Source organism: Pectinophora gossypiella, chromosome 20 (assembly GCF_024362695.1).
Source record: "Pectinophora gossypiella chromosome 20, ilPecGoss1.1, whole genome shotgun sequence".
Taxonomy (NCBI): Eukaryota; Metazoa; Arthropoda; class Insecta; order Lepidoptera; family Gelechiidae; genus Pectinophora; species Pectinophora gossypiella.
Window position 1 is genome coordinate 13311443 of NC_065423.1, and position 288358 is coordinate 13599800.

Below are 288358 nucleotides of genomic sequence, written 5' to 3' on the forward strand. Positions count from 1 at the left end.
AAATTATATTTGATCGACCTATGAAGGCCGGTGGATGAAGTCGACAGCATTATTAGTCCAAACTTACTACTTGCGGTTAAAAATGTTGCAATTGTATTTACTTTGAGTGACAACTCTTAGAAAACTGTATATTTGATCGATTCATGAAGGTTGTTGGAAGGAGTCAACAGCATTCTTAGGCCAAACATACTACTTAAGGGTAAAATTTATGCAAATGTATTGACTATGAGTGGCAACGCTTAGAAATTTGTATATTTGATCGATTCATGAAGGTTTGTGAAAGGAGTCGACAGAATTCTTAGACCAAACTTACTACTCAAGGGTAAAATTTATGCAAATGTATTGACTAGTGGCAACGCTTAGAAAACTTCATATATGTATTTATTATAGCCTTCTCAAATTCTAAACCTAAAGTATTTGTCGGTTCTTATTTTATAATTCCGAAAATTTGGATGTTGGTAGAAACTAGCGATCGAACATAATAATTCGTTGGTAGGTTTATAAAAACTAGCCAAGAAAGACCGGCTACAATACATTATCCTATGTTATAAGAAGATTTGATATTACGTTATACCGTTACTTATAAATAAATTTCAGAACTGACCATTGAACTTGGCACCCATTTAGATCTCACTTCTTTTGTCGTTGAAGTCAACAACCAAGGCATTAATCATAATATTGAACTTGGCTCTCACTTCACATTTATGTTTTTGATTGGTAGAGTATATAAAAGTTGAGCTGCTGATACTTCCGGGCATGTCATAAGAACCAACAGTGGCACTGTGTCCTTTCTAACATGAAATCAGCTGATCACTTATCATTGTCTAAGCGTTATCCAGTTTCTCCCAGGACCCGCTTACCTAACCTGAAGATTTGACAGGTCCGGTATTTTTCAAAAGCGACTACCTATCTGACTTTCCCTGCCCACCCCTTCGACGATATGGGAGGAGTGAAACGGTTTTTTTTTTTGTTCAGCGTGAGTTTCGTACTACCCTCATGTATATTCATGCCTCGTGGAGTCACTTCGGCAGGTCTGTATTGGACTTTTAGGAGTTTGTTACTTCAGAGAAGTCACTAATGAAAGTTCGGGTTTAGTAAGCTACAGAACTGAATGCGTTTTTATAATTAATGATAAGGTACAGTTCCTGTAATTGGGTAGTTTCCCAGGTCAAAAATAAATTACGACATTCGGATTACTAAATAAAGACAGATCTAAAGTTACCTATGAATTTTAATAAGAAAAATGTAATAATAAATGCGACATAATTGTCACGTTTTTGTGAGATGTCACAGTTTGCTTTTTCATTCAAATTCCATAGTAATTTCGTGTTTTCACATTTAGTGAAAAGTAACTGAATTGACTAGTTGAAAACTAACATAGAACACCATTTTTACTAATTCATGCGCCTTAATAATCACACCCCTCGGCCTTTGAAATGTGGTGTTGGAGGAGGATGGAAAGAATAAGTTGGACAGAAAGGGTTACTAATGAGGAAGTGCTAGTAAGAGTAAGGGAAAAGAGGCAAATATTGAGAGTTATTGAGGACAGAAGAGGCAAGATGATTGGACACTTAATAAGACACGACGAATATATTAAAAACATCATAGAAGGGAAGCTACGAGGAAAGCTAGAAAGGGGACGATTAAGAAGAGCTTACATGTAACAGATTAAAGAGGTGAATGTCGTGTCTTATAAGGAAGGGAAAGAATTGGCGTTTGAAAGACAAGAATGGAGAATGCTACACCGACAAGAGCGTGGCTCTTAAATTAAAGATTATGAATAATCACACAGCGAACACTCCATACAAAAATCTCGTTCGATTACCATGTGTTGCATTACCCTGTGCATGCGAGCGAGACAGATAGTGCGCGCGCGCTTCCTTACTCCTCTAACTGCTTAAATACTACAGTGGCCTCCGTCGGGGGTTTGAGGTAAATCAAGCTCGCTTCAAGCACATATTGGTGCGGGGCGGAGTATGTCCATTCTATACATATGTAGCATTATTGTTTATTCCATTCTATAAATGTACCCACTTTAAAACCCTGTCGCACTATTACACTTGACATTTAATGAGACTTACGGTTTAATTTGTCAAAAAAGTTAATGTGACATGGTAGCAAAGTGTATACATATCAGTACTCGTGACCGTACTTATAGATCAAGTCATCGTTAGTACGTGGATTCGTATATAACACAAGAGACATCCAAAGGAAGTTCCAGGAAAGTGTCGAGTTATAAGTATATTTCGCAAGGATTACATCATGCGATATCTAATAATTGTTTCCTGGAAAGTATTATTCCCTCGACATTCGTTTCCTCGAACGCCCACAGCCCTGATTGTACAAGCATAAAATACTTTGATTTAAGAAACTACCAAAATGATAAAAAATGATTTTAAAGTTACATAAAAAAATTAGCCCCAATTTGGGCGCCAGTTTGGTGAGTTTTTCTTATCTCGATACAAATTAAACGACGCATATTAGTGTATATCACAACCATATTGGAACCTTTCACCCCGCCAGATCCTCAAACTATACAGGGTGTTAGAGACATCGTAACGAATACTGAGGGGGTGATTCGGACCATGCTTCTGACTTTATATCAAGTGGAATTTTGCGTCACAAGTTCCATGATATTTTTGTGTTTTTTTTTTAAATTAGTCAATATTCAATACCTTTGGTACGGAATTAGTATTTGTGTTTTGTTTAATTTCCTCGAATGTTTTTTACTAACATAAAAAAGAACAGTTTTATAATAGTATTTTATGCAACAGTTGTATAAGAAGGGTCAAAAAATGCGAGTGGCGTGAGTTGCGATGTGAGCCTTGGCGAACATCGCAATAAGAGACGCCACGAGCATTTTTTGACCTAGTTATACAACGTTGCATACAATACTTTTTCTACGACGACGTAATTTTAAATGAAACAAAAATTATACAAAGAAAAATTTTATTTATAAAAATTATTTTCCAACGCGCGGGAAAATGGCGGCAAATGTATACTTTTTTTTATAGTATATCTATGGCACCAAACAAAGTAAAGGTGCCAGTTTCCATGTCAAAAAAAAAAAAACAACAACAATGCTTTTTTGGCGACATTATAGTACAGTTACACTTTGTAAACAATGCTTTTATAGGCCATAGAGCGTACACTTTTTCAAAGAGTTTAATTATGTATGTACTTATATTAGACTTTTTGGTTATTTAAATGCCAGATTAAAGTAGAGGAGTAGAAAAAATATATAAGTTACTCTGTAGTCCCACGTTGGGCGCCAATATGGCGAGCGTCGATTTATCCCGGCATATATTGACCGACGCTTATCGATGCAAATCACGGCTCAGTGTTGCCAGCCGTCAGATTCATTCATTATCATCAGCCTGCCTGTCCGTGTACATTCGTTACGATACGATAGGTTGTACACGAGTAACGAAAGGTGTTTGTTTTTATAAGCGATGTTGGAAAATAATGGTAAAAAAGGTTCTGGATTTGTATTTATTTGGTTATAGCTAGTGATGATGGCTATATTAGTTAAAAAAAAATAAGCCCACAACTATATACACATGTACAGCGACTTGTGCTGAATGAGACCCTTTTATCTCAGGACGTCCACCACCACCTTATGATCATTTCAACAGACATCCGTCTTGCTTTTTTGTAATTGTTTTAGTGGAAATTTGATATGATGTTATTGTCTTTTTTTGTGTGTAGCGCCCTTTTGTAATAAACTATTTCTATTCTATTCTGTATCCGAAACGGGGTAGTCAGAGGTACAACCATCGCAAGATGAAGTAAGTACCCACATCTCACTGAGCTTCCTGTTAGACCAATGTGATAGGTGAGCCGTGTCGCAATGGCCGAGCCAACTGTGTTAGTGAAAATGTATTAGTGGTGCAAATCCGGAACCAGAGAGAAGACCATTGCCTCACGAATATATTCCCATCTGGGCTAGGATACTCCCATATTTTTGTTACTATTTTCCATACATACATAAACTCACGCCCGTCATCCCTAATGGGGTGGCCAGAGCCACAAGTAATCAAAGACAACTTGCAGCCACTGTTGATGCGAAAGCTTGGATGGCTTTACTAGATATCACACACACATAATAAATCACACACAATTAAGTATTAAGTTACAATTAAGTTTGTGCAATTAAGTATTTGTTATGTTATGTTCCCGAAGTGGGGATGTTCCTGTTGTAAAAACTCATTAATAGTAAGGATATGGCTGCTTTTTAATTCGTTATTTCTTGGACTCTGGTCTTATCTGCCTAAAGGTTACGTAATAAAGCTGTTTTTACATAAGTTTAGTGCCTTTTTACTGCAGGAAACTTTCCCCAACGAGGTATTATTCACGGAAACACATCACTGACTACATTAAGTTCAACAATTAACGTATAATATGTTACTATGGGCTTCAACTACCATCCATCAGTTCTGTCGTCCTCTGAGACTGTCCTTTGTTACATAATTATCTCAAGACAGGAGAAGGATATGTCTTAATCATTCCTTCATTGTCACTTCCTGTTTCCACTTTGTGGGGCGTTTAATTCAAATTATAAATAAACATAAATAATTTAGGGAAGTAACCATCGCAATGGTAAATAAGTTCACATTTATAAAAACTTACATATTTACAATACAAGGGATAAAAATAAAATTGTTGTTCAAAATTCTAGATTAAGTAAAGTAAATTCATCTTTTTTGGGGTTATGTATACGTTTTTACAATAAAATACCAGATAATATTTTTGTCAGAAAGCTCACGTGAAGCTTACTTTATGTAAAAAAGCTTATTATAAGATTACCTAAATGATAAAAATGTCTGGTATTGAATGTGTTCCTCTAGTTAATTAAAAACTTGTAATGTACCCTCATTGATTTAAAAGATGTGTTGCTGTTGCAGTTTCTTGTCATTTCTTCTCCTCGGCCATAACACCTTGCGAAATGACGTAAATTCAAAAATGTTACATTGACCTTCAACAAGTTTATCCATGATAATTACGTTGAATAAATGATTCTGATTTCTGATTACTATAGAACAGTCGGGATAACAACAAGACGGCTCAATAATGTTGATTCCTGTAGATTAACAAGCTGCCAAATGTACTGAAGGATTTGCCGATAAGGAGATTCAAGGTTGTCTTATATAAGTATTTGTGTGAACAATGTTTAATATTTAATATTATATCTTTTATATTAAACTAACAATGTAATTTAATAAACTTTGACACGGTCTTACGACTCTATGTTATTGTAAGATTAATGATTATCTAGAAGATATAAATGCATGGGATTGTCTGGGAACTGATATTCAGCAGCCACATTACTAAATTGTATAATTTAAAAAAAAGAACGTCTAGGGCCCTATGTATTTATTTTTAAAAAAGTATTTATTTTTAAAATTGTATTTATTTTTATTGTATTGTATTTTCTATGGTATTTTTATTGTATTTATTTTTAAAAAAGAACGTCTAGGGCCCTATGCCGAGGTTTTTCTTGCAGCTTCTTTTCCCCGGCTATACAGGTTGTGAGAAGCTGCAGTAGCTTTAGCCAGATAAGAGCTTCGTTATGTAAAAAAAAACCTGCAGAATAAAGATATTTTTGAAATTGAATTTGAATATAGTACACTCACTCCTCGCCTACTATGTTTAAATCCCATGTAAAAGGAGGCGAGCCTATTGACATTAACCGGGCACAAACCCTGGAAATCACGTGAAATCAATTATGTGTGATCCAATCATGAATTCAAACTCATAAAGACAAATTCAGTGGTTTCGAGCCCGGGATTCGAACTCATTACCGTGACATAAACGATGTAAGTCACGATACGGATTCTAAAGTAAAATCTCCTTGATTTAACTAATACGAGAAATGTAATACCTACTGACATTATATATTAAGCTGACTGTAGGCCTGGGACTACGGACTAATGGAGTGGGCAGATCTAAATATATTCAAAAACACTCATACATAAACAGTCATATAATTATTATACTCTGTCTTTAGGTCAATCATTTGTATCGCTATAACCTTACGAAAACATTTACAGCACTGCCGTGTTCAAAAAGTAAAAAGGTCGAACTCAATTGCCCGAAAAATGTTAATAGGCCGCTCGTAAACATCGCAGGGTTATGAACATTAAAATTTAACGTTCATAATAAAATGTTGGAAGATAAAAGAGGGTGGAAAATGTCCAGCAGATTGAATGGTACATAAACATACATAAACTGCCTATATACGTCCCACTGCTGGGCACAGGCCTCCCCTCAATCAACCGGAGGGGGTATGGAGCATACTCCACCACGCTGCTCCACTGCGGGTTGGTGGAGGTGTTTTTACGGCTAATAGCCGGGACCAAGGGCTTAACGTGCCTTCCGAAGCACGGAATCATCTTACTTTTTCGGACAATCAGGTGATTCAAGCCTGAACAGCCCTAATGGATTGAATGGTACTTAGCGCAAATACGAAAAACCAAGAAAATGGCTCTGAACTGTAAGTAGGTTTTTGTCTGTGGACCATGGAAAAAATCGCTTTCTTTACTAACCCAAACGTAGTACCTATAAAAAACAAAATCAAATAAAAAATAAAATATGTCAGTTTGAGGAGTGTGACTCTTCGCTAGCTATGTTTAAGTCCTAGCATAGAATAAGGAATAATACTACGTATAGAACGGCAACTTTCCGCCCCCCACGAGCGTCTGAGCTAGATTTCGGACACAGTTTAGACTTGAATCGTACGGCGTCAGACGTCACACACACAGATGCGCGTGTCAATGTGTGGTGTCTGTGTAAAACTAGACTGGTTGTATGAAGTGTCCCAGACAAAATTTCTCTGAACACTCAAGTATTCGCATTTGCTGTGTGTCTCATTTATTTCTCAGGCTACTCACGAGTCGAGGTCACGAGCGAAAATGTAAAAAAAAACCTCCATTACTTCAAATACAAGATCTCATACAAACGTACGAGTAGCGCTTGGAATATAGAGTGTACCTATTTGACTACACATGTCTTTGTGTTCAGACGAAACGTAAAAGGGAACTGTAATTTATATGCATACAGGATCTTGGGTGAAGATTTGTAAGATGCTACTGTGTTGACTCCAAAAAAACTGTCCCAAAATACGTATATGTAAAGAGAAAAAAAAAAACAAAGAGTGAAGGACGATTGTTCCAAAAATAAACAATCGAATTACAATGGCTTCCGCAGTCCAGTGGTTGAGCGTTGGGCTCACAATCCGAAAGTCCTGAGTTCGAATCCCGGTGGAGACATATCACAACAATTACTATAATGAACTTGGCTTGGTTAGGATACCGCAGGCTGATCACTTGACTGTCCCGATTGTCCGAAACTAACATAAGCTGTTGGTGCCGGTTACTACATACTGATGTAAGAACGTAGTCGTTACATGAGTCATGTCAGGGCGGCTCAACATAAACCTTGACACCAGGGTTGATGAGGTTGGTAATCCACCTCAAAACCTATACTATAGAAGAATAAAATCGAATTATTCGAATAATTCATTCAGTCATTCAAATGATAATTCGATATTCAAATGTTTTTTTTGATTACTTACTTACTTACCTAAAAACTATAAAAAGTGCATTATGATTATGACATTTATTCCTTTGTATCTGTGACTATAATTACATGCAAGACTAAAAGTTGTAACAGCTTATGATTCTTCAGAATTTGTATGCGTTTTCAGTATCATACGGTAAGAGTGACCCGGTATTGTTGTTCACCTTGGGCTCTTTGGATTGGACAAACCATCTAAACTCCGACCTTTGTAGGAAGAAGATTGAAATAACATCCGAGATCCTAGGTCCTCTTAGGTCTTTGAGTAAACTAGGAGATAACCATAGTCGTATGAAATCTGTCCTAATAGTCCTACCATGGCATTTAACCACGGCTACCTCCTAAACAATTATATTCGGAATAATTTCGAAGAAATATTTTTTTGTTCTATACTTTTTAAAGCACGATTTTAGTTTTGAAATGTATATTATAAGCTTACTTCTCTCGTGTAGGTTTTGAGATCAATGACCAACCTCATCGACTCTGGTGTCAAGGTTACTGCCAAGCTTACTTCTTTAATAAAGTATCTGCTCAATAAAAATCAAGGTTTCCCTACTAAGTTGCTACTAAAACGCAATAAATAACGTGTAAAATGCTGCTATGTTAAGTGGAGCGAAGTGGCGATGTGGTGAACATAGCCGGGGATAACTTACACAGTTTGTGGTCCGTGTGACCGTGCACACCGCTACATACGGGATAAATTGTTTGTTTCCATTCACAACATAGTTCCACCAGATTATCACACACGCCTATCGTAAACAAAGGAGTCTACGTAGTGGCAGAGAAAACAGATTTTGTGACCGCCTCTGGAACCTTGTTTTCACCGTTTAAAGCATTATTTTGTGCAAATGGTTTGTCGACAACATTCGTAATAGGGTAGTCAGTAAAAAATTATGATTCAAAATGTAACTATGTTACTTAATGAATATACATATTTTTGGGTTTAAGTCAGTTACAAATCTTAATAATAAAGTACCTACAATGTTTCTATTTTCATGATGGCCCTCGACAATCACCGCATTTCCGAATACAAACGAATGATAATTTCCATGTTCATCAATTAAATTCGATTTATCGTTTATAAGAATTTGAATTCAGAACTGAGTTCTTTATTTTTGTTTCATTCTAGCGGAAATCAAAACAAGACAACTAGTACTTACTTAGTTCTGAATTCAAATTCTGATACAGGATTAGTCAAATAATTGATGAAAAATGTGAAATTAGCATTAATTTGTATTCGCAGATGCGATGATTACCAGAAGACATTAAGAAAATGAAAGCACTATTATTATACAGTGTTATTCCTTTTCTATTCCTCTAATTTATAAATGACTAGCTTTTGCTCGCAGCTTCGCGTTAAATTCAGGGTGACACGATGCACGATTTATTTGTTAGTCGAGAGGTTAGTCACAATTCCACGTACCAATTTTAAACTTTCTGCCTTGAAAATTGCAGAATTCTCTATACGAACTCCCACCCCACATTTTAGGGAAGTGGAGGGTTAGAAAGAGACAAAAAGTAGCCTATGTCACTCTCCATCTCATCAACTAGCTCCACTTAAAAAAACATGTCCATTTGTTGCTCCGTTTTGCCGTGAAAGACGGACAAATAAACAGACAGACACACACATATACTTTCCCATTTACAATATTAGACGTAGTATTATTCCTTATTCTATTATATTAGTACTTATTTATTTTTTATTTATTTATTTGGTCAACCAACGGCAAGTACACTGATACATGGTTACAGTTTGCAGTTAATACATATAAAAAACTAAGCGCCTCGCCACTTACAGGTGGACACAACATGCACTAATACCCATAGTATGGATTATTCCTCTTGATAAAGACCATAAACACGTTACAATAATTTTCTGAATATGGCATTGTCCTCGGGTCCTAAAATAGCATTTGTCAAAAGCATAATAATAAAAAAAAGTAAAGCCTTGTGTCGACAGGGCTAGGCAGGTATCAAAGTATCCTTCGTGAGTGGAAGTCATAACTCGCGGTGATTCGTGTGGGTAGACCATAAACTAATAAGCCGTGCGCACACGCAAACAGGCTACCAAGCACTAAACAGCGCTAGGCGTGTTGATGAACTTGTTGAAATAATTATTACTTATCATTTATTCCACGTAATTATCATGAATAAACTTGTTAAAGAAAGAAAGAAAGAAAGAAAATATTTATTTCCATATTGGACGCCACATTAAAGATCTTGGTCTTGGTGAGAGCCGTGGTAGCCCAGTTGGTAGAACGCTGCCTCTCACTTTAAGGTCGCAGGTTCGAATCCAGCACAGGCGTAAACCAATAATTGTCGAATTTGTTTTCGAATTCACGTTTGGATCGTAAATGATTATATAGTGAAGAAACCCACATTCCCGAAAATGCATTTTCGGATGTCTGTGACCAAACCTGTGTTGGGCTGGTTTTCCCTTCGCAAGTTGGAACGTCAGACAGGCAGTCGCTTCTGTAAAAAACCAGACCTGTCAAATGTTCAGGTTAGGTAAGCGGACCCTGTGATTAACGGGATTATGCTAAGGGGATGATGATGAATCTTGTTAAAGGTCAATTTAGGTGTGTCAGGTTCGAAGCAAATTGAATTTCATAATGTCTGCTTACACCATTGGAAAATAGGCGTGAGTTTATATATGTGTGTGTGTGTGTGAGCGATGGACTGATCACCTGTACCCCCTATGGACCATCATGCCCGTCTTAACATGTAACATAAAATAAAATTTTTAGCAAAAAAAAAACCGACTTCAAACGCAAAACTAAAAAGCAATAAATAAATATACTTCGCACACATTAATTAATTTTATAATTCTGGAGTCGTAAGCTATCCCCGAACAAACATAAAAAAAGTACGGTCGAATTGAAAACCTCTTCCTTTTTTGAAGTTGGTAAAAACTAGCTGCAAGTTGTCTCTTGATTACTTGAGGCTGTCTACCCTAATAGGGGTCACGGGCGTGATTGTGTATTGTGCAGGTTAATTAACGCAACTAGGCTAAGAGCTATTTTATACGACATTATAAAATTCAAATTGTTATGTCTAGTACCTACTAAGCTATAAACATCAGCCATACATAGTAGCAACTGCCCTTTACTGCACAGTAATGTCACTTGAGCTTATAATTTACACATAATGACAGCAAATTACTATCCCATACCCTTAGAGCATGTCACTGTAATCATATACTATCCTACTGTTATTAATAATAGCGGGTATCCATAGGTATAGAGCAGCAAATGGGGACAGAGTATATTTTTAGACTGTGACATCTATAAAGATGAAAAATATGTACTTAGTCGATGGTACCCTAAGGGCTCTATCGCACTAGGAATACTAGGATACCATCGTGGCGCACCTCAGTCGCACCAACATTTTTTTTTTCGATTTCAATTTTCTCTTTGTGAGATTCCCTAAGTGCTATAAAAACTAAAAATATTTTTCCCAAATCACTTTACGATAGCTTATAAAATCTAAATGTAACTATAGACTTTTATAGATTCTAGATAGGTGGCGCTGGCGTCGGCTTAATGACGATACACAGATCGAAAGAATTTTTCATGGACAGGACGGTGGTGGTGTTAACACGCTCGTCCCGGCTTGACAAGAGTTGCGGGTTCAAGTCCCGTCCGAGACAGATTTTTTCGATTTACTTATTTTTTTCTTTGAAACCTGAAATATTCGTATGCGCACACTCAAAACTCCGTCACGGGTTTTAGCACTGCTTAAATACATATTACATTAATAAAACCCAAACATTAATTCGTTTTGATCATCGACGAACTTTTAAGTATCCTTCGCCAGGCACAAACAACGAATTATTTGACAAAGTTTGAGTTCTTACACCGCTAAAAGCCCGGTCAGTATCTAGTTGGGAAATATTGTCGAGGAAACGTTACTTTCGACATTAACAAACTTGCTTCCATCTTAGAGAGACCGTTTGGGAATATTCTTTTCTATGGCGTAACTTATTGTGTGTTTGCCTCAGATGGAATTAACTACTTGGCCGTACAAGTGTGGCTCTCAGCCGATTATTGATAACGTTATAGGGATAGCATAGTTACATATATTTTGACATTACAATTTACATAAAAAGCAACGACGAGCACATTATCCATAATGTTTTACAGTTTTAGGAACTTGTTAAGATGTTTATTTTCACCTCTGCCTAACCCTTCGGGGTTACAGGCGTGAAGCTATGTATGTATGTCCTTCAGGTGTCGGTATTTCTCCATACGGTCTCTAAGCGATGTTCGTCATCCAAAAGAATGAGCGAAATATAAACTGTCAGTTGAAGTAGGCAGGTGATTTTGGTTGGTTGTTTTAACCATTAATAAGAAAAGTTGAATTTTCTTATAATTATAATAATGGAATGGAATCGTTAATGGGTTAAAATAAGTAGAGTTCTGAAAGCGCTTATTAAAACATTTAAAAAAGGTTATTAACCAAACTTTTAAAGGTTTTAACAAGGTTATTAAGGCTACGGCCGCCTAATGTTCATTTCTTATATATTATATATACAGGGTGTTAGTGACATCGTAACGAAAACTTTGAGGGATGATTCAGACCATGATTCTGAGTTGATATCAAGTGGAATTTTTCGTCGCAAAAGTATGGATAGGAAAATAATTAAAAAAAAAACACAAAAAAATCATGAATTTTTTGACAGGAAATTCCACTTGATATCAACTCAGAATCATGGTCTGAATCATCCCCCTCAATATTCGTTACGGTGTCACTAACACCCATACCTACTTGTATGGCTACTGTATGTACTTGTACGGGGTGTAAGTGACATCGTAACGAATACTGAGAGGGATGATTCAGCTGATTATTCTGAGTTAATATCAAGTGGAATTTTCCATCCCAAAAGTATAGAATTGAGAATAATTAAAAAAAACTAAAAACAATACATGATTTTTGCGACGGAAAAATCCACTTGATATCGACTCAGAATCATGGTCTGAATCATCCCTCAAAGTTTTCGTTACGATGTCACTAACACCCTGTATAGTATTTTTTTAAACTATTTTCCGACGACAAAATTCCACTTGATATTAAATCAGAATCATGGTCTGAACCATCCTCTTCAGTATACGTTACGATGTCACTAACACCTTGTAGTTAAATTTTTTTGTATCTTGTGTACTTTTTGCTCAACAATAAAGTAGATTAATTATCTTATTCATTATTAAAAATATTAATAATAAGAAACTCTACTTAGATGTATCTAAACAATACATATTGCACCAAAGAAACAATTTAGATAAGCAAACATTACGATAATAAAATTGTCTGATAGATTAATTCATGTTTGAATGAAAAACTAGTAATTTCGATAACAATTATCTTTTTCAATTATGTTTTGGTAATAAGACCGCCAGTCTTGTAAATAGCTTTTTTATTAATTAATATAAATATTTTAATGAATATTTATTAGCGTCTAAATGGCGGGCGGATGCTTAATGTTGAAATTGCATATTGTTAGATATATTCCGATCCGATTTCGATAGAGGCCGGTCATAGGATGGGTGACCACAAAAAAAAGTTTTCATCTCGAGCTCCTCCATGCTTCAGAAGGCACGTTAAGCCGTTGGTCCCGGCTGCATTAGCAGTCGTTAATAACCACCAATCCGCACTGGGCCCGCGTGGTGGTTTAAGGCCCGATCTCCCTATCCGTCCATAGGGAAGGCCCGTGCCCCAGCAGTTAATGTGTGCGTTACCCCAACAAGAAAGTATCTCCTAGAGTTATATGAGTAGAACGTATAGTTGGTGCCTTATCTGCTGTAAATGTGCCCCCACATAAAAAATGTGTGCCCCCTGTCGTTTCGAAAAAAAATCGAAAAAACGATTCTTGCTGGGGTAACGTTTTTCTAGCAGGAAAATTCTAAACGAATGATCGGAGAGAGAAAAACTGTGCATGGCCAGATAGCTTATATGTGTGCCAAAATGTGCCCCCAAAAATAAAATCTGTGCCCCTTCAGATTTTCGAGATATTGCATTTCCTGCTGGAGTAACGTTTTGATGAATAGTATATCTCTAAAACCATTGCATGTGCCCCTGTAGAATAAACATACGCGAGTAGCTCTTAATGTGTGCCCCTTTGTGCCCCAATTAGATTTTAGAAAATATTTATAGTTTTCAAGTTATCGCGGTTTTATGAAAACCCGAAAAAACATCGCAGCGCCTAAATGAGACAAGGCATAACTTCGCTGAAAACTGTATTCGGTCTTTCTTGACGCTAATAATAACCATACAATGTTTCAAAAATGTTCATGCATGCGTTTTTGAATAATCTTGCTAAAAGTAAAAACGATGGTGTCATAACTTTAACGGCAAAATACAAGGAACTGGCACAATCCCAGATGTGTAGGTGTAAACCAAAATCTTGTGCCTTTAGTCAAAAATATATGGTGAAAATATTGAGCTTCAAATGTTACGCATTAAGTAAATATAAACAAAAAACCAAAATATGTAAACAACGGCTGGTTATCCGACCAAATCTGAATGACTACTAAAAAGCGACGGATTCATACATATCGATGACCTTCTTTACTTTACTCACTAACCGGTTCACACGTGTTGTGCCTGAGTACACTGAAGTAGAAAAGTAATAACTAATAAAATAAAGTTGTTATTGGATTATATTTTAATAGCTGTTTCTATGACCTTACACATGATTAAGTACATTTATAAGAGCCATTTTCAAATAAAATGTACATGTGACTAACATGCTCAAAATCGTGACCAAACTGTTTTGTGACATACCTGTATTTTTATACTAATGTAAATAATAATTTCCACATCAACAAGCTGTTTCATTTATATAGTCACAAGGTGCATTTAATATATTTTTTAATTAGCCCTCAAAACTTTTGAACGCGACTGTAAGGACAACAGCTTAGGTATAATACGTCCAATAAAGAAGGTCCTCGTTAAGTATGAATCCGTCGCTTTTTAGTAGTCATTCAGATTTGGTCGGATAACCAGCCGTTGTTTACATATTTTGGTTTTTTGTTTATATTTACTTAATGCGTAACATTTGAAGCTCAATATTTTCACCATATATTTTTGACTAAAGGCACAAGATTTTGGTTTACACCTACACATCTGGGATTGTGCCAGTTCCTTGTATTTTGCCGTCAAAGTTATGACACCATCGTTTTTACTTTTAGCAAGATTATTCAAAAACGCATGCATGAACATTTTTGAAACTTTGTATGGTTATTATTAGCGTCAAGAAAGACCGAATACAGTTTTCAGCGAAGTTATGCCTTGTCTCATTTAGGCGCTGCGATGTTTTTTCGGGTTTTCATAAAACCGCGATAACTTGAAAACTATAAATATTTTCTAAAATCTAATTGGGGCACAAAGGGGCACACATTAAGAGCTACTCGCGTATGTTTATTCTACAGGGGCACATGCAATGGTTTTAGAGATATACTATTCATCAAAACGTTACTCCAGCAGGAAATGCAATATCTCAAAAATCTGAAGGGGCACAGATTTTATTTTTGGGGGCACATTTTGGCACACATATAAGCTATCTGGCCATGCACAGTTTTTCTCTCTCCGATCATTCGTTTAGAATTTTCCTGCTAGAAAAACGTTACCCCAGCAAGAATCGTTTTTTCGATTTTTTTTCGAAACGACAGGGGGCACACATTTTTTATGTGGGGGCACATTTACAGCAGATAAGGCACCAACTATACGTTCTACTCATATAACTCTAGGAGATACTTTCTTGTTGGGGTAACGCACACGCAGTTAATGGGCTGGTGATGATGATGATGATGAGATATATTCAATGCAAAAGTAGGTATGTAGTTTGAACTAACTGAATTGTAGTGATATAAAATAGTTTTCTAGAAAACCTTTTTAAATCTGAGTTGTATTGCCGCATGACTTCACTCTGGGATGAGACCGTCGCATATATGCATATGAATGTTGCATTTGACTCACACAAGCAAAACTATTTAGAATTATATTCTTGCAAGTTCCATGCATGGGCAGAGACGAAACGTTAAACTCATTCTGCTTTACTACAAACCGAGCACTGAATATAATCTCTCTCTCTTTATTTAAGAGCTGCGCTCTTGTTGGTGGAGTAATCGCCTCCATTTTCATTACTCCATAGATAGGGCGTGTAGAACGGTGGTTGCCTCAATCGCCTTCCGTTGTTCTAGCTAGAGCCCTACCAGAATCCATTTCCTCGGCCTCCAACCAGTACTGATACCCGGCATTAGGGGGCGCCTACTCGCTACGTCACGAGACCGTCATAGAACCTAAATAGCATTTTATAGGTTAGCCCGTCCCAGTGAGCTACACATGTGAGCTGCTAATTCTGTGGCTGTTTGGTCGGGGACTGCTTATTTTTATATTCGCAGGTATTTTTTTTTTATTTATTTATTTTGAGGAAGACTTACGGCCATATACATTTACTAACATAATAACCAGACAATAACTAAAGGCTAATTATAAGTCTCCACCTAATAGTGGCTAAGTTATTTACCCTTTTACAATTATAAAAATCAAGAATTAAGTAAGTAGGTTAAAGCAGGTTAAGTAAAGTACTAACCTAACCATCATATCTGATGGCCGTTCCACTATCCGCCACCTGTGGACCCCGTAGATGGCCTACAGCTCAGCCTATTGCAAATAAGATAAATAAAATAATTCTAGGTTTAAAATATTGTCCGCGCCATAAAAAACTCCACGGGCTGTACTTAATGGAACTAATGAAGAACTTTCCAGGCTACGTTCCCCAAAAAAATAGATAGCGCTGTAGAGTGGTGCCTTTGTTTAACCTTCTAATTTCATGGATAACAGCCATATGCATCTTTAATTTTTGTCTCTTTCTTAATAATTAATTTATTTTTATTTTATTTCTATGGAAGTGGAACACTAGCTGAAAAACATAGAAACATATTAAAGAATAAAAAAAATATTAGAAGTCAAAATGAGACGTATGAATATGTGGTACTATAATATTTAAAACAACTGTTTACCATATAGTGTGCAATAAATACTTTGACTTTCACTTTGACGAAAGTCAAATTCTTAGTTGTTAAAACTTCGCCGAAGAATAATAAACACATGAGGTTGTCATGAACCCTGAAATTATTTCTGAAAACTTCGCCATTTAATAAGTACGTATGTTCCAGCCGAAAACTTCTTGATGAGAACCCTCAGCGCTCCCCATTTGTCCGGCCAAATAATCACGTCTAAAAAAAAACCAGCGCAACGAGTTTTTTTCTTTTCCGACGGGACATACCCAAGTGCTAACCTCTCCACGTTATTTCGTGTTTATTTCTCCACCAATCGGAGGAGTCCAATTTACCTGAGTGAGTCCTGAGGGTTCTCAGTGAGATGAGGTCAGTGAACTGTATATTCAGAATACCCCAACACACTTCACTTCTCAATTATTGAAACCACTTGACGCCATATTTCGTGTAAGTACTTACATTGTTTTAAGTGTACGCGGTTAATGGTGCTAATTCCTGTAAACACCATCTAATTTTATTTTAAGTTATATCTGTCATTTTCTTATCCGCCGAAAAAGAAAGGGACGGGTAATCGACAAGCATATATGGAACATACTACGCCAATTTTAAGCACAAATCTAAAACAACCGTCTAAAAATTTTACATTGGCCAATAACCCGACAGAATTATGTTGACAGCACACGTCATACGGTTTGCAAACCAGCGAGATATATTTTTGATTCGCCCGGGTTATTCATTCATTTACTCATTCTTCCTAAAATTAAGAGCTGTCAATCATCCGTCCGTTTCCTTTTCGACGGATAAGAAAATGACAGGTATAACTTAAAGTAAAATTATGAGGTGTCTGCAGGAATCGGGGCCATTATCATACTTAAAACACATAATAACGGGTTCTTATCGCTATTTCGTTTGTTTTACTTATACTTATACTTGTTTTACGTACTTACAGATTTTAACATAAGCTCACAACTATATACCTGCATACCTCCATCGTAAGTACCCACACCTCACCGAGCTTTCTGTTAGACCAACGTGATAGGTGGTGAGCCGTATCGCCGTCTATAATGGTCGAGCCAACTGTGTTAGTGAAAACTGCACTTGAGATAAATTAATAACTCATTGGTGCAAGTCTGGTCCCGAGAGGTTCGAACTGGCACTTGTCATTTTAGATTGTAGTCATTACATGAGCCATATCAGGGGCCTTTGGCAGCTCAATAATAACCCTGATGCCAGGTTGATAAGGTTGGTAATTCACTTCACAACCCACACGATAGAAGAAGAGGCCTCTGTTTAACATCTTACAAAATATATTAGAATAACGACATTGTTCAACACTCGTTACTTGTTTCTTTCTTGAATAACATAATCCAATTTCCAAAAACGAACAGCTCTCTTTTAAATACAGTACAATGTTCGTGGAGAGTGGCTGGTATGTAGGAGTGTTCAACGCATCGACGATACGACGTCTAAACTCTTAACAAAAGAAGAACGGGTTCTGTCAATACATCTGACGACGCGGACCTTAACCAAAGTTTCAAACGACCGTGGACAATACCAGTGACAAAACTGTATGGGATTGACATTATGTCACATGTCAATCCCATACAGTTTTGTCACTGTCATAAATTTTTAATCACTGTCACTGTCGATTGTCATTATTGTTTGCAACTTGGCTGATCCCTGATCAGATATAAGATGCTGCCTGATAACTTTTCGTGTCCTATGGATGTGTTTAAGTTCTTGAGTGAGCCAGTCAGAACGCAGTGCCCTGCTCCCCTCACCCCCTTACCTCAGCTGGATAACATAATGAATTCTATGCGCAAAATCAAACATTAAGCTCTATTTAGGGTCTACTTGGTTGATTCGTCGATGATGCAGCGCCATCTGTGTTCAACTGCCACGTTATATTGCTAAGTGCTATAAATTACTCCAATTTACGTCACACAATACAACCTCCCACACTCAAATGAGACAAAAAACATTACACTCTTTTCGTGGGAGTTGGGTAAAAATATGATATTATGGCACAGACGTTGCTCAAATAAAAAATATGCAAAATATAAATTATTACAGAGCCGATGGCAAAAAGTCTAAGGGTCTTTCCCAGAAACGTTTTTGTTCTCGGAAAAAGTAAAATGTCACATCCAGATAAAAAAGTTGACGCGAGATTATCAAGAAACCCTGTGAACAATAATAACGAAAGGTTACGCAAACCAAATGGTACAAAAACTACAGCTTCACATAAAAAGTTATTTACTTATACCTAGCTTTACGGCTGTAATTCCTACTGAAGGGGGTAGAGCGAAAACTCACAAGAAAACAAATGACAACCTTTTGACATTTTCATGGTAAAATCCTGTTATGCTATATTAGATATATATGACGTGGGAAGAAACAAAATATAACTATAGAAATACATAATGTAGGTACGTACTTAACCTTTGTCTTCGTAAACTGTGATCGTTGTTATATACTTACGTTGTTTTTCCAGCATTATAATTTGAACTTGTCTGTTAAAAAAGCCATAGTAAAGCAATACATCTCAAAAAGCAATATTGCTATTTGACATTAGTTGACATTGCGGACTTAATTTTATACGCGCTAATGTCAATTAGCAATATTTCTTTTTAGATCTTCTTCTACTTCTGTCGAGTGGGTTAAGAGGTGGCTTTTTAGATATACTGCTTGGATATGGTTTTTTTAACCCACTTTGTTGTATTTACAACGTATTTTGGACAACTACAGCATAGCATAATGAATAGCATAATTACACTTATTTGTAATTCTGTTTATGTGTAATAGATATTTATTATTGCTCTGTATATAATGTGTCACAATTTGATGAAAAAATATTTTTCTCTCTCTTTCTCATTATGTAACTCTCCGCCTCGCACCAATTAGCATAACCTGGCGCTGACCTCATCTCTTCTAGGTCTTGTTGTAGTCTTATTTAGCCGTAAGCCGATAACGAGTAAGGGAGCGCGCGCTCGCTTTTTGTCTCCCTCGCACTTATGTCTCAAGGTGCCTTTCCACCAGAGATGTGCTATGCTACGATGCTACGGATGCGTTTGATATCCACCATTCATATTCATTGGTGCACATAGCATACCACCGGTGGAAACGGATTCAACTCTGATATGTTTTTTTATATGGAAGGATGCGTGCTATGGATGCGTGCTGTGGATGCGTACTTTAGCTGTTCCGAGCAGAGTACCATCGATACGTAACATAGCTCGTAGCACAGCTACTTTGCGGAGGCGCATCTTCGCAGCGCATCTTTCTCGCACAGCTACATATCTTAGTATTGGTGGAAAGGGTCACATAGTTTCGTAGCGCAGCTTATACATCTTCGCAGCATAGCTGCATAGCGCATCTCTGGTAGAAAGGCATCCTTAAGCAGCACACCTTATGAATGAGATTTGTATGTGGAGTATCTTTAGTGTGACAAAAGGTATATGTTATAAACCGTCTGTTTTAAAAACGTCAATACTAAACCTTATACTGAAAAAATAAGATACATAGATGTGGGTGTTTACCTGACTGTTGCGTTACATAAAACGTAAACATTTATTAAGGCGAGCGCACACCAGGTGGGCGGTAAATCTGGTAAGCTGTTCCACGTAATTTTCTTTTGCCAAGCGCTCCTAAACAATGCATGTTCATATTTGGACAATCTCCAGCCAGTGTTGCGAATAAAAATCAGTTCTCTAGCAACAGCGACATAGTACACAAATATCTGTAGGTTATCATTTTTATTTGCAGTGTCTTACTGTACATATGCCTCAATCAATATTGACTACTTGGTGCATTAAAGCTCTCACCTGGTAAAAAATTAAACAACTGTGTGGTGTCTTTGAAATTTATGTCTGAGAATTGGGCGGTAGCGATAAGCGCTGAAGAAAATCATCGAACCTCGTCCTCGACATTATCGGAGGGTATCTCCAATCTCCACAAATTAATATCATGAATGATGTCCATTATGCAATTCAACGTTAAGATTTATACAAACCTTACTTATTGTATGAAACTTACTGCACCGTCTCCGTTTGGTTGAAGGGTGGTTCTGTGCCAAGGAATGAAATTATTAATGTTATAACTTATTGCAGCTTTAACTCAAATGACAGTCACTACATCGGTACAGTATATGCAGACCGTTTAGATAGACATTTTCGAAGTGTATCTACACCAAAGCGATGAGATCTGTCATTTACCTTTCAATTTAGGTTTACTAGCAGTCACTTACACTAAAACATTATAATATATTACATTTCCAAAGCTAAAAGCTAAATGTAATGATTAATTATAAGTAGACACAGCATGGAATTGTGTAGGAAAACGTATATATAAATAAGTGGGTATCTATATCTAAGACGTATGTATTCTAATCTAACATAGTAAAAAACTGTTTGTTAGTGTATCTACTGTTCTCTCCCAACTATGGCAGCGATCCTCTAGTACCGCGGTTGTAGATGAACTTGTTGAATAATTCCGTCCTTCCGGCTCCCCGGGTTAAACATTCATCGCCGGAGGTACTGCTTTGTCCGACCCTCGATTTAAACATTTATACTCATCGTTGGAGAGTAATATTTTCTTTATAGTGTTGCTGGGCTACAGCGGGTTAGTGGCGGGGTAGGTGCAATGTTAATTCAAATTCAAATTCAATGACTAATGACTTGCTTCTAATAGGCATGTTGAAAAAACCGACAGAAAGATGCAGTCCTTTCTAGCATAAGACCATTAATTAGAATCGATTGTATGATAGAGTTTAAAAGATTAACAATACAAATACTCTTTACTTAAGACAAAGTCATCATCATCATCAATTTAAGTGCCACGCTCTTGTCGGTGCAGCATTTTCCATGCTACTTTTTTAGGGAAAAATAGGGCAGTGGTTTCCCTCTTGCCTTCCGCCCCGTACTCTGTCTGACGCAAGTAGGGTGCCGCCCAAAGTAGTCTATTACAAAGCCATACTAGGACTCCTGTCCTACGCCTCTGAATATTACTGACAGTTACTGCTGCCCTCTGTCAGGTAAAAACAGACAAAAAACAAACAAAGACACAAATACAAAGTAAAATAAAAATATAAAACTAATTACAGTAGTTCTTCAGTCCACTATTCCAATACTTGGTATTAACGGTAAATTTTGTTTGTTGACAGACATACAGCGGTCGATGTGGGCAATGACGCGAACAGAGAGAACCGGTGGCAGCCCGATGATGGAGACAGGTAAGACGACTGTGTGATGATGATGATGGATGATCATCTTAAAGTGAGCCATACTTCTTCTATCATGTGGGTTGTGAGGCGAATTCCCAACATCATCAACCCTGGTGTCAGGGTAATTATTCGTTCGAATCCCGGTATCACAAAAATCACATTGGGATCCCTAGTTTGATTAGGACATTACAGGCTGATCACCTGATTGTCCAAAAAGTAAGATGATCCGTGCTTCGGAAGGCATGTTAAGCCGTTGGTCCCGGTTACTACTTACTGATGTAAATAAGTAGACGTTATATGAGCCATGTCAGGGGCCTTTGGCGGCTCAATAATAACCCTTAGCCATACTTATAGTAATATAGTCAAGTTTATTTATCTTTCCATCAATTTTACAGAATCAATTTTTTCGATGATATCCCTTCGTGGGTTGGGAGGTCAGACAGGCAGTCGCTTCTGTTAAAAACCGGACCTGTCAAATCTTCACAATGACAACGTAGATTCAAAACAAGAACATGGACAGGATGAAGTGCTATGGTTAGTTGATAACACGCTCGTCCCGGTTTAACAAGATCAAGTTCAACTCCAGTCCAAGACAAACATTTTCGATTTAATTTTCTCTTTGTGAATTTCCCCCTAAGTACGGGTGATTAAAAACACAATTCCCTATCATTCTATATCACTCAAGAATGTTAAGCCAATATTATCTTATTAAAGATTTTCTCAGAATCTTCTAACTCAGTTCCAAAGTCTTACAATATGTCCAAGATAAATCCCAGCAAGTTCTACATCTTTGTCGAACTACTAAAACATCCAAAGACTGTAAACTTGGTGATTGCAGACCAAGTCAGGTAACTCCGCCAAGGCCCGCTTTAGTATTCTATAGTTCCATTGAAGTGAAGCTTTATACTGCTGAGTTCTGAGGTTAGGGCCCTCTGTGAGCGGACATGTTAAACGCTACCCTTGGCTGTCAAATACTTAACCCACGTTCATCCCTGGTTTATTTTTTATTTGTAAGGTGGTATGAAATAATAAAAACAACAAAACCACCGAGAGACATAGATAACTTTAACAAAGATTACAGGGGAGTTGAAACAATCCATCTAAAATAGCAATATAGCTATTAGACATTTGTTACCATTGGCGCACTTATTTTTTGTATGTGCAAATGTCAAATTGCAATATTGCTTTTTAGATGGTTTGCCTCGATGGGGCCTTTTTAACCCCTCAGAACTACCAACTTAGCAAGGTGATGACTGGATGGACAGGATGGATTGATAAGCCATCCAGATGGATGGATTGGATTGATTTTGTATTGGTACCTACACACCTGTGCCTACACTCCTGTGTAGGTACCACCTTTTTGATGCTGTAGGCAATAACAATTTTATACAAGAATCAGAATCATTTATTCAACGTAATTATGATGGATAAACTTGTTAAAGGTCAATGTAACTTTTTGAATCTACGTCATTTCGCAAGGTGTTATGGCTGAGGAGAAGAAATGACAAGAATCTGCAACAGCAACACATCTTTTAAATCAATGAGGATGTGCATTATAAGTTATTTAATAACTTTTCTGACAAATTAAAATATTATCTGGTATTTTATTGTAAATTATGTATACAGGTAGCTATTGCCTCTTCAGGCATGATGGTCGAAATAAGGCCGCTTATTGTACCTTAGGTACGATCGCGAACTCCAACGCTCTGCACCTTTGCCTATTTAACTGTATTCAATCGACACACAAAAGTATAAGGCTCTATGGGAGACTCATACCCGCTACTCGCCACCACTGGCGCAGTGACCTTACCACCTAAAGTCCCAAGTTCAGGTTTTATGCAAACTGTCAGGATCCCACGCGGATTTATGCCACAATACCAGCACTGGAGTAATACACAGCGACCTCGAATATTAAAACAACGACAGACCAGTTTCAGCTGAAACCAACTAAGACCACTACCACAAACTGAATAAATTGCACAAGTATACGTATAGTTATATTTATGTGCTCTACCCACGTGGAAAACAAAAGATTTTAACATTTAAAATATTCTAGAAGGGTTTATACTGCATATCCCAGAGCGGCAGAAATCGAATATCTACTTATTCAAATTCAAATTCAAACTCGTTTATTTCAAACTACGATCCGTATTAAATTACATTACATTGGATTAAAATACAATTATAATTTGTATATTTGTGTAATTTGATTATTACAATGATTATTTTATTATTATTATTATTACCCTTATGCTTTGTATTCTGCGGGTTGGTAGAGAAAATTTGAATATTCAACAAGAGTTGCAATAATTAGCTCGGAAGTGACTCAAAATTTACTTATTGTAGTTTCGTCTCGAAATTAATTTACTATTTATTTAAAAGGCCATACGGTATGACCCTGGTCCGTGGGAGAAGGGTAGATGTCTCCCTCCTGTGGGATGCGACATGTGTGAGCACTTTTGCAGCGTCGCATCTTGGTCGCACGGTCGTTTCAGCTGGCGCCGCGGCTGAGTTCGCTGCTCGTTAGAAGCGGGATAAATATAGGGATATGGAAGGCCGCTAATTTTTTTTACCGTTTGCTGTTGACACGACGGGTTGTTGAGGTAGCGATGCTAAGAAATTTATAGCGGAAATCGGACGTCGGTTAAGACGGTGGAGATGACCCCCGTGCCGGATTGTTCTTGGCGCAAAGATTGTCCATTCCTGTGTAGCGAGGAAATGCAATGGGCACCTTTGCGCCCGGATTAGTCAGGGGCGGACTCTTTGACTAGTGTCGTGTTTTATTGTGCCAATTGTTTATAAGTATATTGCATTGTTCATTTTGTTTATTACTAATCCTATACTCTAATAAAGGCTTTATTTACTTAAAATGCTTTGAAGTAAGATTACTTGGGATAAATTTTATCGGATGGGTCTAGAGCACAATTTAATGGCACCACTCAGAAGCTCAACTCTAATTATTATCATAATAATTATTTTCTGTCGCCATCTTAAGTTTCTAATCTTCAATAAACAATGTAAATTGCATCTAAGAGACAACGCAAACTGCGTTAAGTCCATACAACATCAAAATCGCCTGTTTTCACCAAGGATATTAATTATATGAGGCGAGGAGTGTGTGTATATACTATCTTCTGCCTACTCCTTTGGGGATAAGGACGTGATCTTTTAAAATTTTCTAATCTATATTACCACATCCAAGATTTTCATACCACCTGTAATCCCAAATGGGATGAGCAGAGCCACAAGTAAAGTAATCAATGTCAATTTGCAGCCACATAACCCTAAGTTATGATGAACCTTATAACAGATCATGTAAAAAAGAACACAATCCTCCTGTCGGATTTTACGACACGCCCAGGATGACAAGCAGCTGAACGTGTTCTATGTTTTTTATTCCTTTCCAATCCAGCATAGAAGCTGCACTTGGATTCCTGCTAAGCTCCTTGTAGAGCAGTAGGTTACGAGCGATTTCATAGTTTAATAAGCTTGTCTCAACTTTAAACAAATTTTAGGTATAGAACTTCCGCAAAGATTACATTTTAACTCGATTGAAACTCTGTAACAAAATTCTTAACTCAATTCGCAATCGATAAAAGTGAAGTGATCTTGAAAATCGAGTTTCCATTTTCCAGAATTGTAAAGTACCGTACGACATGTATACTTAGCAAATTTGATCTACTAATGGACTGTGAGTAACGGTGTAACACCCTCGAGCCCTGAGCTTCTGAGCCTCTGAGCCGTCGAGCCCGCGTGCTCACATCGTCCCACAACTTTCAGACTCATTGAGCCAGATGATTCGCTTTGTAAGCGATGCGAAGAACAAACACTAAGTATATTATGTTTACAAGAGGTGTTACAGGCGCGTAGTTAGGTTATGTGGGTGTATGGAACATACCTAATAGTCTACCATTTATGGTCAGTCACATCTCTAGCGCGAGCAAGCCAACGCGTCTCAATGTTTGGATCTTGTAATTTAATTAATATCCTAAGTAATACAGTTCATTCAATTGTTTGTGTGGGGTTTTATTGAAATTACCAGCGCTCCCTACAGTGGGGTTATGTAAGAAATGAGACCACTATTCTGTGTAGCCTAAGGGATCCGTGATAGATCAGGGGGGTTAAAAACATCGAAGCAATTTATCTAAAAAGCAATATTGCTGTTTGACATTTGCACATATGAAAGTAAGTGCTCAATGCTAACAAATGGCAAATAGCAATATTGCTTTAGATGAATTGCTTCGATGTGGCCTTTTTAACCCCCTATTTGGAGAATGCGTCACTTAGTTCGAATCCCGGTTCGGGTTCTATTGACTTTAGTTTCAATTCATGTTTGGATCATAATTGATATCACGTGGTTTAGGATTATTGTTCTGTAAATGGCAATAGACTCGACCCAATTATATGGGACTTATAACTGGCGAGGAGTATGTACTATACACCTCTGCGTACCCTTTTAAGGATACGGGCGTAATGCTATGTTATGTTATCTCCATGTGTATGTGGCAACCAGATTGCTTAATCTGCCATTTATTACAGTTACCCGTTTTCTAAAAAAGGGCCGTTTTGTAATACGACGGATCAACAATTAGCCGGATTGTCATTCTAACACGTTCTACAATATGGCGGCACACGTTTAGTCGCATTGTACAGCAGATTATAAGCTACAGCTGCACAAATACTTGCCCGAAAAAAAGTCTTTACATGAGCCATACCAAGGGCCTTTGGTGCCTCAATAATAACCTTGACACAAGGGTTTATGAAAATGGTAAACCACCTCACAACACATACGTTAGAAGAAGAAATGCTTGTCCAGTTTGAAGCAAATTAAACAATATGAAAGTCTCGATCAGCAATTAGTAGCTTATTATAGGGGTAGCAGAGATACAGAGAGGGGGGCTGCTCATCAGCCCGGGCATGATGTAAAAGTTCACAAAATGATTGCATTTGTACTATCCATCCTATGACTTCAATTCTGATTAAACGGTGACCTCTTTATACGTCGTAAAGGTGCCTCGTTTAGACAAGCGTAACTGCAACACAAGCAGTTTTACTACCACTAAACTTGCACTGTCTAATGCGGTATCTATCCTACAGGTAAAACTGTATTTTTTTTCTAAATAAGCCCACAGTTAATCACAATCTCACTTAATGGCACATTGTCCATAATTTCATTAATGATCAGGCTTGCCAAGTAAATGCTCATTTTGTATTTTAAATACTTATAATTTATTGCTCATTTTGTATTTTAAATATTAATAATACTTTTATTAATAAATGCATTTTTTAAGTCGTAGGGCTTACGCAAGCACTCACACAGCCAGCCACACACAAACACACACACTCATATATGTATACACATACAAAATGCACGTTTATTTGTTTTTATTTAACCACAGTTTATTGTCAAATAAATTCAGTTTAACAATGGTCTGCCTCAACTTACGTCATAAAAGATGTAATCGCCAAACACTGCTACCTGAGATACAGGTCTCCTAGTTCAGCTAGTAGGGTTATACTTCTGTAGCATTTGTGTGTCCTAGCTATAGTATCCAATGTTGTATCGATTTTCTATGACAATAAACTTCTTTTTTTATTTACTTAAATAATAATTGATATCACATGGTCGTGGTGTGGTGGAGGATCGTAGCAAATTTAATTCCATAGTCTCTGTTTATCCTAGTGGGAAATAGGCGTGAGTTTATGTGTGTATGTATGTAATCACGTGGCTTTCAGTATTTCAAATCAAATCAAAGGCTCACCCCCTATAACTTGGGACTCAAACATCGCTGGCAGAGAGTAAGTAGGTGTGTGTGTATACTTTACACCTCTGCCTACCCTTTCGGTGATATAGGCGTAATGTTACATGCTACGTATTCATTGCTGATTTCCATTTGCTCCTGTGAAAAACCCGACCTGTCTAAACTTCAGGTTAGGTAAGTGGACCCTGTGAAAACCGCTAGAGATAATGATGATATTATGAAAATCCTTTATTTAGTTTTTCATACTGTGCAAAAGCGATATTAAATACTGACTTTATATAAGTTATAAAGAGGCTTTTTTTAAAGAACGTCCCTGTGCCGAGACTCTTCCCGCAGCTTCTTTTCCCCGGCCATACAGGTTGTGAGAAGCTGCAATAGTTTTAGGCGGAGGAGAGGTTCATGTAAAAAATTACAATTCAGTGTAATTTTTATTCCTACTGAATAAAGATATTTTTGAATTTGAATTTTGTTCTCATTGATGAATTTATCATAATATTCGCAATAAGCATCCCGTGGTACGCGAGCTAGCAATTTGTCGTTGTAAATAAATATTTCGTCGATTTTTGGCCTGAATACGACCCTAAACGTTCCAGTAAATGTTACGAGCAGTGACGTGTCGTTCCCGGGATTTTCCCAAAGTGGGAATGTTCCTATTGTAAAAACTATTTAGTAGTAAAGACACTTTAACAGCCTCCGTGGTGTAGTGGTTAGAGCGTTAGGCTCACGATCTGGAGGTCCGGGTTCGATTCCCGATGGGGACATTGTCGAAATCACTTTGTGAGACTGTCCTATGTTTGGTAAGGACTATTCAGGCTTGAATCACCTGATTGTCCGAAAAAGTAAGATGATTCCGTGCTTCGGAGGGCACTTTAAGCCGTTGGTCCCGGCTATTAGCCGTAAAAACACCTCCACCAACCCGCAGTGGAGTAGCGTGGTGGAGTAAGCTCCATACCCCCTCCAGTTGATTGAGGTGAGGCCTGTGCCCAGCAGTGGGACGTATATAGGCTGTTTATGTAGTAAAGACACTGGCTGCTTTCCTTTTTCAAATTGTTCTTTCTTGTCCTCTGGTCTTATCTGCCTAAATGTAAGATAATAAAGCTCTTTTTACATAATTTTTGCGTCTTTTTACTGCCGGAAACTTTCCCAAAGTGGGAATATTCCCAGAAACAGCACATCACTCGAGCAGATACCTGCGAACTGTCTACCTACGCGTTCGTTCCTTCGTTCAATTAGTGCTAAAAGATCACAGGAATTCGTTAACAAAGTCTCCGGTATATTCAGACTATAGAATGTATTTTTAAAGTGTGATTACTTCGGGATTTTTATGTAATTCTCTGTAGATTCAAGAATAATATTGTTGCCACAGCCATTGTTAAGATAACCGGAGGCGTATGAATAATTTGTAAAAGAGTCTAGAGTAAGTACTATGTAATCAAGGCGAAGAATTATAAATTATAATTTAAAAAGATAACTGAGGCTAATGTTGAGAACTTATGAAAAATATATACCTCAATAGTAACCCTGTCACCAGAAGAAGATTATTAGCAGAATAATTAAAATAAATAAATAAAAATAATGTTTATTTCTCTCACTAGCAGAACAGAGATATAAGTACATAGCCTGGAGAGAAAGAGATATGTCTCTTTCGCACTAACGGTACACAGCTTAGTATGAGATAGACGAGAGATATATCAGTCATACTACGTTAAGAAAGTAGCAGCTTTTGGTGTAATACCCTGGTCCGCGGAGGTCCATACACAAACACACAAAATAAAATACACATAGGAAAAGTTCCGGTATGCCTGCCAATTATAGACGCACACAACACTGATCATAAAAAGTAGAAACTAAAGTTAACAAATTAAAAAGAATAATAATTGGAAATAAATTAAAAAAAAACATAGGTCGTGTAAGATTTCTTTTAACAACGTTAAAATGGTATGAAAAAAAATAAAACGAAATCTAAAACTATTGCAAAATAAAACTTAGTTTCTTGCGTTACAAACTGCGCTGCTTCTAATCTGCTTTTGGTGTGTCACAGCCTTTAGTGGAGGTGACGTGATAAGTTGTACGTCTAGTTAGGGATATCTCGTTGCAGATGCAAGTTTGCAGCTTAAACTGTACTGTCTGACTGTATGAAATTACAAAGGTACCTAGAATTAGCTAAAGCTGGATCTAGGACATTTATAAAGCTTTATCTGCAAGTTGACGGTAGCATTTCATGTCACATTGTTCAACGAGACACAGGTGTTCAAAATTATGTTAAGTGCATTTAACACATTATATACTATTCCTAGATATACGTACTTAGGCAGAGTTGTATTTTTTTATATATTGTTAATTTTGATAAAACGGCTCCACCAACTGACACTGGAGCAGCGTGGTGGAGTATGCTCTATATAAGTACGCCCCTCCCTCTGTTTGGGAGGGCTCTGCTCAACAGTGGGTCGTATATAGACTGTTTATGTTATGTTAATTTTGGTAATTCGTGTACAATAAAAAGTTTAACAAAAATAATAACAGTCAACGCCTGCTCATTGCAACTTTATTATTGCCATTAGTCGAGCAAGCGCCACAGACCCCACAGCCCCAGTATCCCAGTCCACTAACCCCCAACCCAATAGCCCAGTTCCCTTTGTTCCCATAATCTGCAATAGTCCTACACGAACCGGGGATTGTCTTTGGGTGCACTCCCATAGTGCATACAGGGATAATGGCCGGTTGGTGTCACACAACATTTCGATTAAATTGTCTTAAGCGGCCTCTACGTGTTGGCTTCGGCCCGTCCCACGCCTGCCAAAAGTCCGGGACTCTATAGGCCCGCGATATGGAAACGACATACAAATTATAATAACAGTCAGTTTTGACCAATAGACGCAGCAATGCTGTCTACTTGGTTATACGTCCTACGACTATCCCTTATATCTATGAGATATCGATATATTTCGAAACGCTCGAGTGCGAATGCCTTGCCGCAAGAGCTGGTGACCTGTCGCATCAAAAAAAAAATCCGACGTATTCGAATGGACAAAATAATATTTCACATTCTAAAAATCCCTCTCATCTAAAACCATAGAACAACACAGACCTGCGCGGTCTAAAAGACTCCAATACACCAGAAAATATATTTAAAGTACCCAACTCTATCACTATCATGAGGGTCGAAGCAATCTACAATAAAATATTGCGTTTGTAGATTTATAAATAGGTAAAACGTTACACCTCCATCCCACGTCATATATGAAAGACCGACGTAGAAATATCGCTCGTCGGGAAACTTTTGATTGATCGGTTCACATACTGTATTGGTATCGTTCTCAGGCAGTAGAGTCACTTCGAAACTAGGGGCAGACCAGTTAAGTAGGTGTACAGCTTGGTACTCCAGGTTGCGAGCCCAGGAAATGAAACAATCAATTCCGGAGAGTATAGACAAATTTATTGGTAAAAAGTCTCTTAAACTTATGCACGTATAAAAAATCTCAATACCGCATTCTAATTCCATACAGCGACATTTAGTGTGATTTAGGAACAACTTAAATAAAGATATTTTTTATTATAGATGAGTTTACAAATTGGACAGTAGGTCATCATCATCAAAAAAACACGGGATAATGCTAGTTAGCTATCCAGTTGGATAGCATTATCCCGTTTCTTTTTTCACAGGGTCCGCTTACCTAACCTGAAGATTTGACAGCTCCGATATTTTACAAAAGCGACTGCCAGTCTGACCTTCCAACCCGCGAAGGGAAAACCAGCCCAATACAGGTTAGGTCACATACCTCCGAAAATGCATTTCTCGGGAATGTGGGATTCTTTCACCGCTGAGCACATGATAATCATTTATGATTCAAACATGAATTCGAAAACAAATTCGACAATAATTGGTTTAGGCCTATGCTGGATTCAAACCTGCGACCTCAATGTGAGAGACAAACGTTCTACCAACTGGCTGCCAGCACGGCTCTACCCAGACCAATTAAGGTCACGTAGAATTATTATTATTGACACCTGCTTAAGCTTTAGCCAAATTGCAATCAAATGAAATGTATACGATTGTATAAAAATAAGTAATAAATAATGAAGGATCACGATTTGGGAGGTTAAAAAGACCATCTAAAAACCAATATTGCTATTTGACATAGCGCGTATTTTTTTATTAATAGAAGGGATATTAAAACAAATATTTTCTGCTTCAAAACGAGCGGTCGCTTCGTTCTCATTCATCTTTGATGTCAACTAGTCACTTGACAAAGAATACAAAAAACTTATCAAAGAGCGGAAATGCACCACTGTTTACCTGTTCTACTGTGAAATGAAAATAAGAGCTGCATTGACAGTTTTTTTTTTTATGAATTGCTTGTATACGTCTCTACAGTGCAATATTCAATATTGTCAATATTGGTACCGTTTAAATGGAACTTACGAAGCGCATCGTAAATTCATCAGTATTGAATGATTCTCTTGAGTACTTACTGTGCGTTTTTGTTTTACGTGAAGTAAAGATGATCCGTGCTTCGGAAGACACGTTAATCCATTATTCCAGGTTAATACTTACTGATATAAGGCCTTTGGCGGCTCAATAATAACCCTGACACCAGAGTTTATGAGGTTGATAATCCACCTCATAACCCGCACGACAGAAGAAGACTGCCAATTAGGGTTAAAATAATAAGTGGTTATTTCTTTCTCCAGGTTGTCGACGTTCACAGCGACCGGCGACCGCGGCAACCTGCTCCGGTCGCACGCGGCCAAGTCCGCCGAGTGTCACGCGGGGTCGCCGCGCGCGCGCCGCACGCCGCGCGAGTCGCGCCGCGTGTCGCTCGCGCAACAACCGGGATACGTACAGCTTAATCAATACAGGCTGCTCGAGCCTATTGGACAAGTGAGTATTGGCGTAGCATCACGCCTGTCTCCCCGATGGGGCAGGCAGAGATTTAAAGTAGTATACTACCTGTAAGTGTAGTAAATAAGTAAGTGAAGTGCAAGTGAGTATTTCTGACAAACTCGTGTTTCCAGAATTTGTGTCCGGTTAACGGCAACAGGCTCACTAAACCTAAGAACGTAAATCGCGAAGTTGTCTCAAGGACCATCCACAAAGGTTCTACCTAGCTTTCCATTACATCTTTCTTTTATTGACCAAGTATGTTAGCTCAACCATGCCTGATGGTAAACATAGAGAAGCCCTAATTGCAGTAGCGACTGAAAAGCAACGCAATGAGTCAGTTTCGAATCAGTTGCGACTGCCATACTGGCTTACTAGGTGCTACTTCACGCTTCGCTTAAAGGACCCCATATTTATTTATTTATAAAGTACAACCACATCACATATATTTAAACATTTTACATTTATAAGGTTACGGTATTGTGACTAATATATATATGACAATTACGGCGTACATAACATATACAATTAAGGGTACTTAAGTATTTAAGAAGGAGGGAACACTTGAGCCGGCTTTCATATAGAATTATTTTGAGTGTAACTAAGCGAAATCTCAACACATCGTGCACCAAAATTATCACAAAAAGAATATTAAAAACAATTTAAATTGAACAAAAGGCTGTCGCATTCAGACCAACACGTGTGTCCGAATAAATAAAACGTAAGTGTGCAAATATTTATGAAAAACAAAAATTTAAATATCGCGTTTTTGTATTCACTTCGCATTCGTAGTCGCTGTTAACATCAGAATTGTATTTAAAATGGATATTTGTTTGCAGGGTTCATACGGCATCGTCAAGCTAGCCTACAACGAAGAAGACGATACACATTATGTAAGTATATATAAGAGTCTGAGTAACCATTCCTTGCATCTTCCTACAGACGAAGAACAAAGAACAGCATTACGTATAGAAGAGTAACTCTCCGCCCGCATCAATCATATCGGGCACTAATCTAGATTTACCTCACCCCCTCTGGGTCTTACTTTAGTCTATTTTAAAGGGCCGTACCCTGAATCCAACATAGAAGTATAGAATAAGGTGTAATACTACGCATAGAACGGCAACTCTCCACTCCCCACCAGCGTCTGAGCTAGGTTTACCTCACCCCCCTTCGAACATAGTTTAAACTTGAATCGTGAAGGCAGCGCGGGTGTTTTTATTTTTTATCAGTTTAGTTTATATGTTCGAATTTTTAAATTGAGCGCCCACGTTCTTTAATCTGATTCTAATATTTAATCTCATAGTAATTGCCCGCGCTGGGTCGTCTACGCGGCGCCTATAAATATTTATTTTTCATGGTGATTGTTCATCAAAACTTGCCAATAATTCGTTATAAAATTACACCCAGGCTAAGTGCTAAATGTAAAAATAATATGAATGCAATTAATTACTTCAGTGATTTTTTAAATCAAGCTTATTTATTTATATTGTGAACCTTCATTGTTCAAAATTTCTTGTTTGTGATTGATGTGGTATCCCTCAGACGTCACACACACAGTTGCGCGTGTTGATAATGTCAATGTATAGTGTCTGTGTAACACGAGGTTGTTTGTATGAAGTGTCCGGGGTGTGATAGAAGTAACTAAAATCTTATTACGTTAATACTATTACAGAATTTCAATGCCACATTATCATTTCCCCAGCGTTATTCCGTTTTCACAGGTCCGGGTTTTTACAGAAGCGACTGCAATTCTCACCTTCCGGTGGAAAGTGACTTTTTTTACGAAGTGACTTTTCTTTCGGGGTGGAAGTTCAGACCAATACAGGTTGAGTCACATACCTCCGAAACGCATTTCTCGGGTATGAGGGTTTCCTCGGGATGTTTCTCTTCACCATTGAGCACGTAATAATTTATAATCCAAACATAAATTCGAAATAAGTTCGAAAGTCATTGGTTTAGGTATGTTCTGCGATTCGAACCTGCGACCACAAAGTGAGAGTCAAGCGTTCTTCTAACAGGGCTGCCACGGCTGTGAATGTTCTATCACGATGATAATGTAATAAATGATGTATTGATTGCAGGCAATGAAGATCCTGTCAAAGCGCAAGCTGATGCGGCGCGCGGGGCTGTTTGGCAGGGCTCCGCCGCGGCGCCCCGGGCCGGGCCCGCCGCCCGACCCGCTGCAACGGGTCTACAGAGAGATCGCCGTGCTCAAGAAACTCGACCACCCCAATGTTGTCAAGCTCGTTGAGGTGAGACTAATTGGAATATACTGTACTGCCAATATAAACAAATTAAACATACACAAAAAAATCGAGAGAAATATGAGATATGAATGAAAGAAGACTTATGAAAAAGATTTATGATGCTAGTTTAAGTGGTAGAGTTAGAAGAGGAAGGCCTAGGCGTACCGCGGTCATATCCAGGATGGTTTAAAGAAATGCCAGGACAAGAGTACTTTAAACCGGCGAGCATAAAGTCTTTGTAGAGAGTGGAAGAAGTGAAAATTATGTGTCAGGATCGTAGTAAGTGGAATTTCGTGGGATCTGCCAATGCCAACGGGAAATATGCATTTATGTATGTATGTAAAAATATACAGTACAATTGGCTTCCAACTTGGCTTGTCGAGAGAGATGTAGTAGCCACTGGCTGCTCATTTAGCAACTTACTGTTGCCAGAAGTAAACAAACCCCACGTTGCCAGCGACATGATGTAGCGTTGGCGACTCGGTAATATAGCGGCCCTAATCTGATCTAACCTCGCCTATAACATTGCGATGGTGGTTGATGGTAATAGGCTCGCTGCCTGTTACGTGGGACATAAACATAGCGAGGGAGGAGTGGGTATACGTACTATACGCCACACAAGCAGACTTATCTTATGAAATTAAAATTTGCTTCACGGAACCGTAAAACCAACAAAAATAAACTTTTGTTGTAAGCCTCACGAATCACGAGTCACGAATTCCCCTTTGTGGGTAGAATTGTAATAAAATTTTTACCCGTGGACGTGATACTAACCGGAAACAGAAACTAACATAATTAAAAAAACACGCAACGTAATTTTAACAGACATCCAAAATATAACAAAATCACGAAGGTATTTTTTACACTAACGTTTTGGGAAATTCCACTGGCAGGTTTCAAAGTCTCAAAAACGTTGACGAAATCCCTTTCTATTCACAAATCCTGTCAAAGTCAGCCTTTACAGAAAATATTGTCTTTTGCCTTCAGTGTAGTCTATGCTATCTTGAAAAGGTCAAAGTGAAAACCGTTAAGTTCTGTTCACAATCTGCTGCTTGAGATCTTAGCACGCGCCGCACTGAGCCCTTTGCGCAAACGTTGATTAGTTCAATTAAAACTTCCCCTACAAGTGTAGTACCTACTCCGTTACGGGGACAAACGCTAAAATTACAAAGATAATTATGTCCCTCATAATTTTCTTGTTTATGAATACACAAAGAAGATTAATGAAAAAACTTTCCGCAATCCGCGGAAGAGGAAAGTTTCAAGACAATCTGGGTTTTAAGTAAAGACTATGTGATTGCGGGAACGATGCAAGACCATTTATCAAGCCAAAGGGCAAAGTTGTCTACAAGTCAATTAGAATTTCGTCAATCTCGCTTGATCTCGAGTTACAAGTCATCTCCGGGAATAATGAATTTTGCAAAAAGCAGCCAGTATCGTGTTTACAATTTATCTTTGATAAAACTGGATTTGTGACTCTTTTACAAGTTTACAGACTTCGTCTACTTTTGTACAGGATGATCTGTGTATGATTATTAACGCAGTGATTATAATCACCATTACTAAGTAAAAGTCTTTTATTTTTTAAGACGCTTGTTACAAAAAGCAGCTAATCGCGCTGTGTTTTTAATCGCTCCGAATGAAGCAACCGTGTGTTGGGAAAATAAAGATTTATCTCATTTTTATCCAGGTCCTGGACGACCCAGCGGAGGACCAGCTGTACCTGGTGTTCCAGCTGCTAGAGGGAGGCCCAGTGATCGACATCCCCACGGACAATCCTCTCAGTGAAGACCTTGCCAGGAAATACTTCCGAGACGCACTGCTCGGAGTCGAGTACTGTGAGTAATTGCTTTATGAAACTTTGAGTTAATGCGGGAATATTCAATCACTGTCATATATGCAGCTGCATATACGAAATTGAAAGAACTATGCTATACGAACAACCTTTAGAAGCTTCTAATAGCATAGTTCTTTCAATTTCGTTATATCTTCGTTCACTTCTTAAACATCTGTTCACATTTAGAGCCACAAGTATCAGTGACACGATTCTCGTAAAAAACTTCCTCACCCCAAATCACCCCCCTTTTATTTTTGACAAATTTATTTCACCAGTGCACTACCAACGCATCGCGCATCGCGACATCAAGCCAGCGAACCTGCTGCTTGGCGAGGATCGAGTGCAGGTGGCGGACCTTGGGGCGTGCGGGGAGCTAGCGGGGGCGGGGCGCTTAGCGGGGGCCGTTGGGACCCCCGCCTTCCGCGCGCCTGAGGCCGTGGCTTCACCAGAGAAGTACAAGGGAGAGGTGAGCCGATACTTAGCCTGAGCCTAAGTCACAGCAACGTTGCGGATCCAGGTCTATCCAGATATAATAAAAGCATTTTGAGCCTTTTGGATTTTAGAGGACGGTTTAGACTAAAGAAGAGTCCCCTTAAAAATTTTAACATTGAAAGTACTAACATTAAAATTAGACCAATTATGAATCACGAAATAAACATCGCTAAAACAAATTATGTATACCTAATAATCATTCCTTTTGCCAATATCTTGCTCACTTTAGGAATATACTAAATAATACTTATAGGTTTGCAAGAACATCAGTAATCCATAAAATCACACAATAGACTTGCATCACAAAAGCGAATATAAATCCTTCTTAGTACTTCTTCTAAATAGCCAATTTATACCCTGTATGGAATGTTCGTAATTTGAATAGTACTGGCAGTTCGATTTTGAGATCTCTGCCTAGCCCAACAGCTACTTGCTTAAACATTAGGAGCACTTAATTTACATTCAGTCGATATCGCTTCTTCCCTCCTTGTCGACGAGTGTTTACATTCTGCCAAAAATAAGCGAGAAGACTCTGTAATGCTCTCGGTCAGCTATAATTTATATCTCACTGAGACCCCATGATAGTGGAAAGAATGAAAGAGAGACTGGGGGAGACTTAGAAGACGGTTTAGAAAGAAGTCAAAGAACTGAACTTGGGTAGTCAATAATGAAGAATGCTACACCGACAAGAGCGTGGTTCTTAAGTTCATCAGTTCATAGTCATCGTCCACCTCAACGTTGCCATACGCTGGTTCCTCAGAAATCACTCCAGTTCGATTGACGTCCAAACAAAGCAGTCAACTTGGAGAGCTACAGGCTCGTGGCAACATGCCAAATACTTAAAAGTTTTCTCTTTCAGCTTCAAGTTGATCTACGTGCTTGATGCGCGATAAACTAGTCGATACGATATTTTTAATCGAAGTTTGAACGATAAAAATATGCAGATAATTCAGAATCTAATATTAGAGTCCTTGTTACGGAACATAGACACATTCCTAGAGAATTGTATCTTTGACGTTTTTAGCCAAAACTACGTTTTCACGAATCATTTTACAAAACTTATAAAAAAAATATAAACAATAATAATTTACACTCACTATACAAGCTGGTAAGCATGCAAATATATACATCACACCCACTGTTAGGTACAGACCCCACATTGAACTGAGCGGAGTTCAGAGCATACTCCACCACACTACTGGACAGCGAGTTGATAGCGAAACACTTAAACCGAATTCAATTTCGAAAAATTCGTATCCTGAATTGACCCAACTTAGAATCGAACCCAAACATAGGTTTGTTGGTCTAGATTCAAGACATTGTCATTGCACTACACAACAGAAATCGTTTGTCGATGTCAAACCACAGCAAACCGCTTATTTAGTTTACTAAATTTACCTCCGCAAGACATCCCGATACGGTAGAGTAGGAATTACGATAGCCAACTGGTCAAATGTTTGTGTAAAGCCAAAATCTGTTTGCTCCGGTCCCGATCATGTTTGACTTGGTCCATGTTTTTGAATCAACATTACCCAAAGTCCCCAGGTATTGTGCTGTGTAAGATAATACCTAGTTATTTACATCTATTACAGGTTGGGTTAAGATAATCTGAAGGGAGTGCAGGTTTCCAAACGTAATAAACATAAACTTGTCGTTTTCTGGTGATGTCTGGTGAAACCTTTATTGTTTCCCATCCCTCGCTATCACACGAACTTTAGAAAGAACTGCTTTTTACTGAGATGTTCCATATTATTTAATAAGCCTAGTCATGGCTTGAATTTGGACCTATTTGTTGGCAGCGTTCAAGGTGCTAAAAACGCACTTGTTACAAACTTCGTTTCCTCTGTTATTTAGATATTTTAATTATTCTATGAACCATATTGTAATAATGTAGATTTTGTGTTTTCTGTCAATCTTTGGAAGCTTGTTAATGGCTCTTAGATATTAAGTTAATATATTATATAACATTGAAAATTTTGCTGTAAGCTCCCGAAAGAAAATAAAATAAAATAATTAGATGTGCAGTTCGGTCTGCCTCTCCACCATGAGAACTCCGAACTCTTCTTATTTCACTCACGTGGGTTGTCAGGGTTACTATTACACCGCCAAAATTGTAACATAGATAGATATGTTGTGTTTTGGTGACGTTTGGATCTATTTGCCTCTCTTGATATTCGTCTTCAGGTAGATATGTTATGGTATGTCATTGGTCTAATAGAAAACTTGAGGAGATGTGGGTGCTTAATTCAGGGTTTAATTCTCTAGAGGTGAGGCGTAATTACACTCTATTAACAAATGCCTGCCGTACGTTACGCGGTGGTTCGGACTGCCCGGAGTTGGTGACGCAGCTGGTGAGACTGTACGTCCCCAACGTGCCCACACACAACCTGCGGCCGCGCAGCCACCCGCTGCTGGCCATGTCGGCGGCGCGCACTGTGGCGCGCACACACTCGCCACTCCTCCGTGCTGTGCACATGCTTAATGCACTCCTTGCATCAGCACCAGAGTGTGATCTGTTTGTGAGTGAGTGGACGTATGTGTGTCGCGAGTGTATGAGGTTCTGCGAGAAGGTGAATGATTTGTGAAAATTAAATATGTTTTTATATTGTTTATACCTAATTTTTCATAATGTTTAATTATATTATTGTTTATATTTAAAGTTTCACGGCGCATTAGCGCCTCTGCACTGTAAAGTCGTGAAATGTAAATAAATAAATAAAAAATAAAATAAAAATAAAATGGATGTGCCTCTGACTACCCCAAATAGGGTATGCTCATGCTCATGTTGTTATGTTTCTGATATGTCATTATGTCAGGCTACCAACTCCATCCATTATTAATCCATTTTAAATTCTATTTCTTTTGTTTCTAACAAGACTAAATCTCTCCCCAGGCAGCAGACATGTGGTCGCTGGGCGTGACGCTGTATGCGATGGTGACGGGTCGTGTGCCCTGGACGGCGGCGTCGGGCACGGACCTGCAGCGGCGCGTGCTCACCGAGCCACTCACTTTCCCTGCGCGGCCGCAACTGTCCAGGCAGTTGAAACATCTGCTCACGAGGATGCTTGAGAAGGATCCTGTCGCTAGAGCTACTATGCAGGAGATTAAGGTAAGGGTGACTAGCTTTGTTAGCAGAATCTGAAAGATTGTTGTTGAATAATGATATCAGTCTTGCGCGCGACGGCGTCTTGAGCGCACGTATCTTACTGGCACTTGTTGTTTCGTTTAATACTTTTTACATCTACCCTCTGAAGTGAAAATAGTAGATGATGAGTGGAGACTCAGATGGCGAGGAAGAAGACCCTTGTACTAGTGATAGAAGAGATTCAGACTTTCTTCTGGAGTGTGAGAAAATGTTAGAGAGCGAGATGACAAACCTGCATGAAGAAAATACAGTAGAGAAGAGAGCGCGTGAAAATAGTGAAGATAGTGAGGAAGGATACACGGTTGTAACTCGACAAAGACCCAAGCGGCTATTAAGAAGCAATAGTCAAATTCACAGCGAAAACAAGCACGAAGTATGTATAACATCTTTACAACCTTTGCCTAAACAAATAGCATTGGCCAAGTGGCTTAGAGCATATAATTTTGAAAACTTACTCAAAATCAAATACAAAAGCCCTTACAAAGTTTTGATTCTTTTCTCAAATGCTACTGATGCTGATAAATTACTAAAATGTGAGAAACTTAAAGACCAAGGATATAAATGCCAAAAATCTTTTGAAGATAGTATGTGCTACGGGGTAATAAAAGGTGTTGACATCGAAATAGACAATAAAGAACTTTTCGATTCGATTAAATCGACTGCAGAGATTTTATCCATAAAGAGATGCAAGCGGATGGATGTTGATGGCAAATGGATTGATAGTGAGACGGTCCGTTTATGTTTTAGAAGCTCCTCATTGCCTTCATTTGTCTATGGATATGGGGTTCGCATGGAAGTAACGCCCTACGTTTTCCCAGTTACTCAGTGTTCCGGCTGCTGGAAGTTTGGACACGTTGTAAAATTTTGCCCAACAAGGAAAATATTATGTCCCAAATGTGGTCAGCGCCATGAGAACTGTGAAACTCAGGAATTTGTTTGTATAAACTGCAAAGGGCCACACATGTCGCTGGATAAAAGCTGCCCTATATTCCAAAAAGAAAAGGATATTCGCATAATTATGAGCACCGATAATGTTACATACAGAAGAGCCCTGCAAATATATTCACAATCAAGGTCCAACCAAATATTTCAGAATAAAACATATGAGAAAAGTTATAATGAAGAAAAAATGGCTATGAACATTAATAACCACAAGAGTGCCAGATATGCCGATGTCATAAAGCCACGCAAAGGTCAAGATATTCTAAGCAACAGACAAGATCACCGTCTTATAACGACAGAAGCTATTATCCATCGTGACGCTGAATTGTCATCAGGAAGTAGCAGTGACAAGGAAGCAAGTCCTGCTGAAATTAAATCAAAGAAAAAGTCGTGCTCGTCGAAAAAAGCTCAGAAAAATCAATGTAAAGAGAAGAACATGGAAGAAAGACGAAATGAAAAGGAACCTCAAAATCAAGAGACTGGAAAACAAAAAAGGTTTGAACTTAAAAAATTGCTATTAAAGCTGAAAGACGTTATTATATCCCAAGAATGTGTCGAGGAAAAGATCTGGATGGTGCTTAGAATTATGTTTGAGGAATGTAAGAGCTTTATTTGTAGTTTTTTTGTAGAAGGTTGGGCCATAACAGATTTTGTTAAATTCATTGATGGCTAAAGTAAATAAAAGTGTAACTGTTAACATATGCCAATGGAATTCTCAGAGTTATAGACCTAAACGTATTGCTTTTCAAAATATTTTAAACAGAGAAAAAATCCATATTGCTATTTTATCCGAAACATGGCTGGAGCCTGAATCTCGTCTCGACATTAGTGGGTACCAGATTTTTAGACGGGATAGATCCGACACACATGGAGGTGCGGCAATATTTATACACAAATCTATTCAATGTCAGCAAGTTTCTTTAGCTCATTGTAATTCTGGCATAGAAATAGTCCATGTAAGAGTCTTTAACTGTTATTTTTTACAGAATATTGTATCTTTATATTGCCCACCTTCGATCCGCACTACACAAAAAGATTGGGACGACCTCTTTACTATGTTTTCGAAAAAAACTCTAATAGCTGGGGATTTCAATGCGCACCATACGAATTGGTCATATAAAAATGATACAAGAGGTATGCAACTTTTGGATAGTGCGGTCGAAAATGGGTATATTTCATTGAATAACGGTAGCGCCACTAGAGTCAAGTTGGTTAACAATATCCTTCAGAAAACATCTCCTGACATATCGTTTGCTTCGGCCGATATTGCTATAGACTTCTCCTGGCTGGTATGCAATGAAAACTTGGGAAGTGATCATTTGATAATCAAAATGCGTATTAATTTTCAAGATACATTTATATCTATTAAAAAACGGAACTTTAAACTTGCTGACTGGAAGGTATATAGACAAGTACTATGTGAATCCTTATCAGGCTGTGAATATTACGATAGTGTGGAACCCTCGGTCATTCAAAATAACTATGATAATTTTGAAAAAACACTTAATGCTTCAACTGATAAATGTATTCCACTAACTCATTTTCCCAGTGGTCCACAGCAAAAATTCAAACCCAAACCTTACTGGCACCCTTCGTTATCGAAAGCAGTCGCAGAAAGAAGACTAGCGTTGGCTAATTTCCGCAGAAATCCCACTCCCCAAAATTTGGATATTCTAGAGGCTAAAGTTCGAAACGCTAGTGAACTTATAAGTAAGGCTCGATCGAAGAACTGGCACTGTTTCTGTGATGGTATTGACGAAACAACGTCAGTACACGAGATGTGGCACAGAATGAGATGGATTAAGGGCTATAGGCAGTCTAGACTAGTAACAACTGAGCAAAAAAAAGATGAGCTGTTACGGTCTCTTGCTCCTGATTCCGTACTGAATGAAAAACCTGCGCTGGAGTCGGTCAATCAGTTACTAGAGTCAGAGTTCATTATGCAGGAATTGACCAATTGTCTTATGAAAAAAGATACAGCTCCGGGCCAAGATAACATTTCGTACTCTATGATATTCAATCTTCCCAATGTTGGCAAAGAAATTTTATTAAAACTATATAACTCTATTTTCTATTCAGGTTACTTACCGACGCAGTGGCGAAATATTAAAATTATCCCAATCCCTAAAAACAATTCTAATAATATGACAGAGACGAAACTTAGGCCTATATCCCTTATTTCATGCGTGTGTAAAATTTTTCATAGCATGATATCTAAACGAATCGAATGGTTTGTTGAAAGGAACAAAATCTTATCCGATAACGCTACCGGTTTCAGAAGGTGTCAATCTAGTTTAGACAGTTTGGTTAGGTTAGTTACACAAATTCAAATAGGATATTCTAAAAACATCCCCACTTTAGCTTGCTTTCTTGATATTGAAAATGCGTATAACAATGTATTGATAGATAAAGTCGTTACTACTCTAGATTCTCTTGGAGTTGGTGCAACAATTTGTCGCTACTTGTGGTCCTTCCTAAGTAAAAGATGCTTGAGTATTACAGATGAAGCAGGAGATAAGATTATGTCGCGATGGACTAACAAAGGCTTAGCACAGGGCGATCCTCTTTCACCTATATTATTTAATATTGTTACACATAGTATATGCCATAGCTTTCAAGATATTCTGGTCTCTCAATATGCGGATGATTTTGTTTTTTACATTAGCCATCAAAATATTAATGTCTGTAAACTTAATATCCAATCGGCTTTGAACACTATGGTTATCCTTCTCCGAGAACTAGGTCTAGAGTTATCAGCTTACAAGTCCCAGTATTGCGTATTTCGAAGAGGACGCAAACCGTTCAATATTCAACTAAAAATTAATGAGGGCGTAATAACTTCATCGGACTGTGTCAGGTATCTGGGACTCTGGTTAGATAAGTCTTTGTTGTGGAGGAAACATGTCATGGAAATTTACGAAAAAACAATGAAATTTTTAAATTTGTTAAGGGTTTTGGCAGGAACGGGTTGGGGTATACATCCAGTGCATTTGCGAAGACTCTATTTATCTCTTATTAGAAGTAGACTCGATTATGGCTGCTATCTGTACGATAATACTGCCAAGACACACGCTTCTAAATTGAATAAGGTTCAAAATCAGGCGCTTAGAATTGTAGGCGGTTTTATTAAAAGCACCCCAATACATGTAATGGAGAGTGAATTGTGTGTCCCGCCACTCTTCTTGAGAAGACATTATCTTGCTTATAAGTATTGTCTTAAGACGCGTTCTGTATCAGAAAGTATTACTGTCTCGTTACTGGATTCGCTTAGTAATCATTGCCGTAGCGGATACTGGGATAAAAAGAGAAAACCTCTGCTTGTAAAAACATTTGGAGAAACTAAAGGGGTCGAGATTTGGTCATCTAATCCGTTAGGCATGTTTTCTTTGGACATCTGGGTTTCGAGAATTAGGATAAATGAAGTGATCCTTACTAATTTAGACTCAGTAAAGCTCCCGAAAAATAGCTACGATCAGAACGCTCTTAAATCTAATATTATGACAGAGTTACATGAAAAGTATTCGGGATGGCACAAAATCTATACAGACGGTTCTAAATCCGGTAACAACAGAGGTGCAGCCTTCTATGATTCGAAGTCTGGGACTAGTAGATTGTTTAAACTTGAGAAGGAAGTTTGTATCATGACGGTGGAACTGACTGCAATCTCAGAAGCCCTATCTTACGCACAGAGTTTGGAACGACAAACTATAGTTATTCTTACGGATAGTAAGAGTGCTCTTTTTCACTTGGTTCGATGCGCCTCTGGAGACAGAGGTGTTTCGATTGCCTATACAATATTGTCCCAAATTAATGGCCTTCATAATAGAAATAAAAAGCTGAGACTGCAGTGGATTCCATCTCACATAGGCATAAGGGGAAATGAACAAGCAGATAAATTAGCTGAAGAAGCCATCTTTAGGGGTATTCCGAGGGATGTTTTGCCAGGTTACTCTGAAGCGCTACCTAAGTATAAAGACTTAACTTATTCCAGCTGGAGAGAGCACTTTGATTTAAGATCAAAAGACAAAGGCATATGGTATAGGACAATACAATGTGAGCCGCCTCGAATTCCATGGTTTTGTAAGACAAAAATTAAAAGATCGTATGTAGTTATGATCCACAGATTACGATCTGGCCACTATCCTTCGAATAAGTTTGCGTTTCTTATGAAAAAAATCGAATCGCCCAATTGTGATCTATGTGGGACCGTAGATGATGTTCAGCATATTCTGATGGAGTGCAAAAAGATTAATGATGAGAGGAAGGTTATTCAGAATATGCTGAAAATCAATCTTATGGACACAGGTATATTACAGAGCATCCTGGCGGACCCTTCCTCGGACTCCGTTAGAAAGCTCTGTGATCTAGTTTTTAGTCTAAATAAGTTAAATTGTTCGGTTTAAATATGTTATGGGTGAGTGTCGGAACGACGGGTTTGGTGGCGGACTTTCATAATGTTTTTTCGTGGGGAGTTGGGTTCCGGCATGGGGGGGGATGGTTCGTAGCTGAAGCTATCCTTTTTCATGTCGGAGCCCAATTTTTCGCGAGGGAATGGTGTGGGGGTTCGCTGCCGGGCTTGGCACGTTTTGATATTCATCCTCATAATAGATTGTAGTACATGTTAAGGATCGATGGAGCTGGCATGTTTTAAAAACAAAAGTTCCTAAAAATAAAGAGAGAGAAAAAAAAAAAAGAATAATGATATTGTGACGTAGGTTTATCTCTTATACGTTTATAAACTTATGCATCCAAATACTAAGTAGAGACATAAAAATATTAGAAATTATATTCAGTAACTTTACCAATTTTATTAGTAGACCGTATATTTCGGAGAATCACTTTTTTTTGGTCACAAGTAGTCACAACACATTCACTTTGGAGCAGAACTTAAAAACTACTCTATGTTATGTGTTATCTTTATTCTAGTCCATTTTTAAAAGCTGAGTAAGCACATTATGTACCCATTTCGACGTATCAGGTATATGCAATAAGTCATCAACATTTTCACCCTGATAGGAACACGAGTGGATAACAGCTGGCGGTCGAGAGCCGCTGCCTTCGGAGCAAGAGAATTGCCGGCTGGTGGAAGTGACTGACGAAGACATGGAACGCGTCGTCACCTCCATACCGAACCTCTCCACACTGATACTTATCAAGACCATGCTCAAGAAACATAGCTTCCAGGTAATACCACTTTTGCCTTCAATGTTTAAGTAGATGTAGATGTAAGTGAGAATATAAAGTACAATAACGTAACTGTTAATAGTGAGCTAGTCGTGCAGGTAAATCTAGAAAGGTCCACATATACAATTTATTGCAAAAAACTTGAGCTAATCTACGAAATGTGTTAGTCAATAGCTGGTTCCTGAACCGGATTGATATTAGGCGCCTCTAACTACCGAGCAGAATCTCCTGGTTTATTTCCTTCAACTCTCTCTTCTATCTAATGAGTTCTTCAGGACTCCTCATATCACGCTCGTCTGTGAATGTTCCAGAATCCTTTCCTACGCAGCCGCGAAGGTAGCACAGCAAGACGCGAACCCAGCACCGAGTCGCCTAGTAGTGACAAGCCTGCAGCACGACGATCCGTGCTGGCGAGGGCTGGACGGAGCTTGTCCGCGCCTGGAAACTATCTTACTGACAGGTCAGTCCAAATATATCACAGACAGCCCTTTTCATAAAAAAATGTTTGTATGATTGTTTTTCTTAAACACCCAGTAAACTTCTAAATAGTAACTTATCAAAATAATAAATAGTACTATGTTGTTTTAAGTTTACGCGGTTATTATCATAATTAAAGCACATAATAACGGGTTCTTACCGCGTTTAAATGGGGATATGAGACTCCCGATATTTCGACACTGTTGCAAGTGCCATGATCACGGGATGACTGATGAGATTGGAGTGGAGTAGGTAGATCCATAATTTTCTACGGGCAGACATATCTGTCTACCCTCTTTCTCTGCCGCTTGTTTATGTTTTTGATACCGGAATGTTCGGAACCATCTGAACTCGCACGAAACTCACTACGACAAACCGCACTCACTGTGTCCTCACGTTTTTTCACCACATTAGGCCGTTTCAAGCTTTTTACAACACCTACTACTGGATTCCACATACTCGACAACTTGAACCCGTCTTCCCTGTTGAAATTTTTATGTTTTCTGATTTCAATAGCCTCTTTTACGAGTCTGGGGATGTAATGACGTTCTGTCGATAATATTTGTGGATTGTTAAACTCGATCCAGTGGTTAGGGCCCGACTCCAGTACGTGCTCAGCTATAGCAGATTTCTGCACGTCGTTTTTCTTCATGGCACTAATATGTTCTTTAATCCGGCAAGAAATAGACCGTTTTGTTTGTCCGATGTACGAACTACCACAACTACAGTCTATTTTGTATACGCCGGGGCTCTCAAACGGAAAACAGTCTTTCGGGGAACGTAGACTCTGTGCAATTTTCTTTGAAGGAGTAAATATAGTTTTTATTTAACATAAAAATTTCAACAGGGAAGACGGGTTCAAGTTGTCGAGTATGTGGAATCCAGTAGTAGGTGTTGTAAAAAGCTTGAAACGGCCTAATGTGGTGAAAAAACGTGAGGACACAGTGAGTGCGGTTTGTCGTAGTGAGTTTCGTGCGAGTTCAGATGGTTCCGAACATTCCGGTATCAAAAACATAAACAAGCGGCAGAGAAAGAGGGTAGACAGATATGTCTGCCCGTGGAAAATTATGGATCTACCTACTCCACTCCAATCTCATCAGTCATCCCGTGATCATGGCACTTGCGACAGTGTCGAAATATCGGGAGTCTCATATCCCCATTTAAACGCGGTAAGAACCCGTTATTATGTGCTTTAATTAGTACTATGTTTATGGTAAATACATTAATTTTTTCAATTTCTGCAACTACGAAATGTCAGTCGCACATTAAAATTATCCAGTAAATCTTAACAGACCGACAAAAGCACAATCATTAACAATATGTTTCCCTCAACAGACAACAATCCTTCGACCTGGGTTTAGAATCTGTGGAAGAGTCTCGCGACCAGAGTCAAGACGGGGTAGAAAAGAAAGAGGGTGCATCATCTGAAGCCGAGGGGGGCAGGGTGAGCTCCGCGCGGTGATACACCAAGCCGGGCCGCCTGGCCCGCCTGCTGTGCCTCAGCCGGCCGCGCAGCGCCCGAACCGCCGTCTGAGGCCAACTACTACTCAACCAATCGAACGCTTTCTAATGTCGTCTTCAAGTGTGCTATTGAACGTGGCATGGCATCTCCAAATTACGGTAGTACGAGAAAATTTACGGTGCCATGTCGTTTTACAACATCGTCAACTTGGACATCCAACTCGACGACAAAATTTACGTCTTTAATTTTAGTTTACGCTGCCGCGCCCTCTATATTTTTAAGTAAGTAAGTAAGATACCCACGACAAACTTTCCTGACTATGCTCTGCGTTGACTAGTAACAGCAGTTTGTTTCATCCGAAAAGTTTGCTGCTCATGCATTCAAAATTGTATCCAATGAACAAGACTTTTTGCGTCTTCTCTCGCCTTTGAATTCGCCTAGCTAGACTATATGTAGTTAAACCACATGTCTTCTAGTGTGTGAAGTCAGCTAGTTTTTGAAACGTTTAGTGAGATGACCAAAATGGTGTCGACTGAAAATGTAACAATGGACACTTAGAACTAACTTGTGTTTAAGTTTATACTTCTAAATGCATTATTTAGGTAACTATGTGGTTAAGAAAAATTCTAACTTAAAATATTTTTGAAAGGCCTCCAAATCTTTTGACAACATTTTTATGGTTGAAATTTTAATAATGACGCAACGTTTATGATATGTCAGATTTGGAAGCCATTTTCATTTCAAATACATTTCTAAATGGCGAAGAATTGATGAAGACATTGAACAATTTCCTAAAGATATTTCAACTTAGACTTTTTAGACCGCAATTTGTCCAAAAATGATTATGGGTTATGACTCCTTCCGAAGATTGTATAATTAAAAGAGATTAAAATGTTATTACCTTTCTTCAGATGAGTTGGAATTACTTGTTAAGAAAGTTTGCACGGTTCCCATCAATTCCACGGTAACTTTGCATTTTGACCTTAGTCAATATAATTACACGATAGATTATTTTAGGGAGTCAATTTATTTTTAATACGGAGCTGGGTGAAGGTCTGATTTATTGTTAGTCGGTTATAATTTTAGTAGTTTCATGTTTTGTGACGTAATGTAAGTGACGCAGGTAAACCACTCTGGCAACATTCGCCTCTACCAATATGAAGTGAACATTGAACCAACATCATTGTAAATTTGTAATTTGGAGTAAGTAGTACGACTACACTCGTGGTTTGCCTGCCAATGGTGACATAAAGTGAGGTTTATAGCAATTATTATATGCGGTGTGTCGCGTCAAATGATATTTTTGTATATTTAGTCTATTAAAGCTAGATTTTGTAATTAAATGTGAAATATTTTCCATTCCTCGACTAGTCGTCAAGTTCTTAATGATATTGTAAATAAGTGAACAAGTTTTAATAAATTTATGCCCCTTTTTATATAGAATAAGAGATATGCACTTATTATTCTTAGGTAAGTACCCTCATTATTATTTTGAGGTTCTCGTAAACTAACTAAGTACTTACGCTACTTATACAATTTTTTTTTATCTACTTAATCTTCTGTTGTCATATACGAATCTGTTTATGATAACGTAATTTTGCAGTGCCTTGATTTATCTTCATTTCAAAGTTCACTTGTCTATGAATGTTTCATTATCTTCTAGGAGTTGCTCAATACACATTTGGTCTATTGTAACTTAAAATCCGTTGTCTGTAGTTGTAAGAAAGTAAGTGTATATGCACTGGACCTTAAATTTTGAATCGCTCTCGGCTTTTGACTTGATACGAGTGTTCATAAAAACCCTTTATAACTTACCACATAAATCCCTTACTTCTCCTCAAAGTATTTCCTATGCAGCTAGACTGGACACACCTCTAGGCTTTACTCTATCCCCTCCTTTAATAATATTAAGTAAAAGACCAATTTTAATTGTCAAATTAGCTTTATTTCTATTTCGAATAAGTAAAATCTTGTGCAATTCCAATTGGCAGTGAGCTACTTAAATATGTATTGAAAGTTATTATAAGAGAGTCAAAATATATGGATCTCTGGTTTATAATCGATTGTAGTTTCTTCAGGAGTTTAACAATTCTTTCGAATCTGCTAGCAGTTTCAGTTCAAATCTTAAGCAAAATAAAACTTTTAGATTATATTTTGACTCTCAATAACACACTGATTGGCAGCTGTATGGGATCGATTGTACCACTTAGCAGATCTGTGATAGCTTCACTTTAACACACTTCTTATATTAACTGCACTTCATAACACTTGATAACAGTATAATTAAAAGTTGTAATCTCTTTCTATAGTCCCTTTACATAAATCAACGAATATAAATTTATAAAGCTTGGCAGCATTAAATAAGTCGTTATTTGTACTAATGCAGCCGATCTTAAGAAATAGTCATTTTGACATTTTCATTATAATATTATTAGCGTAATGTACAGGGTCCCTAGTCATGTCACGAGTCGTCTCATCCCCGATTTGTAATTTAAGTAAAGTGGTATGGAATGCGTATACGGAAGTATATTTGATAATAGCTTTATAACCAATGGTAAAATCAACCTTTGACATTCAAACTTTGTCAAGGAAAATACCAAAACTCACACTGGTTTATAAAATTATGAACAAAGAATAAGAGCAAACCAGGTATCGTGCCCTGAGTGACACGAGTTCTCAACAATTTGAAACGTGCATTTTGTGATACGGAGCTAAGTATACTTAAAAGCTACGTAAATATACTTTCTGCATACGTTCTCTGTTTCACGAAATTTTGTCCAAGCTTAGCGTATATGCGTGTTTTGTAAGTCACACGTACTTTATCCTTTGCAAGCGAAAGGTCCAAAATGTTATATTGCCTTTGAATGTTGTGATAGGTGAATAGGAGTCTAATGCTTTTGAAATTATAAATATTGTAAAGTATGTGAGGATTGATGTATATATTGCGGGCATGTTTCGTAAACGCTTACGATGTTATTTTGATGTATTTGAAGAAATGTTTAAAATACGAAAGAGAGAGTCATAGTACCGATGACATAATTAAAGACACAACAACAACACAACAATGATACAACAATGTCATAATTAAAGTTTACGAAACAACGTCCCCTGATAACTTTTCAGTCATTCATATAAATATTATTTTCCATAGAATTAGATTTCAAATCGAATTATACCTAAATAAAACAAATCTCTGCGTTTGCTAATCAAACAAGTAGTTGTAAGCAGCAAATTCAGCCAACGTTTGCAATTTAACCGAATCTAAAGGTTTCATGTAAATGTCTTCTGCATTGTTGATTCTTTCAATTTTATTGAAAGATTTAATAAAATTTTAATGATATTGATGACTTGTTTTTAGTTTTGCATATAAAATACTAAGTACTTATATAAATAACCTGTATACGCCCCACTGCTGAGTATAGGCCTGTCTTCAATCAACCGGAGGGGTATGGAGCGTACACTACCAAGCTGTGTTTGGGATTGTCATCTAGGATTGATGGCTTAAAGTGCCTGCCGAAGCACGGAATTATCTTACTTATCGGACAATCAGAGGTTTTTTTTTATTGAACGCACAGTTACACCCACAGACTGAAACTAGATTGCGATCCTGGTAACAAATGCTGACCAGAAAAAACAGCAGATAATAAACACCAATTTCCGGTACTATTCAATCTCCAGGGAGTAAAAGTTTATAGACAAAATTAATCACCGCTGTTTCGCAAATTAGTACCATTCACTGAACAACTTTCATTTAGACAGCCCAATACATAACTTGGAAGACAAACTGAAGCTGTATTCGTAATAATGTATCCTCGCTCTCGACTTCTGAGCTCAAAGCGGCACATTTGCATCCGCTTGGTTTAGACTCCAGGGAAATCAGTGGAACACGAGCGGGCAGCCCCGAGTGCTCCGACACCGACGCAACATGACGCGAGGGTCATATGGGACCTGCAAATCAATCGTCATGCTATTTTGAGACACGAATGTAAGGCCCTTATCATATACGTATGTAAGCTGCTTTTCTAAATATATCCCAAAGTCGTATTGCTTTCGATCTTTATTTACACGTGGTGTGTACTTTTCAATTTTCGATTGATTACCCTCATGTGAGGAGCTCGGTGGCGCAGCGGTTAACGCGCTTGGTCTGCGATTGTTGAAGTTAAACAACTTTCGCAAAGGCCGGTCATAGGATGGGTGACCACAAAAAAAAAGTTTTCATCTCGAGCTCCTCCGTGCTTCGGAAGGCACGTTAAGCCGTTGGTCCCGGCTGCATTAGCAGTCGTTAATAACCATCAATCCGCACTGCGCCCGCGTGATGGTTTAAGGCCCGATCTTCCTATCCATCCATAGGGAAGGCCCGTGCCCCAGCAGTGGGGACGTTAATGGGCTAATGATGATGATGACACCCACCCTCATCAAGATAGGTAAAGCGCTGAAACGTCAAACGACAATGTTCAGGGGTTTTGGTATTTGAGTGCAGTCGTCAGCTGTTTTAGTCCCATGTAATAGGGGCGAACCTATTTATTAATTTATGCAATAAACACTCATAAAATTTAAATCCTTACTCACTTCACTTTCCCACAAGAACTACATGAACATTGTATTCTTGTGTAAGACTTTGAGAGATAAAATAAAACAACTCTTTTAACCTCACACTCACAAATTTACTGTTTTAGTTTACTTTTATATAGTAGCGCATATAAAAATGATATGCTACATTAGGTTTTTTTAATACAACTTCTTGCTGACCATTGCATTACTTTGGTAAAAAACTACCCGCTTTTTTGTGCATTTTCTAAACATAATTCAACTGTAAATATTCCTAAGAGCAAACAAATAATTAAAGAGCTGTAGAAACAGTGTTTTTCTAATATTTTGTGAAACTAGTAAGTATCTAGTAAGTACATTAGTATTCATCACGCAGTACTTAAGCATGGAATACTTCTTCATAGGGAACCTTGGGAGTCTCAGTTTTCAAATAATGAAAGAAAAACTCAATTTTAAAAATTTCACTAAAACAGCACTCCTCATAACATTATACTTAAGCAATCGAGAGTAAATAAAACACACGATATAATTACTTTGACACATTTATATAGCTACATAGAATTTATTCACTTACATGTTCAGTCCCATCACCTTCCTTGTCTTTGAGTGATATCAATGTAACAGTATTTGGTTGAGGTTCAACTATTACTCCCTGTATTACAGGAGCATTGTTATTTGGAACCAGAGGTTGATTATCCAAAGGCACAATATTCTGCTCCTCGTTAAAAGGGACAAAATTGGGCTGATTATTCAATGGCACAAAATTATTCGGCCCATTATTGATGGGAACATAATTGTTAGGCACATTATTTACAGGAACAAAATTGTTGTTATAGGGATAGTTATTTGGCTGGCCATTCCAAGGAACATAGTTGTTAGGTTGATTACTGCTGATAAAATTGTTTGGTTGGCTGTTGACAGGAACAAAACTATTCGGTTGAGTATTGAAGGGTACGAAATTATTTGGCTGATTATTTACTGGAACAAAATTATTCGGTCGGTTGCCTACAAAATTGTTCGGTTGGTTGTTAAAGGGAACGAAGTTGTTAGGCTGATTATTGATAGGAATGCCATTATTCGGTTGATTATTAATCGGCACGAAATATTGCTGATTATTTGATGGAATGAAATTTGGTTGCTGATTCCAACCAGCATTGTTTGGGGCGTTATTTATAGGCACCAAACTGTATAATTGTTGTGTGTTAGGGTTCTGATACCCCATGTTATTCATTGGATTCGGGTTGTTTTGTAAGTAGTACATATTATTATTGCCGTTGTTTATACCTTGTCCATTACTTGGAACAGTCATCATAGTATATAAGTCATTCGGAGCAACGTTGTTTGAAGGGTTCACTACACTAGTTGATATAGGCAACCCAGGATTAACATTATTTATGTATTGATTTGGGGCGTTTCCATACGGAATACCGGAATTCAAGTTATTTGGACCATTCGGGTAAACTCGATTGCTGTCCTGATAACTGATTATACCAGGGGTATTTATATTTTGATTTGGAGTGTTTCCAAACTGTACACCTGGATTCAAATTATTTTGACCATTTGGAGTAGAATAAACAGGGTTATTATTCTGGTAATTGTCTAAGTTTGCCATTGGGGCCATTGTGTTTGGGTTTCTATTGAGAATGGAATTCTGGTTAACATTAAAAGTTGATGGGTTGACAGCTGCCACGGGAACTAAAAGAAAATCTGTTTGCTTAGACAGACCTGGGTCGCCCTTGTTCTCTTGCGGCGTTGATTCGGTAGTGGTATCGTTTATTTTATCAATATTTGTTGATATTTCAGTATTTCCTTCTACTTTGTTCTTGTTTCTCTCTTCTTCACTATCATGTGGCATCGTAATTGATAAAATCGGTTCAGGTTTGACATCGTGGATACTCAGTGCATTCGCTTGTAATTCTTCATCTTTCTCGTCAGACGTTGCTTCGGTAGCGTCATTGATATTGACATATCTGGTTAAGAATACGGTCTGGTTTTCCAGTGGCTCATGTTTACGTGAACGTTGTATTTTTACTTCTATATCGTATTCGCCAGAAGTTAATGGTTCTTCTATTGTTGTGACTGGAGCACTCGGGTCTGGAATCCTACTTTTTTCGGTAGTCACGTCAGCCGAAGTAAAGGGAACTCTCTGATTATCTTTACTTGTGTCCTTATCTTCTTGTAAGGATATTTCCGTAAAGTTATTGACTTTGTTTTTTTTGGTTAAGAATACCTTTTGGTCTTCCAGTGGTTCTTGTTTTAATGTAGTTTGTGTCTTTACTGCTACATCTTCATCATTTGAAATAGTAGTTGGTCCTTCAGTAGTAGTGATAGGAACAACTGGATCTATAACCTTATATTTCGCAGTAGTTGATTCACCAGAAGTATAGATGTATTTCTGTTTACCTCTAATGTTATCCTTTGGATGGTGATGTGGGTACCGAATATGAGGGCGATCAAACATGCCAGGGTAAAGCATGAAGTCTGTCAAGCCAAGAGGAATTCTCTGCAGGTCTTGACCTCCGAGTTCAAAGAAAAAACTCTCGACTAAAAACGAACACAGGCATAGCAGCACGATCTGTAACGCACAAAGTATTTCTTGAGAATTTAGAACACTAATTTCGAGTTGCTAAACAATAAAGTAGCTAGTTTATCTTTCTTTGTCGTGATGTTTTGTAGAATTGCCTCTAGATGGGTGTAACTAGTAATAGGTAAAAGTGCTGGTAATTAACTATACTCCTTTACTATAGTACTTAAGGTCGTATGCATTTTAAAATTCCATTGTTAAACTATTGTTTCTGGAAATCCGGGCCTTACGACGATAAAACTAGAAAAAAATCGGTAGAAGTAAAATTATCCATGTAACTTGGATCAATTTCTCCTTCTCTAATAAAACCAAATCTACAAATCGCAAACAAACTTCGAACAGACTTTTATGCGCACAAGTTCTTCTTTAGTGTGAGTTGTGAGATGAATGACCTCATCAACTCTGGTTCCAGTGTTATCATTTTTGTCCGGCCAAGTAGTTACCATCTGCGGCAAATCTACAATAATTCACGTCAAAAAAAATAGGCCCCTGACATGGTCCATGTAACGACTACATACTCTACAATTATACACATTCACATATTTAGTGTCACAACAATATTTTCTTTACATATTATTAGAATAAAGAATAATAATGTATCCAATACACGTTGTAGGGGTAGGCGCAAACTACAAAATTTCACTTGCTATGAACCTGATTTCATTTCGTTTACTCGCATCAAAGTCTAGCACAAAAATATCATCATAATAAATATTAAAAATATTTAATACGTACCTGAGTGGACAGCGCCATTTCAACCGGACAAATGACAGTTAATTAGAGTAACACAATTATAAAATGATGAACTTCGGGAAAGCCAGGTGATGACGTCATCACACCACTGCTACTCGATGTAATCGGTTTTTAATCATCTGCATTTGTGATGTGTGACGCATTGATATAAAACGTGTCATGTTTGTCTGGTCCGCTTCTTCTTAAATTGTCTTGGGAAATCTACCAGTAATGAGATACCGTTTTGTCATAATTATGCTCTATGCTGAAAGCAGATCAAAATTCTTTCTGATGGTGACGGTATTAGAATAAACAAAAACAGACCTTCGCTGTTCTGTGATCACGGTGTCAAAGTGTGATAGGGACCATAGAAAAGATACAATCCCTTAATCGGTTTTGATGATATGCATGAGAATATAAACAGCCAAATAAGTTCTACTTTTGTTTTACTCTCTAACAATTCTCAATCAATGGAATCCGAACATTACTATTATAACTAGTACCTATTATAAGAATAGTAATTCTCAGTATATAAATAGAATAGTTTATTTTCATATTCATCATGTCAGTCAGTCATCAGTTGGTCCAAATACATAATATGTATACCCTTGTAAGTAGTTACATACTTTACATCATCCAGCTCTGTACAAAGATCTAGAGCTGTCGCATCGTCGAGATCCGATAGTTTCAAACTATGTAGATAACTTATGATATCAAGAGATTGCTTTGCAGAAGACAAGTTCGTTTCAAAATATCTACATAAGTAACTACTATGAGTTTGTGTTAGTACTGTTGGATATTGTAACATAACACAACAAACTCTATCGCACATAGAGAAATACAAACTTTTGGATTTATGTACTCATCATATTGGGCGGCATATCTTTAGTCTGCAACTGCCCAAACAGATGATAATGATGTTAAAACAAACAAAGATAAGTATTTTTTTAAACTTTATTTACACCACTACCTACTTCAACATTCGTAATAATTTATTTTCCAGAAACATGGTACAATGTGTATTATACAGGGTACCGCCTTCCACGTTTCATGTTCTTAATAATTTCCAGGTTAAGGATTGGGCCTGGATTTGATCAGCTGTATCAGCTTCGAGTCCTGCACGGCATTGGCGACCTCGTCAGGCAGCTTGTCAGTGGGACGGTGCAGAGCTTCATCTGCAAAGTACAATGAAAATTAATCTCTGGAAATATTATCGAGAAGGTTAATTCAGAGGCTATCAGATGGCTTAAAAATGTTGGCTATTGAGTTGTCGACTAATCTGAAGTGGAGCAGCTCAAACTCAAAGATATCTTCATTCATTAAGTAACATAGTTACACATTGAATCTTGTTCTTCAAATTCTTCAATTTTCACATAAAATTCAATTTATAAGTATATTTTTATTCGAACGTCTTATCTGCCTAAAATTACTGCAGCTTCTCACAACCTACTACTACTATCCGAAGAAAAGTAGGGTCCTAGACGTTCTTAAAAAAAAGTTGTGGAATAAGCTAACTATAATATTAATTAAGTGAATTCTGTAACCAATAGTGGGATTTATATGCGCTGTAAATTATGCTTATTGAGTTGTATACTGGCCCATAAACTCATAAAAACTTTATTCTACTAGGTTCACAAACTCCTCAGATAGTGACAAATGTAGATGTCCGAGAAATGGAATTAAGACTAACAACTTGGACTGACAGAAGTATAGACGACAACTTGTAACAAACTGCCGGTCAATAAAAAAATCTAAACTCACCTATTGTTTCTGGTGTCTCATCTTGGTCTTTATATCCCATCAAGCCTGGGTACATCATTCCACCCATCATGCCAGGTGCCATCATGCCACCACCCATCATCCCTGGGCCCATCATCCCTGGGCCCGTCATATAAGGTCCATAGCCCGCCCCAACCCCGACGCCAATGCCAGGGCCCATCATTCCTCCGCCCATGTGCAGGCCTGCGCCCATCATGTGATGCCTTAACGGCAGAGTACATTCTGCTATTATCACACATGTAACTACCAACAGGATCTGTGGAGATACGAGTAAAATAGTGGACATTAGAGAGAATGTTAGGAGGAACTCAAAAATAATAAGTTTAACACAGAGTGTTAGCCAAGTTGCAAACGATTATAATAATCGACAGTCACAGTGTTAAAAATGCAAGAGGTGACATGTCGTTCCCATATATTTTTATCCCAGTCACTATGAATTGTCATTTATAATCGTTTGCAACTTGACTAAGGCCCCAGGGCTATGAACAGTCTATGAACAGTTTCTATCTTGAAAGATCCTATCCTATCCTGTGGCTGGCAAAAATTTCAATCAATTGACGGGAGTTGTTATTGTTGTACCAATGAATTTTCATTGTGATAGAAACTAAAGTTCCACGAATGTCTGAGTTTGAGCACTTTCAACTCAGCACAACTCTATTGGTCCTCGTGTAACAGTATCTTCAAATCGAAGTTCCGTTTTACGAGTCACGTCAGAGCCTATCACATGGACTAAGAGGCTTAAGTCTGATAGCGCCTCCCTATCGCCTGACACGGTGAAGAGGACGATGAAATAAAATTATAAGTAAAATCAACGTACCTGTGTGAACAATGCCATGGTGGAGGACTTGATGATAACTGATAGCTAAAGTATACAGAACAGGATGTTTTATACAGCTGGCATTTGACACTAATCATAATAATTTACTAATAAAGTGATTAGGACCTCCTTTGACTCCTTACTAACGGAGTTTTTACACGTTGGTAATTAGTGATGAAAATAGATCTCGTATATTTAGTAAGTAATTAGATAATTAAGTCAACGTATTTTCTTTAATTACTTAGTAATTACAAATAATGCATGACTAACCACGGTTTCGCGAAATAGTTTAATATACTTATTGTCAATCGGCGATCATCACATTTCTGAATACAACCGAATGCTATATGACCGAATGCAAATTCAATATCAGAATTTGAATGCCGAAGTTCATACTTTAATGTTGCTTTTTACCGACTTCAAAAAGAGAGGTTATTTATAACTTATTACTTTTGACTTTAGATTTGCAGTATATGTCATTAACTAATTGGCCGGAAATTATTGACACTTTGTTTTGATTCCCACCCACGTTAAAAAAAAACACCAATAAAATTCTAAGTTCTGGGAGGTTAAAATGACCATATCAAAGTAATTCATCTATCGCAAATGTCAATTTTCATTATTGCTTTTTAGATGAATTGCTTCAATGTGGCCTTTTTAACCCCCCAGTTCTAGATTTCTCCAATTCGGTCTGATTAGTTCGTAACTAATAGATTGCATTATAGCGGGCAACTTGTAATGTAAGTAACTTAGTTTCAGGAGAGTACACAGGTGCCTCGATAGGTCAAAACTGTTTAAATGTTATGTCACATTCATGCATTATACCAATATAGCCATAGCTTTATTTTACAAAAAAAAATCGGATACCCGTTAATATATGTATCCGAATGAATTGAGCCGTTACGTTGGTTCAAGCTACTATTAGGTATTTAGGTACTTTTGTAACATCTTGTCCTTTAGTTTTAAATTGTGTTAATAAGTGATCCGTGCTTCGGAAGGCACGTTAAGCCGTTGGTCACGATGGAAAAATAAGTGTAAGTACAATAAAGAATATAATACATTTTGGTAACATAACCTTGATCACGCCTATATCCCCGAAGGCGTAGGTGTATAGTGCATCCACTTCTCACCAACTATGTTTAAGTCCTATGTAATGATGGGAAAACCTAGAGCCATTTATCGGCCATAAATCCTGGCAACCACGGACCTGGATGTCATTTATCTATGATCCAGGTGTAAAGTCTAAATTTAGTGGTTTAGAGCCCAAGTTAGACACTAAGATATAAATTTCGCGTTCTTCGTTTGCTAAATTATTTTAATAACTTTGACACAAATATTGGCTTTTGTCTACTACCGTGATCTTTTATAATACCTTATGCACGAGAGTGTGAATAGGTTACTAATTACATTAAAACAAAGACAGTTGTTCGGTCGAATAAGTTTTATTTCTCGTAATTTTCCTAAGGACAGGAGCCAGCCTTCCAGCCTTGTAACTCCTCATCAGTAAGCAGCATCATCACGCTTCTGCAGGTTATCTAGCTTGTCGATTGCGACAGCCAGGTCCTCCGCTAGGTCCTTAGGCGCAGGCTGTGCGTCTGGAAATATAAACATCTTGAATAACTTTTCGGAAAAAGAACACAACATTAGAATATGATCAGCTGCTTATCATCCCGAACGTATCGAGGACGACGACTGAGTTTCAAAAATGTTGGAGTTTAGCACCAAGAGTGGCTGCAAGTAGTCTTCTGATGACTTTGGTTGGTTCAGCCCAGTATCTACATGACGAGTTACAGAACTAATGACAAATGTACGGATAGACAGCGAAGCGACAAATAAATAATTAATTATTTAGTTTAGCAGACTATGTTACTAAAAAGTTGTTCAGGAACTTACCTTTTGGCTTTTCAAGCTCCTTGTCTTTGTCTTTGAATCCCATCATACCTGGGCCCATCATACCTGGGCCCATCATGCCGGGGCCCATCATGCCGGGTCCCATCAAACCTCCTCCCATCATGCCCCCCATCATCCCGGGACCAATCCCTGCCCCGATACCGATGCCTAATCCACCTGGTCCCATCATTCCTCCACCCATGTGCAACCCTGCGCCCATCATGTTATTCATCAATGGCAGAGTACATTCTGCTACTATCACGCATACTGCTACTACTAGAACCTGTGTATAGATAAAAAACATTCAATTATGAACCGTCAGATGAAACATATTTAAAAGGAAGACCAATAAAATCCCACAGTTTTATGAACTCGAATTGTTATTCTCTCATGAGAGGACTTCAAAAGCAACTGTTGCGATGCAACACTTTTGACACTACATACTTTAAACATACTTGCATGACTGCATACATAAACATAAGCCCACGGCTAAATCCCGATTAGGGTAGTCAGAGGTATATCGTTGCGTCGATCGTTGCCGTTATTTCATCTGAAATAAGTACCCACACCTCACAGAGCTTGAGCCGTAACTCCGTCTATATTGGTCGAGCCAACTGTCTTCGTGTTGCATGACTGTGTTCAGAAATATTAGCACAGAACTTCTTTGTCGTGATCGCTGCCCCAAAGTCGTTATTTACAATAAACCGAACGAATATACCAACATAGTCGAAGATATAGAAACAAAACATACCTGTGTGAACAACGCCATGATGGAATATCTGATGAGTAGTGACGGTTCAAAACGACCAGGTAGTTACTTATATAGAGGCAATCAATTCGGTGAAACCGCAGATAGCCGAATGATTAGTCAAAGACCGATATTAGTTAATTGGTCGACGCATTTAATAAATGGTTTTATTTGTGGGACAATGACAAATAAAACTATAGCCATTACCTAATGAGATGATTTTTTTGAGTTATTTTAAAATGTGTGATTCAATGGTGATTTATTTACTAACAAAAGAAATGCTAATAACATAAAAGCGTATTGCGCTGTTTTTGAAAATAAAGGGAGTTCTTTGAATTATGAAATTCAGGAAATCTGAACCTATTAGCAAAGTAGCTGGTTGAATTAAAAATATATACTACACAAACTGACAATTTATTATTATATTTTTTACATACTTTTAATGAAGTTTTACTTATGACAAAGGAAAATTAAATTATATGAAATAGAGAACATTTCAAAATCACGGAAAATTAGTCAGGTATCCAAGCAGCGTTAAAAACCTTAGTTGCATTTGTGCTGATAAAATATATTTTTTAATTCTTGTAAATACACAATACACACAAAATCTAATATTTCAAGGGCTCAAAGTCAAAGTCTTTGATCGAATCCCTGTAGCCGATGGGTTTCAAGAGATAGAAAGTGAGGGGGTATCTGTATCCGTCACTAAATTTGTCTCTCCTCTGCAAACCGAGACCTTGACGGCCGACTAGTTCCGGGATCGGGAAGCCAGACTCAAAGTCTCCATAATTACGATTGTCATAACCACGGTATTCCAATTTGCGATCTAAATCTTTATAATCATCATCTTTACGATCCCTTCTATCGTCTGAATCTTTATAATCATCATTTTTACGATCCCTATTATCATCAGAATCTTTATATTCTTCGTTTTTACCGTCTCTTCTATCATCATTTCTGTTACGTCTCTCGTCGTACTGTCTGCCTCTTGGCCTATAGCTAGGTTCTTCGTAACCAATGCGGTAATATTCTTCCCCTCGTTTCTCTTCACCTTCGTTTCCATCATAACCTCGGTACCCGATGATGTTTCCCCTCTCGTCGTAGCCCCTGCCCCTATAACCATCAAGACCTCTTGAGCCGTAACCTTGACCTTGGCCGTCCTTCCATCCGTAGTCCCCGGAGCGGTCGTTCTTCCCACTATGGAGGTATGCCCCGGATCCATCTAACCCCAGGAGTCCCTTGCCGAGATCCAGTAAGACAGATGGTTGTAGGGCGGAGTCTTCAGCGCCGTCGCTGGCGCACGTCGCCGCAAAGAATACTATGAGCTGCGAAGGGAAGTTTAATAGAGACTTTAAATAAATAAATAATAAATAAATAAATTGTGTAATGCTGAAAAAAGATCGATTTGGATGACTTGTCCCGCGATGATAAAAAATTCAAATCAAAAGTATTAATAATAGGTACCTATATCAAAATATCGTCGCCTAATGGTGAAAACACCGTAAGCGTCCTTTTAAAAAATCATACTGATGTGATTTTCTTCAACAAAACCACGATTTCTTTCAATTAATTTCAATTCAGGTAAAAATGAAAACCAAAGTTTTCTGTCTGAATTGACACTAGTTTGTCTATTGCGAGGTTATGCTAACAAAATCTAATCGGAATCTAATGACGTCGTTTTCAGTATAAGGCGACATTATAAGCAATATATGTACTTACTAAGTATTTTGTTTTTACAGTCGCAATTCGGTAGGTAAGGTATTATTTAAAAAAACATGTCCTAAAGTAGACTGAATGACGTTTATGCATTTGCCTTTGCTTAGTTTGTATTAAAATTTTAATATTGACGTTTTGTTAGGGTAATTTTCTCAAAGTGTGTTCGGTTCCTAAGTGTACTCATTCATTCCAATAAGATAGAAATAAATACGATTTTGTAACTTATTCATTACTTTTAAATTAAGTTTCAATAGTTTAAGCTTGAAATAAATATGATGAGGGTTAGTGATGGTCATTATTATCGGAGTTATTTAATTATGTTTTTAAGTTTGTTAACCGCACACTCTTAGAACACTTTACCCTAGTGATGAACACAGATTATATTAAATTATATTTATTATAAACGGCATTTGGCAATGACAGTATGGATAAAAAGACTACCTTTAGAGGACACATGGAGGTCAAATATATGCAAGATATTTATTAAATAAAACACCATCCGACTGATTTAAGAGCTAAAACTAGTGAAACAAGACTAATTAAGACGAAATCTGAATTGGTTTTAGAATTAGCGTACTTATTTTTTTTCTTACAGACTGAATTATCACTCACCAAAACGCGTTTCATGATTAAGCCAACCCGTAGAGACTCTTCTATGTTAACTAACAGAATAAATGGATAATCCCAAAGCCAAACCTCCAATAATAATCGTGGTTTATTAACATTTATTATTATTAATTGGTTCTCGTGCGGATCGCAACCCAGATTGCTCATACGTCGATCAATATTCAACAATTTGGCTCATTTCAGGTTATTAACTAGTAATTATTGCTCAGCATCGCTCATTTGCTCTAAATACGATAAATCTACTCATGCGCATGAGTTCATGGAAATATGAATTATCAATATTGTTCACAGTATAGTCCATCAAAGTAAAAGAATCATCAAGAGTACTTTAAACCGGCGATAATGAATGAAGATCATGATGTGGAGAAAAAGAAAGTTGAATCGGAATTCTTATATTTCCTCTGTGCAATAAAGTGTTATTGATATCTGCCTACCTCAATGTGGTCATGAGCATGATCTTATCTGTACGCGTAGTTCCATTCGGAACAATTCAAAATCATATGACATTACCTATGTAAGTTTTTCATTTACAATGGAATTACTTTTATTTTGAGGAGGGTTGGGGGGTTAAAATACCTCATCGAAGCAATTCATCTAAAAATGCAATATTGCAATTTGACATTTGCTGGCATTACGTACTTTTATAATTATGATATCATTCCATCCGCAATATGTTATAACTATTTAGATATACAGGGTGTTAGTAACATCGTAACGAATACTCAGGGGGATGATTCAGACCATGATTCTGAGTTAATATCAAGTGGAATTTTTCGTCGCAAAATTCATGTTTTTTTTTTAAATTATTTTCAATTCTATACTTTTGCGAAGGAAAATTCCACTTGATATTAACTCAGAATAATCAGCTGAATCATCCCCCTGAGTATTCGTTACGATGTCACTTACACCCCATACAAGTACATACGGTAGCCATACAAGTAGGTATGGGTGTTAGTGACACCGTAACGAATACTGAGGGGGATGGTTCAGACCATGATTCTGAGTTGATATCAAGTGGAATTTTCAGTCTGAATTTTCCTGAAAATTTTTGTGTTTTTTTAAATTATTTTCAATTCCATACTTTTGCGACGGAAAATTCCACTTGATATTAACTCAGAATAATCAGCTGAATCATCCCCCTGAGTATTCGTTACGATGTCACTTACACCCCATACAAGTACATACGGTAGCCATACAAGTAGGTATGGGTGTTAGAGACACCGTAACGAATACTGAGGGGGATGGTTCAGACCATGATTCTGAGTTGATATCAAGTGGAATTTTCAGTCTGAATTTTCCTGAAAATTTTTGTGTTTTTTTAAATTATTTTCAATTCCATACTTTTGCGACGGAAAATTCCACTTGATATCATCTCAGAATCATGGCCTCAATCACCCCTCAAAGTTTTTGTTACGATGTCACTAACACCCTGTATATTAAATGAGGAGCTCGGTGGCGCAGCGGTTAACGCGCTCGGTCTGCGATTGTTGAAGTAAAGCAACTTTCGCAAAGGCCGGTCATAGGATGGGTGACCACAAAAAAAGTTTTCATTTCGAGCTCCTCCGTGCTTCGGAAGGCACGTTAAGCCGTTGGTCCCGGCTGCATTAGCAGTCGTTAATAACCATCAATCCGCACTGGGCCCACGTGGTGGTTTAAGACCCGATCTCCCTATCCATCCATAGGAAAGGCCCGTGCCCCAGCAGTGGGGACGTTAATGGGCTGGTGATGATGATGATGATTATATATTAAATATTTTTAACTTGCAGATATCAGTATCATTTCAAAAGTATCTCAGAAATACAGGTGATATTAAAACAAGATATTGGTGAAAGGCAAATATATTCAGTCTCTTGAATTACAAGTTATTTACAATTTGTACATATTTACAGAGTTACGCTATGAATAAGACCCGCTTACACTACTTACAACTAAACTAGAATGTAACATAACTACCTCTATAACTACCATGCAAGTAAGTACATAATATATCTTTGAAGACAATACACAGATACTACGAGTGCTAAATAACTAAAATAATATAAAAAACTAAACATAAACTATGTCGGAATCCTTTTAACAAAGCCAATGTTGTCACCAGTATCAACGATTTTTTTCTTTTATTAAAAATAAGTCTGATTTTGACCACTCACCTGAGGGGGTTAAAAAGGTCGCATCGAAACAATTCATCTAAAAAAGCAATATTGCAATTTCACATTTTCGCATATAAAAGTAAGTGCGCAATGCAAGCAAATGTCAAATATTGCTTTTACAGGTGAATTGCAGTGCTTCGATGCGGCCTTTTTTAACCCCTCAGGTGGTAAATGACCATGTGGCTTATGTTGGTATACGCTTAGCTAGTAAATAAAGTTTAGAAGAAAAAAGAAAAGTAGAGAAAAAAATAACGAATATTAAAAGTGCAATTTATCAAATAACTTTATTCAAATGCAAATTTGAGAGATAATGGTTATTGTCATTTTTGCTATTATATGAATTTATTATGATATTATTGGAAACGATCATTAAGCGACTTCGAGGGAAAATACCTTTAAAGTTAAAAACATTTTCCTAACCACGTTACCAAACTGTTATTTCCACTTCATAAAACTTCCAAATGTTTGAACATATCTCATACAATATCCTTGAACAAATCCTTTTAAAAGAAAGTTTCCAATAATAAATAGCGAATAAAAATGAATAAGTAGTTAATTATGTAATGTAGACCTGGGTGGTCTAAAAAATCTCATTGAAGAAATTAATCGTTAAAAGCAATATTGCTACGAGTATTTGACATTTGTTGACGAATTTTCTTTTATATGCGCAAATGTCAAATTGCAATATTGCTTTGTTAGATAAATAATTGTTCCAATATGGCCTTTTAAACAATCTGTTATACCTCGTAAGGTCTAGATTTACAATAGTACAATAATGGGGTTTGGATTTTTAAATGTACATTCGGCCTAACAACATTTAATCAATAAACCATTTAGTGACAAAAGTAAGCGGCTAAACTCTTCCTATGATAATGATCAAAAAATAAATCAATAATTAACACTTTCACGGACACAAACCATGAGTCATTGACCTTTCACTCATAATGGTATGGCACTTGGTCCTGGGACATTACTTGTGGACTTTCTGGGCTTCGAAGTGTTAAGAATATGGAAGTATGTTCTAGTAAATAAATGGATTTGATTTGAAAAAAGAACTGGCCTATTCCGTCCTTACGAGTATTTGGGCGCACAAGCAGTACACTTGGAGTAATAGTAAGGTTTTCTGATGAGACGGTCTATGTCTTCAGGACTGTAGTGATCCTTGCAGCCACACTCCCACACGCCCCCCACCGTCGCAGGGGGGGCAGTGGTCTCATCTACTTGTTTATGGTCTGTCTGTACCTCGCCATTTGATGGGCTACGGCAAAAATTACTTTGTGATCCCCAGTTTGGTGAGGACATTACAGGCTGATAACCCGATTGTCCATGTCGATGATGTGCTTCGAAAGGAACATACGTCACGTTGGTCACGGTTACTACTAACTGATGTAAGCACGTAGTTGTTACGTGGCCGTTGGCGGCTCTGACCCGAACACCAGGGTTGCTGAGGTTGGTAATTTACCTCACAACTTAGACGATAAAAGAAAATGAAGGTTGCTTGCTACTGGTTGATGATGTGATGAGGAAGGGAGTGATGGTTACGTTGACATAAGTAAACTACTCTTCAGGGCATTTGAGATATTACTTATATGGAAAATCGCATGTGATAACACCAATACCATGCAGTAGTGACATTATTAAAGTCAGAAAAAGATTTTCGGAAAAACAGTTCATAATCAAAATAGAATAATATAATATGTTGTTGAACGTGATAATGTTGTCGAAGATAGAACACACTTAACTAGCAAACGTCTCTAAAATATTTTGGACCAACAGATTGTGGCAGGACCACTACTACATAATACTTCTAAAGATTATTACTAAGTATTAAAGATTGTCTGAGATTTTCCTCGTCTAAGCCCTTACTTATCACCAATCCCTTACACCGACCTACCGCTGTCCCCGCTGGCGTGTGGCGTCGGTGAACCTGATGGAGCAGTCTCTCACCGCCATGTTGGGCGTGAGGAAGTCGGTCAGGCTGTTGACGCCGTCGCGCCCGCGCCGGTCGAACGGGTACCCCATGGCCTTGCGGTCTGGGTAGCGGCGGTCGCGGATGCCGCAGTACGAAGCTGCATCGTTGCAGGAACCCACCAGGTCTTGTTCAATCTGAAGAGAAGGAATTGGCCATAAATACTACAATTATCTCGAGGAGCTCGGTGGCGCAACGGTAAACGCGCTCGGTCTGCGTTGTTGAAGTTAAGCAACTTTCGCAAAGGCCGGTCATAGGATGGGTGACCACAAAAAAAAGTTTTCATCTCGAGCTCCTCCGTGCTTCGGTACGCACGTGAAGCCGTTGGTCCCGGCTGCATTAGCAGTCGTTAATAACCATCAATCCGCACTGAGCCCGCGTGGTGGTTTAAGGCCCGATCTCCCTATCCATCCATAGGGAAGGCCCGTGCCCCAGCAGTGGGCACGTTAATGGGCTGATGGTGTGATGATGTGATGTGACTACAATTATCACTATCTTTGGGGTCACTGTGGTTCACTGGTTCGCTCTTCAAACGGGGAGCGCCAGTTCGAATCTTGGTACCGGACTTGCACCAATGCTTTATTAACTTGTCTTAAGTACAGTTTTCACTAACATAGTTGGCTCGGCTATTATAGACGGCGATACGGCTCACCACCTATCACGTTGGTCTAATATAAAGCTCAGTGAGGTGAGGACTTAGTTCACCTTGTGATGGATGTACCTCCGACTACTCCATTGGGATATAGACACCACTATATCACTGTAAGCTAACGAGATGCTATACACTGTTGTTACTACACTTACTAAAGAGACATTAAATGCTTACTGAAGAGTCCAAATTATTGTGTTAACGCAGCCTAATGGGTCACCAGAACCTCGTTCGTTAGTCGGCAAAACACACCACGATCTGGCGAGGTCGGTTTGACTCCTAATTTACATACATAAACTCACGCCTGTAATCCCTAATGAGGTGGACAGAGCCACAAGTCAAAGACAACTTGCAGTCACTGTTGATACGAAGTCTTAAAACGGATATGACCAAGCTCAACTCCTGAGTTGCTTACGGCTAATGAGTTAAACTAGTCCAAAGACTTACCATGTCTTCGTTCCAGTTGGACACCATGACGAAGAGGACCACAGGGTACCCCTGCTGGGTGCCCTTGGGTATGAGCAGGTGGTGCGGCCAGCCGCAGCCGCAGAAGTCGAACTCGGCCGCCTCGTTGGAGCCAGGGTCGCCGGGGCGGTCTGACTGGTTGCGGAAGGTGCGCTCGTACGGGATGGTGACCGAGGAGTCCAGGCTGCGGCGACGGATCTTGTTGTTGCCCGGGCTTACTGAGGGGGGGGGTTTATAGTAGCATTAGTAACCGGCCTCTGTGATCCAGTGGTTGAGCGTTGGACTCACGATCCGGAGGCCCCGGGTTCGAATCCCGGAGGGGACATAATTATCACAAAAAATCACTTTGTGATCCCTAGTTTGGTTAGGACATTACATGCTGATCACCTGATTGTCCGAAAGTAAGATGATCCGTGCTTCGGAAGGCACGTTAAGCCGTTGGTCCCGGTTACTACTTACTGATGTAAGTAAGTAGTCGTTACATGAGCCATGTCAGGAACCTTTGGCGGCTCCATAGTAATCCTGTCACCATGGTTGATGAGGCTGGTATTCCACCTCACAACCCACACGATAAGAAGAAGCATTAGCTAAATGGTAGCTAGATAGTCCTGTTCGGAGAACGCTTGACTTACATCGCATGGTCACGGGTTCAAATCCCGAAGCTCTAAACTACTGAAATCGACTTTATGGGTTTAAATTCATGTTTGGATCAACAATTGAGATCACGAGGTTTCCAGGATTAGTGTCCGGTTAATGACAATAGGCTCGCCCCTTATTACGTAGGACTTAAACATAGCTAGCGAGAAATGGATGTAATACATTGTTTTACATTGTTTTTGTTGTTTTGTGTTGTTGTTATGTGCTTTAACAGCCTCCATGGTCTAGTGGTTAGAGCGTTAGGCTCACGATCTGGAGGTCCGGGTTCGATTCCCGATGGGGACATGGTCGAAATCATTTTGTGAGACTGTCCTTTGTTTGGTAAGGACTTTTCAGGCTTGAATCACCTGATTGTCCGAAAAAGTAAGATGATTCCGTGCTTCGGAGGGCACGTTAAGCCGTTGGTCCCGGCTATTAGCCGTAAAAACACCTCCACCAACCCGCAGTGGAGCAGCGTGGTGGAGTATGCTCCATACCCCCCTCCGGTTGATTGAGAGGAGGCCTGTGCCCAGCAGTGGGACGTATATAGGCAGTTTATGATGTGCTTTAATTACTGCATGTAATGTATATACTATGCACCTCTGGCTACCCCTTCCTGAATAAAGGCGTGTTGCTATGTTATACGATATGCCCCCAAGCAACCTGTACTGGGCTGGTTTTCCCTTCGAATTGGAAGGTCAAACAGGCAGTCGCTTCTGTAGAAAACCGGACCTGTCAAATCTTCAGGTTAGGTAAGCGGACCCTGTGAAAGCGGGATAACGCTAGAGAGATGATGATGAGATAAGAAGTGCCCAAGCAGCAGACTGCAAGAAAGTCTAACAGGTTTCGCAGATAACAGAAATTGAATGAAGGTCTGGCTCTGAGGCGGTTCTGACTCTGAGTGAGCAGGGTTTTGACTCCCGTAGTCTTACCCAACATGGCTACTTCTCTACACTCGTGTGAGTCGTGATATCATAACATAAACACATGACTTTATCCCAATATACAGGGTGTTAGTGACATCGTAACGAAAACTTTGAGGGATGATTCAGGCCATAATTCTGAGTTGATATCAAGTGGAATTTTCCGTCGCAAAAGTATGGAACGGAAAATAATTTAATTAAGCTCTAAAATTTTCATGACTTCTCCGACAGGAAATTCCACTTGATATCGACTCAGAATCATGGTCTGAACCATTCCCTTCAGTATTCGTTACAGTGTCACTAACACCCATACCTACTTGTATGGCTACTGTATGTACTTGTATGGGGTGTAAGTGACATCGTAACGAATACTGAGAGGGATGATTCAGCTGATTATTCTGAGTTAATATCAAGTGGAATTTTCCATCGCAAAAGTATAGAATTGAAAATAATTTAAAAAAACTAAAAAAATAACATGAATTTTGCGACGGAAAATTCCACTTGATATTAACTCAGAATCATGGTCTGAATCATCCCTCTGAGTATTCGTTACGATGTCACTAACACCCTGTATAATATCAATTTGGTTGCAGGTATTTTAATTAAATTCTGGAGTGTCTAGATTGGTCAAACCACATTCAGTATAAAAGGGATTCTAGTTACTAAAGTTATTTAATATTAAATATGTATTTACTTTTGTTTATGACCAAGTCAACCATAAATATTTTTATATTATAATAGTTTTTTGGATTGTCTATGGTTAGTTAAGAAAAACTCAATGTTATAAAATGGTGTAAGATTTTTCGTGCCATAAAATAAATATATCGTGATTCTATAAATCGCCTGTTTTTTATGTTGCCCTCATCAAGCTACCGGAAGGACTTTAAAATATATATGTAGGGCACATAAAAATGGTCCTTCGATCCGTAAAATTGTAAAAGTGAAAAGTGCGCCGGTGGATAAATAACTTCGCTGTGACTGTTCGTGTGTATCTATAATACACCTTTAAAAACGACGTCGCGGCCAGATTACACCGTGCGTGAAGGCTTTGAGAAGCCATTTGTAGAAGAAAGCCACGACGAGGATTCGAACGTGAAAGAAATTGCTGTCAAGTGTTCGCGTAATATTCGACCGCGGCATTTCATACTCTTCATACAGCGTCCGCCATTTTGCGACGCATCGAGTGCATTTCTTCGTAAGAAAAGGAAAAAGAAGACAGAGAACGTCGTGACGTAATTCCTGTCATTTTTTTAATTTATATTTTTTTTCCTGCCGGAGTTAGCAGAATTTACTGCAGTTGCAGTCATTACCGGTTTTTTGGTACGTGTATCGGAACGTTTTCAAGGTGGGTCACAGACAACGGACAGGTGTTCGACCAATCCCGTTGTTTCCGAAGATTCCCGACGATTGCCGACGAGACACGAAGCGCCTACGCCGCGGCCATATTGTCGCGCTGTTTCATTTCCACTATTTCTACTTGTGAAGGACGCGTGCGCCGCCATTATCATTTTCGTATAACTATAATTTTTATGGTAAAAGTTAAAGTATTAGTAATAAAAATAACTGCAAATTGTTGTAAAAAGGTTCCTGCATACGACGACACTGTACGTAAGACTTGTTGCATTAAGTATTTACCTGCAATTCATAACGTGGAAATTATTTTTTTACGTACTTGCATTTGTCCTTTTGTATAGGTTTTTACATACAAGATGACGCTGCCGGACGATTCCGACAAGCTTAAAAGGCTTATAAGTGAGCGCGGGTACGTGAAGTCATGTCTTACACGTATAGAACGTTTCTGTGCGTCGGGTTTAGAAACCGCATCACTAGAATTGCTCCAGGAAAAACGTACACGACTCGTCGAGATACTCAAGGAGTACGAGAAATACAACAAGGAAATTCTATTCCTTAATCCAGATGACAAGGAAAACCCGGAAGAGTATGAAAGTAAGTACTATAATTCTATTGCTTCGATCGATCTTGCAATAAAGTCGCGTAAACATTGCGCTACAGATCCGCCCAAACCGAATAATTTCGATTTTAAAAAATTACCGCAAATAAATATTAAAACATTTGATGGAAAAAATGTAGTGGACTATATCCCTTTCATCAACATGTTTAAGGCGGTTATACATGCGGATTCCAATTTAAGTTTATGTCAGAAGTTATATTATTTGACCACATTTTTAGCAGGGGAAGCACTTGATTTAATTAAAAACTTGCCACTGACTGACCAAAACTATTTGTCAGCATTAGATCTTCTAGATAAAAGATATAATAACGTGCCAATGATAGTGAACCATCACATTAATACCTTGCTCGACTTACCTGCCTTCAATAAATGCACAGCACAGAATATAAGGTCTCTTATATCCAATGTTAACCTTCATATTGCGGCATTAAAGAACTTAAACTTGCCTGTTGACCAGTGGGACGCTCTGCTTGTTAATATCTTGTCCAGGAAAATTGATGCCTATTCTAACAGGGGTTTTCATTTAGAAAGGGATGAAAAGGAAGTGCCTTCTCTAAAGGAGTTTCTTGAATTTCTAGAAAAGCGAGCGCTTGCCATGGAGAATACCAGCGGTGAGAAAATGTACTCATCCGCAGCTGACTCAGCAGGCACTTCTAAAGGTGGTAAGCCTGGCAAGTCTGCCAGCTTTGTAGCAGCCTCGACTTCATGTAAGTACTGTCAGAAATCACATAAGTTATATGAGTGTGCCTTATTTAAACTCTCTTCTGACAAAGACAAGAGTGAATTGATAAAGAAGAACAACCTGTGTGTGCTTTGCCTTAATTCACATCGTGGGAAATGTACACTGCGCATAAAATGCTCTGCATGCCAGGGCAGGCATAACACGCTTCTGCACATGGTGCAAACTAAACTGACCGAGGCCAGCAATGCTGCTGCTACAACGCCTACTAACACCGATAACAGTGCTGTGGTGATGTCGAGCACCTCCCAAGCGAGAGGCGTGGTGCTGCCTACTGCAGTAGTACGTCTAATCGACAAAAATGGGAAATTTATTCATGCACGAGCTTTATTAGATACAGGCAGTCAAGTGTCTTTTGTCTCTGAAAAGTTAGCCAGTAAAATTGACTGTAATATATCCCCAACTAACCAGATTATTACTGGGGTCATTCAAGGCACTAACATCATGCATAAAAAAGCAGATATTTCTGTTTATTCGTCTATAAACGATTTTAAATTAAATGTGTCATGCCTTGTAACAAAAAACATTACTTGTGAATTGCCACAACAGAGTTTTGACATAAAGGGATTCAATATACCATCTCATGCCCGCCTTGCCGACAAAAGCTTCAATAAAACTGGGGAGATATTGTTGCTTCTAGGAGCCGACGTATTTTTCCAGGTTCTCCAACGCGAGTCGCTGCCGCTAACACCAACGGGGCCCTTCCTGGTTAACACGAGCTTCGGTTATGTTGTCGCAGGCAGCCTGCCTGTGTCTGCAGGCCAGGTATCCTCGTCAAACTTTTGTGTAACAGTTCAAGGTAACATTTATAATAACCTTAAATTACAAAATGATCTGCTAGATGATCATAACATTTGTGATAAGTTTAATAACTGCAAATTGCAAAATGATCAGTCAGATAATCTTAATATTTGTATTAATAATAATTGTAATTTACAAAATGATCATTTAGATGATCTCAATAACACCATCCCAAAATTCTGGGAATGTGAACAAGTGCCTAATAATTTTAAAGAAGGTACAACTGAACAGCAATTAGCTGAGGAATGTTTTCAGCACTCTGTGCAACTTATTGATAAAAAGTTTTATGTGGCACTTCCATTAAAACTTGAATTAGAATATATTGAATTAGGTGACTCATTTTCGCGTGCACTGCAGAGATTTTACAATCTGGAAAAACGGTTTTCTAGGGATGAGAACTTGCATCAGCAGTACAATAAATTCATGAATGAATATATTCAACAGGGACATGCAAAACTTTATGATATTTCAAACTACGATTCTAAAGCTGGAAATGTGTATTATTTACCCCACCATCCTGTTATAAACCCTAATAGTAAAACTACACCTGTTCGAGCTGTCTTTGACGCAAGCATGCTTACTAACAAAAATATTTGCTTAAATGATATCATGTTGAACGGGCCCGTAGTACAAAATGATCTTTTTGACATTTTAACACTGTTTAGGACTTTCAAATTCGTTTTACTTTGTGACATTAAAGCTATGTACCGTGGAATAATGTTGGATAATAAGTATTGCTGCTTGCAAAATATTCTCTGGCGCGAATCACCTCATGATCCCTTGCAGTGTTTGCAACTGCAAACTGTAACTTACGGGTTAAAAAGCTCTGCCTTTCTGGCTACTCGTTGTCTAATCGAGTTAGCTGATAGATATAAGGATCAATATCCTTTAGCTTCATTTGTTCTCAAATATTTAAGCTATGTTGATGACATACAGTGTGGATCTAATGATCTCTCTGAGCTTCTTGAGATGAAAAGGCAACTTGTAGAGCTTTTAGGATTAGCTAGCTTTTCTTTGCACAAGTGGTGCTCTAATAATAGTAATCTTATTGATGATATACCTGTTGAACTTCACCAGTTAAATAATAAAAATTTTGATAAAACAAACTCTTATGTAAAAACTTTAGGTTTGACTTATAATGTTGACTCTGATACTCTCAATATGCAATGCCCTGTAGTTCAGAGCCAAAAAACCTACACAAAACGGCAAATGTTAAGTTTTGTCAGTAAATTTTTCGATCCATTGGGTCTAGTAGGGCCTATCTTAGTGCAGGCTAAATATTTGATGCAACAAGTCTGGTCGGAAAACTTAAAATGGGATGATGTATTACCTGATAATTTAAATAAAAAATTTATTGACTTTACAAAAGGTTTAATGCGCATGTCTTGTATTTCTGTGCCTAGGAATATTAACTTACAATCTTGTGTAAAAATGGAACTTGTCGGTTATGCAGATGCCTCGAATATTGCTCATGGATGCTGTCTATATTTAAGAGTAATTGGCTTTGATGGTAATGTGATTGTTAATCTTTTATGTTCAAAGTCTCGTATTAACCCTAAAGACAAGAATTTAACCGTTCCTAGACTTGAGCTCAACAGTGCTTTGCTATTAGCCATGTTGACAAGAAAAGTATATGATACTTTATCATTAAAATATAATAATATTAATACACATTTGTATTTAGATTCCAAAATAGTTTTGTCTTGGATTGAAATTGAACCTGTGAAACTCACTGTTTATGTTGCTAACAGGGTAGATAAGATTAAACAATTATCAAGTAATTTTCAGTGGCACTATGTAAGCACAACTGAAAACCCAGCTGATTGTCTATCACGTGGTGTTGAGCCAGACCAGCTGAAGGAACATCCATTGTGGTTTCATGGTCCACAGTACTTGCATAATGCTGACTATGTGCATTGCATATCACAAGTAAATACTTCAGAAAGCGAATTACCTGAAATAAAAAAGCCTTCAGCTTCTTGTAATGTTTGTCATAGAGATAATTCTTTTCATGATTTTCTCCATAAATATTCTAATTTGAATAAAACGACCCGTATTATGGCTTATACTAAGCGGTTCATATTTAATTGTAAAAAGACTAATGTCAATAAGAAACAAGGTCATTTATGCCCTGATGAGATGACTTTTGCTCTGCATGATTTAATAAAAATTGATCAAAGTAAACATTTTGAAAAAGAATTGAAGGATATTGAGTCTAAAGTTCATTTAAAATCTTCCTTAGGCAGTTTAAGTCCATTTATTGATGGTTATGGACTTCTTAGAGTGGGTGGTCGTTTACAAAACACAAATCTGTCATTTGAACAGAAACACCCCATTATTCTGGCTAAATCTTCAACTTTGACTAAATTAATAATTTACAATGAGCATATAAGGCTTAAGCATGCAGGTCAAAGGTTAACTCTCAGTAGTTTGTACGAGCGATATTGGCTGATCAATGCTAACAGAGAAATAAAGGCTGTGCTACACAAATGTGTAATATGTTTCAGACTTAAGGCCGAATCTTCCAGTCAACTCATGGGATCTCTACCGCTTGATCGTGTTAACGTTACTCGTCCATTCCAAATTGTAGGCACCGATTATGCCGGGCCTTTCAATGTAAAGCAAACTAGAATAAGAAATCCTGTCATAACAAAAGCCTATGTAGTGATTTTTATATGCTTTATTACAAAAGCTATTCACATTGAATTAGCGTCGGATATGACAACTAATACATTTTTGTCATGTTTTAAAAGATTTATAAGTCGTAGAAATAAGCCTACGAAAGTATATTGTGACAATGGAAGTTACTACAAAGGTGCAGATAATGTACTAAGGGAATTGTATAATCTACTGAATTCCACAGGACACCAAAACAAGGTATTAGAATATGGTACCTCTGAAAGGATTACATTCAATTTTATTCCTTCTTATAGCCCAGTATTTGGTGGTCTGTGGGAGGCAGGAGTTAAAAGCGTTAAATACCACATGAAACGTGTAATTGGAAATGCGGTACTCACAAATTGAAAGTATCTTAAATTCTCGCCCATTGACGCCCTTGTCAAGGGACTGTAATGACATGACTTACCTTACACCTGCACACTTCCTCACTGGTGCTCCGTTCACCTCATATCCAGAATTAAATTTAATGGATGTAAATGTAGGAAAGCTTAGCTTTTGGCGTCAGTGTACGCAAATGCAACAGACGTTTTGGCGTCAGTGGCATAAACAATATTTAGTTATGTTACAGAGCCGTCCTAAATGGCAAAATCAACAGCCAAACTTGCAGAAAGGTACTATGGTACTACTGAGGTCTGATTCTATATCACCGTTAAGTTGGCCTGTTGGACGAATTGTAAATGTCATACCGGGGAGGGATAACTTAGTTAGAGCTTTAGATGTAAAAACAGCTAAGGGTTTCATTGTTAGAACTAGTGTAATGAAAGTTTCGCCATTACCTATAGATTATAATTAAATTTATTGTTTAAGCATTGTATTTAAAAAATGTTTCTGGTACTATACCTATCTTGTGGCTGTGCCCAATAACCAATGACCAAGTCAACCATAAATATTTTTATATTATAATAGTTTTTTGGATTGTCTATGGTTAGTTAAGAAAAACTCAATGTTATAAAATGGTGTAAGATTTTTCGTGCCATAAAATAAATATATCGTGATTCTATAAATCGCCTGTTTTTTATGTTGCCCTCATCAAGCTACCGGAAGGACTTTAAAATATATATGTGGGGCACAACTTTGATCCTGGTATTCAAACTCTACGTTCTGTTCTTTGTGTAGTAACTCATTAGAACGTCTTATTAGCATTATTAACATATAATAGATTCAATTACAGCAGGTTATTAATTTTTTATAAGAAGAAAATCGAACAACAGGAAATTAAAGGGAAGAGCATCTTCATGACACGGGTGCCTGTGAAGATTACAAGAACTTCAATAAATATAAAAAAAATCTGTAATGTTCACACACTTACACACATCATCTACACATCTTCTACTAGTTATCCAGGTTTTGTTAGGTAGATTGTTGATTATTGTTTTCAGTAACACAGCTCGATTATTATAGACGGCGATACGGCTCACCACTTATCACATTAGTCTAACAAAAAGCTCGGTTAGGTGTGGATTTTTAGTACATCTTCACTGGTACATTGGTGCTAATTCCTGTAAATACCATCTAATTTTATTTTAACTTATATCTGTCATTTTCTTATCCGCCGAAAAGGAAAGGGACGGGTAATCGACAAGCATAAAATTTATGGAACACACGTCAATTTTAAGCACAAATCTAAACCAACCGTCTAAAAATTTTACGTCCGTCAATAACCCGACACAGTTAAATAGACAGCACGTCAAACGGATTGCATACCAGCGACGTACCTTTTGATTCGCCCGGGTTATTCCTTCATTTACTCATTCTTCCTAAAATTAAGAGCTGTGAATCATCCGTCCCTTTCCTTTCGACGGATATGAAAATGACGGATATAACTTAAAATAAAATTAGGCGGTGTCTGCAGGAATCGGGGCCAATGTGACTAACCCAATTAGGATATAGTCGTGAGCTTATGTTATGTGTTGTGTGTACTTACATCCCTGCTGGAACTTGTCAAGCTCGATCATGAGCTGTCGTTGTTCTTCGAAGCTGAGCGGGGAGCCGTTCTCGTCCTGCGTGGGCGCCATGAAGATGCGGAACATTCCCATCGTCGAGCTGCCTGTAGAGTTCGTCACTTCGATCCTGCGGGACAGCCAGTCAGTTATTTAATTTATTTTTTACTCATCACTACACATAGACATTATCGTACACGCGCATCTGTGTGTATGGCGCCTGACGCCCATACGATTGAAGACTAAAGTAAGACCGAGGAGAGGTGAGGTAAACCTAGTTCAACCGATGGTGGGGAGCGGAGAGTTGCCGTTCTAAACGTAGTATTATTCCTTATTCTATGCTTTAGGTTCGCGTTGAACAGAGTCTCCCACCTTTCCGCCTATGTATGCCTACCATTTCGAGGATACCGACGTGTCTGTATGCCGAAGTAAGGGTAGGCCCAGGTGTATAATATAATAGTATAATCATTATACACCCTTTCTACCAGTTACGATGAAGTCGGACCACATAATAGGGTGAATCTGTTGCCATTAACCAATACCACCTATAGAATCTGTCGCCTAAAAACAAGCGTACATAGCAAATACCGATTTACTCCAGTCTTGAAAACTCCAACATAATAATAAATATTGGAAAAATAGACTGCGACAAGAGTCCTCCACATATTATAACAACTTTGAAAAGTCACCACTGCCACCTATGTTTTACATCAGGAACTTTATGACTGAGCAGTTTCACGCAGCAGTGCTGTAAATGTTTTTCAGTATTCACTAGTTAGTTCTGTAATGAGCTACTAGAGACCACTGTTTTCAACAGTTTCTCAAAAAGCACAGCATGTTTTCGAATACTTTTGTCATTGAATGAATGAAGCCTGTAATGTTTAAAAAAATCAGTAAGCCAACATGCCTATAAAATAGAAAAGATTTGTTTAGATTTAGACACACATGTTATACGGAAAATTCGCGCATACACAATCTCAATTAAAATGCGGCGGATTGCGGCACGAATGAAACCTAGCTATTAGCTTATTTATTCGTAGCTATTAGCCCGTAACATCCCACTGCAGGGTCAAATACCCCTTTCTCCCCGACCGCGAAAGAGATGGCGCCTGACGAACTAATATGGAGGGCGATAGGTAACCTAATAAACGATTAAAGAATAAAGTCCACAAAAAACTTGCATACTTACACGTATTGGTACTCGTTGTGCTGGAGGTGAGTGAAGCGTGCCAGTACGGAGCCTCGCGGCGTGAAGTCCAGCCCACGGCCCAGGTCCACCGTGGACTGCTCCCACTGGGTGGAGAACGTGTTGGCACCTGCGGAGCCCTCCACGCTGATCGCTGACACGCGGATGCCGGAGAAGTCCAGCTGGGGGAGAAATTGCAGTTATGATACACACCGCCAATACGGTAGTTTCCAACTAGTCAAATCAGTTACTTTTTACTAAACGTCAAAACACAAAATTACTATGGAATTTGAATGAAAAAGCAACTTGTGACATCACAGAATAACGTGGCAAAATGTCGCACTTATTATTACATTTTTCTTTATTAAAATTCATAAATAAGTAGATAAGCTGAACAGAAAAAAAATGTTTTTGTCATCTTTAGATCTGCCTTTATTTCGTAATCAGAATTTCATAATTTATCTATGACCTAGGAAACTACCCAATTGAAGACATGATACTTTTCATAGCTTTTCATACACATGCGAATCGGCTCGGCCATAGAGTGGTTTCGCTTCTTCCACTCTAGACTTCATATATGCGCGCCGGTTTAGAGTACTCCTACCCACCTAACCTAGCCTTTCTTTAAAACATCCAGGATAATAAATAAATGTTATTAATTTCCACACACAACAAGTTATAAATCGTTGAGTATGAGTATTCAATTTAGATGGTGGCTACAGGTATAAAAGCAAAAGGTAACCCTGTCTCTCAAACTAGAAGACTGTATGTTGAGAGACAGCAGTGTTCAGTTTTTAAAGTAGCATTTTAGATTTAAGCTTATTTTTATATTTTAACTAACTTACTCCCTCAATGTTGGAGTGTCACAACATCTTGCTGAGCTAATGTCATTATTTCGTTCACTCCTCTATACTGTGTACCTACCTACTTATTTCTAAAATAAATGATTTTGTTTCTACTTTTTTTTTTCATTGTATTTACTGCTATAAAATGCCTTCCGGAGCAAAGAAGAGGAGCTACTCACCCTGTCAGCAGCGTATGGCGTGAGCTTCCTCTTATACTGGACGAAGATGTCGTCGACGTACGAGTGCCAGCGGTAGAACACAGGGTCTCGCATCGCCGTCGCCGAGTCGCCCATCACGCCGAATTGCTCCTGGAAAAACAAACGAATGGTTATGTTAATCATTTTTTGTAGATTTGCCGCATATGGGTTGCCATTGGCTTGGCTTATTCTTCATTCTATACAACTGGGCTAGTACATTTTTGTGTAAATAATACCAGCACTAAAAACTGCACGAATTTGAAACATAGGGTGGTATTAATAAACTAATCTCAACTGAGACTGCCGTCAAGATCATGCTCAAGTCCCTGTTTTTATATGAGAACCGTCACATTGACATGATCTTGAGAGCAGTCTCGAAGCTGAGATTAGTTTATTAATACCACTTTAAGATTCGCCATTGTTTTTGTTTCAAAGCGACTTCCCAGAAGTTACTGCGAATATTTAATCCTTGATGTTTTCTCTCGCCGTGTGTGTCTGCGGACTCACCAAGTGCCTGTGGTCGGGGTCGTGCGAGTACGCGATGAACACGTGGCCCATGTTGTGCAGGTCGCCGTAATACCCGCGGTTGGCGCTCACGATGGACGACTCCATCAAGTTGCCCAGCACGTCAATACCCGTCGCCTCGTCTAACGGGACAGTGCGGTTGTTGGGCTGGGAGAAACAAAAATACACATGAAAAAATTGTGTTTTAAGACGCATGATAAGCAACATCATCTCCCTAGCATTATCCCTATTTTCCATAGGGTCCGCTAACCTAACCTAAGCTTAGACAGGTCCGGCTTTTTACAGAAGCGACTGCCTGTCTGACTTTCCAACCCGTCAAGGGAAAACCAGCCCATTACAGGTTAGGCCACATACCTCCGAAAAATATTTCTTTAAAACAGATATTTTATGGTGCAACTAAAAATAATATTACGCGCTTAGCTATTAATTTCCACACTTTCAAATGTCTCAAGTAGATGTATAACTTACGAAAGACGCATTCTCGAAGAAGCAGTTTCGCTAAGTCTTCAACTGAGACACATCAATCTTGATTACGTCCACCTGTCTCAACTATTTGTATAACTTACGAGTACGATAGACCCGTTCTCGATGGCCTCAAGGAAGCGGTCTCTCCAGGTCTCGAGCTGAGACACGTCGATCTTGATCACGTCCACAGGGCGGTCAATGTCACGGATCTTGGTCTCGGCGAACCTGCAACATACAGACTAATCAATCAGACATCTAAGCGAGAAAGAGGCACTTTACCACACCCCAAACGCATATATTGGAGTAGTCAGAGTTACATCCATCGCAAGATGAACTAGTACCCACACCTCACCTAGGTCAACCCCAGACCCTAGACGTTCCAAGCGAAAATCTCATTTTTACAAAGACACTACACAGATGCAGTTTTTGCACACGCGAAATCTTATCCCTTGCGTGTGAGCAAGAGAAACATCCCACGTGTGCTACTCTTGCACTTAAGTAGGTACATAAATCGGGGGTGAGGTAATCTAGCTCGTATTTTAGCGATGCGGTAAGTAGTCCCATCTACAGGACAGACTGTATACGTAGGAAAAATATAAAGATAAAATAGAAATATGGTAGGTACCTGGGCGGCCAGGCGCGGCTGGCGACCTGCGAGTCGAGCTTGGGGAAGTATCCCTCGGAGATGGGCTTGCGGAAGTCGTTGTAGCGCGTCACGCGACCCAGGTTGTTGCACAGCCGCTCAGCATTGTATCTGCAATGAACAACAACATAACATTAGCTCTTTTTTTTGACGTGACTTATTGTATATTTGCCGCAGATGGCATTAACTACTTGGCCGGACAAATGGGGAGCGCTGAAGGCTCTCACCCGGTACAACGTTTAAAACAACAGGCCTGAGGGTGCCCAGTTGGGCGCGAACCTCGGCTCAGGGCGTCGTCTGAGAGGAAAAATATTTGAAAGAATTAATCGACCCTAGTGGGTCGATAGCGATAAGCGCTGAAAGCTCACGACTATCCCAAATTGGGAGTTGAGCTTTCTTTTTTTCATGATCAAAATAAACATAAATTTCTCGATCTTTACAGTACATGAGTGTCATTAAATGCAGTAAAAGGTGCGAAGCGAAACTAGTTCAGCGCGAAAACATATAGGCGCGTCCAATCTGCCGACCAGCGCACCATGATACTTCGAGCTCGTGCGCGTTCGATTCAGAATCGATGCTATGTCGAGGTCAACGCTTTAGGTTAGTCATAATATACTGGTAATCACTGATGTACTTGCTGATGTAAAAGATATAGGCAGAGCCACATGAAGTCAGAAGACAACTTCATTTGATGAGAAGTCCTAAGATGGATATGACGGATGGAAAGGTAAAACTTTTGACCCAAAATGGTCCACACTCACCTAGCGATGATCTGCTGGTGCATGTAGTAGAAGAGCTCTCCCCTGCGGTCTTTGTTGACGATGGCGCGGTCGGCCGCGTCGAAGGGGTACACCAGATGCCAGTGCCAGTGGTGCAAGTTGAGGCCAATGTCTTCGCGGAAGTACGCCACCCGCTGCTCCGGCTCTTGGCTGGACGCCGTGTAGTTTGAAGGGATTGTTATTGGCATCTGTGGGAGTGAGAATATTAATAGGTGTGTCAAAGTTTACACACATATACAAGATCATGCGTATTTCCCTTTAGGGTAGACAGAGACCACGGATTTCCACCAACTACAATCATGACACACCAGCTTTCTCTTCTTCCATCCCCATCAAAGACTTCATGCAAAGAATAGAAAGTATGTCATCAACCATGTCAAGGGTTAAATGGTATACCAATTTAGGGGTAACGGGATAAGTACGCCTGTACTTTAGTGCATAATATTACTAAATCCCACAAGAGATTCCGACTTCCGAGTGAGAAGATTGTATTTATTAGCCAGCTCTTTCGAACAGAGCGATTCAAAGGCCTGAGTAATTCAAGAGGCGTAACTCAAATAGACCTCCTGATCTGATGTATTCATGAGTTAACGTCGTGGTTTTAATAAAGTTAGTATGTAAACTTACCCTGCTGCCATCGGAGACAGTGGTGGCGACTTCGCGAGCCTTGCGGAACACCTTGGGGTCCATAAACTTGTCGGGGAAGGACTCCGCGAATGTCGGGACGGACAGACCCTTTGTGTCTGGCCTGGAAGCATAATAACATGACAATGAATTAATCGCTTATCGCCGATCTAGTGGTGGTGTGGAAGGTGGTTGGCCTTGAAAAATTGATTGGTTAGAATGACAGCTGTCGGAACAGTAGCTACATTTTGTTGATTATGTTTCTTTGGCACCATGTTGTAAGCAGCTTAAACGTTCAACAGTAATTTGTGGCTAGCTTAACGGGGTATTAGGAACATAATATAAGTCCTGTGTTCCTGTGGTACACTGGCTTGCTTTTCAAACGGAGATCGCCGTTTCGAACCGAACGATCATTTATCTTAAGTGCAATTTTCACTATAGGCGATAGGCTCACCACCTACTCGTATCACGTTGGTCTGTCAAAAAACTCGGTGAGGTATGGATACATCATCATCTTGCAATGGTTGTACCTCTGACTGCACCATTGGGACGTCATACCTGTGCAGGATGGCGACGGACAGGCAGTAGTTGAACAGGTATGGGTTGAGCCGCATCTGGCAGTAGGAGCACACGGACATCAGGTCGTCTACATCGCGCATACCTGGAAACAAGGGGATTAGGAGAATTAGACGTCTATAATTTATTATTACTTATGTATGACACCAGGGTTGATGAGGTCGGTCTCATGTTCACGACAGAAGATGTTACGCCATGTTATTAAGATTTCGTAAACTAAGTATAAATACTTTGTATCATGTGGGTAAACCCATAAGTCGTCAGTGCTTGCAGATACTCTTTATAGGTAGGAATGTTATTACATCAATGGTATCCATCCTAAAAGGTTGACTTTACGGTGGTGATACGGACACCGGGGGGTTTTAGTCGGTGCGAGTCCGATATAATCCTCTCACGGGCCCCGCGGTGGGAGGGTATGCATTTCCCCTCGAAAAGAAAAGCATCCCAGGAGGTAATAACCAGGTAATAGGTAAAGGATGTGGGTTCTGACTATTTTTAGCTCTGGCAAATGGGTTGGGCTAGCTCCAACGTCTCCACCATCACCAGTTTAGTGGAGCAGCCTCGTAGTTTATTAATCCTCTATGACTATTCTCTAAGCTTATGGTTCTTTGAGGTTGACTGTGCCTTACAGTGCGACGTATATTGGCCGTTTATAAAACACATGATAGTTATCGAACGTCTTAAACAGACGTATGAGGACTATGATGATAGACTTATAGTTGGCTCGGCCATTATAGTCGGCGATTCGGCTCACCACCGTTGGTTTGACAAAAAGCTTGATGAGGCGTGGGTACTTAGTTCATCTTGCGACCTCTCACCTCTGACTAGCCCAATGGGGATGTAGTCGTGAGCTTAAATTATGTGTTGTATTAATAGACTTATAGGCGTAAAGACAACTATCTATCTCTGTCTTACCCATGAAGATATCAATGAGTTTCCCAGCGATAGTGCGGTGTCGCGGCACGAACAGCGAGAACTGTTCGTTGTACGGCAGCTGCATGGGCAGGTCCAGGTTGGGCAGAGCGATGTTCCTGACGGGGATAGTGCGCCCGGCCTCGTTGCCAAACCGGTTGCCCAGGGTGCTTGACACCTTCTTGTACTTGTCCGGCTGAAATGTGTATAGAGTGCCTGATGAATTGTTTGGAGCAATAGTGTGGCTCGTAGGTCAAAGATAAATTATTGAAATTCTAATTAGGTACTTACTAAATAAAGACAGAACTAAAACTAACGAATATTATTTTCTTTCATTTATTTAACTTATTTTAACTATTTTAATCAACAAAAATGTAATAATAAGTCCGACATTTTATAACGTTTTTCAGTCAGAGTGTGTTTTTAATTCATACTCCGTAGTAATTTCGTGTTTTAATGACAATTCAAAATGTAACTATGTTACCTACTGAATATAGATATTTTTGAAATTGAATTTGAATTTTGACAATTAATAATAAGTAATTGATTTCTTGACTAGTTGGAATCTAGCATATTACCCGGTTACTAAAGGCATAGTGAAAAAAGTATCTAAATGACAGACAGACAACTCACGCTAGTGATTCTCACCAGGGCAACGTCGGAGCCTGCTCTGAGGTCGGCACCAACGTGCTCTCCGAAGCACACTTTAATTTTCGGTCAATCAAAATAGATGTTTCACACATTAGGCACTCTGACAAAGTTATTTTTTGACGTGTCTCCTTGGGGAATCGATCCAAGACTTCTAGATCGAGCGCTGTAACTACTAAACCATGGAGGGCCTGGTCGTTCTTCAGTAGTTATGGGAAGAGATAGCACTTACATAGTAATGTTCGGGGAGTTCGAAGACCGCCTTGTCGTCGCCCTTCTGCATGAAGCAGGGCTCCGTGGGGCGGTCGAAGAACAGCAGCAGGTTGTTCTTGTTGCTCATCTTGTTGGCTGGAACATGTAATAAACACAGGTTAGAGAATTCCGCAATCGGTTTACCCTATGTGTGTGTATGGATATCAAGTGGCAGTTGCCCTAACTGGCCCAGTGGTTAAGCGTTGGGCTCACGATCCGGAGGTCATCACAAAAATCACTTTGTGATCCCTAGTTAGGTTAGGACATTACAGGCTGATCACCTGATTGTCCGAAAGTAAGACGATCCGTGCTTCGAAAGGCACGTTGGTCCCGGTTCCTACTTACTGATGTAAATACGTAGTCGTTACAAAAGTCATGTCAGGGACTTTTGGCGACTCACTAGTAACCTTACACCAAGGTTGATGAAGTTGATAATCTATCACAACCCACACGATAGAAGAAGATAACTTCAGTATATACGGTTATTTATAAATGGCTATTACTTTATATTCGGCTTCTATTAATCATTATAATGCTGTAAGTTACCCGAAGAAGATAAAATGAAATATAATAAAAGTAATAGGACTAATGAACTCAAGGTAGTCTGCTGGAAATAGATTAATAGAGAAACAGTGTCTCACAGAGTGTCCTTATTACGTACTTTACGTCGGTAATTCGGCGGGTTTTATCTGGTTGTCACTGTCCTATATTTTTGGCCACATACATAGACACAGCACCGCATATTTAAATAAATTTTGGATGGGAAAATAGGTGGGAACCGGGGAAGGGGAAGAAGAAAGATAAACTGGCTGTATAATATAAAAAAATGGATTGAAAATAGGGACGCAGCCGCGCTCTCCAGACTGGCTTAGAATAGAAAAGACTTCGAGGTGGTGGTCACCGACGTCCGACAGGGCATGGCAGTTTTAGAAGAATAAACTCTCCTATATATTATATTATCAATGTGCAACCAAATGTGCAATAAAGAATTATTGATTGATTGAATAAGGGCGTATCCAAAACTTCTACTTAGTACAAAAACGAAAACACAGCCTCACGCCCGTAGTCCCTGTGGGGTAGACAGTGGTATCTAGTAGCATAACATAACATACATAAACAGCCTATATACGTCCCACTGCTGGGCACAAGCCTCCCCTCAATCAACCGGAGGGGGTATGGAGCATACTCCACCACGCTGCTCCAATGCGGGTTGGTGGAGGTGTTTTTACGGCTAATAGCCGGGACCAACGGCTTAACGTGCCTCTGAAGCACGGAATCATCTTACTTTTTCGGACAATCAGGTGATTCAAGCCTGAAAAGTCCTTACCAAACAGAGGACAGTCTCACAAAGTGATTTCGACAATGTCCCCATCGGGAATCGAACCCGGACCTCCAGATCGTGAGCCTAACGCTCTAACCACTAGACCACGGAGGCTGTTTCTAGTAGACCATGTTAAAATTGCTGGTGCAACATGGCGCATGGTATCTATACACGGTATCTGAGGGTGGTATTAATAAACTAATATCAGCTTCGAGACTGCCCTCAAGATCATGTCAATGTGACAGTTCTCCTATAAAAACAGAGACTTGAGCTGTCTCAGCTGAGATTCGTTTATTAAAGAACGTCTAGGGCCCTGTGCCAAGGTTTTTCTTGCAGCTTCTTTTCCCCGGCTATACAGGTTGTGAGAAGCTGCAGTAGTTTTAGGCGGATGAGACGTTCGTTATGTAAAAATTGACGATTCAAAGTGTAACTATGTTACCTACTGAATAAAGATATTTAACTTCTTTTTTATTTATGTATTTGAAAAAATATTCTCTATATATGGATAACTTGTTTCAGAATAATTCAAAAGGATCTGCACAGTAATGTTATTTGATGTTAGATAGTAACACATACAACACAGTCTGCCATCATTTGACACAGTTAGATACAAAAGTAATGAATAATTTAAAAACTTTACTCACCACAAGATTTTTCGAACTATTTATTTGAACTAACGGCTCACTTAGCCTAATAGGGCCCGGGAGGGTTGTTGAGGGTTGTGAGTGAAGCCGTGAGGACCACGGCTCGACTGTACAACACCAGTGGACTCCAGGGTTCTTATAGCTGGACATCACGCCGTGTGCATACGGGCGTGCGCAGACAGGATGCGGTGTGGCCTTATCAATGTTTCGTGTTCCCATGCGCTTGCGGTCGTATTTCTTTTTTGTTCATTATCTAAACGTTCGACCACAGATTATACTTAATAGTTACCATAACATGAAAACTACTAAACCAATTTTGAAAAAAACTTGCACTAGGCTATAAATGAAATTCAAATCCCGGAGGGAAATAGGCGTGAGTTTATGGATGTATGTAAGTCACTAAAACTTAATCCAAAAGATATTTATTGCCATACATGCGTACCTATTATTAAATTAAGTACCTTAACGGCATCATATTGTCGACTAACGCTGATAAGGGCTTCCTTCATACAAAAGACATCAACGAGATGATTATTTTTAATCTATAACAAAGATTTTTTAACAATAACTAAGTATATAAAGCCAGCTCTAACTAGAGAAAGCTGGGTGTTCAGTCTAAATTAAAACTAGTTGTCCAAAAAATATGAAATAGTTTCGGTTAACTTCGTTATCAAATCGGTGGGTGGGGTTAGGTGACTATGCTGAAAACAAAACATTGCTAGATATATTAATCTTCGTGACTGTAGATAAGTAATATAATGTTTTCATGTGTATGAAAATTGTATTGAAAGCTAGTTTCAATCCAGGTCAAATGTTGTCTCAATTTTTTCAGGCTACGTTCCCCAAAAACATTATAGATGGCGTTGTAAAGTTTCAACGTGAGAATTACCTATTTTCTCATTGGCACGGTTATATTATAAAAATAATTGTTGCTTGATATTTACTTACCTGAGGATCAGATATTGTGTAGAATTATGTTGCTACGTACTTATTTGCTTCACTTTATTTTGATCAGAATAATAATGGGTGGAAGATGTGTTGTAATAACGGGTGTAATAACATAAAAGCTCATCATTTATACCCAAAAACAAACATAAAAGATGCATAATATGTCTGTTATCCATGAAATTAGAAGGTTAAACGGAGGCAACTCTGTGCAGCGCCATCTTTCGTTTTTTGGAAACGTAGCCTGGAAAGTTCATCATTGAAAGAATTCAAGGTCCTGTTGAAGAAGATCAAACCAGTATCTCATTTTTCAAACACGCTTATCTGGTTTTCACGACATAGACATCAAAGGAAGTAGGTAGTTATATAGACGGTTAGTCACCTGTCACTAATCTCTATACACAGTCTATATGTTTCGTAACTTATTCATACGGCTGAACCTTTTCATGTTACAGTAATGGAGCTAATTAACTAAAACAGTCCATGTCGTTAATGTCAGACAGTTGAGCCAGCTTTTGTGAGGCCTTGGAAAGGTTTGCAAGTCACGTGGCGTGTTGTGGGGTGTAAATGGCGCTACAAGGTGCTGATGAACTTGAGCATTCACTTGTAATGAACATTTGTGCGAATGTTACAATACAAGAAAAATACGAGAACATTTTAGCGAGTATTCTATCGAGCGTTCTTGCTCATGAAAACGTTCATAGCAATGTTTGGCTCGGGTCATTGTTCCGTTCGACAAATTTAAAAACGGCAAATGCTCGATGTTCTGTTACAAGTGAGAGATGAGAGAGAGAGAGAGAAATGTTTATTTTGCAAAACTGCACACACAAAAATCAAGCAAAAAACAAAGAAGAAGAAAAAAACAGTAAGAAACAGTAAAGTGAATGCTCAAGTCTATCAGCACCTTAATAAAACGAACGATCCGCTATTTATAGTGTAGATTAATTCTTAGTTACAAAAAACTATAGCTATTTGTACGTGTAAAAATTAATTAGCTAGTAATGCATACTTAATGTAAATTATCGTGAAAGCAAAAATAAATACCTACCTATTTGCAATAGGGTATTTAACTGGGTTAAAGATAAATTATAAAATGCTAATCTAGAAATAGAAGTCAGTCTAAGATGATCAAAAATCAATCTTATTTTAATTTCGCCTTTTTTCGAATTTTATTTATGAATTAGGTAACAATGAGTAGGTAACTCGATTGACTGCTTTGTTGATGACGTCACAGGACAGTATTTCCATACAAACTCCAAAGAAAGCTTTCGTTTAGACGTTTCGTAAACAGTATGATATTAGCCTACCAACTTACCTACCTACCAACTAAAATAAAAATATAATTTCGTGATTGTGTTTACGAAGAAAAACTTATTTACGATTGCGTACCTACGTAGTTAAATACATTCCATAGATAGAGCTAAATACTTACATTCAATAGGTACATACCTAAATATTGACAAAAAGTTTTGTAATGTAACGTATAGGTATACAATATTTATAGATAGGTAATGAGTATATAGGGTTATGTAAGTAGAGGTACAAATTCCTTCACCCTAAGATTGCCTGAAAGAAATTGCTGTTAGAAATAAAGCCACAAATTACAATTCTGTGTATTTTATTTTATGCAATAAAAAGTTTTTGTATTGTATTGTACACTTTCGTTAATCACGCCCGTATTCTCTATTGGGGTGGAGTGAGACGCAAACTAAGAAAATAAGTTTGCAACTACACTATTTGGGATTTTATAGGTAGATAAGTATCCTAAATCTAGGTAGTTTATGCATTCAACGGCCTTACAACAGTTGCGCAGTGCGGCGATATGTTGTGAAACGTGTCTAACTTGTCTAAGTATATTATAGGTACCTACCTGCCTACGTGTACACTTTAAGATCGATATATTTAGGGCTAAATGCGAGGATCGCAAAGTATGCCTTTCAGTCTACCCGGAATATGGTTTTAAACTTGAAGCCAATGTTGAACGTTGATTGGCGTTGGCATCGATCAAACAGTTTTAACCTCAAATCGAACGTGTGATTAGATATAATTACTCATTGTATTAGCAGTATTAGTAATAGCATAGAATAATGAACGGCAACTCTCCGCTCCCCACCAGCAGCTGAGGATTACCTCACCCCCTCGGTCTTATATTAGTCTTCAATCGTATTGGGCATTAGACGTTATACTTTTCGTTTTAATTAAATTATTTTCAATTCCATTACTTTTGCGATGAAAAATTCCATTAGCAATTCCCCTCAAAGTTTGCAACTAAAACCCTGTATGTAAGTGTAGGCGCGTGTATTATCAGCTCCTGTTTCAACCTTCTCCGTGCTTCGAAGAGTACGTTTGGCTAGTTCTCGGTAACACCTCGACCTTAGACTTCATACAGTATTGACAACCGATTTAGCTGGTATTGACACTGACAGAGACCTCATAATTGATGGCGGCAGGCTTGCCAAGTAGGACGATTTAAATAGACTATTTGTTTATATTGCGTTATGGCGTGACAAGCTATCCCTGTTGACAACAACTCTCCACTAACACGCAGTGGAGCAGCTTAGTGGAGTTGCCAACCCCTAACGGGGTAGGCAGAGTCACAAGTAAACAGAATACAACTTGCAACCACTGGATATTATGATGATGAACCGCATCGGTGAAACGCTCGGCAAGACAGGAATCAAAACGCGATCTATATTTTTACATTTTCTACCGTACATAACTACATGTATAGGTACTTGCCTAGTTTTGAATAAAGGAAATTTATTTACACGTATTTACATAATTAAGAAATATAAATAGCATTTGACTTGTTTAGAACGTTATTAATTTGCATGTAACATGTGGCTTGGGGTTTACCACATGTAAGTATAGGTACCTAATTACTTACGAACATGTAAGTAGAAGGAAAGAGAAATTTTAAAACGGAAAGAGATCTGACTCGGACAGGACTCGCAGCTCTTGTCAAGCCGAAACGTGGACAGGAGGAGAACCCGGTGGTGTAGTGGTTAACACGCGCGTCTCGGCTTGACAAGAGCTGCGGGTTCAAGTCCCGTCCGAGTCAGATTTTTATTCGCCCGGTAAATGCTACAAAAACAAATGACAGAGCCATTTAGGAGGAAAAAAATACAAAAATAATCGTACTGAAGGAAGTAGGTACCTATATTTTTATAACAGACTTTGTGGATACTGTTTATGATAGATACCCTTACATTATTTTAGATTTGTCGAGAAGCTACCAGTGATGCATCCTCTTGTATCTTTAGCGTATATAATAATTTAAATGCTCACACGCACTGTGGTAACTACCTATAAAGAATATTTTATTGTATGACGGATATTAAACCATTATCGAACAATTAATTCTTTTTTTAAACTGGCATTATTCGTCGTTGGCATGTTACCCCAAGAACTGCTGCTAGCAGATAGATGCTTTAGCAATTAACACAAGGTTGAAAAATAAATAAAATGTTAATTAAAAAATATATGACCTGGCAGGCGAACCGTAGACCTATATCAGTCCCTTATTTTTAATCAAATTTATACCGCCTGGTAACCATTTGACCTTCAACCTGCTCTTGGGTTTTTAAAATACACGTTGATATAAAAATCAATAGCAGAATTCAAAAATATCTTTATTCAGTAGGTAACATAGTTACACTTTGAATCATCAATTTTTACATAACGAACGTCTCATCCGCCTAAAACTAATGCAGCTTCTCGCAACCTGCAGAGCAGGGGAAAAGAAGCTGCACGAAAAACCTCGGCACGTGGCTCGGGATAGCTGGTACCAACGTCTTTATGTGCCCTCCGAAGCACGGAATGCACGATTTGTTATTTTATGTCTTACTGAAACTAAAACAGCGAAGAAAACTATTTTTTCATAACTACATAGTTATGAAACTTTGGTTACTAACGTGGCCGAAGGGTATGTATTTAGAATAAATGCTACATGTGTTATGCTGGGATGCTGAATTATAATTGTTATCTTTTCTCCTGTCTTGCACTGTGTACATCCCGATAGCCGAATTTATTGTAAAAGCTTCCATTTGTAACATCAACTCTCCTCTTGACATTATTTGATGAGCCAAGGAATTGAGTTTGGCATTTTAGCATTTTTGAGAAGCTGCCACTTTTGGCCTGAGGGTTGACCGAGAAGGTGGCACTGTTCAAGTTGGCATTGTGTTAATCTGACATAAGTAGACCTTGTTAAAATCTGGCATTTTCAGAAGTTGGCCTTGAGAATTTGGATATTTTTTATACAGAAATTGGAATTTTGGTTTGTGAAATTGGTGTGTTTAAGTAAATAGGTGTTCAATGTGCGTAATGTTTCTCATAAAAAAATAAGCAGCAGGTAGCAAAATTAAACAGATCTGACGGTTTGTAAGAAAGTTTAATAATAGAAGTATTGAAAATATCTCCAGTGAATGTATTAACAAAGAAAATTAAACAATAAATTTAGTTAGGTACTAACATATGACTTTTACGCTATGCTAGGTATAAGTCTAGGGATAATTAACTAAAATTTTTATATAAATACACTAGAAGTGATTAATGTATGACCCATGTCAATATGGAACCTTAAAGTATATAGCTAATACAGTACAAACATACATCAAGTGCGCCGGGTACTAAGAAGTGAAATGTCGACGCGGAAATGTCCAGCATCTCTAAACAAACAGTGGGTGAAGAGGCTCGTGCCAGAGCTGCCGTACTCGCACTCACGCACACAGTCACGCCCGCCCCGCCCCTGCGCCGCCGCCGGCCGGGTACAGGAATGTTCCGGCGGCGGCCGCAGGGCAAGGGGACTCGCAAACCCGATAATACTGCCGCAGCTAACAACACAAAATTTAGAGGTGGAGGAGGTGGCAGCCTAGCCGCTCTTGAACAGCAGGATGGCGACCTGGCCGAGGTAGAAGTAGATAAAGTGGCGCGTCTCGTGCGTCACGTACGACCCGAAGTTGCGCCCCACGATGCAGTGCCACGTCGGGTTGTACTTCTTATCGAATTCCTTCTTGATGAACGCTGCGATGTCCTACAAACCAAACACACACAAGTCAAATACAATGTTGTTCCCACTTCCACACATCGAAACTACAAAAACCACAAACAAGTGATGATGATAGGAAACCACTAGATATCAGTAGCAATGAAATTAGTAGATAACATTGAAGTACAATAAAATATTGCAGTGTGAAACTTTAACAAGTCCATACTCATGCCATAAGTAATGAAATAGTCAAAATCTGTAAACAGTTCATGTGGATAATGTTGAAGTTATGTTAATGTGAAAGCATGCATGACCTCTGCAAGCATGCAATTTAAATGGTGAAGGTCACAGTTGAAATTATACTACTTTACATTGGAATCATGGAGTATCAGGTACAATTTGACTGCTTCAAAACAAGTTTAGTAAAAACAAATGAAAAATCCCTGATAGAACATTTGAATATTTTTGACATCTGTCATCATGAAACCCTTGCAAATTGGTAGACTAGAATCAGGCCTTTGGGATTTGTTAAGAGCCATAAAACATCTAGGGCAACTTAATTAACCAAAACCAAATAGTATCTTATTGTCTTTGGCATTGACTCAAAATTACCAATTAAAGTGTCATTATTTATAATTACATCAGTTTAGTAGATGAATTGCCAATTAATAAATAGCTAACAGAACAGCTATTTATTAAGGGCTTGGACGAGGTGGTAATGAATTTCTAAAAACATTATCATTAGTGCTTTGATGATTTGATGATTTTACAGGTTTTAAAAAATCTTACCTTTTCAATATTGAACTTCTCCAGTGCCTGGGTGGCACAGTCAACAGCGTCCTGCTGCATCTCCTCACTCATGTCAGCATTCTTGATCACCGCCTTGCGGTCGCACATCTTGTCGGCTGTGTTTCTGTCAACACATACAACACATACTTAAAAGGGTAGGTTCTTAGCACAGAACAGAGGGGAACCAATAGTATGGAGGTAATGAAACTATCATGCCACATGCACCTCTATAGGGAATTTATATAAATAACTAAATATCAATTTATGTACCCCGAGATTGTCCTAATCAAGATACTGCTCAACAAAGTGGACCTCTCTGCTCTGATGATAACGCGAAAGGTAATCGCATCTAAGGCTTATCAATATCATTTCAATAATTTTCCTTATGATGTGATGTGTACCCGACATTGATTGTTTACGCTCTATAAAAGGCTATAAATAACCTCCAGTAAAGGTCAGGCGCGAAATCCGGGACTCCAGCGCGCCCTTTATGAATTAAGTGTCACAGGCGACGCGAATGCAGAATACGGTCACAATACAATTTTTAAACACGGAAGCCACCGAAAGTACCACAATAACGTTACCTGACCTCTTGCTCAGGCTGTGCAGGCTGCTTTGTGCAAATCCTCACGGAAGCACTAGCGTTTATACCCGTCATCAAAAGGAAAATAGGAAAAACAGCGTGCGCGGCGCGAGCATTCAGAAAATTCGATACGCAGCAATCTTAGATAAACTAATCTACCATGGTGCAGGTATTGCAGATTATCGTCATAGAAACACAGAAGTTTAATCAATAGCAGCAATTTGTTGCACATTTCAGCAAATAACATGAAATATCTACGACCGCCTTAGCATGTCGTCGCACCATTTTGTAAAGAATCTAAAAAATATAAAACTTCTGCAGCAATATAGTAAACAATTAATTAAATAAATTAATTATTTAAATTAAACAAGAAATACTCACTTTTACTTCGGGATAAGAACAAATTCTCACGTAAAGATTTTGTTACCGGAGATTCTATGCCTACTTTCTAGAGGATTCTTTCACAGGCTTCTTTCAGCGAAGATTCCTTCTGTCTGGCGGCAGAGGGCGTTCTAAATTTGAAATACATTCGAAAAATAAAATATATTGAGTGGGAAATTTTATTATTTTCAGCCAAATATTCATAAATTATAATGCATAATTCTTTCAAATTTCTATTTTGTATATTTTAAATTAAATATGCTACCACAATCTATTCATTTTGCTAAGAAAATTAAAGAAACATTTTTTAACTAGTGTTCCACTAGCCAAACTATTTGTTGACAACAGGAAAGCTATATCGCAAACATAGCATACAAGACAAGGACAAAATTTCACAAAAGTTCATGATCAACGGCGTGTTTTGTAAAATAGCAACATTGAAATCATAGACTTGAACATTGATGGCAATGATTTTACCTGGCTTTGTCTTTCTTTTAAAGTTAGACAGTGATGAAAGACACCTTGATGCCATAGACTACAAAACAGTAATTTGAAATTTCCTTTTCCGCTTGCATGTCGCCATTTTTATTTGTCAAATTCACCGAACCGAAGCCATCGCTGAAAGCAAATTAATAATTTGTTAAAATAATTGTGAAGTCTAGTGCTTTATAATCAATTACGATGTCAGGTGGAAGTAGCAGTAATAGAAATGAATGCAGAATATATGTGGGCAATCTACCGCCAGACATAAGGACAAAGGATATCCAAGACCTATTTTACAAATTCGGCAAAGTTACCTTTGTCGACTTAAAAAACAGAAAAGGTCCACCCTTTGCTTTCGTTGAATTCGAGGATCCTAGGTAAGTAAGCTTTTCAGAGCTGGTGTTTTAATGTCTATATTTAATCACTAAATGCGTGTTCCAGACCCCAATTTCTAAATGTGTAGGATAGAAAATGGAGACAGATATCTTTAACGCTGAATTCAATACTTATTGTAACTTATTTTTTGTAACGATTCTTTATCATAGATATTATGTGACAAATGGCACTGTATGTAGCTTATTATCAATACCCTTATAAATTGATTGATAAACATTCTTGCCTCAATAGATAACAACAGTAGAACTATTTATTTGAATGTTTGAAGTCATGTTTCAATATTATTTAAAATGTTGGGTATTTTCTTTACCTACGTGAGCCAAGTAATTTGCATTGTAATGTAGTTAATTTAAATGTCTGTTTTCCTTGCCTTTCTATAATGTATGCATTGCGGTATTCGTATATGTCGTGGGCAGATCTTAGATTTATTGATCATTTCAAGATGTGTTCGACCATTACATGAAATAGCCAACTTAAGTTGACCATTTCTTTGAAACATATGTTTAATGATAATTCACATCAACGTTTGGCCATATCATTAATGTAAGTGGTGTCTATGTTATGTGGTGTAGTAAAAATGTGAATAGTCGATTCAAAATTATTTACCTAATCGATATGGAAAATTGTACAATTACATCGATTTATTGATTATAATATCAATCAAGTTTTAAATATAATAGACGCCAGCACCAATACCGGTGGATAATGTTACTAATTTTACGATATGATTGCTAATGTTTGGCTATATCATGAAGTAATCATGCATTTGGTTGTTTATATTGTTAAACATTTTGTGTTCATTGATCTGGCCAAACTACATCATGATGTGGCCAACAAATGATATTGTATTTCATGAAAATGATCAAGCACATCATGAAATGATCAATTATAAGGCTACTACATATTATAAATGTGGTGGATGCATCAGAAAACTGTTGCATGCATTAAGAGGAGAAATTCTTGTGAATCAATTAAATCTACTTTATGCCAGTTATGTACTGAAGTACAGTAGAAAGTTGTATTAGGTATTCAGCAAAGAAATTTATTGCAATATTAGGAATTATATCTTTTTTAAATTTCTATAGAGATATTTGTAACATACTATAATTTATGTTTTTTTCTATGATAGTTTATGCTAGAAAATAGACAATTGAAGATAGAAAACAACTTTCATTTTAATGAACAACTTGATCACTCCCATTATGAGTTACGTCTTTGTCAATTCATTTTTAAATACATTTTTCTTTTTACTGCAGTCTACGATTCTTTTGATCAGATTCTTGGTTTCCTTCCATATATCTATTAATTACTTCTTGAGGATACCTACTGTACCTAAGTTATTAGATATCATGTTATCACTAACAACAGGGTTTACAGGAACTGTACAGGAACTGTATTGGGGGCTACAACCAATTAAACACAGCGAATGCTATCTACATAGATGGCTATCAAATGGCTATAGGTCGCAGCCCTCGAGATATAATATGCATGTATCACGATGGAGCCAGCACATTAGTCAGCCGTGGTGTGGTGTGGTGCAGGGACGCGGACGACGCGGTGCGCGCGCGCGACGGCTACGACTACGACGGGTACCGGCTGCGCGTGGAGTTCCCGCGCGGCGGCGGCGGCGGCGGGCGCGGCGCGCGCGGCGGCGGGCCCGAGCGCTACGGCGCGCGAGCGCAGGCCCGCGGCCCGCCCGCGCGGCGCTCCGAGTACCGCGTGCTGGTCACGGGGCTGCCGCCCTCCGGCTCCTGGCAGGTGCGCCCGCCCACCTCGTGGGTCAACAACCTAATTCTATTGACAATTAAATGCCAAAATGACATGTTCAACTTATCAAAGACCCTCATCTATACAACTCGTGTTTCCTGTTGGCAGGACCTGAAGGACCACATGCGCGAAGCGGGCGATGTGTGCTTCGCGGACACGTTCAAAGACGGCACGGGCGTCGTAGAGTTCCTGCGCCATGAAGACATGAAGTATGCCATCAAGAGACTCGATGATTCCCGGTTTAGAAGCCATGAGGTTGGTGTATTGTTTGCTATAACCTCGTAAGGCCCGGATTTCCAGACACAATAGTTAAACAATGGGATTTGGATTTTAAAAGGACTTTGGGCCTTACGACCATAATATAATGAGAGCTCTCCACATTCCCAATTGGAGTAGATTTACTTAGTACCCGAAATTTATTGTACCAACGTAACAGGTGGTGAACTGTAACATATTAAAATTAATGACAGTTTATGTTCAACTGTTATTGTATAAGGCGAGAATTGGTTGAGTAGTGTTTATACTTTCACTTTTACTTCGTATGACTGCTGGAGGGCGAGGTAGAAAATATACATGATGCTGTTGTCTTCTTCCAGTACCAACCTCATCAACCCTGGTGTCAGGGTTACTAATTCAAATTCAAAAATATCTTTATTCAGTAGGTAACATAGTTACACTTTGAATCGTCAATTTTTACATAACGAACGTCTCATTCGCCTAAAACTACTGCAACTTCTCACAACCTGTATAGCTGGGGAAAAGAAGCTGCAAGAAAAACCTCAGCACAGGGCCCTAGTCGTTCTTTAAAAAAAGTAATGCTTTTGTTACTGCAAATATTTTCTCATAATTATGTATTATTATTGCGTATGGCAGACAAATATCCTGCTTGGATCAAATATCCAGCTTAAGCTCCCTTAACCAAGTCTCTGCTGCATCCGTCACACAATGCAGCTCGGCTACAATAATAATAAAAATCTCCCTGTTTCAGGGCGAGGTGTCGTACATTCGCGTGAAGGAGGACTACGGAGGCGGCGGCGGTGGCGGCGGCGGCGCTGCTGCTGACCGCTACAGTGGGGACAGGGACAGGTGAGCCACTGGTGGTACACACTAATGTTCTACCTGTAGAACCCTCAACATGTAGTGGAGCAGCATGGTGGAGTATGCTCCATACCCCCTCCGATTGTTAAATTGACCTTCAAGAAGTTTATCTATGACAATTATGTTGAATAAATGATTCTGATTGAGGGGACGCCTGTGCCCATCAGTGAGACCATAATAGGTAGGCTATTTTGGTATGTAGGGGATAGAGTATTTATGAATATAAGTTTCCCCAACACGTTCGTACGGACTCTCCCGAGCACCTACGCCCATTTAGATTAAGTAAGACCCTGAGGGAGTGAGGTAAATCTAGCTCTGCGTCCGGTGCAAATTCGTGCGAGTGTTCCAAATGTTATTGATAATGATTTTTTATGTTTACGTATGTAGATTGCCTTGCATTCTGATGATGTTATAGCTACACCCCATATATCCGTGTATAACCCGTCCCGTGCCAAACATATCCCCCATATGTTTGGCACACGATGTCTGGGCCCTATTTAAGAAAACTGACAGTCAACAATGTTATGAAAATACTAAACAGAAATATGTCAAATTGTGGTATATAGTATGTCAAACTGATGACAATATTGTCGGAGTGTCAGTTTTGTATGAGGCCCGTGTGTGGTCTCGCCGCTAACAGCCCCGCCGGCAGGTCCCGCTCGTACTCCCCGCGGCGGCGCGGCTCGCCCACGTACTCGCCCGTGCGGCGCTCCTACAGCCGCTCCCGCTCGCGCTCGCGCTCCCGCGACCACAACTACTGACCAGCGCCGGCCAGGTACCCTCGTCTCACCACTCACTACACTCTAACACTGCCTCAGTGAAAGCCACGTAAGCGTCTTTTTCAAAAATCACATTCTGACGTGAATCCTATCCCCCCAATAGACAAGATAGTTTCAATCCAGGTAAAAAATTGCGCTCTTCTGATTTTTCAAAAATTCGCTTACGTGGTTTTTTCACTATAAGGCGACAGTAATCATATTACTTTGCTTGATGAATAATGACGATGAAATAAATTTTGTGATATACCTGTGTCTGACTCCAGTTAATCATAATCAAGTAGTCTTCATCCTTTCAAAAACAGAAGTGCTCAAATGTCTTAGTTCATACATTTTCTTGTTTTACATTATTCTAGTTTAAAAATAATGATAAACTTTTCTAAATATTTCAAGAGCTTTCCAGTACTCCTCGCAGCTGATGTGACGTTGGTGCTGAATACCAGCAGATACCTAATTTTATTCCATGTCTGATGGAATTCAGCACCAATAACTAATCGAAACTTGGGTAAAAAGTAAGGCAATATTAGATGTAAAGATTTTAAAACCACAGCAAAGGAACCTATGATGTAATGTTTACTATGAGCCAGGAAACTGGCCCGAAACAGACTGGTATTTTAAGTTTTGCTCAAGTGATTGAAGTGCCCGCTATGGTGTGCCGCTCCGCTGCGTGCGGGCTGGAGCAGCGCGTACTGACGCTGATGTTTGTTGATACAGCGCGGCGCCGGGCGGGCGGGGCGCGGCGGCGGCGGGCTGCGTGGGCTAGGCTAGCTGTACTGTACTGTGGGCCTCGTTCTGCCGGCGATTTCTCCCTTGTCACCGTATATTTTGCACCAAACGAGCATTCTCAACACTAATTAAGTTCACTTCCCTCTTGATTTGTTACGTGTTTCGAAGTTGTCTTAAAATACTCTCGTTTGCATGCAGTCCGATAGATTTATATTTTACCGATTTTACCAGTACAACTCCGAGATCGTGGGCAGAATGTACCGACAATTTTTGTGCAAAACCATAATTAATTAATTACTACATAAGAATTGGACCTGTATAACTAAAAGTATTTTCTTTTGTTTCATCCACTTGGATTGGACTCCTTGGATGTGCTTGGCTGGAGGTGTGAGTCAGGATGCAGTAGGATCGGATCGGGAGGACGGATAACGGATCGTATATTAGGATGAATCGCGAGGAACGGATAGGACGCGCGCTCTCACCGACTGGACTCGGCTCGGATGCTCGGATACTCGGATACCGCGGACGGCCGCGGAGGCTCGGCGGCTCGGATTATATTGTCGTGGCTTGAGGGATGTGGACGGAGCCGCCGGACTGGACTCCGATGGATGCCAGGATCACGGATCTGGGTATGATATTCAAATTTTTGCAAATAACTTCTTATGTTGAGTGCACGCTCGGTACAGAGTATTAATGTTTGTTTGGAAATCCTTAACTCACACTTTATTTGCTTCTCGATGTCTGCGTGTTCCTAGCCGTAGGAGTCCAGGTTGTATGACGATGACGAGAACTTGTAGCTTTGCTCATTAGTGTGTTAGACCTAACAATCAGTGTCATGTAATTAGCATGCTTACTGAGCTTCACCAGTACGGCCGAGACGGGCGGACGAGACGCGTGCCAGGAGACTGAGTGCCCTTTTATTGTAATGACCTTTATTCTTATATTCTTTCTTGTCAATCGGTGTGACTGCTGTCAGTGTGAGAGATATGTTATTATAGTCATTTGATGTTAGGTATAGGACTTGGATACATCGGTACACAAATGAATCACAAATTGTATCATGAAATAAGAAATTGACGATATCATAGATTTTAAAGTTTAAACATGTAATTAAAAATTTAGGTACTGGATCTGCATTCCAAAGACCAACACAGTTTGATGGACTTAATAAATTTCCCTAAGAAATCACTTCGTTTTATTTCAACCTCACCTTCAAAATTCACTTTTATAAAATTATACTATCCTAAGACTAGATAACTGTAAACACCAATTGTATCAGATCTTGAACCCTGAATGTATAGCACATACTCCAAACGTGAGGTTCTCGTATCTGACTTGTCTAAAGCCAGCATCTTCAATCATGGCTTTGAACTTTTCCTGTGAACAAAACCACCTCTAATTATTTGAACAATAGTTTAATGCATATTGGAAATACAAAACGCGCAAAATAACGTTAGGTACCTGATCTGGGAATTGTCTAATACTTTCGACGAGGTACTGGTAAGGCTTCCACTGTCCTGCTATGAGTTGCCCCAACACTGGGATCACTTGGAAAGAGTACTGGTCATATAACCTGGAGGATGAAACATCACAATGACACCAAATATAGATCGATACAGAATAAAACAATTCGCAACATAACGGATTGTCCATTCGTATAAGGGCTTAATTTTTACTTTAATGAAAATTAGGCTATCCAGATTTAGTTTTGGATACAAACCATTGCATGGTGTTGTTGGGCAGCTGACTGAACTCCAGACACATGAAGCGACCTCCCGGCGTCAACACGCGGTATGCCTCCTCCAACACCTGCAAATGTACATACATTAGGAAAATGATTACAGATAGACGTGAGTATTCCCTATTGGGGTGATCAGTGCCACAAGTAATCGGAAAACTACTAGTAGCTTCCCCGTTCTCTCTAGCTACTTTTGATACGGAGCGTTACATAAAAGGGGTCTATACAGACGCCTTTTCTGTATTGACGCACTTTTGGCAATAAAAAAAGGTTACCTTATCAATGTGCGTGCAGTTTCTAATACCAAACGCGATGGTGTATGCTGTGTATGACTCGTCGGGCACCGTGAGCTTCTCAGCGTCGCCGCACAACCAGTCGATGTCTACGCCCGTCGCCTCGCGAGTGAAGCCCTGACTGGGAAATACACGTTGAATCGAACAATATACATTATTATATAAGCTCACGGCCCAATGGGGATAGTCAAGAGATACATGAGTCTCAATATGACTACTACATTGAACACAAGCTGCTTTTCCTCCCAGACCTATCGTAAAAAGTTCTATCACATATAGGCTGGTGACCTGTCGCCATATCGAACTTAGGAGTTGAGTACCAAATATGATCTACTTGTGGTTCAAGCAATCGAAATACAATTTGCAACCACACTTGATACGAAGTTTTAAATATGAAGATCAGCCCATCGCCTATCTATCGAGTTAGAAATTGGTTTACCCTATGTGTGTGTGTATGCATATAAAGTGGCAGTTGCTCACCGTTGAGCGCGCACTTTGCCCACATCAAGCATGGCTTGGTTGATGTCGCACACGGTGACGCTGCTGTGCTTGCCCTCCGGTGGAGGGCCCAGGTTCCGCAGGTAGTTGATGTACCGGAAGGATATGTCGCCTGCAACAACGAACAGAATACATCAACACTTTAGTAGGTAACAAAATTAAACATCCTAGTCTCCATTTGATATATAACCAGATAGAGACGGGTTCCGCGCCGCGACGCGTATTATCTCCAATCCAATCTAGCCTACAAGATCCCACTGCTGGGCAAAGGCCTCCCCTTCCTCTTTCCATTTTTCGCGGTCCTTTGCGTACTCCGGCAAGCGGCCAAGTCGTTGCGCCATCTCTTTTGCGCATTTTATCAAGAGCTATAATTTGATCTTTGACCAATTGATGCAGGATAGACGTCCTGCAGTTATTGGTTGAAGCCCCCTTATAATTGCGGCGGAACCCATGCAGTGGACGCAGGTAAAGTGCGTACAAGATACATCCTACTAACATCATAAATTCGAAAGTTTGTGTCAGGGTGTGTGGAAGTCTGGATGATAATTACTCATTGTCGCAAACAGTACTGAATTGATTTGTATAGAATATAGTAGGTATACGAAGCAAATGTATTGTATTTTCGGAAATTAAGTTACCACGAAATAAGTACGCTGCTGATATGGTCAGCAGCAGGCGCAGCCGCGGCGGCGGTCTAGTGTACTAAGGGACGAGGCATAGATTCGCTCATAACATATCCGAATGTGCGCCTTAGCAGGCACACATATCTGATTGTTACCTTTTCAAGTGTAAACCATGAATCTATTCAGATAAAAATTTATATAGATGGACATAGGACATTTTCCAGTGATGAACTTGACATGTTTAAGTGGACGAGAATGCGGGCGGAAAACTAGTTCTAATAAAAGAGAGATTATTGTGTACAGTACCAGTGCCCCCTGCAACATCCAGCAGCTTGGTGCCGTGTGTGGGGGCGAGGCGCTGCATGAAGATGTCCTTCCACAGCCGGTGAATGCCCAGCGACATGGCGTCGTTCATCACATCGTACTTTTCCGCCACTGTCTCGAACACTTCGTGGACTGAAATAATAATAATCTGATACCGGTTCACTTAATGAGCACAATTTATAACAAATTACTTAAACCACCAACATCATCTATGTTAAGTAACAATTATTACTCATTGTCATTTCTGGTATAAGGTGGCGGAGAAATAACCCATGCAGTAAGCGTTTTTTTATTCATAAATAATTATTTATATAAATCAAGGCAAACCTAACCTTAAAAGCCTTATTAGTTGTACCATGGCACAGATCATATAATACTAACGTACAGATGCCTCACGTCATACAACGAAACTGTGCCGTTCTAACTCGGGCAATTCTTCGGGCTATTTTTAGTTCTAATAAATGACCACTAGATGCCGCTAAAACGCCCTTTTTTTAGCGGCATCTAGTGGTCATTTATTGATGGGATCGAACGAATCGAGCGACATCTAGTGAAATTTCAGCTTACTGAGTGCAAGTCATTGCAAGCACAATATATTACTTAGAGTTAGAGTAAAATTAAGATAATAGATGGCGCAAACGGATTTTTTTTTCTCAACGTTGACATGTTAGTATTATAATCTGTGACAATGATCAGTGACATTGTCAAGGTGACAGTTGTTAGTTGACATACGATTATTTCTGATGTTTGGTGGTCTTCATTTTGTATTGGCAAAAATATATCTCCAACTCCTGTAAGTATCTAATTAGTTACTAAAACTGGAAGATACTTAATTAAAAACATAGCTAAGGTCCTACCTAGAACGCAATCGTCCCTTATCATCCCGGGCGTTTCGTAAAACCGACTGAGGAGAACCTTTATAAAAGACAAGTCTTTTCTAGCATGATGAATCATTACATTGGACCACCGGTTAAGCACCTGAGGACTTTGTATAAAGTGCTTCCAAATTAGTCTCTGCTTAATAGTGGCTCTGCCCAGCCTAATCGGGATTACAGGCGTGAGTATAAGTATGTATGTAGTAGATACTTTTTTTGTGTAGCTGTCACCTATCTATGGTACAAATCATAATATACTGTTTGTTGAAAAAAGTTAAATAAGTCTAGTTAGGCAGTGAGCGTGTTGTGAATTTAAGCCTGTAACTTATTTCAGATCTCTAAAGACGATGATAACCATTGTGAAGAATGACATGCAAAGGCTATTAGAACCACATATCAACAATTTTCTGACCATGACCAAGTGATGAATATGATAAAAGTCTACCTCATGAAAGCCACACTACTTTTCAAAGAAAAATATTTTCTTTGGAGTTGTAGGTATTATAGTGAAAACTTAATCTTGACTTCTGTTCTGCATAAATGAGAATCGCACTATGCCAGGTATGTATGCTTAAATTATTATCCCATTAACCCATTTCTTTGAGCTCGAATATCTAAATGTTCAATAAAGTAGATAAATTTCAAACTCATCGGATTACATGCGTAATAGGTCATTCATGTGTCTAAATGTAAAAAATAGAACCTACTATTACTACTCCATTCCACCAATCTACTCATTGGTATAAGAGAGTATTAACTCACACTTACTCTCCTTAAGTCTCCTTCTCAGGGCGGACAGAGCAGAGTTTTGGCACACAAGGTGTATATACATTGCAATATACCTACTATTATTATATAGTCACTATTACTCTAATATAAAATAGGTCATAATGGTACACTTGTTTGCATCTCAAACGATGAACACCAGTTCAAACCCTGGTACCGGACTTGCATTAATTTATTTTAAACAGTTCACATCTAGCACAGTTGGCTCGACCATTATAGGTAGCGATACGGCCTATCATTAGCCCAACAGAAAGCTTGTGAGGTGCGTGTGCTCAGTTCATCTTGTGATGAATGTTACTTTGACTACCTCAATGGGATGCAAGATCTTGCTTATGTTATGTTATTATATTATCTGTGATACATAACACAACACAACACACACACACAACACAACAGCACAACGTAACAGCCTCCGTGGTCTAGTGGTTAAAGCGTTAGGCTCACGATCTGGAGGTCCGGGTTCGATTCCCGATGGGGACATTGTCGAAATCACTTTGTGAGACTGTCCTTTGTTTGGTAAGGACTTTTCAGGCTTGAATCACCTGATTGTCCGAAAAAGTAAGATGATTCCGTGCTTCGGAGGGCACGTTAAGCCGTTGGTCCCGGCTATTAGCCGTAAAAACACCTCCACCAACCCGCATTGGAGCAGCGTGGTGGAGTATGCTCCATACCCCCTCCGGTTGATTGAGGGGAGGCCTGTGCCCAGCAGTGGGACGTATATAGGCTGTTTATGTTTATGTGATACATAGATAAACTAATGCCTATAATACCTGATGGGTGGTAGAAATGTTTTGTTCTGAATATCATTGCCGATCAAAATTAATGTGCTCTTTTAATAACTATTATATTTTCATTTGTAGGTAACATAATGTAGCGAGTACCCTGGTTGAGTCAAGATAATATAAGTGGAAAGATAATGTGGCCCAAGTAGTAAAGGAAAGGATGTGCAAACAGCCGAATGTGAATCTGGCAATAATGTGCCTGTTTAAATGAGTTTTAGTTGAGTACCAAATAGTTACCTAGGTTTTCCTGGGAAAAACACTGATCCAGCCTTTCTGATTCAACTGAGTTTTTGTATGGTTTTGAATAAATAACTAAACAATAGAAATGTGTCTTTTTTATTTTACTATCCCCTTTCCATTACATAGATATGTATCATTTAAAGTAACTATAAATAATTAATTGTTCATTACAACAAATATATTATATACAAATAGTATTAGTTTATGATAATTAAGATACCTACTTGATTATTAAAATTATCAAATTTAATGAAGTTGGATTTTTTTTAATGACTAGAATGAAAATACAATAAATATTCAATTAAACTACTTCTTTAATTCAAAAGGTGTTACATTTTGTTTTTGTTAGATACAATACTAATTTCTTTTTTAATACTTTGCATTTTGACGTGTCTTCAGTAATTGACAACCGTCTTCTCTTCGGCGTGTTAAACTGGTATGCTACTGCTGGCGGCTCCACGAGCTCTTCAAGTTCGCAGTCGCGAAGCCGTTTATTTTTGTACACCTTTTTCGGTGTCAGTACTTAAAAAGTACCTGATGAACCTAAAAAGAAAAATTGTATTAAATAATGTCCTACCTACTTAAGTAAGTGGAATGATAAGGCTTTATTACCTACATTAACTCGATTCATCTGCCACACACGATGCGTCAGGTCATCGTGTGTACCAATGTAACCTACCTACCTATAAAATGTATGACGAAATCGTGGGTCGCCCACCAATGAACTATTTATTATAACACTTCCCGATCTCGATGCCCGAGCCCGCGATCTCGAGTAATCTCGACGCATCGCGTTTGGGTAGTTTAATAACCGCTATAATATATACCTATAAGCCCTGTAAGCGCGGTGCACTGTTTTGTACAAGATTGTAAACAACTACGTCTCAATTACGTGTGTCGAGCAACTATAGACTTTATGTCATTATAAAGATAAGATCCATTCTGGCTTGTTGCGTTGCGCGAGGTCACGTGTTATTACGATTGTAGGTAGGCAGGTACCTACCTACTGGCTGAGTCGCGCAAACGCAAATGATAGGTCCGATGCGATGCGATGCGTAGTAGGTATGTAGGTAAATCTGCCTATATGTTTGTTACCTCTTCAGACTTAAACAAATGGTTACGTTATGGTAGGTTACATTACCTACGCATCTACGACAATCGCCGTCTGCGTAAAGTTGAAAGCGAAAAGCTACTTTTTCTACCTATAGCTACCTAACTTACCTATTAGGGTATTAAGTAGGTATTATAGATAGTAGGTAGGTATCTTGGTATAGGTATAATAAAGTCGTAAATTTCTGTTTTCATAATATTTTACGTCTTTAATTATTTTAAACCCTACAATTTATGTTAATACGGCTTTATTATAGTTTAGTTACTGAAAATGGTTCGGAATCGAGACGTCTATAGGCACCTATCGAACCTAACTATCATCACAGCCCGGACACTTCATACAAACAACCTATCCCCTACTTTAAACATTTAACTAGGTAGGTAGGTACCTACATTAACTTGTCTACATCTAAGTAGTAGGTAAGTTGTAATTAGCTAGGTACCTAACATTTCAAAAAACTCAAGGTCGGTAGGTATCATTCACGTAATAACTCACTATCACTATACTAAAACCCAATATTATGTAGATATTCAAGCAATAGGTACCTAAACTACAATAAAAATGTGATTGTATTTGTATTAATTCGGTGGTAGGTAAGTACCTACCTACCCAATTGTAGGTAATAACTTGACAAATTAATTGTGCTTACCTGGTGAGGAAGTGCTTGAGCGATTTTGAAGGTCTTGAGTCTGATATGGTTCTGGAACTGCACTTCTCTGGAGTCTTTTTCTATGACCAGTCTCATTTCGTACATACTTGATATTGAAATGGTCAATGCATAAATACCTTGACCGCAAATTTTCTGCAGGCAAGTGGGCAATGTTCATATTACCTACAAGAAAAGAATATAATGTTCAATAAAACATAAATAGCCTATAGATGTTCCACTGCTGGATCATCTCTACCCTCTACCCTCAAATAACAGGAGGTAATCGTTTTGGTGGTAGCCCGGACCAACTATATAATTTCTGAAGCAAAGCTTACTCTTACTTTTTCGGACAAATAAGTGACTTAGTCCGCATTGTCATAACTAAACAAAGATTAATGGTTGGATCTTGGTAGTGGTTGCCTGGAAGAAATTGCTTAAACAGGCCTCCCATTTGTACTGTAGTAGGTATGTTGCATAAATTTTTGTATGTTCTGTTTGTGATCATTAAAAATATTTGATTTGTGATGAATAATCTCACAAAGTAATTTTGATAATATCAGGAACAGTATCCGGACCTCCAGATCATAAGCCTAATGTTCTAATCAATAATACACAGAGGCAGAATCCACTAATACAGCAACTTTTGACATGTCTTATTAAGTTCTTGTAGGTACCTACCTATACATAATGTATGTATAGATTGGTACCTGCTGAAAGGTAGTCAGGCGTGAGCGAGACCAAGATACTAGGTATACCTCATTTGGGTTCCTGGCTTCTGTACACAGTCCCGATGTGTGAAATTGGTATAAAACTGTAGGTTTGGTAGATAGTAATTTATCTTAGGTATCTATTAAGACTGTATAAGAAGAAATAAATTAATGTTTTATTTTTATTTATTTTCAACTTAAATTAAAAGTAAATGTGTAAGTAGATATCTGGGGGGTCAAAATGGCTACATCAAAGCAATTCATCTAAGAAAGCAATATTGCTATTTGACATTTTTTTGCATCGCACACTTACTTTTATATGCACAAATGTGAAACTGCAATATTGCTTACTTAGATGAATTGCTTCAATGTGGGTATTTTAACCGCCCTGGTCTATAAACTGTTCAATAAAACAGTCCAAAATTCAGAAATAATTATGTACTTGATTGACTTTTTTTAACTTTTGTCCCTTTTATTCCACAGTTCACTTGGAAATATAAATGCATCACATACAGTATTGGCATATAGTAGGTACTTTACAAGTTTTTGACTATTCGTGCTTTAGTAGTTACAGCAATTGGTTCAGAATCTGGAGGCCCTGAGTTCCCAGTAAGAATATGTTAAAAATCACTAATTAAGATTTTCAAGTTTGATTAGTATATCTATATGCCATGCTAAATTACCCAATTGTACAAAAGTTAATTTAATAATTCCAAATTGACATTGAGCACAATACCTAATTATATTATGTTCTTCAGACAGAAAAAACTGTTCTACTGCTCTAAACTGTTGATCTCAGCTTGATTTTAAGTATTACATTAATTATGGTAAACTAAATGGTGACAAATGATAAACCGATTATCAAAATAATAGTCTAGCAAATAGGGGGAGTGGCAATAACTTTACCACCATGTTAAGTAGGTATTTCTTTTTATTTTATTCCAGTCTTGATTGTCATTGATTCTTTCAAATTGTTTGTTTGATAACTTTTTGCAGTTTAATATTAAAAATAAATAAAAGTAAACGTTTAACTACTTACCGCAATTCTCAAGCCATACTTTTAGGCGGTTGACGTCATTCCACGGAAAACGGAACATTGACTTCTGTTCCGAAGAATTTGCACAATTATAATAAGAACAATTGTCTGCAGGCATTTTTTATAACCACTGTTCCTGTGTCGCTACGTGAAAGCAGGTTTCATGAAGCCAAATCAAAGTCCGATTTCAGTCCAGGGTCAGTTTGTAAATCACAATACACAAAACGTAGAAGGCGCGTTCGACTCGGAATTCAAACGAACGAAAACAAACATTTTCAAAGGTAGGTAGGTACTATACGTTATTTGAAAGTTGCGTTTTTTTTGTTCTAAAATTTAGTTTCTAATGATATCTATAGGTAGTTATATTATTTTTAAAATTTGATATTGTATCTCCCATAATTATTACAACGGAATTACAACTAAACATTTAATAAATTCAATAAAAATGTATTTTGCAAATAAACACAAACTTTTAAAAACGTAATATTTTATTATCTGTGGCAAAGCTAGATCGATGTTGCAATAATTAACGATAGATGGCGCAACTTTAAGCGACCTTCTTACACACAGTTATAGATGGCGTTGATTAAAACTAGATCGTTCAACCCCTCAACAAGCTCCATACTCGACGTAGTTCCGACGTAAATCCGCTAGAGTAACCACTAAATTTAAAAATATAAAAATATCCATTAAATGCCAATATCTTTGATTAACTTTTGGTTGGAGTATAACTTTTAAATTATAAAACATAATTTTAGTGCCTATTTATCGATTATTGGCTTTTAAAGAAACTTTAATTACAAATCGGTACTATTAGCGTCATCTATTGAATTTTTTTTGAACAATGTTTCCTAATGTTCGCGATGAGAACCCATGGTCATGGGTTAGAAGTTTGTGTTTGGGTTCTCATCGAGAACCCATGGTCATGGGTTCTCATCGCGAACATTAGGAAACATTGTTCAAAAAAAATTCAATAGATGACGCTAATAGTACCGATTTGTAATTAAAGTTTCTTTAAAAGCCAATAATCGATAAATAGGCACTAAAATTATGTTTTATAATTTAAAAGTTATACTCCAACCAAAAGTTAATCAAAGATATTGGCATTTAATGGATATTTTTATATTTTTAAATTTAGTGGTTACTCTAGCGGATTTACGTCGGAACTACGTCGAGTATGGAGCTTGTTGAGGGGTTGAACGATCTAGTTTTAATCAACGCCATCTATAACTGTGTGTAAGAAGGTCGCTTAAAGTTGCGCCATCTATCGTTAATTATTGCAACATCGATCTAGCTTTGCCACAGATAATAAAATATTACGTTTTTAAAAGTTTGTGTTTATTTGCAAAATACATTTTTATTGAATTTATTAAATGTTTAGTTGTAATTCCGTTGTAATAATTATGGGAGATACAATATCAAATTTTAAAAATAATATAACTACCTATAGATATCATTAGAAACTAAATTTTAGAACAAAAAAAACGCAACTTTCAAATAACGTATAGTACCTACCTACCTTTGAAAATGTTTGTTTTCGTTCGTTTGAATTCCGAGTCGAACGCGCCTTCTACGTTTTGTGTATTGTGATTTACAAACTGACCCTGGACTGAAATCGGACTTTGATTTGGCTTCATGAAACCTGCTTTCACGTAGCGACACAGGAACAGTGGTTATAAAAAATGCCTGCAGACAATTGTTCTTATTATAATTGTGCAAATTCTTCGGAACAGAAGTCAATGTTCCGTTTTCCGTGGAATGACGTCAACCGCCTAAAAGTATGGCTTGAGAATTGCGGTAAGTAGTTAAACGTTTACTTTTATTTATTTTTAATATTAAACTGCAAAAAGTTATCAAACAAACAATTTGAAAGAATCAATGACAATCAAGACTGGAATAAAATAAAAAGAAATACCTACTTAACATGGTGGTAAAGTTATTGCCACTCCCCCTATTTGCTAGACTATTATTTTGATAATCGGTTTATCATTTGTCACCATTTAGTTTACCATAATTAATGTAATACTTAAAATCAAGCTGAGATCAACAGTTTAGAGCAGTAGAACAGTTTTTTCTGTCTGAAGAACATAATATAATTAGGTATTGTGCTCAATGTCAATTTGGAATTATTAAATTAACTTTTGTACAATTGGGTAATTTAGCATGGCATATAGATATACTAATCAAACTTGAAAATCTTAATTAGTGATTTTTAACATATTCTTACTGGGAACTCAGGGCCTCCAGATTCTGAACCAATTGCTGTAACTACTAAAGCACGAATAGTCAAAAACTTGTAAAGTACCTACTATATGCCAATACTGTATGTGATGCATTTATATTTCCAAGTGAACTGTGGAATAAAAGGGACAAAAGTTAAAAAAAGTCAATCAAGTACATAATTATTTCTGAATTTTGGACTGTTTTATTGAACAGTTTATAGACCAGGGCGGTTAAAATACCCACATTGAAGCAATTCATCTAAGTAAGCAATATTGCAGTTTCACATTTGTGCATATAAAAGTAAGTGTGCGATGCAAAAAAATGTCAAATAGCAATATTGCTTTCTTAGATGAATTGCTTTGATGTAGCCATTTTGACCCCCCAGATATCTACTTACACATTTACTTTTAATTTAAGTTGAAAATAAATAAAAATAAAACATTAATTTATTTCTTCTTATACAGTCTTAATAGATACCTAAGATAAATTACTATCTACCAAACCTACAGTTTTATACCAATTTCACACATCGGGACTGTGTACAGAAGCCAGGAACCCAAATGAGGTATACCTAGTATCTTGGTCTCGCTCACGCCTGACTACCTTTCAGCAGGTACCAATCTATACATACATTATGTATAGGTAGGTACCTACAAGAACTTAATAAGACATGTCAAAAGTTGCTGTATTAGTGGATTCTGCCTCTGTGTATTATTGATTAGAACATTAGGCTTATGATCTGGAGGTCCGGATACTGTTCCTGATATTATCAAAATTACTTTGTGAGATTATTCATCACAAATCAAATATTTTTAATGATCACAAACAGAACATACAAAAATTTATGCAACATACCTACTACAGTACAAATGGGAGGCCTGTTTAAGCAATTTCTTCCAGGCAACCACTACCAAGATCCAACCATTAATCTTTGTTTAGTTATGACAATGCGGACTAAGTCACTTATTTGTCCGAAAAAGTAAGAGTAAGCTTTGCTTCAGAAATTATATAGTTGGTCCGGGCTACCACCAAAACGATTACCTCCTGTTATTTGAGGGTAGAGGGTAGAGATGATCCAGCAGTGGAACATCTATAGGCTATTTATGTTTTATTGAACATTATATTCTTTTCTTGTAGGTAATATGAACATTGCCCACTTGCCTGCAGAAAATTTGCGGTCAAGGTATTTATGCATTGACCATTTCAATATCAAGTATGTACGAAATGAGACTGGTCATAGAAAAAGACTCCAGAGAAGTGCAGTTCCAGAACCATATCAGACTCAAGACCTTCAAAATCGCTCAAGCACTTCCTCACCAGGTAAGCACAATTAATTTGTCAAGTTATTACCTACAATTGGGTAGGTAGGTACTTACCTACCACCGAATTAATACAAATACAATCACATTTTTATTGTAGTTTAGGTACCTATTGCTTGAATATCTACATAATATTGGGTTTTAGTATAGTGATAGTGAGTTATTACGTGAATGATACCTACCGACCTTGAGTTTTTTGAAATGTTAGGTACCTAGCTAATTACAACTTACCTACTACTTAGATGTAGACAAGTTAATGTAGGTACCTACCTACCTAGTTAAATGTTTAAAGTAGGGGATAGGTTGTTTGTATGAAGTGTCCGGGCTGTGATGATAGTTAGGTTCGATAGGTGCCTATAGACGTCTCGATTCCGAACCATTTTCAGTAACTAAACTATAATAAAGCCGTATTAACATAAATTGTAGGGTTTAAAATAATTAAAGACGTAAAATATTATGAAAACAGAAATTTACGACTTTATTATACCTATACCAAGATACCTACCTACTATCTATAATACCTACTTAATACCCTAATAGGTAAGTTAGGTAGCTATAGGTAGAAAAAGTAGCTTTTCGCTTTCAACTTTACGCAGACGGCGATTGTCGTAGATGCGTAGGTAATGTAACCTACCATAACGTAACCATTTGTTTAAGTCTGAAGAGGTAACAAACATATAGGCAGATTTACCTACATACCTACTACGCATCGCATCGCATCGGACCTATCATTTGCGTTTGCGCGACTCAGCCAGTAGGTAGGTACCTGCCTACCTACAATCGTAATAACACGTGACCTCGCGCAACGCAACAAGCCAGAATGGATCTTATCTTTATAATGACATAAAGTCTATAGTTGCTCGACACACGTAATTGAGACGTAGTTGTTTACAATCTTGTACAAAACAGTGCACCGCGCTTACAGGGCTTATAGGTATATATTATAGCGGTTATTAAACTACCCAAACGCGATGCGTCGAGATTACTCGAGATCGCGGGCTCGGGCATCGAGATCGGGAAGTGTTATAATAAATAGTTCATTGGTGGGCGACCCACGATTTCGTCATACATTTTATAGGTAGGTAGGTTACATTGGTACACACGATGACCTGACGCATCGTGTGTGGCAGATGAATCGAGTTAATGTAGGTAATAAAGCCTTATCATTCCACTTACTTAAGTAGGTAGGACATTATTTAATACAATTTTTCTTTTTAGGTTCATCAGGTACTTTTTAAGTACTGACACCGAAAAAGGTGTACAAAAATAAACGGCTTCGCGACTGCGAACTTGAAGAGCTCGTGGAGCCGCCAGCAGTAGCATACCAGTTTAACACGCCGAAGAGAAGACGGTTGTCAATTACTGAAGACACGTCAAAATGCAAAGTATTAAAAAAGAAATTAGTATTGTATCTAACAAAAACAAAATGTAACACCTTTTGAATTAAAGAAGTAGTTTAATTGAATATTTATTGTATTTTCATTCTAGTCATTAAAAAAAATCCAACTTCATTAAATTTGATAATTTTAATAATCAAGTAGGTATCTTAATTATCATAAACTAATACTATTTGTATATAATATATTTGTTGTAATGAACAATTAATTATTTATAGTTACTTTAAATGATACATATCTATGTAATGGAAAGGGGATAGTAAAATAAAAAAGACACATTTCTATTGTTTAGTTATTTATTCAAAACCATACAAAAACTCAGTTGAATCAGAAAGGCTGGATCAGTGTTTTTCCCAGGAAAACCTAGGTAACTATTTGGTACTCAACTAAAACTCATTTAAACAGGCACATTATTGCCAGATTCACATTCGGCTGTTTGCACATCCTTTCCTTTACTACTTGGGCCACATTATCTTTCCACTTATATTATCTTGACTCAACCAGGGTACTCGCTACATTATGTTACCTACAAATGAAAATATAATAGTTATTAAAAGAGCACATTAATTTTGATCGGCAATGATATTCAGAACAAAACATTTCTACCACCCATCAGGTATTATAGGCATTAGTTTATCTATGTATCACATAAACATAAACAGCCTATATACGTCCCACTGCTGGGCACAGGCCTCCCCTCAATCAACCGGAGGGGGTATGGAGCATACTCCACCACGCTGCTCCAATGCGGGTTGGTGGAGGTGTTTTTACGGCTAATAGCCGGGACCAACGGCTTAACGTGCCCTCCGAAGCACGGAATCATCTTACTTTTTCGGACAATCAGGTGATTCAAGCCTGAAAAGTCCTTACCAAACAAAGGACAGTCTCACAAAGTGATTTCGACAATGTCCCCATCGGGAATCGAACCCGGACCTCCAGATCGTGAGCCTAACGCTTTAACCACTAGACCACGGAGGCTGTTACGTTGTGCTGTTGTGTTGTGTGTGTGTGTTGTGTTGTGTTATGTATCACAGATAATATAATAACATAACATAAGCAAGATCTTGCATCCCATTGAGGTAGTCAAAGTAACATTCATCACAAGATGAACTGAGCACACGCACCTCACAAGCTTTCTGTTGGGCTAATGATAGGCCGTATCGCTACCTATAATGGTCGAGCCAACTGTGCTAGATGTGAACTGTTTAAAATAAATTAATGCAAGTCCGGTACCAGGGTTTGAACTGGTGTTCATCGTTTGAGATGCAAACAAGTGTACCATTATGACCTATTTTATATTAGAGTAATAGTGACTATATAATAATAGTAGGTATATTGCAATGTATATACACCTTGTGTGCCAAAACTCTGCTCTGTCCGCCCTGAGAAGGAGACTTAAGGAGAGTAAGTGTGAGTTAATACTCTCTTATACCAATGAGTAGATTGGTGGAATGGAGTAGTAATAGTAGGTTCTATTTTTTACATTTAGACACATGAATGACCTATTACGCATGTAATCCGATGAGTTTGAAATTTATCTACTTTATTGAACATTTAGATATTCGAGCTCAAAGAAATGGGTTAATGGGATAATAATTTAAGCATACATACCTGGCATAGTGCGATTCTCATTTATGCAGAACAGAAGTCAAGATTAAGTTTTCACTATAATACCTACAACTCCAAAGAAAATATTTTTCTTTGAAAAGTAGTGTGGCTTTCATGAGGTAGACTTTTATCATATTCATCACTTGGTCATGGTCAGAAAATTGTTGATATGTGGTTCTAATAGCCTTTGCATGTCATTCTTCACAATGGTTATCATCGTCTTTAGAGATCTGAAATAAGTTACAGGCTTAAATTCACAACACGCTCACTGCCTAACTAGACTTATTTAACTTTTTTCAACAAACAGTATATTATGATTTGTACCATAGATAGGTGACAGCTACACAAAAAAAGTATCTACTACATACATACTTATACTCACGCCTGTAATCCCGATTAGGCTGGGCAGAGCCACTATTAAGCAGAGACTAATTTGGAAGCACTTTATACAAAGTCCTCAGGTGCTTAACCGGTGGTCCAATGTAATGATTCATCATGCTAGAAAAGACTTGTCTTTTATAAAGGTTCTCCTCAGTCGGTTTTACGAAACGCCCGGGATGATAAGGGACGATTGCGTTCTAGGTAGGACCTTAGCTATGTTTTTAATTAAGTATCTTCCAGTTTTAGTAACTAATTAGATACTTACAGGAGTTGGAGATATATTTTTGCCAATACAAAATGAAGACCACCAAACATCAGAAATAATCGTATGTCAACTAACAACTGTCACCTTGACAATGTCACTGATCATTGTCACAGATTATAATACTAACATGTCAACGTTGAGAAAAAAAAATCCGTTTGCGCCATCTATTATCTTAATTTTACTCTAACTCTAAGTAACATATTGTGCTTGCAATGACTTGCACTCAGTAAGCTGAAATTTCACTAGATGTCGCTCGATTCGTTCGATCCCATCAATAAATGACCACTAGATGCCGCTAAAAAAAGGGCGTTTTAGCGGCATCTAGTGGTCATTTATTAGAACTAAAAATAGCCCGAAGAATTGCCCGAGTTAGAACGGCACAGTTTCGTTGTATGACGTGAGGCATCTGTACGTTAGTATTATATGATCTGTGGTTGTACTGTAAACTAGAGTATTGCAACTTTTTTATGGAAGATTGTTAGAAGAGTGTCAATTTATAAGCAAGAACAATACAATTTTATTTCACCTTTTTTCCATTTTTCCTCTTCGTCCACCGATTGAAAACCAAAGTGCGTTTGTTTAGTTTTGTTACTCGACTCGTCCTTGCTGGCTTGGGTACTAAAACCACACGTTCTATATACCGCCGGCGAAGGTCTCTTAGAAGAAATGAATCTAATAACTGATCTTCTAAGGGCCATCGTAAAATAAATATATTAAGTCGAGCGAAAGCGACCAACAATTTGGCAAAATGCAAAATTGACAGATAGACCAAAAGTATGAATGAAAACAGCTGATTGTCCATTCAATTATACTGTTCTACGTTTTGTTGTTAAGAATATCTTTACATAATGTTTCATATTAACAAAAAAGCATTTAAGTGATTTAACCAAATAGAATTAGAGTTAAATAAATACTAGTTTTAAAGATCTATCTAAAAAGTAATGATCTTTTTAGCTATATTTAAATATATTGTAGCACGCTTTAGTAAATTTTGGTACATTACAAACATAACGCATTTCCAAAAAGTTTGTTGATAAGCGAACTGGATGAAAACAAATCTAGATTTCTTCGGAAATGAATCAATTTTCCCAACTTTATCGCGATAAATGATACTCACTCGTATCAGCACATTCCTGTCATTCAGAAGTATTACTTATTATAGGTCCCAATGAGGAGAGAGCCTTGCTCTGCTGATTACCAACCAGCGCGACATGTCTTCTACTTCAGCCTCAACGTCTCAGAAACCAAATACTTCTACAATTATAGACGATGGAACTAAGACAGACAGAGCCTGTCAAAGTAAGTCCTTTTAATTTGTAACAAAGTACCAAGAACCACTTCTAATGGTCTTCATAAACTTGTAGGTGATAGGTATGTAGGTACCTATTACCTATCATTTGCAGCAATATTGAATAAACCTGTCTAATGAACGAAGTGCAATCTTAATAAATTATTAAACTATTAATAATAATAATTGCCGTAGTATTACTTACTGTAGTATTCTAGAAAAAATACAATCCATCATCTGCACACAATTCTCTAAAAGAATGGTCATAATATGTTTAAAAATTAAAAGTTTGAAATATTTCTTTTATTAAACTTTTCTAGCATGTGAATGTATAGAAGGGGAGACAGATAGTAATTCCACAGAACCAGAGCCGGAGTACGTACACCACGAGGTTGTCCACTTCAAACAGCAGTTTGCATGGGACTGCGGGCTCTCTTGCGTGCTTATGTTACTGAACGCCTCACAGCGGCAATACTTCCTTGACAACTTTAATGAAATCTGTACCGAGGAAGGCTTTGGCAGCTCCACGTGGACTATTGACTTGTGCTATTTATTGAAGAGGTATGGCGTGAATGGTAAATCCTGATTTTTTTACTCTTTTTCTATGGATCTTATGCTTAAAAAAGTTGTCTTTTGATTACTTGTGCTTTTGCCCACCCCATAACGGATTTTGTGTCAGTTTATGTACATATTTCATTTGGAGTTTACTTATAACATCTTGTAATTTATTTAACGGTGGACATTCTTTTCTTAATCCATCTTTTTTTTTAGTTTTAAGTATGCTACTTATAACATAATAAACATTTGAATGTTTCAGGTTCAATATCAAACACTGTATGTATTCCACCATGATGGGAGTGAACGAAGCTTACGCCAAGATGAGCTACTACGACAGCATTATGAGCTTGGTTAGTTGATACACTTATTAACCTTAATTAGAACAGATGCCAGTATTCAATTCAATTAATTCTACTCGAATCTTCTAAAGACCTTAATTATGGGTGATGGGCTGGCATGTATATAACCATATTGGTCCATTATATCTACGTCAGGGCGTTAAATCAATAGTATCTTGCAAGTTGTCCTCTTAATAGCTTGTGGCTTTGCCTACCCACTTAGGGATCACGGGCGTGAGTTTTTTCTTCTTCTTTTTTTTCTGTACAAATAGTATGATAGTGTCCTATACTATTTCTATTTTAGCATGGTGTTTGTAAGCCAACAACACATAAAGATACAGCCTGGTGCAAAAGAGGCATACCATACAGTTGTCAAATTAAACCATTTTATTTTGACAGCTGGCATATGCACCATGCTGGAATGCAAATAATACAATAGTCGGACCTTCAGTCTCACTGCCGCTATGAACCGGTGCCATGCCGCTGTCGTCCCCAGGACAAGGAGCGCGTGCAGCAGCGGTTCGAGCAGTCGGCCGCGGCCGGCGTGGACATCCGGGAGGGCTGCGTGCGCACGCGGCAGCTGGTGGCGCACCTGGCGCGGCGCGGGCCCGCCATCGTGCTGGTGGACGCCGGCCTGCTGGCCTGCGACCTGTGCAAGCACAACAAGCTCAGGGTCGAGTTCAGGTAGGTAATAGAACTACAAACGATGAAGTCGCACTTGGTGAGCTTTTCGACTGGTCGGGTCACAGTTCTTTGGACATCATCATCAATGCGGATTGTGGTCCCTCTACCCGGCCCGGATAGAAATTGTGAGGGACTTTGTGTGTTAATTTAAAAAAAATCCTTATTTACGTTTTTGTTGATAAATACTATAATATAATCGCTCTCAATCAGTAGTTCTTGGTGGCCACAGATCCGACTTTATCTCGATTCCATCAGGTGTACCTCAGGGTTCTCACCTCGGTCCTCTATTCTACAACGCCTATATCTTTGATATTTACAACAGTTTTAACAGTGCGAACCATTTGTTGTACGCAGATGATAAAAAAATCTTCATGGCTATCAAATCCCCAAATGACTGTAAATTACTACAAAATGACCTCAATAATTTATATAATTACTATCAAAAAAATAATATCACACTTAGTATTAATAAATGTCAATGCATTAGCTTTACGCGCAAAAAGAAGCCCACATTGTTCCAATATAACTTTAATGGCGTTGTGGTGGAGAGGACCGAGTTGGTTCGCGATTTAGGAGTTCTACTCGACTCTAAAATGTCTTTGACTCAGCATATTGATAACATAACCAGTCGCGCATTTCGCAACCTAGGTTTCGTATTTAGAACCTGTCAACCTTTTAAACATATAATAAGTTTAAAAGTGGTGTACTTTACATATGTAAGGTGCATCCTTGAGTATGCTAGTCCTATTTGGTCGCCATACTACGCTACACATATTGACCGCATCGAGCGAATTCAAAAGAAATTCATTTCACATCTAAATTATAAATTTAAATTGAATAAATCAATAGCGGAATCGTACGAAAATAACTGTCGTCATTTTAATTTTTTATCACTTGAAGAAAGGCGTCTCTTATTGGATATGAGTTTTTTATTCGATGTAATACGTGGCCGTTTGAATTGCCCCAACCTCCTCTCAGGCTTATACTTGAGCGCGCCTATGCGCCGTACGCGTCACACGAAACTGTTCGCCCCTCCCTTTCACACTACCAGGTATGGTCGTAATGCGGTGCTCACTCGTCTTGCTAACATATATAATGATATGTTTGATATTATTGACCCTTTTATTGGTACCAAAGATACGTTTATGAAAAATATAGCTGAACTTTTACTCAAACAATCTAACCAAATAACTTAAACCTCATCTTAACAACTTATACTCGTGACTGTCTTCTATTGGTACCTAATTTTGCTCAGGCTTTATCAATATTTGTTTTCAACTACCTATTTATTAATAACCTAACGTATAGGTAAGTTCGCTGTATCGGGTTTACTTTATATATATATATATATATATATATATATATATATATATATATATATATCTTAGTTTGTATGTGTTCATTCAAGGTATATATACCTATATTAATAATGTTTTAGTTATTTATATAAATCGTATGTATGTAAGTATATGTGTGAATATGTATGTGTATATGTATGTATGTATGTGTATATTAATATCAAGTTTTTTATACATACGAGGGGAGGTCAAAAAGTTCGCGGAATGGAGGGGTTGGAGGGGGTTGGTTTGCTCGTACAGGTAGCCGCTAGTTGCACACCTCATTAACAGTATATGTACCAAGTTTGAAGCAAATCGGGTCATTAACGTTTGAACCATCGACCAGCAAACAAGTGAATCGGGAAGAACTCAGCGAATATGGAGAAAATTGAACACCGCGCCGTCATTAAGTTCCTCACCAAGCAAGGAAAATCCGCTCAGACGATTTTTCAAGAGCTGTTAGCAGTTTACGCGGACTCTGCCCCTGGTAAAACCATGGTTTACAAGTGGCATAGTCTTTTCAAGCAAGGAAGAGAGTCGATTGAAGATGACCCCCGCTCCGGACGGCCCATTGAGGCCACCACACCGGAAATCATCGAAAAAGTAGAGAAACTTGTATTAGAAGATACCCGCTTGAAGAAGAAGCAGCTTGCAGCAATGGTCGGTGTATCCGAAACAAGTATTTTAAATATCCTACATCAACATCTTGGGATGACTAAGGTCAGCGCAAGATGGGTTCCAAGAATGCTCACGCCACTTCAAAAAAGCGAGCGTGTCGAGTGTTCTCGCCAGTTTTTAGAGCTCTGTGGAGAGAATAAGGAAGAAGTTATGGCCCGGATTGTTACTGGAGATGAAACCTGGGTTCACCACTATGAACCTGAGTCGAAGCAAGAGTCGATGCAGTGGCATAAAAAAGGCACACCTCCTCCAAAGAAGTTTAAGGTGTCACAATCGGCCGGAAAGATCATGGCCACTATTTATTGGGATACAGAAGGTATTTTGCTGATTGATTATAAAGATCGTGGTGTGACTATAACGGGACATTACTACGCTTCTTTACTGGATAGATTGAAAGAGGCTATCAAGGAAAAAAGAAGAGGAAAGCTGTCAAGAGGTGTGCTCCTTTTGCACGACAACGCACCCGTCCACACGTGCCATGTTGCGACGGCTGCCATTCACCGATGCGGGTTCGAAAAATTAAACCACCCGCCTTACAGTACAGACTTGGCCCCCAGCGATTATTATTTGTTCCCAAAAATGAAAAAGGAACTGCGTGGACGAAAATTTGGCGATGATGAAGAAGTCAAGTCTGCAATTTCGGCCTATTTTGACAGCAAAGAGAAATCTTTTTTTTATGATGGAATAAACAAATTATTTGATAGATCCGGAAAATGTGTTAAGGTTAAGGGAGAATATATTGAAAAGGAAAAATAGTTTCGTGTTTAATTTCGACCCCCTTCCCCCTCATTCCGCGAACTTTTTGACCTCCCCTCGTATATCTCATTCCTTTTTTTTTCTAGCTCTGACTAAATACCCCTGAGATCCCAAATTCCTGTTATCACAGTTACCTATTTAGTGTATAAAGAGATTGAGATGGGATCGCTGGATGGGTTACTAAGACAGTTTGGTTCTGCAGTTTCTACTCTCAACAAAAAGAAAATTTCAAAGTGGATAACTATTTTGGCGTATATTGTAAAATTATAACTTAAAATATTTATGTAAAACTAGCTGTTGTTATTCCGAATAAATAAAAATAAATAAAAAATAAAATACGTGGACATAATAACTCGCATGGAGAAACCTAAACCAAACCACTAAAGCAACGTCAAATAGTCTCTGCAAGCTGGGCAAGTCTGCTGCATTCTTTCCTCCCACCATTCCTCCCATGAGTAAGACTTGTTTAATAATGTCCACCTCGCTACAGGCGGCGGCTGGGCGGCAGCTACGCGGGCCACTACATCCTGGTGGTGGGCTACAACAAGCGCGGCGGGCGCCTGCTGTACCGCGACCCCGCGCTGGCGCCGCGGCTGTGTGCCGCGCGCCCCGCCGCGCTGGCCGCCGCGCGGGCCGCGCCCGGCACCGACCACGACGTGGTGCTGGTGCAGCGGCCCTCCAGCTGAGGGGGCGGCCCCACCACGACGTGGTGCTGGTGCAGCGGCCCTCCAGCTGAGGGGGCGGCCCCACCACGACGTGGTGCTGGTGCAGCGGCCCTCCAGCTGAGGGGGCGGCCCCACCACGACGTGGTGCTGGTGCAGCGGCCCTCCAGCTGAGGGGGCGGCCCCACCACGACGTGGTGCTGGTGCAGCGGCCCTCCAGCTGAGGGGGCGGCCCCACCACGACGTGGTGCTGGTGCAGCGGCCCTCCAGCTGAGGGGGCGGCCCCACCACGACGTGGTGCTGGTGCAGCGGCCCTCCAGCTGAGGGGGCGGCCCCACCACGACGTGGTGCTGGTGCAGCGGCCCTCCAGCTGAGGGGGCGGCCCCACCACGACGTGGTGCTGGTGCAGCGGCCCTCCAGCTGAGGGGGCGGCCCCACCACGACGTGGTGCTGGTGCAGCGGCCCTCCAGCTGAGGGGGCGGCCCCACCACGACGTGGTGCTGGTGCAGCGGCCCTCCAGCTGAGGGGGCGGCCCCACCACGACGTGGTGCTGGTGCAGCGGCCCTCCAGCTGAGGGGGCGGCCCCACCACGACGTGGTGCTGATGCAGCGGCCCTCCAGCTGAGGGGGCGGCCCCACCACGACGTGGTGCTGGTGCAGCGGCCCTCCAGCTGAGGGGGCGGCCCCACCACGACGTGGTGCTGGTGCAGCGGCCCTCCAGCTGAGGGGGCGGCCCCACCACGACGTGGTGCTGGTGCAGCGGCCCTCCAGCTGAGGGGGCGGCCCCACCACGACGTGGTGCTGGTGCAGCGGCCCTCCAGCTGAGGGGGCGGCCCCACCACGACGTGGTGCTGGTGCAGCGGCCCTCCAGCTGAGGGGGCGGCCCCACCACGACGTGGTGCTGGTGCAGCGGCCCTCCAGCTGAGGGGGCGGCCCCACCACGACGTGGTGCTGGTGCAGCGGCCCGCCAGCTGAGGGGGCGGCCCCACCACGACGTGGTGCTGGTGCAGCGGCCCCACCACGACGTGGTGCTGGTGCAGCGGCCCGCCAGCTGAGGGGGCGGCCCCACCACGACGTGGTGCTGGTGCAGCGGCCCGCCAGCTGAGGGGGCGGCCCCACCACGACGTGGTGCTGGTGCAGCGGCCCCACCACGACGTGGTGCTGGTGCAGCGGCCCGCCAGCTGAGGGGGCGGCCCCACCACGACGTGGTGCTGGTGCAGCGGCCCTCCAGCTGAGGGGGCGGCCCCACCACGACGTGGTGCTGGTGCAGCGGCCCGCCAGCTGAGGGGGCGGCCCCACCACGACGTGGTGCTGCATATAAGTAATTATTTTTTTTTATAAGTAATTCAATTTAAAAAATACTAAATGTAGATTTTATAATTAAAACATGGCATTATATTAAATATCATCTGCTTACATCGTGACAACCTACAGTAACATTGTAGTATAAGTAGGCAAAATAATATCCTAAAACACATATACCGGGTGTTTTGCAACGCACACATTAAAAGTTAGTAGAGTTAACTTTCCTTTACTAACTTTACTATCTAGTCAATTATATTGAAACTTTAAATAGGTACTTACATAATGTATAATGTTATATCCATATTTATAATTAATAAAACATTTTTATACTTCAATGGAGGTTATTTGGTATTTCCCCTTTTATGGTGGCTGGGTCTGTCTTGTTGTCGGTCTGGGTTACCAATTGGAAACAATTAGGGTTCCATTTGTACTGTAGGAAACCCTTTTTTGACGCGATTCAAATTTAACTATTCGATGCTATTGTAAATTTATAATAACATATACACCTCTACATATACGTTCAACAAGTGACCACAGACCTTCCCTCAAACAACCGGAGGGAGTGTGAAGCATCTCCCGTCAGGCTGCTCCACTGCGGTTGGTGGTGGGTGGAGTTTGCGCTAGTATCCAACCCATTCGCTGGAGTTTTCAACCCATCTGTAATAAAAACAAAACGAATCTTCCAGCAATAATTATCTGTAGACCCCTTTTAACGTAGTATTATTAGAATGACAGCAGGACAAAGATATAGTACATCGCCTCCCGCGAAAGAGACAAGAGATATGTCATGTCTCTTTTTCTCTAACGGTATACAGGTTACGCTTAGTACGAAAGAGACGAGAGATATGGCACTCTTATCATGCTACGTTAAAAGGATTGTTAGTGTTTATGTTCCTATTTCGACAAGGAGCGACACGCACTTAACTATTTTTGGACAATACTCTATAGTCTGTAAACTCTATGGTCGGGGATGTCCCTGATTCCTTGCTGCAACATTACGCAGATGTGTACTTTATTACAAAGAACATAAGTTGAATATACAAAGTGCATGATCTCAGTACTCCTATTCGGTATAATAGGGTCGTGTACTAGGTTCAAGATAAATTATGAAATTCTGATTACTAAATAAAGACACATCTAAAACTAACGAAAAACATTTTCTTTTTACTATTTTTAACTTATTTATGAATTTTAATCAAGAAAAACGTAATAATAAGTCCGACATTTTGTCACGTTTTTCTATGACGTCACAGAGTGCTTTTTCATACAAATTCCATAGTAATTTCGTGTTTTGACGTTTAGTAAAAAGTAACTGATTTGACTAGTTGGAAACTAGCCTATTATATCGTCATTGAATTGATCATGTGTAGTGTAGTACCTATCAATAGATATTAACTTACTAGGGTATTTGAGTGTGGTTTATACTTAGTACGCTAGTAAATATCGTTGTGTCATACTTCTAAGTATGTCATGAAATCTTACATAACTTGCCATTTATTACACAGGGTGTACATTATAATATTATATTTGATTCTCATATTTTTAAGAATTCGTAGTGTGCTGTATAAGAATTAGATGTATTATACCTATTAATAAATATGTCTTTTTTTAAATCGAAATGCAGTTTGCATTATTCCTTGATAAACACATTGATTAGGTAAAAAAACATCCGTCGTATAACAGAAACTGGGACTTTCCCTGCATTTATTTATTCAATTTTCATATCTAAATATCAAAATAGGAATTAATATGCTGTTCTGTTATATGCCGTTATGTTAGACGGAGATGGTGAATATTTAAGGTTTCTGTGTAAAGTTGTCAGTACTGGATTTTACTGTGATTATAAATTCCTACTCTGTGAACGCAGCGGTATAGCCGGCACGCACTCTGTAGCAAGAACACCTAGAAGCTTCTTCATTTCTTTGCCGAATTGTAAGTACCTACGAAATACTTATGTCGTTTAAAATATTGAAATAATTGTGTTTACACATACTCTGTAATTTTAGTTAGCAATTAATCTCAAGATCATCTCAATTTCTAACTTCGAAATTGTGTGTTAGTGTAAACTATGACGAATGTGCTCGTCGAGTGTGTAAATATAAGAACCCTCCTTTTTGCTTCTCCGTAGTCGGGTAATAAGAGTGTTCCTCTTATAAAAGATTTACAAACAGGGGATTTCTTATTTGTATATCATCAGATTTGATGCGAGTAGGTAAGGAACATGCATCATCCTGTAATTAAATACCTATTAATAATACTCTGTTCATTGAAATGTTTTGAGGATGTCAATCTCTATCTGACGTAGCTAGTATAGGTACCTACGTGCGGGATTTAGCCAACTTTTAGTTATTTTAAATATTCAGTGCGCAGTCAACAGCTCGCGAAATGTCGCAAATTATTAATTTGAGAATTTTCATCTCGATGGTCTGTGTAGTAATAGCAAGACTCTTAGATGGGGTAAGTGTGAAAGTCTTATTAGCTATTATTTGTATGTCGTTTCCAAATCTCGAGCTTATGGAGTCCCGGACATTTGGAAGGCGTGGGAGGGGCCGAACCTAGCACATAGAGGCCCCTTAAGACAATGTTTGATCTAAATGTAAACTTCGTTTCGACTTTCGACAAATTATCGTATTTTTTCTGTAGTCAGAATTCCGATCCGTTATGGTGGTAGCGCCATGATAAGGGACACGTACTTAGTAGCTGTTTCATCACTTGTTGGTGAACGTTTGCATTTAAAAGACAGTAGGTAAAAACATTACTTCGACGACGCGACTAGACGCGAATCGCGACAGAATGACTCATCTACACAAAGGAACATAAAAACCAGGACAAAACAGTAACGAACTCGTGATGTTCTCCCCTCGGTGTTGTCCTTTATGGGTGCTCATTCGGAACATCTGGTGAGATATCTTGAGTCTTGACATGCTTTAGCGATTTCTCTTATTTCAGTCCTTCGTGTCTGTAAACATCCTATTTCTAACTTCTGAATTTTAGTGATTTATTTTCAAAGACATACCTACTTACTCGTATATAAATATCAAAATTGTTTCAAATCGCCTGCTGAAAATCGATAGCAAAGATGGTGAGTAGAAATTTGCCTTTAATATAATGTCGGGTGTTTACCAAATTCTTTACTGTAATCTGTAACCGATTGAATCTTAGGGCACGTACCTACTTATAACAAACAATATCGTCAAAACAATCATGTGAAACGTGTAGAAAGGACACTTTCCCCTCGCACTAATAAGAGCTTGGAGCGAGTTTGAATTACCTCATCACCCTAGTTTATTTAAACCGTAAACCTTTAAGGAGGAAGGAAGCTCGCGCGGCATCACGTGATTTTTGTATCGAGTGTGCGATGGAGCAGCAGTGTGGTCAACCGTGGACGTCTTCATGCGTCTCATACTCATATTCCTTTCATGAGAGGGACGCTATAATGGGTTAGGGTATTTAACGTATATACAGAGGAAATATAACATAAACAGCCTATATATCCCACTGCGGGGCACAGGCGTCCCCTAGATCAACCGGAGGAGGTATTGTGCATACTCTCAGAGGCTCTTACTTTTATGTCCTAACCAAACAAAGGACAGTCTCACAAAGCGATTTCGACAAGATACCCATCAGGAAACAAACCCGGACGTCCAGATTGTAAGCCCAACGCTCTAACCACTAGACCATGGAGGATGTTACAAAGGAAACGCTAGGCACTCCTCCCTTCGGTAAAAGGTTTTCTATTCACCAACTTAAAACAGTCGACCCCAGCTTACAGCTTGCTTGCTTTACGGTGTGTGTTTTGTTAGCAATATAGATCTTAAATAGATATACGTATAGTGTAGAAAGTGATAGGTCTAGTTTTGTCTAGGCTGGTGTTAAGACTAGTGGTGACACTGTGCCCAGTCTCAAACGGTGTTATCATAACGAGATAAACAGTTGTTTATCAGTCAGGTTGGCTCGCTCACGACCGGCGCCCGCTCGTTCAGTTACTACTGTTGTATTCGACGTGCGCGCCCGCGAGATATCTTACAATCTGTGAAAAGTTATTTACGTAAGTCATTTACGTTATTTTTTATATTTGTTTTGCTATTTTTTTGATAAGTTGCTGCTGTTTTCAATTCAGAAATAGCAATGTGATTTATAGCTCAATTTAGATAACATGTGAACGGTTTATAAGTTTGTTTTGTGAGTTTATGGAATTATTTAGCACATCTATCTATGAAGGATAGTCAAGATGTTAATTTATGAGTGTGCATTTATTTTAAATCAATGTCTGAAACTTTTAAGTTTAATGACAGTCTTGTGTTCTGTAGATCTGTTTACAAGTATTGAAGAATAGGCACCTAATTACCTATGTAGGTATCTAGCAAACATACCTATAGAAGAGATTGTTATTTCCGTAATAATATGTTTTAAGGCTGTTGATTTTAAATGAATAGAAAACAGTAATGGGAAAATTTGTAATAACTTCGTATATATGTTCGTTTCAAACATAACATAACCTCACGACCATATACCCAATTGGGCTAGTCAGAGGCACATGCATAGCAATATGAACCGAGTACCCAGGCTTCACAGTGTAGGTGGTGAGCCGTATCGCTTATAATGGTAAATGGTATTCGTTTCTAACTGGAAATACGTCTACTTACAATCAATCATTATTCACTAATTGATCAGATTTGGGCAGGTGATCCATAATCGTTATCGGGGCGTGGTGCGACACTCGTCACTTTGTTTTTTACCACAACTAAATTGTAAATTACAAGTATCACAACTCTAGTCTATTGCGAGTATTTTCACGTGACTGAATGTATACTAATTTACTGGCAAAGATAGCTGGTCGTCGGCGTGATTCCGACTGCGTGTTTTATACCTACCTACTGTTTTGTTTTGTTACGACAAAGTTATTTTACAAGGGAATTAAAATAAGTGTCAGTGTAAAATAAGTTCGGAATGGAATTACATGGGATTCATAAACATGTAGGTACACTATTTACTTTTGCGCCATTAGATATGTTTTAGCGGTAAATAGATAAGAGAAATGAAAAAATGAAAAAGCGGCCAGCACAGGGCTGTTACTTATTTATATTCTATGGTGTTGGAGAGTTATGTGTTGCATATTTGCTAGAGGCCTAAGTAAAATTAATAAGTACGTCTTTTCTTAGTTTGACAACCTCAGTGGTGATCCAAATCGAACCTGATTCCCGGTTACTTAGAAAATCAACTGTTTAAAATTATCCCGCTTTTCCAATGGTATCAACGATAATATTGCGCCTAACTACTTCTTATGCACAAAGGTTGTCTGGAAGATAATACTACGTAGGTATAAGGCTGCCTATTGTGCTGTTTATTACATCATTAATATTATATTTCATCACACGATAGTGTGTGTAATATAAATAAAGTACCTATCTACTAAGTATCTACCGCCTCCATACCCCCTCCGGTTGATTGGGGGGAGGCCTGTGTCCAGCAGTGGGACGTATATAGGTTGTTTATGTATGTACCTATCTAATAAGTATGTCGAATAAATATTTTTTCTTTCTTTCTTTCTTTCTACTTAGCTTATTTATTTATCTAAATTTAAGAGCTGGGGGCTCTTGTCGGTAGAAGTTTTTCGAGATTTGGCACTTACCTATTGTAAGGACAAATTGTAGACAGATGAACTGACCGGCCAAGTGTATCCTTCCAGGCAGCAACCAGCAGCATGTCGAAGCGCACGGCGACCAACGAGGTGTACCGCGGGCTGGTGGAAGCCATGTCCATACCGGCCGAACTGCATGAGCGACCCGACGGAACCAAGTACGCCAGCTTCGGGGGCGTCGTGCCCATACACTGCTGCACGCCCGAGCAGGTCAGGCATTAAATGGGTACATTAATTGCTCATGACTGTACATAATAACACGACTATATCTCAATTCGGGTAGTCAGAGTTACTTCCATCCCAAGATGAACTAAGATAAAATATTTATTGCATTCCTGATGTTTTACAGAGGTCTTAAAAATAAAAGAAAGTACAAACAGGTACTAAGTACCTCACGGAACTTTGTGTTAGACCAACGTGATAGATGGTCTCTGCTTACCTCGGTGGGAAATAGGTGTGAGTTTATGTAGTACAGTCATGAGCAATATAATGTACCCACTTTAGGACTCTGTCGCACTAACATATTTGACATTTTAGTGAGACTTACAGTTCAATTTGTTAAAAAAGTTAATGTGACATGGTACTAAAGTGTATCTGTACGCGCGCTACTAAATATAAATATGAGACACACACACAGATGGTGGATGTCAGCTGTACCATTAAGCTAGCTTCAGGGGAGTTGTGCCCGTGCCCAGACACTGCTGCTCTAGGGAACAGGTCAAACAAAGAGACATGTTTTTTTTGACGTGACTTTTTGTAGATTTGGCGCAGATGGCATTTGGCCGGACAAATGGGGAGCGTTGAAGGCTCTCACCCGGTAAAAGAGACATGGTGTTATAAATAATTTAGTTGGGAAAGCAACAAATTGACATAATGTACAGGGGGGTTAAAATGGCCACATCGAAGCAATTCATCTAAGAAAGCAATATTGCTATTTGCATTGCATTGCGCACTTACTTTTATATGCGCAAATGTCAAATTGCAATATTGCTTTCTTAGATGAATTCCTTCGATGTGGCCATTTTAACCCGCCAGTTTGACCAGCGTTAGTAAAGGGGAAGAACACAGGTTTTATTGCCGTTAAAAAATAGCGTGATTAAGATGACAATAGGACAGGTATGTTTTAGAGGGATACGGCGTTAAACAGACGCGAGACAACTGTTTGCACGTTATACTTGTACCTAATTAGGACTAGGTTGTGTGAGCGACATTATAATTAAAGTCCTAAACGGTATCTGTGTATGTGCGCAGGTGTCCGAGTACGCTCGCAGGACGCACCACTACTGCGACGTGTTCACGGACCAGCTGCTGGCGCCGCTGGGCGAGCTGGCCTACGTGCGCCTCGACGACAACACCGCCGAGAAGGTACAGCATATCATTTGTTGTATGAATTTGGGTACATAATTTGGTCTTAAAATTAATCTTATGGCCCCACCAAACTCTCTTTGCAGAAAAAATATATATTAAACATTATTTACATTTACAAATAAAATACTTATAGGCAGATAACAAAATATAGCCACAAAGTGTCTCTCTCTCTCTCTCTATTTAAGAGCTGCGCTCTTGTCGGTGGAGCAAACGCCATTCCTCTCTTCTTCCCGCCAAAACCTTCACCTTCCGATACGACACGACCTGCACCTTCTCTTTTATTTGTTTCATAAATGTTATCCTAGGTCTACCCCTTCCTCTCTTCCCTTAAATTTTTCTTTCTATAATGTTTGTCACAAACATGTTTGTTTGTTTGGTAGCCACAAAGTCAGGGGACAGAAAAAAAGGAGGGAGTTACTCAGGTTTATTTTAAAAAGTCTCATTCTTGCCTAACACGTAAGTGCGAATGGGACACAGTTGGCGCACCCTCCCCTTTACTCTTTAGCGGCTTACGGCCATGTACCCAGAGGGGGTGAGGTAAATTGGTGCGGGACGGAGAATTCTGTAATAAGCTAGCCACTAATGGTGACCTGTGTAGTAGAGAACCTACCATCTAGAAACTCTTGTAATGTCAAATAATTTCCCGTTGTTTATACCGTTGTGATAGGTGTAACTGCAAATACTGTTGTGTTTGTTGTTGCTCGGTGAGGTGTGGGTGTGCCCCAGGTGTTCATCAACCGCGTGAAGCGCATCGTGGTGGTGTCGGCGGACGGGGCGCTGGCGCAGTGGCGCGCGGCGCCCAGCTTCGAGTCGGCCAACCGCTACGTGGCCGGCACGCCCCTCGTCAACAAGGACGGGGCGCTCGTCAGCGTGCTCACGGCGCGGAGGGGGAACCACTACGCCGTGTCCACCATCGAGGTCAGTGGGGGGGGCACGACGGCCTCTGCAGCCTAGTGCCAGAGCGTTCGACTCGTTTGGAAATTAAAAGTTTAAACTTAAATTCAAACGTAAAGCTACCAACGACGCCTGCAAATTATTGTGTTAGCCGCGTTCAGGGACGCGCGGGGTTCAAAGCGGCACGGCCGCCTGGGAAACAAACGTATGACGATGTACTGGGCGTTCACGAAGAAGCGTTTTTACACGCGTTTGTATGAATTGCAAATTAAGGCCTTACAACTAGTCAATGCTTTTTTAATTCCCTCTCCTTAGTCACCAATTTAAAAGCTCTTTAAACCCCCCAGGGCGACGGTGGCTACTTCGACACCCCGAACTCGTGGCAGACGGTGGAGACCCCCGAGGGCCACCTCGTGTACGGCAACATGACATTCCCCACGCGGGACGAGCTGCGAGCGTACGTGGCTGCCCTCCCCCCTGCGGAGGTGGGCCGTGATGCTCCGCCCACGCCCGTGCTGCAGCACCACGCGGCTGGCACGGGCGCCAGGCTGGCGCTGGTGGCCGGGAATGGCCGCCAGATGGCGCACGTTATCCTGCAAGGACTTATCACTTCGGGGGTTGAGTACTTGTAAATGTAAATCAAGTATATTGTACCCGTTCGAGTGAACTTGCTTCCCGTGTTGTAGTTGTTAGTTCGTGAGTTGTGGAGCGTGCGACAGAGCGAGTAAGAAGACGCTCTGTTACTCTCCCCCTTGCGTTGATTAGTCTACTCCTGCATATCTCCGCTTTGGGGCCACCAAAGCTGTGGTATGAATCGGTACAGGAAGTCGGAAGGCCACATTGAAGCAATTAATCTAAAACAGTAATAAGTATTGCTATTTGACATAGGAATACACTGATCAACGCGAGGAAGAAAGCTACAGGGCCTCTATTCTCTCCTCTCCGCTATGATGGAAACGTAATTTCCAGAAAATTCCAAGTTCCTTCGACCGGGCAGTAAAAGATTATGATCAGGTACTGCAACTACCCGTTTTATTAAAAAAAAGTACCTATACTATTAAGTGATAGGTAGATAATAAATATTTTTCATTTACTTTTAACTATTAATAAGAAACATATAATAAATAAAATATAACATATAATTACTAGAGAGACATAATAATTATTTAAGCGAGATTATTACTTAGGTATATACTTCAATAAAAATATTTTTTCAAAGTTCATCGTTTTATTTATAAAAATATTCCATATAAATATAACCTAATACCAACCACAGCCCACAATTATTATGTTGTCATTATAAAAATAATGTTCCAAAATACACCACAACAACGTACGCTTAAAATTATTGTATTATATTCACTGGCAACACAGTCTACGTAAACAAGAAATCAGTCTTAATAAAGAGTACATTACATGTATTTTTATCTAAACACTGTTTAATAAATGGACACAGGCATAATATCAATATAATATAATCTATATCTGTATTAGGTATCTATCACATAACACTACCAATATCTTTTTAAATTCTGGCTTTATTTATGGCTACATTAAAGTTTTTAGAATGTTTGCCCGCTTACCTATTGATTTATTTACTTATTGATAAACTGACAACCCTGCCTGTCGCCAGACAAGCCCCGGGGCCCACCAAGTGGTACAACAGGGTCTTATTTTTTCTTATTACTTTTAAGTTTTACAACAGAGCGCTATCTGATAGCGCGTCTCATAAACCAGAGTAGGGTATTAAGTAGCAATGTCTGCAAATAGCAGAAGTGTAACTACTTATTTGAAAAAGTTAATGCGTTTTTTTATAATTGCCTTTAATTTTTGAAGTCGGTAAACTTTAATACTTCATAGTAAGGAATGTTTCATTTATCTACAGAGTAAGTATTATAATTTATATATATATATAAGTAAAAATAGAGATGAATAAATAATCTAACACCGGGCTAGAGATTAACAATGATTCTCTAGATATTTCTCATAATAAATTATATCATAATTAATCTGATCATAATATTATTATAGACAAAGTAACAAGAGACGGAAATATATCACTCCCTATTTATTTCATTCACCATCAGTGCTACACATCTTCTTATCTTGGGCAAAGGCTTCCCTCCATTATTACTACACACAAACAATGTAATTTATTTTGCCCTTATACCCTGTACAAATTTCTAACTTTTTGGCAGGCGCTTACGCCGTTATACATCCAACTTATAAACGCAGCGATAAGGCCTGCCCTTTTGATTTGAATTATTTATCATATATTTAATGACAAATATTTGTGACTTTTGTGAGCGGTATACGACCCATTGGGTGCACCACGCTACACAGGGTGTTAGTGACACCGTATCGAACGCGGGGTTAATATCCAATGGAAATGATTATCGCATCTTCCTCAGTATTGGGTAACCGGACCACCGCGCTGGGAGGCAGCCGGGCACATACCGCGAGCGTGTTAGCCCGTCAGTCGTGCAGGTACAGCCGCACCAGGCTGCGCTCGGCGGCGGGCAGCCCGCTGGCGGGGCAGCGGCCCCGCGCCCGCAGCTGGCGCGAGATGCAGCCGTAGCAGAACACCAGCCCCGACACCGGCAGCACCGCGGGCGCCCGCCACGCGCCCAGGCACAGCGGGCACCTGTTGCTCCAGCGGAGCGCGCGTTCGTCAAGCTGGAACACGCGAGACCTTACAATTGCAACACCATCAAATATTCATGAAAAACCGCGAGAGTGCGCTGTCGCCAAAGGATGCTTTCGAGTTCCCAACTGAGCATAGTAGCCCCAGTTGTGGTCACAGTCACACGACTGGGGATCGACAATCCAACGGTATTACGTTGGAAGTTATTTATGTTGTGCAAACTTCGTCAGCGCGCTTTAATACTGCATGGAATCATATGCGCGCCATCTGTTGGTTATGGGCCGAACTAGCCGGTCAACTAGTTGGCTCCGCTACCTTTGTAGCCAGCGAGGAGATATTGCCTCTACTGTATTGTAGTTTCTTTACACGACAGAACGTTCTAAGGATTTCAAAGCAAACAGAAAGAATATACTTCCCATGAACACGACTATTCTGCTATCTCAATCACGTTATTATTATAATTCGTAGTGTTAAGAGAGATATCTTGTCATTTCCTCTCCTCAGCCATAACACCTTGCGAAATGATGTATATTGACAAAATGTAAAATTAACTGTCAACAAGTTTATTCATGATAATTATGTTGAATAAATAAATAATTCCAGTAGAAAGAGAGAGCAAAGTTACAAGCTACGAGTACAAAACAGGGCCTATCATTAACATGTTTCGTTCGTGAAGGTCGCTAACCCGTAGTCTGTGTTAAGTTGCCATTTATACAAGGCTAAGTAGATGGCCAAGTTCAAGAAATTCGTAAGTCTACTAACTTTAGAAGTGTAGATATTATGAATTCAGGATGTTGGCTATTCAAATATTGCTGATGGTATTTCCTCACCTGCGGCGGCGGCGGCGGCGGGAGCGCCTGGTGCGTGGCGGAGCCCCGCGCCTGCCACCAGCGGAGGAACTGCACGCCGAAGGCGCCGTACTCCGCGGCGCGGAGGACCAGCCCGCCCAGCATCGGGAATGTCACCACCGCACTCCTGAGAGGTATGGCAATGATTTCATGTTCAGTTATTACATAGTCAAGGTCATCGGTAAAATGTTTCGGTAGTTCTCATAATTTCCACCACGCGATTAAAATACTGGCTTCCTATATTGATGCAGGATAGAAATCGGTTACTGCTATAGAACTGGAAGGAAAATAAATGAATTGTCAATCTCTTCTCTTACGTTATCATTACATAAAATAATTGCTAATTTAATTGGGCAGTTGATGCTGATATTCTGTCACTATACAGTTTAAGTCCAAGGAACTGGGAATGAATATCAAGAGCAGCCGAGGGTCGTATCGTTGATGACTTGTGTACGTATGTAATCCCTCACCCGATCTGGCCGGAGAACACAGTGTGGAACAGGTCCCCCCAGGTGTAGCCGTGGTCGGGTGCGGGCGCGTCCCGCAGCAGCAGCCCCAGCGCGGCCAGCGCGGGCGTGGCGCAGCGCGCGCGGCCGCTGCCGTAGGCCGCCAGCTGCGCCAGCCGCGCGCCCGCCGCCGCCAGGTGCGCCGCCGCGTACACGCGCACAGCCGCCGCGCGCACGCGCCCCGCGGGGCTCTGAGGGCGGCGCCATTTGTTTATTTAAAGCACGCGACAGAAACCACGAAGCGATAGCGTGTCTCTCTCTAGCAGTGACAGAAAAGGATACAAACAGGAAACTGAAATGAGGTGCTGACAAATTTGGTTCAACCCTAAACCTCTTTCATGGTTATGATGTTCCTCTGAAGATAAAATAAACCCACCTTCCCCAGTCGCCCCTCCTCGTCGTCCTCCCTCCACTGCTGCGTGATCCTCTCGACTTTATCCCTGACGTAAGGCAGCACGGTCAGCAGCAGCAGCGAGGCAACCTCGGCCCGCGGCGGGAGGCGCTGCCCCGAGCTGAACTCGCCACTGATGTGTGCCGGGACGCGGAGGAGACCATAGAAACACTCCGAGAATGATGCCGCTGGAATGTGTAGCGACAATTTAAAACATTAGCTAAATTTATAAATCATTGCCTATTTTACATATTATATTGCATGTATTTTTTTGTACTATCTGTAATTGCTATGTTTCTTGTATGTTTATGTAATAAAGAGTTTTATTTTATTATATATTGCAAAGAAAAATGACATTTGATGCAGCCTTGCCAATCTGGTAACACAGTTGTGTTAAAATCACCACAAAACACTCAATATTCTTTATTTGCATACTATGATGGTGCAACCCTCATACACCCCAATTCCACTAAAACAGATGATCAACTTTAGGATATAATCCATTGCATCTTATGAAAAGTAAATGACGTGAATAAGCCCTCACCATAATGCTTGAGATAGTGGTACTGCAGCAGGCAGTCAAACACCAAGTACAATTCATCGTACCAGTCCACCGTCCACCCACACTTGTTGGGGTACGTTGCTGCAAGGTACTGTAACACAAATTGATAAAATATGCAAAAAAAAAACACCTAAATAAAATTAAACATGATTTTTTATGGGTCACAACTTCAAGCTGATTTATATTCATTTGAACTGAAAAGCTGTATGTATTTACACTGCAGACAAATATTCATGGCCATTATTGTGGCTTTTATGTTTTTGCTATTTCTTCATCTTGTCATTTCACACTCCATGTTCACCTGTGATGTTCGCAAAGGCAGACATTATGGCGCCACTTGGTTTGTTTCATTGCCATTGCCGCCGATTATGACTGCAGCATTCATGTCCTAAGCCTTACCTCAACAAGTTTCCTAAGCGCCGGTTTCACGGTACTGCCCAGAGCTTCCTGGGCCACTATCTGGAACACCGACGGCGTCCCCGACAACGTCCGCGTCAGGTGAGCCGCGTACACCGCCATGCTTTACACTCACACTACACTTTATCACTTCTCACAAACTGCTAAATGACTATTTTATTTCAATAATTACTAGCAGCGCAAATTTTTTGACGACGATAACAGCTGATTGTGTCCGGTCCAAACGTCAAAAAGTGTGATACATTCCGTTCCAAGCAGAAATGGCGTCTCAGTAAAGGAACGTGTGACGACATAAACACTACTATAGTAGACGCAATCTTTAAACCGGTTTATACCTACAATTTTATTCATAATATTTATGATGCTCAACTTCTGTGATATTATTTATAACTACGACGTCTACGACTAACTGCACCTTAAATAGTTCTATGAAGAACATGTGAACATGTGTGAACTCATGTTCACACTTCTTCTTCTTTGCGAGTCGATGGCGATCGATACCTACTAAATTTTTACTGACCAATGACCAGTTGACACTGTGATTGAGTCTCTCTAAATAAAATCACCTATTTTACCCGAATACACCAGAATATTATCGACGATCATATCAAATAATACTCAAGAGTAAGCAGGTCCATAAGCAACTTAAGTCGTCAAGCTAACCGGTTATTATCATGGAACATTTTAAAGGAAAATGTCAAGGAATGAAAAGACAATAGTTTTAATAAAATACTTTATTTTTGTACAATAATAAAGTACAGCTTTATCTTAGTGAACGTAAGCGATCTGTAGCACCTCAGTAAGCGCACTTATCCTATGACTGTCTATAGTAAAGCGATGTAACTTGCCTCCACTCATTACTGAACACAACTACTATAAATACGTAAGTACATAACAACAATTTGGTCCACACTCGAAAGTAAATAGTTCCAACAATAATCCCCACTAGCAGTGTTCAGAATGTGCTCCAAACATGAAACATACTCCGCGTAACAGCGGAATAATTCTAGACCTATGTTTGGAAATGTATTCCATAATATCGTTAAGCTAATATTTTTGCTTATACTTACATACAATTTTATCTAAAAATAATTCTAAATGTTGTAATATATTTTCAGACGCCTTTCACTAGATAGGAACATACATACTCAGATTTTATTAAAATTATCTGAAATTTATTGTAACATTCTGCAACATTTTTGAAATATCCAGAAACAAAGTTATGTTAGGATACATTCCTGAACACCCACCCAGACGCACCGCACCTACATAAACATACAACAATGTCATGTAATTAAGTGAATCTTTACAAACTGGTGAACCACGTACATCATTCGACTTGTTTACTTACTCTAGCTAGTTGACTCGCGATATGGCTTACTATATCTAGGAACAGACATTAGCAACAAGGGTTATAATTAGTGTAGTTTAAGTTCACTAAAGTAAGGGTGCTTTTGAACTTACTCTTAAAGCATCGCATTATTAGGGAACTTTTTCATAGGGTCGCGCACAGTTACGTAATAAACAGCTTAACAACATAGTACCCTACTACTTGATAGTTCTATGCACATCCTAACCTCTATCTTCATATTTTATAATTAGACAAATATCACATAACGTGACCTTTGTAACTTTAATTTCATTTATTTGGCGTTCTAAGTCGCTTTTTTGCTTTGGAAAAGGAAACAGTTTTAAATAACTATTTGTTAATTTAATTTATGTTGTCTACTATGCAGTCTACTCACTCGCATCAAGCAGTAACTTCGCAAGAAGGAATGCGATAGCACTAGTTTGTGCAACCCCATACAAAGGCCCCATATTATTACTATACGTATTAACCTATGCCCAAATGGAATTGTGACAATTGAGCAACTACTGACACTATCCTATCGTTAATTACCTTCGACTTGTAATATCCTGGTCTAAGATCAAAGCAAATGAATGGACAGCCCTTACACGACAATATAATAATTATACAGGGTGTCAGTGTCATCGTAACGAAAACTTTGAGGGATGATTCAGGCCATGATTCTGGAATGATGAAACTGGAATTTTCCGTCGCAAAAATATCGAACTGAAATAATTAAAAAAAAAATACAAAAATTTCACGAATTTTCCGACAGGAAATTCCACTAGCTATCAATTCAGAATCATGGTCTGAATCATCCCCCTCAGTATTCGTTGCGATGTCACTAACACAATGTATATATACAGGCTAATATATACCATGGCTAGGTAACAGAGAAACTCCTACGAAAGTTATAATTTACAAAGTTTTTATACATCATTCAGTTTGAAAATTGTTTCATGCATGTATCAAACATAAAAAAAAAACTTGCAACTAAAAGTAATACGTGTTTGCACCATTTTACGAAGGATTTATACGCATTATCTCTGTTTTAGTCAATTTGTTTAAAAACCTATGATGTTGTGTAAGACCCGTCCATTTATATCACTTTGTGCAAAGATCAAGTTACAATATTATTTTTAACACAACAAACAGGGAAAATAAATCATGATATAATAATTCATCGATTACTTATCACATCAGCATACTTGAGAAGTTGAGACCAAAACATTTGAATCGATGAATTAATAATGGTAATGAATTAGATCAAAATCAATGAACAAATCAAACGCAATTGGATATTGTAAAGACATCAAAACACGTATGAACTGATTCATAGACAATACAAAATCATGCTACATAAAAGTTAAAAGAAAATAAATGTTACAAAATGGTTTCAGAGGTATGATTTACGTAAATATACTTATATACAGGGTGTTAGTGACATCGTAACAAATACTCAAGAGGGATGATTCAGACCATGATTCTGACTTAATATCAAGTGGAATTTTCCGTCGCAAAAGTATGGAACGGAAAATAATTTAAATAAGCTCTAAAATTTTCATGACTTCTCCGACAGGAAATTCCACTTGATATCTATACTATAGTTAACAACGGATTAGCAGCTTCAATTGCTTAATAATAAAAGTATACTTAAAATACTATTTATTGATTCATTACTATCATTTTTATTCTTAAGTATTTCGTTCATTGATAAGTACAAATAAGGTAAGTACAGTGAACACATATAAAAAAAAGTGATTGATAATTTGACAAAATATGTATATACTTACGTTATAAAGTATTTAAAATTATTGTGCGGTGAAAAATATTCTAATTCACAGTCCATTGCTCGTTCACTTAGTGACTCACTGACACACGACGTCGTAAATGCGCAATGTATCGCCAAGCTAAACGAATCTTTTAATCCCGACATTTTATTCACTCGCACACTCAAAAGACGAAGTTATAGTTTTTACTTTTCACACTTCAATTTACTTATATAGTTATTTTACTTTACTCAAGTTTTTAGTATTTTTTTTTAAAGAAAATAATATAAGAAAGACAAATAGAAGAAAATAATGATTGAAAATGCGAAAGTAACGGCAATATGGCTCACCACCTACCACCTCTGTCTATCAACATGCTCGGTGAAGCGTACTTACTCCATTCTGCGATGGGTATTCTTGATTAGCCTGGGAAATCCTGAGCTTATGTGATGTTGTTAATGTGAATATGAAGTAATCTATAAGAAAACACCTCTACTTGTGATTTTCGGCTAAGGCGGAGAGAAGCTAAGTCGAATAGAGTTGTGCAGGAATCAACCAATCATCGCGAGGGAGAGAGCGACAGAGCGTCTTCTTTCTCTCTCTCGCACACTGTGATTGGTCGATTCCGCACGTGTCCTCTGCTTTGGTGAAAACCCACTCTTAGCGCTTTTATGAGAGAACTTAAATAGTGTTGTCAGTGAGTGCACGGTGTGGGTGATGGAAGTCGGGGGTGATGACGTCACGCGGCTGCTGTGGGGCCGCCCGACCTGGGACAGGTGACGTCACCCGGTGACGGCTGCTGCGGCTGCTGCGGCTGCTGCCGCTGCTGCTGCTGCGCGCTAGCTGGCGGAGTTGTTGTACTGCGGGCGGCCGGCCAGCTCCAGCAGGTAGCGGTCGGGGTGCTCGATCCAGTCCGCGGCCGACAGCTTCACCTGGAACACACCAAATGAATATGGGTAACGTGGTTGCTTGTACATGTACTTATGCTGCTGCTTTTTTGCTGTGGAGATACCCTACATGTATTGTTATTATCATCATCAATTTACGAGTCACGGTCTTGTTGATGCAGCATTCTTCATCCCTGTCTATTAAACGCCAATTCTTCGTTATCATATCGTGTATTATATTGTCCGTTATCCCATAGAAATAAATAATCACACCAACATCGTAACAACACCGTAAGAATTTGGGGATTTTTTGTATTTGGCTAAATGCGTAGCGAAGTCATTTAAAAAATAAGAATTTGGGGACAGTTCATTTAGTTCCAAAAAGCGATAGACACGACTTAAAATTGTTATGTTTAACTAAATTATCCGTTTATCCGTTTTTTCTAACATGACTTATTGTAGTTATTTTCATTGGATAGCATAATCATAGCGGTTTTTACCGGAAGCTTTGCTCCTCGTGTAACAGCATCTTCAAAGCGAAGTTCAGTTTTACGAGTCACATCAGAACGAGAACATGGACTAAGGGGCTTAAAAGAGGCGCTATCGCCAGACTCAGTGAAGAGGACATCATCCTCATCATTGTACCGCCAATAATTATGCTGTCCGGGAGGCAAAATATTGGACTGACGAAATTTGATAAGCTATCGAAAGTTTGAAACAATAAGAAGGAAAATGACAACGAGTACGACGTACCTGTCTTTGCCTCTCCGCCTCCCGCACCTGCCACTTCTTGATCTCCAGCTGCGTCTCGCGGGACGCCTGGTCGCCGCAGCCCCACACCTGGACACACCGCAACACAACATTTATTTATTCCATGTTATGACTAAGTGGCATATCAGCGCACAGCCCCACTACTAGGATCAGAAAACGACTGGTTCAGTGGTTGAGCGAATGGTCACGATCGAGGTCCTGAATTCCAATCCCGGTGGGGACATCACAAAAATCGCTTTGTGATCCCTAGTTTGGTTAGAACATTACAGGCTGATCACCCGATTGTCCAAAAGTAAGATAATCCGTGCTTTGGAAGGCACGCTAAGGCGTTGGTCCCGGTTACTACTTAGTGATGAAGTATGTAGTCGTTACATGAGCCAAGTTAGGTGCCATTGGCGGCTCAATAATAACCCTGACATCAGGATTGATGAGGTTGGTCACCCACCTCACAACCCACGCGATAGAAGAAGAAGAATTGAGTATGGACGAATCCAAAATTCTACAAAAAGCTTACCTCGATATTGGTGAGCGCATAGGGCACGCTCTTGAATGTAAGAGTGTCGAAGTCCTCGGGCACGGTCAGCAGCGGCTTGCGCGGGTCGGAACCTCCGCGGAGCCCCTTCGGGTAGCCGCGGATTGACGTGTTCAGGTAGATCATCTTCGGGCCCTGCTCCACTACCGCGAACCTGAATGGGAGAATAATGTTTCTGGATAAACCTATGTAGCGTATAGAGGCTTAGGCAGACGTTAAGACATGTGTTTTATACATATACATTTCAAATAAAATTGAACCCAGAATACTACCCTGTGGCACTCTAAGTTTGTTTTAGTACCTATGTCGGCAATGATTTAGTTTTTTCACAAGAGCTTGTTACTTCTATATGTTATTTGCGTAAAATAGGAGGTTAATCAATCGTAAAGTATTCCTCTGATGGTCGCAGGAATCTACCAATCATGGGAACTCTATCAAAGCCCATCCCAGGTTGGAGGTGAGGTTGATGTACTTACGTAGGCTGCAGCTGTATGAGCGCGGCCTCGGGCCCGCCCCAGTACTGGTGCGTCTCGCGCCACTCGCAGGGCGCGCACAGCGCCACGAGCAGCTCCTGCGCATGCAGCAGCACCAGCGTGGGCCCGCGGTAGGCCAGCGTGTGATGCAGGAAGCGGTTGGCGCCCAGCCCGTGCTCGCGCGAGTTGTACAGCGGCACCCAGTGCACGGGCACCGCGCACACCAGCCGGGCCAGCCATGCTTTGGAGGCTAGGCCGCCTGTGGATTAGGATTTTTGCCGTGGTGAAATTGTTCTAGTTTTTTTAATGATTATATATTTTTTTCATTAATTGTATTTTTTTAAAGTTTTTATTGATGATCGTGTTGCATTGATAAATAAAGAAATGGACCAAATATCGTACATCTATGCACACTTATCATGAGGAAAAAAAATACTTACATAAATAAATGGGAATGCTTAGGTATTTTTTTAAAACGCGTTGGTTTTAATTATATAAAGTTACATTCGTATCGATTTTTCGTCAATAGACTTATTTAAACGTCGAAGACGCGTTACAAAAGCAATCAAAAGCCTAACATAAGTGTATGTAATGGGTACCTATGTGTTGCTGCGGCGGCAGCACGGGCCGCGAGTAGAGCGGCGGCGCGGCGGCGGCCAGCAGCCAGGCGCGCGACAGCGGCAGCAGCGCCGACGTGGCGGCCGCGGCCCAGGGCGAGCGCTCCAGCACCGGCGTGCCCAGCTGCAGCCCCGCGCACTCCGCCGCGCCCGCGCCCGGCGCCGCCAGCTCGCGGTGCCGCGTGGCCACCATGTGCACCACGTACCTGCACCGCGCCATGCGTTTACATTTCATTCGTTAACGATCTATAGGAACGGATGCGCGACTGCGCGTGCCTCGCTCAAGTACAGATATCTTCAGATAAATACCGTAGATTCTTCACAAGAAAATTCCGACCACTAAATGGCATCCGCGCGCATCTACAAAAATACCCATAAAAAAAAACATAGGTCCTTTAGGTACGTACGAAAAGTTATATCTGTAAATTATTCCAGTACAAAGACGAACTTCCAGCAAACCGCTTGCTCAGCTGCCGAAGTTGCATAAAAGCTATGGAGCGTCCCATATTAGCCATATCTCTTATGGATCGCGTACCCAACGTTGATATTCGAATCACGAGTCTCAAGCAGAAATGGGCCAGACACTTGGCTAGAGGTCATGATCGGTGGCTGTCACAGGAAGGGAAAAGATCAATGAGTAGACCAGCGGCCCAGTGGTCACATCGTTGTAACAGTGGGAAAGTTATGAATGATATTAACGCAGGACTGGAAAGGATATTACAAGATTAAGGAGGGTTATACTATGCAAGCTGATTTATGAAAATAAAAGACGAATTTGGAAATGAACTAAAAATCTAATTTTTAAATCTGTGATGACTGTCATCATGTGATGACAGTCTTGTGAAAAATAAAATATTCTGACCTGTGTATGGGGAATATGAGCCGATGACAGTGCTCCATCAGCCAGCGAACCACGAAGCCGACGCTGTGAGTGTCCTTCTTGTTGAAGCAGCCGTTCACCACGGCCGATAACGTGTTGTTGATCTACAGACAATGAATTCAAGTTTGGGATGTCGACTTTACTTATAATAGTTATTATTTCACAATTTTTGGGACAATCCAAGTATGTATTTGAGCCTGTTTGCATTTACAAGACACATAATGTTAACAGCTTGAATTCTAAAAAGCGACGAGACACTTTGGACAGCGTGAAATCTCTATTAACTAGACTTAGCTTCTAGTTCAGAAACTTCTCTGTTGTTTGTTAACGGGAGATTTGTAACTAGGGCGTTAAAAAGGCCACATCGAAGTCATTCATCAAAAAAATAATAGCGTTTTATTTGAATTGCCTCAATGTGGCGATTTTTGATCCCCAGTAGTGCGTGTACACGGGTCATTATTTTTTTACCTGCAGGCAGGTCTGCGGCCCCTCCGGGTAGTGGTCCATGGACAGCTTGTAGCTCGTGTGCAGCAGGCTGCGCAGCCCGTCCGGGGTCACCGTGTTCTCGTCATCCTCCAACGCGAACATCCTGATACCACTTGACTTTTAAAAAATATACACTACTAGAGTAGACAAAACAGCAACCACTAATGAATTATACTACGTTGATACTGATTACTTTGACTTGATGGTGCTTTTGTGTGGCTTCATTAACCTTTGTATCAGGGTTACAATTGAGCCGCCAAAGACCGTGATGTAGCTCATGTAAGGGCTACACTAAGTAAATAGTAGCCGGTGTCCTCCGAAGCACAGATCATCTTACACCTCAGGCCCGTTACCCCTAACGAGGTGGACAGAGACACAAGTAATCAGAAGAAAACTGGCAGCCGTTTTTGATATGAAGTCCTAAGTAGATTGGATATGATGAATCGTATAAGTGATAAGCCCATCATCCCCTGACACCAGGGTTGACGAGGTTGCTAATGCACTTCATAACCTTCACGAAATTGCTCACTAGATGGCACTGTGTCGTGTGTCACCTGACGTATGTGTCGACGATGTCGGTGTCGTCCAGCATGGCCAGCACGCGCTCGCAGTGCGCGCGGAAGGCGGCGGCGGGCACGTGCTGGTTCTTGCAGCGCGCGGCGCGGTGCACGGCGCGGTAGAACGCGCGCGCCAGCTCCGGGTACACCGGGAACAGGTACTTCTGCAACGGCACCACACAAACCACATCTGCTTATTAAGTAACTTGTAATGTACATTGATTTAAAACAGGTGTTGCTTTTGCAGTTTCTTGACATTTCTTCTCCTCAGCCATAACACCTTGTGAAATGACGTAGATTCAAAAATGTTAAATTGACCATTAACAAGTATATAATAAATTATTTTCATTTCACAATCACACATAATATAGCATAACGTTTGTAACCCCGGAGGAGTAGGCAGAGGTGTATAGTAGGCATATACCGCTCCTCGCCGGCTGTTTTAGGTCCCATATAACAAAGAGCGAGCCTATTGCCATTAACCAGTATTTATTTAACAAAATCTTTGCTAATCCTTGCTAATAAGTATATTGATTTTGAGTTAAGCTGAGCATATATTTCATTGCATCGAGAAAGCTCATTAGTTTTGTGTATGTAATCTGCCCAATCAGACTATTATTTATTTATTTGTTTTATTTTTGTTTCAAATACTAAGTTGCATACTTTCCAATACAAACAGTAGGCATATCTTGTTATCTTGAATACCTCAAGTGTAGTGATAGTAATATGGATTATAAGGATTACTTCAAGTTTTAACGTCTCAAGAAGTAAAGCCAATATTACGATGAGTAATCCAGCATTCGTTTATAAAGGGTGCGATTATATCAAAGAAGAAAAAGGTCAAAGAACACGAAAAATTTTGACGGTTTAGTTATTTTACTTATAAGGTGTAAAATACCTCTAGATGAGCTCTATGTACCCAAGAGTGCGCAGACGCCAATCGAGTGATAAAACAAAATGACTGTGGTATTGCTGTTTCCTTCCGATTCACGCGTAACCTGTCTTTACACATCTAGACACTATTCGTGACTCATATCCAGACTTCGCAATAGGTATCTATATTAAAACGACACACATTTAGTTAGCGCTTTGCTTAATTTTACAAAAATAGATATACATGACACATCTCGTAGTGAGTTGTCAGTACTGGAATGGAATAACTTCGTCAACAGACTGTTCAAGACGCAATATTAAGATAATGACAGACAGATACAAGTAAAGGCACTTGGACTAGACTCGTAGACATACCTACAATAGAGTTGGCGCAGTAATATCACTTGCCAATGAGGGACTTTTCAGGAAACATTTCCGAAAAAATATAGATGTTAAGGATATTCTAGCATTGTCAGTTAATGGATGAGTTATACGTATAAATAACATTATTTTAAATTACTCCGCTCTTTAAAGGGAACAGTAGAACTAGTAGGTAAACAGTAATCTAAAGCTTTCTTCAGGCTTGGAAACATTTGTCAAGCAGCCTAATCACTGGTTTTTGCAGTTTAGGTACCTAATTTACGTGTTTAAAATCATCTCTCTTCATGTGTAAGGAAGACTTTCCCTCCTACTACGTAGAGGGGATGGGTACATATATTCCATTCTATACCTCTATCTCACACTTCAGACAACACCTTTGAGATACGTTAGATACGGTCTATTAGCTGTAAGGAAATATGGTGGTTATTATAACTACATAAGTACTTACAGTGAAAGATTTCTCTGTGATGCCGTTGATACCATCTTCCTTCTGTGAGCGCTGCGTGAGGAGCTGCGGACAATCAGGATGATGTCAAACGTTTAGTTGGCTTCAAACTACGAAACAGGTGGTTTGGGTCTTACTTGTTGAAAAAGGCAAGGAACTTAAAAAAATGTCGAAAGACATATTAAACCGAACAGCCCTCACGGCACGACAACCGCCGCCGCCGGGTTAACTCCTGCAGGCTCTGCACGGCAACCGTGCTGCGCCCGCCGCGACTACAGATTAAGGGTTCGTTCGACCAATATACGAGCGAATGCTATCTACGTGGATAGACGTAGTACTGCTCCTCTAGCCGTATAATACGCGCCGCGCGCATCTAAGTATAAACCCAAACTTTCTGATAGAAGTAGAATAGTCCATCTTCTAGAGTTATGACTGGCAGCATTGTTTTTCAGTGTACGAGTAATGTACTTTAAAACGCAAATATTAGCTTACATCACCCACTAGAGCTAGACAAATAAATATATATACGAAATATCCCACCGTTACTGCTATTACACGATAACTAATTAAGCCTAATCAATCACTTAATATAACAACCGTGAAATACTGGGTAAATCCTGATTGATTACCGAGCATGTGATTTGTGATACAATGCAAACATTCACACCAGCACGTCATCACACGTTGAAAATCGTTCATTTGTTCTTTATACATATGACGTCATTATAGCGGTTTTCCATTATATTATCACATATATATTTATGTTGAGGAGCTCGGTGGCGCAGCGGTAAACGCGCTCGGTCTTCGATTGTTGAAGTTAAGCAACATTCGCAAGGGCCGGTCATAGGATGGGTAACCACAAAAAAAAAAAGTTTTCATCTCGAGCTCCTCCGTGCTTCGGAAGGCACGTTAAGCCGTTGGTCCCGGCTGCATTAGCAGTCGTTAATAACCATCAATCCACACTGGGCCCGCGTGATGGTTTAAGGCCCGATCTCCCCATCCATCCATAGGGAAGGCCCGTGCCCCAGCAGTGGGGACGTTAATGGGCTGATGATGATGATTTATATGTAATTAAAGTAACAGTTGTAGAATAGAGACCGCGACATCAGGTCGCCGGGCCGCCTACCTTGATCGTGCTAGGTCGACGATGTGCGATGTGTTACAAGTGCCAAAACAACTTGGAGTCACATTAATATTGAAGTTGTATATGATGCGATTAGGTATGAGGAGCTCGGTGGCGCAGCGATTAACGCGCTCGGTCTGCGATTGTTGAAGTTAAGCGACTTTCGCAAAGGCCGGTCTTAGGATGGGTGACCACAGAAAAAAAAAGTTTTCATCTCGAGCTCCTCCGTGCTTCGGAAGGCACGTTAAGTCGTTGGTCCCGGCTGCATTAGCAGTCGTTAATAACCACCAATCCGCACTGGGCCCGCGTGGTGGTTTAAGGCCCGATCTCCCTATCCATCCGTAGGGAAGGCCCGTGCCCCAGCAGTGTGGACGTTAATGGGCTGGTGATGATGATGATGAGGTATGGAGAGAGACAGAGCCGTGGTGGTCGCCCTATTGGGACAACGGTTGACTCTCACTGTGTGTGAGGTCGCAACCAATTATTTTCGAAAGATGAAAACATCGCCAGGAATCCCACATTCCTGAGAAATGTGTTTCGAAGGTATGTGACAACCTGTATTAGGCTGGATTTGACTTCGCGGGTTGGTGCGTCAGACCGGCAGATGCTTCTGTAAAAAACCGGACCTATCAAAATCTTTAGGTTCGGTAAGCTCGTGAGGACAGGAAAAATGAGTCAGAAAAGGATCCATGGCTGAATGTTGAAGCTAATAGACGAAAAATAAGTCGTAATGTTGATGTTCTGATGATGTAATCATAAGGTGAAAAAAAGTAGGTAAAAATATTATTGGAATACTTTTTTCACTGTCAGTCAAAAATTATTCTACTACTACTTTAATTTTAGATTCAGGATATATTTTATCAGTGTCTCTAAACGTACCTTGCAAGTGGGTCCTGCAGATTTCTTCTCTGGTACATTTTTCGCTTGTATACCAACTATGGTCAAATGCAAATTCTTTGCTTTCGGCAATTTTGGTAGTTTTATTGGGACTTTATCTTTCAGATCCATTTAACTATTATTTATTCACTTTATAATATATTGTATTACAGAACTGAATATAACAAAGTAAAAAAAAAAGAAAATATTTTTCTCAATTCAATTTTAAATTCAATTCACATGGCTAATTTATTACAAAGTTAAATACACAGCCTTTTGACACCATAATAAAAATAAAATTAATTTATATTACTTTAATTATCTTGTTTTGACTTTGAGCCACAAATATATTTAATACTTAAAACTGAATAACTTTTGGACTAAGCGATTTCCCACTTATAATATTTTAACTTCAAATAATATTCCGAATGTGATTGATTGACACAGCAGTTTAGCAACTAATAACAAAGAGAAACGTAATGGAGAATATGTTATCTGTTCGTGATTGATGATAAGATTGTTGGTACTGAGAAAATACCAAATAAAACCACATTGTCTCTCATTCGTCATTGTAAGTGGTTTAATCAGTTTTCTAACAAAATTAGTGGCATTTGGTTGTGCTGGAGACAGAAGACTCACATATCAATTATTTATGCCACTAAATGGAGTAGGTATGTGAGTGCTACAAATATACTACTGGGCAAAGGCTTGCCCTTCCTTTTTAAATTTATTGCAGTTTTTTTGCGTACTTTGGCCAGTTCTGGTAAGTGTCCAAGCAGTTAAACCATTGCTCATGAATATATATTTTTAATTTTGAACTAAGACATTTATTCTGGTTATAAGCCATAAAAAAACCACAACCAACACACAGTGGAGCAGCATAGTGGACTATGTTCCATATCCCCTCCGGTTGATTGAGGGGAAGCCCAGTAGCGGATGTATATAGGCTGTTTATATTATGTTAGAAGAAGACAAAGACTAATATGGATTTCCATTTGCTTTCCTTCAATGCTGTTTTATTTGACAAGGAAATAAAATGACTATAACTGAACTATAATTACCATGAAATTGGTTATTTGGTTCATTTCTAGTAGTTTAATTTTAAGCAACAATGGTGATTTACTGCTAACCACAAAAGTCTGAATGATTTGAAATAATAGACACGAAATATTATAACACTACACTATTGTTTGTGTTGGATTTAAACGGTAGGTATTTATATCTTGATTTAACGAGTTAACATTCAAGAACACTTTGAGGAAATGAATTCTGTTTCAAATTAAGATGTCATAAAATGACAATGTCACAGGCATTAAGCGGACATTGTAACGTTGTCAATGTCAATGTAACTGAAAATGGCACAAAAAGACCAACACACTGAAGCAAATTTTACTTGTGATACAATTCAGTGGATGTGCTAATTAAGTTCAATTTATGGATGTTTCACACCTTTATCTATTCTGCCGATGTGGTTTTTACTTCTAAAATTGTTTATTTTTTTATTATTTTGCCTAGTGGCTGTAGTTTGACTTTAAAAACTATTAAACTCACTTCTTACTTCCTTTAATGAGAAGTACCTTGACACTGGTTTGTGAGATATGAAGGGCAAATATTCTTTTGCAGCTATGAAGGTCGACATACCAGCTCTAAACAATGGGTTATTTGTGCTGTCAAATATTTATTTACCATTAATAAATCATAAAACAGCCCAATGATGAGCTATTGTTATAGTGCTATCAAAGGGATGCCTGTATTAAGACAGATAGTCAAGCTTGCTCACACTAACAGTCAGATATCCACTGCATAGGACACCACTTACATATTTTCCATAATTTAACACATTTCTAAGTCCTCCTTCACAGTGAAAAGGTAATTCAACCGTCAACAGGTTTTTCTATATATTTCCCTATTTAGAATCAATATGTGGTTTTCATTGAGTTACTTAGCTATACATTCCTGCAAAAGAAAATAGATTTCAAAAGGAAAATATGATTATTTTTGTAAAGTGGCAGATCTCACGTGAAGCCAAAACAAACAATGCAGCCCGCGGTGACACCGTGGTGTTTGTTTTGATGACGTGCGCCGCGACCTTGCGCGGGGCCAGCGCTCCGCAGCCTGCTCACCTTAGCCAGCTTCTCCACGGGCACCATAGACGTGGGTGCGGGCTTCTCTGGCTTCTCTGACTTGTCATGCTCGCTGCCAGCGTTGGAGCCCCGCGGAGTGGTCCCTCGCCGCGAGCCCGCGCGCGGCGTGCTGAGCCCGCTGCCGCCGCCCTCTTTGGGCTCGTGGCTGTGATGGTTCCCCATCACCGCACGTCACGCACCACCACACACTAAACTAGCTAATCCACAAGTCACGGGGATCACTCCTCAAGTGGAAATCTCGAGAGCACGGCCTTCGACTGTGATTATTGACAAATGACAGCAGCTGACTGACGCAAACAAACGTCAGCGCATTTGTCACTGTGACAGATTCAGATTCGTTCAAAAACTTGAACATAATTCAATTTTTATTTTTACTTTACTCTTTCTCGCAAAATTAGGAAAGAAAAAACTAAGTAAGAAGGATGTCAGTTTTTATATAATCATTTATTACCATTTTTCTTATCAAATAATAGCTATCACAGATGAAATTCAATTTATCTACAAAATATATTTTTTATATTCATCGCCATAATAATATACACCTCATTAAATGTCTGTGGCCATAATATATAAAAGGTCATCTATCGGCGACCAATTATACTACCGTACAACTACTTCAGACTAGACGGGTAGTTTGCTGGTTTTAGCAGATCATCAGGTCTTGACCGTCTTGAACAACAACGCCTGCAGCGAGCGCTGTGCCGGCACTTCCAGACAGAGGTGCAGCGGCAGCGCCGTCACGTATGACATGATCTGCACAGAATGCCAGTGACCTCCCTGGGGAAATGAATAAGCACTTTATGGCACATTATAGACCTAAAAGACATGTAGAAGTTGGCATAGGTACCTACACATTGCACTTTATTAGAACTACGTGGAACTTTGAAAATTAAAACACCCGCCTTCGTGACACGGCAACCGTGCCGCGCGCGGCGCAAATTATAACGAGGGTTTAGACTAATAGCCGTATAACGTTTACCGTAGATAGCATTTGCTGTATTTATTGGCTGAAGCCCTCATATAAATCAGGCCGCGGCTTCGTAAAGGCGCTGTTGCAATTGAAGCTGTCATACGACAGGGACTGCGCCAAACAGTTTTTACTTGGAGTGCCATGGGAGTGGTATGTAGAATTGGCCCTGTACTCTACCTTTTTATTAGTATTGTAATTAATAAGAGTATTTAGATATAGATACTGACCACTTCAAATACCGAGACTGTGGAGAGCGTGGTCTTGAGCGCGATGTGCGTGAGGTGCCAGTTCCAATGTACCAGCATTACAGCCAGAGACATGCGCCCCAGCGGTAGCCAGCCGCGCCACTCGAAGAACCTTTTCCAGAAACCTGAAGTAGGATCACACACATACATGGTATTGCATTGAAATGACTCAGTAGGGGAGTAGATAGATATTATGAGTTCTGCATTAGGATTCAAGAGGTGTAATTAGGTGTGGCTTAGGTATACATAAGTTGCCTGTATACGTCCCACAGCTGGGAACAAGCTTCCCCTCAATCAACTGGAGTATGGAGCAATGTCGCCGGTATACTCCTGGCTAGTACTTCAGATACCTTTACTTGTTTGAATACCTTGATGAACATCGTAAAAACTCTACAAATATTTAGTCACTCACTATCAACGCCATTGAAGAACCCTATGAGCCCTGTAGCGCCGATGGCGACATAACCGACGCGGTCCGCGGCCGCGTACAGTGCTACTACCGGCGCAGGCGCATGTCGCACCAGGTGCCCGCCCAGCACCCACAGGAATAGTGCTGGCAGGAACCATGTGTACGCTAGCCGGAATATCTGTGGAATGTAAAAGGTGAAACAGGTTGATTGGTGGCTGATTGTATTAGTGATGGAAGAGTAAGAATTCAACAGAAAATTATCGGGACAGGATTAACACCTTTTATAAAATAAAATAGACAAGCACTGTTAAGAATAAGGTAGGTACTTTTATTTAAAAAATGAAGGCTTGCAGTAAGGAATCCACGCGGATTAATTTGCGGAGAAAACATCTACTTATCTAAACCAATATTGACGTGGTTACGTAGTAATTATTAACTAAGGTGTGCCGATACCTTGACTTAGGTACGTCCGGACTCAACCAATGGGGAGATAATGCAGAGAGGCTGGTGGAGTCCGGCCTTATACACTACACACATACACACCACTCCGCCCGCGACATCTTCGTGGACCTAAACGGTAAGTACGTCCCTAGAAATGTGCTCTGTAATAGAAACTTCATTAGACTCCTATCAGGTGACCCACCTTGCTGCGCTCCGGTCGGATGCGCAGGCGCTGCAGCCGGTGATGCAGGAAGGCCAGCCACACGCCCAGCAGGCCCGCCGGCAAGCTGCCCCAGGGCGCCGCGTACATCCACTTGAATGATGCCGAGCCCACGTACTGCTCGCGGATCACACTGTACGCACACGACACTACGTTGAGATAACTGCTAGGTGTAGCTAGTATTAGGTATATAAGACTTATTTTTGGGTACCTCTGGTACTAATCATTACCTAAAAATGAGCAATGGATATGAAATGAATGGAACAAATAACTTCTGATAAATAAATGTTTTACAGCACTAATGAATATCTATGATGTGAAATTCATATTTTATGTAACTTACCAACTTGTAGGTACACCATCTAGTATGCAAATAATGAATATTGAATATTGCCTGGAATATGCTACTCGTATTATTATGTTGGTACGTAACTACCAAAAGTACTTTTTAGAGGTCGAAATATTGACAACATCATCATCATAAGCCCTCGAAATAAGTTTTAAAAGGATTACCTACTACTACTACTTATAAGTAATATGGGAAAGTCTAGAGGCGTACAATGCCAAAATAATAAGAAAAACATGTAGAACTCAAAACGACTGGCAGCTATAGGTAATTGAATACTGCAACCATAAGCACTTACTCAGGTTTCATCTCGAGCATGATGGGCTTGACCTGGAGCCAGTACGCGAGCAGCCAGTTCCCCGCCACCGCGCCCGCCACCAGCGCCGCCAGCAGCCGCAGCGCGCCCCGCCCGCCGCCCCCCCGCTGCCGCCCCGCCAGCCACAGGGTCACCGCGGCTGTCACCACGAACACTTGCATGTCCGCTGCTAGGAACCTGGGCACAGATCTCATCATTCATTTTCAATACTGATATATCACTGTGGTTCTGTGCTACACCGGCTTGAGTCTCAATCGGGGAGCGCCGCCGGTTCGAATCCCGGTACCAAACTTGCACTAATGAGTTTTCACTAACACAGTTGGCTCGACCATTATAGATTGCAACACGGCTCACCACGTATCAGGTTGGTCTAACAGAAAGCTCGGTGAGGTGTGGGTACTTAGATCATCTTGTGATGGATGTACCTCTGACTACCCCAGTTGGGATATAGTCGTGAGCTTATGTATGTAACTGATATATCCAACCCTCAAAAGGAAAAGTCTCGTCTGCAGGTGATATTTCCAAATATGGCAACTGCATTTTTGTTTTGAAAGGTCAAAGCCGAGACTTCATGCATTTTTTACGAATTTCCTCATTTGGAGGCCTTAGCGTTCTTACATTATACTGACATTCGATATAAGTACCTATACCTATCCTATTTTTTGATGTGCAATCACGGGCATGTCATGCCGTTATCATGTATCTCGGATCATTCGGGTGATTTTGACAGACACACGAGGATATGGCAACGGGTCATGGTTCCAGGTGTTAGCGAGACGGATGAAAGAAGAGTACCTACATAATTATGGCAGTAAAATGGACAAAAGTAGGAATGAGACAGTCTGAAAGTCAGTCACTGTTTGTGCACATGAATGTATTACCAGGCCTGCAGCAGACAGCGGTCGTCGACAGTGAGTATGTTGTTGAGCGAGAGCGCGTGCGCCCACCAGACGCTGCGGCACGCGGCCCGCTGCGCGTGCAGCAGCGCCCACTGTGCGCCCGCGCCGCCCCGCGACCACCACGTGGCTGACAGGCCCACCATGAACATGTGCAGCGGGACGATCCTGAAATGGTTTATTATAAACAGCTTTAATGCTAGATATAGAGTTGGAAAAGTGAGACATGCGAGGTATTTTTCGCAAATGACATTAACTAATTGGTCGGAAGTCATTTTTGAAAATATTATATGTGTGAATAAAAAATAACATTATTAGTGTGTGGTACCTGATGAGCCGGTGCAGCAGCGCGGCGGGCAGCATGCGCAGGCGCAGCTGTACGCCGGCGTCGCGCAACAGCAGCAGGTTGTACGCCAGCAGGAAGGCGGAGACCAGCACGAAGCCTTGCACCACCACCGACCCGTTGTGCAAGAACGTCGCCAGCCAGTGCGCGTTGCCCTGGACGATAAAAAACGTTAAAAATATATCGGTGTGTTGACTTAAAGTAAAACCATAATAAGTACCTACAGAAATCAGAATCATTATCGTGGATAAACTTGTTGAAGGTCATTTTTGAATGTACGTCATTTCGCAAGGTGTCATGGCTGGGGAGAAGAAATGACAAGAAACTGCAAGAGAAGCGCATCTTATAAATCAATGTATACATTGGACGTTTGGGCGGTAGGCAAGAGGGAAACCACAGCCCTATTTTGCCCTAAAAAGTAGCATGGAGAATGGTACAACGACAAGAGTGTGGCTCTTATATTAGTGATACATTGGACACATTTAATACCAGGCGTTGAATAGAGAGACTTTGGAAAGGATCAGCCCTTTTGCGCGAGTTACGCTAAACGCAGCCAAAGAAGCACACTTCGACCAATCGATGCAGTGTATACTTATGTCTATTGGTCGTCGTCCGTGTTAAGTGTCGTGCGCGTCTCACACCCGCCATCGGGTCAGAGGCACACGTCTCAAGTAGACACCTTGTGGCCATCATACCTGCTCGAAGAACCTAGTGTTTTCTATGTAGGACATGTTGTGCACTATCATGGAGTGTCCCAGCATCACCAGCGCTAGAGTGAATGCCCTGCAACAAAAAAATATATCATAAGGTCAGACTTAATAATAATAATAATAAAAAAGTTTATTTAGGTAAAATCTACGACACACATATACATTTAAAACATTAAAATATACACACATAACATCTTCTATCGTGGTGCTTGTTTGATGATTGACCAACCCATTACATGGCTCATAAAACGATACGTGCTTATCAGTAAGTAATAGTACTGATCATTTTTTTATTTCGGATAATCAGGTGTTTTGATGTCCTAACCAAACTAGGGACCAAAAAGAGATTTTTGTGATGCCTCCACCGGGATTTGAATTCGGGCCTTCTACCACTACTAGACCTCGGAAGCCGTAATATTATGGTGCATATAACGTAGAGCATTTGACCAGACAGGCTAGTAACAGAACATCAAACGGTTCGCAAGTTGAAAATAAGGACCACGTAGGGAAATTTCTAGAAGTTCCCTAAGTAAGTAAAGGTATTTGATGGGAAGTGTATGTAACTCACTTAACACCCTGCACGGACTTGAGAGCGGTGAGGCGCGGGTCGCCGTCGTCGTAAGTGGCTGTCAGCCGCCGCCAGTTGACACGTACTGACCACGGCAGCAGGTACTGGTTCGCTGGAACAGTCATCAATCACCACAAATAATAGAGTCGTATATTGTGAGATATTGGAGCCGTATAGTATCACATCGTAATGTGGGTATGGAGGAAACAAATAAGGAAAAATTAATTAAGGCCTCTCACCTTTCGATGCTCTGTCCCGGAACGTATGGTTAAGCGGAACTAGCAATAATAATTACGTCTGTAGAGTAACAAAGATGATATTTTTTAAACAGACACTTCTAAAACTGCTACCAAACTCACCATTTACTGAACTTACGTTTCTCATCAGGACTCCTCGTAAAGTCGTAAACAGTTCCAGCAACATTCAACACCACTATGACTGCGACCACAACCGCGAAGCTCCAATCAACAACATCAGGCGGCGGGTCCCCGGCCGCGGTCTCGCAGGAGTCGAGGCGTAGAGGCGAGGCCCGGAGCCCGTAGGCCTCGGCTTCGCGGTCCACGCAGCGCAGAAAGCGCCTCGCTGGCCTCGAGGCACTGGAGGTTCTCGAGGCGAGGTCGGGGCAGCGGGTTGTTACGCAGTACCCCCGGTGCAGGACCGTGTGGTTGAAGTTGCGGTCGTCTTGCGAGTATTTCTGTTGGGGACATATGAGGTAGTAATATGAGGTATACCTATGTAGTACCTACATTTCTAGTCAAGATTGTCTTTTTGAGTAAGTTAATCGAAAAAATATATCATGAAAAGAACGATTATTTGGAAACAAAGTGCATCTGCCACTTCACGCTACAGCTAATAGGTTAGACAGAGAAAGCTATATATAGGGAACCAACAAATTAGTGAAATTTTGAAGATAATTTCAAGTAAGCCGTTGTATATATGGTTAGCATTTGTAGGTTTAAAATTTCATTCGGTGCAAACGGTGCGCATTCGGCTGTCGTTATTCCATGGTTGACAACCCTTCTGCTTTGCTCCCACGCATGGTAGTTGCTCTTCGTGAAAAATATGCGACGACTGTTACTGTCAATAGTTCTTTCTTTATTAACATATTGATGAGATAACTACAGACAGCTCACCAGCATGATATCGAAGAGCTCGCGACCGCGCTCAGTGCGCGGGCGCAGTGTGAATGTCCCGAGGCAGTAGTCGCCGCGCAGGCGCACGCACGCCTCGCGGTCCTCCAACGAGAACAGCTGCGGCATGCGATAGTACTGCTCATCTGTACACACATAACATAACATAAGCTCACGACTATGTCCCAATTGGGGTAGTCAGAGGTACATCCATCGCAAGATGAACTAAGTACCCACACCTCATCGAGATTTCTGTTAGTCCGACGTGATAGGTGGTGAGCCGTATCGCCGTCTATAAAGGTCATCTGTAAGTTGTACTAAGGCTATATCCTACAGGCATGGTAGGAGTTAGGGCAGTGTATAAAGATTTATATAAGAATGGTCGAATATGAAATCATAAGGTGGATAAGTAGAAATTATGTACGCAACGCACCTTATGGTAGCAACTTGACAGAAAATCAACCAGTCATGTAAGAAAGGACACAATTTCTTTTGGTTTGCACGTTGTATATTTATTAGTCACGCGTTTAAATATAATCCCTGCTACTAGATGTGTTATTATTGCTTATTTACACACATACGTTGTACATCACAATTGATTTTGTGAATATTGTCACATACTAACATAAACTCACGCGCATCGCAACCGTAAATCAAACGTAGGTACGAAAAACATATATTAAGGGCGTTTAGATGTTGCCAAAAAAGTGTACATGTGATTCAATTGTAAACAATTATAGGAGTAGACATGACCACGAGACAACATAACATATTGTAAACAACAAACACAACCCACTCACCAGAGATGTCGGCGGCGGCGCACGCGCCTGCCAGCAGCGCGGCCCGCACAAGCACCAGCAGCACCCACATCACACCGCAACACTGCTGCGCGCGCGCACGCTACACTTTATATAAACTATACAACCTATATACTTACACAAAGTGACGTGCGCCAGCGCCGCGCCGAGACAATTACAGAGGTTGCGGTCAAGGAGAGCTAAAGACAATGACCGTACTTCCGATAACGAAAGCGAGAGAGATGTCGATGCAGTTGTTCCGGGAAATCCAGGACTATGTTCCTTTATTACCACTTTATTTGGATTATGGATACAGTGAGGTACAACATGTTACCGCACCTATTATCAAGGAATGAAGTCAGTCAGTTGCAGTCGCTCACGTCCCTTTACTTTACCGATCACAGTGCCCTGTGCGCACTGCTGTCGATATGTTTAGACTGATTTGACTTTGACTAATGTATTAAGAATAAGAATAAGAATAAAATAAATTTATTGCCAGTAACAATTAATGCGGTGGTCAGTATTAATTTAATAATTTATAGGTAATTGGTTAATTTTTGAATATTTATTTGTTATTATGTTGTCTAAATTGTCTTGAAGGTTTGCAATGATATCGATTTGGGATTGAATCCCGTAATGATACCATTTATTGTATAATGTAAATGTGAATAAATAAATGTTGTGTGTTATTCAATAAAGTAAATTAATATCCATCACTTTGGTGTATAGTACGATTGCATAGTACCTCGTCCCATTGTTCTCTCCCTGCCTATTCACACTTCCTCAAAAATAGAATGAATAGAATGGAGAGAGCGGCGCGTGAATGGAAAACAGCGTTACTGCATCGCGTTTGCAGCGCGAGAGAAGCGCGACGGTATCGCGTTTGCATCGCTGCAAAAAATCTCCGAGGTCGAAGATCCTTAACCTTTCCTTTACATCGGTTTGTATAAACGCGGAAGATACTAAGGAAGGAGGAAAGTAAGGTCAGTACACAGGTCCACTCTTGGTCGGCTTTCATTGTGAACAATAGTTACAGGGCCGGCACAAGACGCCCAACCCCCATCCGGAATCGAACCCGGATCACCAGATCGGGAGCCTAACACTGACCCAACCTAACCACTACACCTTGGGGATATAATGCTTAATAATAAGGCAACGAAGGCCCAGTTGTGAAACCTAACAAAGATGAATTTTTTGACTGTGTTGTACAGCTAAATAGGTACTTAAACAATAATTTTCGTTTAAAGGTAAGGTATACCTGTTTACTAAATATTCAATAACTTTTTGTGGACCCGGGGGGGGGGGGGGCATCAATCAATAATACTTTATTGCACAACCACATAATTATACACAGGACATAAAAATACGAATAAAAATAAGCACAATAGGCTGAACTGACTTCACCTCCAAGTTATTGTTGTTGAGACAAGAAAAATGTGAAAAGTATATCCTTGATGTAGCTAGTGTGTAGTTTCAAACGTAAGAACTTATTTACCTAGTTAAGTATGTTTTTGTAGATTGCGATCATATCACTTACTATTTGCCTGAGCCAAAGAGTAAACCCCAGCAGTGAGACAGTGTAGCCTTTAATAAAATATAATTACTTGCAAGAGTTTTGAGCTTATTTGAATGAATTCAGTGATTTAAGTACCTAGCTACAAAACTGTATTTGGTTAAAATAATGAAGGTCGCAGGATTGATTCCAGCACGGGCCTTAACCGATGATTTTCGAATTTGTCTTCGCAATTCATGTTTGGATCATAAATTATTATAACTAAATAAGTAAATAATCACGTACTCAGTGGTAAAGCAAGACATCGTGGAAACCCGTATTCCGGAGAAATACGTTTTGGAGGCATCACTTCCGTAAACAACCAGACATGTCAAATCTTCAGGTTTGGTAAGCGCGGACCCTGTGAAAACGTGATTCGTCACTTATTTTTTTTAATATAAACGCAAAACATATTTTTTAAATATTATTGTAAGGTTTTAGCTCATGAAGAAGTCAGAATTATATACGCCTGCCAGAGTGACGAACGCAACGCAACCGTAGCGTCATAACGTCTGATAAACATTACTTCGTCCACAATTTTTGCTGTTATACTCATCTCAGGCGTTATGCAAATAACATTGCAAAAGTTCGTCCCAAAAACACAAGCTGTTAATTCGGTAATTAAATGTCTAATTTTAGATTCATATGCACTGAATGTATTGCGTTTGGAGGTGAAATGCGTAAACAGAGCAGAAAGTGGCAAGTACTTGCGTAGAGTACATAATACGAACAATATGGAGCAATGGGAATCGAACATTTATCTACCTACAAAGGGCCCGGTGTATAAAAATAGGTTTTCGTTGTTATACGTCATAAACTTACGCATGTAATTGTTAATGGGTTGGACAAGCCGCAAGCCTAAACCTTAGTAAAACCTGCTTTACATATTTCATGACTAAATTAATGTCTGACCTTACGTACCGTACCGACCGTACGTACCAAAAATGCATGCAAGCATGATGAAGCTTTTAAGAATTGTCCACCAACCCCCAGTGGAGCAGCGTGGTGGAGTATACTCCATACCCCCTCCAATTAATTGAGTTGAGACTGTGCCCAGTACGTGGGACGTACATAGGCTGTTTATGTTTATGTAGTTCCTTAAGAATTACATAGAAAGCTTAAATGAATGGCTGTTACATAAGTACGTAGCTGCTAAACTTCTAGGCTAGACAGTTTCGATAAACCTAGATTCGCAATCTACCATATAACCCGTGTCCTGGTAACTATCGATCAAACCATGTTGCCGTAATATAGTTACTTAATAACCCGCCGCAATATATTTACAACCACCCCGCAACTAAGTTCGCCACTTACATTGTAATCCTCAGCTTCATGAAGATACGTTCACCGGATGTTATTTCTAATCTCGGAGAAATTACAGTCGGTGTGAGCTGCGGTGATAGCTGAGATATGAACTGTATTACGATAAATACTTGAGAGAGAGAGCTTCATTTTCCTTCATCAACATAGATCACAAGACGTACTTATATAAAAACAAAAACAAAATTCAAAGCGTAGTAAAAAAAAAGAAAATATAAAAATAAAAACATGTAAAAGGGCTATAAACTGTTCTGCGAGGAGTTCACAACAACGGGGATGAACGAACGGTACGAGTTTTGTTCTGTGTGACGGTTTTGTTTTGGTTTGCGTTTATTAAAGAGACTTTTTATTTTTCTTATGAGTGCGTGGCGGCGGGTGGATGTATGCCGTACAGTCATGAGCAATATAATCTACCCACTTTAGGACTCTGTCGCACTAACATATTTGACATTTAGTGAGACTTACAGTTCAATTTGTCAAAAAAGTTAATGTGACACGGTACCACAGTGTTACATATTAATGCTCGTGACCGTACATGTTCCTCACCTCCCTGAAAAGCTACCCCAGCGACCACTCCAATCTACATGTTACCTAAGTTTCTAACCAACCTTTAAACTATTATAATACTTGCGCTGTGCGTTGCGTGGAACAAAAGACATCAACGCGCGCAACACGAGATTTATTTTTCTTAAAAGTACGTACTAATAAAAAGGAATTAAAATATTTAACCGACTTCAAAATCGGTCAAATAAATAGTAAGATTGATATAATATTTTGATGAACACAATGTTAACATTTTAATTCTAATGTCAAAAAATATCATAACATTGCATTGTGAGATTATAATAATATCTATGTTTTTCTTTAAATGGAAGTACATTGGAATGTACTCTCCCTATATTCCACTTTCCAAAGTGTAACAGCCAGCGAGTCTGATAACGGGACTCGCCGCCGGCGCTGCACGGTGCTACCATTAGAATTGGGTTTAAATTTAGGAAAATTAAAAGTCTCCAAACGAAACGTTCGTCATCACCAAATTAGGTACAAATTAGGCAAATTAACTATGTATACTTTAACAAAGAGTAAATAATATAATATTATATTATAACATATATTGATGTTTACTTTCACTCACAAACATTATCTTTCATCTAAACCCTAGGCCTCACCCTACAAACGCGACAGCCTACCTCTGAATCCTCTATTTTGAGGTAATACAATAACCTCTATTCTCATTACTATGGTCTACTGATGTACGGCTGCAAGCTTGTGTATGTCTAGCTGTATTATTAAAGAATATGATGAGGTATCATCATCATCATGGATACTTGCGCATGTCCTAATATCATACTATGTAAGATACTTAACTGCGTGTTGGCAGTAACATAGTAGAGCTTGTGCAATCTGTTCAATATTGTTGTAACTAATTAATAATGGTGTCAATGAACAGTTATAGCCCTTTAGTTTATAAACCTCTACACTAGTGAAATACCCGCTACTTATCTTTTGAACAGTTTAAGAACGTGAAGGATCAATATTGAAAATCGATTAATTCAATTAGTAATCATCTACTACCAGCATCTGAGAGCGTATTTCTAAGTGCGTGTTGTGACTATGTTGCTACAAGCGGTTACTGCCCGCTGAGAGTCTATTTCACTGTAATAAACCAATTAAAGCCTGTCGTCCACCAGCCTGCATCATTCATACCGAGACATTTTTGTCGTGACTTTATCCTAGATTTAGTTAAGCGGACCGGCGAACCTCATAAATATCTGATAAGGGTGCTGTTACTTGACTAGAAAAGCAAAGCGAGGCAAGGCTATTATATTTTGACATGACTTGTTGTAGATGTGCCGCAGATGACATTAACTACTTAGCCGGACGAGGGAAGGCGAAGATACAACATAATTATTATGAAAAATATTTTTCTATCAGATATTTTTTTATCTTGTAATACGGATTTTCAAAAGCACATAAATTATTTCGGGTACAGTTAGAAAATAATTCTTGTTTTTTTAATTGGCGGATACGGAAGTGGATACTGTGGTCTGGTCAGTAGGTCAAATCAGTAGTACAACTGACTGCGCAGGCCTGTGTCAGCCTAGCTGCTCAGTATGCACCGGACATGTCAGCTGCCAGCTATCGGTCATACCACTGGATATCTGGGTAACACGCGTGTAGCTGCGCGGGCGCCGGTATGAGCTACATGTGAGCCACACGTGTTGTCCATCACGGCTTTTACCGCTACAGGGTCAAAAGCCGACCTTAATACCAGAAAAAACTATAGATGCAGTGCACAGTAAGATAAATTTTATAGTAAGTGGATACCTAATGGAAGAATACGACAAGACATAGTGTGAAACAGAGCAGATAAGATAGTAAAGAATTCAAACGTTGTTATCAAACTTTTGAACGAACCTGAGAAATTTGACCTCCAACGTTAAGTCTGTTCTATTATTTATACGTGTGTGAGACATGGTTTGTCCGAAAAGACGACCGGCAAAATCCATAAGTTTGTTAATAAGTGTATACGGCAAATGTTAAAAAGATCTTCTGGCCTAAAACTATTACAAACACAGAACTATGTGGAGATTGACTGGGAAAAACACTGTGGAGGCTGATATCCGCACACGGAAATGGCGGTGGATGGGTAATATCCTTAAAATGCCCATGGGACACCCGTCCCGACGAGCTCGGACATGGTGCCCAAAGAGACCTGGCGACGCTCAGTTGACCGAGAGTTAAAATCTCTAGGCTTGTCATGGGAGCAAGCTACAGAGGCTGCAAAAGACCGCGAGGAGCGAAATTCGTCGGGAGCGTATTATTATTGGACAGTTTTACGTCATGGTAGGTTCCTGTAAGAATTATTTCGAATTCGAAAATTCAAATTCAAATTCAAAAATATCTTTATTCAGTAGGTAACATTTACACTTTGAATCGTCAATTTTTGCATAACGAACGTCTCATCCGCCTAAAACTACTGCAGAAGTCTTGATATGTGACTTCTGATTTTCTTTTCTTTTCAGATTATTTTTTGACGTGACTTATTATAGACTAGCTTTTGCCCGCGACTTCGTCCGCGTGGCGTGTTATATAAGAGAGAGATCTTTGTGTGTGTGGGAGTGCATATCAAATTTCAAGCATCTAACTTATGCAGTTTAGATTTTTTCATACAGTTTTTTTCCCAATAACTCCCATTTTTCAAAATACAGCCAGAAATAAACTTTATATTTACTAAGGTATGCATGCATGCTAGACTGAATCAATTGATTGAATTTTTTTTTTAATTGATTGTTCATTGAGTTTTAATTTTAATACACACTTCCTCTCTTCCCTTAACGTTGCTGTGCCCTACAGGGTCCATGTTTTAGTTCCTATGCCTATGTAACACCCCATTGTACTACATGGAATGCAATAAATAATTTAATTGAATTGAATTGAAAACATCTATCTTACGCGGTTTCGATTTTTTTCATACAAATGTTTTTTTCCCGCTAACTCCCGTTTCCGTGGGAATGATGCAATATCCTGTTGCAACTAAGCTTTAAGTTAACTAAGGTACCTGCATGCCAAATTTCAAGCGTCTAACTTAAGCGGTTTAGATTTTTCATACAAAAGGATTTTCCCGCTAATTCCCGTTCCCGTGGGAATTTCGGGAATTCCTTTCTTAGTGCACCTCTACGGTATCTAAGGTACCTGCGTGCCAAATTCCAAACATCTAACTTGAATGGTTTAGATTTTTCATACAAAAGGATTTTCCCGTTAATTCCCATTCCCGTGGGAATTTCGGGAATTCCTTTCTTAATGCACCTCCACGGTATCTAAGGTACCTGCATGACAAATTTCAAACGTCTAACTTGAGTGGTTTAGATTTTTCATACAAAAGGATTTTCCCGCTAATTCCCGTTCTCGTGGGAATTTCGGGAATTCCTTTCTTAGTACACCTCTACGGTACCTAAGGTATCTGCATGCCAAATTTCAAACGTCTAACTTGAGTGGTTTAGATTTTTCATACAAAAGGATTTTCCCGCTAATTCCCGTTCCCGTGAGAATTTTGGGAATTCCTTTCTTAGTGCACCTCTACGGTACCTAAGCTACGTACCTTCCAAATTTCAAATGCCTACGTTTAGCCGTTCAAGCTATGCGTTGATATGTCAGTCACTGAGTCAGTCAGTTTCTCCTTTTATTTAGATTTGATTTTTTCATACAAATGTTTTTTCCCGCTAACTACCGTTCCCGTGGGAATTTTGTTATATCCTGTTGCAACTAACCTTTAAGTTTACTAAAGTACCTGCATGCCAAATTTCAAACGTCTAACTTGAGTGGTTTAGATTTTTCATACAAAAGGATTTTCCCGCTAATTCCCGTTCCTGTATCAATTTCGGGAATTCCTTTCTTAGTACACCTTTACGGTATCTAAGGTACCTGCATGGTCTAACTTGAGTGGTTTAGATTTTTCATACAAAAGGATTTTCCCGCTACTTCCCGTTCTCGTGAGAATTTCGGGAATTCCTTTCTTAGTGCACCTCTACGGTACCTAAGGTATCTGCATGCCAAATTTCAAACGTCTAACTTAAGCGGTTTAGATTTTTCATACAAAAGGATTTTCCCGCTAATTCCCGTTCCCGTGGGAATTTCGGGAATTCCTTTCTTAGTGCACCTCTACGGTATCTAAGGTACCTGCATGCCAAATTTCAAACGTCTAACTTGAGTGGTTTAGATTTTTCATACAAAAGGATTTTCCCGCTAATTCCCGTTCCCGTGGGAATTTCGGGAATTTCTTTCTTAGTGCACCTCTACGGTATCTAAGGTACCTGCGTGCCAAATTTCAAACGTCTAACTTGAGTGGTTTAGATTTTTCATACAAAAGGATTTTCCCGCTAATTCCCGTTCCCGTGGGAATTTCAAGAATTCCTTTCTTAGTGCACCTCTACGGTATCTAAGGTACCTGCATGCCAAATTTCAAACGTCTAACTTGAGTGGTTTAGATTTTTCATACAAAAGGATTTTCCCGCTAATTCCCGTTCCCGTGGGAATTTCGGGAATTCCTTTCTTAGTGCACCTCTACGGTATCTAAGGTACCTGCATGCCAAATTTCAAACGTCTAACTTGAGTGGTTTAGATTTTTCATACAAAAGGATTTCCCTTCACTACTCTGCTCCTATTGATTGTAGCGTGATGAAAAGTATACTATAACCTGTCCAGGAGTGTGAAGAATAATTGTACCAAGTTTCATTAAAATCCGTACAGTAGTTTTTGTTTCTATAAGGAACATACAGACAGACAGACAGACAGACAAAAATTTTACTGATTGCATTTTTGGCATCAGTATCGATCACTTATCACCCCCTGATAGTTATTTTGAAAAAATATTTAATGTACAGAATTGACCTCTCTACAGATTTATTATAAGTATAGATTTGCGTTGGATTATATTCACCACTTGCCCGGACTTTGTGTCGATTCCTTTTCAAAGACTCATCTTATGCCTATGAAAGATTTGCTATATAACAGAAAGCTCGGTGAGCTGTGGGTACTTAGTCCATCTTGCGATGTAAATCTGACTACCCCAATTGGGATATATAGACGTAAGCTTCGCTATATAATATAATATTTGTATTATGTTCCCTGTATACTTTCATTTTAAAATTAGGACTTAAGTGTGAAGCATTTGTGGTAATTAAGAATCGAGTACAATTACGCCAAAAAATAGTTTCGCATTGTGTGTAAGTACGCAGCCTTGCGCCACGCGACGCAACGCACCGGCGGGGGACGGGGGACGGGACTGATGTGGACATCACCGCACCGCGTTACATTATGGATTATGAGTATTATGTAGTTCCGGTCAGTGCGCCTGCGCGGATGTCGGGTTCGCCTGAAGCCGCGCGTACGCACTGAAACTTCTTATACTAGTAAGTCTTTGTAATCGTAATTCAATGTATTACGTACTTCGTTTGCATTTTTATTATATTATTCTCTCTCTCTATTTAAGAGCTGCGCTCTTGTCGGTGGAGTAACCGCCATTCCTCTCTTCTTCCCGCCAAAACCTTCACCTCCCGATACGACACGACCTGCACCTTCTTTTTTATATTATTAGTTAGCTAAAAATAATCGAGCGCTAAAAACATCATCAAAAGTAGCTGTAACAATGCTAGTTGTCTTCTGATTACTTTTTGGCTCCGCCTACCCTATTTAGGCTTTCTGGGCGTGAGTTTACGTACGTCAGATCTGTCTAGATATTTTTTCTTAACATAACATAGCATCACGCCTGTGTTCCCGAAGGGGTGGGCAGAGATGAACCTACTCCTCGCTGGCTATGTTAACCGGGTACAATCCTGGAAACCACGATGATTCAAACATGAATTCAAAGTCATAAAATCGAATTTAAGTAAGCAGAATTAAATATTTTAGTTAAGTACAAAAAAATGCTTTGGGAGACAGCCACGAATGCTAGCTAAGCACGCCTGAACGTCGTCATCTACTGTCTATCAATTACTAGGACTATGTTTTAAAAATTTTGACAGTAAAACTAATGGGAAAAGTGAAGTATTACTATTCAGTAAATCTATTATTGGGAAGGAAATTCCCAGTAGTTCCACTGGTAAGACTACTGGGAATAGGGGGCACTACGCGAGTAGAGTACTCACTGTGGCCAGTGCATGCGACTCACCGCCTAGGTGTTTAGTGAAAGGACAGCTGCGCAGCGTTGTGAAACCACGTGCCGATCCACATGCTCACTTACGTATTAGGATTAGAAGAGCTCTAGTTGTTACTTATGTAAATATCCTTTCAGTGTAACACACGATGGATAACTGCAGAGGTTCACAAAGACAGACGGGCGGAGCGCGGCATTATGCGGTTTCATACAGAAAGTTCGGTGACGTATGTATTCTTAGTTAATCCTGCGTCTGTTTTCTTTTTTTTTTAATGTGTTTTATTGTAGATTTTCCACAAATGGCATTAACTACTTGGTTGAATTAATGGGGAAAGCTGAGCGCTCTCACTCGGCACAAAATATAAGACGACAGGCCTAAGGGGCACCCTCAGGCCGGCAGGCAGGTGCTGGGCGCGAACCTCGGGTCAGGTCAGGGCGCCGTCGACCCTAGTGGGCCTTCAACCAGGTCGGCGGAGTCGGTGTCTGTCTAATATATGTGACTAATGTACTTATTCTTAATTTTGATATTGAAAATATTGCCTATTGCATGATGTGTTTTATAATATTGTACGTCCGACGTGGACAAACTGTTGAAACAAAAAGATCTTGTGTTTTACACTATTTCACTATAATTGATTCTTATTTTTATAAAGTGGCCTAGAAGACGAATGAATGATGAATGTGGCGGAAGCAAGAGAAGTGTGTCAGGATCGAAGTAAATGGAATTCCATAGTTTTTTCTTGTATGTAGGAGTTCATGTTGTAGAAATTGCTGATAAAGCCGCTGATTGTACTTCTATTGTTATTTTGTGATTGTCCATTACATGTAATAAAGTGTCTTGTCAATTTATAAAATAGCTTTTATTTGATAGTAGCCTGCACTTCCGATTGTTATATATTGCATAGTATTACCAGTCAGTATACGAAGATTGCTCTAAGTATCGGGATATTTTGCAAATTATCTCGAAGTATACATTTCTTTTAGTAGTACGTCTAAAATACTCATCCAAGTTGTAGTAATAAATAGTAAAAACGAGGTAAATGTTTCATCTGACAAAAGCTTTTCAGGAAATCTCTTGAACTGATAAATTTGAGAATTGCTAGTGTAAAACTTATTTGTAATACCCACCTTCTTCTTCTATCGTGTGGGTTGTGAGGTGGATTACCAACCCCATCAACCCTGGTGTCGGGGTTACTATTGAGCCGACAACGGCCCCTGACCCATGTCAGTAACGACTACTTACTTACATCAGTCAGTAGTAACCGGGACCAACAGCTTAACGTGCCTTCCCAAGCACGGATCATCTAACTTTCGGACAATCAGGTGATCCGCCTGTAATGTCCTAATCAAACTAGGGATCACAAAGTGATTTTTGTGATATATCCCCACCAATTGAACCCAGGACCTTCGGATCATGAGCCCAACGCTCAAACCACTGGACCACGGAGGTCGTTTCTAATACTCACGAGTACTTATTGTATAAACATACATATAAGCTCACGATTGTATACCAATTGGGGTGTAATGTGTTTATTTATTTATTGAGGAAAGCTAACAGCACAGAACCTTAAATAAACACATACAAACATAAGCTAGAATGAGGCCAATTACATGCTTCCACATATAGAACCAAACTAAATCAAAGGAGAGGTATACTTACAAAATTAAGTAATGAAATTAAATACTCGCTGCTGGGATTACCAATATCAAATTAGTTGCTGTTGGTAAATTTCGATGTAAGATGTTTTTAAAAGATGTTAATGTACCTCTGTACATCCGTCGCGAGATGAACTAAGTGCCCATACCTCAGCAAGCTTTCTGTTAGACCAGCGTGATAGGTGGTGAGCGTGTCGTACTTATTACATAAGCGACGACTCCTGGCGCTGCTTGTTGTCCGCACCTCCACCGCTGTCGACGACCGCTCGTCCGGCACAGATCACTCGGAGGACTAGACATTGTGACATCACATTGAAATGCCACACGCAACACGCGCTAAAGGTCTCTTGTTTCAATTGGATTTTTACGTAAAATACTACGTCTATGTGTGTGTGCGTGTGCTGTTCTACAATTATGTTATATATGCAATAAATAATTATTGTTTGGTTTGATTGATTGAATTATGTACTAGCCACGGACTTTTGTCAACACAAATACCTGTCGCATTCAGAGGAGCGTGAGACGAACGACGCGGGAACGCGCTAGTGACATCGTAACGAAAACTTTGAGGGATGACTCAAACCAACATGAATTTTGCGACGGAAAATTCCACTTGATATTAACTCAGAATCATGGTCTGAATCACCCCCCTCAGTATTTATTACGATGTCCCTAACACCCTGTACATACGTATATGTTCTATCGAAGGTTGTCTGGAAATGGCCATCTGGATAAGGCCGCCTTTGTCCACTTTAAGCGTTTTTCCTTTAAATAATTGATATTTTTATTATAACACCTACCTATTACTATCCATCTATTACTATTGATACAGGACGGAAGGGGCAAGTCACAGGGACTGTAACCTGGAACCTGACAGAGGGCAGCAGTAACTGTCAGTACTATTTAGGGGCGGAGGACAGGAGTCCTAGTATGGCTTTGTAATAGACTACTCTGGACGCCATCCCACTCGCGTCAGACAGAGCACTGCGGGGCGGAAGGCAAGAGGGAAACCACTGCCCTATTTTTCCCTAATAAAGTAGCATGGAAAATGCTGCACCGACAAGAGCGTGGCTCTTAAATTGATGATGATGATTACTATCATGGACAAAAATTTTTTGTTATATTTGTATTTCGTTTAGATGTATTTTATTCTTAATTAGATGTTATCGATATGGGAGCTTCCTGTAATGATAATATTAATTGAATGTTATAAATTAAATAATAAATAAAATAGAAGGTACCTAGAAAAACCGTCTGTACTTTGAGATGAACACTGTTAACTACTTATAGGAAGGTATTAAAGTTTAGTGAACAGCAATATTTATCAGTTTATGAGTTTTCGTTATTTATAACCGACGTGTTGATGGCCGTAAAAGTAGTCGAGATAACATAGTTGAAGGGAAAGGAAGGTCGATAGAGACGACTCTATGTCGACGGGAGAAGATCTAATGTTGGAGCGAACACCATCATCGGTTACTATTTGATGCATTCTAAATTAGGGCTGTCTAAGGTGTACAGTGGAAGGTTTACTATAAATTGTGATCGATTTTTAATAAGGACTACAGACTTATGAAGTTGAATTCATGTCTGGATCATAGCTAATTGATATCACGTGGTTTCAAAATGACAATGGGCTCGCCCCCTGGCATGAGCATGGAACTCAAACATAGCTGGCAAGGAGTGGATGTATATACCATACATCTCTATCTACCCCTTCGGGCTTGATGCTAAACATCCCAATTTTCTTTATCGACTTAATGAAGTCACCTTTTTTATTTTGACGTGTCACCACTTCTGTATATTTGCCGCAGGTGGCATTATAATCTTCTTCTAAGGTTGACCAGTTGGCCACAGTAAGTCACCAAAAAATGCGCCGAAATCAAGATGAAGTCATCAAAATCTACATTTAAGAGGAGGAGGAGGTTTTCACCAAAGTGTTTCCATTTTAGTTGGTAGTGAAACACTAACAGACGTATACTCGCGCCCGTAATCCCTACCAGTGAGGGCAGAAAAAATCGCTAGAAGATACTTGTAGACACATTTGGTACCTACTTATTAAATCGTTCCAATTTTGTTTAAGTACCTATTATTTACGTACTGCCAAAACAAGTATGACATCCGGTACTAAAGATGGTTTCTCATAACCCCACCGAGAATCGGTCAAGTCACCAATTGTAAGGTACGAAACAATTTTGTTTTTACGTTATCAAATCTTCTTCGAACCGGCGATGAGCGATTGATGAATTTGGACTAAACAAGACAAGTGTGGCAGGATCAATGCTGGTTTATCAGGAATGGCTGCGGGTTGTCTTATTGATAACTTATCTCTCTGCCCACCCAAGTGGGATACGAACGTGATTATGTTAATGGTGTAAGAATGTACCGGTGAAGTGTGGCCACTGGACAGCCCTACGAGTGGTGGGCAGTGCAGCGTTGTGCAAGTACACCGAGTGCGGTCGCTGCCTGCGCCGGCGCAGTGTGATCAGCAACCATGTCGCGAGCGCGCGCGCACCTCGCCGCCATCTTGCTGGCGGTCACCGTCGCCGGCGCAGCAGCCGCCGCTGACGACCATATCATCTACGATCTCACCGGTACTTGTTTATTCCTGTGTTACGATGTGTGTGATGTTCTGTGATTGTATTAGTGGTCGGTTGATTCGAATAATGTCGTTTGAGCACTTGTTGGCATTTGCTGCGGAGATGCTGTATTTTCAAAATCATTTTAGATTAAAATATTTAAGTAGTCTTAATTTTCCGTTGACGGTAGGCAAACCTAAAATGTATATAATAGAAGTTCCTTTTAGGAGAGTTTAGTAAATAATTTGGTCGTTTAGTGCGAATATCGATTATTTATTGTTGCTTGCTGCTAGTAAACTTTATCAATTACCTTCTTTTACAAAACGTAGGACCACGTTTGTATCTCCAAAGGGGTAGGCAGAAGTGTTTAGTCTATCCACCTACTCCCCTCCACTCACTCCAGCTATGTTTAAGTCATTGTATAGGGTGTATTACTATTACCATTTGCGTATTTTTAATTAATAATACTATACGTAGTACAAATAGCTGTTGTTGTCTTGCAGTCTCTCTCTCTCTCTCTCTCTCTCTTATTTGGAGTCTAATAAACACATATAACATGAGCTCACGACTAATGGGGTCGTCTGAGGTACATCCATCGCAAGATGAACTAAACGCATCCCACACCTCAGCGAGCTTTCTGTGGACTTAGTCTAACAATATAGATAATAGTTGAAAAAATATTGCGTTACGGCAAAATGTTTTTGTAACTTTCTTCTACCTCTGACCGAATTTCCCTGCGGTTGCGGACAACCGCAATCGAGAACTAACAAATAACACTGGCTAGTTTTAATCTGGCCGTACACGCATAAAAAAAAATGTAATTTACACTTATAAAATATAAAAGCGGCTGCATTTTTTATTCAGATAACTTGGAGCTTTGTTATAGGGATTACTTATAGACGTGCGTATGTGTTGTGAGTATGTTGTGTTCAACATACCCATCTTAGGACTTCGTATCAGAAGCCGCAGGTTCTCATCTAATTACTTGTAGCTCTGGCCATCCCATTAGCAATCACGGGCGTGAGTGTATATTTGTTGTGAGTACGCGAGTCCATGTGGCGCGGACGTGTGGTATCGGGGCCGCTTGCATAACCTGCGCCCGCGCCGGCCGGCACTGCGACACCAGCCTAGTCCTTGCTGGAATTTATACATACACTCCAACAGAAGTGTTCTAGAACAGTCTGTCTTACTAACGAAAAGATAGCAGGATAATTGATGGATTTTCAATTATAGTTATCAAACTACTAGTATTGTACAACCTCTCATTATCGGATGAGAGCCCGCAGCGCTTCCTTCAGCGATGTGCGGTAACAACATAAAATATCATAGCATCACGCCTACATCTCCAAAGGCAGAGGTGTACGGTCACGAGCATTAATATGTATACATTTTGGTACCATGTCACATTAACTTTTTTGACAAATTGAACTGTAAGTCTCACTAAATGTCAAATATGTTAGTGCGACAGAGTCCTAAAGTGGGTACATTATATTGCTCATGACTGTACATACACCCTTACTCCTCGCCAGCTATGTCTAAATTAATGCCAGCTGACCAACATAATCCCTTCTTTGATTTCGAAGTAAAAAGTTAGTCTAATAAAAACCGGAACATTTAGTACCAAGTTTTATTAAATTAAATAAGTGGTGTCGAACGTCCAAAGGCGAAATCGGTAGAGTTTCCCACAAAATTTTGGTAGATTTAAAAACGAAAGTCCGATTTTTTTATAATTTTTTAAGCGAATCTCCTAAAACTACGATAAAAAACTATACTTACCTAAGAATATAACTGCTTGTCTCAAAGTTGGTGGAAAATAGCCGTGAATAATATACACAGGATTGTACACAAATGCAAAATCGGTAAGAAAAATTAAGAACGTGAGGAATTATTTAATTTCGTTAGATGTTTCATATCCATATAAATAATAAATAAAATAAAAAATCGGTAGGTTCGAGACCACTGAATTAATAATATTATGATATCTAATAAGTTTCATTATATAAAATTGTAATCTTATCTAGCTTCCTTCCACGTTTCACGGTGTTGCGCGTACGCCCGCGCCGGCCAGTCCCTCCGGTGGCAGTCAAGGTGGTCACGCCTGCTCTGCAGGGTCGGGAGGTGTACGCCCTCCTGAGGTTACAAATGTGGTTAAATATTGGTCTGTCAGTTAGGGAACAATGTAGGACGAAAGAAAGAAAACATTTATTTCCACTTGGACGTCACAGTAACAAACAATGTTAACAACAAAAAGACTAAATAATTTAAAAAATAAGCACTTATAACACACGAGTGGAGAGCGTCCAAAAAAAAATACCCACCGCTGGGCAGCGAGTCGATTGGATACATTGCTCAACAATAACATAGGATATAAAACTATAAATACATTGGAATATTATTTTAGTATCATGATGTAAGTTCTCGAATTGGAAGCAATATTATGTGATGCACGACGAACGAGTGAATAAAAATAAATAAACATTTTATTACAAAATGACATCAGCTTTGAAAACATGATGTATCAAACTTGCAACTTGTCATAATATAGCTCGTCATATCCTTAAATAACAAGTGTCTTGTAACTCTGTCCACCCCGATTGGGATTGCTGCCGTGATTTGTGAGCAGATCCTCAAACAAGCAATAAGCTCGCCCCCTATTACGAGGGACTTAAACATAATTGGCGAGGACTATGTGTAGTAAATACTATACCTAGGGTAGGTAGAGTTTGGGGATACAAGCATGGTGCTATGTTTTGTAAGATGGATATGACAATAATAAAAACGTTTATTTCAAGACAACCAACGACACAGGTACACATCTACTTATACAATTTAACAACATACCATATCATATGATGAACCATATGCCAGGTGATCAGCTCATGCATCACCGACATAGTGGAAATCCACACCTACCCTTACAGCACACCCCGGACACTTCATACAAACAACTTCGTTTTACACAGACACTACACATTGACATTATCGTACACGCGCATCTGTGTGTGTGACGTCTGACGCCATACGATTCCAGTCTAAACTATGTTCAAAGGGGGGTGAGGTAAACCTAGCTCAGACGCTGGTGGGGAGCGGAGAGTTGCCGTTCTATACGTAGTATTATTGCTTATTCTATGCTTATGGGCATGGGGAGCCCGGCATGTTAGTAAGGATACAATCCCTCAAATAACCATGTCCGGAAACATAAGCATCTGAACGCGATCTCAAATGTTCTTTATTGGCTCCTATTCCAGAAGTTTAAGCAGTTAAATTAGCTTCACCGTACGTTCACAATATTCTCGTAACAAAATATTAAGTATTACCAAACTGAGACAGCTGGCGCGGTTCATTATTATTTAATTATTATTGCACATCATAAACAATGCGGGGTTTCGCTCTCGTGGAAGTATTCGAGGATTATGCTACGTTGAAATTATAATTTCATTGTTTATTAAATTAGTGACAGACGCGGCTTAGATTTTGCCAAGTGTAAGCCGGCCTGCAGTCGGACCGGCGGCGGCGGCGTGTATTTCCCATAAATTAAATACAAAGTCTGTGTAACAACTACGTACTTTATACGTCCGACCAAGTAGATACTACCATACGCGGCAAATATACATTTAGGTTGTTTTAACACATAACTGAAAAATTGTCAATGATTACCAATTATGTAATTTGTTTGTCATTTTAATAAGGTATTCAGAGCAAAATGACTGTAAAGGTATAATTATCTGTTAAAATTTTAAATCATTGATAAAAAATGCAAGTTAACAGGGTTAATTGTTATAGGTAGATATTATATTAAAATAATTTCATAAGTAGGTACCTTATTCACATTGGAAAAACTTGCAGCTAATTTAATACGTTCCGAGATAAGGAATTAAAGGACTCCAAATATTCCTTATTACGATGTCGACAGAACATGTCTGTGGAATATTTTAGATTTGAGCTACATGAGTTTAGTTGGAGTGATCGTCCGCCACAAGCTCACAGCAGCTGCTTTGATGTGAATGAAACATCAGACGTGGTTCAGTTGGTTCAATGATCCCTCATCTGTTGGTTCGCAGCCAGTATACAGTATTGCAACGCGGTACTCGATTGTGGTGTACGATGTAAAGTTATTATTATTGTAGGGCAGAAACTTTCCATTTCGCAAAGTGTGAGCTTTGCGCCCGGCGCCCGCGCAGCGTTGCGACACAACCACTCTCATGGCGTCGAAAATATATCTAGACTGGACTTTGCTAGAATTTTCTCAGTTAAGCTAATCTTTCGATGATTTTAGCATCCAACTGGACACTCTCAGGCCTGTTGTCTTAAATTTTGTACCGGGTTAGAACCCTCAGCGCTCTCCATTTAATTTTGTCCGGCCAAGAAAAAGAACTGTCGATTCATAATGTTTTGCAACTTGGCGAGCCCCCTGAAAACATACTTCCAACAAAGTTACGACGAATGATCAGCGGTCATCTTCCTATCTCTCAGTTTCGACTAGGTGCATACGAATGTAAACCAGATAGCCGGCAGTATAGCTCGTTGCACAACGTGATGGCGCTGGTGCGTTGCGGCGCGTTGTGGCGTTGCGTTGTAGTGTCCTTGACCGGCGGCGCTTGCTTTCAATCGCTGTCCCCGAATTTAAATCTCTTATATTTTAGTCTGACTCTTAGATATAATTAGCAGATACAAAAATAAACTAAACCTAGACTAAATTATTAGCATGTTGTATCTTACGTATTATATCTAAGAGTCAGATTAAAAAAATTGCCTTGGGAGGTGATGATGATGTCAATATATTATTGTGTGACGTGACTTATTATTAAATACTTTACTTGCCTGGGCAAAGTCAGTCGAATCTATTTTTACTTGAAATTACCAAGAGTTATCATTTATCTTTGAAGACGGGAGTTTTTACGTACCGAGAATTGAGAAAGGTATGCATAGACGGTTAGGGCATGGAGAGAGAAGGAATGAAAGTAGACTTCATGATGCGGATGTAAGTGGTAGAGTTGGAAGAGGAAGACCTTGGCGAACATATTGTGATCATATCCGGGAGGTTTTGAAGAAACGCCAGGTCAAGAGTACATAGAGCATGCTTGAAGACTTAGGTGGTGAACCGTATTGTAGGCTTGCTTTTCTGTATTATAGTATTTATCTAGAATACGACAATTTATCTAGATTACAGTACAGGTTTCATACATAACAGCTGTGTATGTGTGTGTGCGACCACACTGAAGTGACATAACGGTGGATTATAAATAAACAGCTTTCTAATATTCCTTACGGTGGTCGAAGCTACTAAGGATATTCTAATTATTTACTTATTAGTTAGTTACAGATTGAAGAGCCGTGGTAGCCCAGTTGGTAAAACGCCATACTCTCATTGTACTGTATTAGGTTCGAATCCAAGCACCGGCCAAAACCAATTTCGAATTTGTTTTCGAAATCATGTTTTGATCATACAAAATTGTAACGTGCTCGTAATCGAGAGGAAATCCACATTTCCGAAAAATGCGTTGCGAAGGTGTGTGACCCAACCTATATTCGGCTGGTTTTCCCTTCGCGGGTTGAAAGTTCAGACAGGCAGTCGCTTCTGTACCAACAGGACCAGTGTAATCTTCAGGTTAGGTAAGCGGACCCTGTGGACGGGATCACGCTGGCGAGATGATGAGCTGGTTACACAACACACTCATATTACAATTGCGTAGTGAGTAGGTTTGTTTTGTGAGTATAGTTTGGATGTGTTGACCAATCGAGCCACGGATCATAAATAGATTTAGAATAAAAAATTGTGGAGACATCTCAGTGTTAGTAAAATATATTTATATGCGGAAATACTTAAGTATAAAATAAAATAAATAAATAAAACTTTATTTCGGACTTTTGTACATTCATAATGATTAGTAAGGAACTTATACTATGTTAGTAACCACTATTAAATTAACACGACAAAAACCTAGTGTGAGACATGGATGTCAATCCAATGCCTCACAATGGGAAAGTCAATTCTGTCCGCCACCACGTTTAAGAGACTGTTAGTGTTTACAAAAAGTAACAATATTCAAGATACTTACACACCTTTTTGGGATTCCGTAGTGAGACAACAGGAAACCCTTGTTATAAAATCCTTCAGTCTGTCTATATTTATAAGAATCGTAGTTCCAAGACAGTTACGAATCGAGGTAAATAGTTTGCGTCCCGTAAGTGCAAGTACGTGTGTAATGTTGACTACTTACATGCTTTAACAATAAACGCAAACAGCGCGTATTGGTCACATAGTGATTCACACGCGGCCGGCGCAGGAGTGGGCGCTTGTGAAACTTACGTTACGTTATGTCACAGCTCCCGGCGGACTCGCTCGATAACGTGAATAATGAATGAAATTCAAGTTTTTACGCTCTTATGTTGGTATGTAGCAGATGCTTATGATGGACTAAACTATGTTGTACTTATACAGTGGATGGCCGTAACAAATGCAGAAAAATACATGTACTTAGGTACTTAATGAGGGACTCTCCAGGTTCCTTTCACTAAAATCAATACAGATGGCGTTGTACAGCTTTAACGTGATAGTTACCTATTTTCTCATATACATACTTCTTGCTGTGGGGTCATGCTGCAGATATGAACAGCATTTTTGTTCTGCAAAAGCGAGCCATTCGGGCGATTTACAAATTGGGACCCAAGATGTCACTTAGAAATAAATTTAAAGAAATTAATATTTTAACTTTGGCATCACAATATATCTTTGAAAACTTAATATATGTAAAAAAACATATAGAATTATTTGCAAAAAATAGCGATCGGCACATTGTTAATACCAGGAATAAAAATAAACTTGCTTTACAAGTCAGTCGATTATATAAGATTACTAAATCTTTTAAGGGGCAATGTATACGTTTTTACAATAAGATTCCCATTGACATTCAGAATTTGCCTTTCAACTGTTTTAAGACAGTAGTTAAACAAAAACTTTACAAAAAAGGTTATTATAAAGTTAGTGATTATTTAGAAGATATGAGTGCATGGGATTAACTGTCTGAGAACTGATATTAGGCAGCTAAATTACTGAATTGTATACCAATATTTTATGTTTATTTTTATTTTTTTAAAGAACGTCTAGGGCCCTGTGCCGAGGTTTTTCTTGCAGCTTCTTTTCCCCGGCTATACAGGTTGTGAGAAGCTGCAGTAGTTTTAGGCTTATGAGACATTCGTTATGTAAAATTGACGATTTAAAGTGTAACTATGTTACCTACTGAATAAAGATATTTTTGAATTTGAATTTGAATACTATTATATACATAATTATTCTAAAATACAATATAATTTATTTATTTATTTTACAGTTTTACATTCAGCCATTACAGTAAAAACCAATTCGACTGAAACAAACACATATAAGACATAACAATTATTATTATTTAACTTGAACAATAGCGAAATGCCACATCTGTATAATGAAATGACAGAAGCGTATATAAAAATAATTGTCGCTTGATATTTGGATTACATTATGTAAAGAATTATGTTGCTATCTATATTGCTTCTCTTTATTTTGATCTGTAAAATAATGGGTGGAAGATGTAATCCCAAAAAATAAAATATGCATATATGTTTGACATCTAGGAAATTAGAAGGTTAATTGAAGTCAAATCTGTGCAGCGCCATCTATATTGTTTTTAAGGAACGTAGCCTGGAAAGTCCCTCGTTAGCTTTTATATTTAACTGGCAGACAGAGACTGTTAGGACGCTTGTAAACTAAAGACGTTCGGTCGGCGACATCGGCGCCATGCTATGACGCGCGTCGTCTGGAGAGAAGCCCAATGGGACGCCTTAAAGTCGTAAGACCGAATGTTCTTTTAAAATGTGTTGAAGTGAGACGCACACACGCACGCATTCACGCACACACACACACACACACACACACACACACACACACACACACACACACATACACATACAAGCATTTATAGATTTGATATTTTCTTTTTAAGAAATATTTTATGATTTAGTCTAACAATTAAAAAAAAAACTTTTTTTTTTATATTTTGTTATTTTTTCTTGACCATGACTTTTTGGGGGTGGAGGCCTGGAGTCCTAAGACACAGGGTATCCTAGTTTAGGCTCCAGCCTCTACAAATATTGTATTTTTGTATGTATTTATGTATCCATGTGTTTTATTATTTGTAGAGGAAATAAAGATTTTACTTTACTTTACTTTAAAATTCAAATCCCATTGTTTAACTAATGTGTCTGGAAATCTCGGCCTTAGGAGGTTAAGTTAGATAAGACAAGACAAGAACCAAAATACCTATAATGAATCTCGGCTTTCAATAAGTGTTCTCTGTAATGATCAGGATGTTTGAAAATGATTTTTTTTGGACAGAGGAGGAGTACTACGAGATGCCACAGCTGTTCCACATGGAGGAGTACGAGGGCTGCCTGGCGCTGGGCGGCGGGTACTGCGTCGGCAGCTTCGAGCTGAGCCCCGGGCACCCCCGCGCGCTCGCGCTCTACACACGCATGAAGGTGCGTATACGCACATCCCACTTAACAGACTACGAAGAATAAATAAACATAACATTAGCTCACGACTATATGTACCAATTGGGGTAGTCAGAGGTACATCCATCCAAAGATGAACTAAGTACTCACTCCCTGTTAGACAAACGTGAGAGGTGGTGAGCCGTATCGTCGTCTATAATGGTCGAGCCAACTGTGTAAGTGAAAACTGCACTTAAGATAAATCGAGGTTTGAACCGGCGCTCCCCGTTTGAAAAGCGAGCCGGTGAACCACAGGACCACAGTGTCTTGGTCCGTATGTACGTAAACATAAACATACATAAACATAAAACGTAAATGGCCTATAATATCCCACTGCTGGGCACAGCTAGACCTCCCCTCAATCAACCGGACGGGGTATGAAGCATACTCCACCACGCTGCTCCATTGCGGGTTGGTGGAGGTATTTTTACGGCTAATAGCCGGGACCAACGGCTAACGTATTTTTCAGACAATCAGGTGATTCAAGCCTGTAATGTCCTTACCAAACAAAGGACATTCTCACAAAGTGATTTCGACAATGTCCCCATCGGGAATCGAACCCGGACCTCCAGATCGTGAGCCTAACGCTCTAACCACTACACCACGGAGGCTGTTAATATTTATTCTTGGAATTGTACAATAAGAGTATTTTCAGCACACTTGCTCTCATTGCACTGCTTTTAGGTCCATAAAGTTTATTATTAAAATACCCATGCTGTAATGTAACATTACCGCAATAGTGTTTTTCTATTACACTTTTTTAATTCCACCAATGAGTTTCTTTTGTCCAGACATTAACTGTAATTAGTAAAATATGATAAATAAACATTTCAATTCATTTAATTATTAATTAAGTACAGGAAATGAAAACAATGAACCCGTTGATGTCTTTTGTATGAAGGAAGTCCCTAACAATGTTAGTAGGCAATATGAAGCTGCTAGAGAACTGAAATTACTTACTTCTATTTTGACGTGACTTTCAGGTTTGCCTTAAATGGTATAAACGACTTGGCTGGACAAATGGGTAACACAGTGCAATACTGAGATAGCTAGCTTTTTCCTTTTTTCTCTACCCACTTTGATATTCTTGTAATCTAACTTGTTAGTTATGTCTGGCACTAGGTTAAAAATCAATTCTACTCGGTAGTGTCCCGCGATGGTCATAGGTCAAATTCAAATTCAAATTCAAAAATATCTTTATTCAGTAGGTAACATAGTTACACTTTGAATCGTCAATTTTACATAACGAACGTCTCATCCGCCTAAAACTACTGCAGCTTCTCACAACCTGTATAGCCGGGGAAAAGAAGCTGCAAGAAAAACCTCGGCACAGGGCCCTAGACGTCAGTAACAGGCCGGTATCTGATACCGTCCGGTTGCGTCACTCGCGGCGGCGGCGGCGCGGGCGCAGATAGCGGCTACTGTGATAGCGAGTAGCGACACTTTCACTGATACCCTATCAGTTTCAGCGGCACGTTACACTCGTGGTTGTTATACATAATTGTCACATATGAATACTAGTAAGTATGCGTCTAGTTGCGTGTCATTATGTATAGTTTACAGCGCAGGTTTGTCAGCATTTGACCACAATCTCGCCTGATGATAAGTGACGATGTGGCCGAGGATGGGACATGCTTACCTAGTTACTTTTTTGACCTGACTTATTGTAGATTTGCCGCAGATGGCATTAACTACTTGGCCGGACAAATGGGGAGCGCTGAAGGCTCTCACCCGGTACAACGTTTAAGACAACAGGCCTGAGGCTGCCCAGTTGGGCGCGAACCTCGGCTCAGGGCGTCGTCGAAAGAATTAATCGACCTTAGTGGGTCGATAGCGATAAGCGCTGATTGAGGGAAATCGTCGACCACGTCGGCAGGGTCGGTATCGGGGTCTTACCTAGATAGGATAGGCTTATAGGGCTCTAGGTTTTATTAAGCGTGTTTCATGGGATTTCAAACATATGAAAACTATTAAGATAATTTATTGTGCATATGTTCGGACTCATCTTGAGTATGCCTGTCAAATTTTTAATCCCTGTTACGATGTTCATATCAACAGCATAGAAAATATTCAGAAGAAATTTGTCAGGTTTTTATTTAAAAAGTTTATGCCGTTTGCAGCTGTTTTTGACTATGAAGATTTGTGCGCTAAGTTCCATCTTTTACCACTGCGTCTCCGCAGGACGATCGCTGATGTGTGTCTTCTGACCAGGATAGCGCAAGCTAAAATGGATTGTCCGGACCTCCTCTGCAGTATTAAGTTACAAGTGCCTAACCGGCAATTGCGTCACAGTCGTCTGCTTCATGTTCCTCGATGCCGCACCAACTACCGACGTAACAGCTTTTTGCCTCGTGCGCTCAAACTATTCAACATTTTAAATAGTTCTGAATGCGATTTGTTTTTCAGCAGCGCTGGTTCTCTTAGGACCTCGCTTATAAATAACTATATTAAATAATAGCAATATTATTATTGGTTGTAGTAGTAGTAGGTATTTTGTTCTGTTTAATGTTTGTACTTTTATGGCTTTGCGCATGTCTTAAAATTGTATTTTCTTTTATTTGCTTTCATTTTATTCTTTCTCATATAGTTTAAATTGATTTTCAATCATTTGTGGTAGCTTGTAATTGGCCAATAGTTATTATTAAGTCGCTTATATTGTAAATAACGCTGTAAGCTTCCCTAAGACAATAAAATAAAAATAAAATAAAAATAAAATAGTGCCTATGCACGTGGGTAGATTGTACTCAAGTATAATACTACTAGGAGGAGGCGTCATCTTTTATAAACGGTTGGATTATGATAATTGCAGTGCAGCAGTGAAAGGATTGCGAATTTAACTAATTGTACTCATACGTAACAACGGCGCGGTCGGAAGTGAATACAACTAGTATTGCGCAGGCACAGGTATACTACAGTCATATCTCACGCCCGCAATCCCTAATTAGGTAGGCAGACCTACAATCGTCTTACAAACAGCCACAAACGCTTGGTACCTGTTGAAGGCGTAAGATGTATATAACAAGTTATAATAGGTAATAAAGTTATTTATTTACGTAAAAACCACACAACAATGAAACACAAAACAAACAACAACAACAATGTGACAATGGTCATATTACAATGAAATAAAATACAATAAAAAAAATATACAATAAATATAAAACGTCATTATAAAATTAGTTATTATGTACCATTATCTACCGTGCTCAAGCTGGTGCACGCTCGACCAGTAATTTTTAAACCTCTCATCGAGGTCATCTTTAATACGCGACAATATCTCATTCTTGGCACCACTCACCCGAACGCAATGTGATGCGATCCGAAAGCGAATAACTGCGGCTTTTTGCGCTACAAAAACAAAAATAGTGGATATGATGAACCATTGAAGAGATTTTGTCACGTTACTTACTGTAGGTTTGGGCTGCATATGGCATCAACTATGTACTTGACCGGACATATGGTGAGCGCTGAAGGCTCTCACCCGGTACATAAGACAACAGGCCTGAGGGTCTCCTGTTGGGTGCGAATTTCAGTTATTTAGGAGACGTCGTGTGACTGAAATGTGTACTATTAAGATAGCCCTTGGCCCCGTGGTACACTCATGAATTTAACACTACGTTTAATAATACCACGGCACACTACGATGTACCGGTTGGTACTTCTATGTTCCGGTGTTCCGGTCAATGAATCACTTGTACGTGCGGTGCTAACAACGGACTTATGTCTGTGAGTTTGTGGCTATTCACCACAAAAATCTACTTGGCGCATAACCTATTTTTACGTTATTTTTCACTCCAAAATTTAGTTCTGCCCAGCCCTAACCTAGCCGTAATAATATAAGCTAGCTGTTACCTAATTAGCTAGGCCACAAAATGCACATTGACCAATCTGCTTTCGCCTCGTGATCCACTTGCAGCATTATGTGCAACACAGTTGCTGTAATGATGGATACTAGAAAGTTTTACAAACGGAAAACCGAGGGAAAGTTTCGTTTATTGCGATACTACTTACCTATTATATTACATTGTAATTTGATCTCTTCCTAATTATATATTTACTTACTTACATAGAACTGGGATTCAGAGACCAGCTGTTAGTGGCATCGTAACGAATATTGAAGGGAATGATTCAGACCATGATACTCAGTTGATATCAAATGGAATTAAAAATATTTTCAGTTCCATATTTTTGCGACGGAAAATTTCATTTAAGATCAACTGAAAATCATGGTCTGAATCATATTTCACAGTTTTCATTACGATGTCACTAATACCCTATATCTTTTTAAATTAAGAAATGTGTGTAATAATTTAATAATTGCGTATAGTACTGAGGGCAGCTTGAATACTCCAAACACCGCAGTGGAGCGGCTTGGTGGGGTATCTTCCATCCCTTTAGTTGATTGAGTCCCGCCTGTGTTCAACAGTAGGACGTGTATAGGCCGCTTCGATTATGCATGCATTGTATTGTAAACCTGTTGCAATGGCATTTGTGTTGTAAAAAAATGCGCCACTTCTCCTCGGACATCAGTTATGCCCATAACACGTTTCAAAGTTATTATTAAGTATATAAGTACCTATAGATATTATTATTATATCATTAAACTAAATCAGAACCTTAACTTTCCTAAGTATTTCCTGATAGTGATATGCTGAAAATTAACTTTTTTTAATGTTTATATTGTATTCCGCAGGGTTATTCTAACAACTGGGTGAGCCACTTCAACCACACGCGACTGCACCGCGCCGTCTGCCTGGCGCGCTCCTGCGCATCCACGCGGCCGCAACCAGGGGGTGACTCTCACACACTCGAAACATGGTCAGTACACACACTCGCTAACACACACACACTCTTCAACCACACGCAGCCATCCCTCCGCTCATCGTCAGGTCAGCTGGTAGCTCGCGAGGAGAGGGTGTATGTACTATACAACTCTGCCTACCCTTTTGGGGATACATGCGTTAAGCTGTGTATGTATGTAATTATGTCTATTACTAGTTTAGACAAAACCTACAATAAATCACTTAAAAAATAACATGATTACAAGCCTTTAACAGAGAGGTATACTGTATCAAGTAGCAATAATGAAGAAGGCGAAATCTAGCCAGCCATGTTGATTACACTGTAATTGAGCTGATGATATCGGCGCCCGCGCTTTCTTGCACATTGCGCACGCGCATGATCTGAGGAAACCATCATCGCTAAATGCATTTCATGTGCATCCAGCATAGATAGGTACGTCCGAATGATAACATTGACGTCCTGTCCTGTTACATACATAATATATGCTCCACAGTTACATTGCTCGACAAAATATAGAGATCGCTGTACTTAGATGTGTTTTTTTTATTTTGTTATTAACATTAACTTCATTGTTCCACAATCGACTGATGTACTTTTGATATCAACCGTTTAAAATAGCGAAAAATCTAGCTGTGATAAAGTACCTAACTTCACAATAGAAGTGGTATAATATATGTTCTAGCAAATAGGTAAGTACTTAACTATAGTACTTAAGGTTTCATTAGGTCAAATTGAAGCAGCCGGTAATTTCAAGCTTGTTACGCACGAACAGCCTTTCCTGTTGACAGAGCCTGCTGCAGCTGTCGTGATTAGTAGACAGCAGCTAATATCTAAATGTGTGTATAATATAAGAAGTTGTAAATGTTGTTATCCCCAGGTTCGCATCGTGCGTGAACGCGAGCATGATGTCCTCGTACGGGCTGTGGGCGCGGCCGCTGCGCGTGGAGTACTGCGCGCGCGGCCGTGCGCCGGCGCCGGCGCTGTCGGGCAGCGAGCGAGCCTTCGCCGCGCTGCTGGCTGCGCTGCTCGCGCTCGCCGCGCTCTCCACCGTGCTCGACCTCACGCTCAACGACCACGCTAAGAAAGGTAACTTCACTAATACACACATACATACAGGGTGTTAGTGACATCGTACCGAATACTAAGCGGGATGATTCAGACCATGATTCTGAGTTAATATCAAGAATATCATGTGGAATTTTCCGCCGCAGTAAAATTATAGAACTGAAAACAATTTAAAAAGATACTAAAATTTTCATGAATTATTAAATGAATAAAAATTTCCACCGGGGTAAGCAGGGTGAGCCTCTGGAATTCCATTTGCTCCTATCCTGACTTACTAGGATTACGAAAGCGGAATATAAGGCTAAAGTTGTTGGTTGGGCTGGCATAGGAAGACCTAGAAGGACGTACATTGACCTAATAGGCGGGGATGTCCTGTAGCAGTACGAAGGCTACTCTAAACCGACATTTGTATATGAGACGATTGTTGAATATGGAAGAAGCAAGAGAAGTGTGCCACGACTTCATGAATCTCTTCCTTACATAAATATAACATAGCACCAAGTCTGTATATCCCCGAAGGGAAAGCCAGAGGTGTAAGTATATACACCCACTCCCCACCAGTTATGTTATAGGACAGGTCATATAATACTGCTATGGGAATCCTGGGGACCACGTAATATAAATCTATAATTCAGAGTCATAAAGTTGAATTCAGTCAGCAGGGCCCGAGACAGAATTCGAACCCGTGACTGCATGATGCAGGTCACGCGATCTCCGAACCGGGCTATCTCGGATTAACATTAGAATTACTCAAATCGTCTAACAGATGATCAAGTTAGGTACTTACCTTCATTTACTCACAAAATAACCATACACGGCCTTCTTTTTCAAAGTCAATTCTTCAAAGTCGATTTACACTCTCTCTATTAACTCTACCTAGGTACTTATCATCTGTCTATTAGTAAACATCGTTAGTTTGAATTGATAATTTATAGATCACAGAAGATAGTTTAATAAAAATAAACTGATCAAGTAAACTTTGTTAAGTTTAGTTTTATAGTTATAATAATATGTTACATTCACTACTGTATTCAGTTTCCGTTTATTATATGTATACGATTGAACATAGACCAAGGTACCTACACCCAAAATAAGCAAACAATTTCCCAAACGATTTCTCTCAAGCAAACGATCTGCTAAAAAAATACTAGAAATAACCTAAGTTATTTCACAAGTTATTTTAGCAGACCAGGAAAGATATTTAAACTAGAAGAGGACAAATAGACATGTACAGCACATACGACAGAAAAATAATAACACCTTAGCTAATAGCAATGTGTAATTACTAATTAATAACGAACGAACATAATTATATACATAAACTACACGATATTTCAATGTGTTTCTATCTCCACACGTGACTGTACAACACGCAACTACTTAAAGCTTACAACCATCGGAATTAATAACTAATAAACCTTCGTATTTTAAAGGTTTGTGCCGAAAATGTTAGATATTATCAGGCCGTTGACCGTCCTAGTTGCTCGCGAGGTGCCGCGGTGCCGGCGAGGTCGACTCGACACCACAGTCGATACTCAAACATTTCCAGCATTCATTATAGACGCGGTTTCATGGCACTTTTCTGTTACAATCCCTAAAGTAGGTGAAGCCTATTTTTGACGTGACTTATTGTAGGTTGGCCTCAGATGTAATTTATAAACTAGGGACTTGGCAAATGTAGGTGAAGCCACAAGTCGTTACAAGATAGGTACCTAAAGTCGAAGCCAGTAAAGTGACAAGTCACCAACCATGAACTAGGTAGTAGAACCATTAGCTACATCAAAACGTCCATCATGTTAGACATGTAATAAAAAAAAATGTAAGCAAACTATATAGGTCCCATTGATGGGCACAGGCTTCCCCTCAATCAACCGAGCACAAAAGTCTTGGACATCGTGACAAGATTTAATGTGGGTCAGCGATTTCCGCAACTGGTACAATCTTTTTCTAATATTCGTGGTTCGATAATAAACTATTTTATTTCATAATAAGTTACACATCAATATAATGTACCAGAAATAGATAATTATAAACCTGTTATGCTAGACACAAACTCAAAGAGAAAACCAGCTGAGCTTTTATCAAGGTGACTCTAAGTGATAAAACCGACAACCTACATTTAGGGTTATAAATAAAGAGAAATCTATATTTTGTATTACATTTCACAACTTATTGAGTGGTTATCTAACGATCGGTATCCGAGAGCCTGCGGACAGACAGTCTGCGAAATATTTAGATATAAATAAACTCACAGCCCGGGTGTTATACAATCATCATCAGATCTGGGTTTGCGACACGCGGTCAAGTGCGGCCGGCTGCGATTTGCAAAGTTGAGGCAATAAACGGAGATGAAGCTATTATTAAAAAGAACGAAAGGAAAGGAAAGAAGGTACGTAACTTTGCCTTTGATGTGAAAATCTTTAAATTCTTAGTAAGTATGCCTTTTGTCTCGGTAATGTCGTAAACATAACTGTATTAAATGTTCAACAACCTACAGTGGAGCAGTAGTATGCTCTATACTCCCTCTGATTGATTGAGGGGAGGCCTGTGCCCAGCAATCAGAATCATTTATTCTACATAATTATCATAGATAAACTTGTTGAAGGTCAATTTAACATTTTTGAATCTACGTCATTTCGCAATGTGTTATGGCTGAGGAGAAGAAACGACAAGAAACTGCAACAGCAACACATCTTTTAAATCAATGTAAGTAGTTAAATCATTACAAGTTATTTAATAACTAGAGAAACACAAATGAGGTACTTATATACTTAGGCTGCTTATTTTTGATTCACTTGTGATGAGTTGTTTCCAATACTTCTTCATTCTTAGTTAACTTAAACAAACAAAACCTTAGCTTCTACCTCTAAAGCGCAACCTATATCAACAGCTACAAACCTACCTCAATCTGTAGTATTACATGGTACTAACGAACGACATACCCGCAGAGATCGACCTAGTAAACTCAGTTTTATAAACAACGCAGCCACATAAATGCAACCTTGTCAAAGTCAGCCATACAACCAGTACAAGTTACTTTCTAAGGTACATGGTGGCATTAAGGGCACCATGCACTTGACCGCCCGGCGACGTGTGTTGGTGTGGTGAGGTAACGCGTGACCTTGCGCCGGTGACGTGTGGTAACGTCGGGTGGCGACTCGTGCGCGCGCACGTGTTGGTCACGTAATGTGGTGCCACCAGCGGGTGCAGGGTGCCGTTGTTGCCGACATTTTAACACTATTGAGAAACAACCAAATATAAGCAATCATCATTTTAAGACTCTAAAAGAAGGAAAAAGGCCGGATGGTGCCCGATATGTCCGCCTCAATTGGTTGTCGCTAAACACGAAAAGTAGACCTTATAAAGATGCTTATCAAATCAAGTCTACATAAAATGAACCATACATACATAAACAAACGCCTATTTCCCACCGGGGTAAACAGAGACTATGGTATTCCATTTGATTCGATACTGACACACATTGCTTCCTCCACATTCATCAATCGTTTCATACACGTACGCCGGTTCAATGTAGCTAGCACTAAGCTTTTTCTAAGGATATATCCAATTGTATTTAAATGGATCACACAATCGACTTTTTAAAGGTAAGTAAGTCTGTCATACAGCCATATATATATCGTCAGTCTTGGAAAAGTCTAGACACGGGAAGTTGTCTCCTAAAATGAATTGTTGCTGTACCGTGCCTACTCCAATGGGGTTACGAGCGTCACTCGAAGGTCTCGGATGTACCAAACCAAAACCAAAAGAATACAAAACACAAATGAAATTAGAAATGTATATGAGGCGCTGTGTAGAGCGGAGACTTGCGCAATATTTTGTAAACATTGAGCATTAGGCATTTCAAGTGATTATTATAATCATGCGAACTTAAAGTGTGGGCCAGAGGCGGCTGGTTATAAAATGGATGTAAGTAGTACGTTCATAAACTCACGCCCGTAAGCCTTTAATGGAGTAGGCAGGGCTACAAGTCATCACACGAGAACGTACAGCTGCTGATAACACCAGTTTTAATACCTACTTATTTCCTAAGCCTCCGACCTCTGGCCTCTGAGTTATAAGTGCTTCCTTATTAATATTTTATCAGAAAAAAAAGCTATAAAAAGTTTTTTTATGGTTCCACAGGTCACTTTTATTCAGTAGATACTTAGTTACTTATTTTAGATTTTGCTGTATCACTTATCGATCGTAAATCATAATTTAATAAGTAAGTACTTAGAAATAATAAGGAAGTTTATATGTAGAGACGAATTTTCATAGATTTTCCTGAAAAAGAAATCTCCGTAACCCCTCGGTTGTTTGAGAGGGTTGTGTGTACTTACTAAGTTTTGCCCTATAAACATTATTGTGGTTACGGGTGGTTATGTATTATATTGTGTTGTGTTGCGCAGGAGCGGCCTGGGCGCTGTCGTTCTCAATCCGCGGCAGCTGGCGGGCGCTGCAGGCGCCTGTGGCGGGCGCGGGGGCGGCGGGGGCGGCAGCGCGGAGGGAGGGGGACACGGACCTGCGGTCGCTTGACGGGCTGCGCGTGCTCTGCATGATGTGTGTCATCATCGAGCACGTGTGCTGGCTCGCCACGCAGGCGTTCGTCGACAACACCAGGGAGTATGAAACGGTCAGTTCAATACCGCCACATCTCAAATACATAGCTACTTTAAAGTCGTAAGACCGTATGTTCTTTAAAAAAAAAACCCCATTGTTTAACTATTGTATCTGGAAATCTCGGCGTTATCAGGTTAAGTGAGAATATCTATGGAAGATGACCATAATCATAATAAGAACTTACTATGATGACCATAACTTGACTTATTATGGTGATCATAATAAGTGCCTGTGGTCTCTGCCTACCCCAGCGGAAAATAGCCGTGATCTTATATGTATGTGTATGATATAACCTATTATTATTGTTGATGCTGAGAAAATCTATTAATTTAATGATAATATACTTAATAACATCCAAAATGCCAACGGATTTTGTATCTTAGGTAAGGATTGTCAGTACAGTTTGGTTACTGGTGTCATCATTGGGTACAACCTACCTTCATTGGAGAAGGCTCATTGAGTAAAGTATTTCATACTGCCGTTGAGCCCGTCGAGACTTCACCTGCTTATCCTATCCAAGTCACAAGAACCTTTTTCATTTTCCTAATTACTTACACAAACACGTGACCGATATGTAGATGCGTAGTGCGACGGACGTGATGCTGATGATCAACAGCACGCTGGTGGTGCAGATCTTCTTCCTCATGTCGTCCTTCCTGCTGGCACACAAGCTGCTGCAGCAGCGGCGCCGCGGGGAGACCATACGACCGCTGGCTACCTTCGGTGACACCATGTTGAATAGGATCATCAGGTTTGTTTACTTGTTTTGGTTTTCTTCTATCGTGTGGGTTGTGAGGTGGATGACCATCCCCAGCAATCTGGATGTCAGGGTTATTATTGAACAGCCATAGGCCCCTGACATGGTTCATGTAACGGTACATCTTACTTTCGGACAATCGAGCGACCAGCCTGTAATGTCCTAATCAAAGTAGGGATTCGAACCCAGGAACCTCCGGATCGTGAGCCCAACGCTCAACCACTGGAGCATCGAGGTCATTGTTTTGGTGTTCTTTATAATTATATAACTGGGAGCGAATAAAAAACAGAACACGTTCAGCTAAGCAGCGTTTGACAAAGGGATTGTGTTCTTTCTAACATGATGAACAACGCATGGGAGTTACGCTCTGGTGTCCGCTTTACTGGTGGGTTTAGTTTCTTACTTACGGTAATAACTTTTTGGGGATATGCTGCTACCGATTCTTCATTATCTTCCCATATATTATTCTGATTGTGTTTAATCCACGTACCCAGGGTGAGTCCGAGCTACTGGGTGGTGGTGTGGTTCGCGGCGTCGTGGTGGCCGCGGTTGGGCGCGGGCCCGCTGTGGGCGCCGCTGGTGGAGCGCGAGGCCGCCGTCTGCCAGCACAAGTGGTGGACGCACCTGCTCTACCTCAACAACGTCATCTACCCCGACGACAAGTGCCTCATACAGACCTGGTGAGTGCTCTGAGAGGACATAGTGAAAACTACATTTTGATGCGATGTTCTTTAAAAAACCTCCATCTCTTTTATATACTTACTTATTAATTTAATTTCGGGTAAAAATAAAGACCACATGGGTTTGTTAACAAAGATTACATCCGAATGTGATTTTCCAAATAAAAACGCTTGTGTGGTTTTCACTATAAGACGATATACTTACAGACTATTTTGATGAGCTTAGAGTTATCTACCCTGGCTAAACTGTATCGCGCCTTTGACGCGTGTTGTTGATTTCCAACCCCGTCCCCGTAGGTACCTGGCGGCAGATATGCAGCTGTACGCGTGGTCGCTGGCGCTGACGCTGCTGCTGCTGCGCGTGCGCCGCGGCGCGCTGGCGCTGCTGACCGCGCTGCTGGCCGCCGCCGTGGCCGCCGTCGCCGGACTCGCCTACGTCTGGCGGCTCGTGCCCACCTACGCCATGCACAGCCCCGAGTGAGTACAATGCGGGCGAGGCTGTTCTCAACACATGACGCTGACGCTAGGTACAAATGTTTGTCTGGTCGTTCCCAGGCTGGTGCGCGCCATCTACTCGGGCGAGGCGTCGTTCAACGTGCTGTACCAGTCGCCGCTCAGCAACTCGCCCGGCGCGCTGGCGGGGCTGCTGCTCGCGCATGCGCACCACGCGCTACTCGACGCGCGCATCAACCTTAACAATTACAAGGTGAGCGTTTATAATAATGAGGAAAAAACTATATTTTTATAAGTATGTACCTGTCTATGTAAATAATAGTAGATAAGTACGGTCACGAGCATTAATGTGTATACACTTTGGTTTGGTACCATGTCACATTAACTTTTTTTGACAAATTGAACTGTAAGTCTCACTAAATGTCAAATATGTTAGTGCGAAAGAGTCCTAAAAGTGGGTACATTATATTGCTCATGACTGTACAGTATTAACGATGATAGAAAGTACTCTTCCTACTAAACGTTTAATGATAGGCATAGTTGATGTCTTTGTTTAACATCACCACATGTTGCAGTAAAATCTGTTATCACCGAGACAAATACTGCACATTTGTGAATGTAATCACTGCAACTGCTACACTGGTGCTGAATCCCAGCTGTAATGTTATAGAACGGCATCCGCAATCACGATCACATCCGCACTTGTAATTCCCCCGCATTACACGGGTCAACTACACGTAACGTCTCTACATATACTTGTAGCGCTACACATGTTACCGCGGCCGCTGGACAAAATACTTCACAACAAATTATATTTTAGCACATCGAGTAAGAATAAATCTAACCAAAGGAATGTACGCCAAACCTAGCCCAATCAACTAAGCGGGGATCCAGGGGTAGGTTATTAGTTCAACCACCTTCCCAAATCGCCTAATAAAGAAAAACTTTATTTACTTACATCATAAGCAGAACAGCCTCGCCCTATCGCCTAATTAGTTTAGAGAAGGAATAACTGTTACCTAATATAAATACATCGATTGTATGTACCTAGGTATTTTGTATTCCTTTCTTACCGTTAATTATGAAGGTGTAACGTACGAGTTCTTACAGGTAGGTGGGTTACACAGGGCTCGTGTCCCGTAGTAAGCCCGCTGCTACTTTCACTCAGGTGCGTTGCGACCAGTGATGTCGTTCCCGGGAATGTTCCCAAAGTGGAAATGTTCCCGTTGTAAAAACTCTTTTATAATAAGGACCCTGGCTGCTTTTCTTTTTCAACTTGTTCTTACTTATACTCTGTTTTTATTAGCGTAAAGATTGCGTAATAAAACGCTTTTTACATAAAGTTTGTGCTTATTACTGCCGAGGGCGTTCCCTAAGTGGGAACATTCCCGGGAACGGCACATCATTGATTGCGACACCGGGCGGCCGCTCCGGTGGAATTTACTTAGATAACCAGATGCCTGCCTATCAACCATGTTACATAGGATAGGACGTTGTCCCTATAGTTAACTTCCTACTAACTACAATAGGTTAGGTATAAGTAGGTACTTATTCATCAGAATAGCTAAGAACACTTCTAAGTTTTTTATTGTTGTATAAACTGCGGGTCCATGGCAGAAGCTTATGTTAGCTAGCTTACTGGATAAGTCCAGTGATTAAATTCACCTACGAGTCAATATGCAGAGGATAAAGAGTCCAACATAGCTACCTGCGCGGCCCCTTGAGCGGGGAACGCACGGAGCGTCATGAATATGTTGTTGTAAAAGACGAAACACATTTGTAAGGACACTTTATACAAGCCACCTCCTTTTCAACTGACAGTGTGTGTGTGTGACGTCGGACCACACTACACGATTGAAGAGTAAAGTAAGACCGAGGGGGTGAGATAAACCTAGCTCAGCCGCTGGTGGGGAGCGGAGGGTTGCCGTTGTACGTACACGTAGCATTGATTATTCTATGGTATAAGTAATGTGTTTCGCAGTGGTTCCGCTGGTGGTCGGCTGTGGCGCCGGCGCTGGCGGTGTGGTGGGCGGCGGCGGCGCCGCGCCTGCTGGCGGCCGGCCCGCCGCCGCGAGCAGGCGCCGCCGCGCTGGCCGCGCTCGAGCGCCCCGTCTTCTCCTTCTTCGTCGCGCTCGGCCTGCTCGGCGCCATGCACGATGTCCAATGTACGTATACAGGCCCACGACTATATCTCAATGATGTAGTCAGAGGTACGTCTATGGTGAGCCGTATCGCCGTCTTAGACGATCGACCCAACTGTGTTAGTGAAAACTGCACTTGAGTTTAATTAATAACTCATTGGTGCAAGTTAGTCCGGTACCGGTGTTCGAACCGGCGTTCCCAGTTTGAGAAGCGACCCGGTGTTTACACTGCTGGCACAGGCCTCCCCTCCACGGTTGGAGCATGTTCGGACTACCTATTTATTTATTTAACTTGGCTCCTATCGACTGTTGACATGTGTGAATAGCTACAACAAAGGATTTTCACGGAGCTCAAACCAAACGGTCGCCCATCCAATGACTGACCGCTTTCGACCTTACTTAACATTGTGTTAACAAAATCCCCCCGTAGGTAGGTGTATATTTCAGACCCGCTGTGCACGCCATTTCAAGTTGGTCTTGTGTGGCACGGCTGGGCCCCGCCAACGCGGCTCTCGTTCTACTGTTCCCTCGTGTTACTAACCTAGTGCGACATACATTGCAGCGCCGCTGCGCACGCTGTTCTCGTGGCGCGGCTGGGCCACGCCGGCGCGGCTCTCGTTCGGCGTACTGCTGCTGCACCTGCCGCTCAACAAGTCGCTCATCGCCAACCGCCTCGCACCCTCGCAGGTCACACGACAGACCACCGTGAGTGCTAGCACTAACTTACCAACTATACTAAGTACAAATTCGTCTGTGTCGCTGTGCTAGTGCAGTAGTAGCGATCTTTGTTTCTCGTGTGGGTTACATACAATTGAGCTGCCAACGGCCCCTGACGTCACTCACTCATGTAACGACTTACTTGAGTTAGATAGGCAGATGTGTGTAGTGCACTACGGTTCGAAGGCAAAAACTACGGAACTGATTTTCATCGTTTTCTTTTCACCGATGGATGGCGTGAACTGACAAGAACGGTTTTAGTATCTGAAAATTGTTTGAAATATGACTACTTATTGAAGACTTCCGATAAAATGAAACCGACTAAGTATGGGAGCTGCTAAGCAGACGCTACCTTTTTAACTCGTACTTCCTACTGTACACTGCAGGGTTGTTAGGGCAAGTGGCTACTTGTATAATGTGAGTGCCCATGCGGGGCGTGCGCCTGCGTTCCAGATATTCGAATGGTTCGGCGTGGCGCTGGTGTCGTACGCGTGCGCGCTGCCGCTGGCGCTGCTGGTGGAGCTGCCGGCGCAGGCGCTGCTGCGGGCGCTGCGGCGCCGCCCGCGGGCCGCGGCCCCGCGCCCCCCGCGGCCCCCGCCCGCCGCCGGCCTGGAGAAGACCGACCCCGCCGACTGACCGCCGCGCTAGCCTCTGCCTACCCCACGGCGGGGAGTTACAATAATTTAAGCATATTATCATGGTACAAGAAATAACAGGTATAGAATGTGTTGAAGTTTTGAATACCCTCGTATAGTTTCTCGTAATTCTAATGCAATAATTAAACTAGTTAAACTAAATTAATTAAAATAATTAAGATAATGTAGCGCGAAAACTGTCATCGGATAATTTTTTTCTGCATTGCATGCCACTTGTAGTAAGTGAAAATGATTCGAGTGTTTTTTTTTTATAGAAATGGTTATAAAGAACGTGTTTCAAATGTCAAATGTAAGATATACCTGTTTTCTTCTACCATGGCAAGTGCTCCTTTACGGTCGATTAGCAGTGTAAATTCGCACCCTGTTACGCGCGAATCACTCACTGTTTAGCGATGTAATGAAGTGCTTGTCGAGCGAGTTTATATTTTGTCTATTTCAGATGCAAATGAAGCATAGTGAAATAGACTTTAATATTCTTTGAATAGAACTGAAAGTTAATTACAGGTGTAGGTTGTGTGGTTGCGGGTAGCGTAGACTACTAAAGTGATCGATATAGGGTTGGTCGTGTATACCAGCCTCGTAAACCTGGGAAGTCGCAGCCAAATAGGAACCTTCATTCGCCGTTCCTTTAGCTCCTATTTCTTTTTTTATTAAACGTCAAGTGGTAAAGTCTCAGGATAGGATAGTATCAAAGATAAGATTGATTTCAAACTAAAGGAAAAAACCACTAGCAACTGAACGGTAGACATTATTTAAGACTTTTTATTGAATGGATAAAGATACCAAATAAAGTTATGCTAATTTTGGTTGCGACATCTACAAGTGTGCTGGTCTAATCCGGAACACATCTCAAATTAATATTACAAGGCTGTATAGTTATAACTGTTGCTCATATTTAACCATATTATAACACAATTTGGTGCAAATCAACATTGGTACATCTTGTAGTGTCTCTGTAACTACTGAGATAATTTTGTGATAGTATTGTAGCTAGATGTAAGGATAAACACCAATATGTGGTGTCAAGACTTAGGTATGTGGTACTGTGTAGCTTTAAGATTAATAAATAAAATATTTAATTAATTACTTGACTACTTGTTTTAATTATACTTGATTATGTGGCGAAAGAGAAAGCTAATAGACTATGTTACATAAGTATGTATTCTTTGAAGTGGATTTGAAATGGAAACAGGAGAGAACTGGTAAACTTTGACTTTATTGAAGTCCACTCAGTCTGCACACAACATAATACCACAATCGTCATACACACGGCTGTCAGCCTCTACTCCATACACATACAGGAGCACTAGCGTCATGTCATGGGGTATTCTATAACAAGCAGATATGTCTCCTACAGTATATCCATACTGTGAACTGTTTGAATTCCGTTTTTTCGTATAGGTAGTTGCTAAAACAGTTGCCACTAATCCCATATCTGTCAAAATTGTAAACACAATAATGAAGTGTACATTGTGTCTCGTTGCAAATTGGTATCCATAATCTCTATCAGGCATTCTAAATGAATTAGTGATTATTCACAACTATATTTCCAATTGGTGTAGTCAGGGGTACATCCATCGCAAGATGAACTAAGTACCCATATCACCAACTGAGGGAATAATAATCACATAAGAGAACTTGCCCTGTTACATCTTGTAACTTATGGGTCCCTGCTCATTGTAAAATACCCCATTTATTAAGTCAATTGTTGGACAAATTACAAGGGAAAATGAAATATGGTGCACACATCTTGGTAGTCCACTTATGTGCTAGAGCACTAGGTACTTAAAGCTAGAGTGCGGCCCCGTGAGAGGGGCCCTGCTAGCGCCGCGACGGGCCCGAGCCGCCCTGCCAGCCGCCGCGGCCGCCGCGACCGCCCGCCCGCCCGCGCCCCGCCGCTGGACCAACACAAACATAATACAGCTTAGTTACATGGATAAATACCATATTAACCCACATACCCAAAAGTGTAGCATTGCATTAGTAGATAGGTGTAGTGCTAGATTATACTATTCACAAACAATAATAATGTAACTCTCATAACAATGCTAGGAATTACTTATTTTGAATAGATTGTCTAACATGATGTACTTACATACTTTTGTATTGTATGCTCTACTCACAATCAAACTGTTACATTCTATGATCTTTTGATATCAGGCAGGGATAGTTAGTAATCAAACTGTGGGCAGGTTCGAGTTCTTTAGTATTCTAAAGAAATTATGTTTGTTTGATGTCTGTCAAAACTCGGACAATATAATAAATCTGAGTTAATTACTTGTAATCTAGATTTCTATAGAGGTTATGTTTAAAAACATTGGGGTTATGGTTGTAAACAACATCATAACAAGCACATATCAAGACAATCGACCCAACTTGGTGTGACCAAATCTTACCTTGTGCCCGTAATATTGCACTTTTCCCTCGACCGGCAGTTGGCTTATTGCCTTGTCGTTTGAACATTGGTGCATTCTTCAGCATGTCCGGCAGTATCAGGAATCGGATCTTTGACCCTCTAATGTACACATTCTCCAGCTGCGCGACACGGCCGTCCCGATACGTCACCGTCACCAGCGTCATCTGACAATTCATGTTATCCTCAGCTTCGATCAGCTTCCCGCGGTACACTTCGCCGGTATTCGTTTCGCAGGTCACTACATGACCTTCCGCTTCATGCAGTACTTTAATAGGCACACCTATCGACATTCTGAAAGTTGTAGTTATACACGTACTACAAAAATAATAACTAACGCACTAATTTAACGCGATGATTATGGATGAAAATTAAAAATTTTCACAAAAATGGCAAATAAAGCTAGACGCCGATTGTTTTGTTTTGACAGTGACAGATTCGTTTTTTTACGACATTTGTTTGTTTCCGACATGGTTCTTTTGTTCTTATACCATGCATGGTTTCCGAAGTTTGTTTGGCACCATGTCTATGGATTTTTGTGAACGACAGACTATTATTGTGGACTTTCCTTATCGGTGAATAAAAAAATAACTGGTATAAGCTACAATAATTTACCAGGCATCTGTTGCAGTGTCCGAATTCAGAAAGTCAAATTCAAATTCATGGATACAAGTTTGTGCTTGGACAGACAGACAGAGTGGAGTACTTTCAATTCTCTATTGGTCACACTCACACAAAGACTCACTCAAGCACTCACACCTAACTAGGCTGTATGGCTACATGTTCTTTGGCCTACTTCACCTCAGGGCAAATAAAAAACTAATCTCTATTGGTTGACAACTGAAAACGACAACTGCAGATTGCGAGATTTTTAATTGTTAATTTTGAGACTCGCAGAAGTGTTCAAGTGTGTGTAGTAGTGGCATATAGTGCATTGTGTGACAATGGCGACGATGTTGAAGGTAGAGGCGGAGGCGGAGGCGTGCTGCGTGTGCGGCGGAGGCGGCGAACTGTTGACGCCGGAGGAGCACGACGCAGCCACCGGCGGTATGCAGACGCCGCTACGTACCATGCTGCAGCACCTCAACAACAACAAGGTACCGTAACTTCTTTACTTTGATGCTTCCCATGTCGGTAAATTACCGTGAAATGTTTATGTGGTCCAATCTTCTTCTATCGCTTGTCTCTCTCATCAACCTGGTGTCAGGCTTGTTATTGAGCCGCCAAAGGCCCCTGACATGACTCATGTAACGACTACGTACTTACATCTCATCAGTTACATTACATCAGTAAGTAGTAACTGGGACCAACGGAATAACGTGCCTTCCTAAGCACAGATCATCTTACTTTTGGACAATCAGATGATCAGCCTGTCATGTCTGTGATTTTTGTATTTTCCCCCACTGGAATTTGAACCCGGGGCCTCCGGATTGTGAGCTCAACCACTGGACCATGGAGGCTGTTCCTGTTGGTCCACTTACATCCAATTACTGACCACTCTAGCATTTTTACCTTGGGTTGGATGGTAATAGGTTGGTGAAACAAAGATGTTTTGGACATGGGCACATTGGCAAGTGAATTTTCAGTCCACTTTGCCCAATTCACCATAATATTGTTGTTGGTGTGGGTCAATGAACTATGATCATTGGTTCTGTGAAATATATCCTTATACCATGTCATGTTTTATATTGGGGAATATTAACAAGTTTGGATCCAATGTTTTGTTAGACACGCAATCAAATTGATACAACAGATAACGCAGCATTCAATGTTAACAAGTGCATCATTGTGTGGAAGAATGATGTCATAAATTGTCTGAAAAAGATGTGAGGCGTATGAAGATGATGAATATTGACAGATCACATAGTCTTGGTATTAGGATGCTGCCCTTGTGTTGCTACACTCTGTGGCCTCACCAATCAATCAATACCATAGAGTGAAACTGTTGATACTAGAATGGAACAGTTAATGTTGAATGTTAGTTGTAATCATATAATTTATTGTAAACTTTTTACTGTAAACCATAATAATATGAATTTTATTGATTTTATTCTATAGACTAAAATAAAAAAGTAAAAGTAAGAAAGTTATCTGGCTGAAAGGCTTTGGTTCATCAGAAATGGGAGCAGGTTAAAATCAATACAGGGCAGGTCCACATTACAATTGCATAATATAATAATATGGTGGTTAATATCATATTTGATTCCCATGCAATATATATAATTCCCATAATAAAATGATCCAAGTCAATCATTTTTCACTTGCACATGCTGCATTGCGGTGGCAGGTGGTGCCGGAGGGGCGCGTGTGCGGGCCGTGCGCGGCCCGCGCGGCCGACGCGTACGAGCTGAGCTGCACGCTGGCGGCCCGCAGCGCGCCGCCGCTGGCCGACAAGATCCGCGCGCTGCGGCGCCGCCTGCACGAGCTCACGCAGAAGATCGACGTGTTCATCGTGGTGGGCGGCGGCGCCGGCGCCGGCTACGGCGAGGACGACATCATCATGGTGGAGAAGGAGGCGCTGGCCGCCGCCGCCGCCGCCGACGACGACGAGCTGGAGCACGCGCGCGACGCGCGCGGCGACCCCGTGTTCCAGTGCTCCGTGTGCCCGCTGTCGTTCCGGCGCGCGGCCGAGCTGCGCGCGCACGCCGCCACGCACCCGCCCGACGCCACGCACTCGTGCTGGGTGTGCGGCGCGCAGTTCGCGGCGCGCGACGCGCTGCGGGCGCACGCGGCGCAGCACGCGGCGGCGGGCGCGGGCGGCGCGGACGCGTGCGCGCTGTGCGGCGCGGCGCCCGCGTCGGCGGCGGCGCGGCGCCTGCACGCGGCGGCGTGCGCGGCGCGCTGCCCGGCCTGCGGCGCCGTGGCGGGCTCGCGCGCCGAGCTGGCGGCGCACGCGGCGGCGCGCCACGGCCGCGGCGCCGCGCCGCCGCTCGTGTGCCCCGCCTGCTTCCGCACCTTCGACGCGCCCGACCTGCTGTCGGCGCACGTGCTGCGCCACCGCCAGGCCAAGCAGTTCGTGTGCGGCTACGCCGCCTGCGTGCTGCGCTTCGCGTCCCGCGCCAACCTCATGGCCCACATCCGCAAGTGCCACGCCGCCGAGCCGCCCGAGCCGGAGCCCGAGCGGCCCGCCGAGGTCGCCTGCGACCACTGCGACCGCACGTCGGTTTCCGATTTATCCGAATTACTTTTCTGTTTTTATCTCGTTTTTAGAAACCTTAAAACGATAATGTTCGTTTTGCAGATTCGCCTCCGCGGCCGCTATGAAGCGGCACGCCCACACGCATCAGAAGGCCGCCGCGTTGCAGTACGACGACTCACAGGTGTGGATAGTCACGATGAATTTATTTATTTAATCAAATTTATTCTAAAATGGTTGATTTCTCTTCACTTATTTATATGAATGTTATACTCCGAACACATCACAACATTGTTATTTAAATTATTTTACCACCTTTATTGTATCTATGTGTTCTCGCAAATAAATTGATTTGATTTGACTAATAAGATTTCATGTGTCATCTTCAGAAAGCGGAGATGGAGACAGAGATGGAGTTCATAGTGACCGAGGCCGGCGAGATGGAAGCGGTAGAGGGCGAGGAGGGTGAGGTGGAGTACCTGGAGGTGGAAACGCTGGAGGACGCCGAGCTGGTGCTGCAGCAAGAGGATGACAAGTCCGCAGTGGTCGCGCTGCAGGACTACTAGCCACTCGACACCAATAATGGTTTGGCCGTTATCACACTGAATGGAGATTTTCGATCGAATTGAAAGCGAAACAAGTGCGCAGCAAATTTGCCGAGAAACTGTATATCAACAAACCGTGGATTGCACATCGATTGTGATAAGGCCCTAAGTAGAAAAGACAATTCCTCTGTCGTTTGTACAACATATCCAGGAAGATAAGCTGCTCAACATATTCTGTTTTCTATTTGCTGTGTCCAGCGAAAGTATTATGTCAAATGTTGTAAATGATTTTATTACCGTTAAGAACGGAAGGCGATTGGGGCAACCACCGTTCTACACGCCCTATCTATGGAGTAATGGCGGTTACTCCACCGACAAGAGCGCAGCTCTTAAAGAGAGAGAAGAAAGAGGTGTGCAGTAAAACCAATATAATTTAACAATTATTATCTTTATTCATATAACGATGTATGAAACAACACTAATTATAAAACATTTACAAAATAATACTAGTTTTGTTGACTATATCCAAAAACCTAGAATTTTTATGACTACATTAAATCCCTGTGTAATGAAAGGACTTTAGGTAACAAATTAGAATAAAATATTATAATATATTATCACACACATAAAAGTTGGTAATTGAAAGTAACCAACAACTAGGCACAGAACTTGAATGAATAAAACTATGAAGGAAATATAATCTTTTCAATTGATATGACCTGTGCTCGAGGCACATAAACTGAAATAAATGTACAGGTTATAAATTCTCAAAATGACCTCGTCGGCGGACCCTACGAAAGCATGTGGTCAAGTGGTGGTGTTAGAGCCGCCGCCGGGCCTCGCGCGGCAGATGACGGCCACGCGGCGCTTCTTGACCAGCCGCGCCCCGCGCCACGCGCTGCCCTCGCCGCCCAGCACCGCGTGCGTGAACGAGTAGCGCACCACGCCTCTGCACAAACACGTATACGGGGGTTGCTTGGTTCCGATCAACAAAGTTAAGCATTGATGTATTAGTTACTAAAGTAATATCATTTATTTAAATTAAACGAGGTAAGAACAGTCATTGAATGAGTGACCATTCAGTAGCTTTCATTTCAAAGAAAGTTGGGTGGCTAGAAAACTCTGGTGAATGGTTTGACTACTAGCTCAAACACTTCCACTGAGTCCAGTGCCCAGCCCAGACAGACTATGTACTGACTGCATGAAGTAGAGCCCGCGGCGCGGCAGCAGCGCGTCGAACTGTAGGTGCTTGTGATGCTCGTGCTGGAAGCGCATGATGGCGGCCGACTGCAGGCACAGCCCCGCCAGTGCTGCTCCACAGAACTGAAAGACATCTTATTATTAATATAAATTCACGCGCCTAATTCCTGTTGGGGTGAGCAGAGACACAAGTAATCAGAAAACTATATCTCTGCTAAAATAATAATAAGATTCATCATGTTAGAAGGGACACATCCTTCCAGAGTTTATAACGTGCCCAGGGCCCATGTTTTGTATTCACGGCCAGCAAAGAAGCAAATGTAATTATGTGTACAATAGAGGAAGAGCATAAAATGGGTAGACCAAGTCAGACAGATAGTAAATATAAAAGATGCTGTCTGTATGTTGGCAGTAAGGAAAGATGTAGAAAGCAAAGGTACCCTGACGGCGTCGATGTGCGGCTTGATGTGTCCGGCGGGCGCCAGGTCGAGCACGTGCGCGTGCGCCAGCAGCGGCATGTCGCGCGGGAACACGCCGCGCACGCGCGCCCACACCGCCTCGTTGTGGGGCTGCCACGACGAGCGCTCCGTCTCGCGGAACCCGTGGATGGCCTGCAATTGACGTGAACACAATGTATGGCCACATGGTGGCAAGGTTTTGTCAGGAGGAACCACCCTCTACCGAGCCAGGCACGGCCATAGCCTATTACCTTCAAATGAGCACCACCCAAGGGTTAAGTGTAAAGGGTCTTGAGAGTAAACCTGTCAACATGCACTGAGCAAGTCCAAAGTATTCTCTTGGTTGGGAGGGTTCAAGAGTACAAGCACTGTTAAAGAAACCAAATGAACGATGATTGTGCAGATAAAATAAAAGACACTGACATTGTCCCAGTGATCATACTCGTATCGCATGCGTTTGAGTGTGGGCTCGAGCTCGGCCATGAGTGCGGCCTCCTCTTCCTCAGTGACGAAGTCGCGCGTGACGTGCAGGTCGCGCAGTACGGCCGCGCGTAACGCCGCGTGCTCCGGCGCATCGCCCCAGGACGGAGATATCTCCACCAGGCTCGTCTCCTCTGTGTCAACATTTAAAATAATACACATGGTTCAATGCGCAAATTATTATTTACTTATATATAATGAAAACACTTGCCTTTAATTTTATCATCTTCAATTTTTGGCAGAGCAGTATCACTACGTAATCTTCTCGGTACTCCATATAATATTGATTTAAACTTGCAATTCTTAAGAAAACTAAAAGTTAAAAGGCGCATGTTGTACGAGCTATAAATGGTATTATTTATAATATTAATAAGCGACACAAATGTATTAGGTGTAATAAAATAACCTTGTTGTTCTTTTTAGATACAAACAAAAAGCAAAAACTCAAAAAGTAATTTGACTTGACAATCAGCTGTTTGATGATTTTGACGTTTACGCTGTTGGGTGGGTGCGCGCCGCTCTGCCTGCCGATAGCGCTGCTGCCCGATGCAAGCCTGTCGTTTTCTTTTTTTTTTCTATTTCCAAGACGATATAATAACGTATTATTATGGATAAATACGTTAGTATATCGTCGATGAAATATTTGAGTTTCGCAAGTTTATTCGTTCAGACGTGGTTCTCCATTTGGCTGCATATTTCTTTCATCTTTTGTCTAACCGATCGTTTCTTTTTTCTTAATTTTTTTGTTTGACATTTCTGTTCTGTTAAGGTTAGGCTTTTTGGTGGGAAACGGGAACGGGACAGTTGCTTTCTTCGTTGAATGATCTAAATAATGAATACGAAGTGGTGTTTTGTGGTTAATGATCGCATTAAGTTAGTCGGAAGACATTCGCGAGTGTTATTATATTGGAGTATTCAATGAACAAAGTGTATCTCCCTATTTTCGCTTCGTGCCAGGAAGCCGCTTCATTACTCAAAAGTTTATGCGGACTTTTGAGTTAATTCGTTTGGGGTTCGGAGTAGGAGTCTACTCCGAGGGTGGGGGCTTAGGTTTCATCATCATCACCTTTCATCATTTCATTAATCATCAAGAAAAAAAATACGTCAGACATGGCTGTATGGGCATAGTTCCCTTTGCCTTACCCTTCGGGGAAAACCAAAACAAAAAAAAAAAAAATCTGTTAAGGTTATGTTTGTGTTTTTAGGATAACTAAATATTTAAAAGTTTTGTTTGGCAAACTCATAAACCGTTCATTTCAACATGATATTTAAAAAATATGGATGAGTAGATACATCGCCTAGTGACGTCGATATGAAGGAGATTATCTTCGGTCGACTTATCCGAAGTCTTGCTAAACTTCGGGCAGCGAACGAAGGTGAAGCATTAATGTGGGGCAGGTGAGGCGGCGCGGCATGGAGCGGCTGCCGAACGAGGTGCTGCTGCTGGTGTTTCAGTGGCTGCGCGTGCGGGACCGGCTGGTGGCGGCGCGCGTGTGTCGGCGCTGGGCCGCGCTGGCGCTGCGGGCCGCGCTGCACGTGCAGCGCCGCCAGCAGCAGTGGGCCGCCAGCGCCGCGCACACGGCCGTGCTGCTGACCGCGCGCGGCGCCGAGCTGCGTGTCGTGCTGCAGCGGGCGCCGCTGCTGCGCGAGCTCACAGTGCACGCGCGCTTGCCGCTCACGGCCGCCGACCGCGCCGCGCTGCTGCGCCTGCCGCACCTCGACCACCTCGACGTGTTCCACCGCGAGCGCGTGATCGGCGCCAGCTCAGTGGCCGTGGCGCTGCGGTTGTCCTCGCTTGTGATCAACGACACAGTAGCGCCGGGCGTGCTGCGCGCGCTGGGCGCTGGGCGCCTGCGGGCGCTGCACATGTACGGCCGCGCCGCGTACTTCCCGCGCCGCGACCTGCCGCCGTTGTTACGCGCGCGTCGCCTTCAGCTGCGCGAGCTTACGCTGCGCTGCGCCGAGCTGCCCGACGCGGCCTACGCGGCCCTCGGCGCCTGCACCGGGCTCGAGGCGCTGCGCTTGTACTCGTGTTGGCTGCTGACCAGTGCGGGCGCCGCGCACGTGGTGCGGCCACCGGCGCTGCGCGTGCTGCACCTGACGGGCGCGCGCATGCTGCGGCCCACGCCGCTGCAGGAGTTCCTGCGCTCGCTGCCGCCGCGGCTCGAGGAGTTGGTGTTGAGCGCGGGGTGGTTCGGCGACGAGCACGTGCCGGCGCTGGCGGCGAGCGCTTCCGAGCTGCGGGTGCTGGAGCTGTGGCGTTGCCCACTGTCGGCGGCGGGGGTCTGCGCGGCGGCGGCGGCGCTGCCGCGGCTGTGGGAGCTGGACGTGGACACGGAGCTGGGCGCGGAGGAGCTGCGGCGGCTGGCGGCGCACGGCGCGCTGGCGCGGCTGCGCTGCCGGGCGGCGGCGGGGGGCGGCGCGGCGGTGGGGGCGGGGGCCGCCCCGTGGGCGCTGGCGCCGGCCGCGGCGCGCTACGGGCGCGGCGCGCTGCGCGGCGGCGGCGAGGGCTGGCGCTCGGAGCTGTTCTACCACTGGTCCAGCTCGCTGCGGCCGCTGCCGGAGCGAGCGCCGCCGCCGTCGTTCGACGACGACGATGAAGACGACTACAGCCTGCTCGATGTCGCGCCGCCCCGGTACTAGTCCGTATACTTATACTTACTTACTCACTTACTGGTGTATGTAGTAAGTTAGCCCGTTGATGACAAATGTAAATAAATTATCTGTGATACCTATTATCTCTGCATTTTCCTGCTGTTATAAATATTGATTCCATATAGTGGAGAGCCCTAGCAAAATTAGGTTGTTGAAATTTTTTTTTTGTTATGCTGCCATCTTTCGTGAATCGAATGAAGAACGTGTAAGTTGTTGATCGATACTAACTTAGTTTCTAAGTGGTGCATGAGATGGCGCTGCATGGCAGTTGTACGTATATTGATTTATGCAGTAAAAATGTGTGTTATTTCTCTATGGTGTTATACCGGGTGTTAGTGACATCGTAACGAATACTGAGAGGGATGATTCAGACCATGATTCTGAGTTAATATCTAGTGGAATTTTCCGTCGCAAAATTCATGAAATTTTGAGTTTTGTTTTTAATTATTTTCAATTCCATATTGTGTTTTTAGCTGCATAGAACCCAAATTTCAATAAAAAAAACAATAATGACAAATTATCGAAAATTTTCGATGTAATGGAGACAACAGCTGCTCGAACGGGTCAACGGCCACACGCACCGAGCCGCGCGCCCCGCTCCGCACGCCCCGCTCCGCGCGCCCCGCGCCGCACGCCGGCGGCGGCGCGGCGGCGGCGCGGCCTACAAAGTAGGCACTACGAACCGATCCTATTTCTTTCTCTGTCTATCGTAAATTTATAAATTTATTTTATTCTTATTCTTAAATGGACGGATAATCAACAGGCATAAAATTTATGGAATACACGTCAATTTTAAGCAGAAATCTAAAACAACCGACAGAATTAAGTTGACAGCACACGTCAAACGGTTTGCATACCAGCGAGATACCTTTTTGATTCGACCGGGTTATTCATTCATTTACTCATAGGAATCGGGGCCATTATCTACCTAAAACAGTTGAAACAGTAAATAATTGTATTCTTTGTTGTCATTAGAATAACTAACAACCAACTAACACAACCACCACAGATTAGGTAATTAGTTACCTACTATGTCAACCATCCACCAACTTAGTATGTAAGTACCTACGCAAAACCTCGCTACACAAAAATCGAGCGAGATCGCGTCTAGAATTGGGCGGACACTCCGCCAGAGTGTTGCCTATCGATATTCTATCGATACCTAGTTAAAAAAAACCAATAGTAGGTACCTATCGATAGATCTTTTAGATCAATACCCATTATTATTACAAAGCAAGACCTATCGGTACTATCGCTAGTATCGATCTAAATGTACTATCACTACTTTCGATAGTTTAGACAATTTTCAAGTTCAACAATTGATAATCTACCTATCGACAGTTCGGCAACTCCGCCGCGTAGGCAATGTCGGCATGTTCAAAGAAAAAAATTGTCCGAGAGGAGTGATCTTATTTTTCTTGTTACATGTTGGTACCGAGGTACTAAGTACTAAGTTATTCGTGGTTTTAAATCTCATTGTTAAATCATCAGTAAAGAACTAATTAAACCTATCCTGTTCTGTGTACAATATTCATGTAACGGCTACGTGCTTACATAAGTACCTAGTAGACGGGAGCAACGACTTAACGTACCTTCCGAAGCACGGATCATTTTACTTTCGGACAATCAGGTGATCAGCCTGTAACGTCCCAACCAAAGGCCTTATAAACAGATTTTTGTGATATGTCCCCACCGGAATACGAACCCGGACCCTCCGCATCCCATCGCTCAACCACTGGACCACATAGGCCAAGAAGGTTCTAAGACATAATTAAAGGATCCTGGGACGCAAGACCTCCGAGTTAGGGCTTGTTTGATCTGTCTTGATGGATACTCGGACGTGAATAGCCTCACGGATCAAGGGCAACGCGCGCCAATAAAGTAGGCATTACGAACAGATACTAGGTATTTCTTTGAGTTGATAGGTATCAAGTGAAGTTTCCTGTCGCCAAATTCATAAAAAAATTAGATTTTTTCAGTCCCATATTGTGTTTTAAGCTGCATAGAACGCACATTTAAAATAAACAAATAAAAATTACTAATTATTAAATTTTATCAATGTCATCAATAATAATAATAACGTATCTACAACTTCAGCTATGCGCAGGTGAATAGCCGGCGCACGGGTCAAGGGCAACGCTCGCCAATAAAGTAGGGATACGAACAGATACTATTTCTTTCTCTGTCACTTGCACCATAAACATACTTCTCTCTCTCTCTCTAGTCGTCGGCTCGACTCGGCCGCGGCCGGTGCGTCGTCGGCGCCCTTAGTCGGCGCCTTTGATGCTTTGCGCTAACGCCGCCGCGCGCTTCCGCTCAGTCGAATACTAAGCTTGACCCGAATCGCGTGATGTTTTTCGAGGATATTTTTTTCGTGTTTGTGAGTGTTTGTTTCATTCTGTAAATGAGTAGTGTCGACTATGATGATAGATCATAGACCATTTACTGCGCAAAAGTATGGAAGATTGTTGATGTTTATTAAAGAGCAAGGTGTTGTGTTTGTGAGTGCGTGTGATACCTACCTACCGCGGAGGAAACGCGATGTTGCATACCTACGTGACGTGACATGTTCTAGGGTACCTACCTAGGTACTTCATCCGAAGGAATAACAATTAAGGTAAGGCAAGAGTAGGGTTTTTATTGTTAATAAGTTAGGAACGTTTTAATAACTGGTAGGTAGGTACCGTGCGTGAAAAATCGTGGCAGTAGGTGTTCTACTTCAACAAACAACATTTTTAAACGTTGAACCACTAAGCATCTAAATACAAGAGAATGAAAACTCCTACCTAGATATCAACATCGTATCACGCACGCACGCGTAACGTAGCCGCGCGTAAGTTTAGCGTCTGTGTGGCGCGTTGTTCGACTTACATTGCGGCACAGTAAAAATTGAAAATCTTAATTAAACATTTGCGACAAGAAAAACACCCACCATCATTTTTAGTACAATAAAATAGGCGTTCCATTTTTTTTTTCGTTACGATGTCACTAACACCCTGTATACATTAGTAGAGTACATATAGGTAGGTATGAAATAAAAATATAGGTTCATCGCACAAAAATCCACTTCTTACTTCCTACTAGTAATCAAATAATGCAAAAATATAATTATGACTGTGACTATCTTCCTTAACCGCTGGGCCGATTTACGTGTAGAGCACGCGCCACGAAGAAATGTCGCAAATTTAGAAAGAAACATGATTTCAATGGAACTAAATAATACTCGTATGTCAATAGTTCTATGCATTTACTGTGACGACCGACTCGCTAACCAAACGTACAAAAAAATCTGAAATCCCGACAACAAAGTACGTAGGTACTAACCTATAATTGAATGGAATGTAGTAATCCCATTATTGTACAAAATTGTCATTTCATTAATTATCTTTCGCGTTACGGTTTCAAAGGTAGGGTCACGTATCGGCGCGAAGATTCGTACCTACGAAGCGAAATTATCCATTTATTTATTTATTAAAACAACATCAAAATAATGATGGAGCATGATGGCTGACACGGTTAGCGTCGCGGTGATTGAGCTGTAATCGGTGGGTGTTGTCACCTGCGGCTGTCGTGACGGCGTGGTGTGGTGGTCCCTCCTGCGCGACCCACTGCGCCACTCTAGCGTGACGTGCGTGGAGACACCAGCTGCTTCGTTCTTGACATTACAACGGGGCGCGCACTGAAGATTTTGAACAAACAAAGGTGTCATTACAAAAAATAACAAAATACCTGCTTTCTATAGACTCCTAGAGCTACTGATTCCATAATGGATACTCGAGATAAGACAATCTTCTCTGGTAAGTCGTAGGATGACCGCTGCTGATGAAGTGCTGGCCTAGGAGACGCTGTCGACATTTAAACCGCTTCTGATCATACGTAAACTCACATCTGAACCACAAGCAATCAAACATAACATAATCTCACGACTATATCGATTGGGGTAGTCGGAGGTATATCCATCGCACGAGTATACCCACACCAATCAAAAGACGATACTTACGTGCAGTTCGAAGATGGTGAATATTTTTTCATTCGTTGCCTGTCCGCATAGGAGTGAAGTGTGATATTTCCACATCGCAGCCGGCTACACCCAGGTGTTGCAATTGAACTTGATCTTCACGTACCGGAACCGCGGCGGCGGATACAAACTTGAACAACTCTTGCGCACATTATTGCGCTCAATGGAATTTATGATCCGCGTAATTATTGCGAGGGAGTTACGGCAGTGTATAAATACAGTATACAGTCGGTGAATTGTGACTCATTAATTACCTATAAGTATATCATAAGTACATAACTTGGTCACCAAGTCCCAAACCATAAATAGGTAGATAACGGTCTCCGTGGTCCAGTGGTTGAGCGTTGGGCTCTCGAACCGGAGGTCCCGGGTTCGAATCCCGGTGGGGACATATCACAAAAATCACATCACTTTGTGATCCTTAGTTTGGTTAGGACATACCTGATTGTCCATACCTGCTTGTTCCGTGCTTCGGAAGGCATGTTAAGCCGTTGGTCCCGGTTACTACTTACTGTTGTAAGTAAGTAGTCGTTACATGAGCCTTGTCAGAGGCCTTTGGCGGCTCAGTGATAACCCTGACACCAGGGTTAATGAGGTTGGTAATTCACCTCACAACCCACACGATAGAAGAAGAATAAATAACTCACATCATAGATTTATGAAGTGTTCGAAAACTTCTTTAAAAAAGTGGTGAAATAAGTCCCTCTACTGTCTGGCGAGAAGTCAACACGGAGCATTAAGTACCTTATAGATAAATATTTATTGTTCAACAACAAATACACAATATACACACGAACGGCCATAAGCAAACTAAATTACCCTTAAGTAGGTACTTCACACACCAGCCATCACCAGCTGAGATATTTATTGCCAATAAAGTGGGTATTGCTGGTTTGCCGCTGCTGTGATATTGCCTTATTCGTCTATTGCAGTACGGTCGATGGGGCCGCGTGCCATACTCTGTTGCATTAAATATTTGCTTCTAATTTGCAGTAATGAGTTGCCATTGCTTAAAATGAGAAATATTCTGTGAAGCGTGTCGTGAAACAAACGACGGCCGCGGCCTCGTGCGCTCGTGACTTCCTGCGCACCCCGGAGGCTGCGCGCCGCGGTCACGCGTACATCACACGGTTGCCTCCACATACGTGCATACTTGAACTCACGCCCGTAATCTCTACTGGGATGGGCAGAGTATTCAGAAGACAAACTGTCAAGTTGGAGGACATAATCTAGACACGCGGTAGCGTGTCCAGCCAAGTTAAAGAAACAGAACTGGCGGGCCGCACCGTGTGTAATATTACACGAACCATTTGGAGCCACTTTTGACCCCCTCATAAATCAAAAACTATTTTACATAAACGTATCAAATTTGGCATAAATATTGAGACTAACGAGATAAATATGTGTTCTAAATTTCATAAGCTTATCTCAAACGGTTATTTAGATATTAAGGTCCAAAAATCCTCATTTTTATCATTGACTGACCTATAGATCAAAACTCTAACCCAGTTCCAGATGACCTAGAGAGTTAAAATTTGGTATGCAGATAGGTAATTAGATGAATACAAAGGAAAAAATACAAAACTGGCAATTTTTAAATAATTAGATTCTATTATGAACGCTTAATATAAATACCTAATGAAGAATGTTACTAAGTATGCCAAATCGCTTAAAATGATGTGTCAGTAAAGCCTGTATGTATACAAATACACTAGTTTTTGTTGTAGTCAAAAATACTTAGTAGTTTTGATTTTATTGGCACTCAAAGTTTCGAAAAATATCGAGTCCCGCTAACAGTCACGTGACCGCTTGTGACGTCACCACGCGACGCGGGGGCCGCGGCCCGCATAGTAGGTATTAAGTCGCCAGCAGTTATAGTAGTAGTTTGCGCAGTATTTAGTTGTTTTAGTACAAATAATAGTAAATATTATTCAATTCGATTAAGTAATACAATGGATGGAGGATTCGAAAAAGGGCAATCGGGTAATCTACCTAAATTACCTAGATGAATGAATAGTTGAGCATTATTTGTCAACAAATAGAGATTTCGTTGCCGCCGAAACGCGAGGAATAAAAATGCAATGGTGAGTGAACTTTCCGTGGTTCCACTACTTATGCTTAAAAGTTTATCTATTCTAAATTGTTTTATCAAAACAAAATAGGTGTCACAGACAAGCGCCATCTAGCGTAAACCTATTGTAACAATTTAGTTTGGCTAGCTGGCTGCGTCCATATTTTATGATAGGAAATTGTAAAGTAGTAACCAAAAGACCAACAGATGGCGCTGTTAACCAACGCCAAATAAATAGAGAAATATAATAAATAAAATAGAGTAACGACGAAGGACGCATTTTATTTTCCCGCTCCCTAATAATTATGATATTGAACAAAGTCATACCAAACATACCAAATCTATAATCTATTTCTTCAATAGGTAGGTACCCAACTTATGTCATAATGGAAGAATGTAACTCAAATAGTAGAAACTACCATTATTTTTTTACGTTATAGGCAACAAATATGTACCTATTATAGTTTGTAGCTATTGGTATGTATGAATATATGTGTAGGTAGGTACCGCTCTTCTTAGTAAATTTAAATGATACATTAGGTACATACATTGATTTATTGCAAGCTAGCTTCCGCCAGCAGGCCAGCAGTTTCGCCCCCGTTTCCTTCGGGAACTGTACATACCTATTATGTGTTTGTTATTCCAGACTTCATTGAGATCTGTTCAGTATTTTTTCGTGAAAGATAACAAACACACACACTCACAAACTTTCGCATTTATAATATTAGTAGGAAGTAGGATAGGTACTTAGGATGTAGATGTAGTGGGTTGAATGTTACAGATGTACCTTTTTTTACTTACAAAATATATAAGGCCATTTATTTTTATTTGGAACTTATTTCAGATCGGCAAGAGACAGTTATGGCGATGATGCTATTGTTTATGTTCAAGCAAGTAAGTGATGTATGTACGGTTAAATGTAGAGTCACCACACCTTATCATTGCAGTTTAGAATGCAACGAAAAGGATCAAGAAGTTGTAAATGTAGTATTTGGATTTAGTATTGGTTTTAGTATAAGGATTGGATATTTTTAAAGTATTTAAGTAGGTAAAATTTCAATGATACGGGCGCGCGACTGTGAGCGGAATGAGCGAGTCAGACTGAGCGTGTTGACGATGACGTCACACCGTAACCGGCGGCCTGCGTCGTACGATTACAACTTCTTTTACTTATAAATCGGAAACTAATTGACATAGCGACGTTATTCTTTCACTAGTATTTTTTATTTCGGACAGAGAATATGGAGTGCTAATAATCAAAATTACTTAACATTCTTCATTAGTGCCTGTACCTGAATCAGTAAGTAATCAAAACTCATGACAACCGGTCTTTATGTGGTAGGTATGTGGATTAACTTAACATATAATATAACATATTATAATCACGCCTACATGCCCGGGGTAGGCAGAGCACTAAGTGATCATAGAACCACTTGATGCCACATTCGACAAGACTGTGAGGCTAGGTAAGCTAGTTGGAACATGTATTGTGTTTAGCGGTGATAGGTTGTCAGCTTTTGGCCCACCATACAACACAACTCTAATCCATTTTACTGGCTTTTTATTTTTTAACTTAACGTAAATCTTAAACGAGTTTAATACCTACCTACCACCGATTTTTTTTCACTCATTTAGGTAGATACCTACTTAGCCATACTTATCCGTTTTAGTAGGTAAGTATCTAGGTATACCTACTTACTTATTTACAATTAATAGTAGGTACTTATACTCGGTTTACATATTATTAACTGGGATTAATTATTATTTTTATATTTAGCGCACATCAAATCAATAGTGTAAAATCATTACCTACTCATAAATAATGATAAAATAATACCTAAAAAAAGTAATGATATCCAATCAAAAACATAAATGTGAAATGACAGCCAAGTTCAATACAATGATAAATGCCTTGGTTGTTGACTTCAACGACAAAGAAGTGAGATCTAAATGGGTGCCAAGTTCAATGGTCAGTACTGAATTTATTTATAAGTAACAGTATAACATAAAATATCTTCGTATAACATAAGATAATGTATTGTAGCCTAAGGTCTGTCTTGGCTAGTTTTCATATATGAAATTATAGCCTTCGTAAGTTCTAAACCTACAAGTATTTGTCGGTTATTATTTTATAATTCCGAAAATTCGGATTGTTGGTAGAAACTAACGATCGAACATAATAATTCGTTGGTAGGTTTATAAGAGGACATAATGCTTTTTACATTAGTATCAGTTTAATGATACTCTCGTAGTTGGTAACGTCTAGAATGCTCCAAGTGTGGAGGCAGGTTGCCACTTGCCATGCATCGCGGCGCGTCGCTGCACTCGTTGAATACTTACCTGCCACAACCACAGCGCTAAGGTCACGCGTCTTATCTATAAATAAACCGCGCGTGTGGTGGGAACAAAACCCAGAAGCCTTTAATACTACCAGTAGCTCATTGTTCCCGTAATTGAATGATCAGATGGGGGTGATAGGATTGTGTGGGGTTCACCGCCCGCGGAGACGGAGACGGAGGGTGGTGACAATGGTAGCTACTTCCTGTGTGATTGTTTGTCAGCTGTGGACGGTGAACTTGCGAGCTGTCCACCCAGCGGGCGACGGTCACGGTCGCGGGAGGGGGGGCTAGAGGCATGCACGTAATTACAATAGGTACTACATAAACCTTATTGTTGACATAGATAGATAAACGTGAGAAAACTATTAGTCTAGGTATAGGTAATGTGTGCAGTCCCAGCGGCACAGACACCGCGCACCAATAGCCGTACGACGATTATCTACGTAGATAGAAATCGCGTTTATTGGCTGAAACCCTCGATATAAACCAAACATTTTTCTCTTAGCTCTTTCTGTTACTGGGATCAAAATATGATAGTGGAGTAATATCAGTGATATGAGTTGTAGTCTCAAATTGTATAGATTATAATTACTTTTCTTGTATTGTTCTATAACAACCCTAAACTGCCCTGCATCATTCGAGAGATCCTGTATCATAGAGAATGGAAATTGGTTATCATGAACATGCCGACTCTCCACGTGAGCCAGTTCAGGTATACCGTGTGGCCAGGTGCGTGTGCGATGCTATCGGCGGCCGTGACCCTCGCCCGCACGATAGCATCGCAGTTGTCTGATCACCAGATTGCATCCAGCTCTGTAATTAGCACCATTATTTCTATAACCGTTGCCGCTGTTACTGTCAATGTATTATAGGCTTGTACTATGTACTTATTTTACAAATGTTTTATCATTTCCAGCAGTAGTGGAATGCTCCGTACTACTTCGAAACTATGAAAGGCGGCCTGTATATCTACGGTGGAGAGTAGGTATCAACTATTTATTTTATCTTCTACTTCTTACTAGTTGCTCGAGAAACTGTCAATCGCCAGGGTCGTGATAGTTACTATAACCATGCTTTATACTCGTAATGTGCTTTACGTCATGCTAGGAATGTTGTAGTTTGAATGCTACGGTTTTTCTTTAATCTCAGACCTGACGAGAAGTGAATCCCTTCGAAACCTCAGATCGCGCAATAAGTAATCGCCTCTTAGTCGGAGTGATGTCGTAACAGAGCAACAAACGCCGGTGCGGATATCAGCACACCGATCACGATGACGGCGAGGATGGTTGCCATTGTTTAGGGGAATTTGGTAAGATGGTCGCGCCGGTCGACTGCGGCGACTGATGGAGATGAGTGAGATGTACTTAGGGAGTACTTGCTGCACACGGAGGAGGGGTACCGGGATTACCGGGCGTGGGGTTTTGTATGAAACCGCAATCAAAATCGAACACGAGAACAATCAGAAAAGTTACAATAGAATCAGCACCTAGGCACTTAAGTACCTAAGTATTTACAGGTAGTCTAGAAAGTAGGGAAGAGAGTTGCGAGGGACTTACAGATTTCTACGCGACAATTTTTTTTATATTTACTTAATAATATTTATTTACTTTTTTATTTTAAATTTCGTAAGTAATAAGACAAAAACGGATTCGTAGTTTTCAAACAACTGTGTCGTGTTTACAAACACGTTTTCGTGTCCAAGTTTCCCTGCAGCACGCGCTGAAGATGAGGTGACGTGATGATGCGTGATTCTTTTAAAAAACAATTCAGTACTTTTGACTTCGCTCTTCATTATTTTACGTTGTTTATTTAACAAACTATTTGATGAGGTTTTAGAATGCAAACGGTTGATGCGATGAGATCACAGGCTCGTCACGTAAGACACGACCGGTGGCGGCCTTCATACATTACTTAAGTAATGGATTGTGGTGCGTTTTTGTATGATTGTTGTGTGTTAGTGGGCGTCACCTCTGACATAACGAGAACAATGCGCGAGAGTGCCGGTGAGAGTGCTCCTGACACAATCGCGGCCGTCATAATTACGATGTTACTAGTCTAAAGCTCATTGATGTGCACAAAAACTGCGAATCTCACATCTCACTGCGCCGGCGCATCGACACTCACCGCCATACAGATAGATCAATACCAACTATTGTGTAACAAGTTCTTATATCGCGGCTATCACACTTTTAGCTTTTATAATTTCGCAACAGTCGGACTGTAGATGCATAGATTGCGTCCGTCACGCGGCCGCGGTGGAGTGTCTGCTTGGCCGGCCAAGGCTGGGTGTGAGCTAGATAGTTAGCACAACGACAATGCGCCTCATTAGGCTCGCTGAGGTCGTTGCCGACTCAAATTAATTTGCGGCGCGCATTAAAATAAACTGCGCGTGCGACGGGTGCCGCGTACGCGACGTGCGCAACATTTAGGTACTTACTCAGAGACATAAGACAATCTACGACTAGTTTTGGGTGGTAAGCGATTTAGTAAATAATTCCTTTCTCTCAAAACAATTACATAATACTGAACTGATCATGATGAAACTCAAGGAAGTGTTCAAAGTTGATGATGCAGGTCCTACCCTCGCCCATCCACTTCTCGATACCGATTTCATTAAATTAATTATTATGTAGGTTAGCTTAAATACAGGCTACCAACATTGTATACACTATAGGTAAGATTGAATAATCCTGCCCCTTCAGTGGCTTCGCTGCGCAAGACCACGTGAGAGACGAAGACGCACACCACGTCCCTTCGAACAACACGTCCTTTTCCGTCTTTTTTTCGTCTTGCAGCCAAATGTACCGTGTTGCCGGGGCGGGTGGTGACACGTCATCCTCTCCCAGCGAGCTCGGTAACCACATTCTCCACACGTTGTTTAGACAATTATAGAATATACGCGATTAGTGAGAGTGCAAGTATTATTGGTAGTGAGATATGGTATGGTAGGGAGGGTCTTTCCATTTGACGTGAACATTATCGACTCTTTATATGAGAGGTATATATCTACCTACTTATCTATTGTAGTAATAAAGGAAAACCTTTTCCAATACTAAAATGCAAAGTAAGCACTTTTTGCTTTACCTACTTGTGTGGTTACTCAAGTAAATGTTGTAAAAATATAATGATAAAAAATTTCATGGAATTAAGACCATAAAGTTCTAATCCAACGCGTTTGCCGCAAGTAATTGATTCGTCTTCCTTTTGCAGGAAAATATTATTATTGTAATAATACATATACAGGTAGAAGTGTGATAGGTGTGTAGCGTGCAGGTAGAATTTTGTATTTATTTTACAGCAATTCACCATAACATGTTCCATTCTGAGAAACTAATAACCAATTGTATAATCTATATCTATTCAAAGAAAATAACGAACAAGTGGCATAGACATAATATGTACCTTCACTTAAGTTAGGCGTCTAAGGGATTGTGTCAACTCCAACATACATACATAACATAATATTTACCACGCTGTTTGGGCTGCAAGTTCTCTTCTGATTACTGCCCACCTCGCTAGAGGTCTCAGGCGTGACTTTATTTATACATACATTTCGAATATGTAAGTATACATATGCATACATTACATACATACATATTTACATATGAGCTCCCTTTGTAAAATCTTTAGATTGAAGTAAACAATGTTCCCTCGTAGCCCGGTTTTACCTGTTGTAATGTGAACTTTACGTACAAAGAAGCAATTAGCGCAAGATAAGCATTATACTATTATTATTAGGGTTCTGGAATGGCGACCACGTGTCGGACGACGCTCAGTGGGTAGGCCCGCTACAAGGTGGACCGACGATCTGGTGAAGGTCGCGGGAAGCCGTTGGATGCGGGTAGCGCGGGACCGATCGTCGTGGAGATCCTTGGGGGAGGCCTATGCCCAGCAGTGGGCGTCGTACGGCTGATGATGATGAAGCATTATACTTGAAATTATATTGATACTTATCTTGATGACGTCATTACCTACCTCAGTATTCAACAAGAAGTTCAAGTGTTCCGATAAATAATGTGTTAAGTAGTAGTGGTAAGGCGTTAAATAATTAAAAATAGGATTACATTCAGTTTTTTACTTGCTTCTTTGTTCGACTGGGGTGGATAAGAATTATACTGCTATCTTTAATGTAATAAATATACAATTCTGACGACTCGATTGCTCTAGCCACAGAGCTAATCATAAGAGTGGCCTTCTAATCAGCTCGCGACAGCATACCGACTGCAGTCTAGTTCATTCATCAGCCTATATTTTTTGCTATGTTAGGTTTTAAGAAAGAAAAAAAGTCTTTATAGTATCGTTTTTGATGTATATCGAAGTATGTCCAGCTCAGCATAAATAACTACCAGCTCAGCATAAATAACTACCATACTAGGTACAATCCGGTAAAGGGAATCAAAAGACACATCCTGCCTGGACAGGCTAATCTAAGCACCTTCTGTTTAAGACAGAGATGATTAAGTATATTAAAAAATGCTACAGAACAATAATAAAGCAGGTTGTAGTATTACGAATTGACGACGTAAACAGACCTTGTAGTTGTCAGTCAGTAGCTAACGTCCATTAGTCGACGTGGTTACTACTAGTGGACAGGTTAATTTGGTACACAAATAGTAAATTAGGTAGGTACCTCTCGCAAATACGTCGCCATACAATAATGAGTGCGATGAATTATAATGTATTGTCTGGTTTAGAATCACCTGTGATTTGTCTATTTAGAAACTAAACTATAAGGTAGAGTTTACTTATAATGAGACAAATTATTATAGTCTACTTGGGTTTGGGTCCTTGAATTAAAACTCTGCGAATTAAAATTATAGAATAGAAGAATAGAAAAAGTTTATTATAAAAGGACGCCACACACAAAAAAAAGTCAACAACATCATATCAAATTTCCACTAAAACAATTACAAAAAAGCAAGACGGATGTTTGTCGAAATGACCATAAGGTGGTGGTGGACGTCCTGAGATAAAAGGGCCTCACTCAGCACAAGTCGCGGCGTGAACCACGACGCTGGTATTATGTGGACCCTGTTAGGTGACGCACGAACATCGTAAATTCACTCAAATGCAATTAATAACTGAGTTTAATATGGTATTTATAAATAAAAAGTAAATGTACCTAAGTAGTAAACAGGACTAGACTAAAATAGTTCCTACACAACACACAACCGTCAGGCCTGTTATCTGCCCAAGTCAGGTCATAAAATAAATTTCTTGCACAAGTCCCATTAATGAATCTATTTAATACACTCAAAAATAGATAGTGATGGATTGCTTACCTGATGCAAAAATGTTCATCATTAGTATTGCCTTAGTACAGAAATATTACATGTTCCTGGACGTGGTCCATGATGAAAAGCAGGTAGTGTATATAGCCTTTTTGGACAGCCATTGCGCGTGAGTACATATTGTAAACATGTAGGTAAAACACTAGTTGTTTATTAGCATACACATAATAATTTGGTATAAAATACGTACGTACAAGTGTGCCAACAAGTAATGGCTGGTTGACACCTACATCAGCCGTCGTGTTGACCACTGGTCGAGGTTGACAACTTGTCACCACTGTGTTTACCTGCGCCTGCGCTAACCAATGTGCCTCCTGTCAAAGACACACAGTAAAGTTAATCAATATGTAGTAACTGGTTAGCGGTTAGGAAGGTCTATTGTCTTCTTGTTTATTGAAAAGTGTGTCCACGTAATGTATATTACTATCTTGAAATATGAAAGCCGTGAGAGCCTAGTTGGAAGATCGCTTGACTCACACTGCGAGGTCCCAGGTTCATATCCAGGACGGGCCTAAACATTTTCGAATTCATGGATTACTTATCGTGCATGTGCTTAGTGGTGAAGGAAACCCACATATTCGAGAAGTACCGGGTACGAGAGGGGGCGGTATTTTTTTGTTGTTTAGTTGGTTTTCCCTTCAGGTTGGAAGGTCAGACAGGCAGTAGCTTCTGTAAAAATGTGGAATGGTCCCATTTAATATCTTAAATAAAAAGAATGCGTGACAACTTTGACATAATTTCTGTGCTCTAGTAGATGCGATTTACTTACATTTTAATTGCTTGCCTGCTATTTTGAAGACACAATATAAACTTTAGTCGGTAAGTAATTCCCAATGGGGAGGCTCTCGTGGCTCCTCCTGTTTAGCGTTGTATCTGTAGATACATGTGATGTATAATGCGTCCAATATGGAAATAAATATTTTCTTTCTTTCTTTCTTTCTTCTTTCTAATTATTTAGTAAGTAATCAATAATTCTGACATCACATGGTAAGAAAAAATGTATCAAAATTAAAAAATCTGAAACGTATCATTCAGTATACTTTTCGTGTGTAAGATAAACATGCTGGCGGCATAGGGGTGGCCCAAGGGCCACCCCCGCCGCACCCTAACCTACTGTTATGCCTTGTAAAAATTATGACAAAACACTATTATTCTAAAAAAGAATTATGGATATCTATTTATTAATCCCAAAAATAAGTTATACCTAACAAACCAGTATTCCTAGATGTTATTATGGGAAAGTAAAACTATTATGCTAAAAAACGTTATGCAAAAAGGATTATGATAATTAAAATTATGACAAAAACATTTATGCATTTTAAGAGAATCCCAAATTAACATTATGCTCACTCTAATAGTTTTGTAACTCTATGGTATAGCACGCGAGGTGCGTTTCGTATCACAATTTGACGGTTTCACTTCGATAAATTATAATCTACCGAAAAATAATACGTTAAATTGTAAGCAATATGATACGATTCATAATTATTCGACAGTTCACAATCTCGCGAGATTCAAATCGATAGATTATAATCTAACGTTATTTACAATTTTACGGTGACATATCGACGGGGAAGAAGCAAATACTCCTATCTTACATTTTTAGGCAAATCGACTTTTTGATGTAGTTCGTTGCGAAATTTAATTTTACGTTGGCTGGCAAGATCTCCGTTGTATATTTCCTACTTTTAGGGTGATTTTCGATGAATAGAAATAGCTCTTAAAATAAAGATTTTATATGTTGCAATATTTTTTATAAAAATATCTCCTTTCTACAGAAATAAATAACTCCTATCTCATGTTTTAATCGATAATAGCTCCTATCTTCAGAATCTAGCATGAGTCTTTTTATTTAATGGAAGATGATGGAGGTTGATGGATGATGATGGGCAATGGGCATGGCACGAATGTGTCTTTGTTTCAAAAATAAGAGATGATGGACCCAAGATCTACTTTTTGGGGTGATTGGTGATTGATCACTGACACTTCAATATTAAATTATTTTTTTCCTAAGCGTGTAGCTCGAAAACGGGCGAAATATCAAAAAAATATTATATTAACAAATTTGTAGACAATTTAATGTTCTTTAAATTAATATAAAAGTTATTTTCTCAAGGACGCATCGTTTTTGAGATATCAGCGAAAAACTCAAAATTGGTATCTCTGACCTACACCCATTCCGCAACACAAAACATTTTTTTAAAGACAGTTATTAATAAAAATTGTTTGACAAGTTAATTATTTGATATTGGATAACTGGGTTATTTATGATTATCTTTTTGTCAAAAAAAATCCCAGTTTTAATTTTGGAGAGAAATTTAGAATAAAAAGTGAGAAGTAAATCGGACGACCAATACCATACAAAAATATCGATATTTTATATTTTTGTATGGTTTGGTAAACATTAAGTTACGGAAATGACACCATGTAAACGTGGGAATTTTTACTATGTTAACTCCATAAATAAGGACACATTCAGGAAAGTGTTCCGGAACACATTCCTGAAGAAAAATCATAGGATTCCTCCCACATACTCTACAACCCCTTTATTCGCCGGGCTATTGATAATGATTTTAATAAGTACCTACTTGTTGATCTCAGTTGATTATTGACTTAATAAATATATAATTCGTACTATATTGATATATTTTTTTAATGCCAATTAAAAAACGAAGGTGCCTACTTTATCATGATCAATAAATAATTTGTTAAACCTTGTTTAAGATCAAAGTTTATTTTCATTAAAAATGCTAAGCGTAGCACTTTCTTTAAAAAAGCTGTCGTTTCAGTATTTTTTTAAAACATACGATTATTTGTTATTATATTGCATGCTTTATAATAGTTTACAGTTAAATATTTACTAGTTAAATGTCGCGGCATTGCTTTTTTGTATATCTCCTAACTTGAACATAATTTGAAATTCATTCAAAGCAATACATCCTATCTTACAAAATCATGTATAATTTACGTTAGTTTTATAGTTATTGTTTTTTTTTAATTATTAATAGGTTTTTGAAGCTACAGTGAATAGTTTACAAAGAGAAATAAGTCAAACAATAGGAATTTGAAGGATTAATTGCAAGTGGAAAAACCGTCTAACGTCAAAACTTTCGACCCAACACAGAAACCAATAGGCTCTAACTTACATTAACTTTAATTCCTCTATATATACAAAATTAATATTAGTTTAAAAAAATGTCTCTTGAAATAACAAAACTACCTTCAGAATATGACGTCGCGCTATAATTATTAACAAAAAAGTTATTCAGTTTTTTCCTCCTCCTGTAAAGTTAGGTCTGTGTAAGATAAGAGTATTTGCTTCTTCCCCGTCGATATATAAGACCGTGCGTGTCCAGCTTTACAGTTAGGAGCATCGGAATGAGCGGCGGCGCCGGCGGCCGCATCGCGCGCATGCGCCGTTTACTACCAAGCGACCACATTCTCCGCCCCCTCTTTGCACTACAGGGTCGTTATAGGGTAGTGTCCAACTTTTTACTAAACGTCAAAACACGAAATTATTATGGAATTTGTATGAAAAAGCAACCTGAGACGTGACAAACTGTCGTACTTATAATTTCATAAAAGAAAACGTTTTTGTCATCTTTAGATCAGTCTTATGTCATAATTTATCTTTGACCTAGGAAACTACCCAATTCTAATACAAGTAAGAATCTACTGATTACGCCTGAAAATCCTCGGCGATACAGGCCATTCCAGCCAATCACACCCACACCTCACTTCACACTCGCTAATCAAACCCGATCCGTCGTGTGTGCGCCATCGCGCCTCACCGCTAACAGGCTCGCTTCCAACACGCGTGTCGCAACTGATAATACATCGAGTCGGCGACGTCACGTAATTACCGACTTTTGTCCACAAATTAGATTTGTAACCGCACGCTCCGCTCGTTCAAAGGCCAACCATTCAATTTCCGACATTAGCCTCTATTTGCTGAACGGTCGGCGGGTTGATGGCGGACCATAGCTGCAGTTAACTACGTTACGCGCAGTGAAGCATTGTAGTCGCACTGACTTACAAAACAACGTCGTAAAGTTTGGTATTTACAATTTTGCGCATTGAATGTCTTGGTGCAGCCGCGCGCACACATCGACGACACAACCAACTGGACGCCTGATGTTCGATTGACTCGTTATGTCAACTGACTGAAGTATGGGGTGACGAGATTTGTTTACCGTTCCCAGGCTGACAGTAACCAGGTCTGTTATTAGGAGGTTGTTCTTGTATCGCGTGAGTTATGAGGTGGGTTACCAACCTCATCAACCCTGGTGTAAGGGATTATTATAGAGCAGCTAAAGGCCCTGGGATGACTCATGTAAAGATTACTTACTTACATAAGTAAGTAGTAGCCGACTTAATGGCCTTCCGCAGCGCGGATCATCTTACTTTCGGACAACCGGGTGATCAACTTGTAATGTCCTAAAGAGACCAGGGCTCACAAAGTCATTTCTGTGATTACGTCACCAACGAGATTCGAACCCGGGACCTCCAGGTCGTGAGCCCAACGCTCAACCACTGAACCCATCTAGAGGTTGTGTCGTCGATATCTTATGCGCGTTGACATAACTAATTATTGTTGCAAACACATCGGTCACGCGCAACATCCGCGGCATCACGCCGTGTGTGAACAAATGGTACTTTCTCATTGTATGTTTGTCGTAAAATAATGTTTACAGGTTCCGAGAAGCACGCAACGTGGCGTTGCGACAGGACGCTATAAACTTCCACCGCCGCTAATCATCACGCGCTGGATATGAAGCGTAGTGTGACCACACTCCTATACTGCTACACGTTGTCACATGGTGCTAATATAGTTTAGCCCGGCTCATGACCACCGACTGGTATATAGTGTAGATAGGGCACATGCCCTGGAACAAGAGGATGATGTATATCCTATCTTACCCGACTGCAGCGAAACAAAAATAAGGGCTATGTGTTTGCTGTGTATGTACGCATGCCAGTCTAAGAGTTTGCTTACTACGGCATACGACCACGGGTATCTTGTAAACATCACTTTTGGAAAACAAAAGATAGAGAAATGTATTTATTTTCTTGTTTCATGTTTTTTAGTGTGTGATTTTTCCGTAAATGGGTTTTAGTTTTTAAATTTATATTTTTATTATCGTGTCTTACTCCACGTCAGGTCTTCAGTTTATTGTTTTCCATCAGTACCAGTAACTAGGTCACAAGCTGTCACTAGATAATTTACTATTAACACCCGGGTGCATAGTGATCGTATCGATAGCCGCGTACGCTGGAGCAAACACTACTGTTTGCGGCCCCAAGTAGATGGTTGCATCATGCTGCGCCGGCGCAGCTTCGCGATCACGATCCTCTCTTATCCTAGTTCACTATGTCTATACACTCTATTACAAAACTAGGCTGTAATAGTGGCTCGTATAATGGTAGGTGACTGATGGCCGTAACAGTGTAAATACAATTGGACAAGTAAACTATACTCATAGGCTCTCGTTGTGTAATGTGTATGTACGATGTATTTGGGCACACTCGCGTCCCTATCGGGGCGGGCAGAGCCGCAAATCATCAGCATGAACCGTTTGTGGCTCTGCCCATCACAATGATGAACCATTCAGGGATTGTTACAGGATATAGTTAGTACATCATCATCTCCCTAGCTAGATCACGTTTTCACAGGGTCCGCTTACCTAACCTAAAGATTTGACACGTCCGGTTTTTTGCAGAACCGTTCGCCTACGCCTGTCTGACCTTCCAACCCGAAGGGAAAACCAGCCCAATGCAGATTAAGTCACATACCTCCGAAACGCTGGGCTAGGAGGACCAGAGGCTCCAGTCACTGAGGGACCAGCCGAAGTCATTAAGCGGAATCTAGATTTGCAGTAATTTCAGTAGGTAGGCGTTGTGTGTGTGTGTGTGTGTGCGCGCGTACGCGCACATACATCTTGCGCGCCGTGTTCAATAAAGATTCTACTTTTCTAATTGTATTGTTGAAGAATATGGACGTCACAGTACAGTTAGCATCACGAGCTGTGATCTAGTGTATTGTGTGCTGCGCGCGCGCGTGTGTCGTTGCCGCATTGTCGCATTGTGCGCGCAGTCTCGCGCCTTGCAGCCTCCACTATACCTACATCATAAAACTCATTGATAATTATTATTAGCTTTACAGCCTTCACAGCACAATACACTCCTCGGGGTGACTGTTTATCTTGAAGTTTGTACAGGTCTTCATTCCTCGTCTGTCAATTAACTCTCAAGGTACCGTTTTGTTGCGGCGGCTGATGACCACAAGGTGATAATGTTTACTTTGCCTTCCGAAGAATGGTCAATTGGAGGAAGGGAGGCCGCTAATTACATCATCACTCGCCGGTTGCGTAACAGATCGTGATAAAGATAGGATTGAAGTCACACTGCACTCATGGGCAGTATATATTAACTGGAAAGGCAAAATTATGTAGATAAGCGCCAATATATCCTCAATAGCTGTCCATGTAGTTGTATGTATTGCTAGACATAGAAAACGGAAAAAAAAACAATGTACTGTTGCAGTGCGACGTGTAATGCTGTTAGATTTATTCCGATATATCTAGCGCAGTGTCAGCTCAGTCAGTTGGCTCGCACGAGGCTTAACGCCGCGGTAGAGGCGTATATACATACATAAACTCACGCCTATTTCCCGCCGGGGTAAGCAGTGGATAGTTCTTAAGCCCCAAGCACAGAAGCTGCTGAGTTCCGGAACCTAATGGTAGGTATCCTACCTAACCTAACCCAGGTTTTCTTATCTCGCGTGGGGTGTGAGATCAACGACCGACCTCATCAACCCTTGTCTCAGGGTTACTATTGAGCCGCCATAAGCCCCTGATATGGCTCATGTAATGATTATTATACTTACTTAGGCAAATAGTAGACGGGACCTGCTGCCTAACGGTGTCCTCCGTAGCACGAATCATCTCAGGTACTTTCGGACAATTGGGTTCTTAGCCTGTGATGTTTTAACCAAACTTTGGAATACAAAGTGATTTTTTTGATATATTCCCAATGGGATTCGAACCTTTGGATCGTGAGCCCAACGCTCAACCACTGGATCTCAGTAGCCGTTCTAATTCTAACCTAACCTAGGTTACGGTTACCTAGTGATGAACGTAACTCGTAACTCCTGTCAGAGTACTAAATTACTCTCCGTAAATAACTAATTTAGTTATTTGGGTTGTAATGAGGGACGGACGAGGCACAAATACAATGCCCAGCGGGATCTGCTCATTAGTAGACTTGTACAAAATGACCGGATGTAGTTAGTGTGTAGATTTAGTGAGGAGGTCCAGTACTGTAGTCGCAGCCATCCCACCACAAGTCACTAGTTCAACGTGTTATATCGCCTTCACTCTGTTTACACAATCCACCCTGTTAACGCCGCGGGCGTGCACTTCAATTCGCGCCGCCTCTTCAATCGGACGTCCAACACAATCGATAAATACTTAATTAAGATTACGGCGAGCGTGTGCGTTGATGATATTAGTTATTACTGCATTGTAGTGCAATCATATAGCGGTGAACCTCTGACATACATTCATATACATACATACACTCACGCCCGCAATCCCTAATGGGGTTGGCAGAGCCACAAGTAATCACAGACAACTTGCAGCCACTGTTGACATGAAGTCCTAAGATTAGTCCTGTTTAAGGACACGTAACTAAAAGAAAACACAAATTGCAACGTAATGGTTTACTCTCCGGTTACAGACTGACGGTACAAAAGGACACTTTTAAGCAAATCTAATGCGGTCTACCCTCAGATACCACAGATGGATAGGTGACAATGTGAACCCTCCCTATCGCCCATTGTCCATCATGTCAGGGTCCCTCCATCGTATTTTAAACTGTAAACTTGTTGATTGACCCCTCTAATTTGCTCTTTGAAGTACCTACATCTGTTGTGTTTGAAGGAGCAAGCCGCACGCGCAGGCTCGTGGTTATAGTTCAGTTGGGTGTATTATTATGTATTTATAGGTAATAGTTCGTTTAACCAACAACGCTCTCGTGTGGTATGCATAGTTGCCGCATGGTGGCCGGGACCATATGCACAACATACATTCATTTGACCCCTTCTATAACGTGGCCCCACTGCTGCGACCCGCAGCGGGACCACTGACAGACTAAAAACAGTAGCAATCTTACGTTATAACTTTTTATGAATCAGTATACAGCGCACCTATGAAGGCTGTATGGCACAAGAATGTAACAGTAGCGGTTGGCGGTAACACAATGATATGAGGAATGTTCCCTCGCGCCGCCGCCGCCGCCGCCGCTGCGTGTGCGCATAGAGGCCAAGCATATTGCTCTTTATGTATAATTATTAAATATAATAATTTGTAAGTTTAAAAGAAAATGTTGAAAAGAAGTGTTGTAGATAAAGTAGACACGAATTCGATACCAATGCAAATGTTGAGTAACATAAGCATTTAATTTACAGTTATCATTTCCTTATGTGTTGGACGCATATATTAAAGATAATATATTTTATCACAAGATTATTTTAAAAGCAATCGTTTCTACCAAAGTAGGAAGAAGTAATCAGCTGGTTGATCAATGAGCGGCGGCTCCGTGCGCAGGTTGCGTGAGTTGATTGTTGAAGCTAATTAAATTATTCAACGAATCAACATCGTCCCCAATGTGATCCCTTGTTCACGGGGTATGCGCCTAAGCTGAAGATTCGACAGGTCCGTTTTACTACCTCACCTACTGCCTGTCTAACCTCCTAACTCGCGAAGGGAAAACCAGCCACTAGGGCTGCCTCACGATGTTTCCCTTCACCGCTGAGCATATTTCTGATCCAAACATACATTTGAAAACACATTCGAAAGTCACTGGTTTAGGGCCGTTCTGGATTCGAACTTGCAACTTCACGGTAAGAGTCGAGCGTTCTTCCAACTTGACTATCACGGCATAAAATATTCAACGATTACCGATGCTAAATAAAACAACGCTTACGCGATACTTTTATAGAATAAATACTGCGTAGTGACCGCTATGTTGCTGTGCAATAATTGACTGTATAATGTTTGGTGGACGATGGGTTAGTAACCTGCAGTATACGCTTATCATATCCACGTTACGAGTTCGATGCCGTCGGCACTACCAGTTGTCTCCTGGTGACTTCCGGTCCAGCCTACCCCGATTGAAATCACGGGCGTGAGTTATATGTCTCAATATTTGTCGAGCATGTTGTCGACGTAGCGCAGTTAATGAACTCTACTTGTACGTATATTAATAGACGGGTTTTTATAGCTTTATAGGTCAGCGCCGGCGTGGGCGGCATGCGGGCGCGGTCGGCGTGGTCGGCGGCTGATAGTAGTCTACCTGCTTCCCTTTATCCAGAGTAGTTCTGTTAAACAGTTCCATCGAAGAACTACATGCTGGGTATATGCATCCCAACACGGCACAGCTCTGTAGGCTAGAGTTTCACGAGATTACTGTAATCTCAGTGCTGGGCGAAATTCTCTTCCTCCTTCTCTTAAAAGTCACTGAATTCCAGTTTGCAGTCTTTTGTGAGCACATGCTCAGGACGTTAGTATTATTGCTACGATGTGGCCTTTTAAACCCTCCTGAGTACAGGCTAAACACACACAAAGGTAACACTGCTTACACTGCAAATATGTCTGGTCTGAGATTCCCAAATTTAGCAGTCTATGGAATTATCATTGAAGGATGTTGGCAATGGAGTCACAGTCAGGTTTATAGAAAACGTTTCTCTTCAACAGGTATTAGAGGCGGCGCGGCGTGTCAAATGTTATGCTAACTCGACCGGTTGATAACGGTAGGCTTGCGCCCACTCTAATGATACTAACCAATGTCCACATAGATATACTCTTAGAGGTCGTTTATAATAAATAAGGCCATGCTATAACAATATGATAAAATAATGAAATACAACATAAGACGCTTTATGTGCTACTTCGGTGCGTACAGACAGACATATGACTGAAAGAAAATGTCCGCTATCAATGTATGCCTGTGTAGGCGGTGCCTGCACTGTCCCCAGTGTATGACCCTCACTGTGCTGCACTGTACAGTCTGTGCACCTGGTGATAACGTCGCTAGATTATGATAAATCGCCAATAACTGGGTCAGAGCTGATCTCATACCGCGAGCTAGATAAGTACCTACATATATCTATATTAATAGACGCTGTTTTTAAAGCCGTCGAGTTCATCGCCCCTGTAGGCGTAGCAGTAGCTGTAGTTAGTAGACATACTGGAATAGCCGGCGTCAATATTTGCGACGTGTCCTGCGACGTTATCACTGAGATCTAGCGCGCGGTGCTGGCTGATAAGCGCACATATTGGTGCACATATGTGCCGATAACAAGCGTGATTTTCCGAATTTAGCACAGATACGTCAGAGAGTATCAATTGATAAGTGATAGAACTGGGCAGTTGGATATTTTATGGGCAGTTCCTGTGGCTTAATTATTTTTATGTTCAAGGTTGATTGCCGTGTCGTTGATAAAGAGCTGGAGGAACGCTTCACTCTCATTATGAGATCACAGGTGCGAATCTAGCACGGGTCTAAATGCAATAATTTTCTTTTTTTTTCGTGTTTCGATCATATATGATTATCACGTGCCCAGCGGTGAAAGAAAATAATGTGAAAACCTGGAATTGGTATAGTTTTCCTTACATGGGTTGGAAGGTCAGAGTTGTGTTCAGGGATGATTGCAATTTCATTTAATTGTATTGTATTGTGTATTGTGTTTTATAAGTAAAGATCGGCACAATAAGTGTGTCTACGGATGCCAGTAACAATGAAAGAAAATAGGAGACATCTCTGATTTCATTATGTGATCATACAAATAAAAAAAATACTTAGTTTACTGTGTTTGTATATTCCTCTACCATGGTACCTTATTCTATAACACACAAAGCTGATCTATGATTAAGAAGTGTGGATACTTTTTATCATGAAATTCGGCTCCGATCTGATTATAGAGTATGAAAGCATGGATGTATTACTAACATAAAGAAATGAAACCGCACGAGAGTGTAATTTCAATGTCACATTTTAATTCATTTAAACCGGCATATAGTATCACGGGACAAGTACCGAATACAGGGTGTTCTGTATACACTTCACCATTAAAAAAGTATGAATCACATTCTGCATACAAAAGACATCAACGAGAGCACAGTTTTTCATTACGTTAGCGCGAAAATATCTGAATTTTTTAAAAGTGGATGGAAATCAACACATACATACATAAACTCACGCCCGTAATCCCTAATGGGGTGGGCAGAGCCACAAGTAATCAAAGACGACTTGCAGCCACTGTTGATACGATGTCGTAAGCTGGATATGATGAACCTTATGGTGATAAGGGATCAGCCTATCGCCCATAACATTAGTCCATCATGTTAGAGGACACAATCCCTTTGTCGGTTTTTACGACATGCCCGGGAAGACAAGCAGCTGAACGTTTTCTATGTTTTTTTATTTGCTCCCAGAACAGCATAGAAGCAAATCTTGAAATTTTGATGGAAATCAAAATATATATAAAGTATTTTATCGAAGTGATTGCTAGTGATGTAAGGGTTGCGAAGGCGTTTGAGATGTATTTTATTAAATAAAAGCTGTTAGATATTGGGCTCTATTATAGCGAAGGTTACGCTACCCGTATGAAATTACATTAGCGATTTCCAATTTGATACACAACAAATTGGGACCTTAATTTCATAACGGTAGCGTAGCTTTTGTACCTTAACTGCTTTTAACCCTGGTTTATGTATGTGTTAGGCGAGCTAGTTTTTACAGTAATGTTTGTAGGTACCGCAGTTAATTGAGTAGTAAACAGGGAAGTGGAGACGTTGTCTGGTACCGTTATGGCGTGGTGATGCTAAATATTAGCACCTCGTTGTTGGCGTGGACGCGGTAACTGGCGGTAACTAGAGACCACCACAGTACAGTTACTGCTCCCAGATCTATGTCGTACTATAACTAGCTTATACTCAACTTGTACACGACAGATGACACGCAGACCTGTTACGTATCGTACATCTACTGAACGAAATAGGCAAAGGCTTTTTTGTTACATAGATGACTATTACAAGACATTGCCATAATCACTGGCACAGAGGTGGGATTAGTGTTCCTGGTACAAAGAGGTGATCTTAAGTAGAAGCTGATGTCATGGTGTAGATTTAGGTTTTCTTAGGTCATCTCGCACGACATACCTATTGTCATGGATCAGTGCAGTAAGTGTCAAGAATTGTACTGCTTTTTTTTGGTTATGAACATAATAAGACACGATTTCGTCACGATAATGGTGTAATAAACACTCATTAAATAAGTACTTACAAGTAAATCACTTCAATTCACGAAATTATTGCTTTTAAAGTAAATTAAATGGTTGACGTAACAGTTTGTACGAAGTTTACAAACATTAATACTGGTGTTGAGACAACACCAGATGAAGTAATCTCCTCCGCAATATTCACTAAAGTTGTATCAAAATATTTGTTATGTCACTGTAAACGACCCACGAACATTTTTGTATGGATTTATAATTTATAAAAAGTATAAAATGCATATAAAAATGTTCGTGTGTCGTTTACAGTCACTTTCTCGGCGCAAAACAGTATATATTTAGGGTTCCGCAGTCAACTAAAGCATCGTCGTTTCTGGGCATTTCCTTTCTAAGCCCCGTTAAGTACTACATTACTACGTTGCTCCTGAGATTACCTGCGATAGACTGCCTCCTATGTACTATTGATAGTCATAAAACGTGCATACGTACATAGGTACCAATGTTGATATTCAACTATTTTTATATAAGTAAAAATATCGAAATATGTATCTTAAAATATTTTGATATTTAGGTGATTAAATAAAGGTATCTTTTTATTGCGTACAAAATAAAGTAAAACATGCTATGAGAAGTCGAAGTTACTTATACCGCATGTCAAATGACTAGAAAACCCTTTTCGAGATTATTTGAAAGATATTTAGATTAGTTGTTAAGAAGTTTTTTTTTCTTTTTTTTGTCGTGACTTATTGTAGATTTGCCGCAGATGGCATTAACTACTTGGCCGGACAAATTGTTTAAGAGGAGGCGTGTGCCATGCAGTAGGACATATGTAAGTAATTTATATTTGTTTATTTGATTATATTAGTATTACGAGGTATGTGGCGCGCCCGTTTATAACAACTCGCGATTCGAGAAGTGTTTTGGGGTGTTCGTGTTCATTGATACATTATCAGATAGCGATTGTCATAAACGAGGAGATTAGCAACGACCAAATACATTACGCTGATAACAACTGTTTGCCACGAATTGTAAAAGCCAATAAACATAAAAATTCAAACAGAACTAATTTTGTTGGTAATATTGTTAATTGCGTCATGCTATTGATCGCGATTATCGCGAACAATTGATTTCGTGAAGTAAGACTTCTTATTATCAGGTGTCAGCAAATGTGTTTTGTGTTCAAATTATTGTATTGTGTAATCGGCGCCTTATAAGCTGAAGTTATTATAGAAATAAAGCAAGAAAATATTCATTATTGGAGGAGGCTTCAGTAACAATACAATAAGATAATAAGATAAGGGATAAGTTTACTAACACATATGAGACATGTTTCGTGAATAAAAAAAAATATTATTATTATTTTTAATAACTTACATATAACATGACATAACAGAAAAACAAAAAGAAACAAGTAATAATTATACGGTGGTGGTAGGCGGCCTCAATAAATGGACCTCTCTCAGCAGAAGACGCTGGTGTTCTGGAACCAGCCGCGTCCACTTTTGCGACAGATTCAAATAGTATAAGAATAATTGTGTGTTGCGTTGATCGTTGAGTTTCTGCTTACGTTAGCTGCTCATGTTGTCACCTCACATCGCACTTAACGATATTGTTTCGAGGTTAGGCTTTCAACTGGATGGCGCAATTTTAGTCTGCTCTAATATTCGGTTTGACTGAATGATCCATTTGATCAAATTAAGTAGGTTTAGACTGCAGCTATGTTACGGATGTATAATGTGGCCCGGAGAGTATCTGCTCTTAAACAGACATTCAGACACCATCTCCAGCATAGGTATATCTAGTTTTTGACAGGCCGCGCTTACCTAGCCTGAAGATATGACAGGTCAGGCTTGGCCAATGAGAATGTAATAAAAGTATTTCACTTGTCTAACGTTGAAACTTATTTAAGTTTACCAGCTGCATTGAAGGCGACGGCGGGTGAAGGATATTAGAATGACATGACGTGTAGGTAACAAGACCTTGAATTAAGTGCCCGACGGGTTTTGGTACAGTTATATCACACTAAATAATCTAACTAATGCCCTTAGATAAGCAGCTGAGGAAAATTGATGTTTGTATAAGTTTTATACAGTCATTTACAGACATTTGTTTGCATCTAGATTGGGTTTTCACCGACGGACGGATGGAAATAAGATATTGACGTCGATGGGATGACTTGAATAATTAATAAAGGCTGGTTTTGTCGTTAAGAAGTTTTATAATGAAACTAGAGGAAAGGGATCATTGTACTGTAAGTGTCGCTCGCAAATATTTAGAGAAACAGTTAATTATAGGTACTTGCGGCGGCGCAGTGCGGAGGTCGCGCCGGACCGGTTGTAACGCCGCGAGCGTCGCCGGCGACTGCCGCTCCAACACATAACATCAACAGCATGCGCACGTCACAGTAATCGATACAGACTTACCTCAATCAACCGGACCCGGACCAGCCGTTACTCCACTGCGGGTTGATTGTAACAATCGATTAAAGTGCCTGCCGAAGCACATTATTATCTTACTTTTTTAGACAATCAATAGCCAGCAATGTCAGGCAACAGAACAACAGTCTCACAAAGTAATTTCGACAGTGTTCCAATGGGGAATCGAACCTGAACTCCAGATCGTGAGATCAACGCTCTAATTGCTAGACCACAGAGACTGTTTTGCTATACACAAAAACCCTTGAGCTCCTCCACAGATCATAAAACAGCACTACACTCCAGACACGTTCTCGCCCTGACTACATCACACAGCTATTTACATTCCTTTGTCACATCTATTGGCCGCGACGTCCTTATGACTCATTCGAATGTGTTAAGTGGCTGAATTTAACGCTTTTGCTTTTAAAAACAACAGTCCATTAAATATGTTGTTAGTGCATTCATTGCTTCGGCTTTGGATGATATGTACTAGGCACTTGGCTAAGTAAGCGGAGTAAAGCAGCTGCGAGATGTTATACTTTTTAGGCGTCACTTATTGTAGATTTGCCGTTCACTACTTGACCGGACAAGGGTCTATCATTCACTTATGACAATCAGAACACGCACCAATGGATCAACCTGCATCTTTTGTCTTTTGGATGAGTCATTTTTTTAAGTATATGCGAATTTATGCCGTCGTGTGTTTAATAAGATACTTATAGTATTTTGTATTCCGGTCTGTAAGTACCCTACTGTGTAGTTAGTTCCTGTAGTACGGCGCGGCGCGGGCGCAGTCACCAATACAATGTTATTCTTTGTTCATCTTCCTGTCATCGCACTCCCGACTTCCGCCGTGTCAATAGGCCCTCCGATACTTGCATAACATTCAACAAAACTTACATTTGAAGACAGTTGAAAGTTATGACAGTTAATATCGCTGCAGCGCCACGATGTCAACCTCCTCGGGTTACCTATTACCTCTGCAACCACTATCCACAGATATTCTGGTTGTTAGCACTATTATTCAAATTACATTCGAATTTAAAATTTCCTTCAAGTTTATAGGTACCTACTCTACTAGACGTTATGCCTAGATGGGACGATCAGGAAAAGTCATATGAGCATGTGAAAGTCGATTAAGGGTCTCATCTCACTAATGCTGTTGTTGGATATCTGAATAAATAAATAAATAGGAACCCTTGGTCGCGCCACCAATAAATGCAGTTATTGATAATGTATTCAGTTGTACCAAGTTGGTGGACACCAAGTGAGGTAGCGTTTACAGTTATGGGACTACGTCCTCTTCTATCACTTGGATTATGTGCTACTAACCTATTTTCATCAGGTTTGTTATCTGTCGTAGGATTTTAATGCTCTTTAACGACCACGATATTCCTAGAGTATGTAATATCGAGATATCCATCCAATAATGACATAAACGCGCTCATTTTCCTTCCACGATGTTAAACCTGAACAGAGCGCTGCAGTCCGATGGTGCAGATAGAGGTACCTACTGCGATGGAGATGTTTATTAGTGAAATCAGTTGTGTCACGTAACAGCATTAGTCACGCCAGGAGGTTGCGTGTCATTGAATTAAGCTTCGCGTTGCTAAATTCCAGTTTTGATTCGACGATTGTATTTGTACATCGTAAGCATTTGTTAATTGCCTCGTGGAACATTAAACATGCCATAGCTGTCGGCTGCGGCGTGATGGCCGCGCACGGTCCTATTCAATTCTTTCATTTACCCTTCAACATTCCAGTCGTCAATTAAGCTTCAAAAACAGGAGGAAAATGCAATTCCGAAGGTTGTTCTTGAATCGAGATTGAAACGCGACCGTAATACAAATAATGTGCGGATAATATTGTCGTCCATTATGTTTTATGTACAGAACCTACCTGGAGTAGAGAGGGGTGTGAGGGAGGTAGCGTCTAGGAGATCGGCGAATGCAGCGCGGATGCGCCGGCGCGGGGAGAGGGCCCGCGACGGTGGCGGGGCGCGCGGGGGGCGGTCAAGGCCGCGCGGCGCACGCGGCGGCGGCGGGAGCAGCGAGCCAGCGGCGGCGGGTGGCCAGTCAGCAGCGCGCGCTCCCGCCGCCCGCACGTGAAGTGAGTGTAGTGACAGTGACGCACAGTGCGCGGGTCGACGACCGCGCGACATGAGCCTCCGGCCGCGGCTGCGTACGCGCCGGACCCTCCGCTGACCTCCCGCGGGATCTTGCCGACGCACACGGTACGCACCACGTCGCCAGCTGCACGCAGCGGTTGAAAGCTCGAGAGAGTCGGATGCCTCTTTAACGGTTTGTGAAGCCGCTCTCATGAGTGGGCTCGTTTCACGCCGACACCCATCTAGGAGCTTCGAACGAATCCACCGAATTGCAAATTAATTCATATCTGTTGCGAGTGTTAATCACTTGGAGTAACGGCGGTGATATCGATAAAGCGAACTAATTAACGTTCCCTAGATACAGCCGTGCACCCGCCTGCCCGCACCTCCACGACACTCCACTAGGCTGCACAGGTACATAGATATAAGTAAGGAGGATAACTTTACATGTCAAAACACAAGAGCTTTAGCATCCAACTATCACACACAGATCAAACAACAAGCATAAATAACCAGTTTACAAGCTATGAACAACGGGAACAGGTACCTACCAGTGCTGTTAAAACATATTTTGTCCAATACTGCAATAACGATGGTAATCTGTTCGGCAGGGATACATAACCAGTTAGGGCAGGAAGCTTGCGAGGAGTAGATGAAGGTAAACCTGCTGAAGGTTGCTCAGGGAACCTGATTAGCTCCGAATTACAGCGCAATCACAAAAAGCACTGACGTGTGACGTGTTAAATATAAATTCTTGTAAAAAAAGCGGTTGTAACTGTATGAATAACAACTTCTTTGAAATTTTAATGACGCACAAAAACAAACAGAGACCTACCTAAGTTCTAATTCTATCAAATTCTATCTAGCTATAAAGGCATATTTCTGCGGGAAGTACCTAATTGTAATCTGAGGAACGTCTCGAGGTTTGCTCTTGAGATGTGATCAGCCAACTTAATATATTGTGTACTCGTTACAATATCATTGAAATAAGAGAACAGTCATCGTCAGGGGCATCAAAGCGGAAAACAAAACGTATAATCATCGTTCGGCCGCTGAGCCTCCAAAAAACGATAATCATATCCATGTTGAAGGCCTCTGATGCTGTTGTGCTCAAGCCTCAACCCGCGGATCTCGGCAAAAACAACCCATTGAAAGGAATGCGCATTAAAATTCATGATTGTTGATGCGACACAGCGCCTGCGCAATGAACTTTACGTGACCTTTCGTAAAAAGCTAATTCAAATGGGACATTACAAACATAAATGTAATTGAGTAACAGCCAATTATTGGTCGACCGGCATGTCTTAGCTGGAGGAGTGCGAGTGCACAGCTCTAGAATCGTCTTTAATCAGCATCGACGATACAACCTCTAGACGCCTAATAACAGATGAACTGGTTCTGTCAACATAGACACAGACACAGAGATCACTTATAAGATGTCGCGCGACAACGTTCGACTAATCAGCGTGCTTCTCTCACTCCCGCCTTACCTCAGCTAATTGACAGAATGAATTCTATGCATATGAAATCAAACGTTAGGCATCTACTTGGTTGTATCGTCGATGCTTATGAGATGGTGCCCGTAACGGCCGACACATGTGCGGGGTCTCCTCGATGTTTGAATAAGGAGACTCATTTCACATTGATGATAGTGACCTAAGTTGGTAATTGAATCCCTGACTGGCAGCAGTGTTCAATGTGTAAGGTTGGCCCGTAGACTGCGTACCTACTACGTTTCATCCTTCACACGTAGGTACGTATCTTTGGTACATAACGTACGTACCACAATCTTGACAAAAAAACATCTATTCATCTAAAATGTTTAGATGATGTTTATCTACTTTTTCACAAATTATTTGTTGCCATTGTATTTTTAGATACTTTCTTCTTTTTGAGTATCTATTGTGCCCACTAACTTTCATGTTATAGGTAAATGATATAATAATAGAGAGTGCTGCAATATTAGATTCATTACTACATACAAAGTAATCATTATTTTCAGAAGTTGCAATATTAGATTGAACTGAATGTCATACTCGTATGAACTATGATGCTACTAAGAGAAAGCAAAACTATGAAATAAAATGTAGTCATTCAGGTTTTCCCAGGATATAATGGCTTACGTGCAATCATAATTAAAACGATGGTACCTATAGGTTATTATTATTATAGGTAACGAGGTTGAAGATTACACGAGATTATGACCGTTAATGTGTTTGGATATGAAAAAAAAATTTACCGAGAACGAAGATAATATTAGCAAATTAAAAAATGGAAACAATAAAACTGTTATCAAGATAATCGGGACGCGCAAAAAGCAAAATTATGACATCCGTCCCTGAAGCGTCCCAGAATAGATCCTCGCTGCGCCGCGGGCGCCGCCGCATAGCGCCTACTGTTTACAAACAACACAAACTCAAATATATTTTCACTTTATATTTTACCTAACATCAGCCAGCACGCTGGACCAACACTAAAATTTATTGCCATAATGAATTTACAGGTTCATGACATTTATAGTGTTATAACACATTAATAATGAAAGCAGCAATGTGTGTATTGTATTGGTTCGTCACGGCGTCCCTTCTCACGACCTCTCGTGACGTTACGTCATCGATCGCAGGCGTGTTGAGGATGACGCCGCCGGTGAGGGTGGTGTGTCGGTCGTCGCCGGCGCGAGGCGCGAGGCGCTGCGCTGGCGCAACGACGCGCGGTGCCGCAACCCAGACACGATCCACCGCAAACTGCAGCCGCCTCCACACCGTTTGTTTGACGTGACTTATTGTAGATTTGTCTATGACATTAACTGCTTGGCCGTACCAATAAGAAGCAATGAGAGCTCTCACAAAACATAGGCTTGAAGGTGCCCAGCATTGATATAGAAATATCAATGGTGCCTAGGCGCACGAGAACCTCGGTTCAGGGCGTCGTCTGAGGGGGTTATATTTGAGAGACGCGGCCCCTAGCAAGCGTACAGATTATATATGTCATCCAATGGAGCGAGAACTGGTCACACAAGTCTCGGCCGGGACGCACAGATATAGCAACTCGTTCCGCCGCCGTTACTGCCGATATACTGCGCTTTGTCCATTGTTCTCCGTAGATGAGGCTTTGTGTATTCAGGGAATGTTGCTTCAAGATCTATATTATAGGAAATTGTTTCTTTATAAAGAATAACAGCACCTCGTTGTTCGATATGAGACAAAATTACTTTAAGTTGCAATGTTAGATGGCAACAGAGTTAAAGCTCGTTTGGCACCGTCGCGTCGTAACTATTTAACTTTCTAAAATGACGAACAATTTGATGTACTCTACGCCCTTCTGGGCGGTTCCGCGTTCAGTCGGCATTGTCTGATACTAACGTAACGAGATGATGATCGTCCTCAGACGAGGCGTGACTTGTTTCCTCCGCACCAGGAAGTACGTCCACAGCACTGAGCGGAGTGAGTGACGTCATGAGCGTCTGTGCTAGCTGGTCGCAGTATGACGTCACGCCCGCGGCCGCACAGATTGTCTGCAGATACGGCGGTATCACAGTAACGATCTTTCTCAATAGAGAGAGCGCGAGTCCTTCGCTGCCTGCGCTCGCGCCGCCGCCGCCGCTAGCCGGCGCAGCACCCGCGCCTAGCGCCGAGACAAACGCTGCCTCGTGCACTATGTCGTGACATGCTCTCGCTCGTGCCGCGACACCACCGTCGCTGCACCGTTCACCAGCAGCTGATTGACAAGTTACGCAATGCTGGAAGGTCGCGTAATTTCACTTAGAAACCATTTTGCGTATATTTAAGCAAACACAAACAACCAGTTATCAACTTATAAACATTTACTCTGGAGTTAATTCACGTGACGACACCGGCGAGAGCGTTGTGTCAATATCTCATTCATGGCACTTGAAAGCCATAAGCGTCCGATGTCGTTGGAAAGTTCCACTGACACCGCATGGTGTCGTGGCGCCCCGTCAGGTAGTTCGAGATCAAAAAACTTTAATGCGGGTTCAATTAGAGAAGTGTTGTGAGCAATAAAATATGCCAGCTAGCAATACCTGGAACTGCGCACGCGCGTAGCGACGGTCGCGTGCGCACGCTGCGCAATGTCCACAATTAATATCTGAAACAATACCTGGGTGTAATGCTTTGGGAGACTATTGTCTGTCACAGATTTATATATGGATCTAGCTTGGCATGAAACACACGAGAATACATATAACCCAGGCCAATGTTGTATCGGGAAAGGACAGTATCCAATGACGCTATATCAATTATAACAAATATACATTGTATTGTTTATTACGTATGAAAGCGGAAACTGACTGGCTAACAGATCATAAACGCAAAGCCGAAACCTAGAAGCAAGAGATTTTGTGCAAATATAACTTTAATGAAGAAATTGAGCATTGTACGGTCCTTGATGTTGCCGTACTGCATATATTTAAATTGATTGATTTTGATGAGATAATTTTTGGTTAATACCTATTATAAGTTTTTAAGAAGGTTTTTTTGGAAATCCATCTCATAAAAGGCTAAATAAGGAGACAGTTTGTACGAAGTGCAGACAGAGACGAGTCACGGGAGGAAAGCTAGTTGTAATCAATGTGCATATGCCTCTATGCTGCGTGTTGCAGACTACAGTTTGCAAGTCGACGGGAGGAGGGGCAAACCTGTCTCCCGCCAGCCCTCGCCCTCCGTGCCCCCTACACTGGCACTTCCGTGGTCCTCTCTCTTCCTCGGGTCAACCTCACTCGTGTTTAGTTCCACGTTTCATTGCTATGTAGGCTTGTATTTACAGTTGCGCAGACGACAAGTTTTCAAACAGGGAACTCGTTAAGCGAGGCACGAACCGTATGCTTGACGCGGCTGCGGCTATTACTGCGCGAGCGCAGATTTAATAGATGTAACTTATTAGAGGTATAGAATATATAGTGAACGATCCCGTGCGATAGATGAGTGTGTGCAGTAGAAACTGTGAGGTATGTGCGGAGGCGGGGGAGGGGAAGGGGGCGGCGTGTGCAAGTGTGCCGCGGTTCCGCGCCGGCGCAGCCATGCTCACGGATTGCTGGTAATCATAGTCGCTGGACTGTAGCTTTGCTCAAACGACATGTTCAAGATCTTTCTAAACTACGTAACATTTGATACCCCGTGTACCGGTGCCGGCACAACTGCGGCTTGTAAGAGAGCGTCTCCCCGCGCCGGCGCAGTGGTTGTCCGAGCGCGTCACCCGCCGCTCACGTGGCTAGACGCTCCAGCTCGAGGTCGTCACGTTAATCACAAATTGATCCCACTGTGAACCACTTGAGAGGAATTCGTCCTGAAATAGACGAATGTGCCCGTGATGCATGACCCAGCGACGCACACACGTGCAACCTGCATGTAAATATAGCACGGCGCATGGTATGCCGCCGCACTGCGCACCCCGCAGGGGCGCGGGGGCATTATGTTGCCGGTTACTTGCAAACACTCGCACACAGCCACGTAAGAGAGAGGATCATACCGCTACTGTTACGAGACCACGCCGCGTGACCCCATCTGTACAATACGTACTAGCGACGGTCGATCGATAGAAAGATGACATTCCAAAAGTCTGTAGTAGTAGTCGACTAAAGGTTATTACGCTAATAAATTGTAATGATTGACAGTCGAATAAAAACCAGTTGTGATTGCGTTGAACTCGCGATGTTGGTTGTTACCCACGACCCGCGGAGTTCAATAAGGTCTAAATTATTGTTTAGAAATGAGCAAGTTGTTTGGCTGGGCGCTTCCTATCGTTGTTTGACTAGTTAGTGACACGGCAACTATAGTGACGCTCTAACGTGGCCAGGTGGTGGTGACGGGCCATCCGGGGACGTGGCGTGTTGCGTCACACTCTGCCCACCGCGCTGCGCCGCCGGCACACTCACACCACTCACTCTCACGTAGAAGAGTTCCTTTATCCGTTGCTGGGCCCACCAGACTATGCGTCACTTTCTACTGGTGCGAGTATGTCCATGTAACACCTCATCGTACTACATGGAATACAATAAACAATTGAATATTGTGTAATTGGTTCAGGTTTCAAACAAGTAATGATGTAGAATGTCACATCAAAATAATGCCTACATATCGATATGTCTGCATTATTTTTGACTGAAGGGATCATACACATCATACACTGAAGATCATACACTGCTGCTTAATTTCTGCGTTTTACCGTCATGGTACTAGAATGTTCCTTAAATTCTTTTCTTTCAAGACATCGCAATGTCTGTTACAATTACCTTGCAACCAATTAACAAGATAAACACGTTGATATCCAACGAGTTTTAAACTAGTTTTTTATTATTTTGTTAGGTACTTAATAAAAACGGTGTTTTTCTTGTATGTTCTACCATCACAATGTATAACCACATTTATTACAATAAATATTTTAATTTCATTTTGTGCCGCGCTGCTTCTCAGCAATAGCATAGCACGTTCCTGAAGAGGTGGAATGGTGGTATCACAGGGCACTCGCCGATACGATTGTAGATTCAGAAGTAAACCTAACAGGAACTCGACGGACAGTTATTGAATTAAAAATGTCCTCCGGATTAAAAATGAATGATTTCATTTTGAGTTTCGCTTGTAAAACACCTCGCAGCAATTTTTCTTGTCTCGTGTTAGTTTTAAATTGCCGTGTGCGTGTAGCATAACATTGTCGACGCGAATTAGCAAGTCAATGCGTTTACCTTTACTAAAGTAACCCTTCACTTACATAAACATAATCAGTCTATATACGTCACGCGGCTGGGCATAGGCCTCCCCTCAATTAGCCGGAGGGGGTATGGAGCATACTCCACCACGCCACGCTGTTCCCCTTACCCGTTACTTACTGAAGTAAAAGTGCCAGGCGATGTTATCGATTGTGTATAGTCTATGATGAAACGCAGAACAACAGCACCTTCCTGACTGCGCATGCGCCAGCCGTTCTAATGTTGCGCAACTGCCTGATCTGTACCATCATCTGATGTGATTGCTCGTATAAGTTAATTTGTTTACGAGTGCTCGATGTGAATGTAGAGTGCGCAGTGAATCGATCATCTGTGATGGACGATGATGAAATGCAAGGTCCATTATACTGCCTGGCTATGATGACAATCTACACAACTAGATGGAATAGACATTTAGTCTTCGACATTTACCAGATAACTGTATATCACCATAGTCCACATATGTATTTACTTACCTTCAGGTGAGGTTATGGTCAAACGCGAACATTTTAGAAATAAAAAAAGGAATCACGATACAGCTGGCGAAGACCGAACACGGATTTTATTTATTTATTTATTTATTTATTTTCGGAAAACCAACAGCTACTTTAAACAATATATACATATAAAAATACATACGATGATTTTTCATTATTAAGTTGCGAATAATATTTCCATGAATCATTAGCACGTAGTGGTGTAAATACTTATGCAAATTGGTTTAGATGCCGATCTCATAAACTCGCCTAAGCTGCGGCTGAGCGTGAGTCAAAGCTAGAAATTATGGAAATGACTACAAATGACGTCACGCATCCACCATCAACAAGCAATCGCACACTCCACCACACCATCGCTAATAGTGCGGACGTTTCACTTGACCACTAGAAACGTAATTATGCCAGAATTGTGTGTCCACTGAGAAATCACTCGCTGAGTTATATGTCCCGATAAATACGGAACAGTTGGCCACTTATATAAAACGTAATTAGGTACATTAAGGAAATGTATTAAACTATGTTATGTACCGCATCTAATGTTGTGTTTGGAAGCGGAAATGAATTATCTTGAATTTTAATCCTAAAAGTCGTAAGATAAGGGTGTGGACAAGAAACAGCGAGATATATTTTAGAACGCGAAATTTTAATGTTTTGAGGCGGAAATGAATTGTATTCTAATGAAGATAAAGAAGTCGTAAGATAAGGACGTGGCGAATAAGATGTGAGACAGGTGAGGTATCATGGGCTGCGGAAGAATAAAAGATAAGGAAGGTATGGAGCAGCCATGTCAGCGGCGGCGAGATCTGCAGCGTCACGGTCGCCGTGGGCGCTGCGCCTGCGCCGCCGTAACTGTACCCGCACTCGCTGACCTCACGCCAGCAACACACACTAGCCACTCGACCGACCGGTCGCCGGCGCGGGCGCGCGCGGCCCCTCATCAAGTTTGTTTATTTATGTCCGACCGACAAGTACGTACTCGCCAACAGGAAAAATAGGTCAATCGCCGCGATGAGTTAAATGAGCCATCAATGTAGGACAATTCAGAGAACAGAATGTTTGACCTCCACTAGCGGGACGCCGCGGGACACTTACGTGTAGTCTGAACCGAGGTTTTTTTTGCAGCTTACTAATTGTGAGAAGCTGCAATAGTTTTAGGAGGATGAGACGTTCGTTATGTAACAAATGAAGATTCAAAGTGTAACTGTGTTACTGAATAAATATATTTTTGTATTTGATATTTTTCTATTTGAGTATACAGGACACGTCGGCTGCGCGCAGCGTGCTTTAAACACGTTGACCGCCAGAAATGTAATTATATTGTTACGTTACTTGTCTCGTGTAGCGTCGCCGCGGTGACAGCTCCGCCTCAGCTCTCCGTGATAACAACGTTTTTTTTATGTGACTTATTGTAGATTTGCCGCAGATGGCATTAACTACTTGGCCGGACAAATGGGGAGCGCTGAAGTGGGTCGATAGCGATAAGCGCTGATTGAGGGAAATCATCGACCACGCCGGCGTGGTCGGTATCGGGGTCCTGAAATGTTTGGTAGCGCGAGCTGATTGGCCGCCTCTATTGCTAGAGTAATCGGGTCGTCGGGATCGTGTATTATGTCCGATACTTTTCAGTACCGTCCCTAAGCGGGATGTATTCGGAAGCCGCAACTACCAGGGGATTTGGGTGGTGCGGAGCAGAATCGAAATGTGATAACAACCACACAGTATACTTGTTATACGATAGATAGGGACACCCACCCAGAGAAACAAGTTATGGCAATATACGTTTCCTTAATGTCGACACGCCCATAGACGTATATTAACCGACTTCAAAACAGGAGGTTATCAGTTTGAGTTTTATGATCAAATTCACATGGTTGGGATTGAAGCGTGGAATATTCTAGATTTTGCATTGTATCTCAAATCATGACATTACACATTGTATATATAACATAATGGTCAAATGAATTGAAAATAACAACGCAATTGGAATATTGCAGGCTCAGGTTATCAGCATTTGTGGTAATGTGCTTAAATAACTGTGACCAATTTCAAACAATAATAATTATCGCTGAAAATACGTCCATAAACAGTGTGTAATGGCGTGAATATATAACGTGTAGCGCGTTGGGCGGCGGTTTAATGTCGGAGATACAATATAGGATGTTAAATAGGAGTTGCATCTACTGCTGTGTACCTTACGTCGTAGGTAGAATGAAACGAGCTCGGGTGTTTGTGGAAAGTATGTAAATATATATCGAGTTATTATGAAGAAAGTGTTGTGTTGATCTAAACTCGGTGTGTTACACAACTGACACAGTTGGCACGGCGGCGGCTGCGCGCGATGCTCGGGTGTCCCTGCGCCGGCGCAGTCCGCGGAACCGGGCGGCGGTTCCCGGTACCGGACGCGGCGGCCGCCATTGTCCCAGTCTTCGAAACTGGCCAAAGATACTCGGAACCCGGGTGTAGCGCGTGTCGTGTTCCCACAGCGGTCGGAACCACTGACACTGCGCCGACACACCTGCCGCCGCCAGCACGCACCCGCCGGGTACTCGCACCACTGTACTTATTCCTTATTCTATGACTGTACACGTACGTACTCAACTACCAAACAACTGGCGAATGACAGACAGGTCGGCCCTCGCTGGCCATGTGGCGTGGACATTATACCTACACCTCTATAATGCTGTATATGTTGTCAAGCATCGTAATAGACGAATTACCGTCTGTTGTTGATACTGCGACATCATAGCAGTAGTGTAATACTAATAGTTCAAATTAAATTACATCGATCTTAACTTATTGTTCGGTGTTCAACAATAACTTCAGATTGATGTAGACATGGGACGGTTGCTAATGAAGAAATAACGTAAAACTTTTATTAGATCAGATTAGATTTTTTTAAAGTGGAATATGCATCACGCCTATATCCCCGAAGGGGTAGGAAGAGGTGTATAGCATATACACTTGCTCCTCGCCAACTATGTTTAAGTCCCATATAATAGGGGGCTAGCCTAATCCTGGAAACCACGTGATATCAATTATCTATGATTCAAACGCATTAATTCAAATTCATAAACTCAAACTGATTCAGTGGTCTGGAGCCCGAACCGGAATTCGAACCTGTTACACTACGATGCAAGTAATGCGTTCTCTGAGTAGGGCTATCATGGACAGCAGCTGTTCGGAGATGTGTGGTTTTTGGTGGGTACCCAGCCACGAATAGGTACTAGGTAGATGTACTATAAGTAGATGGTCTGTGATTAGGTTCGATGTTCTCCATTCCGCGTTACGTGTCGCTTCCTGCTTCACTCAGGCTCTCTACAAACAGTGCGCGTCCGCACGTCGCGTCGCGCGCCGCGACAAACAAACACGGTGTCAATTTACACCCGTGACACACTGCTGATGATGACGGATGGCCCGCGCGGGGGAACATTCTGTCTTCCTCAGTTTGTTAGGGATAAACGATAGCTGTGAATTTTCCGTGCTGTTTTAAATCCGGGCATCAAAGTACCAAGTCGTCATGTCCTTAGTGTAATGTAGATCTGAAACACAATTCATAATTATAGTTATTTATGTTAAGGACCAAAAGCGTTTGCACTACATCTTAGTTGTTGTGTTGTAGATGACAACGTAACATGCACACGACTATATTCCCAAATGGGCTGGTCGGTACATCCATCGCAAGATGAACTGAGTACCCACGGTTCACCTGAATTCCGTCTGTAATGGTCGAGCGAACTGTGTGTGAACTGAAAGTAATAACTCATTGGTGCAAGGCCCGTATCGGACCCCGATTGAGCAGAAACAAACAGGCGCGCAGTCACTTTTTTCATCTATAGATAACGGCATTATAATTATGTGTGTTATGGATGCGAGATTTGGAGAAGTAGAAACCGCTGGTGCAGATGGCGAGGCTTGTCAGCAATGAGGTCGTGTTTATGGTCGATTGGTAATGGTTACGCTTGGCAGAAGTATCCGCCATTACAGCTGCGTACAGTGAGGCTACACCCCGCGGCTGCGCATGCGGCTGCCGGGCGGCACGCAGACCCACATGCTCACCACACATTACCGCAGTAATACCACACATAATTACATATAATAGAGGCGGCTCGCCTCGCACGACGCCATACTACGCAGCAGGAAGCAGCTTTCTTAAGGAAGACTTCACAAACACTACACACACTGCCAGATTGCTATCGCATGCAATGACAGGCGCCTGCGCCGCCGTACGCACTAGCTGTAACCTATCCGGGTCAAATATCTGTTATTGAGGTCAGCTCTAATAGTCTACAACTGGAGTTATTAAATGTAATGGAGTAAAGACTATGACAGAACCGGTAGCTAGTGTGTCAATGACGGGTTTGCTTGGTTCAGATCAGATTGAACACACTGTCGAGTATGCTGTGAGCACCTTTAGTGTGATCATTGACAAGTTTATTGATAAGTTTGATAACTTACTAAATGTTACCTAATGATCCAATTTAATATTTTGTTAATGACATTTTATTCCAATTCCCCACCAAGAATACCGTTTCGTCGTTATTGTTTCGTTGGATAATGCATTAGATATGCGTGATTCAGTATCTGCCATTCAAATGACCGCGAACGTATGAATATGAATCCGGCGCTGCGGTACCTTGGCCTCGAGCTGGCGAGTGGCTGCATCCACACAAACATGCATGCGCGTGCGTCGCTCCCGCCCCCTCCCCCTCCCGCGCCACACAAGCAGGTTTGCGGGGGAAGGAGGTTCCAGCGGCCGACGACCCCCCTCTCTCCCTCTCTGTCTGCACTTGCGCGCCGCCGCCGCCGCAGGGCGAAATATTCACCACTCACCTACTTGCTTGCTCCCAAACCCGTTTCACCATATACAAAAGCGGCGCATCGTGTTTTGTTTTTCTGTGTGTCGGAGCTCGGAGCTTGCACGTACTAGCACGAGTTGCACGTACTCTGCACGTCTCAGATTAACTTCAGGAGAAGATCAACAGCTTTCACCTAACAAGTTACATAATATTAGCATTTGCAAACCTTTCATCTGGCTTGCTATATTGCTAGATTATATCCTCGCCGCCAAACACGTCCCGTTCCACGCACAGTTTGGGACAATCTCCTGATTGCAACCACCTGGTGTCCAACAATATGGACTTAAACTGATCGATCACGTACAAAAGTGGCTGATAGTAATCTCGCGGCGACTATTGTGGTTCTGTTTACACAAAAGAGGAACGTTAATGGTGATCATGCGATAGTAGTTACTTTATGTAACAAGAAACGATAATGCTGATCAATTATTGCAATCTTGAAAACATCGAATAAAGATTCTATTCTATTCTATTCTATTCTATCGATTCGGATTTTGGTAAAAAAATGCACTAACGTTCAGGTATAACGGGTCAGAATTATGTCTATCTGCCAGGATTTGTTTGGATTTACAAATCTTGGTCAGGGTCGCTCATTTACGGGTTAATTTACATATATAAGTTTTCGTTTTGATTTGTAGAAGTTTTTGATTTTAGGAAATCTCGGACCCAAGTGAAATCTATACAAGTATGCAAAATGAACGGACGTTAACACGTTATGGTGCGAGCTTCGTGCGAAGTAAAATATTTTCCGGGAACCGCGCTCTTCCTGCGGTCGTGACTCGTGACTCAGCTGCGTGTGCGCCGATATGTTGAGGCAGGGGCGGGCGGTGCCAATATAGAGTAACTACTTAGTTTGAATCACTCGTTAATATAATAATAATTTAAAGCATGTTTCCAACCCCCCCTCTTCGTAGTTATATGGATGGTTTCCAAATTAAAAATATTCTGGTTTTCCTGGGTCTCAAAATCAATCGTTTTAACAAATTACAAGTGAAAAGGTAACAGACAGATCGAGTTACTTTCGCATTTAGAATGATTTTTGTTCGTACCGATGGATTTTATTTGCAGACCGCAGAGGCATACCAAATAATATATCTGTTCTTTTTCCATTATTGCAGTGGTGAGTCGACATTTCTGTAGGCATCGCACGCGCCCCGCTCCATTGTGCCCCCATACATGTCGGTGTCTGTCTGTCTGTGCCGACAGATACCTATAGTATTATACAAACATTAACGATCAATTAAACAGCACGCCAGCATAGCTCCCGCACCTTGCAGAGCTCCCGACTCCGACACTTACTTATACTTAGCGGAACCGAATCTATCTTTTCAATCCCATTTGTTGTTCCTTCGTCAACTGAATCCATACAGTTTTACTTAGAATATTTCCTAGACATCCGGCCGTGAGCGTCTTGTACTTTTCACAGTCTCTCACGCCACTCAGCTCAAACACACACAATAAAAAATAATAATCCGCGCCGCGAAATAAATCGACAGATTTTAATGAAACTAATTGACAATGTTGAACCTGCGACAGTAGCGGCGCGGCCGCGGGACTGCATTCTTGTCACGAACTATACATTTTAAGGTCTTAACAACAACGTTGTTTGCATTAACAGCGATTCGTCATTAATGATGATGAAACATCTATTTTAGATACACGAGATCCTAACTGATAGTTAAAGCCGGATATATCCGTGATTAGTGAAAAAAATATTATGTTCAAATATTGCGGTCGTGACTCACGTCATCGCAGCCTCCAGCGAGTCATCTTCCGACGTATCGGGTACACGTACACCCCGCAACCATATGTTAAAATTATATTCACCAAACCCTGACTCCGGTCAGAGTCCGGTTAAGGTCTGCCTTAACTTCCTGATATTTTTAAGAGTCCGGAAATGCAATAATGGAAAGACGTATAGGAACGTAAAGAATAATTACCGAGTCATCAAGAACATTGTCCGAGGCTCGTATTCTGCTTTCTGGTTCGAGAATAAATGTACGACCAAGTGACTGTCTACAAAATACAATGAATTTCTTAAGTTTATGTATGTAGGTGTACAATCTTGGAATCTTCAAATCTAAAGCGTTTACTACGTTAAATCAACAGCAGCTGAGACAGTATATTGAGCAAACTAACAAACAACACTAACTAACAACAAATTTTGGCGTTGTGTTGATGTGCTTCGTTTGGTACCGGCCATCAGGCGGCTTCCGGTACTATGTAGTTCAATGCTAAGTCGCGGCACTTGTGTCACGGCGACTACTGTCGCAGAGAAGCTGCCGAGTGCGGTAACGTGAGCATAATATCTGCACTGGTCGGTACACACAACCACATCGCGTTCTTATTATTATATAAAGTCAGGGCACACCAATAAAAAAGCGTCGTGCGCGCCGCGCGTAGCACATGTTGACGTGAACCGACATATACGGACATAGGGGTAATGTAGATCGTGAATGATTCTACGTTTTTGCATTTGGCATTACTTTTTGTCCGCAGTCGCGGTCCCGATCACAATATCATATAAGTTAAGTAATAGGGTTGATGAGGTTGGTAATCCATTTATTTGTTGATTTGAAGTTTGGTTGATTAAGAAGCTTATTTTTTTTACAGCTTCAAGGAACCACATACAAAATACCTCCATGTGTTCCCGAGAAAAAGGGTCTTGACAGACAGACGGACGGACGGACAAAATATCCTGGGTGAGATTCGGAACCCTAAAAACACTGATTCTTCTTTCACTTGCGTATGTTTCATTTCGTTAAAATATTTAAGCTCTTCATTTATCGGACCATTTAATTCAAATAAAACTAGGAAATCAATACGTCGCGTTGCAACCGAAATTGCAAAACAGTTAGACCAAGAAATCATGTGTGAAATCATTTCTGCGAAATACAACTCGGAAATAAGAGACTAAATTTTGCAAAAAATTCAGTTGAATGGAAATGATTGAAATAGAATGAAGCAGACTGTACATTAAATTCATACTTTTTGCAAAATCCTATTTGTTTACGTTAAAAAAGACAACATTTCGACATAACACTTTCGGGTGCGTCACCGATATGTCATAGAGTTACGTCAAGAGTTTTTAGATCGTAGCTTTAGTTTTGATAGAATTATGTAGCTTCTAGAAGTAGGGTTAAGTTTAGGGTTCGTTGGAGTGTTGCAAGAGGAGGGAGTGCGCGGCATGCGGCAACGCGGCAGCGGCGCCGGCGCCGCGCGGGCCCGCGGGGCGGAGACGTGAGAGTGACGAGCGGCGTGTTGCAGGCGCGCGGCGCGGAGCAGGCGAGCGGCTCGAGGCGCGCCATGCGCGGGCTGGGCGCGGGCTGGTGCAGCTGGCGCGGCGCGCGCCTGCGCTGGCTGGCGGCGCTGCTGCTGTGGGGCGCGCTGCTGGCGCTGGCGCTGCCGCGGCTGCAGCCGCCGCCGCCGCGGGCGCCGTCGCCGCCGCAGCGCGGCCTGCTGCAGTCCGAGCCCGCCGCCTCCACGCCGGCGCTCGCCGCGCAGGCCCCTCTCCTCGCCACAGGTACCTACACTACTACTATAACTATTTTGTTCCACGAAATCTATCATAACATAACATAAACAACCGGAGGGGGTATGGAGCATACTCCACCACTCTGCTCCATTGCGGGTTGGTGGAGGTGTTTGGGCTAGTAGCCCGGAACCAACGGTTTAGCGTGCCTTCCGAAGCACGGAATCATCTTACTTTTCAAGCCTGCAATGTCCTTACCAAACAAAGGACAGTACGAAATCTATCACTCTTTTCAAATGCATATAATACTATTTTGTTGCTTCAAATGACAGTTCATTAATCCTCAAGGGTCTCGAGAATAAACCCACCGACGCAATAACCCGCTCCTACTTCATAGGGTAGTGTCGGATTTTGAGATTGTTGTTAACATGGTTGTTGGCTGTGGTTGCAGACAACCGCGTGGTGTCGGAGGCGGAGCTGCGCGAGGAGGCGGAGCGGCGGCTGCCGTCGCTGCCGCTGGCGTACTGGCACAAGCACCAGAACGACAAGAACAAGTACTACAAGAAGAAGACGTGCGCACCGTTCCCCTCCATCTACGAGCTGGAGTTCCACAACACGTACTGGCAGACGCTGCGCACCACCAACGGCACGTTCCACCTGTACGGCGCGTACCTGGACGCGCGCAACACGAGCCGCATCGGGCCCGCGGTGCGCATCCTCGCCGTGCACGACCGCATCCGGCCCAAGCTCGCCACGCACTGCCAGCTGTGGTTCGAGGAGCGCGCCGAGCCCGTGGTGGTGCGCAACCTCGAGTACAAGTACGTGTGGAACAGCAAGTGGGGCAACCACCGCGACGGCGTGCTGCAGCCGTACCTGGTGGCGTGCGTGCTGCCGCCGGCCGTGCGCGGCCTCGTGCCCGCCTCCGTGAGCCTCGTGGAGCTGCCCTGCGACCGCGCCACCAACAACCTGCGCGTGCACTACGACCGCCCGCTGGACCGCCCGCGGCACGAGTTCGCCGTCTGCGTCAAGGGGCTCGACTTCCTGCACGAGGACCTGTCCGTGCGCCTCGTCGAGTGGATCGAGCTGGTGCGCCTGCTGGGCGCGCACAAGGTGTTCTTCTACGAGCTGCAGGTGCACCCCAACATCACCAAGGTGCTCAAGTACTACGAGGAGCTCGGCGTCGTGTCCGTGACGCCGATCACGCTGCCCGGCGGCCAGCCGAACCTGCCCGGCCTGCAGCACATGTACCTCAAGAAGAAGACGACACACAAGCGGCAGATGGAGCTGATCCCGTACAACGACTGCCTGTACCGCAACATGTACCACTACCGGTGGCTCGTGCTGCTCGACATCGACGAGGTGATCGTGCCGCTGCAGGACGAGGACTGGAGCGCGCTGATGCGGCGCGTGCTGCCGCTGTCCAAGCCGGCGGCCGGCAAGCCGTCGCGCTCCTCGTACCACGCGTCCAACCTGTACTTCCTGGACTCGCTGCGGCACGAGCACGGCTGGGAGGACGCCGTGCCGCGCTACATGCACATGCTGCAGCACGTGTACCGCACGCGCAACTTCACCAAGCCCGGCCAGTACGTGAAGGCGTTCCACGAGACGGACCGCGTGCTGGCGCTGCACAACCACTTCCCGCTGTCGTGCCTCGGCGAGGCGTGCTCGTCGTACTCGCTGCCCACGGAGGTGGCGCGGCTGCAGCACTACCGCGCCGACTGCGTCACGGCGCTGTCCAAGACGTGCAAGGAGCTGCGCGAGCAGCCCGTGCGCGACGCGGCGCTGTGGCGCTGGCGCGGGCTGCTCGTGCAGCGCGCCGACGCCGCGCTGCGGGCGCTGGCCTTCCTGCCGCCCGCGCCGCACCGGTGACCCCGGCACCACCACACCCATACGCTTAGTCCCTAATCTATTTACGCTAGTATTAAACGTATTTTTGTAGTTCCTTCGACGTTTTACTCCTCTCGTGTACCCTCTCACTGCGCCGTAGCTCTCGACGTGTGTTATTCTAGATTGTTTCGAGATTTATCTACGATCGAGCGATATAGACAGTGTCCGTGGCTAGCCATAATGTACTTATGTACTTGGCGATATGGTAAACACCCGTGGATGATGAATGGTAAAGAAAAGTGTGAGGTTTGTAGCGTCGATGATACAAGTGTGCCTGAGAGGATATTCAGATAGGTATTTGGACTGGAAATGTCAGCGCGCGTGTGTGATTGTTGAATAGAAGCTGCTCGCTATATGAGTATTATACTTACCACGTAATGCTGGACCACATTACGGACGACCAATTAAGTAGCGACTGTATGTGCGAAATATATGAACGCGGGTGTAGCAGAACATACTTACACGAACTGTAACTGAACAAGTGCATTATATAGAGTAGCCTGAAATGAAAATGTTGTAAATTATAATCTAGTAAAATATACAATTAACTTATAATACTTAAGTTGTAATAAAATACAATTTATTATAATACTGCGTTGGTTATTTCACACTTACCGCTCTCCTCGTACTGTGGATGGCAGAAGTCTTCAGCTGGCGTTCTGTGGAATGTAATACCATGATACTACAAAAATAGCTGCAAATATGTACTAGCTCCGTGCAGTATCTACAAGATACTTCAGCCCGCAGCAGTCAGATGCGGCTAGCGTATGCGTTTATGTTGGGTGACCATAATCACATGATCGATGCGCAAGATTGGAATAAGTATTATTATTAAATATTTACACGATATCAAAGAGCAACAGGTACCTAGTTTGCAAGTCCATTTTGAGGTGGGCACAGACATCGAATGACAATTCTGTGTGTTGAATAATGGACCGTAAGATGACACAAGCTACCAGCCTCTGACCATGATGGCAGCCCGTCATGTTGGCCAGAACATAAAGCCGGCTCGAGTGCCGCCACATTACAGACTCAAACTTTACTCTCAGTAAATGTCTATTACTCTGGAATTGAAATTTATTTTATTCTTATTCTTCTTATTCTATATCGCGCCAAAATAAAAGGAAATGTAACTACAAAAGAGACTTAATTAAGTACATGGCGGCCTTATTTCTTAAAGCGATTTCTTCTGGCAACCATGATATTTCAATTAGTAGTTCCTGCATGCCCCTTTATCTACCCTGGTAGGAAATAACAACTTTAAACTAACACTGCCATCTATCGAGAACCGATCGAACTCGTATATGCCACAGTGTATTTGTGAGATGCGAGACGTTGCGCAGGCGCATTCTGTCTTAGTTCACTATATGTCCGTGAGGGGGCGCTGATAACTAATTAGACTGTTGAAAGTAGGTACCTAGATAATTATGTAATGTATCGCGTATTTCTAATCGGAATGTATATTTTATGCAGTAAGTATTTTAATTGGCTTGTGACCTGGGTTCAAATTAACATTCCTGTTTGCTCAAAAAATTCAAGGCTAGAGTGAATAAGTAGATAGGATTTGGTAGGTTAGCGGGCTCTACCTCAGTTGTAACTGGATAATAATAATATTTGCTTGCCGGAGGGACTCACCGGAGGACGCACCGCGAACAATGGAAAGAGGAAGGGGAGGCCCTTGCCCAGCAGTGGAATCTTGTAGGCTAGATTATTACATTATTAAAAATAAAATGGGTAGATTTGTTAGACCTAAGAAGAGTTTCAAGAAAGTCAGTGGAACAAAATATGGAGCTGTATACGTACAACCGCCATATTGTCTGAGTCTTCCAAGACGTGACGACTGATGCTAATCATCCCGGACATGTCGTAAAAACCGACAAACGGATTATTATATGGGCGATATGGAGTGATCGCCTAGCAAAGCAACATACAGTTTACTATGTCTATCTTAAGATTTCTTATCAATAGTGGTAACAAATTGCTTTAAATCTCTTTTAACTGAAGGTATGTTTATATTTATCTAGTTTGGGATTTATGTATGTCATAATTATATAAGTTGATACCTCTCTGGGGGCACGGGACTGCCCCCGGCAAGACGATCAAACTTACATTACGGACAATATTATGATTAGCGGGGAAACGTGTGCCTGGAAGCAAGGAGGAGCTCCATCAAAACATCAGTTCCCTTAGCGCTCCCTATTTGTACGGCCAACATACATACGTACATAAACTCACGCCCGTAATCCCTAATGGGGTGGGCAGAGCCACTAGTAATCAAAGACAACTTGCAGCCACTGTTGATACGAAGTCCAAAGATGGATATGATGAACCTTATGGTGATAAGGGATCAGCCTATCGCCCATAACATTAGTCCATCATGTTAGAGGACACAATCCCTCTGTCGGTTTTTACGACATGCCCGGGAAGAGAAGCAGCTGAACGTGTTCTATGTTTTTTATATGCTCCCAGAACAGCATAGAAGAAACGGCCAAGAAAAAAATAAAAAAAATATTTTCGGCAACTACAAGCGGCAAGCCTCACTGCACAGTCCGATCTGGACGTTATGAAAGTTTCATAAATAAATAGTTGTAATTATATTATCAATATCGATGTGTGCGGTTCATAAGGAAGATAACTAATTAGTAATTTAATTGGGTACACTTCACAGCATCTACTATGTAACACAAAACTCAATAATGTCTTTGTGCAGTTTGTAACACAAGCAGTTATATTTTGATTCGTGTTTTTGTCCACCACCTATCACGTTGGTCTAACAGAAAGCTCATTGAAGTATGGGTACTCAATAGATTATTTTGCGATGGATGTACCTCTGACTACCCCAATTGGGATATAGTCATGAGCTTAAGTTATTATGCACTTTTGTCGAACATCTCATCTGCAGCTTTGTTATAGTATATTGTTGTGGCAAATCAACTGTTGTAGGTTTGTGTACCTATCTATGTGATTGAAGGTACTTCATGTTGGACTGGGAGCGAATAAAAGATGCCATAATTACTGCAATAATCGTTGCACTGTAATCGTTGTAATGATTATCATACCCGCAGTCATAACGTGACATAACATAAACTTTATTACACACACAGGAAATACAAAACAAAATAGAAAGAGTACACTAGGCGGCCTTATTGCTAAGTAGCAATCTCATCCAGGCAACCTTAACACACATAACCTAAGTAGGTGCGTGTTACTTGTGTGCTCCACCCCCGGCATGCCGTAACATAAAAACCGAGGGGAGGGGTCGTGTCCTATCTAACGTGATGGCCCGTTATATAGTCACCATATAGTTTATCAGATATCCATCTTATATCTTCGCATCAATAGTGGCTACACATTGTCTTCTCGTTACTTGCTCTGTTCACCCTATTAGGAATTAAGGACGAGTATTTATGTATGTACACAAACGTTTTCTCGGAAACAACAATGTTTACACCGATATTGAGATTTCAATATAAAAATACGTAGCAATATACACAGCAAAGCTGCAGCATTTTAGGTGGTCCACGTGTTGCTATATTATGCTACTTGATATAAACGATTGGTGATGCATTTCCGGCACACAGTTACTTGTACCTTATGTTTAGTGAAAATGCGCTCACAACAGTTACTTTGGTATCTATTTTTTTACATTTTGATTTCAATCACGATCCTTTAAAACTGTAGCATCGTTGAGCAACTAGTTAGAGCTCAGATTTGAACTTTTACATACTCGTAATATAGAGTTTAAACACAATCAACTAATTATGTATTGTGAATTATTTATTATTACTATCATATTTAGCGTCCCTCAAGGATCAGTTGGTGGACCACTTTTGTTTCTTTACAAAATACGAGTCAGCCTCACTATTGTTGTTACACTACTTTTCTCACTGCAACCATTATGTTTTATAGACGTTTTTAGCACAGCTTTGGGTAATGGGAAATTGCGACCGAGCCCAAAATGCCTATTCTATGATTCGCCTAACTAAATAAGAGGTAACTTTGTATAGAAGTTATTGAAAAAAATAAACCGACTTCGTATTAGTCTGCAAATGGAATTCTATAGTCTCTGCTCACCCCGGTGGGAAATAGGCGTGAGTTTATATGTATATGTTAGTCTGATAAAAGTAAAATAATGTAGTTCATTGAATACAATGCTAGAATTTAAATGCAATTCAATTTTTATTATACTTATTGTTGTCGGGTATTGAGGGGACCTATGTCCAGCAGTGGGACGTATGTGTATAGGCTGTTTGTGCAAAGTTGCTGCATGAGGGACACAGCTGATGGAACATTACCAGCCTCCGAGCGATAGCGGCGGACGGGCCAAGTGATGCAGGTTTATGTGCGCACGCTAATGGACCATTAGACGTGACCTGTGCCCGGATGTTGTTGTTTGCGAGTGTTATCAGAGTGAGGGGTGGCGCAGATAGGGCGACCCTCCCGGACGCGGCTATCACGCCGCAGCAGCAGCGCCCGCGGCGCACCAGCAAACATCAACACATGAGTCAGCGGCCACCACCGCCGTACTGCAGGGCACAGGTCGCGGCCGCGCTCGGACGATGCTCGCGGACATTGTCTCCTGTACCTACTCTACAATATATTCGGGGAATTGTATCGCCGCACGCAAGGTCGGCCAAGGGCGGCGCGGCAGTTGCTAGCTGACAGAGTTCGTTCCGCAGTGAAGAATTCACCTATCTACAATCTGCTCAGACCTTTATCACCGTTTGCCACTTATCACAATTATATTGAATAATTTGCTACATGAAGTAATTTATAATGATAATGACCACCGAGACCCTCTCGCGCTATTTCTGGAGACATTGTCTCAGCCGCCACTCACACGCATGACCCTGATAACGACACCGAATAATAATCCAATACCTACCGCTCATGCCTCCAATACTATCTCTATCGTACACGGGCCGGATAGCTATTGTAAACAATCGTCCACAAAATATCCAGTACGCAGTAAATAGGAGGAATTCCCGAACCTTGTTGACAGCTGATTTCTAAGGAACTGTTATCGTTGGGTATTTGTTGTTTGACGCAGCTGATCCCGGCTACCTGCGGCACAAAGGACGAATGCCTCGTTGCAAGGGAACAAATGTATCAGGTGGTATTGTCCGACAGACAAAAACCACTCGCCTGTATCTGGCAGCAACGCGGGGCTACCTGCTTGTCAGTTCTAAGTTATTTGTTTTGTTACAAGTTAATCTTTATTTCTTTGAACCCCGTACCTAATATCCAAAGAACAATGTTGTAGTATCGTTAAACAATTTGAGTTTTATAAAAGAACTTTGCGTCTGAATAATTAACACGTGACTAATGTTAGCTACTAATAGTTATATTCCATTATTCTCATTGATCCTGCGTGTAATTGTATATTTACTTGTTCCACGTTTCCATTGACGTCTGGGGTACCAGCGTCTACCACTACGTAGCAGTGAAGGCGGGTGTATTAGAGTACTTGATGTAAAACCCCCTCAGTCTACTAAAATCCAATAGTTAATTAATTAATGTATTTATATTTTTAACAAGCATTAAGTAAGTTAATGTATTTCCGCGAAGTAACGCCCGATTAGATAAAGCAGTAGGTACGTACTTTATTAGAACCAGCTGCAGTATCGAGGCGGCATCTCTATAATTGGCTAGCTCATGTTTGTCTTGTTACACGGCGCAACGTGTTATTGCGGATTTTAACAATACCAACTAATGAGTGTTTTGACCGAAACCTCACAAAAATGACAGGATAAATATACAGTACAAATGACAATTGGTTTACAATTTGACATCACGAGTGCCGTCACGACAAGGGTCGAGTACCGGTACCGATGATGGTGAAGGAAAATAAATAAATATACATACATAATAGTCAGTGATCTGAACCACAGATCATCCATATCGACATCCAGAATCTTGAAATACATAATTTAAACTCGTTAAAAGACTACTTATTTGCAATACTTGCAACCAACTACATCAAAGATTAACAAAAATTAAAGTACCAGTAGTTTATACAATAAAGTAAACAAAAATCTAAACGTATATGGTCTGACTCGAAGGGCTTGTAAAATAAAATTAACTGGCTGGTTACTAACTCTAAATTATACTGAAACGGAGAATCTGTTTGAAATCATAAAATAGTGAAAGAGCACGAATACGTACATACACACATTCAAACAAACACACACACACACACATTTTTAATGGTTTATTATATTTTTATATGAGTACGAAGTGTGGTTCGTGGGGGGAGACCAGGATCCCAAGATACAGGGTCAACCTAGTTTGGGCTCCTGTCTTCTGCATACGGTCCCAATCTAAATATTATTTTTGTTAGTATGGTAGTTTATAAAATTGTTTGTAGAAGAAGAAATAAACGTTTTTATTATTATTATTACCTATTAAACATTATGCAGATTAGTGACAGAGATTATGAAATTCCATTTGCTTCGATCATGACACACTTATCTTGCTTCCGCCACCTGTTCCTTGCATGAGCCATGTTCGTGGCATGTTAGGGTTTTTTTTTTGGCACAATGCTGACTCTGCCACCGCCCTATTCGTGGTCGGTTCAGCAGAAGAAGAATATACACGAGGAGAGACATCACTTGCAGATAATCCTCAAAACGGAAACAGCTACCTATCTAAGACACATGGTTTGTCAAATTATATTTGTAGTTGATTCCTGCCCACTGTGTTGCATGGGTACACGCGGTTAACAAAGTTAATACAAATAGAGATAAGAAACACGTCATAACGAGGAGTGAACTTATAACCAAGTGATTGTTGTGAAAGTACCAGGAAAGTAGCGAATAAGTGCAGGTTAGTACTGCAGTCGGCGAGGATGTCATGCGTGCTAGAGTGGGGGCGATGTGCACGTGAGGGGGGCACACGGGTGCAGGTCCTGATGGAGGGTCAAGGGTGTGTTTACCGCAGCAGCTGCAGGGCGGGTTATCAGCGGGCGGGGGCGGGGGCGGGGCGGATGCTCGGGAAACTTCCCGCTCCCGGTCCCGCCGCGCTATATAACACTGCGCGCGCGCACTCTCCCGCACTCTCCGCCCGTTCTCGCTCCACTCGACACTCCCGCGCAACACTATCAACATGTACAAGTCTCTCGTACTCTTCGCCTGCTTCGCAGTGGTAAGTACTTAACGTTTTACTTCTGTTCTTACGTTGTGTCAAAATTTTCATCGGTTTCAATTTGGGGGAAGTGTTTTCGTTTCGCTTAAAACTCTTGAATTTCTTCTTTGTTCTTTGACTTTCCCAAATAAGTAAGTCCCTTTGTAAGTGCTAATTCTCGTGGTATTTGCATATGGATAAAAATTGTGTGACTTATTATTAATTCTCGATACTTAAGATCAACATTCGTTACAACCTATCTAACGAGGTACTCGTTTTGTTTTATGCTGGTACGGTAAAGTCTTCAAACGACGAACGACGTATTTACTTACTTACTTAGGTACTTATTCATATTTTTTATAACTTCATCGGATATTTTGATTTTGTTCAAATAACTATTTTTTTTAATTTAATATACCTTTACCCAGCAGTGGGATCGAATAGGCTACATAAGATAATAAGAAGAAGATACCTTAATTATCTACTACATAAGTGTGGTGTTGTGTGTTGCACCAGGCGCTGTGCGCGGTGCGGCGCGAGGCTCCGGCCGGCAGCTCGCCGTGGCAGGACCTGGAGAAGAACGCGGCCGAGTTCAGCAAGACCATCTCCGAGCAGCTCAACGCCTTCGCCAACTCCAAGAACACCGACCAGTTCAACAAGGCTGTCAAGGACGGCTCCGACTCCGTGCTGCAGACGCTCTCCTCCTTCTCCGGCTCGCTGCAGGCTGCCGTGAGTACCACACTGGCTACTGCCCTCGTGTGTTGACATAGCTCATGTAACCACTACACACTTCAGTAAGTTGTAGTCGGAACTCTGTCCCATTCAAATTCAAAAATATCTTTATTCAGAGGTAACATAGTTACACTTCGAATCGTTAATTTTTACATAATGAATGGCTCATCCGCCTAAAACTGTATAGTCGGGGAAAAACTACAAGAAAAAGATCGGCACAGGGCCGTAGACGTTCTTTAAATCCATCGGGAATCAAACCTCCGGAACGTGAGCCAAACATCAATCTATCTTCGAGGTGGAGGTTGTATACTTAGCACGATAATGCTTCACACTCGATTTTGACTACAGCGATAGCAACTGTTAGACTCATACAGTGTGGGAAGCCTGCTCTCTGAATTATGTTCTTTGGTACGATTTATTGGGAAAACGAACGTCCATATTAAAATAGAATAGAAATTGTTTATAATAGTTTATGGAATATTACAAGCTAAGCCACCTGATTGCTGGATTACGTTTCCTCACGTAAGATCAATAAGTGCCATTCACATCCAGTTCACCGTGTATAGCATTTGATGCTTACCATAAAATACCAGGGATTACAAGCGTCGAGTATAAGATTATAGTTGTACGTACTCGCATCTCCTCTGTCCACCCGGCAGGTGGTCGCGCGTGTATCACTTCCAGGAAGCAGATATAACGCACCGTAGTAGACAACGTTAATGATGAGGTCGCTACATATTATGTCAAGTACAATACAATAGCTCGTCAACCGGCGCGTGCGCAGCGTGCTAGCGACGCATTCATTGCGATTATTTTGACTCCTAACTTACAACGTACTATTTTTATTATGAATATAATTGAGTATTAAATTATTTTTGTCACACCTTTGTCGTAAATTACAATATTCAAATGTTATGTACTTAGTTGCCCGTAAAGATGTCGTAGCTACGAGTAGTAGTCAATTCAAAAGTATTATTATATCTCTCTTATAACATAACAAATACTTATGTACAAAGTAAATACAAAATTATAAACAAAAAATAGAAGTGTACAATTGGCGGCCTTATTGCTAAGTAATAATCTTCTCTTTGTGTTTATATAGGAAATCGAACTTGCATTCTGATTGGTCTATCATATAATTTCCTGTAGGTAGGTACTCCATTACTTAACTTAGATAGTCTTAAGTTTACAGAAGTTCAATAGCTAATTATGTCCGAAGCGCGGTCGGCCGTGCCAAGTTGCAAACATTTCCCCTTTCGACGCATTGCGCCAAGGACGATGCAGATTCATACTTTCAGATTCATAGTTTTCAACTTATCTAGACCCCCAAGATAATGCACCCGCGTGACGTCAGTCACGGACGTGGCGCGTCAAGGCCTTGGCCACATGATAACCCTGCACCTCGCTAATTTCTGCGAAGAGATAACTACTTACCTATTATAGGCATGAGCATATACATTTATTGACTTCATTTAGGTATAGTGTTTCGGTTTGGGGGGCGGTATAAGAAGTCGTGCTGGAGCTGGCCAAGAAGGTTCACTTAGCTCGGTGTCCTCAGCAGCTGCCGAGGTCCGTGTTGCTCTATGAACGCAAATAGTATAATGCAACGATGAATTATCATCATCGCACATCTACATCAGATGTGACATAAATACTAGTATTCAGCTTTAGTTTAGTGTGTCGTAGATGTGACAGGGCGCACGATCGAAGAGCGCGGGATAGGCCGCCAAGTGTTGGCTGGTGCCGCCACAACGTTAATAATAAGCGTGTTGTTATTGTTGTCAGTTGGCTGACGCGAACGGCAAGGTGAAGGAGGCGCTGCAGCAGTCACAGGCCAAGCTCAAGGAGACGGCAGACCAGCTGCGCCAGCAACACCCCGACGTCGAGGCCAACGCCGAGCAGCTGCGCGCGCGCCTCGCCGACGCCGTCCGCACCACCGCCAAGGTACGCCCCGACCATCCACGATGCAACCTCTACCACACACCGGACACTAAATACAAAAATCTGGTTCTTACTGAGACACTACACACATGTAGTTTTCGAACACGCGCAACGTGTATGTGTAGCGTTACCCCGTGCGAGTGAGCGAGATAGACAGTCCGCGGGCGTTCCTTACTCCTTACATCTTACAAACTGCAGTGTGAGGTGTATGTAGTATACCTACGTTGATTGTACGGTTGTGTGTGCAGGAGACTGAGAAGCTGGCCAAGGAGGCGGCCGCCAACTGGGACGAGACCAGCCAGAAGCTGGCGCCGCAGGTGAAGCAGGCGTACGAGCAGTTCGTCAAGCAGGCCGAGGCCGTCCAGAAGAAGCTGCACGAGGCCGCCACCAAGCAGTAGACCGCGCCACACCACCACCACCACCACCACCATTATATATTATAATACACTATTTACATATTTATACAACTAACTGTTTTATTGCCTGTATGTGTGCTTGCCTGTCTTAGTTTGTTCTCACTAGTTCGATCCATCCAAGATAATGATATCTACTTACATTAAGGAACCCTTATGCTGAGAGTACGCACGCTCGCTCGAGATAAATATTACAGAAAATATAAAACGATGTATCTATTTGTTACTTCAGGGACTGAAAGCGGATCATATCTTTTTTGTGTCGCTAAACTAGAAAATCCTAAAAAAAAACACCCTATGTGGGTGATATTTGTCAAACACATAACCCTTTTCGACAGTCTGGTAATAAAAACAATCGCATCGCTATTAAGAAAAACATTTTATTGTAATAATAATACATGACAATGTGCAATTAATTAAACAATTAAACTAAAATGTGACTGCTGGGATCGGAGGCGCGTTAGGCGGGCGTGGGCGCGGGCGCAGTCGTGGGCGCGGGCGCAGTCGTGGGCGCGGGGGCGGCGCGCGCAGGCGCGGGCGCGAGCGGCGGGGACAGCGGGCGCCGCGTGTAGGCGTAGTCGAGGCGGTGGCGGTGCTGATGCAGGCGCCGCAGCACGCACTCGCGCTGCCGCCGCCGGGCCACCGCGCCGGCGCAGCCGCGCACCAGCTGCCACGCCGCCACGCACGCCGTCCACAGCACCACCTGCCACACGGAGGGGCACGCAGCTTCACACTCAGCTCGCCAACCAACTAGCATATCGCGTTACCAAGCTGTCTGTAGCCTGTTCTGTGGCAGGTACTAATAATAAATAAATTAGGTATTTGTGCACAGTATAATTATGTAGTACTCACTGAGCCGCAAACAATGAAAGCGACTTTTATATATTTCATTTCGTACGTCGGCGGGTCGACGGGGCACATCGTATAGTTCTCCCCCATGTAGTTCCACTGGTGCGGCCAGGTGTATGAGTCGTTTTCATTTCTGTTATCCGAGTAGAAACCTGAAATTGACAATTGAGAAAATGCGGGCATCAACTCGATAACTCGCAGATTTTTGCGTTCTTGGCTAATTAAAAGCTAGATTGCTCTGGAAATACGTACAAAAATTAAACATAAGCAATAGTAAGAAGATTCGATCAGTCAGTCTCAGCTCGTGGACGAAGAGAGATGAGGCTGTGGCTCTGGTGGCGGCCCAGTGTCTGGGAGCTGGAGAATGTGTTTGGGGAGGTCGCAACCATTATATTAGCAGCCTTAAGTAGTATCTCGGACCGACTGCATATCATGGCTTCCGAAGCACGAAACCATTTTATTTTTTGAGATACAAGGGTAAGTTTCACGAGGTGATATATTATACAAATACGATCAATAAACTAACCATCGGGTCTCATCGCCACCGCCTCCGACCTGGTGCTGCCCCAACTGTGGCAATTAACAAGATACTTTCGACTGAACGTGTTATATACTCTCTCTACATTTGTTTCGATGTATTCACGATGTGTTTTCATCACCTGCAATACACACGCGCCGTCATTAACTAAAAGTGATGTGAATACATTAAGTAAGTGTGTCTTTATATATTTACCAGCTACATATAAGTTGTTTACGGTTTAGAAGATAATTTATTATTTATTTACAGCATTAGCATTAGCTACTTGGCCGGACAAAAGGGGAGAGGTGATGGTCCACAACGGATACATATGTCAAGATTCTCTACCTTACTTTATTATAAGTCATTCACCTGCTGATCACCTGATTGCCCGAAGGTGAGATGATCCGTGCTTCGGAAGGCACGTTAAGTCATTGGTCCCGGTTACTACTTACTAATGTAAGTACTTAGTCGTTACATGAGTCACGTCAGGGGCCTTTGGCGGCTCAATAATAACCCTGACACCACGGTTGATGAGGCTGGTATTCCACCTCACAACCCACACGATAAGAATAAGAGTAATTATTTCGTCGCTTTTATAATTATTTTATTTTATTTCACATCTATTCCTGTGTTCCGTTTGCCTTCGGACCGTTGTCATCTGCTGTTGCCGTGTATGAGGACGACAAATATCCCATGAAAGTGTACCTCAAGTACATACAATATTTGAGCGTCATTAACTTCGTAATTTGCTCATATTATATGTTTCGAAAAGCCTATAAAATTGAACAGTCTTTAAACATAATGTGTCTGGTAGACAATGAGCTCGTCTATGTAATATATTTCTTGTTGTGAACGCTAACCTCCGGGCCGCGCTGCATAAACCAATGCTTGTCGTCATATCTAACAAGTACATATCAGGCAAAGACAAGTTAAGATCAAAGTTAATGTTAAATATAAATTCTAAGTACCTACTTACTTGAGTTTCTATTCGACGGCAGCCGCAGCAGCTTATCTAAAGATGAAATGAGATCTCTCTTCTGCCATCTGCACCCCTAATTCGTTGCATCAAACTCATATAAACTACTGCACACTCATATAAGCTACTGGTATACTGCAGTAATGCAGTATATTTAAATGAATTACAAACCTCGGTGTAGAACACGTTCCGAAGCAATATAAACCGTCGATATACGATATCTATATCATAATTCCCTAGTTCTTCTTTCTTGTAATCCTTATTCTTGTAGAAGAGGTACTTTTTAAACATTTCGGTCCGAGCCAGTGTCACCGTCTAAGGGAAGTACACCAAGTTAGCGTCATGTCGAGGCCGGCGCCCGCGCCGCTCGCGTCATTATGCTAGTGTGTATCAGAATGGGCATCTTGTATAAATACAAGTTGTATTTAATACAACAACAACGATTTCTTATTAAATGATTATAAAACATAAGTACCTAACCTAAAGCTTCTACACATACAGGGTGTCCCGTAAGAAGTGAATCAAACGAAACATGGTTTATTTTTTAAATCCGCTTAATGCATAGTAGTGTAAGTTATTCAGGAGTACTGCTTATTGATCGTATGAGGTTGGTCGAAATCGCATTAAAAAAGTCATGAGATTTTTTGTTTTTACACAAAAGTGCAAATATCTCGAAAACTATTCATGAATTAATACTGAATTCAAATCTATTTTTTTCTGGTCAGCCATGACCCCAGCTATCACCGCCGTATGATAATCGGTGATTTTTTACATGTATTAAATACAATGATGACAGCCGAACAGTGTTGCCAGAGGATATGTAAAGAAGAGACGAGGTAACATGGTGGTGCTCACGTGGAACAGCGGCGCCGCGTAGCAGACCAGCTTCAACACGTGGTTCCAGCTGCCGATGCCGGCCGAACGGAACAGCAGCGCGCGGCGCCGGCGCATTATGTACATACTTGCTTTGCTCCTGCAAAACGGACCAATCGCTTTAGGTACCTAACTGAAAAACAGTGAAAAGGTACAACCATTTGTAAATGCGCTCTAATTATTATAACTTTTACGCCTCGACTGCTCAAACAAAACGTATTCATGTGTAAACATCTAAAAGTTAACTCAGAAACTTTAATTGTACGAGTACTTTGTTGCAATAAGTTTTAGATACTTATATCAGTTTTAAAACTAAGGAACAGTTGCATCCTGGAAATACCTACAAAGAAAACTTCCCTTGTAAGTACATTAAAAAGGTGTTAAGGACATTCTACGTCGAAGCCGTTAAACCATGTCGCCATACGCGTACTGACCTTAAATCATACATATTCACAGCTAGAGCCAGCAGCGGCGCCAGAGGGAACATTGGCGCGAACAATACTACCAGAGCGAGCTGTAAAACTGAAACAAATATTGAACATTAACATGAAACTGAGTCAGCAGAGCCACGAGGCCGCAGGAGTATGGCGACAGTATGTCGCCGTCGATCATATATCTGTGAGCCAATATCCTTACATAAAGCATTGAAGTCGTCGACCACCTGCAGCTCCGTGGCCGGCTGCAGCCTGTACTCTCTCTCGCACGTGGTGACGGGCGCGGCCCCGCCCCGCGGCGGCGGGCTGGCCGCGCCGGCGTCGCGGGGCTGCGTCATGGAGCTGCCAATTTCATGTCAAGCTGTAAGGGGAGTAACGGAGCAAACGAAACGCATTCGCAAAACTACCAGTAAGTTTTTCATGCGTACCTTTTTAAACTTGTTACAATTCTAATTAAACAGTCTCGGAATAGGAGTGTCGTTACAAATACAACAACACCTTCCCGGAAACAACTGAAATGTGAACAATTGAGGGTGACGGCGCGACGAGTGATGTTCTTGAGGGGGGCGGGCATCTCCACGTTGTAGCTGGCCCACGGCAGGGTCACGTTCACCGCCACGTCCCACACGTCCACCACCTTGCCGTGGAACGCGCCCTGCAGCACCAGCGGCAATGAGCGATACAATTCATACTTTATTACATCTTATCTTGACAAATATCATATTATCTATGTGTATACATATAAAACGGTCATCATGATTATCGGTTTATTATTTATCCTGGTATGAACCAGCCGCCCCGTATATATTATATACATCACGTTAGACACTGCATATTTACCTTCAGCCAACCAAAGTAGACGATTAAACTGGAGGTGTAAACAAAACTGTACGAGAAATATTTCAAAACTAGTGATTTCTCAAATCTCTCAAAACACAGGTGTCTCTCAAGACTCGTCGTGGTTATCATTGCGAATTTATAAAAAGTCTGAAAATAACAACCAATAATAAGTACTTGGAAGCCCACCCTAAGCCAACTTTCGGTTTTGTTGATTGGACACACACGAGCAGCTCTGTGACTATTTATTTACACCAGGAAGTTGTAATATGGCATAATGGATACACCCAATATTAATGACGCCAACAAAGTGGTTAAATCAAACCCTAAAAACAAGATATTAATAGAGAGATCGTCAGGAGCCGATATTGCCCGGTTGATGGCTGTGTCGCGAGCTGAGGCCGGCGCTTGGTTGCAGGCACTGCCCTCGCCCCATATGGGGACCCTTCTGGTTGGGGACTCTTTGCGTGTGGCTGTGGCTCTCCGCCTTGGCTGCAAAGTGTGTGAACCACACCTTTGCATTTGCGGTTCCATGGTGGAGGCCAATGGTCATCATGCTTTGAGTTGCCGTCGGTGTTTGGGCAGATTTCCCCGTCACCATGCGCTGAATGATATCATTCGAAGAGCGCTGGTGTCGGCTCGTGTTCCGTGCGTGCTGGAGCCTCCGGGTCTCAGCCGTACGGACGGCAAGCGCCCAGACGGCCTAACTCTGGTGCCTTGGCGTGAGGGCAGATGCATGGTGTGGGACGCCACGTGTGTCGATACTTTTGCCGCCAGTCATCTTCGGCAAACCAGTCAGCGCGCAGGGGCGGCAGCCGAAGCGGCAGCTGTCCTAAAGCATGCAAAGTACTCCTTGCTACAGGGGGGCTACATTTTTGTGCCATTTGCGGTGGAGACGTGTGGTTCCTGGGGGGAGGAGGCGAAGCAATTCGTTAAGGACGTGGGCCGTCGCCTTAGAGAGCAGGGCTTTGACCCCCGCTCCGGGTCTTACTTGGCTCAGAGGTTGTCCGTGGCAATCCAGCGCGGTAACGCTGCTAGTGTCATGGGCACTTTTGGGCCGGGTGTGACACGGAGTGGGTTCTAGGTTTAGTAATTTTAAGTTGGATTATTTGACTTTTTGTAATTTGAAACTGTATTATTGTATTAAGATATTAATAATTAATATTACCTTTTCTAGGATAAAGAATATTAAAAGGGTAAAACATGTCAATAACATCAATAGAATGATTTCCAGTGAATTATTAACTTTTGGTATGACGAGCTTCTCGTCACTCTTATCAGTGGACACAGCGGTGGCCGCCAGCGGCTTGGTCCACTCCGTGTGCACGTAGAGCACGACCACCAACAGGACGAGGAACAATATCAACATAGCCTGCGAACAACAGGCTTTGTACAATGAAAGTAAATCGAAGGAGAGTCAGTGTGGCTGAGGGAGTGACAGTTTGACTGAGGAGAGGACAGAATCGCTGAGAGAGAGTCACTTTGACTAAGGGTGAAACAGAATGGCTGAGGGAGAGACAGCGTGTGGGTCACGTGCTGTGTCTGCTAACAAGACAGCGATAAAAGTTACTTACACAAAAGGACACCATCATATTCATTGTCCGATTTATATTCCGCGTTTTCGCATTGTTCTTTTCCTGGATACTATGTAACTTCAAAGATTCGGTCCCACTGATGCTTCTGGAAAATGACCTACGTATATGTCGCAGTCATATTGTATAATCCGCCCTGCTAGCCCTTTTGTGCTGCGGCGCGGCGGGTCAACAATAAGCCGGATTTTCGTAATAAATCAATGCTTATATCTTTGAACAGTTCTGTCAGCAAATCTCGTCTTGTGTGCACATGGCGCATGGCGTGTGGCACTCACCCGAGCAGCTGGTGTCTGGAGCAGTGGTCCTCCTCCCACATCCACAGCCAGTACCGCTCCGTGCGCTTCCAGAACGTCAGCAACAGCAGCGCTGCACACCGCACAAACAAACATATTGTACAATCAAAGAGCAATTTAAAAGTGCAGTCACTGAGCCCAGCGTGATAATTATAAAATTTATGTTTTTGTAGCTGTCTTTGGTCTATTACAGAAACGACATGTACCTAACCAGGAGATCTTAATTAAGTACTTTGCAAGAAACTGATTGGACTTTTGCATCTTATCGTACATCTTATTAGCGACGGCGCTACCTGTTTCGCCGCCAGGACGGAATGACAGCTGTCAGTGCAGCGAGGGGCCACGGCACAGCCAGCGCGGCCATACTCGACAGCAGTTTATGAAAAGTCAAAGGCAATCGCTCCACGTCTTCCAAATATCGCGATTATTCCGCGAAATTTTATCGCTAATTGTAATTGATCAATGTATTAATACTTCGTGTTAATGCATTCATTTCGTGATTCCACGATACCTTTCTCGAACTTTTAATTTGGCTTCTAATATTCACCTATGTGTAACATGGTACAAATATGGCTAAACTTGATGAAGACGCGCTCCCTAACCACAAACGAGATCCCCTCCGTGTAATGCTAGTACGACACGCACCCCACAGCGCGATGCCGGCGCTGTACAGGATGCTGTAGGGGCTGTCGGTGAACAGCAGTATGCGTGCGTCTGCGCAGCGGTCCTGTATCAGCGTCATGGGGCACACGTGCTCGCCGCGCTCGCCCTCGCACTGGAAACTAGACACGGAGCAGTAGTACTTGGTGTGGACGTCGTACTCTGTCATATATCTGTTGTTTCTCGTATCATCGCTGCATGCGAAACTTCTACAAAGAATAATGTTCAATAATACCCATCGATCAATCTGAAAGTAGTGCTAATTAAAAAGTCATGGGTTAGTAAATCAAAGGTTCGATCCTTTATTCAGTAACTAACAAAATTAGAGAAATACCAACAATATACTTAGGTGTTAGCCGCAGCCGGCACCGTGTTAACAGTGAGCAAGTTTCAGTGCCAGTTGGTAATAAGTGGAACTAAAATGACTTGGCTAGACAAGTAGTTAAACGTTATTGATCCAAGTCATTTGTCTAACTAATTCAGGCCGTTACTTAAACGGCGCTGGTTACAATACGAGTACACTAAGCCTGTTAATTAAACGGCGAAAGGTGGTCGTAACATATACATTAAATCAAACAACCTGATCTTTCCGTAGTATTGTCTGTCCTTAATCAAATATACAAGAGTCATAAAAACACCCCAAATGGACGCCATCAACAGGGCCTTATTGTAGAATTCATAGAATAAGAAATAGAAGGCAAGCTGCAAACAATACAAACAGAAAATTACGTCAAATGGCAGCTCTCTGCTACGAAGTGCAATCCGATACATAACTATACCTAATAGGTGCTTGGTGTGTTATACCTTGGAGCCGAAGTATTCGTATATTATATGCAGCGGTTGGTATTTAAGTGTATTGCCAAGTCCAGCCCAGTGGAGGAACAGCACCTGCAACAACAAGTCCGGGATAGTACTTTTGATTATAACACGACCCACGAACAGGTACAGTAACGAACGAGTACAGTGTTAGTATTATATGATCTGTGGTACAGTACGGTACTTACTTGACGACAGTTGAATGTGTAAAAGTTGGTCTGATGAGGACAGTAGTACGGACCGTCGTGGAGCGCGTACACGTCCATGAATATTCTCGTATTTAATAATCTGAAACGATAAACTTGTAAGTAACCATAATTTATAATAATTTAATTTTATTTTAAAAATATAATTTAATTTAATATATTTTTTTTATTTTTTTTTATAATAATTTACAAAGATAGCGGTATAGCTCACAACAGTGACGGTAATAGTTGTTCTGGCAGCGACGTCACTCACCGCTCGAGCCCCGCGCCCAGCCCCGCGCCGGGCCCCGCGCCCTTCCCCGAGTCGGCCCCGGCGTCGCGCCGCGCGCTGCGCCCGGCCGCGGGCTTGGCGTCGGGCCCCGCCTGCGGCCCCGCGCCCGGTATCGGGCCCGCCCCCGCCGCCAGCAGCGCGCACTGATGCCGCAGCATCCTGTACACGATGTAGCTGCGCTCCTGGCACGAGAACCGCAGCGGCGCTGCGTATCGCCTCCTGCAACCGAAAACTTTCAGCGATATTTATATAACACATCTTTATTCGTTTTACTTTAACCGTTATAGTTATCATATTCAGCCTACCTCACTGACAAGAGCCACTCGCGTTCATGTTCTAACTTGAACAGTTTGTCCAACAGTGAAATCTTCTCGGGAATCATGTTCTCGCGACTGGTCCTAAAGTATTTCCGCACTCTCAGTGCACCCGCGTATGCGTCCAGTACGTCGTCAGGGGCGTACAATTTAATAAACATGATATTTTGATTTTCTGGTGCCTGAAAAATTTAAAAGTTACATAATTCTTTGGCGAATGTGATTTATATTCTTAACAGAAATGGTTTTGCGTATACCTCGACAATCTATAAATTAAATAAATAAAAACCAGTGAAATAGATACAAAACAGGCCTTCCGTGCTTCGGAAGGCACGTTAAGCCGTTGGTCCCGGCTATTAGCCGTAAAAACACCTCCACCAACCCGCAGTGGAGCAGCGTGGTGGAGTATATGTCCGTATACACAACAGGACCCTTCGTCTGATTCGATCGACAACCAGAGTTTCACTTTCGTAATATTTAGTACCTTCCGAGTAGTGTAAGAAAAATAATAGTACCTTTACAGTTAAACAAAAAACTTGAATTAATTTCCAGCAGGACCCTCCGTGGTTTGAAGGTCTTCAGACCATTGGTGTATATCCCTGTATAGCGGTGCATTAGTACCTTCAGATTATCTTCGTTTTCTTTTAAAACAAATATTAGTTTATAAGAAATAAATCTACAAAATTTTTATACTGCCAGCAGGACCCTTTTTTGTTTTGGTGCTTTCAGTCCAGACATTCATATTTCCTAGCAGCAGTATATTAGTACTTTTCAAAAAAATATCGCTTAATTAAAAAAAAATGTATTAAAAAGTAATAAGACTGATTCTTTATCAGAGAAAATATTCTAACACTTTTATTTATGTGATGCAACCAATGAAATAAAAATCAGTTTTCATGTTATATTAGGTAGGTACGTAGTTTAATATCGTCAAAAAGGAAAACACAATGAAAATTATAACAAAAAATAAATTATATTTACAAAAATTTACATTAGGAATTATCAATCAAAATTACAATTACCAATCAAAATTACAATTACCAATAGAAATTGTCAATCAAACGTTGTTCAGCGTGGGTTAATAAAGATCATAGTAGATCATTGGTTGCATCACATAAATAAAAGTGTTAGAATATTTTCTCTGATAAAGAATCAGTCTTATTACTTTTTAATACATTTTTTTTTAATCAAGCGATATTTTTTTGAAAAGTACTAATATACTGCTGCTAGGAAATATGAATGTCTGGACTGAAAGCACCAAAACAAAAAAGGGTCCTGCTGGCAGTATAAAAATTTTGTAGATTTATTTCTTATAAACTAATATTTGTTTTAAAAGAAAACGAAGATAATCTGAAGGTACTAATGCACCGCTATACATGGATATACACCAATGGTCTGAAGACCTTCAAACCACGGAGGGTCCTGCTGGAAATTAATTCAAGTTTTTTGTTTAACTGTAAAAGTACTATTATTTTTCTTACACTACTCGGAAGGTACTAAATATTACGAAAGTGAAACTCTGGTTGTCGATCGAATCAGACGAAGGGTCCTGTTGTGTATACGGACATGTGGAGTATGCTCCATACCCCCTCCGGTTGATTGAGGGGAGGCCTGTGCCCAGCAGTGGGACGTATACATATAGGCAGTTTATGTAGATACAAAACATAAATGTAAACCATGTGGCAGTAAAATAAACAATGGGAGTTCTTTATTTTGAGGAAAAATAGTAATTTCTCGTGGTACTCACCACCCCCACCTCGGACTCTAGCACCAGCCCCATCTCGACGAGCGCCATGAGCAGCAGCAGCTTGGTGTTCTCCCGCTGCTCGGCGTCGTTGGCCAGCGTCACGAGCACCAGGTCGGTGCGCCGCGCGCCGGCGCGGAATAAGCCGGTGTAAACGTCTTCATCGACGTCGCCCTCATCCAATGGCAGCGTTTTATTCATTTTCCTTTTTAGCTGCTTAGAGTCATTCTTCTTCTTCTGAACTTTTTTATCAGGTCTTTTTTGTCTCTTTTGTTCTGCTTTCTTACGATTTTTTCTAGAAGATGGATCTATTTCTGATGATGGTGATTTTTGATCTGTCTCGGGTGATGGTGATTTTTGATCTGTCTCGGGTGATGGTGATTTTTGATCTGTTTCGGGTGATGGTGATTTTTGATCTGTCTCGGGTGATGATAATTTTTCGCCTGTCTGGGGTGAAGGTTTTTGATCTACCTCGGGTGAAGGTTTTCCGCCATCTTCTTTGTTGTCAGCATCCGTTTCTCTCTTATTTTCTGTTTTCCTAGGTTTTCTTTTAGAAGGTGTTTTTTGTTCTGTCTCAGGTGAAGGTTTTCCTTCTTGTTCTCGTGTTCCTAATTGGTTCTGAAGCTCTGGCGTGTCTTGTTTAACTTCCAATGTTTTGATTAGTTCTTGCGTTTCCGGTTTCTCCGAAAGCTTTTGTGTCTTGTTCTTTTTCGTTGATTTTGGTTCTTTATGTTTCCCCATCTTTCCCAAATTCGCCTGTGCTTCCGTCTTCCCCGAAGAATCGAGCATTTCCTGCTGAACCAGAACATTTTGTATATTTGCAGGTTGTTTTTGAGTCTCCTTCTTCATCGCCTCCGAAACATTTTGCGGTCCTTTAACATCCCCTATATTGTGCTTTTCTTGAAGATTACGTTCTATTGGTTTTTCCTGCATTTCCAGTTTTTTTTGTATTTCTGGTTTTGCCGCAGATTTCTGTGGTGTTTTTGTAGTGGGTTGCTTTGAAACCTCCTGTTGCTGTGTTACGCGACAATCTTTTGATTTTTCTTTTTTTTCTGTCTTTTCTTTTTTTTCTGTCTTTTCTTTTTTTTCTGCATTTTCTGTTTTTTCTGTATTTTCCGTTTTTTGATGTTCCTGTTTATCTTTTGGTTCCTGAACTGTCTCTTTGTGCTCTTGTCCTGGCATATCTCGTTTTTCCTTTTGTTCCTGTTTGTCAAGTTGTTGCGGAACATTCTGTTTACTATCTTCTTCATCTGATTTCTTTTGTTCTTTTTCTTTTTCTCGGGACAATTGCTCTAGCCTCTCTTTTTCGCAGATTTCCCACCTTTCTTGAGGTGTCAGAAATGGTTGGCCATACCGCATTTCCTCTTGTTCCTACGTAAACAAATTATTAATTACTGTTCTTATTATTATTGTATTATTCAGAAATCAGAATAATTTATTCAACGTAATTATCATGGATAAACTTGTTGAAGGTCAATGTAACATTTTTGAATTTACATCATTTCGCAAGGTGTTATGGCTGAGGAGAAGAAATGACAAGAAACTGCAACAGCAACAAATCTTTTAAATCAATGAGGGTACACATTACAAGTCATTTAGTAACTATAGTAATACATTCAATACCGGACTTTTTAATAATTTAGGTAATCATTAATCTTATAATAAGCTTTTTTACATAAAGTAAGCTTCATATGAGCTTTAAATTTATTTTCTGACAAATTTAAAATATTATCTGGTATTTTATTGTAAAAACGTATACATAACCCCAAAATCAATGAATTTAATTTACTTAATCTAGAATTTTGAATAGCAATTTTATTTTTATTCCTTGTATTGTAAGTATGCCTTTCACAGTTTCTCGGAAGGAGAGATACATTTTTACGTACATACATAATGTTTTCATCTAGTTTTCATAAATATATTGACTTGCGACCGTCAGTATATTTATTTCTTTAAACAGCTCCCTCAAAGAGTCCCCACAACGCAGCTTATAAATAGCGCGAACTGCTCTTTTTTGAATGATGAAAATAGTTTCTACATCAGCGGCTCGATCGACCCCACAGCATAATACCGTAAGACATTATGCTGTGGAAGTAGCTGAAGTAGACAAGTCTAGCAGTAGGTACATCTGTGAGTTGTCGGATCCTTCTGACGGCATATGCTGCTGAACTTAGCTTGCCCGCTAGTGATACAATGTGTGGGCCATTGTATCACTAGCGGGAATAATTCCTAAGAAAACGGTGTGTTCAACAAAAACTGTTTCACGTCGTTAATTTTAATGTTATTGTTTACTTTCTTTACGTTTGGCAGAACAAATTTAATACACTTCGTATTCTTAGCATTTAGAACTAGGTTATTTACTGTAATTAGTAAACTATGATGTTTAAGTTTCTAATAATTTATTATACTTAAAGTAGTATTACAATTTACAATTTTATTATTGCTTCTATGCTGTTCTGGGAGCATATAAAAAACATAGAACACGTTCAGGTGCTTCTCTTCCCGGGCATGTCGTAAAAACCGACAGAGGGATTGTGTCCTCTAACATGATGGACTAATGTTATGGGCGATAGGCTGATCCCTTATCACCATAAGGTTCATCATATCCATCTTTGGACTTCGTATCAACAGTGGCTGCAAGTTGTCTTTGATTACTTGTGGCTCTGCCCACCCCATTAGGGATTACGGGCGTGAGTTTATGTATGTATGTATGTATGTGTAGTATTACAAAAGTTTTAGGGATAAGTTTATCTGTTTCTGCCTCTTGGTAGTTATACCTAACATATTAAATAACGTAATGCATCTAATCTCTGTTGCATCTAAAGCTATTGTAGGAGCTTAGATTTTATTATATTTATTATTGTGTAAATTTTCTCATTCAGTATTCGAAATCTTAAATCATCGAATATTCTAAATGTTGGAAGTAGAAAACATAAAAAAATAATAATATAGCTATGGCAAATCCTCCTAGAATCCGCTAACGGGACGAGGTCCTTGACGAGACAATTTCGTAGGGGAATGCACGGCAATCGCGTATTACAGCGTCACACTATGGATCAAAAAATGGCTTTCATAGACATAGGGATTTAAAATTTTAGTGGCGGTTTTTTTGCTGGATGTAGCTTCTATTACCTATTACTATAAAGGAAAATGATATCCGAGTTGATTCTGTGCAAAAGCGGATGAATTATATTTTTTTTACGAAAAATTTGTATGGAGCTACTATGAAAAATCCGATTACTACTTATCTCGAAAACGGCAAAAGAAACCGTAATATCCTGATACTTAGATGGTTATATCGTAATAATTATTTATGATTGTTTGACATAATTCATATAACGGTTTGAGATGCCATTTTTTTTTTAAATCGTCAAAATAAAAAATATTTATTTTTTGGTTAATAACGGCTTCTTTCAAGTAACACAGGTATTTAACAACATTACACGACATAACGACATCACGCCTGTATTCCTGATGGAGTAGGCAGAGGTTTAAGTATACCCAAGCTTCATCCGCTTTTGCACAGAATCAACTCGGGTATCATTTTCCTATATAGTAATAGGTAATAGAGCTATATCCATATTCAAAGTTTGGTGGCGTGGCCGTCAGATGACCTGTTATGTGTTGACAAATATCTACCTCAAACATAGCTGTCGAAGCTTGGGTATACTTTCTCTGCTCTGCCTACTCCATCAGGAATACAGGTGTATGCCATTATGTCTTATAATGTTGTTAAATACCTGTGTTACTTGAAAGAAACCATTTCTAATCTAAAAATAAGTTTTTTTATTTTGACGATTTAAAAAAAAAACGGCATCTCAAACCGTTATATGAGTTATGTCAAAAAGTCATAAATAATTAGTACGATAACCATCTGTCAGGATATTACGGTTTCTTTTGCCGTTTTCGAGATAATCGGATTTTTCATAGTAGTTCCATACAAATTTTTCGTAAAAAAAATATAATTCATCCGCTTTTGCACAGAATCAACTCGGGTATCATTTTCCTATATAGTAATAGATAATAGAAGCTATATCCAGCAAAAAAACCGCCACTTAAAATTTGAAATCCCTATGTCTATGAAAGCCATTTTTCGATCCATAGTCCATAGTGCGTCATTCAGTGCCTTGTAGTATATGTATAGTATTGTATGTGACGATAATGATCCCGCACCTCGTCCGATGACGAGTCAGTATGAGAGTCTCTCTCAGTTTGTGTCTCAGCTTCAGGGCCGCGGGTAGGTCCGGTGCCTCCTCCGCGGGTATGCAGCAGGAAATCACCCTGGAATCAAAGTTGATTTTGTGTTTATTTATTTAACACACGCATTTCGGGATCTTGTAGGCACAGTCTACTACAAAACGTACAATAAACGTATATAAACAAAGGAATCAAAATTAAGTACGTGTTGTCTATGTATACATATACAGGGTTTAAGTGACATCGTAACGAAACTTTGAGGGATGATTCAGACCAAGATTCAACACCCGGTATAGGGTGTTAGTGACATCGTAATGAATACTAAAGGGGATGATTCAGACCATGATTCTGAGTTAATATCACGTGGAATTTTTCCGTGGAGTTTTGCGACGAAAAATTCCACGTGATATTAACTCAGAAACATGGTCTGAATCATCCCTCAAAGTTTTTGTTACGATGTCACTAACATCCTGTATATACTCATTTTATTACTGTACGATATGGCTTACGGGTTTATCGGAACGGGTTGCTTTATAAAAATTAATTTCTTCTATTTGTTGGTTTGAAAGGGTATTGTCGTCCGTTTTCTTGAGCCGATCCTCCTGCGAATCGTCTTTCTCTTTCTCTTTGTCTTTCTCTTTGTCTTCCTCTTTCTTCTTCTCTTTGTCTGTGTCTTTATCTGTGTCTTTAGCTGTGTCTTTATCTGTGTTTTTATCTGTGTCTTTACCCGTTTCTTTACCTTTGCATTTCTTTGAGTTTTTCTCTGTGTCTCCCTCTGTGTGTTTCTTGTACATTTTTTTTGTCGTTGTTATGATTTTTCCTAATATGTATGCTGCCGTTGCTCCAGTATTTCTAGGCACATTTAAATTTTCATTTAGCTGAAATAGAATAGTATTCAAAATTAAGAATAAGAAAACAAATCATTACATTAAAATAGCGATGTAACAAAGTGGGGTTAGTGATAGCAGATTGAGAATTGGAGAAATTAAGGCAAAGAAAACCCGAATCAAAGCGGCGGCACATAGTTGGCCGGGTCGGCTAGTTTAAAACGTGAAAAACGCCGTCGGGCACCTGCGACACCCAGCGACCGCCGGCGCCGGCGCCGGCGCCGGCCTGCTGCTCGTCTCCCACTGCGGCGTCAGTCTCTCCATACATTTTGAATTTCAGTACTTCTCGAATAATCTTTTCTTTCTCCAATTCTAAAATATCAAAACAATCGTTTTATGCCATATATCATATAATATTTTGTATTTTACTGCAACAAAATTTTATCAATATACATATATTGGAAGGACAAAGGATGTACTAAGATGAGCACTTTATAGTTACCACGTGGATTCATCTGGCCGTATTGTTCTGTATCTGTATTGGTTGGGCGCGCGTCGAGCCTCCGGTACCTGTCCCAGTACACCGAGTCCACTGCTTCGTGGCTCTGTATCCAAAGAAACGTATCTGTCACAGCTATTGTTGGAGATAATTACTAGAGTGGTTGAGCCGGCTGAATATACACTATTTTCGAGTTTATTTTTAATTATAATTTTATTTATTAAGGAAACAAACAGCTTGCACAATGATTGAATCTTAAAGATAGATACCTACATAATTATAATTAAATATATTAAGCCAAAACAGATCACACCGTTGTATCTAACGTATAAATATTATATTTCACTCACTTTGAGCCAGCGATACAAACTTACAGGTGATTCTTTAAGCTCAAATAGTTAGTTGACTTCGTTCGTTAATTATTTTTTATAATTTGTCTGATAATTACACAAAAATAACTAAAGATTAATGGGCTTAACATCAGACATACACAACAATAATAATAGTATTTATTGTTATGTTCAACAGCGTTATTTATACGTCCTTATGTGATTTGCCATATCTCTGGCGATGTCCAAAACGACGCGCAATCAAGAACGCTATTGAACAAACAATGCAGAGCCAGTAGCAAGCAGCTCACCATGACCACTCGCCCGCGGCCCATCATGCCGGCGTCCGTGTTCACCTGCTGCTCTTTGAACCGCGTGGCGCGGCTCTGCGGCTCACACGCAGCGTTCCACGTTGCCTGTTCCTTTTTTGTTCTCATCTGTCTCATCATGTAGTTGGCAATAGTCACAGTACGTTTTGATTTGCTTATATTTTCTACCATCACCGATGTCTGAATAATTTCAGGAAATTATGAGCTTTTGTTAGGTTTCATATCACTTGGGTAAAACATTTTACTGTAAGCTATTACTTAGTAACTTATAAAAGTACACGTCGGATGAGGCTATATGTTGTGGTAATCAAGATGACGGGACCAGTCTCTGATTTTCAATCTACTCGTTGTCAAAGGTGAATACCTACTGTAAAAGTGATCATCATAAGTGATAAGCTGCTGCATTTTTTATTAGTACTTATAGAAATTTTCATCAGTTGCAGATTACAGTGAATACCCTGTTCCTGTAACTTTTAATTGTTAAGCACCTCTTGAAGTAGTTAGATATACATAATTTTGAACTGCTTTTTGACGTGATTTTTGCCGCATATGGCATTAACTACTTGGCCGAACAAATGGGGAGTGCGAAAGGCTAAAGAAAAGAAGGCAGGGAATAAGTCACGTCAAAAAAAAAACACGTCTAGTAGAGTTGTCCAAGAACCTTTGCTCTTGCTGACTACCTGCGTACGCGGCTGCCGTCTACCAAGCAAATATTTCGTGTCAAGCAGTTCGCACCTGAAGCTCGCGGAGCCGCGTCACAGTGTGAGGGTCGTCGTCTTCTAAATAAACATTGTACCGAGGATCGTCAATTATAACTTTTTTCTTTGGCTTGATAGCGTGCTGTCTGAGCACTTCACTCAGCAATATCTCATCTACAAATATTATAAAAATATAATTTGCAAAATAAACGAATATATGACCAAAACATTTAAAAGAAGAAAATGTAGAACATAAATATATTTTTACCTCCTTTATTTCCACATCTCGTAACTAGTCGCCCCTCCTCTCGCCGAGCGGCCGGCGCGGGCGTGTCGCCCGCCGTGTGGCGGCCCCGTGTCGCGGCCACCCGCGGGTCCACGTCGTGATACACATCTTCTGTTCCTGTGCGTGTCGACGCGAGTCTTTTATTTAGTTCGACTTTCTTCAACTTCTCTATTTCTTTTGGTTCCATTTTATTGAATATTGTAGTATTTTGGGTCTTCGAAGCTGTTTGTTTTCCTTCTTTATTTTCTGTTTTCTTTGATTGTTCTAAATCAACGCTGGGTAAGATGTTGCTTGTTTGTGTCTGAAATAAGAATGTAAATGAGGCGAGATTATGGTCAAACGCAAATATATTTTTGTTAAATCTTACCGTTTCATTCGTAATTCGGTAAAGTTCATCTGCGATGACCAAACTCTCAAATGTTTCAACTTTCTTTGAAATATTTTCTTTAGTTATTAATTTGTGTTCTCCTCTCTTGGCTTTAAGTTCGGGCTTTACTTGCAGTTTACCTATGTGACGACAATATTTACACATGTTAGTGTATTTCTTATCAAATATTTTAAAGAAGATACATTCAAATAGTTACCACGCTTATCCATTGGTTTTAAAAATTGACTCTCTGTCTGTATTTGAATGACCTTTTTAGTAATGTCCCCTCCTGTTTCTGTATTTTCAGTCGCCTTGTCCGAACCTTTACCGTTCTCCTTTGTTAAAAGTCTTCCTTTAGCATATAAGTTATGTTTGTATGTATCTGGTAACGTTAGTGCTGCCCCCACGACGTATCTTATGTGTTTTTGTTGCTGGCACACTGTATGTGGTCCTGCATAATGCTCCACCGGCGCCCCCGGCCTGCTCGCGGCGGGCGGCGTGTTGCCGGTGCCGTGCTGCTGCCGCGACTCCCCGTCTCCCGCTACGTGAGCAGCGTCATTGTGCACCGGAGCTGTATCTGTTGTGATCTCGTGGCATGCCTTAGATCGCTTCATGCTGTATATATGGGACTGCTGCACCTTTCAGCTGTCCAAGGAAACTGTAAAAAAGTAGTATAACATAACATAGCATCGCGCCTGCATCCTCCAAGAGGTAGGCAGAGGTGTATAGTGGGTACATACATCCACTCCTCGCTAGCTGTTTAAAGGGGCGAGCCTTTTGCCATTATCCTGGCATAAATCCTGGAAATGGAAACCACGTGATATCAATAAACCGAACACGAATTCACACTGCTGTACGCCACTCCGGCTGCTGCTGATACTAAGTTCTTGCGCTTGCTAAATATGAGCGATACTATTATAATTATCAAATTACAATATTTTTACTATTATTTTACTATTTAGTAAAAGATGTATTGCTTCTGTCAGTATTATTTTTCAAAACATCATAACATTGACATAGAACTTCAAATCAGTGTCAACGTGCACTGTCTGTCACGTCGCGTCGTAGGTTCATACAAAAGGGTACCTATACAGGGCAGGGCGTAAGAGACACCGTAACGGAAAAACAATGAAACGTCTATTTGATAGTACTAAAACGATGATCGAACAACGCGAAACAATTATTTTTGGATCCCATGGGAGCGAAGTCATGGGATCCTAGTGTCCGGAGGGATTTTGTTTATTCACAATTTTGTTTTTTTTTTTCACCGGCAAACAAATTGGACCAATATTTAAATAGGTTTCGTGAAAGAATAATTGGTTCAAGTGCGATAGTTTCGCCAGGCCGTAGGGTGTCACCCTGATGCGGAGCAGTTTTCGAAAATCGGGAGATATTTCAATATTTTACATGACTTTCCGATCACAGCCCCGATTTTTGAAAATTCCCCTCGATTTGTCTGATCTGTCATCATCAGACCCTGACTTCCTTATCATGGGAACACCTTGGGAATATCTCCTTTCGAACAAAAAATGAATTAAGTATCAAATTCCGTTCATAAACGACGACGTAATCCCCGAACAAAATTTTTGCTTTCCCGGCGTCCTAGAGCCACGGGAGTGGTCTTAAAATTTTTGGGAAGACGTAAGCTACCATATAATACAATAAAAAAGACAGGCTTCCATAAAATTTTGATGCAGAAGAGTGAAATACCAAATTTTCTATACTAATAATAACACAAAACAAAAAATAATCAAAAATGTTATTTTGTTAGGACATTACAGGCTGATCACCTGATTGTCCGAAAGTAAGATGATCCGTACTTCGGTAGGCACGTTAAGCCGTTGGTCCCGGTTACTATTTACTGATGTAAGTGAGTAATCGTTACATGAGCCATGTCAGGGGCCTTTGGCGGCGCAATTATAACCTTGACACCAGCGTTGATGAGGTTGGTATTCTACCTCACGACCCACACGATAAGAAGAAGAAGTCGAATATCTTTTTATTTATTGATCGTTGTTCTTGAGGAATTACGACTTCAGGTAGTATTAGAAATAAAATGTAGAATCTGAGTATAAAATCAACGTATATTTCAGTGAGATGTGATAGTACAAATGAAAGGGGTGCGGGGGGGACGGACAATGTCAAGTTAGCGCCTACTAAATAAAAATAGCAATCCCGTCTTCATCCTTTCGTGATTTATAAGTATGAAAAGGCGTCGATTCCCAACAATCGTCATAAGTCATAATCTGATATTTGGCGACAAATTCTAGACATTTTTTGTGTGAAATCAGATTTTGCAAGTGCTGTAGAAAAAAAAGTGATGCTGGGGTAAGGCTTACCCTGGCACTGCCACCAAACAATGCTTAAATAACTTTTAAGCGGCGCCGGCGTGACGGCGAATTCTGATATAATATTCACGACATTTTTTGTGACCGTCAGGATGGCCTGTCACTACCCTAATTTTATATCGAAGTAATTATTAAAAGTTAGTGCTCAGTTGCTACCAGTTGGTACCGATCGTTAGACAGTTGGTACCCTTAATTTAAAGAAGACAATCTACTTTTTTAGGTGACGCGCCATTCTAGCACCAGGATGGCTGGTCACCTATGCAGTGAGAACAAACTGCGCACATTTATAGAGTTTATTTATAACCAATGGTTGACACTAACTGGTACCTTCATATACGTAGTTTTGGACCTCATAACTTTTAAGGATAAAAAGTTATTATAGATTTACTATTTAGATTTCGTAACGCCT

At 40.6% G+C, this 288358-nt stretch overlaps 22 protein-coding genes, 1 long non-coding RNA gene and 1 other non-coding gene across 46 annotated transcripts; 11 read left to right on the forward strand and 13 right to left on the reverse strand.

Moving 5' to 3' along the window:
* The first annotated feature begins 21303 nt into the window (after positions 1 to 21303).
* LOC126376413 (calcium/calmodulin-dependent protein kinase kinase 2) lies at positions 21304 to 51586 on the forward strand. The gene is made up of 11 exons (XM_050023740.1): positions 21304 to 21308; positions 21751 to 21819; positions 32265 to 32454; positions 33294 to 33347; positions 34539 to 34709; positions 36394 to 36541; positions 36816 to 37006; positions 39926 to 40141; positions 46136 to 46303; positions 46615 to 46763; positions 48116 to 51586. Exons 1-11 carry the CDS (start codon positions 21304 to 21306, stop codon positions 48240 to 48242), a joined length of 1488 nt encoding a protein of 495 aa, XP_049879697.1. The 3' UTR covers positions 48243 to 51586.
* Positions 51587 to 53328: 1742 nt separating this feature from the next.
* Positions 53329 to 56127, reverse strand: LOC126376414 (GATA zinc finger domain-containing protein 14-like). The gene is made up of 2 exons (XM_050023741.1): positions 56110 to 56127; positions 53329 to 55365 (listed from the first exon to the last, which is right to left on the reverse strand). Exons 1-2 carry the CDS (start codon positions 56125 to 56127, stop codon positions 53353 to 53355), a joined length of 2031 nt encoding a protein of 676 aa, XP_049879698.1. The 3' UTR covers positions 53329 to 53352.
* Positions 56128 to 57075: 948 nt separating this feature from the next.
* On the reverse strand, positions 57076 to 58921 carry LOC126376144 (27 kDa primary mesenchyme-specific spicule protein-like). Of its 2 annotated transcripts, XM_050023334.1 has the most exons (3): positions 58703 to 58921; positions 57868 to 58141; positions 57076 to 57281 (listed from the first exon to the last, which is right to left on the reverse strand). In XM_050023334.1, exons 1-3 carry the CDS (start codon positions 58718 to 58720, stop codon positions 57178 to 57180), a joined length of 396 nt encoding a protein of 131 aa, XP_049879291.1. In that variant the 5' UTR covers positions 58721 to 58921; the 3' UTR covers positions 57076 to 57177. The 2 variants fall into 2 exon arrangements, with proteins under 2 accessions (XP_049879291.1, XP_049879290.1); XM_050023333.1 differs by lacking the exon at positions 58703 to 58921 and having other exon boundaries at positions 57868 to 58612.
* Positions 58922 to 60161: 1240 nt separating this feature from the next.
* On the reverse strand, positions 60162 to 61283 carry LOC126376145 (uncharacterized). The gene is made up of 2 exons (XM_050023335.1): positions 60596 to 61283; positions 60162 to 60297 (listed from the first exon to the last, which is right to left on the reverse strand). Exons 1-2 carry the CDS (start codon positions 60894 to 60896, stop codon positions 60203 to 60205), a joined length of 396 nt encoding a protein of 131 aa, XP_049879292.1. The 5' UTR covers positions 60897 to 61283; the 3' UTR covers positions 60162 to 60202.
* Positions 61284 to 62643: 1360 nt separating this feature from the next.
* LOC126376134 (phenoloxidase subunit 1) lies at positions 62644 to 88325 on the reverse strand. Of its 2 annotated transcripts, XM_050023307.1 has the most exons (15): positions 88224 to 88325; positions 86239 to 86354; positions 85362 to 85554; positions 84429 to 84531; positions 83874 to 83994; positions 83229 to 83434; positions 82450 to 82578; positions 81926 to 82049; positions 81342 to 81506; positions 80817 to 80945; positions 79796 to 79974; positions 78591 to 78736; positions 68899 to 69134; positions 67728 to 67939; positions 62644 to 62665 (listed from the first exon to the last, which is right to left on the reverse strand). In XM_050023307.1, the coding sequence occupies exons 2-15, from the start codon at positions 86344 to 86346 to the stop codon at positions 62659 to 62661; spliced, it is 2058 nt and encodes a 685-aa protein (XP_049879264.1). In that variant the 5' UTR covers positions 86347 to 86354; positions 88224 to 88325; the 3' UTR covers positions 62644 to 62658. The 2 variants fall into 2 exon arrangements, with proteins under 2 accessions (XP_049879264.1, XP_049879265.1); XM_050023308.1 differs by lacking the exon at positions 62644 to 62665 and having other exon boundaries at positions 65506 to 67939.
* Positions 71960 to 76998, forward strand: LOC126376142 (uncharacterized). The gene is made up of 5 exons (XM_050023332.1): positions 71960 to 72079; positions 72170 to 72422; positions 73026 to 73154; positions 73847 to 73985; positions 76495 to 76998. Exons 1-4 carry the CDS (start codon positions 72005 to 72007, stop codon positions 73897 to 73899), a joined length of 510 nt encoding a protein of 169 aa, XP_049879289.1. The 5' UTR covers positions 71960 to 72004; the 3' UTR covers positions 73900 to 73985; positions 76495 to 76998.
* A 5214-nt stretch (positions 88326 to 93539) lies between the features above and the next one.
* On the reverse strand, positions 93540 to 99094 carry LOC126376146 (dynein light chain 2, cytoplasmic). 4 transcript variants are annotated; one of them, XM_050023338.1, is made up of 4 exons: positions 96386 to 96526; positions 95909 to 96039; positions 94945 to 95068; positions 93540 to 94200 (listed from the first exon to the last, which is right to left on the reverse strand). In XM_050023338.1, the coding sequence occupies exons 3-4, from the start codon at positions 95050 to 95052 to the stop codon at positions 94039 to 94041; spliced, it is 270 nt and encodes an 89-aa protein (XP_049879295.1). In that variant the 5' UTR covers positions 95053 to 95068; positions 95909 to 96039; positions 96386 to 96526; the 3' UTR covers positions 93540 to 94038. The 4 variants fall into 4 exon arrangements, with proteins under 4 accessions (XP_049879295.1, XP_049879297.1, XP_049879293.1 ...); XM_050023340.1 differs by lacking the exons at positions 95909 to 96039; positions 96386 to 96526 and adding an exon at positions 99085 to 99094; XM_050023336.1 differs by lacking the exons at positions 95909 to 96039; positions 96386 to 96526 and adding an exon at positions 95529 to 95729.
* LOC126376141 (serine/arginine-rich splicing factor 1B) lies at positions 96520 to 102339 on the forward strand. 2 transcript variants are annotated; one of them, XM_050023331.1, is made up of 6 exons: positions 96520 to 96768; positions 98329 to 98545; positions 98663 to 98809; positions 99543 to 99640; positions 100305 to 100427; positions 101143 to 102339. In XM_050023331.1, exons 1-5 carry the CDS (start codon positions 96590 to 96592, stop codon positions 100411 to 100413), a joined length of 750 nt encoding a protein of 249 aa, XP_049879288.1. In that variant the 5' UTR covers positions 96520 to 96589; the 3' UTR covers positions 100414 to 100427; positions 101143 to 102339. The 2 variants fall into 2 exon arrangements, with proteins under 2 accessions (XP_049879288.1, XP_049879287.1); XM_050023330.1 differs by having other exon boundaries at positions 100305 to 102339.
* Positions 102240 to 130422, reverse strand: LOC126376136 (2-methoxy-6-polyprenyl-1,4-benzoquinol methylase, mitochondrial). 5 transcript variants are annotated; one of them, XM_050023315.1, is made up of 8 exons: positions 130261 to 130422; positions 126154 to 126271; positions 104613 to 104762; positions 103666 to 103795; positions 103168 to 103306; positions 102875 to 102963; positions 102616 to 102727; positions 102240 to 102531 (listed from the first exon to the last, which is right to left on the reverse strand). In XM_050023315.1, the coding sequence occupies exons 2-8, from the start codon at positions 126185 to 126187 to the stop codon at positions 102430 to 102432; spliced, it is 756 nt and encodes a 251-aa protein (XP_049879272.1). In that variant the 5' UTR covers positions 126188 to 126271; positions 130261 to 130422; the 3' UTR covers positions 102240 to 102429. The 5 variants fall into 5 exon arrangements, with proteins under 5 accessions (XP_049879272.1, XP_049879274.1, XP_049879273.1 ...); XM_050023317.1 differs by lacking the exon at positions 126154 to 126271 and having other exon boundaries at positions 130261 to 130285; XM_050023316.1 differs by lacking the exons at positions 126154 to 126271; positions 130261 to 130422 and adding an exon at positions 120639 to 120761.
* Positions 104834 to 124923, forward strand: LOC126376140 (protein GUCD1). Of its 5 annotated transcripts, none has more exons than XM_050023326.1 (6): positions 104834 to 104907; positions 119172 to 119308; positions 119618 to 119858; positions 120115 to 120205; positions 120690 to 120877; positions 124139 to 124923. In XM_050023326.1, the coding sequence occupies exons 2-6, from the start codon at positions 119221 to 119223 to the stop codon at positions 124332 to 124334; spliced, it is 804 nt and encodes a 267-aa protein (XP_049879283.1). In that variant the 5' UTR covers positions 104834 to 104907; positions 119172 to 119220; the 3' UTR covers positions 124335 to 124923. The 5 variants fall into 5 exon arrangements, with proteins under 5 accessions (XP_049879283.1, XP_049879284.1, XP_049879282.1 ...); XM_050023327.1 differs by lacking the exon at positions 104834 to 104907 and adding an exon at positions 118923 to 118947; XM_050023325.1 differs by lacking the exon at positions 104834 to 104907 and having other exon boundaries at positions 119026 to 119308.
* On the reverse strand, positions 116002 to 118101 carry LOC126376148 (uncharacterized). Its single transcript, XR_007567691.1, has 3 exons — positions 118010 to 118101; positions 117367 to 117593; positions 116002 to 116281 (listed from the first exon to the last, which is right to left on the reverse strand). It is a non-coding gene; the product is annotated as an uncharacterized LOC126376148 (long non-coding RNA).
* On the forward strand, positions 127421 to 134735 carry LOC126376139 (poxin-like). 5 transcript variants are annotated; one of them, XM_050023323.1, is made up of 5 exons: positions 127421 to 127546; positions 131304 to 131465; positions 132507 to 132620; positions 133350 to 133541; positions 133865 to 134735. In XM_050023323.1, the coding sequence occupies exons 2-5, from the start codon at positions 131319 to 131321 to the stop codon at positions 134147 to 134149; spliced, it is 738 nt and encodes a 245-aa protein (XP_049879280.1). In that variant the 5' UTR covers positions 127421 to 127546; positions 131304 to 131318; the 3' UTR covers positions 134150 to 134735. The 5 variants fall into 5 exon arrangements, with proteins under 5 accessions (XP_049879280.1, XP_049879276.1, XP_049879278.1 ...); XM_050023319.1 differs by lacking the exon at positions 127421 to 127546 and adding an exon at positions 127895 to 128071; XM_050023321.1 differs by lacking the exon at positions 127421 to 127546 and adding an exon at positions 128377 to 128514.
* On the reverse strand, positions 134726 to 139119 carry LOC126376137 (peroxisome assembly protein 12). Its single transcript, XM_050023318.1, has 6 exons — positions 138868 to 139119; positions 138451 to 138559; positions 137892 to 138094; positions 137480 to 137706; positions 136992 to 137136; positions 134726 to 136193 (listed from the first exon to the last, which is right to left on the reverse strand). The coding sequence occupies exons 1-6, from the start codon at positions 138985 to 138987 to the stop codon at positions 135993 to 135995; spliced, it is 1005 nt and encodes a 334-aa protein (XP_049879275.1). The 5' UTR covers positions 138988 to 139119; the 3' UTR covers positions 134726 to 135992.
* Positions 139120 to 139618: 499 nt separating this feature from the next.
* LOC126376135 (uncharacterized) lies at positions 139619 to 153341 on the reverse strand. Of its 3 annotated transcripts, none has more exons than XM_050023310.1 (10): positions 153027 to 153341; positions 148908 to 148970; positions 147203 to 147369; positions 146631 to 146751; positions 146145 to 146266; positions 145265 to 145488; positions 144669 to 144924; positions 144175 to 144346; positions 143643 to 143729; positions 142706 to 142934 (listed from the first exon to the last, which is right to left on the reverse strand). In XM_050023310.1, the coding sequence occupies exons 1-10, from the start codon at positions 153207 to 153209 to the stop codon at positions 142842 to 142844; spliced, it is 1488 nt and encodes a 495-aa protein (XP_049879267.1). In that variant the 5' UTR covers positions 153210 to 153341; the 3' UTR covers positions 142706 to 142841. The 3 variants fall into 3 exon arrangements, with proteins under 3 accessions (XP_049879269.1, XP_049879267.1, XP_049879268.1); XM_050023311.1 differs by lacking the exon at positions 153027 to 153341 and adding an exon at positions 150907 to 152304; XM_050023312.1 differs by lacking the exon at positions 145265 to 145488 and having other exon boundaries at positions 139619 to 142934.
* A 131-nt stretch (positions 153342 to 153472) lies between these two features.
* Positions 153473 to 159864, reverse strand: LOC126376147 (O-acyltransferase like protein-like). The gene is made up of 11 exons (XM_050023341.1): positions 159645 to 159864; positions 158887 to 159205; positions 158512 to 158623; positions 157929 to 158016; positions 157219 to 157388; positions 156876 to 157058; positions 155977 to 156171; positions 155315 to 155465; positions 154675 to 154849; positions 154245 to 154387; positions 153473 to 153824 (listed from the first exon to the last, which is right to left on the reverse strand). Exons 1-11 carry the CDS (start codon positions 159807 to 159809, stop codon positions 153702 to 153704), a joined length of 1824 nt encoding a protein of 607 aa, XP_049879298.1. The 5' UTR covers positions 159810 to 159864; the 3' UTR covers positions 153473 to 153701.
* A 14190-nt stretch (positions 159865 to 174054) lies between these two features.
* Positions 174055 to 199709, forward strand: LOC126376175 (O-acyltransferase like protein-like). The gene is made up of 12 exons (XM_050023388.1): positions 174055 to 174212; positions 182569 to 182711; positions 187420 to 187544; positions 188407 to 188615; positions 193004 to 193227; positions 193793 to 193965; positions 194466 to 194651; positions 194949 to 195128; positions 195207 to 195357; positions 197086 to 197269; positions 197808 to 197950; positions 198416 to 199709. The coding sequence occupies exons 1-12, from the start codon at positions 174113 to 174115 to the stop codon at positions 198596 to 198598; spliced, it is 2001 nt and encodes a 666-aa protein (XP_049879345.1). The 5' UTR covers positions 174055 to 174112; the 3' UTR covers positions 198599 to 199709.
* Positions 199710 to 199815: 106 nt separating this feature from the next.
* Positions 199816 to 201477, reverse strand: LOC126376180 (small nuclear ribonucleoprotein Sm D3). The gene is made up of 2 exons (XM_050023396.1): positions 201015 to 201477; positions 199816 to 200516 (listed from the first exon to the last, which is right to left on the reverse strand). The coding sequence occupies exons 1-2, from the start codon at positions 201322 to 201324 to the stop codon at positions 200440 to 200442; spliced, it is 387 nt and encodes a 128-aa protein (XP_049879353.1). The 5' UTR covers positions 201325 to 201477; the 3' UTR covers positions 199816 to 200439.
* A 348-nt stretch (positions 201478 to 201825) lies between these two features.
* LOC126376177 (zinc finger protein 865-like) lies at positions 201826 to 205216 on the forward strand. The gene is made up of 4 exons (XM_050023393.1): positions 201826 to 202128; positions 203319 to 204190; positions 204273 to 204351; positions 204557 to 205216. The coding sequence occupies exons 1-4, from the start codon at positions 201976 to 201978 to the stop codon at positions 204731 to 204733; spliced, it is 1281 nt and encodes a 426-aa protein (XP_049879350.1). The 5' UTR covers positions 201826 to 201975; the 3' UTR covers positions 204734 to 205216.
* A 43-nt stretch (positions 205217 to 205259) lies between these two features.
* On the reverse strand, positions 205260 to 207378 carry LOC126376178 (alpha-ketoglutarate-dependent dioxygenase alkB homolog 7, mitochondrial). The gene is made up of 5 exons (XM_050023394.1): positions 207062 to 207378; positions 206794 to 206984; positions 206353 to 206523; positions 205911 to 206035; positions 205260 to 205661 (listed from the first exon to the last, which is right to left on the reverse strand). The coding sequence occupies exons 1-5, from the start codon at positions 207180 to 207182 to the stop codon at positions 205520 to 205522; spliced, it is 750 nt and encodes a 249-aa protein (XP_049879351.1). The 5' UTR covers positions 207183 to 207378; the 3' UTR covers positions 205260 to 205519.
* Positions 207379 to 208263: 885 nt separating this feature from the next.
* Positions 208264 to 209493, forward strand: LOC126376415 (uncharacterized). Its single transcript, XM_050023742.1, has one exon. The coding sequence runs from the start codon at positions 208264 to 208266 to the stop codon at positions 209491 to 209493; it is 1230 nt and encodes a 409-aa protein (XP_049879699.1).
* Positions 209494 to 213842: 4349 nt separating this feature from the next.
* Trnae-cuc (transfer RNA glutamic acid (anticodon CUC)) lies at positions 213843 to 213914 on the forward strand. The gene has a single exon. It is a non-coding gene; the product is annotated as a tRNA-Glu (tRNA).
* Positions 213915 to 239994: 26080 nt separating this feature from the next.
* LOC126376176 (uncharacterized) lies at positions 239995 to 258065 on the forward strand. Of its 3 annotated transcripts, XM_050023390.1 has the most exons (4): positions 239995 to 240169; positions 254731 to 254819; positions 255385 to 255640; positions 256041 to 258065. In XM_050023390.1, the coding sequence occupies exons 3-4, from the start codon at positions 255424 to 255426 to the stop codon at positions 257456 to 257458; spliced, it is 1635 nt and encodes a 544-aa protein (XP_049879347.1). In that variant the 5' UTR covers positions 239995 to 240169; positions 254731 to 254819; positions 255385 to 255423; the 3' UTR covers positions 257459 to 258065. The 3 variants fall into 3 exon arrangements, with proteins under 3 accessions (XP_049879347.1, XP_049879349.1, XP_049879346.1); XM_050023392.1 differs by lacking the exon at positions 254731 to 254819 and having other exon boundaries at positions 239995 to 240236; XM_050023389.1 differs by lacking the exon at positions 254731 to 254819.
* A 6403-nt stretch (positions 258066 to 264468) lies between these two features.
* Positions 264469 to 267738, forward strand: LOC126376179 (apolipophorin-3-like). Its single transcript, XM_050023395.1, has 4 exons — positions 264469 to 264619; positions 265115 to 265327; positions 267116 to 267274; positions 267520 to 267738. The coding sequence occupies exons 1-4, from the start codon at positions 264581 to 264583 to the stop codon at positions 267667 to 267669; spliced, it is 561 nt and encodes a 186-aa protein (XP_049879352.1). The 5' UTR covers positions 264469 to 264580; the 3' UTR covers positions 267670 to 267738.
* A 406-nt stretch (positions 267739 to 268144) lies between these two features.
* On the reverse strand, positions 268145 to 270320 carry LOC126376417 (uncharacterized). The gene is made up of 4 exons (XM_050023743.1): positions 270201 to 270320; positions 269060 to 269192; positions 268537 to 268685; positions 268145 to 268387 (listed from the first exon to the last, which is right to left on the reverse strand). The coding sequence occupies exons 1-4, from the start codon at positions 270318 to 270320 to the stop codon at positions 268145 to 268147; spliced, it is 645 nt and encodes a 214-aa protein (XP_049879700.1).
* Positions 270321 to 288358: the final 18038 nt, after the last annotated feature.

Bases quoted from the DNA above. Each gene is read 5' to 3' on its own strand.
- LOC126376413 (XM_050023740.1), top strand. The intron at 32,455-33,293 runs GTGAGTATTGGC...ATTTGTTTGCAG, and splicing joins TGCTCGAGCCTATTGGACAA to GGTTCATACGGCATCGTCAA. The intron at 46,764-48,115 runs GTCAGTCCAAAT...TTCCCTCAACAG, and splicing joins GGAAACTATCTTACTGACAG to ACAACAATCCTTCGACCTGG.
- LOC126376144 (XM_050023333.1), bottom strand. From the start codon at position 58,171: ATGTCCACTATTTTACTCGTATCTCCACAGATCCTGTTGGTAGTTACA. The intron at 57,282-57,867 runs GTGAGTTTAGAT...TGTACTTTGCAG, and splicing joins TGAGACACCAGAAACAATAG to ATGAAGCTCTGCACCGTCCC.
- LOC126376145 (XM_050023335.1), bottom strand. From the start codon at position 60,896: ATGTTTTTTATCTATACACAGGTTCTAGTAGTAGCAGTATGCGTGATA. The intron at 60,298-60,595 runs GTAAGTTCCTGA...TTATATTTCCAG, and splicing joins GGAGCTTGAAAAGCCAAAAG to ACGCACAGCCTGCGCCTAAG.
- LOC126376142 (XM_050023332.1), top strand. From the start codon at position 72,005: ATGGTAAAAGTTAAAGTATTAGTAATAAAAATAACTGCAAATTGTTGT. The intron at 72,080-72,169 runs GTACGTAAGACT...CCTTTTGTATAG, and splicing joins TTCCTGCATACGACGACACT to GTTTTTACATACAAGATGAC. The intron at 72,423-73,025 runs GTAAGTACTATA...TTGAATTTCTAG, and splicing joins AAACCCGGAAGAGTATGAAA to AAAAGCGAGCGCTTGCCATG.
- LOC126376134 (XM_050023307.1), bottom strand. From the start codon at position 86,346: ATGAGCAACAAGAACAACCTGCTGCTGTTCTTCGACCGCCCCACGGAG. The intron at 82,050-82,449 runs GTACCTACCATA...TGTATGTTGCAG, and splicing joins AGCCGCGCCTGGCCGCCCAG to GTTCGCCGAGACCAAGATCC. The intron at 67,940-68,898 runs GTAAGTCTTTGG...CCTTCTCTTCAG, and splicing joins CCAACTGGAACGAAGACATG to ATTGAACAAGACCTGGTGGG.
- LOC126376146 (XM_050023336.1), bottom strand. From the start codon at position 95,602: ATGACGGGTATAAACGCTAGTGCTTCCGTGAGGATTTGCACAAAGCAG. The intron at 95,069-95,528 runs GTAACGTTATTG...ATGTGTTGACAG, and splicing joins CAGCCTGAGCAAGAGGTCAG to AAACACAGCCGACAAGATGT. The intron at 94,201-94,944 runs GTAAGATTTTTT...TTTGGTTTGTAG, and splicing joins AGAAGTTCAATATTGAAAAG to GACATCGCAGCGTTCATCAA.
- LOC126376141 (XM_050023330.1), top strand. From the start codon at position 96,590: ATGTCAGGTGGAAGTAGCAGTAATAGAAATGAATGCAGAATATATGTG. The intron at 98,546-98,662 runs GTGCGCCCGCCC...TCCTGTTGGCAG, and splicing joins CGCCCTCCGGCTCCTGGCAG to GACCTGAAGGACCACATGCG. The intron at 98,810-99,542 runs GTTGGTGTATTG...TCCCTGTTTCAG, and splicing joins CCCGGTTTAGAAGCCATGAG to GGCGAGGTGTCGTACATTCG.
- LOC126376136 (XM_050023313.1), bottom strand. From the start codon at position 118,811: ATGGACAATCAGCTGTTTTCATTCATACTTTTGGTCTATCTGTCAATT. The intron at 103,307-103,665 runs GTGAGCAACTGC...TGTATTTCCCAG, and splicing joins GGCAAAGTGCGCGCTCAACG to TCAGGGCTTCACTCGCGAGG. The intron at 102,964-103,167 runs GTAACCTTTTTT...GTACATTTGCAG, and splicing joins ACTGCACGCACATTGATAAG to GTGTTGGAGGAGGCATACCG.
- LOC126376140 (XM_050023326.1), top strand. From the start codon at position 119,221: ATGTCTTCTACTTCAGCCTCAACGTCTCAGAAACCAAATACTTCTACA. The intron at 119,859-120,114 runs GTATGGCGTGAA...TGAATGTTTCAG, and splicing joins TTGTGCTATTTATTGAAGAG to GTTCAATATCAAACACTGTA. The intron at 120,878-124,138 runs GTAGGTAATAGA...ACCTCGCTACAG, and splicing joins AAGCTCAGGGTCGAGTTCAG to GCGGCGGCTGGGCGGCAGCT.
- LOC126376139 (XM_050023319.1), top strand. From the start codon at position 128,000: ATGTCGCAAATTATTAATTTGAGAATTTTCATCTCGATGGTCTGTGTA. The intron at 128,072-131,303 runs GTAAGTGTGAAA...GTATCCTTCCAG, and splicing joins TAGCAAGACTCTTAGATGGG to GCAGCAACCAGCAGCATGTC. The intron at 132,621-133,349 runs GTACAGCATATC...GGTGTGCCCCAG, and splicing joins ACGACAACACCGCCGAGAAG to GTGTTCATCAACCGCGTGAA.
- LOC126376137 (XM_050023318.1), bottom strand. From the start codon at position 138,987: ATGGCGGTGTACGCGGCTCACCTGACGCGGACGTTGTCGGGGACGCCG. The intron at 138,560-138,867 runs GTAAGGCTTAGG...TTTGTGTTACAG, and splicing joins CGCTTAGGAAACTTGTTGAG to TACCTTGCAGCAACGTACCC. The intron at 136,194-136,991 runs GTGAGGAAATAC...CGCGTGTTCCAG, and splicing joins CGCCGCCGCCGCCGCCGCAG to CTTGACGAACGCGCGCTCCG.
- LOC126376135 (XM_050023310.1), bottom strand. From the start codon at position 153,209: ATGGGGAACCATCACAGCCACGAGCCCAAAGAGGGCGGCGGCAGCGGG. The intron at 147,370-148,907 runs GTAAGTACTTAT...GTGCCGTTGCAG, and splicing joins TCACAGAGAAATCTTTCACT to AAGTACCTGTTCCCGGTGTA. The intron at 146,752-147,202 runs GTGACACACGAC...AAGTGGTATCAG, and splicing joins ATCGTCGACACATACGTCAG to GATGTTCGCGTTGGAGGATG.
- LOC126376147 (XM_050023341.1), bottom strand. From the start codon at position 159,809: ATGTTATGTTATGTGTGTACAGATGAGCAGTACTATCGCATGCCGCAG. The intron at 158,624-158,886 runs GTAAGTTCAGTA...TGACTGTTCCAG, and splicing joins GAGGAGTCCTGATGAGAAAC to CGAACCAGTACCTGCTGCCG. The intron at 157,059-157,218 runs GTACCACACACT...AAACCATTTCAG, and splicing joins CTGCTGCACCGGCTCATCAG to GATCGTCCCGCTGCACATGT.
- LOC126376175 (XM_050023388.1), top strand. From the start codon at position 174,113: ATGTCGCGAGCGCGCGCGCACCTCGCCGCCATCTTGCTGGCGGTCACC. The intron at 187,545-188,406 runs GTCAGTACACAC...TGTTATCCCCAG, and splicing joins TCTCACACACTCGAAACATG to GTTCGCATCGTGCGTGAACG. The intron at 188,616-193,003 runs GTAACTTCACTA...TGTGTTGCGCAG, and splicing joins CAACGACCACGCTAAGAAAG to GAGCGGCCTGGGCGCTGTCG.
- LOC126376180 (XM_050023396.1), bottom strand. From the start codon at position 201,324: ATGTCGATAGGTGTGCCTATTAAAGTACTGCATGAAGCGGAAGGTCAT. The intron at 200,517-201,014 runs GTAAGATTTGGT...GTGTTGGTCCAG, and splicing joins TGCAATATTACGGGCACAAG to CGGCGGGGCGCGGGCGGGCG.
- LOC126376177 (XM_050023393.1), top strand. From the start codon at position 201,976: ATGGCGACGATGTTGAAGGTAGAGGCGGAGGCGGAGGCGTGCTGCGTG. The intron at 202,129-203,318 runs GTACCGTAACTT...TTGCGGTGGCAG, and splicing joins AGCACCTCAACAACAACAAG to GTGGTGCCGGAGGGGCGCGT. The intron at 204,352-204,556 runs GTGTGGATAGTC...TGTCATCTTCAG, and splicing joins TGCAGTACGACGACTCACAG to AAAGCGGAGATGGAGACAGA.
- LOC126376178 (XM_050023394.1), bottom strand. From the start codon at position 207,182: ATGCGCCTTTTAACTTTTAGTTTTCTTAAGAATTGCAAGTTTAAATCA. The intron at 206,985-207,061 runs GCAAGTGTTTTC...ATGTTGACACAG, and splicing joins TGAAGATGATAAAATTAAAG to AGGAGACGAGCCTGGTGGAG. The intron at 206,036-206,352 runs GTACCTTTGCTT...GATGTCTTTCAG, and splicing joins CGCACATCGACGCCGTCAGG to TTCTGTGGAGCAGCACTGGC.
- LOC126376415 (XM_050023742.1), top strand. From the start codon at position 208,264: ATGGAGCGGCTGCCGAACGAGGTGCTGCTGCTGGTGTTTCAGTGGCTG.
- LOC126376176 (XM_050023392.1), top strand. From the start codon at position 255,424: ATGCGCGGGCTGGGCGCGGGCTGGTGCAGCTGGCGCGGCGCGCGCCTG. The intron at 255,641-256,040 runs GTACCTACACTA...CTGTGGTTGCAG, and splicing joins GGCCCCTCTCCTCGCCACAG to ACAACCGCGTGGTGTCGGAG.
- LOC126376179 (XM_050023395.1), top strand. From the start codon at position 264,581: ATGTACAAGTCTCTCGTACTCTTCGCCTGCTTCGCAGTG. The intron at 264,620-265,114 runs GTAAGTACTTAA...GTGTTGCACCAG, and splicing joins TCTTCGCCTGCTTCGCAGTG to GCGCTGTGCGCGGTGCGGCG. The intron at 265,328-267,115 runs GTGAGTACCACA...TATTGTTGTCAG, and splicing joins CCGGCTCGCTGCAGGCTGCC to TTGGCTGACGCGAACGGCAA.
- LOC126376417 (XM_050023743.1), bottom strand. From the start codon at position 270,320: ATGTTTAAAAAGTACCTCTTCTACAAGAATAAGGATTACAAGAAAGAA. The intron at 269,193-270,200 runs GTTTGTAATTCA...TGTGTATTGCAG, and splicing joins GGAACGTGTTCTACACCGAG to GTGATGAAAACACATCGTGA. The intron at 268,686-269,059 runs GTTAGTTTATTG...TGTCAATTTCAG, and splicing joins GGTGGCGATGAGACCCGATG to GTTTCTACTCGGATAACAGA.